The sequence below is a fragment of the Oncorhynchus mykiss genome, chromosome 31, assembly GCF_013265735.2.
Source record: "Oncorhynchus mykiss isolate Arlee chromosome 31, USDA_OmykA_1.1, whole genome shotgun sequence".
Classification (NCBI taxonomy): Eukaryota; Metazoa; Chordata; class Actinopteri; order Salmoniformes; family Salmonidae; genus Oncorhynchus; species Oncorhynchus mykiss.
Window position 1 is genome coordinate 31,068,817 of NC_050571.1, and position 287,500 is coordinate 31,356,316.

At 43.5% G+C, this 287,500-nt stretch overlaps 13 protein-coding genes, 1 long non-coding RNA gene and 2 other non-coding genes across 29 annotated transcripts; 9 read left to right on the forward strand and 7 right to left on the reverse strand.

Moving 5' to 3' along the window:
* Positions 1–5,125: 5,125 nt before the first annotated feature.
* LOC110504996 (GDNF family receptor alpha-4-like) lies at positions 5,126–23,598 on the reverse strand. Its single transcript, XM_021583922.2, has 8 exons — positions 22,763–23,598; positions 11,414–11,695; positions 10,413–10,490; positions 9,846–10,197; positions 9,628–9,737; positions 9,228–9,362; positions 8,877–9,013; positions 5,126–5,882 (listed from the first exon to the last, which is right to left on the reverse strand). The coding sequence occupies exons 1-8, from the start codon at positions 22,800–22,802 to the stop codon at positions 5,688–5,690; spliced, it is 1,329 nt and encodes a 442-aa protein (XP_021439597.2). The 5' UTR covers positions 22,803–23,598; the 3' UTR covers positions 5,126–5,687.
* A 25,686-nt stretch (positions 23,599–49,284) lies between these two features.
* Positions 49,285–54,015, reverse strand: hars (histidyl-tRNA synthetase). 2 transcript variants are annotated; one of them, XM_021583923.2, is made up of 14 exons: positions 53,859–54,009; positions 52,837–53,276; positions 52,656–52,745; positions 52,378–52,497; positions 52,168–52,263; positions 51,868–51,993; positions 51,620–51,727; positions 51,386–51,484; positions 51,110–51,203; positions 50,886–51,013; positions 50,326–50,601; positions 50,086–50,202; positions 49,814–49,960; positions 49,285–49,734 (listed from the first exon to the last, which is right to left on the reverse strand). In XM_021583923.2, the coding sequence occupies exons 2-14, from the start codon at positions 52,945–52,947 to the stop codon at positions 49,675–49,677; spliced, it is 1,572 nt and encodes a 523-aa protein (XP_021439598.1). In that variant the 5' UTR covers positions 52,948–53,276; positions 53,859–54,009; the 3' UTR covers positions 49,285–49,674. The 2 variants fall into 2 exon arrangements, with proteins under 2 accessions (XP_021439598.1, XP_021439599.1); XM_021583924.2 differs by lacking the exon at positions 52,837–53,276 and having other exon boundaries at positions 53,859–54,015.
* Positions 54,016–54,261: 246 nt separating this feature from the next.
* trnaa-ugc lies at positions 54,262–54,333 on the forward strand. The gene has a single exon. It is a non-coding gene; the product is annotated as a tRNA-Ala (tRNA).
* A 7,059-nt stretch (positions 54,334–61,392) lies between these two features.
* mmp17b (matrix metallopeptidase 17b) lies at positions 61,393–71,374 on the forward strand. Of its 3 annotated transcripts, none has more exons than XR_002470671.2 (12): positions 61,393–61,476; positions 66,363–66,737; positions 67,237–67,369; positions 67,451–67,604; positions 67,779–67,887; positions 68,007–68,184; positions 68,519–68,695; positions 68,794–68,884; positions 69,026–69,099; positions 69,332–69,481; positions 70,046–70,274; positions 70,486–71,374. XR_002470671.2 is itself a non-coding variant. In XM_021583925.2 (12 exons), exons 2-12 carry the CDS (start codon positions 66,573–66,575, stop codon positions 70,848–70,850), a joined length of 1,863 nt encoding a protein of 620 aa, XP_021439600.2. In that variant the 5' UTR covers positions 61,393–61,476; positions 66,363–66,572; the 3' UTR covers positions 70,851–71,374. The 3 variants fall into 3 exon arrangements, 2 of the variants coding, with proteins under 2 accessions (XP_021439600.2, XP_021439601.2); XM_021583925.2 differs by having other exon boundaries at positions 70,008–70,274; XM_021583926.2 differs by having other exon boundaries at positions 61,402–61,471; positions 70,008–70,274.
* A 1,552-nt stretch (positions 71,375–72,926) lies between these two features.
* Positions 72,927–75,126, forward strand: LOC110505001. Its single transcript, XR_002470672.2, has 3 exons — positions 72,927–72,986; positions 73,549–73,691; positions 73,958–75,126. It is a non-coding gene; the product is annotated as an uncharacterized LOC110505001 (long non-coding RNA).
* Positions 75,127–77,446: 2,320 nt separating this feature from the next.
* Positions 77,447–79,276, forward strand: LOC110505002 (saxitoxin and tetrodotoxin-binding protein 1). Its single transcript, XM_021583927.2, has 6 exons — positions 77,447–77,791; positions 78,177–78,319; positions 78,438–78,505; positions 78,695–78,820; positions 78,955–79,059; positions 79,150–79,276. The coding sequence occupies exons 1-6, from the start codon at positions 77,648–77,650 to the stop codon at positions 79,185–79,187; spliced, it is 624 nt and encodes a 207-aa protein (XP_021439602.1). The 5' UTR covers positions 77,447–77,647; the 3' UTR covers positions 79,188–79,276.
* A 3,635-nt stretch (positions 79,277–82,911) lies between these two features.
* On the forward strand, positions 82,912–107,902 carry LOC110505003 (alpha-1,3-mannosyl-glycoprotein 4-beta-N-acetylglucosaminyltransferase B). 3 transcript variants are annotated; one of them, XM_036969828.1, is made up of 16 exons: positions 82,912–83,275; positions 86,343–86,504; positions 87,038–87,169; positions 87,586–87,719; positions 88,698–88,744; positions 88,868–88,981; positions 89,136–89,211; positions 89,393–89,507; positions 89,914–90,044; positions 90,204–90,311; positions 90,408–90,601; positions 91,428–91,506; positions 92,388–92,463; positions 97,240–97,352; positions 107,228–107,305; positions 107,483–107,902. In XM_036969828.1, the coding sequence occupies exons 1-15, from the start codon at positions 83,191–83,193 to the stop codon at positions 107,279–107,281; spliced, it is 1,620 nt and encodes a 539-aa protein (XP_036825723.1). In that variant the 5' UTR covers positions 82,912–83,190; the 3' UTR covers positions 107,282–107,305; positions 107,483–107,902. The 3 variants fall into 3 exon arrangements, with proteins under 3 accessions (XP_036825723.1, XP_021439606.1, XP_021439607.1); XM_021583931.2 differs by lacking the exons at positions 107,228–107,305; positions 107,483–107,902 and adding an exon at positions 106,561–106,701; XM_021583932.2 differs by lacking the exons at positions 107,228–107,305; positions 107,483–107,902 and adding an exon at positions 98,011–98,755 and having other exon boundaries at positions 82,913–83,275.
* On the reverse strand, positions 103,332–106,293 carry LOC110505004 (short coiled-coil protein B). Of its 3 annotated transcripts, none has more exons than XM_021583934.2 (4): positions 106,188–106,293; positions 104,010–104,081; positions 103,823–103,903; positions 103,332–103,735 (listed from the first exon to the last, which is right to left on the reverse strand). In XM_021583934.2, exons 2-4 carry the CDS (start codon positions 104,026–104,028, stop codon positions 103,593–103,595), a joined length of 243 nt encoding a protein of 80 aa, XP_021439609.1. In that variant the 5' UTR covers positions 104,029–104,081; positions 106,188–106,293; the 3' UTR covers positions 103,332–103,592. The 3 variants fall into 3 exon arrangements, with proteins under 3 accessions (XP_021439609.1, XP_021439608.1, XP_036825724.1); XM_021583933.2 differs by having other exon boundaries at positions 106,111–106,282; XM_036969829.1 differs by lacking the exon at positions 106,188–106,293 and adding an exon at positions 105,875–106,022.
* A 6,506-nt stretch (positions 107,903–114,408) lies between the features above and the next one.
* LOC110505008 (ras-related protein Rab-33B) lies at positions 114,409–117,370 on the reverse strand. Its single transcript, XM_021583939.2, has 2 exons — positions 116,858–117,370; positions 114,409–116,496 (listed from the first exon to the last, which is right to left on the reverse strand). The coding sequence occupies exons 1-2, from the start codon at positions 117,086–117,088 to the stop codon at positions 116,008–116,010; spliced, it is 720 nt and encodes a 239-aa protein (XP_021439614.2). The 5' UTR covers positions 117,089–117,370; the 3' UTR covers positions 114,409–116,007.
* mlsl (malate synthase-like) lies at positions 116,545–124,328 on the forward strand. 3 transcript variants are annotated; one of them, XM_021583937.2, is made up of 15 exons: positions 116,545–116,761; positions 118,093–118,221; positions 118,371–118,589; positions 118,883–118,973; positions 119,252–119,328; positions 119,776–119,886; positions 120,020–120,079; positions 120,259–120,415; positions 120,708–120,906; positions 122,691–122,769; positions 122,929–123,021; positions 123,131–123,203; positions 123,310–123,377; positions 123,481–123,611; positions 123,787–124,328. In XM_021583937.2, the coding sequence occupies exons 2-15, from the start codon at positions 118,105–118,107 to the stop codon at positions 123,956–123,958; spliced, it is 1,647 nt and encodes a 548-aa protein (XP_021439612.1). In that variant the 5' UTR covers positions 116,545–116,761; positions 118,093–118,104; the 3' UTR covers positions 123,959–124,328. The 3 variants fall into 3 exon arrangements, with proteins under 3 accessions (XP_021439612.1, XP_021439613.1, XP_021439611.1); XM_021583938.2 differs by lacking the exon at positions 116,545–116,761 and adding an exon at positions 117,502–117,771 and having other exon boundaries at positions 123,741–124,019; XM_021583936.2 differs by lacking the exon at positions 116,545–116,761 and adding an exon at positions 117,504–117,771.
* Positions 124,329–124,885: 557 nt separating this feature from the next.
* LOC110505005 (N-alpha-acetyltransferase 15, NatA auxiliary subunit) lies at positions 124,886–137,435 on the reverse strand. Its single transcript, XM_021583935.2, has 20 exons — positions 137,011–137,435; positions 135,173–135,257; positions 134,928–135,032; positions 134,282–134,439; positions 134,043–134,177; positions 133,709–133,862; positions 133,439–133,558; positions 133,178–133,273; positions 132,907–133,013; positions 132,726–132,798; positions 132,476–132,645; positions 132,184–132,336; positions 131,937–132,065; positions 131,602–131,815; positions 126,594–126,787; positions 126,245–126,353; positions 126,049–126,147; positions 125,711–125,854; positions 125,508–125,605; positions 124,886–125,331 (listed from the first exon to the last, which is right to left on the reverse strand). The coding sequence occupies exons 1-20, from the start codon at positions 137,062–137,064 to the stop codon at positions 125,119–125,121; spliced, it is 2,610 nt and encodes an 869-aa protein (XP_021439610.1). The 5' UTR covers positions 137,065–137,435; the 3' UTR covers positions 124,886–125,118.
* LOC118946086 lies at positions 126,428–126,562 on the reverse strand. The gene has a single exon (XR_005041272.1). It is a non-coding gene; the product is annotated as a small nucleolar RNA SNORA18 (small nucleolar RNA).
* Positions 137,436–137,749: 314 nt separating the features above from the next.
* ndufc1 (NADH:ubiquinone oxidoreductase subunit C1) lies at positions 137,750–139,331 on the forward strand. The gene is made up of 4 exons (XM_021583940.2): positions 137,750–137,906; positions 138,584–138,687; positions 138,872–138,947; positions 139,157–139,331. Exons 1-3 carry the CDS (start codon positions 137,861–137,863, stop codon positions 138,929–138,931), a joined length of 210 nt encoding a protein of 69 aa, XP_021439615.1. The 5' UTR covers positions 137,750–137,860; the 3' UTR covers positions 138,932–138,947; positions 139,157–139,331.
* A 9,081-nt stretch (positions 139,332–148,412) lies between these two features.
* On the forward strand, positions 148,413–165,824 carry LOC110505010 (fibrous sheath CABYR-binding protein). 4 transcript variants are annotated; one of them, XM_036970502.1, is made up of 9 exons: positions 148,417–148,707; positions 151,989–152,089; positions 152,728–152,833; positions 158,165–158,185; positions 160,528–160,932; positions 163,672–164,072; positions 164,238–164,591; positions 164,885–164,933; positions 165,172–165,824. In XM_036970502.1, exons 1-8 carry the CDS (start codon positions 148,632–148,634, stop codon positions 164,918–164,920), a joined length of 1,500 nt encoding a protein of 499 aa, XP_036826397.1. In that variant the 5' UTR covers positions 148,417–148,631; the 3' UTR covers positions 164,921–164,933; positions 165,172–165,824. The 4 variants fall into 4 exon arrangements, with proteins under 4 accessions (XP_036826395.1, XP_036826396.1, XP_036826397.1 ...); XM_036970500.1 differs by having other exon boundaries at positions 148,413–148,707; positions 163,672–164,591; XM_036970501.1 differs by having other exon boundaries at positions 148,414–148,707; positions 163,672–164,598.
* Positions 165,825–170,095: 4,271 nt separating this feature from the next.
* On the forward strand, positions 170,096–177,369 carry LOC110505011 (ETS-related transcription factor Elf-2). 2 transcript variants are annotated; one of them, XM_021583943.2, is made up of 9 exons: positions 170,096–170,423; positions 171,033–171,116; positions 172,517–172,724; positions 173,443–173,556; positions 173,745–173,861; positions 174,804–174,893; positions 175,076–175,268; positions 175,567–175,806; positions 175,933–177,369. In XM_021583943.2, the coding sequence occupies exons 2-9, from the start codon at positions 171,042–171,044 to the stop codon at positions 176,663–176,665; spliced, it is 1,770 nt and encodes a 589-aa protein (XP_021439618.2). In that variant the 5' UTR covers positions 170,096–170,423; positions 171,033–171,041; the 3' UTR covers positions 176,666–177,369. The 2 variants fall into 2 exon arrangements, with proteins under 2 accessions (XP_021439618.2, XP_021439619.2); XM_021583944.2 differs by having other exon boundaries at positions 170,097–170,423; positions 173,446–173,556.
* A 3,243-nt stretch (positions 177,370–180,612) lies between these two features.
* LOC110505012 (nocturnin-like) lies at positions 180,613–182,531 on the reverse strand. The gene has a single exon (XM_021583945.2). It carries the CDS (start codon positions 181,847–181,849, stop codon positions 181,394–181,396), a length of 456 nt encoding a protein of 151 aa, XP_021439620.1. The 5' UTR covers positions 181,850–182,531; the 3' UTR covers positions 180,613–181,393.
* Between the last annotated feature and the right edge of the window lie 104,969 nt (positions 182,532–287,500).

Genomic DNA, 287,500 nt, shown 5'->3' on the forward strand with positions numbered 1-287,500 from the left:
AACACTCATCTGTCTGTACGGACTCAGGAGGAAAAGTTTGTTGGGTTCCCCAGGGAGGACAGAGGATAAGATAGAGAGAAAGGAATAGAGAGAGAGAGTAAACAAGGCCTTTAGTCTGCGCCAACGTGCACCCCCCCCCCCCCCCCACACACACACACACACACACACACTCTCTCTCTCTCAGCCCATGGGCAGAGTGGTCACGGAGGCGGATAGAGCAGGAGACCTATTCGTTTTGATTGGACACAGTGGGAGAGAAACCTAGTCTGATTATTTAATAGGTCTGTGATTGGGGCTCCTCTGACTGTGTGTGTTTGTGTATCTGTATGTGTCAGTGTTAGTGTGTGTGCACGTCAGTGTGTGCGGTTTAGCTGACAACGTCACCAATGTGGCCGGAAGGCTTGCGTTGTTATGATTCTGAGCCGTCGGATAGCTAGCAACAATGACAAGAAGCTGGCATGTGGGGAATCATGTGGGACTCGTTTCAGCTAGTTGCATCTTGTTATTGATACCGTGTCTTGTTTTGAGGGGTTTTGACTGATGTCATGTCTATGCTAAAATGGCATAAAATCACTAGCTAGCTACCTTACAACTGTAATAATGTATTTGAGAGACAACAAGTGCTCATTGTGCAAATGTATTTATGTTTTCAATAAACATTTGGAGAGGGGAAATATAGTTTATACGTTGTCAACAAATCTAAGCCAACCCCGTCTGTTCTGCCCCACAGTTGCACAAGCCTCAGTTTTGTTGCTAAACAACCAACCCCTCTATGTGACCACAGTGTTTGGTAGTTTTGCAGTCGCTCTTCAATGCTTTAATAATGCACTGGAGAATGTACTATTGAGGAGAACTGAGACAAAGCAGAAATACATCACAGTGATTTCATTAACCCCACACTGACAACGGCCATTAAACCTGATGTAGTGTTTCAATCATCGTCATCATCATCATCAACATCATCACTGCCACTGCTTCAACACAGTATCACCACGTCAGAACTAGGACAGAGAATTGGTGCATGTGAAGTTCATCTATAGGCCTTTTTATATGTGCCCATTAAATGCAGTCAACTGTTGATGGAGGCACATTGGATAAGTGCCATCTCTGTGTTATTCAAATACCTTTTCTTGACTTGCTCATGTACATGGTCTAGTACATGAGCATTCAACTCTGACCCCACGAGATGATAATTCATTGCTCCCAGCTGGCATCCTAGGTCTGAATCGGTCCCTGGTTGGAGGGGAAGCATGAAAAAAGCAGTGGGAACTGGCTTTCAGGTTCCACATTTGAATTTGATACTCTAGTCAGTGCATTCACAACAGTTCCAGGAAGAGAACGGAAGAAAACGAAAGATCATATATATATAGTTTTTATTATATTCATGTACACAGTGGAGGTGTGTGTCTGAACTGCAGAGAGAGGAAAAGCACATAACACAACCTGATCCAGACACTGTGCAGGGTGTGTAGCGGAGGAGTCAGAACAGAACCTGTTCTGACGGGTAGGGGGGGAGAAAGCTGGCCCTCTCCTGTGGTACACAGACATGCTTAAAGGGAGCGGGGTGAAGAGAATCAGTGTATTAGCATCACGATTTGTTTTTGTATTCTTGAACACCAGCAGAACAGTTCAGTGATCCTGAATGGTCGTTCCTGTCACTTTCCATTGTCCAAACGGCACATAAAAGATAGTGGCGGGAAAGTCTCGCAGCCTGACTAGGGAGAGGAGATCGGTCCACTCAGCGTTGCAGCGTTCAGGAGAGCGAGAGAGTGAGAAAAAAAAAAAAAAGCCTTTCATCATCATATTGTTGCTGCGCAGAGTAGTCAGGCAGTTCAGTTCTGCCTGCTCATGAATGCGTGTCTCATTTGCAGTCCCAGCGTGCGTCCTCTCCCCTCCTGAATACCCATCAGCCCACTGGGCCAGCTACCTGCAGGAGGCAAGGCCCACCGGGCGGAAAAATGCTAAAAAGGGCTGCTTCACCTCTGGAGGTGCTGGGATAGAAAACATCTGATCATTATTCAGCACCATTTAGCATTATTTGGCGCTACAGCAAACAGAGGCAGAGACAAAGCATCACCGGGGATACACAGACAGACAGATGAGTACAGATGCAGCATGAAAACACTGTAACCATTGAGCATCCTCTGGCCTGACAAGAGTCATCCCTATGTCCAAGACACGAACACACCCACACTAAGTCATCCTGATGGCCGCTACACACTCAATACAACATGACATTGTTGGTGGTAATTACTTAATGAGTATGCAGTACAGTACGGTCAATTAAAGATGGGTGATTATTGAAGATGAAAGGTGATTATGAATGTGAAAGCAGGGCAGGGCAGGTATAGAGCATAGAAAACTGGTTGTTCACACACAGAAACACTTTACACAGAAATGCTTCACACAAGGAACACTGAGCCTATGCATGAATACAATCAACGAATGCGTGTGTCACAGGTGTGGCGTTAAAAGGAGGAGTTTAGGAAGGGTCGAGCTCAAACAAGCCTTTCTGCTTTTTGTTTCTGCTGTTATTTGTTTTAAACTAACAGAAACTCTTGGAATGCTGCTCTGTCCTCCTCCACTGTGTGTCTTCCTGTAGCAGCAGAGCTTTGTCGAGGAGTTTTGCGAGGCTGTGCTACAGTAGAGAGCTGATGCTTTAGGGCCCAGGGAGTGCAAAATAGATCAAGAAGGGTAAGCCAAGCTACAGCACTAACACTGATACAAGCCCGCAGGCCATGTCAGCTCTCACTCTCTCTTCCTCTCCGTCTCTCATTCTCCCCCTCCGCTTTCCTCCCTTCATCTCTCCCTGTACACGTTTCTTACGGAGTGTGTGTCGTGTGTGTCATTCTAGTTCTAGTTTTTCTTGCTTTGTTTTTATTTCACTGTCTGTCTCTCCACAGTGAACAGTATAACCAAGCCATGGTGCTGCTAACATTCCTGTGTCAGGCCAATGATGGATTACAATGCTCAAGTCCACGGCAATCAGACACCAATGAACTGATATTTAACTGAGTGTGTGTATGTGTGTGTGTGTGTGTGTGTGTGTGTGTGTGTGTGTGTGTGTGTGTGTGTGTGTGTGTGTGTGTGTGTGTGTGTGTGTGTGTGTGTGTGTGTGTGTGTGCGTGCGTGCTTGTGTGTGTATGTGTGTGTGTGTGTGTGAGTGTTTATGATAGAGCTGTATTACAAGCGAACAAGAACGGTAAAATAATCCCTTCAGCTACCCTCCTACTCTATGTCAGTTGATTTAACGCATGGCTTCTCAACTTATTTATTTCAGCGATATTGATGTAAATGATTGGTATCCTTTTCTCCATCTCTCAGTCTGTCTGTTGGCAGTGGCGAGGTGTCAGCAGACGACAAACGGCCGCAACAACAATTAAAAAATAACAACAGGCCTCGTAAAGACCCCACACAGGCCTGACAGGCACATCAATCTACCACCTATTCTCCTCCCTGCTCTCAATTAACCCCAGAAGGAGATCTGTGAGCGGCTAGCTGACCTTGGTATTAATGATGCTCATGTTCTACGGAATGGAAGCATAGATCTTCATGTAAGCATGTTCCCCTTTCCTTTAGAAAAGAATGACTGATTGACAGACAATATGTGTAAGGGTCTGTTGTTCAGGTTGACAGTTGGTGTGTGTGTTGGGGTTATAATTTGATATTAGGGCCTGGGGAGAGATGCAAGATGCATACTGCAGACCTTCCGTCACTTCAGCCCCTCCCTAACCCCACACCCCCCCCCCCCCCCCCCCCCCCCACCACCACCACCCCCACCCCTCCTTTCTTTGTCCACCACCATCTCCAACCCCTCCGGATGGAAGTTAATTTTACACGTTCCACAGAAATAGAGGAGACAAAAAAAAACATTAGTGTCAGCAAAAGATTTATAAGACAGAGGAAATATAGGGCCAGCGATTCTCCACGGTATGTTTGCGCTCGAGGGTCTCTCTCTCTGTCTGGTTCACTCTTTTTCTCTCTCCCTCTATCGCTCCTCGCCAACGATTTCCCCCCCAGAGCTCACCAGAATATGAAGGGCTCAATTCAATCTAACTCGCATTGCAGTATTTACGCAGTAGCTTTTTCCAATGATCAAGTTAACTGACAGATTGATCTTTGGTACTGAATAAAAACCCACAACTACTACCATGGCAACCCCTCTCACAGGTATGCTTTCACTTTTCAGAATTAGAAATGTGTGGGAACGGGATGAATATTGTGAACATAAGACACTGGTGGGTTTGAATGAATTCCAGCCAAAGAGTTCACACCAGATCACATTATCTCAATTGAAACAAGTAAAAAAGTGCAGAGGAAATGGACGATACACCAGAAATTCACTCCCTCTTTATCCCTTGTCTTCTATGGCTCTCTCTGTTTCTTTCTCTCTCTCTCTCTCTCTCTCTCTCTCTCTCTGTTTCTTTCTCTCTCTCTCTATGTGTTTCTTTCTGTCTCTCTCTCTGTTTCCTTCTCTCTCCCTCTTTGTCTCATACTCTCTCTCTCTCTCTCTCTGTTTCATTCTCCCTCTCTCTCCTTCTCTCTCCTTCTCTGCCTGCGAGTGTCAACCCCAGACGGGCGTCCACACCTACTGAGAAGATATTAGATTTTTTATTACTCACATTGTTTCAGTTTTTTTGATGATGCTGTTTTATTTGTATTTCTGCAGCTGTTTTTTTCTCCCAGGCCTGTGCTGAGTCATTTAGACACAGATAGAGCAATAAACCAAAAGCGCTTGCATTATGAACACCTGCTCTTTGCGTGACAGACTTGCCAGGTGAATCCATGTGAAAGCTACGATCCCTTATTGATGTCACTTGTTAAATCCACTTCAATCAGTGTAGATGAAGGGGAGGAGATGGGTGAAGAAGGATTTCTACGCCTTGAAACAATTGAGACATGGATTGTGTATGTGTGCCATTCAGAGGGTGACTGGGCAAGACGAAAGATGCAAGTGCCTTTGAACAGGGTATGTTAGTAGGTGCGAGGCGCACCGGTTTGTGTCAAGAACTGCAACGCTGCTGGGTTTTTCATGCTCAACGGTTTCCCGTGTGTATCAAGAATGGTTCACCACCCAAAGGACATCAAGCCAACTTGATATAACTGTGGGAAGCACAGGAGTCAACATGGGCCAGCATCCCGGTGGAACGCTTTCGACACCTTCTAGAGTCCATGCCCCAACGAATTGAGGCTGTTCTGAGGGCAACTCAATATTAGGAAGGTGTTCCTAATGTTTGGTATACTCAGTGTACATTCCTTCCTAACACTGACTGTAAGCACTTCTCCATCACTGGAGAGTACAGAGGTATGAATGGACAGAGTGAAGCTTGGATATACTAAAGCGCCATCGGACTCATGGTAACCTGTCACGTCTTCACCAAAGGAGGAAATTACTCACATATCATATATCAAGTCACTCAGTTCAACCCCCCTCTGTCACTGTGGAGTTGGTTCACCTCTATGTCTGTCATACACAAAAAGTCTCCATCGGGCAAAACCATCACCTGACAGTGGGAGGTGAAGCAAAAAAAAGAAAACAGACTGTACAAGACTGTCTCAAAAGGAAGAGAGAAGGAAGGAAGCAATAAACACTAGAGGTCCTTTATCTTCTCTTATTTTCTCCCTCCTCTCTCTCTCTGTGCCTTTCTCAGAGTCTCTGTGTCTGTGTGCAAGGGCCCCGCCCCTCCTTACCCCCAGCTCAGAGAGGCAGACAGTAGCAGAAGGAGCAGCAGCAGGGAGGGAGGGGGGGCTGAGGACAGACGGGGGGACACCCCCCCACCCCCAGAACCCAGATTGGACACAGTGGCCTTCTCAGCATAGAGAGGGATCACGTCAAACTGACCCCCCTCCTCCTCTTCCTCATCTTCCTCACTTTGCTCCACCTGAGATAGAGAGAGATATATATATATATTGTTAGAGGAGAGGAAGAGAGAATGAGATGAGGGATGAGTGAGGAGAAGAGAGGGGAGAGAGAGAGAGAGTGTGTGAGAGAGAGAGAGAGAGAGAGAGAGAGAGAGAGAGAGAATGGAGCGAGGGATTACAATGTGGAACACGGAGACGAGGGAGAGAGAGAGCGAGAGCAAAGAGGGGAGAGAGAGAGAGAAGGAGGACGGAGTAGAAGGAAGGATTAGGGGAGAGAGAGTAAAGGAGAGAGAGAGAGCTAGAGAGAGACAGATGGGCATGCATAAATTAATACTGATGAAGTCTGATTGATGCACGGCCTCTTGCGAACACCTTCATCTAATCCTCTCAGAGGGAGAGATGAGGGAGAGGGAGGGAGACAGAGAGAAAGAGAGAGATTAAGAGATGTAGAAAACGTGAGGGAGAGAGAGAGAGAATTGAAGAGAGGGAAAGAGAGAAAGGGAGACAGACAGCCAATGAGAGAGAGAGGGACAAAAGAGAGAGAAAGGAAAAGAGAGAGTGAGAGCGAGAGAGAGAGAGAGAGCGAGAGAGAGATAGAGAGAGAGAGAGAGAGAGCAAGAGAGGGAGAGAGAGAGAGAGAGAGAGAGAGCGAGAGAGAGAGAGAGAGAGAGAGAGAGAGAGAGAGAGAGAGAGCGAGAGTATTGGAATCCCCTTGGTCTAGCTCGCAGCTCAGATAATCTCTAGCTGTGTTGAGCATGCGGGGAGCAGAGGAGACATAAAGCGCTTCACTGTCACTCTGCTCAATGGACCAGACAGGGTTTAGCAGTCAGCCACCAGCGGTCACTCCTGTGGTCAATGGTCATTCCAGCAGCCTGTTGTCACTACAGTGGTCAATGGCCAGAGTGCTAGAGGTGTGTACTAGGTTGAACATTCTGTACTTGATGGTTAGTGTTCAGTCAGGTGGTCAGTGTCTAATCGAACGGTCAGTCAGTGGTCAGTCCATCTGTTTGTGGTCAAGCTGGCATTGTTCAGTGCGGGGTCAAGCTGGCCTGGAAGTGGTCAGTGCTGGGTGGAGTGGTATTTTACTTTGCTTTATTTGATTGCCAGTTGTGTGATTAGTGTTTGGAGGAGCAATGCATGTTTCTGAGTGATGGTAATTCAGCTAAAGTGGTGAGTTGTTCAAAGTGTTGAGTAATGTTGAATAGTGTTCAGTAATGTAAGGTAGTATTGGGTAGTGTTGAGTAATGTTATGTAGTATTGGGTAATGTTAGGTGGCATTGGGTAATGTCAGGTTATGTTAGGTAATGTTGGGTCGAGTTGAGTATTATTAGGTAGTATTGGGCAATGTCGAGTAATGCTAGGTAGTATTGGTAATGTTGAGCAATGTTAGGTAGTATTGGGTAATGTTAGGTGGTATTGGTTAATGTCAGGTTATGTTAGGTAATATTGGGTAATGTTAGGTCATGTTGGGTAGAGTTGAGTAATGTTAGGTAGTATTGAGTAATGTTAAATGGTATTGGGTAATGTTGACTAATATTAGGTAGTCTTGGGTAATGTTAAGTAATGCTAGGTAAATTGGGTAATGTTGAGTAAAGTTAGGTAGTATTGCGGGTGGGTGGGGTTATATCCTGCCTGTTTGGCCCTGTCCGGGGGTATCGTCGGACGGGGCCACAGAGTTTCCTGACCCCTCCTGTCTCAGTCTCCAATATTTGTGCTGCAGTAGTTATGTGTCGTGGGGCTAGGGTCAGTCTGTTATATCTGGAGTATTTATTCTGTCTTATCCGGTGTCCTGTGTGAATTTACGTATGTTCTCTCTAATTCTCTTTCTCTCTTTCTCTCTTTCTTTCTCTCTCTCTCTTTCTCTCTCTCAGAGAATCTGAGCCCTAGGACCATGCCTCAGGACTACCTGGCCTGATGACTCCTTGATGTCCCCAGTCCATCTGGCCGTGCTGCTGCTCCAGTTTCAACTGTTCTGCCTACGGCTATGGAACCATGACCTGTTCCCCCGGACGGACGTGCTACCTATCCCAGACCTGCTGTTTTCAACTCTCTAGAGACAGCAGGAGCGATAGAGATACTCTGAATGATCGGCTATGAAAAGCCAACTGACATTTACTCCTGAGGTGCTGACCTGTTGAACCCTCGACAACAACTGTGATTATTTGAACATCTTGGCCATGTTCTGTTATAATCTCCACCCGGCACAGCCGGAAGAGGGCTGGCCACCCCTCATAGCCTGGTTCCTCTCTAGGTTTTTTCCTAGGTTCTGGCCTTTCTTGGGAATATTTCCTAGCCACCGTGCTTCTACACCTGCATTGCTTGCTATTTGGGGTTTTAGGCTGTGTTTCTGTGCAGCTCTTTGTGACATCAGCTGATGTAAGAAGGGCTTTATAAATACATTTGATTGAAATTGGATATTGCACAATGTTAAGCAATGTTAGGCAGCATTGAGTAATGTTAGGTAGTATTGGGTAATGTTGAGTAATGTTAAGTAGTATTGGGTAATGTTAAGTAATGTTAGGTAGTATTGGGTAATGTGGAGTAATGCTAAGCAGTATTGGGTAATGTTGAGTAACATTAGGTGATGTTCAGTAATGTTGGGTAGTATTTGGTAATGTTGTGTAATGTTAGGTAGTATTGGGTAATGTTGATATTATTATCGACCAGTGGGCAATGTTGAGTAATGTTAGATAGTAGTGGACAATGGTGAGTAATGCTAAGTAGTATTGGGTAATGTTGAGTAATGTTAGGTAGTATTGGGTAATGTTGAGTATTGTTAGGTAGTATTGGGTCATCTTGAGTAATGTTAGGTAGTATTGGGTAATGTTGAGTAATATTAGGTAATGTTGAGAGATGTTAGGTAGTATTGGGTAATGTTGAGAAATGTTAAGTAGTGTTGGTAATGTTGAGTATTATTACGTAGTATTGGGTAATATTGAGTAATGTTAGGTAGTATTGGGTAATGTTGAGTAATGTTAGGTTAGTATTGGGTAATGTTGAGTAGTAGTACTCACAGCGTTGTTACTGAGCTCATCCTGGGCGTTGCTGCTGAGTTTGTTCTGCTGGTCCAGGGGGGAGGGGCGAGGGGAAGGGGGAAGAATGCTCTCCACTGGCCGAGGTGGGGAGCTACCCATGGTACTTATGGATTTCGCTGTGAGACGGACAGATAGACACAGTACATTACATATTGTGTGCGTGTGTGTGTGTGTGTGTATGTTCACATGAGTGCATGAGAGCGAGTGTAGCTGACAATGTGACAGATTGATGGATTGAAGTGTCAAGTAGTAAATGAATTGCTTGCCGTATGAAAATTGCATTGATTGGTTAGATGGTTAATTGACAGGTAGGTGGATGTATAGACTCACCCAGACAGACGTTATTGGTGAACATGTTCTGGATCTTCAGGCAGTTCTTCCATTGGTTACCACTGCCCTCACAATTGCACCACAGGGCCACGTCCATAGTGCTGTTGCTAAGGTAGTTGGGGGTCATGATGGTGCCTGGAGGAGGGGGTCAAAGGTTACAGAGGTCAACTCCTACTACAAAAGGTCAAGTCCTACCGCTGGCCATCTGACGCCCCACTCACCCAGCCCTGACATGACCCGATAACACCCTCTTGTCATCTTTATCACTCTCTAGTGATCCACCCAAATCTATATCCTAGAATACTCTTTATTCTCTCCGTCTCTCTCCTCCCTCATCTCACCCCTCTCCGTCCTTCATATATCTGCATCGCTCGTCCTCCTATAGCCTCATCTCTCTTACCGATGAGTCCGGCGTAGGATTTGAGGCACACTGTTCCACTATCTCTGAAACAGCCCGAGGGGGAGTGGTCGGAGGACTGGCAGTTATGCTGGAAATCAGCCAGTCTGGACCTGAGACAGACACAGACAGACACACAAACACACACGTACACATATGAAAATGTGAGCGCTTATAAGAGACAAATGTGTTTATGTGTGCGTACATGTTGTGTGTCTGACCTGCAGAGTTGGTCCCTCGTGCAGGAGCTCTGCAGATGCAGACAGTTGGGCTGTTCCCCGTCTCTCTCCTGGTAGGAACAGGAAGGGACGATGGTCTTCCTGCGTCTCTCCCCACACAGTTTGTCAGTACAGGGGCAGAACAACAACCCCAGGCTGTACTCCCCTGGGACACGCTCCAGGAAGCGTCGCAGCGCCCGGTGGCACTTCTGCCTGTTGCAGTGGTCCGAGCCTGGGACGGGCTTAGTGCAGGCCAGGACGTACTCAGACCTCAGGGACCCGCATTTCTCATACAGACCACAGTCCTGGGCTGCCTTCAGACATGCGTTCTGTCCATCTAGAGGAAGAGAGGAGGCTGAGAGAGAGAGGGGAATGGGGAAAGATAGAGAGGAGGAGAGATATAGAGAGGAAGAGGGGAGCGAGGGAGATAGATAGAGGAGAGAAAGTAGACATCTGGTCACTTGAGGGCTGTGTAGATGAGTTGATTGATTGGGTTTTGTAGTGTATTGATATATTGAACAGGAGTGCCTGAGGGTTTTAATGTAATGGGGGGATTGTGTCGTTGGCTACCTGCGGCCACTATGGAGGCCATGTGAGACATTTCCACTGGCGAGTCATCATAGGGAGACGCCTCCAAGTCCTCATAACCTACATGATCACAGAGGAGAACATCACATTACAACCTCATCATGACAACATCGGAGACAACATTATATCACAACCCAACACCATGATATCGCATTGTAACCTAACCATGACACGCAGGAGAGATCACCACATAATCTATGCATCCCTAATCGCATCATAATCTCCCAACACCACAGGAGACTGAATCACAAGATAACGGAACACGCAGGGAAACATCACATTATAACAGGGACTCGAATCAGACAACCACCATTTCATTATATTCACACAGCTTCTGCCAACATCATAATAACACCTACTCTTAAAATCTATCATGGATATATTTACCTAATAATAGGCATGTTGTTCCAGATTTGAAATAATTACATGGGTATGGGTACAACCTAAATATACATATTTTATTCTGTTCATATGTAAATCCCGGTCATTATTTTTCATAATGACACAGTAGGGGAGAGCACTCTCTCTGTTGTGTTAGAGTAGTGTGTAATTACCATATGCATGGTGACTAACAGGGCATGGGGAATAACTCCATTAGCTGTCATTCACCCTCATCGATGTGCGGACGGTATGGCACCCTATTCCCTACGTAGTGCACTACTTATGACCAGGGCCCATAGGGAATAGGGTGCCCACTATGTAGGGAATAGAGTGCCATTTAGGACGCAGCCAGACGAGTGGCCGTGCTTTGATAGTAGCATCACACGGTGGCTGTAGGGTCGGGTCACAGAGGACGGCTAAGGGTCCAATCTAGTCGTGGCCAAATGGTGAGTAAAAGAACCAGTGGTGCTAGAAGTCTATACTGAATCCTTACTTCTACAAGCTAGTAACAAACATACACATTTATGTCACACCCCCCCACACACACACACAAACACACACTTTTCCCTTTTTCACACACGCTCACATGTACACACACTCACTCTGCAGGATCCTGACACTCCAGTAGACTCGGAGGCAGTGCTCCTCTCTGCGTGCGCCGCGCTGACACTTGCAGGCCAACAGGGGGGGGTAGTGCAGGGCTCTCAGGGCCTCCAGGCACCCTATCCTGGCCTTGCTCCCCTGCAGAGCCACCTCCTCCTCAGACACACAGGACCGCAAGGTGCTGTACAACTCCTTGCACTGGGGATCTGCTTTACACCCACTCTCTGCCTCCACACAGTCCATAATGTCTGGGGGGAGGGGCGGCAAGGAGGTGACCACATCTAGAGGGGGGAGACAGAGAGGGGAAGGGGAGGGGGAGAATGGTCAGCCATCTCTACATTCAAAGACTCAATCATGAACACTCTTACTAACACTTGTAAGGCTGCTTCACGTGATGCGTTGTCTCTACCTTCTTGCCCTTTGTCATGTTGTGTTGCTACCGTGTTGTTGTCATGTGTTGCTACCATGTTGTGTTGTTGTCTTAGGTCTGTCTTTATGTAGTGTTGTGGTGCCTCTCTTGTCGTGCTGTGTGTTTTGTCCGTTCTTTTTGGGTTTAATCCCAGCCCCCGTCCCGGCAGGAGGGCTTTTGCCTCTTGGTAGGCCGTCATTGTAAAAAATAATTTGTTCTTAACTGACTTGCCTAGTTAAATAAAGGTTAAATAAAATGTTTTAAAAAGCCATATTATACGGATGACATTGTAAATGGTCCTCACAATATGGCAGCCAGGGAACCCACTACAGAATGTTGCTTTGGAAAAGGAATGTCCATTCTACAAATATATTTCTCAAATAACATATCCAGGCTGTATCACATCCGGCCGCGATTGGGAGTCCCATAGGGCGGCGCACAATTGGCCCAGCGTCGTCCGGGTTTGGCCGGGGTAGGCCGTCATTGTAAATAAGAATTTGTTCTTAACTGACTTGCCTCGTTAAATAAAGGTTAAATACATTTTTTAAAATCACTCTGTGCTACAATGTACAGTGCCTTGCGAAAGTATTCGGCCCCCTTGAACTTTGCGACCTTTTGCCACATTTCAGGCTTCAAACATAAAGATATAAAACTGTATTTTTTTGTGAAGAATCAACAACAAGTGGGACACAATCATGAAGTGGAACGACATTTATTGGATATTTCAAACTTTTTTAACAAATCAAAAACAGAAAAATTGGGCGTGCAAAATTATTCAGCCCCCTTAAGTTAATACTTTGTAGCGCCACCTTTTGCTGCGATTACAGCTGTAAGTCGCTTGGGGTATGTCTCTATCAGTTTTGCACATCGAGAGACTGACATTTTTTCCCATTCCTCCTTGCAAAACAGCTCGAGCTCAGTGAGGTTGGATGGAGAGCATTTGTGAACAGCAGTTTTCAGTTCTTTCCACAGATTCTCGATTGGATTCAGGTCTGGACTTTGACTTGGCCATTCTAACACCTGGATATGTTTATTTTTGAACCATTCCATTGTAGATTTTGCTTTATGTTTTGGATCATTGTCTTGTTGGAAGACAAATCTCCGTCCCAGTCTCAGGTCTTTTGCAGACTCCATCAGGTTTTCTTCCAGAATGGTCCTGTATTTGGCTCCATCCATCTTCCCATCAATTTTAACCATCTTCCCTGTCCCTGCTGAAGAAAAGCAGGCCCAAACCATGATGCTGCCACCACCATGTTTGACAGTGGGGATGGTGTGTTCAGCTGTGTTGCTTTTACGCCAAACATAACGTTTTGCATTGTTGCCAAAAAGTTCAATTTTGGTTTCATCTGACCAGAGCACCTTCTTCCACATGTTTGGTGTGTCTCCCAGGTGGCTTGTGGCAAACTTTAAACGACACTTTTTATGGATATCTTTAAGAAATGGCTTTCTTCTTGCCACTCTTCCATAAAGGCCAGATTTGTGCAATATACGACTGATTGTTGTCCTATGGACAGAGTCTCCCACCTCAGCTGTAGATCTCTGCAGTTCATCCAGAGTGATCATGGGCCTCTTGGCTGCATCTCTGATCAGTCTTCTCCTTGTATGAGCTGAAAGTTTAGAGGGACGGCCAGGTCTTGGTAGATTTTCAGTGGTCTGATACTCCTTCCATTTCAATATTATCGCTTGCACAGTGCTCCTTGGGATGTTTAAAGCTTGGGAAATCTTTTTGTATCCAAATCCGGCTTTAAACTTCTTCACAACAGTATCTCGGACCTGCCTGGTGTGTTCCTTGTTCTTCATGATGCTCTCTGCGCTTTTCACGGACCTCTGAGACTATCACAGTGCAGGTGCATTTATACGGAGACTTGATTACACATAGGTGGATTGTATTTATCATCATTAGTCATTTAGGTCAACATTGGATCATTCAGAGATCCTCACTGAACTTCTGGAGAGAGTTTGCTGCACTGAAAGTAAAAGGGCTGAATAATTTTGCACGCCCAATTTTTCAGTTTTTGTTGATTCTTCACAAAAAAAATACAGTTTTATATCTTTATGTTTGAAGCCTGAAATGTGGCAAAAGGTCGCAAAGTTCAAGGGGGCCGAATACTTTCGCAAGGCACTGTATTTGTCTTCGGGATGAATGCTCTGACACGGAATATGAAAAGTCAGTACTGTCCTCTTATATATTTAATTTGCTTGGATGTGAAGGAATTTTCATTGAGTGAATCTAAATGAATTGTGACGAGGGTTCCATATTGTGTGGAGAAAAGCCAGAGCTTACACAGCACGAGGCTTCATATTTGGAAAATACTTCATATTTTACCCCCAAAAAGGTTCTGCATTATATTTTTCGCTGCTCTCCACTTTTATTTGTAAGCCAAAAGCAAAATGCTCCCTTGGTAAAATTCAATGGCTCACGCACAGACCTACACACACACACACACATGCCCTGAGAGAGACCTTTTTGCGTCTGGTTTATGCTGTGGGGGAGACTGAGGGGCGGAGCCTATCATAACTACAAAACACAACACCATACATCCACAGGAGGGGGAAGAGCAATCTGTCTGTGACACACGCACACAGACACCCTGCCACACACGCACACAGGCACCCTGCCACACACGCACACTAGAATGAATGAAGTGGTTGAGAGAGCAAAAAGAGATTAATATTCAACAGAGCAGCAAATGTAAATCGAATATAATGAGTTTCATGAAATAGACTACCCGAGACACTAGGCACAGCATAGATCAACGGGAGAATGCAAATCGACTAAATGAAGTACAGTGGGGCGCATGTACGCTTAAACACCAGAGCACCAACTACAAAAACGAATGACCCAGGTCACTTAAAAACCTGGAAGCTCATCAGACTTCCCCCTAAACCAGTCACGTGTTGCCATAGACATCCCACGCGAATCACTCACTGTCACATGACGTCACATTGACCTCATCACCTTTCAAAAGGAGAAGCTGAGGGCCAGTATGTATGTGGTTTTAAAGACATTATAAATGCTCATGCACATGTTTACAGCCAAGTTATAAAGCATTACACCTATAAGGTTTAAGTAAAGTGTTCCCGTTTTACTTGTAACTGATCCTGGGCCAGTTCTGAGGTGTTGTTCATTAATTAAGGTACACATCTGTCGTTCTGCCCCTGAACAGGCAGTTAACCCACTGTTCCTAGGCCGTCATTGAAAATAAGAATTTGTTCTTAACTGACTTGCCTGGTTAAATAAAGGTTTTAAAATAAAATATATATGGTTAGGGATAGGTCATGGATTGGGAGAGCTGGCTCTAGATCAGTGGTTATGGGTGCAGTGCAGTGCTATCCCAGAGTTCAGTTCAAGGAGCAGTGATGTCATGCAGTCCCCATGGGTACAGCAGAATGGGCATATGACAGGCTTCCAGTGAAGACACACCAAATCTCCCAGCCAAGGAGACAAAATCCGTACACACCATCTGTTGCTCCTGTGTTTGAGATTCCAAATCCTTGTTCTCAACAAACACACAAACGTGCCCTAGTCTCTCTCTCTCAATTCAATTTCAATTTAAGGGCTTTATTGGCATGGCAAACATTTACATTGCCAAAGCAAGTGAAATAGATAATAAACAAAAGTGAAATAAACAATAAAAAGTGTACAGTAAACATTACACTTACAAAAGTTCCAAAATAATAAAGATATATTATTATTAATGTCATATTATATATATTTATATTTATTATATATTTATTATTATATATATTTATATATATTTATATATATATATATATATATATATATATATATTTATATAAATATATATATATATTTAGTGTTGTAGTTAAAGTACGAATGGGAAAATAAATAAACATAAATATAGGTTATATTTACAATGGTGTTTGTCACAAATCTTGCTGTTTCACCCAATTGATATGGGAGTTTATCAAAATTTGATTCATTTTTGAATTCTTTATGGGTGTGTGTAATCTGAGGGAAATATGTGTCTCTATCATGGTCGTACATTTGGCGGGAGGTTAGGAAGTGGAGCTCAGTTTCCACCTCATTTTGTGGGCAGTGAGCACATAGCCTGTCTTCTCTTGAGAGCCAGGTCTGCCTACGGCGGCCTTTTTCAATATCAAGGCTATGCTCACTGAGTCTGTACATAGTCAAAGATTTCCTTAATTTTGGGTCAGTCACAGCGGTCCCTCTCTCTCTCTCTCTCTCTCTCTCTCCCTCTCTCTCTCTCTCTCTCTCCCTCCCTCTTGCTCTCTCTCTCCCCCTCTCTCTCTCTCCCTCTCTAACTCCCCACTCCCTCTCTCTCTCTCTCTCTCTCTCTCTCTCTCTCTCTCTCTCTCTCCCCTCTCTCTCTCTCTCTAACTCCCCTCTCCCTTTCTCTCTCTCTCTCTCTCTCTCTCTCCTCTCTCAAACCCCCTGAAACATACGACTAATAAAACTTCAAACGTGAAACACACACCAACCTTGGCTGTCCCTGTCCCTATCTGAACACACAATCCATATTCCAAACAAAATGTTTTATCAACCCTATCATCACATCTGTACACTAGGTATACAGCGCATTTGGAATGTATTCAGGTGTGCTTTGTCAAAAATACATTTGTGGAATTTCTTTCCTTCTTAATGCGTTTGAGCCAATCAGTTGTGTTGTGACAAGGTAGGAGGGGTATACAGAAGATAGCCCTATTTGGTAAAAGACCAAGTCCATATTATGGCAAGAACAGCTCAAATAGGCAAAGAGAAACAACAGTCCATCATTACTTTAAGACATGAAGGTCAGTCAATTCGGAAAATGTCAAGAACAAGAACTGTTCTTATAGGCACTTTAGTATTGCCAGCCTAATCTCAGGAGTTGATAGGCTTGAAGACATAAACAGCACTGTGCATCAAACAATGCTAAGAGCTGCTGGCAAACGCAGTAAAGTGCTGTTTGAATGGATGCTTACGAGCCTAATGCTGCCTACCACCGCTCAGTCAGACTGCTCTATCAAATATCAAATCATAGACTTAATTATAATATAATAAACACAGAAATACGAGCCGTTGGTCATTAATATGGTCAAATCCGGAAACTATCATTTCGAAAAACAAAACCTTTATTATTTCAGTGAAATACGGAACCGCTCCGTATTTTATCTAACGGATGGCATCCCTCAGTCTAAATTTGCTGATACATTGCACAACCTTCAATGTTATGTCATAATTATGTACAATTCTGGCAAATTAGTTCGCAACGAGCCACTGATGCATATACCCTGACTCTGCTTGCACTGAACGCAAGAAGTGACACAATTTCCCTAGTTAATATTGCCTGCTGACATTAATTTATTTTAACTACATATGCAGGTTTAAAAAAAATAATACTTCTGTGTATTGATTTTAAGAAAGGCATTGATGTTTATGGTTGGGTACATTTGTGCAACGATTGTGCTTTTTCGCGAATGCGCTTTTGTTAAACCATCACCCGTTTGGTGAAGTTGAGGTAGGCTGTGATTCGATGATAAATTAACAGGCAACGCATTGATAATATGCAACGCAGGACAAGCTAGTTAACCTAGTAATATCATCAACCATGTGTAGTGAAGTAGTGATTATGTGAAGATTGATAGTTTTTATGAGATAAGTTTAATGCTAGCTTGCAACTTACCTTGGCTCCTTGCAGCCACCAAGTCCTTTTGATGCTGCACTCGTGTAACAGGTGGTCAGCCTGCCAAGCAGGCCATGCCGATTAATCGGTTGACTTCTAAAAGAAACCACTACTAAAGCACACCAATAATAAGAAGAGACTTGCTATGGCCAAGAAACACAAGCAATGGACATCAGACCGGTGAAAATTTGTTCTCTGGTCTGGAGTCCAAATTGGAGATTTCTGGTTCCAACCGCCGTGTCTTTGTGAGACACGGTGTAGGTGAACGGATGATCTCCGCATGTGTATTTCCCACCTTAAAGCATGGAGGAGGAGGTGTTATGCTGTGGGGGTGCTTTGATGGTGACACTGTCTGTGATTTATTTAGAATTCAAGGCATACTTAACCTCTCTGAACCACCCGTCCCGGATCCGGTATAATATTCATCAGCAACGCTGAATAGCATAGCGCCACAGTCAAATAATATTACTAGAAAATATTCATGTTCATGAAATCACAAGTGCAATATTGCAAAACACAGCTTGGCCTTTTGTTAATCCACCTGTTGTCTCAGATTTTGAAATTATGTTTTACAGAGAAAGCAAAAATCAGAAAAGCAATCAATAATTGTTTACCTTTGATGATCTTCGGATGTTTTCACTCACGAGACTCCCAGTTAGACAAAAAAAAATCATTTTGTTCCATAAAGATATTTTTTTTATCCAAATACCTCCGTTAGTTTGGTGCGTTATGCCCAGGAATCCACCGGAAAGAGCGGTCACGACAACGCAGACAAAAATTCCAAATTATATCCATAATATCCACAGAAAAATGTCAAATGTTTTTTATGATCAATCCTCAGGGTGTTTTTCAAATATCTATTCGATAATATATCAACCGGGACAGTTGGCTTTTCACTAGGACCGGGAGTAACAATGGTCACCTTTCTCTTTTGCGCACAACTCACTCTGAGAGCCCCCACCTATCCACTTACGCAATGTGGTCGTTCACGCTCATTCTTCAAAATAAAAGCCTGAAACTATGTCTAAAGGCTGTTGACACCTTAGGGAAGCCATAAGGTGGTTGATATCCCTTTAAATGGGCAATAGGGATGCATAACAACAGAGAGGTTTCAAAAACATGGGCACTTCCTGATTGGATTTTCCTCAGGTTTTAGCCTGCAATATCAGTTCTGTTTAACTCACAGACAAAATGTTGACCGTTTTGGAAACTTTAGAGTGTTTTCTATCCCAATCTGTCAATTATATGCATATTCAAGATGGTGTTTTGCTGGTGAAACCGTCTGTGATTTATTTAGAATTCAAGGCACATTTACCCAGCATGGCTACCACAGAATTCTGCAACGATACGCAATTCCATCTGGTTTGGGCTTAGTGGGACTATCATTTTTTTTTCAACAGGACAATGACCCAACACACCTCCAGGCTGTGTAAGGGCTATTTTACCAAGAAGGAGAGTGACGGAGTGCTGCATCAGATGACCTGGCCTCCACAATCCCCGGACCTCAACCAAATTGAGATGGTTTGGGATGAGTCGGACTGCAGAGTGAAGGAAAAGCAGCCAAAACGTGCTCAGCATATGTGGGAACTCCTTCAAGACTTTTGGAAAAGCATTCCAGGTGAAGATGATTGAAAGAATTCCAAGAATGTTCAAACCTGTCATCAAGGCAAAGGGTGGCTATTTGAAGAATCTCAAATATAAAATATATTTTGATTTGTTTAACTCTTCCTTGGTTACTACACGATTCCATATGTGTTATTTCATAGTTGTGATGTCTTCACTATTATTCTATAATGTACAAAATAGTAAAAATAAAGAAAAACCCTTGGATGAGTAGGTGTTCTAAAAGGTCTGAATACTTTCCGAATGCACTGTACCTTTTTCATGCATGTTTTTTTCTTTCCCTTGTCGTCATCCCTCTTCATGAGGAAATCATAATGGAGTTTACAGTTCCGTCTAGATTGTTCCAAATGATTTCAATCATTTTCTGATTTGAACGAAACCATTCATACATGTTTTCCCATGGTGGAAGTAGTCAGCAAGTGACTTTTTGGACCTGATTGTGTCTTCCCCACTGAAAAAGATAAACTGTTCAGTTTGATATCATTTGAAAGCTTAAAAACAGGTTTGTCAAACTATTCTAGGATTTCTTTAAAAAATGTTTGAATGAAAAAAAATGTTATTTTTTAATCTTGAATGTAAATTATCTAAAAATGTGTAAACTCCCCCCAAAAATATAATTTTCAGAAATCTTGTACTTTAGACCCTATTTTACATAATCCGAGGTGTTTGTGTTGTGCCCAACATTGGTTGAGACACTGCATAGTCTTGAATACAGGGTGGGTGTCATTTCAACCATAGAAATGGAACTCATAGAATGGACCTATCCCTTCAGACCCCTGCAATTTAGCTGTTACACCATTGACATTTAAATAGAATTGAAACTTTAACTTCCAATTACTACCAGAAACATGTCCACCGGTCCACCCACTGTTGAAAGTTAACTTGGGAATGTCTATTGTATTATCTATAGTTCTGTGATTTCAGTAGGTTTCCTACGGAAGATAGATAGTTTAATTTATAACAATGAATATTCCCACTCAAGTCAACATTCTACGATGTGTGGAACTCCAACCATCCATGTGGTACCATATGAAAGTTGAAATTTCAACATTATAGTACATTTATAAACCAAAACATGACACCCATGCAGTATTCGGGGTGGGGCGGCAGGTAGCCTAGCGGTTAGATCATTGGACTAGTACACAAAAGGTTGCAAGATCAAATCCCTGAGCTGATAAGGTAAAAATATGTTGTTCTGCCCATGAACAAGGCAGTTAACTACTATTCCTGTCAATGAAAATAAGAATTTGTTCTTAACTGACTTGCCTAGTTAAATGAAGGTCAAATGTAAAAAAAATTCTATATGATAAACTGGGTGGTTCCAGTTTTAAATTCTGATTGGCTGACAGCTGTTGTATGACAATAATTTATTGTTACTGCTCTAATTACATAGGTAACCCGTTTATAATAGCAATAAGGCACCTCGGGAGCTTGTGATATATGGCCAATATTCCACGGGTAGTAGTGTCAGGGGAGTGTCAAGGCACTCTGCGTTGCATCGTGGGTAAGAACAGCTCTTTGCCGTGGACTATTTGCATTGTGCCACCCCCCAACCCCTCTTTTACGCTGCTGCTACTCTCTGTTTATCATATATGCATAGTCACTTTAACTATACATTCATGTACATACTACCTCAATTATCCCAACTAGCCGGTGCCCCCGCACATTGGCTACCCGGACTATCTGCATTGTGTCCCGCCACCCACCACCCGCCAACCCCTCTTTTACGCTACTGCTACCCTCTATTTATCATATACGCATAGTCACTTTAACCATTCCTACAAGTACATACTACCTCAATTAGACAGACTAACCGGTGCCTGTATATAGCCTCAATACTGTTATAGCCTCGCTACTGTTTTTTTCACTGTCTTTTTACTGTTGTACTTATCTATTGTTCAACTAATACCTATTTTTAAATAAAAAATTGCACTGTTGGTTAGGGCCTGTAAGTAAGCATTTCACTGCAAGGCCTGTTGTATTCGGTGCATGTGACAAATAAACTTTGATTAGATTTGATATTGACCATACATCTTACCCCCTCAGGCCTTATTGCTTAAGTAAGCTGTATTTCAACCAATGACGGGCTCAACACAAAAACAACCCAGATGACGTAAAATACAGTCTGAGCTACAATATATCTGAACATTATTTTTTAAATGATTTACACGTTTGTAGATAACTGACTTTAAAGCTTAAAAAAATATTGTTTTTAATGAAGATTTTTATTTATTTATATAAATCATAAAGCAATTTGACAACCCTGTTTGTAAGCTTTCACATTTTATCAAACTGAACCGTTAATCTTTTTCAGTGATGAAAACATGTCTCTTGGTATGGTGGGGTATGCAAAATGGGTCAACTTTGAGCACCTCTATCTCCTGAATGTGTTGGTATTCAGGTCCAAAAAGTGACTTTCTGACCACTTCCACCATGGACAAACATGTATGGAAGGTTCAAATCAAACGGGGTGCAGTGAGAAAGTGATTCAAATCATATGGAACCTCTTTATGACCTTTTCCAAAGCCCTGCTGTTCAAACCCCAGCCTCCCGCTATGCGGTAAAATCCCCTCCGACGGAGATATCAGGTGGGCTGGAGTCTAGGCCTAATACACTTTGGAACACCTGTCACCGGAGTGTGTGACACGAGATGGGCGCGCGCCCCGGGAGGCAGTCAACACATAGTGCGCGACCCCGCCGTGTGGCGCCCAGTCCCGGTGTCTGTCTCCGCGGCTATTCAAACACACCTGGACGCGCATCTGGCCACAAGCACCTGCGTGCCGATAAGACGTCAACCTCGATTCCGCTGTTTGCACACCGGTGTCGGTTGAATGCGCTTCCTCATTGAACAACAACTTTACAATTTATTCTGATGTGCGGTTGGAGGTGAGGTGAATTTGTATTAAGATTTTTTTTTAAATCAAGAGACCTGTAAGCCAAAAAGGTGTTCGCGTTAATCAAAACACGCTCACTCGGGACGAGGGAGAAAAAGACACCGCGCTGATATACGATGCGACCCTTGTCGACTAGGCCTACACCAGCACATCAAACACACAATAATTAACTCGGCTAATAAATAAAACTGTCGATCCGTGGGGAAATTATGCGTGCAGCCTATGCCTTAGTCGGCAGCAACTCACAGAGGGAGCGGAGGCTTGGGGATGCCAACTTCCGAATATCCAAAAATAGTGGTTGTACAAGAGATCATCAACCTTTGCCCAAAGTCTGGAATGGAAATGTCATAAGTATTTTCCGTAATCAGATCACAAAGTTGAAATTCAAGTCGATTCCATTTGTTTCCTAAAGTCTCTAATTTCATCAAATATTCCTGCTGTCATACAGTTTTTATTAAGAGCAGCCTAGATTCAAGGAATTACAATCCTTGCAAAGAGGACATTTTTTTGGAAAATTAGAAGCCATGCCTGTATCCAAAACTCACTGAAAACGCGCATTTGAGCCATGAATGTAAAACGTTAAATCAAAGAATTGGCGTTGTGGGCAATTAGCCTTATTACGTCTAAAGACTTTAAATACGATATTAGTAAGGTGTCATGATTGCCGATACAATCATATTGCTAAAAAAAAGTGATTTTAAGGCTAGATAATAGGCTAGAATGACTGACGACAAAAATGGATGTAACACCATTGGATACCTTCCTGCATCTTACCTTGTATGAAGATGCTGAGCAGTATTCCGAGGAACAACATCTCCGTTATGGGGCGGGAAGAGGCACGGGGACACGGAAAGGGAGATGGAATTTGGACTTCGTGCGTTTGCTCCGCCACGGCTCTATTCGCCCGCACACGACCCGCGTCACTCCGCTCAACGTTACATCCAGCGGGAGTCACGCTCCACGGTTCTGGGTACGTGTTGCTGGTGTATAGTCCTGTATAACGATTAATTCCTTAGATTACACTGGTTGAGACAACAGCTAACATAGTTTGACTGTCACCACCTCCAAAGTGCGCAGCGTGTAGCGCGTGCACCGATAGACTGAACACAATTAACCAAGACTCCCAAATACAGCTGTGGAACATCAGGTTACTCTGCATCCATAGATAGTGTCAAAATTAGAGAATATTTTTCTAATGCCATTTCTCTCTCCGCAGTGGCACTAGAGGAGCCAGTCTACATGCTGCCGGAGACGTCGGGAGACCATGAGGATGACAGATGCAGTGCAGTTGGGTTATTAACCGGCGGTCCCTCCTCCTCGCGCTCGTCCGTTCACTGTGCGACAGTGGGTTAAATGCCATACACAGCTGCGTCCTGATGATTGGCTCAGAAGAAGAAGTTCTCAGATGCGACGACGGGGGACATATAGTAAGGGGTGTACCAGGCTATATTAAGTCTGGACATATTCGAGTGTCCTCATAGTTTCAAACTAAATAGGATTTCATGGACGTTTGTAATTTCATGTAGCCTACCATATTACAACAGCCATGTCTGAATGCAGGTCCCCTTATCCTCAGACTAATGACATGATGCTCTGGTGTGTTTGTAAATATTGACCTTCGGACTTTCCTGTCAACACCTCTCTCACTGTTGTGAAAGATATTGGCTAGTGCACAGGCTATGCTATCATGGCCCCAGATCTGTCTGTGGCTTGCCAACTCAATTGCTTATTGTCAAGCCAAACGCTCCCTTTATATTGACTGACAAACTTTTCCATTCGGTATATTCTGTTGCTGGCATGCAATGCCAGTCTATCTATTTTACAGTCTATTCTGTTCTGTTCTATTCTATTGAGGGGGTGAGTGTTGAAGTGGATGTGTAGCCTAATGTGCAAGTGGAGAAGAGGCTCAGGGAGGTTTATGGCCGGGCAGCCATAAATAATCATGACAGAAGCGATGAGAGGAGGATCATGAGTCTTTAAATTATTCACGCAATTTCATAATTGGCAAACTCACTGGCTTGAGAACGGTGTAGTTTACGAGCTGGAATCTGCATACTAATGAAGCCAACCTGTCAGGATGTCACGGATTATAAGACAATGGAACAAGAAAACAATTGGGATGCTTATGAAAAACATTAGCCTACTGTGTTAGGCCTACTGGTTTCTTGTACAACGATGTTCAGAATATTCAACTTCGACATGTTAAACCGATGAGAGAGAGAGAAACACACCCTATATGACTTCTGCTGTTGCTGGTATTCGGAATCCAGTATTCACTGCTCGTTTGATATTTTCAACATCAAATTGCCAACAGCAATCATCGGCAGGGTCATTTTAATGATGACACACACAGACATCCACATGTTATGGTCTTGTCCAGTCAAATAAATGACAGGCCTTCTCGTGTTGTCACCCCAGAGGTCGTATAACCCTACAGCCTGCTGGGTAATCACCAGGACCTATCCATTCAGCTAATCAGGGAAGAGATCCTGGACAATACTATGACAACACTGTGACAACACAATGTAACAGCTTCACCACCATCTGGCTGGAGCTACTGTTCCACCTTCCTTCTCAACTACCTCTCTCCCTCTCTCTATTCTCTCTTTGACCACCCTTACCAAGGTTTCCAAACAGCTTCTCCCAAACACAACCTTCTCTGTCTTCCCCGGTTCTCTCTCACACTAGTCCTGCTAAAACTGCTGTCTACTACAATAATATCATACTGTACACTAATACCATTATCCTAAATCAGACCAGATTGATAGACTTATCTTTTCATTAATGTGTACTATGCCTGTGCATCAACATCCATTTGAAAAGTGGGAGAGACATGACCCACTGGCACAAACGTCAATGCAACGTCTATTCCATGTTGGTTCAATGTCATTTCATTGAAATGACGTGGAAACAACATTGATTCAACCAGTTTGTGCCCAGTGGGGAGGAGAGTAGGGTGAATATCCACACAGGCATATAATGCCCAGATATTGTTACAAAATCTCACAAACAATTTCACACGCAATTTCTCTCACTCTCTCGCCCGTTTTATATTATTTTTAGTTCCACTTGATATGGCAAATGACAAAACAATCAAAGCCAGTGAGACGGTAGTTTAACAGCTCACAGCACCAGGAAGACAAAACAAACAAGACATTCAGTGAAATCTACACGATACAGGGGGAAGTGGATACTGAAGGCATTCATCTGAAATGTGTCTTCCTCTCTGTGATTGATTGATACATTTTATTTGACCGTTTAAAACGTGACAGGGATCCTATATCCTATAGACTTATTTCCATTGTGGTCCCCAAATTCCACGGTGCAAAAAAAGACGAAAATTACATAGATGCAGACACATTACAGAGATGCAGACACATTACAGAGATGCAGACACATTACAGAGATGCAGACACATTACAGAGATGCAGACACATTACAGAGATGCAGACACAGACACATTACAGAGATGCAGACACATTACAGAGATGCAGACACATTACAGAGATGCAGACACATTACATAGATACAGACACATTACAGAGATGCAGACACATTACATAGATACAGACACATTACAGAGATGCAGACACATTACAGAGATGCAGACACATTACATAGATACAGACACATTACAGAGATGCAGACACATTACATAGATACAGACACATTACAGAGATGCAGACACATTACAGAGATGCAGACACATTACATAGATACAGACACATTACAGAGATGCAGACACATTCCATAGATACAGACACATTACAGAGATACAGACACATTACATAGATACAGACACATTACATAGAGACAGACACATTACATAGATACAGACACATTACAGAGATGCAGACACATTACAGAGATACAGACACATTACATAGATACAGACACATTACAGAGATGCAGACACATTACAGAGATGCAGACACATTACAGAGATGCAGACACATTACAGATATGCAGACACATTACATAGATGCAGACACATTACAGAGATGCAGACACATTACATAGATGCAGACACATTACAGAGATGCAGACACATTACAGAGATGCAGACACATTACAGAGATGCAGACACATTACAGAGATGCAGACACATTACAGAGATGCAGACACATTACAGAGATACAGACACATTACAGAGATGCAGACACATTACAGAGATGCAGACACATTACAGAGATGCAGACACATTACAGAGATGCAGACACATTACAGAGATGCAGACACATTACAGAGATACAGACACATTACAGAGATGCAGACACATTACAGAGATGCAGACACATTACAGAGATGCAGACACATTACAGAGATGCAGACACATTACAGAGATGCAGACACATTACAGAGATGCAGACACATTACAGAGATGCAGACACATGACAGAGATACAGACACATTACAGAGATGCAGACACATTACAGAGATGCAGACACATTACAGAGATGCAGACACATTACAGAGATGCAGACACATTACAGAGATGCAGACACATTACAGAGATGCAGACACATTACAGAGATGCAGACACATTACAGAGATACAGACACATTACAGAGATGCAGACACATTACAGAGATACAGACACATTACAGAGATACAGACGTAGATTACATAGATTTCTATTGCTCGATCATTAGCCAGCTATTTACATTCATGAGGTTATTGTCGGCATGGCTTTGAGTTGCTGTGGTAGTTTGTTCCATTCAACTTCGCCGGTGTACACTGAGTATACCAAACATTTGGAACACCTTTCTGATATTGAGTTGCACCCCCTTTTGCCCCCAGAACAGCCTCAATTCGTTGGAGCATGGACTCCACAAAGTGTCGAAAGCGTTCCATTGGGATGCTGGCCCATGTTGACTCCAATGCTTCCCATAGTTGTGTCAAGTTGGCTGGATGGTCCTTTGGGTGGTGGGCCATTCTTGATACACACGGGAAACTGTTCAGCGTGAAAAACCCAGCAGTGTTGCAGTTCTTGACACAAACTGGTCTGCCTGACACTACCATACCCAGTTTAAAGGCACTTCAATCCTTTACCTTGCCCATTCACCATCTGAATGGCACACATACACTGAGTATACAAAACATTAAGGACACCTGCTCTTTCCATGACATAGACTGACCAGGTGAATCCAGGTGAAAGCTACGATCCCTTATTGATGTCACTTGTTAAATCCACTTCAATCAGTGTAGATGGAGGGGGTAGACTAAAGAAGGATTTTTAAGCCTTGAGACAACTGAGACATGGATTGTGTATTTGTGCCAGTCAAAGGGTGAATGGGCAAGACAAAAGATTTAAGTGCCTTTGAATGGGGTATGGTAGTAGGTGCCAGGAGCATTGAAACGCTGCTGGTGTAACAGTATAACTTTAGACCGTCCCCACGCCCATACCCAGGCGCGAACCAGGGACCCTCGGCACACATCAACAACAGTCACCCACGAAGCATCGTTACCCATTGCTCCACAAAATCCACGGCCCTTGCAGAACAAGGGGAACCAGTACTTCAAGGTCTCAGAGCAAGTGCCGTCACCGATTGAAACGCTATATATAACGCGCACCACCGCTAACTAGCTAGCCGTTTTACATCCGTTACACTGGGGTTTTCAAGCGCAACAGTTTCCTATGCGTATCAAGAATGGTCCACCACCCACTGGACATCCAGCCAACTTGACATAACTGTGGGAAGCATTGGAGTCAACATATGCCAGCATCTCTGTGGAATGCTTTCAACACCTTGTAGAGTCCATGCCCCAACGAATTGAGGCTGTTCTGAAGGCAAAAAAAATGTATTAACCTGTCTCCTCACCCTTCACCCTTCATTGAAGTGGATTTAACAGGTGACATTAATATGGGATCATAGCTTTCACCTGGATTCACCTGGTCAGTCTATGTAATGGAAAAAGCAGCTGTTCCTAATGTTTTGTACACTCAGTGTATAAAAAGGTGTTCTTACCAGATAGACTCTTAATTTTAAGTCTCTGGTTCGGGTGTTGTATCAGTGGACATCTCTAAATAAAATAAATAAATAAAAGTAAATAATTCAATAGGTTCCTTGGGGCTGAGTCAATAATAATGGACCAAACCAAGTTGAATTAAATCTGCAGAATTTGCAACCTCCAGATGAGTACGAGGGGGGAGTTTCTCACCAGCTTGTTTTGGCTGGTTTGCAGCTTATTCTTTCAATGTTTGGGGCTGCTGGTAAACCATGATGTGCACACAGAATCAAAGTTACACTGAACTAGCGCACCTGTCATTCTTTAGGGTCCGCATAGAGCAGGCCGATTTCATATTGTCAATGTACATTTTAGTCATTTAGCTGACACTTATCCAGAGTGACTTACAGTTAGTGCATTCATCTTAAGATAGCTAAGTGGGACATCCACATGTCGCAGTCGTAGTAAGTAAGTATTTTTCCTAAATAAAGTATATATATATATATAGGGGAGGTGTTGTGGGATTATTTAAGATACTCGTTGAAGAGGTTGGGTTTCAGGTGTTTTCGGAAGATGGGCAGGGACTCTGCTGTCCTAGCTTCAGGGGGAAGCTGGTTCCACCATTAGGGTGCCAGGACAGAGAAGAGCTTGGACTGGGCTGAGCAGGTGCTGCCCTCCCTTAGGGATGGGAGGACCAAGAGACCAGAGGTGGTAGAATGGAGTGATGGGGTTGGGTTGTAGGGTTTGAGCATAGCCTGAAGGTAGGGAAGGGCAGTTCCTCTTGCTGCTCCATAGGCAAGTACCATGATCTTGTATTGGATGCGAGCTTCGACTGGGAACCAGTGGAGTGTGCGGAGGAGTGGGGTGACATGGGAGAACTTGGGAAGATTGAACACAAGGCAAGCTGCAGCGTTATGGATAAGTTGCAGGGGTTTGATGGCACAAGCGGGGAGCCCAGGCAACAGTGAGCTGCAGTAGTCCAGACTGGAGATGACAAGTGCCTGGATTAGGACCTGTGCCACAGATCCTGTGCACAGATCCTCTCCACGTCACCTGGTAGAAGCAACCTGTCAGGTAGGATGCAACACAACAGTGTGCAGAGCCTGAGATGCCCAGTCCTGAGAGGGTGGAAAGGAGGATCTGATGGTCGAAGGCAGGGGATAGATCTAGGAGGATGAGAACAGAGGATAGAGATTTAGCTTTGGCAGTGTGGAGAGCTTCCGTGCCACAGAGCAGACCAGTCTCGATTAAGAGACCCTGACTGGTTAGGGTCAAGAAGATCGTTCTGAGAGAGACAGTGAGAGAGTTGTTCAGAGGCAGCATGATCAAGTGTTTTGGAAAGAAAAAAATGGATACCGGTGTCGTGTCTTTGGCTATGCCGGATTAAGTGATATGACATGCTATTCTATAAAATCCTTTCTCTGTAATTAATATTACCTGATTGAGCTAATCATGTAAATGTAATTAACTAGAAAGTCGGGGGACCACAAAAAAATATTTATAGAGCAGTTATCTTCCGAATAAACTCTAAAAGACCCAGTAATATTTTACATCAATAGCAGTCAATATTAATCGTCACCTTACTTCAGTCTCATCTGAAAGTTGTAAATTCTTGGTTATCTTCACGATCCCTGGCTAACAAGTTGAATCAGCAATACAAAATTGGGTTTAATTATTTATTTACTAAATAACTAACTAATCACACAGGATTACAAACACAGAATGAATCATACCTTGATTACAAATTACGTCATAAAGGAAAATGTCCCTAGCGGACAAAACAGATATGACAGCTGGTTACCCAAAGAAAAGGGGGCTGGGTTTGAGTGAAAGAGCGGGAAGACTGAAGAACAAAGGGAGAAGCGATGTCTCTATCGGGCCGTAGGCAACTACTCCATCGTAAATACAGAATCTTATACATTCTAAATTACCGCCCATTTGGAAAAGGAAAATGCAATAAATATTTACTCTGAGCTGCGCTTCGGTAGGTTGGTGGTAGATGGAAGTCCGTGTTGCCCAACAGAGTCCTTTGTCCTTTGAAGAATGTCTCTGGTGGTAAATTGGTTACGTTGTAGTAACGTCGTTGTGTGGTAGATGGGATACTCTGTCTGTTCTTTCCTAGCCCATGTTTGCAGCTGCTGTTGCTAACTCAACGGCTAGGAGGTATTACTTCTGTAGTGAAAAAGAGTTCAAAGTTCATACCATTCGCAACCAAAGCTCACGCTGAGGTTGGCTTCGTTCTGTAGTTATTATCTGAACCCTTCTGACATCAGATCGTCATCCTAATGTACCCGGAACAGATAGTTATATTGTCGTCAAGGCTTTATATAGGAAGGGAGAGGAGGGCGTGTTTCATAGTTTATAACCAATGTCTCTTCACGTGGGCGGGCCACTGAGTCGGGCCTAATTCACCCATGAAAACCCAATTCTCACATTTTAGAAGCTAAAATCACAATTCATCCTCTCCCAAATAATTTCATATTCAAACATTTAAATTGCACAACAATTCCATGTGAATCTGATAACTATAATGTGTAGACTTTCCACTGTTCCGTTTATGTCATCCTATCATTGATGAGCATGTCTCAGATGACTACCGAACTGACATCATATTCATTAAGTACCAATGCATATGTTCAACTGGTTGGATTACCAAAATATGGTTCATTTCCTCCCACCTTCTGATGTTCCCAGAATCTCTGTTTAACAAAGGCTATTCTAGAGTCCCTCTGTAGAGTCAAGAGAGAGTGAAGGGAGAAAGGTATTTATGGGGGGGGGGGGGGGGGGGGGTCATAAACCTTACCCACAGGCCGACATCATGACAGTCCCCCCATGTTAGGTTCAATCTTGCGATTAACCTGCATGTTGCAAACCAACATAAAAATGACCGTGGGTTGTCCTGGTTGTGGACCATCGTTGTGGTCCCCATCTGGTGGTCGACCCAAGGTAGGGTTTATGCAAATGAGGTCCGCTCCAAGGCTGGGCAGCATATGTCCAGTTGGTGATCGCTGTTGCAGTCCCCCCTCTGGTGGTCGACCCGGGTAGGGTGTCTGCAAATGAAGAAGTCCGCTCCAAGGCTGAGCAGCGGATGTCCGGATGGCGTTGCCGTTCCAGACCTGTCGTCTGGTCGTCCAGACTGGAAGATCTGGGCAGTAACTTAGGCAGATGTTAACGCACACACACTCATAAAATATATCATTACATTTCCTCCCAAATGAGCAGCATTGTGGCACTAACTGATGGTTGTATGGGGAAGTTGTTTATGGCTCTATCACTTTCTACGTGCCGAAGAAAATGAAACAAAATGAATGAAAGCATAAACAAAATAAAATAAAGTAATGCCACCTTATTCATCTAATTGGACTGTATTCTATCTACGTCCATGGTCTTGGCAAAATGACCCTATCATGGTCTAATGTCATTTCTAGGGCTTTCCTAATTTGCGGGGTGTTGCTTAGGGCACTATTCTAAGTTGATAACTACATGATAAGTCTACAGCTGTAAGGCACTAGTTTTGGGCAGTCTACAGGGATGACCTATGGACTTCTGAGAAGAAAACTAGTGAGTGCTGTAGCTGTAGAGTTAAAGGCCTCAAAATAAATGTTAAACTTTACTAAGGCTGGTATTTTGCTCGGACCCTTAAGTGATACTAGCAAAAATCCTAATTGGATGTTCCGTTGTGCATGTGCGTTTATGCTTACGCAAGCGCACATGTCAAGGGAAGGAAACCAAGTGTCCTGGCAGATTACCACTTGGTCAAAATGAGTCTGACGTAGTCAGGTAATTTTCAGGTCAATGCCTGGAGGTCAGTCAGAATTGGTGTCGAGGGAGTCTGTAGTGGTTTTACTACTAGTCACTGTCTTCCACTATTGTAGTGGCAGTATGTATGAAGAAGTCTACTTCATAGCCATGTTATCCACGGAGGAGCTAACCTCATGACGGAAGTACTCTAAGTATTAGACCAGTCATACGTGGTGTGATCATGGTTCATGACTTCTAATAACTTTTCTCCTGAACAGAGGGTTCTATTTATTAGTGGCGTGTGTTAACCATTGGAAGAGTGCAATGGAGATTCCCTTCCCTGTGTTGCACTCTGAGTGACTCCTATGTCACTATTATCAATAGCAATTTAACTTGTGAGGTTACTAATCCTCTTACTGAGTGTTGCTGGACTGACTGTCGTATTGGTACTGGTACTCAAGGGGTCCATTTGTCCTACCGATTTATTCTGAAATTTTATCCTACAGGAATACATGATTAGAGCATTTTACTAGTTGTCTTGTAGTGGCTACTACACATGGAAAGGAATGATTATGGTTGCCATTTGTTTTGGAGGTGGACAAGTCCACTGGACTTCCTTTACGACCAGTGTGGTCCACCTCAGTACTATCTTAGATGTGTTCTAAGATAATCCCCGTCTAGGGGCCTGTTTGCTCCTCACTGTTCTCCAACGGGATTTTACAACTAGATTTGATTTATGCTCTGGTGGCCTCGTACGGTGTCTGGGCTACTAAGGCTCATCATGGGTCTGGGCTACTATTCCCCCCCTTTGTGTCTCGGGACCCCCCCACCAGCGGGTGGTGTTGGTATCCGAGGCGCAAACGAAAAGTTCGGACCCTATGTACGAGTTGTCAGTGGCCACATTATTATGAGAATGGCTGTAACCTTTCAACCAAATCTCCTGGTGTTTGTGCTTCAACACCCTTAGTGGCTGTCGAGGTCTGTCAGTCACCACCTCGTCCGCGTGTGGCAACCTCTTCAGTACCTGCAAACTGAGACGAGGATATCGGTCTGTGATATCGCAGTGTTTCACCAGTGGGAGTCATCGGGTCAGTTGCTGGACTGACGCCATTAGTGTCATTGTAAGGGTTGACAGTCCCCCACAAAGCAGAAGGTGTATCATCGGAAGCAGAGTATACTCTGCGCATCAATGTTTTTCTTGCTGAGACGGCCGCAGTGCTTGCGGAAGTGTATGAAGGGCAAGAGAAGTTAATCTCAACTACCGTATTGCACGACTGCAAGGAGGAGGGAAGTTGCTCATTCACAGAGACAGCTGGCTCAAAATCATGACAAGAATGGTCAATCAGATTGGCTGATGGAATGTGTCGAGATATCGTAATATCTCTTTAGATCGGATTCTGCACCAAGAGGTTTCTAAACATCTTTTTCCCAAGAGTTGCTTTCGACAGATACCCCTTGTGAATGACTGCGTTGCAGCTAGCATTAGAGGAAGACAGTGTGGTCAGTGGAGAAGGCACTGTGGCCTGTGACCATACCTGGTTGGTTTTCCAATGTCTGAAACCTATTGTCTTCACTCCTTTGAGTACAGGGCTGCGGTTGCTTGGATGGGTAGTCACGCTGAAGAGCGTGACCATTCTGGATTTCCTCCAGATGGTACCTAAGGGTGGTATTCTGCTGCATTGCAGAGTCCACTTGAGCGCTTAGAGTACCGATTTTGGACATGTGAGTGTCGCACTTGCTCCTTTCGGTCTCAAACTTATCTGTCATGGTTTGCAGATAGAGGTCTTGAGTACGGAGCGAGAGATTCTGTGATGAGATTTCTTCCGCTTGCTTAGAAATCAAGATTTCTATCTTCATCACCCGAGTTCTCTCATCATTCATTTGGTCAGCGACTTCAATGAGTTCTGCTGATTTGTCATCCAACTTAGTCATTGTGTTCCCTGATTGATCGTCTTTGGTCTGCAGGATTTGGAGTCGAACATTGTTACCTTGTGTAACGTTCGACAAAACTGCCTGCATGTTATCAAATTGTGCGCTCCTGTTTGTAGATAACTCGACAGATTTATCTGGTTTGGACTGGACTACATCGTATTTAGTTTTGGCTAAATCGAGTTGTTCCTGGAGACAACGATTTTGTTGGAGAGTTTGTGCTTGTTCATCATCATATGCAATTACTTTTAATTGTTCAGATTTCAAACGCAGTTCCTCGACTAGCAGAATGTTTTCCTTTCATGCTTTTGTCAATAGTTGCTCAGTTCTCTCTACCTGTCCCCTCATGGTAGCCATGTCTGGCACATGCTTCAGCTGTGCACTGTGGTATTGGACTGATGCCACATTTGTATGGCGATACATAAGTGCAAAAGTGGGGAGAACCGTCACAAAGCCTGTGTTTGATGGTTGATTTTGGAGAGCGTTCGCAATTTCGGCTGTTTTTTCGCTAATGGCATAATTAGGGTTGGTATCGCTGCTGAGGTCAGAGATCAATCCTTTTATGGGTGGAGGTTCACTAATTAGCGGAGGAGTGGTGACCACCTTTGATAGCTTGCACATTATTAGAAATATTTAGAGGAAAAATGTTCCTATTTTTTTTCAAAGTTTGGGTTTGGAATTCATTGGAAGCTGCAAAGACAAGTTTAATCTATTAATAGATGTTGAAGAACTATCAGAACCGTACCAGTAATGTGGAAGTTGGACGTGAATTAATTTGCAAAAGCAAATTGAATTAATTAATCAATGCCAATGATTAATCCTACCTGGGTAGGCTATCTGGGTATTGAACTTTAATTAACCTGAGAAGTTGCTTCATCTAGGTTAATATGAGAAGTTTAAAAGTGTCTCATTTGATTGGAAGAACATTAAGTTATGTTCAACAATTGAATTTAATCAATTGAATGAGACGATAATCCATGCAATCTCCATTGATTGGATATCATAAGTGTAAACAGTAGATCAAATGTTGGGAACATTCACCACTATGGTACACTTCTCCCTAAGGCCGAAGCCACATGGGTTTCCCGCTGGAACGGAACTTCTGTCCGTACTGGATTACTGAATGGTTTGCAAAAAAATTGATTTTATTGATTGATCAATTTAATGATAAATCAGACCTGTATAGACTATTTGGGAATTAAACTTTATTTAACCTGAGAAGTTGCTTCATCTAGGTTAGTTTGGAAAAAGTTTACAATGTCTTATTTAGAAAACTCATCAATTTGGATATTATTTAAAAGATCCATTTAAGAATGTAAATCTGGCAATTTCACTTATTAGTTCAATTGGATAAGACATTGATATCCGTCTGTATATCATAAGTAATGACTTGAATGTGAACTGAATAATTCTTCATGAAAGAATATACTAGGGCCCACTTCAGCGGTCACAGATTGTACCCGCTGAAATCAAACGGAAGTACAAAAGGGCGGGACTTCCGTTCCGCGAGACGGAGTAATTTAACGGAGTTTTAACCGAAACTCGCGGGAAACAATGAAAAGCACCGTGTTTTCCTCGCGTGGAAACGCGACAGAGATAATTATCGCTGGTCAAGCTAATATCGCCTGAATGTCAATCGGCTGGCTCTTTGTCCTTTCTCGAGAAATTAATAATGACCGAGCCTACACGCGTCTGAAACGCGCGAGGCAGAAATAGCCCTGCGTTTGGCCAAACGCTCTATTTCTCAGATTTCTATAATTAGCTTTATCAGCCCTCATACAGAAATGTATTCGCTTACGTTACCCACTGACTACGTCAGAACACAACACGGAGGCATTTCTCCAGAGCACACACGCACCAATAATTCCTGTCTTTAACTCCCATAATGTGTATAATAAACTTGGTATATTATGTAAACCTTACCCACAGGCCAACGTCATGACACTGGTCTGTAGGTTTGGACGTCAGAGGAGTCAACTGTTGGTTTCTTGATAAGGGGAGCACCTCGGGCCATTTTGAAGTCAGTGGGATGCCTTGATGAGGGAATTGACGAATGGGAGGTCTCCAGAGATGGTCTGGAGAAGTGAGGAGGGGATGGGGTCGAGCGGGCAAGTTGTCTGTGGCCGGACCTCACTAGTCACAGCATTTCAACTGGAGAGAGGGGGAAAAGAGGTCAAGGCATACGGTAGTTCTGTGTGAAAGGGAGGAGAGTAGGGTTGAAGAGGCAGAATCAGGAGAAAGGAGGGCAAAGGATATAGCAGAAAGGAGAGATGATAGGATGGAAGAGGATAGAGTAGTAGAAGAGAGAGAGCGAAGATTGCAACGGCGCGTGACCAACTGTGTAGGGGCTGAGTGCTTAAGGTTGGAGGAAAGGGGGACAGAAAAAGAAACAACATAGTGATCAGAGACCTGGAGGGGGGTTGAAGTGAGATTATTAGGCGAACATCCTCTAGTAAAGATGAGGTCAAGTGCTTTGTAACAGTATTTTTATTGGAATTTCACAATTTTCACCCATATTAAGAGATACAACAACAGAGACAAAGCACACAAAAAAAACCACAAAAAAAACAGCACTCACTTACACATCTCTACGCATATATATATATATATATATATATATATACATATATATATATATATATATATATATACATTAACACACATACATATACATACACTCACAATGCATATACACATATAGACGCGTGCGCACACACATACACACACACACCACACACACCCATACATACGTACACCATTTTCCTCTTCCCGCTCGGTGCTTCTCTCACCCCATCCCCATCATTGCGTCTCTCAATACATACATTTTAAACAAACTTAAGAACAGAAATTAAACAAAAAATCTCAGTTTAAACCAAGAGGTTAGGTTCCACACATGGAACGTACAGTGTAGTTCTGAAATACATAGATCCCCGCCATTCTAAGAGAATCCTTGCAGCATAATAGCTGATACCTCAGGTTCTAGGTCATTTAGATAAGGTTCCCATACTTTGTAGAACTGGTCTGTTTTAGAATGCAATGTACATGTCAGATATTCCAGAGGCACCCATTCAAATAGTATCTTATGCCAATCTTTAATAGAAGGAACCTTATCACTAATCCACTGTAAAATTATGTTTTTCCTCGCTGCGAAGGTAAGGATGTTGTAAAGCCTCCTTTTACCCACAGAAGTAACATGCCTACTAGGGAGACCTAACAGTAAAGAAACTGGGTTCAATTCTAGATCAACCCCTAGGATCTTTTCAATTTCTTGCACCAGACCAGTATCTTTGTATTTTGGTACATGACCATAAACAATGTGTTAGGGTGCCTGTATCAGTTTTGCATTTAAGACACTGAGGGGAAGAGGAAGTGGGGCTAAAAGCATGTCTGCGATTTGGGGATATATGCAATCTGTGTATTATTCTTAATTTTAAGTGCTTTGTGAGTGGGAGGGGAGGCCAAAAGAGGCAAGGAGGGGAACGAGAGTTGCAAAGGAATCGAAGGCAGACGTCGGGAGGTTGAAGTTGCAAAGTACGAAGAGCGGTGAGCCACCGTCAGGAAATGAGCTTATCAATGTGTCAAGTAATTGAGGAACTCTCGAAGGGAACCTGGTGGGAAATAGATGACAATAATGTTAAAGCTTGAGTGGAGAAGTAAAAGTGAAAGCATGGAATTCAAATGAGGAGATGGACAGGTGCGAGAGGGAGAAAAGAGAACATTTCCACTTAGGAGAAATTAGTAGCCCTGTGCCACCACTGTGACGACCAGATGCTCTCAGACTATGAGAGAAAACATAGTTCGATGAAGAGAGAGCATCTGGAGTTGTAGTACCATGTCTCCATAGAAAGAGAAGTGGGCTAAGAATGCTCCCCTGTGGGACCCCACAGCTAATCCCCTTTCCACAAGAAAGTTTTCCATTAAATCCACCATTTGGTCTCTACCTGTTAAATGGGACTCAACCCAGTTAATTGTCCTGCTGTTAAAACCAAGGGCTTTTTACTTGTAGAGAATCTGCATTCTGCAGATCCAGCATTACCATTCCACAGAAATGTCCCCTTTCTCCTGATGAAGTCCGTTAAAACAATAGACGTGTCAGTGGAAAGTCATGCTATTAGCACATTCATAAAGACCTATAGACGTGTTGGTTGTTTCGCAACAAAACTTAGGTTGTTGACAACATGTAAACTATATTTCGTCTCCAATGTTGATTAAAAACATAAATAAATGTGTACAATGAGGACTTGTTGTCTCTCAAATAGATCGTTACAGTTGTTGGCTGTTCCACACTCTCCGCAGCCGATGTGAGTAAGACCTTTAAACACGTCAACATTCACAAGGCCGCAGGGCCAGATGGATTACCAGGACTTGTACTCCGAGCATGCGCTGACCAACTGGCAAGTGTCTTCACTGACATTTTCAACCTCTCACTGTCTGATTCTGTAATACCAACATGTTTCAAGCAAGACCACCATAGTCCCTGTGCCCAAGAACACTAAGGTAACCTGCCTAAATGACTACCGAGCCGTAGCACTAACGTCTGTAGCCATGAAGTGCTTTGAAAGGTTGGTCATGGCTCACATCAACACCATTTTCCCAGAAACCCTAAACCCACTCCAATTTGCATACCGCCTCAACAGATCCACAGATGATGCAATCTCTATTGCAGCCACACTGTCCTTTCACACCTGGACAAAAGGAACACCTTTGTGAGAATGCTATTCATTGACTACAGCTCAGCATTCAACACCATAGTGCCCTCAAAGCTCATCACTAAGCTAAGGACCCTGGGACTAAACACCTCCCTCTGCAACTGGATCCTGGACTTCCTGACGAGCCGCCCCCAGGTGGTAAGGGTAGGTAACACACATCCGCCACGCTGATCCTCAACAAGGGGGCCCCTCAGGGGTGCGTGCTCAGTACCCTCCTGTACTCCCTGTTCACTCATGACTGCACGGCCAGGCATGACTTCAACACCATCATTAAGTTTGCCGATGACACAAAAGTGGTAGGCCTGACCACCAACAATGACAAGACAGCCTATAGGGAGGACAGAAACCTGACCATGTGGTGCAAGGACAACAACCTCTCCCTCAACGCGATCAAGACAAAGGAGATGATTGTGGACTACAGGAAAAGGAGGACCGAGCATGCCCCCCATTCTCATCGATGAGGCTATAGTGGAGCAGGTTGAGAGCTTCAAGTTCCTTGGCGTCCACATCACCAACAAATTAACTTGGTCCAAGCACACCAAGACAGTAGTGAAGAGAGCATGACAAAACCTATTCCCCCTCAGGAGACTGAAAATATTTGGCATTGGTCCTCAGAAGGTTCTATAGCAGCACCATCGAGAGCATCCTGACGGGTTGCATCACTGCCTGGTATGGCAACTGCTTGGCCTCCGACCGCAAGGCACTACAGAGGGTAGTGCGTACGACCCAGTACATCACCGGGGCCAAGCTTCCTGCCATCTAGGACCTCTATACCAGGCGGTGTCAGAGGAAGGCCCTAACAATTGTGAAAGACTCCAGCCACCCTGGTCATAGACTGTTCTCTCTGCTACCACATGGCAAGCGGTACCGGAGTGCCAAGTCTAGGTCCAAGAGGCTTCTAAACAGCTTCTACCCCTGCGATAACAGCCTTGAGTCTTTTTGGGTATGACGATACAAGCTTGGCACACCTTTATTTGGTGATTTTCTCCTACCTAGCTTTCCGATTTGGTCCTGCCGTACGTACCTACACATACACTACGGTCACAAGACGCAGGCCTCCTTGCTGTCCCTAGAATTTCTAAGTAAACAACTGGAGTCAGGGCTTTCTCCCATAGAGCTCCATTTTTAGGGAATGGTCTGCCTATCCATGTGAGAGACGCAGACTCGGTCTCGACCTTCAAGTCTTGATTGAAGACTCATCTCTTCAGTAGGTCCTATGATTGAGTGTAGTCTGGCCCAAGAGTGTGAATGTAAACGGAAAGGCTCTGGAGCAACAAACCGCCCTTGCTGTCTCTGCCTGGCCGGTTCCCCTCTCTCCACTGGGATTCTCTGCCTCAAACCCTATTACAGGGTCTGAGTCACTGGCTTGCTGGTGCTCTTCCATGCCATCACTGGCTTTCTGGTGCTCTTCCATGCCATCACTGGCTTTCTGGTGCTCTTCCATGCCGGGGTGCGAGGGGTGCGTCACTTGAGTCACTGATGTGATCTTCCTGTCCGGGTTGGCGACCCCTGCTGGGTTCGTGCCATGGGGGAGATCTTCGTGGGCTATACTCGGCCTGGTCTCAAGATAGTAAGTTGGTGGTTGAAGATATCCCTCTAATGGTGTGGGGGCTGTGCTTTGGCAAAGTGGCTGGTGTTATATCCTGCCTGTTTGGCCCTGTCTGGGGGTATCGTTGGACGGGTCCACAGTGTCTCCCGACCCCTCCTGTCTCGGTCTCCAGTATTTATGCTGCAATAGTTTGTGTCCGTGGGCTAGGGTCAGTCTGTTATATCTGGAGTATTTCTCCTGTTCTATCCGGTGTCCTGTGTGAATTTAAGTATTCTCTCTCCTCTCTCTCTTGGAGGACCTGAACCCTAGGATCATGCCTCAGGACTACCTGGCCTGATGACCCCTCGCTGTTCCCAGTCCACCTGGCCATGCTGCTGCTCCAGTTTCAACTGTTCTGCCTGCGGCTATGGAACCCTGACCTGTTCACCGGACGTGCTACCTTGCCCCAGACCTGCTGTTTTCAACTCTCTAGAGACAGCAGGAGCGGTAGAGATACTCTGAATGAAAAGCTAACTCGGCTATGAAAAGCTAACTGACATTTTCTCCTGAGGTGCTGACCTGTTGCACCCTCTACAACAACTGTGATTATTATTATTTGACCATGCTGGTCATCTATGAACATTTGAATATCTTGGCCATGTTCTGTTATAATCTCCACCCGGCACAGCCAGAAGAGGACTGGCCACCCCTCATAGCCTGGTTCCTCGCTAGGTTTCGTCCTAGGTTCCGGCCATTCTAGGGAGTTTTTCCTAGCCACCGTGCTTCTACACCTGCATTGCTTGCTGTTGGAGGTTTTAGGCTGGGTTTCTGTACAGACTTTGTGACATCAGCTGATGTAAGAAGGGCTTTATAAATAGATTTGATTGATTTCTCCCATTATTCTCTGCAGATCCTCTCAAGCTCTATCAGGTTGGATGGGAAGCATCGCTGCACAGCTTTTTTCAGGTATCTCCAGAGATGTTCGATCGGGTTCAAGTCTGGGATCTGGCTAGGCCACTCAAGGACATTCAGAGACTTGTCCCAAAGCCACTCCTGCATTGTCTTAGCTGTGTGCTTACGGTCATTGAACTGTTGTCCCAGTCTGAGGTCCTGAGTGCTCTTGAGCAGGTTTACATAAAGGATCGCTCTGTACTTTGCTCCGTTCATCTTTCCCTCGATCCCGACTAGTCTTCCAGTCCCTGCTGCTGAAAAACATCCCCACAGCATGATGCTACCACCACCATGCTTCACCGTAGGGATGGTGCTAGGTTTCCTCCAGATGTGACGCTTGGCATTCAGGCCAAATCTTGGTATTTATCAGACCAGAGAATCTTGTTTCTCATGGTCTGAGAGTCCTTTAGGTGCCTTTTGGCATACTCCAAGCGGGCTGTCATGTGCCTTTTACTGAGGAGTGGCTTCCATCTGGCCACTCTACCATAAAGGCCTGATTGGTGGAGTGCTGCAGAGACAGTTGTCCTTGTGGATGGTTCTCCCATCTCCACAGAGGAACTCCATCGGGTTCTTGGTCACCTCCCTGACTAAGGCCTTTCTCTCCCAATTGCTCAGTTTGGCCGGGCGGACAGTTCTAGAAAGAGTCTTGGTGGTTCCAAACCTCTTTCATTTTTAGAATAATGGAAGCCACTGTGTTCTTGGGGACCTTCAATGCTGCAGACATTTGTTAGTAACCTTCCCCAGATCTGTGCCTCAATACAATCCTGTTTCGGAGCTCCACGGACAATTCCTTCGACCTCATGGCTTGGTTTTTGCTCTGACATGCAGTCAACTGCAGGACCTTGTATAGACCTTGTGTGTGCTTTTCTAAATCATGTCCAATCAATTAAATTTACCACAGGTGAACTCCAATCAAGTTGTAGAAACATCTCAAGGATGATCAATGGAAACAGGATGCACATGAACTCAATTTCGAGTCTCGTACCAAAGGGCCTGAATACTAAGGTATTTCTGTTTTTTATTTGTAATAAATGTACAAAAATTGCTAAAAACATATTTTTGCTTTGTCATTATGGGGTATTGTGTCTAGATTGATGAGGGAAAAAATTATATAATCCATTTTAGAATAAGGCTGAAACGTAACAAAATGTGGAAAAAGTTGGCACTGAAGGCACTGTTCACAACGACACATTCATGTGCACCCACAAACACGCACAAACACAGACACACATCCAATGATGCCAGCAGCATACCACCCTGCATCCCCACTGCTGGCTTTTCCTGGCTAAATTCCCCAATCTGGCCCTCATACCATCATGGTCACCTAATCATCCCCAGCTTCCAATTGGCTCATTCATCCCCTCTCCTCTCCCCGTATCCATTTCTCTGGCCGTTGCTGTAAATGAGAATGTGTTCTCAGTCAACTTCCCTGGTGAAATAAATAAACATACAAATGTATGCAAAAAGTTTCCATGTAGGTTTAATTGAACATCTCCTTTATATTACAGTCACACTGGGATGGTCAGGTCAAATTTAAGCTCAGTTCTACTGCCTCAACACACGCTGCTCCACACACTTCCTTATTAAACATCTGCTGGTGGCTGTGTTTTAATGTTGTCACAGTACATAGACACGTCTCTCCTGGTGAGTGACTGCTCGGCTCCACGCGTATCACTATCAGGAGCATCAGGGGGCGGGGGTTGGGAGGTATGAGGGAGGGAGAAAAGGAGAGCAAACACATCCCTTTGAGAAAGAGCCTCCAGAGCTAATATTGACCAACACGCTCAACTACACACAGCAATACAAATTAGCTACAGTACTGACCCCCGCACAAAGGACACATGTTATCACCTGGTTGAATTAGGCCCGTCTGCCACTGATCAGCCGTGCCCAGACACACATCTACTGGGAGGGAGAGAGAGAGAGAGAGAGGGAGGGAGAGAGACCGATAGATTTTTCACAACTGGGAAAGATGGAAACCTAGTCAGTTACACAACTGAATGCATTCAACTGAAATGTGTCTTCCGCATTTCACCCAGCCCCTCTTAATAAGAGAGGTGCGGGGGATGCCTTAAATCGACATCCACGCCATCAGAGCCCGGGGAGCAGTTGTTGTCGGGGGTTAATTGCCTTGCACAAGGGCAGAATGGCAGATTTTTCCACCAGGGATTCGAACCAGCAGCGCTTTGCTTACTGGCCCAACTGAGCGACACACACACACACACACACACACACACACACACACACACACACACACCCCCCCCCCCCCCCCCATAATAAACATGACAGAACACAGTAAATCCTACTTTTAAATATAATTGAATCTAGTAATCTGGCTCTATACACAGGTACCATAAAAACAACACATTTTATTGACCAACAAGTGGCTTCTTTTTCACAGTATCTATAGTTATTTTCAAGAAAGACCAACTCCAAAACATACTGCATAAATAAAATGCTGATACATATTCTGAATGCTGCCGAGGTCACCGTTTGAAAAATACATGAACAAAGTCCTGAGTAAGAAAAAGCCCTGCTAGCCCTCAGCAATTCAGAAGCCAACATCAAGGTCCTTCTCATAACCAAGCAAATACACTGAGTGCACAAAATATTAGGAACACCGTTCGCTCTCGGAACAGCCTCACTTCGTCAGGGCAAGGACTCTACAATGTGTTGAAAGCATTCCACAGGGATGCTGACCCATGTTGATTCCAATGCTTCCCACAGTTGTGTCAAGTTGGCTGGATGTCCTTTGGGATGGTAGACCATTCTTGATGGTCGGGAAACTGTTGAGCGTGAAAATACTCAGCCGCGTTGCAGCTCTTGACAAACTGGTGTGCCGGGCTCCTAAGACCATACCCCATTTAATGCACTTCAATATTTTCTCTTGCTCGTGCACCCTCTGAATGGCACACACATCCATGTCTCAACAGTCTCAAGGTTTAAAAACCCTTCTTTAAAACGGTCTCCTCCCCTTCATCTACACTGATTGAAGTGGATTTAACAAGTGACCTCAATAAGGGATCATAGCTTTCCGCTGGATTCACCTGGTCAGTTTATGTCATGGAAAGAGCAGGTGTTCCTAAAGTTTTCTACACAGTGTACGATGCTGATGTCGAAACTCACACACTCAGATTATTAAAGTCTGTTTCAAAGTCTTGAAGACTTATTGGGAGTTGTGTAACGGCAGATGCAGGGTGACAGGAAACAGATTGACGCTGCCCAGGGCACGCCCTCAGGTTAGACTGGGGAAAAGAGATCACTCCCTGTCCCTGATGTTTAGGTGAGAGAGGCGGGGACACAGCTGTGTGTGTGTGTGTGTGTGTGTGTGTGTGAGAGAGCATCCCAAGGCCCTACGGCTCAGAATCTGCTGTCGCTATGCAGCTGACACTTCTCAGCAACAGAGTGACACAGTCTCAGAGACTAATTTGACTCTGACAGGAGTAGATATTCTGGAACCGTCACCTCTACTTAAAATGTACCTCCTAGTTTTTAAAATGATGAGATACAAAAGATGAAAATTACCCAAAGGCAGCAGCATAAAATAGCAGAAGCCAACTCAGTTTGAAATATTTGTTCAATTACGAAGACATTATATTTCTTCACCAACACAGTTGCTCACAACTTCACAGTAATAAAATGGATTTTCAATGGGAAGACTGTCCCCTGTGGCTCCCTGCTACTGTCATGTACCGTATTTGTCTTCTAACCAGGGCCAATATGACAGGCAGCAGTTATGCTACCAATGATGTAACAACTTGCAGCACTAAATAATCTAGTTGGTTTTGTGTAGACTAATAAACACATTTACGCGTGACACAGTGCCGTGTAACCACTCAGTGGCCCTGTGCTGTTGTGTGTAACGGGGGTGTGTGTTCCTTTGCCGCACACGTCAACACTTTATATTGCACAGTCACTCACCCAATCATGGAAAGGCACACAGACACGCACAGGATGGTGTAGAGAGAAGGGAGGAAACCTTCAAACAAGCACACAGGGGGAAACCCATTCATCTATATCCACCTCAGCATCAAGTCCAGAAGCCATGGTCAATAAAAATGTTCAGGACCTTGATGTAAATCTCATTAGCTTGAAGCAGGGCTCTTATCTGACCAGTCTAGATACAGCAATTCACTTTGTTTCATAGAGACACTTCAGATAAAGCACTCTACTGGGAACAGTCTAAGAGGAAACAGTGTGTCCCTCTCTTTCTCTCCAACTTTCCATCTCTCCTTTTTTTTTGGCAGAGGGAAATTAACAAGCTGCTCCGAAAGCCATTATCAGAAATCCATAAAAGTCATCCGAAGGTGCAGTGCACCCCTGCAAAGACATGGCCAAACTACTCCACAGTAGTCAATTCTCCAAACACGGTTTACCCACCACCCCCACTGTGTTGTTTTGGACCCAGACAGACAGCCCCTGCTATCACACAGTGGATCACAGAGCAAGCAAGTTCAAAGCCAATTCTTATTCCCCTCAGACTCAAATGAACACATCTAATTACCAACGGTAACACACACCAGCACCACAACACAGACCACCCACCCGACCCAACCACCCTCACACGGTTGGTCTTTAAAACATGTTTTACAGGATGTATGTGTTACACAGAGAGAGAGATAGAGATAGCAGACCTTGGTATGCAGATGTGAGGGAGAATGGCTAGCAGCGGGAATGACACACTCCTTTAATGCCAGACTCAGACACAGAGACATCTGTAGTGATGCCTGGCTACGTCACACTACAAAAGCAAAACCACACCAAACAGTCAAGCAATTCTAACCCTGTGTCCCCATCAAACCACATCCAGCCGCATATACACTACAAAATCCCATACACCCTCACTTCAGGTAACCCCATTACATGCCATACAGGTGAGTACCAACACAACTGTGGGGGGGAAACACCATTGCGCACATGCAACTGGTGTGAAATAGCTAGCTAGTTAGCGTCACTCGCTCTGAGACCTTGGAGTAGTTGTTTCCCTTGCTCTGCAGGGGCGGTGTGTGCAGAGGGACCCTGGGTCGAGGGAAGGAAGCAATACTGTTATATTGGTGCCGTGACCTGGTTCACTCAGTTGGGCTCTGCCCAGCAGCTGGGGTTGCTATAGAGGTGGTCAAAGGGGGGTGGTGAGTGTAACCGGTGTGAAATGGCTAGCTAGTTAGTGTCCCTTGCTCTGAGACCTTGGAGTAATTGTTTCCCTTGCTTTGCAAAGACCATGACTTATGTGGAGCGATAGGTACAGATGCTTCATGGGTGACTGTTGTCGATTTGTGTAGAGGGTCTCTGGTTTGAGCCCTGGTTGGGGGATGGATACAATACTGTTATACACAACCCAACCCAAAAACACTGGCAGCGCGCAGACTATGTGTTTGAGGATGTGCTGAGAACCTCAAGATCCTATTGAGAATTTGATGATGATGACTATAAGCCTACTTACAACAGACCTGGTGAGATGCTGACATCTTGTGAGAGAAAAGTGTAGTTGCATCTCTCCAAATAGGGGACCACCGTCATCCTTGTAGAATCCTGTTCCCCTTTATTAATTTTTTCATTCAAAGATTAAAATAATCTGAAACAGCTCTGAAATAACGCGGGCTGGAGGATGCACCTGTTAGAAATTCACCAAGGACTACCTCTCTGGGACCCGGTGCAGTTAAAATACTTGAGCTATTATACATCTGAAATATCCCACATGGATTCCATAAATGTACATTTGAGGTCTTTTCACAAGGACTGGATGTAACCCTTGTATAGTATTAGGGAATGCTGGTGGTGGTTGGGAGCATCCTGGAGGAAGCAACAGACTAGGGTTAAATCCGTCAACAATGAACACTCAACAGACTAGGGTTAAATCCGTCAACAATGAACACTCAACAGACTAGGGTTAAATCCGTCAACAATGAACACTCAACAGACTAGGGTTAAATCCGTCAACAATGAACACTCAACAGACTAGGGTTAAATCCGTCAACAATGAACACTCAACAGACTAGGGTTAAATCCGTCAACAATGAACACTCAACAGACTAGGGTTAAATCCGTCAACAATGAACACTCAACAGACTAGGGTTAAATCCGTCAACAATGAACACTCAACAGACTAGGGTTAAATCCGTCAACAATGAACACTCAACAGACTAGGGTTAAATCCGTCAACAATGAACACTCAACAGACTAGGGTTAAATCCGTCAACAATGAACACTCAACAGACTAGGGTTAAATCCGTCAACAATGAACACTCAACAGACTAGGGTTAAATCCGTCAACAATGAACACTCAACAGACTAGGGTTAAATCCGTCAACAATGAACACTCAACAGACTAGGGTTAAATCCGTCAACAATGAACACTCAACAGACTAGGGTTAAATCCGTCAACAATGAACACTCAACAGACTAGGGTTAAATCCGTCAACAATGAACACTCAACAGACTAGGGTTAAATCCGTCAACAATGAACACTCAACAGACTAGGGTTAAATCCGTCAACAATGAACACTCAACAGACTAGGGTTAAATCCGTCAACAATGAACACTCAACAGACTAGGGTTAAATCCGTCAACAATGAACACTCAACAGACTAGGGTTAAATCCGTCAACAATGAACACTCAACAGACTAGGGTTAAATCCGTCAACAATGAACACTCAACAGACTAGGGTTAAATCCGTCAACAATGAACACTCAACAGACTAGGGTTAAATCCGTCAACAATGAACACTCAACAGACTAGGGTTAAATCCGTCAACAATGAACACTCAACAGACTAGGGTTAAATCCGTCAACAATGAACACTCAACAGACTAGGGTTAAATCCGTCAACAATGAACACTCAACAGACTAGGGTTAAATCCGTCAACAATGAACACTCAACAGACTAGGGTTAAATCCGTCAACAATGAACACTCAACAGACTAGGGTTAAATCCGTCAACAATGAACACTCAACAGACTAGGGTTAAATCCGTCAACAATGAACACTCAACAGACTAGGGTTAAATCCGTCAACAATGAACACTCAACAGACTAGGGTTAAATCCGTCAACAATGAACACTCAACAGACTAGGGTTAAATCCGTCAACAATGAACACTCAACAGACTAGGGTTAAATCCGTCAACAATGAACACTCAACAGACTAGGGTTAAATCCGTCAACAATGAACACTCAACAGACTAGGGTTAAATCCGTCAACAATGAACACTCAACAGACTAGGGTTAAATCCGTCAACAATGAACACTCAACAGACTAGGGTTAAATCCGTCAACAATGAACACTCAACAGACTAGGGTTAAATCCGTCAACAATGAACACTCAACAGACTAGGGTTAAATCCGTCAACAATGAACACTCAACAGACTAGGGTTAAATCCGTCAACAATGAACACTCAACAGACTAGGGTTAAATCCGTCAACAATGAACACTCAACAGACTAGGGTTAAATCCGTCAACAATGAACACTCAACAGACTAGGGTTAAATCCGTCAACAATGAACACTCAACAGACTAGGGTTAAATCCGTCAACAATGAACACTCAACAGACTAGGGTTAAATCCGTCAACAATGAACACTCAACAGACTAGGGTTAAATCCGTCAACAATGAACACTCAACAGACTAGGGTTAAATCCGTCAACAATGAACACTCAACAGACTAGGGTTAAATCCGTCAACAATGAACACTCAACAGACTAGGGTTAAATCCGTCAACAATGAACACTCAACAGACTAGGGTTAAATCCGTCAACAATGAACACTCAACAGACTAGGGTTAAATCCGTCAACAATGAACACTCAACAGACTAGGGTTAAATCCGTCAACAATGAACACTCAACAGACTAGGGTTAAATCCGTCAACAATGAACACTCAACAGACTAGGGTTAAATCCGTCAACAATGAACACTCAACAGACTAGGGTTAAATCCGTCAACAATGAACACTCAACAGACTAGGGTTAAATCCGTCAACAATGAACACTCAACAGACTAGGGTTAAATCCGTCAACAATGAACACTCAACAGACTAGGGTTAAATCCGTCAACAATGAACACTCAACAGACTAGGGTTAAATCCGTCAACAATGAACACTCAACAGACTAGGGTTAAATCCGTCAACAATGAACACTCAACAGACTAGGGTTAAATCCGTCAACAATGAACACTCAACAGCTTGATAGTTCAGCTGAACAAATGTACATTTAGTAAGCATTTACATACGGCATCTTTTCAGGATGCTGCAAACCACTCAACAGCATTCCCTTTTAGTAAAACACAGGAAGAATTCACAGGGGGTAAATGTCCTATATTGTTTTGGGAATATCCAACACTCTCGGACTGTGTAGCATTTATTGCAGGCCAATGTTTTTACTATTGTAATTTGACAGTTTCTCGTTTTAGTTATTCAAGTAGGTTTTCTAAAACACAACAGACCACATTAAATTGTAACCTGCTGTTGAATACACCGGTTGTAAATCAATCTCTTAAGGTTGAGGTAAATATCAGTTTATTGGTATGCTTATAAGACAGGCATTTTAATTTTTCCTATATAGGCAGATTAACCTTTAGGGCTAAGACTAATACAGTGACTATTGAAATGTTACCCATGTCATACTATTGTCTTATGTACATTATCAAAGCTCCTCGTCCTTGAGGGTACGCAGGTGTCTGGGTAGTCGGCATGAAACCACTGCCTTTTGAGACCACTAATATGCAAAGCCTGGACAAATGAAACTATTGGGAAATCTTCTGCAGTTGAGACGTGATGTCTTGGTGGGCATGTTGAGGGCTTTGTGTGGTCAGCGGTGAGACCTGTGGTAAACAACTTCTTGAGCCAATCGGATGGTGAGGCGGGGTGTTGTCAGGCAAAACCACGACTTAGACGTCCAAGGTCCTTCTCTTGATCTCCTCCACTAGTTTGGCTCTGGAAACATCAATCTGAGAAAACATGGTGTTTTATTCAAGAGAATGTGTGTGTTTAACTGACAGAGATGCTGTGTGTATATGAGAATCTCACCTCCTCGCGGCTGTGGACCGTTCGGAGCTTCACCACCCCGTCCTTGAGCTCCTGCTCCCCCAGGATCGCCACCAGGGGGATCCCAGAGTCCTCACAGTGCTGCAGCTGGCTCAGCAGCTTGGGGTTCTTCTTATACATCACCTCTGCCTGACAACACACACAGTTATATAAAGGTTCCTCTTATGAATAGCCACAGCTCACACTCAGCCGTTTCACCAGTGGAAATCAACTCTACTCACAGTGTCAATCTCAAATCGAACACACACACACACCTTGATCCCAGCGTTCCACAGTTCAGCGGTCAGTCGGAGTCTCTCCTCCAGAAGGTTTTTCTGTGCCGAGGCCACCATGACTTGAGTCTCTGTGGTTCGCACCTTCTCTGCCGATGCCTGGGGGAGCCAGACCCCAACACACCAGTCAGCCACACACAGAGTTTCTCTCTGACACATTCATGAACAGACTAGCCTGTGGGGAGAGCTGGCTGTTGACAATGCCCCGTCCCCCTTCCTTACCTCAGCCTTCTGCTCCATGATGGAGAAGACCCTCTCGATGCCGATGCTGACCCCCACACACGGCACCTTCCTGCCCTTGGGGTCGAACATGCCCACCAGGCCGTCGTAGCGCCCACCGCCCGCCACGCTGCCCACGCTCACACCTTCCTCAGCCTTCTCGCCCGCCCCGTTCTGGGCTGCCGCCACTGGGACCGGGCCGGTCTGGGTCAGAATGGCCTCATAAATCACACCTGTGTAGTAGTCCAACCCACGGGCCAGACTCAGGTCAAACACCACCTGGGAGAGGGGGAAGAGAGAAGGGAGGGAAAGGACAGATTAAAAGGTGACAGTAGGAAGGAACACGAGGTGAGGGATTTGGAAAAAAGGACTGCATCCTCAGACTTATTTCAGCTGATCATATCATGACATCTATCTAACCCCTGACCCCCAAAAAAACAATTACTGTTCAATGAGAACTAAATGCCTCTACGGAGTAGGCTGTTGATGGACAGATTTCTATACACGGATTACCTGTCATATCACCTTGGTCACCAGATAACCTGTCACCTCTGACCCCTCACCTTGTCTGTAACCTGGAAGAGCTGCAGGTAGCTGAAGAGCTGCTTCATGTCTGTGAGGCCGGCACACGCCTGCTTGCTCTGTGACATCTTAGCATCCTGCAGCAGGCGCTCAGCTAGGTCCATCCCCCCTGAAACACACACCAATCACAAACAGGGTCAGACCAGGGGAAAGGTCAAAGGTCAGTCTCTCTGTGTGTGTGTGTGTGTGTGTGACCTGTCCTCACCCTGCAAGCTGACATACTGTCCGATCTGATCGGCTGCTTCCTCAGACAGACCCTTCTCCTTCACCATTTCACTCCTCACATCCTCCCAAGACATCTGGGGGGTGGGGTGAAGAGAGAACACAAAGGTGGGAGAGAAAAGCAGGGAGCAGCATAGAAAAGGCGGAGAAAATAATCCTTTATTTAGTTGGTTTGCATATTAAAACATTGTTCATGTTTACCATTTAGCATTCCATTTCCTTAACCACATAAGGTTTGGGTTGGGTGCAGTGGGTTTACCTTGTCCAGTTTGTCCACTGTGGAGCAGATGGTGCGGAACTTGTCATCCGGAACTCCACACACTGCAAACATCCCATCTAGAATACGTCTGTCGTTCACCTGCACAGAGAGGATATTACGGCGGGGAGGGGAGTTAGGCCGAGTCTGGCCATACATACAGATCTTCCGTGTATTCCTTGCCTCATATCGCGTCACAGGATGTTTTACCACGGGTGCTGTGTGTCTCTGACCTACCTTGATGCGGAAGTCTCCCAGCTCCAGCTCACTCAGGATCTCGTGGACGATCTTCAGGCACTCAGCGTCTGGGATCATGGGGTCGTACTGGCCTGCAATGTCAAAATCCTGGGAGGCGGAGAAACACACACTTAGCAAGAAAATGGGTCAAGCGTATCCACAAAGATATGGATGTAGCAGAAAGCAAAAATGATTCCAGTGTTATGGCTGATATGAACGGTCGAACCAGGGTTCGCTCTGACGCTTACACACTGATAGAACTCTCTGTAGCGACCACGGGTCATGGCGGGGTTGTCACGGCGATAGACCTTGGCAATGTGGTAGCGCTTGATGTTGGTGACCTTGTTCATGGCCAGGTAACGGGCGAAAGGCACCTGGGAGGGGGTGGGGTCAAGGACTAGTAGACACCCGATTGGCTCCTAACCTTGTTAAAATCCACCAGTTGGTTTGCTTTCGAGGCATGACCATGAAAAACATAGGGAATTACCTGACCAGCTTGCAGGCTAGCCCACTTAGCAATGTACGCATCAGGACTAATACAAGGATACAGTGAGATCGTATCTAAGGGACAGCAGCTCTCCTCCTTGGTCCTTCAGGTCGTAGATGAGCTTAGAATCCTCACCATACTTTCCTGTCAACGTTTCCTACAAATTGTCAACATAAGCACAAAATCCCGATTTATTACAAATCCACCGGCTAGTTTACAACGTTCTATTCATTGTCAACAGTGTGTGTCTCTCTGTGTGCCTCCCACACACCTTCAGCTCAAAGACGGGTGTGTCGATGTTCTCGGCTCCGTGGCGTTTAAAACAGCTGATGATGGTGTTGAAGACTTTCTCTCTGATGGCCATCTGCTTAGGGTTATAGTCCCTGGTTCCCTGAGAGAGATGGAGGGAGAGAAAGAGTGCATAAGCAAGACATCACCTGCTGATTTGGATTTTCAATAAAAGACTAGTAGTAAACATGTTATGCAGCAAGTTCTCGTCATGATCACCCGCTGCCTGTGAGGAGCACTCTCCATGGTGGCAGTATTTACCTTTGCGGTCTTGAGCGTGAATTGGTGTCTGCTTTCATCTCCTCCAAGCTGAACCTTCAGCTCTAGCAGTTTGGCCACTTCCTCATCAATCTAGGAAAGAAAGACACAAACACAGTTCAATGTTCCTCCGAACCTTGGAACAGATCCTCCCCCATCCCACCCTCCAGAGTCAGGGTCCTACCTGAGACACCGTCATCCCAGAGAGGGTGCGTAGAGAGCGGGCACAAAATCCAGACCGACAGCCCACCAACCCCGCATAAAGACGCAGGGACGCCATACCCAGGTTAATCATCCCAGCAGGGGAAAGCAAAACAAAATCAAACGAAAAACAACCAAAATGGCCGTTCAGGAGTGCCGCATCAGAGCAGCAATACAGTCCAATGGCAAAGTCCACCAAGCCATGTTGTCCAATAACCACAGTCCGTGAATGCCAGGTGACGGCAGGGTTATCCAATCCAAACGCAGTGTTATCCAGGAATATCCAGTCGGAGTGTTTGGATTCCAAATGGTGGCGTGTGAGGTAGAGGAAGTAGATGACGGACGGAGATGAAGGTATGACCACAGCAGGGTTGTTGGCATCGAGCAGGAAGAACAGGAGAAAAGTGGTGAGCAACCCTATCACTAGGGAGACGGGCGGGCATGACGCATCATCACAACATGGAGGACAAAACATGAGGCAGGGGTCAATCAAACCAACCTATCACAGCCAAGAATCAAACCAACCAAGTAAATGAAAACGCATACAGATCATCTCTATCCTCACCTGTGTAGTTAGTTAAAGGTGGGGAGAGACGGTCGGAGAAGCTCAACATTCAGCCATTAAAAGGAACCATGAATTTACACAATGAATGACCAGCCCATGCACAGTGACAACTATCCTAAGGGGATTGCATCAGTTTGGATTGATAACTAGCTGTATAATTTGAAGCACTATTATTAACTAACGTGCATAAGAAAAATAGAATTCATGATTTACTTTGTAATAGGCATGAAATTCCACTTCTAATTGAACTGACTAGATAATTCATCTAGTCAGTTAGTTAACAGACTGTGAACCGGCAAGGCCCGTATTTTGGCATGAGTAGCCAGCTAACGCTAGCTTCGTTCATGACATATGTAGCACGCGTGTCTGTTCATCCCATCACAGTCCCGCTGTACGTACAACCTTTTGGAACATCGTCGTGCTAGGCGTTGAATACTGACCTGTTCTTTGCTTGCTTTTTCTGCCTTTAGTTTCCGCACGACTTCTCCTTGAGTTTTAATCGCCTCTTGTATCTGTGCTTTGTCGGCCATGGTGTCGCATCTAATGCCAGAGACTAGAAGACTATGCTAACGCTTCCTCAAAGACCGGAAGCCGAGAACCCGAGGATATACCTCCACGTACCGCACGGTGGCAGTAGATTTACATTGGTGTTTAACAGAGCGCCGTGAGATGTACATGCCAGATACAGTGCAATAATCGTGTTTAGCAGTAAGACATGGAATGAACAAAGGTTCCGCACAACAGAAAGTTGCAAGTAGTTTCACACTTCTACACTATCAACTTTTTTTGAACAAATTTGATATCTCAGTATGTATAGGGTGAATTTATACGTTGATATCAGTAGGGGATGTAGCTCAGTGGTAGAGCGCATGCTTTGCATGTATGAGGCCCCGGGTTCAATCCCCGGCATCTCCACTCCTTTTTTTATCTGTTTTCTGGCAACTATTTTACTTTATTTAAACAAAAATAAGAATATGTAGAGAATAAGAAGAGCTTTAGTTTTTTTTATGATTTGAGGACCACCATTCCCCCAATTTGTTGATGCATTCATTTTTGGGATTTTGTGAAATCATTTGGCAGTATTATTTGTAATCTATGTTCTCAGTGACCCAAGTCAAGACAAGAAAAAATATAAATGGCATCGACTTAATAAATGAATTATGTTATTAAGCTAAGTGAAAGAGGATTTGTGAATAAATGTCAACAGACATTCTGACGCTGAATAGTCAGCTTTCTGCAGTGCTCACTGAGAATGCTTTGATGGGAAACGTGATATATTTTATTGATTATAATGTCTCTCTGAAGGCATGAACATGCCTGCTAGTGGTTAGGTTACGCTTGTAGTTTGTCGGTAATAGTATACCCCCTTTTAGCCTAACACACACACACAAACACACACACACACACACACACACACACACACACACACACACACACGTTTTAAGTTTTAATGTCACATGCACAAGTACAGTGAAATGTCTTTCTTGCAAGATCTAACCAAACAATACAGTAATCAATAACTATCTAGAAGTAAAAATAACAAGGTATATATCACAGGATATATCAAATTAAGAAATGAGAAGAACATGATTAAGTAAGTAAGCATACTATATACAGTTTATAGGGAGGAGGTCAGAGACCTAGCCGTGTGGTGCCAGGACAACAACCTCTCCCTCAACGTGATCAAGACAAAGGAGATGATTGTGGACTACAGGAAAAAGAGGCACGTCCCCATTCTCATCAATGGGGCTGCAGTGGAGCAGGTTGAGAGCTTCAAGTTGCCTGGTGTCCACATCACCAACAAACTAACATAGTCCAAGCACACCATGACAGTCGTGAAGCGGAAACGACAAAACCTATTCCCCCTCAGGAGACTGAAAAGATTGGGCATTGGTCCTCAGATCCACAAAAGGTTCTACAGCTGCACCATCGAGAGCTGGTTGCATCACTGCCTGGTATGGCAACTGCTCGGCCTCCAACCGCAAGGCACTACAGAGGGTAGTGCGAACAGCCCAGTACATCACTGGGGCCAAGCTTCGTGCCATCCAGGACCTCTATACCAGGCGGTGTCAGAGGAAGGCCCTAAAAATTGTCAAAGACTCCAGCCACACTAGTCATAGACTGTTCTCTCAGCTACCGCTTGTACCGGAGTGCCAAGTCTAGGTCCAAGAGGCTTCTACCCAGCCTATTTGCATTGCCCCCCCCCCCCCCCCCCCCCCCCCCCCCTCTCCACACCACTGCCACTCTCTGTTGTCATCTATTCATAGTCACTTTAATTAACTCTACCTACATGTACATACTACCTCAACTAACCGGTGACTAACCATTGACTCTGTACCGGCACCCCCTGTATATATTGTTATTTTATTTTTTATATATTGTTAAATTGTCACACTACTGGAAGTCGGGTAAGTTGTCACATTGGATTATCAAGAAATAAGAACACAACTAATTCATTGTGAATATTGATTTTAATTTCAAATTCAAAACCAAATTCAACTTCATCAAAGAACTAAAAATAAAAACAATCATGCCTAGAGAATCTGGCAAGTCATGCCTTTCAATCAAAACAATAATATCTGGCAGAGCACACGATAATTAAGTGGCACGGCCACTTTACTATGAACTTTGAAATCGAACATTCTCTGGCGTGCACATAGATCCACGGTAATTGTTGGAATCGGAATGGAATGTAATGCTGCAGATAACTTGCTTAAATGTTTAAAGTCTTAACAAAACAGACGTGGTGTTTAAACACACTAATGCACAGTTTTTTAACAGCCTATACGACTTACATCCGTATCTGACTAATCAGACTCATCTTCAAAGTCACAGTTCTGGCACACATAAATTGCCTGGCCTGAGGTGGAAGCATCATGGGCCCATTTGTTGTATCTCACACACTTCACCCAAGTCTCCTTTGGAATGATTTGAAAATGGCTTCACACAGACGAGGCAGAAGCACTCCTCTTCATCTGATGATGACTCTTCTACGATTTCTCTTTTTTTAGCTGCCTTCTTGTTCTTTGCAGATTCAGACTTTGACTCCCCCCTTGCTTCCCTTTCTTTGGAAACAGCTTTTTGCTAGATTGTGCCTTATTCTTTCCCCTTTCTAGTGCCTGCTTCACTGGTGTGTCAGAATTGTTTGGCGCCGTTTTCTTCCTTTGCAAGCTGGTTTTCGGGGGCCAGCTTTTGGATTTGGCCGGATGTCCTCTGGAGTTGGTAGTGTGCTGTCAGCAATGGCATTGTTGGGCATGGGTGAGCTGGTGCTAGCATAAGAACTGGGCAGGTCTGTGTCTGAGCTCATGCTAGGCAGGGCTGAAATGGTGCTGAGGCCTGGCAGGTTTGTGCTGGGGCCTGGCAGGGCTGAAATGGTGCTGGGGCCTGGTGGTTGGTGCTGGGGCCTGGTAGGGCTGGAATAGTGCTGGGGCCTGGCAGGACTGGAATGTTGCTGGGGCCTGGCAGGGCAGGGTTGGTGCTGGGGCCTGGCAGGGCAGGGTTGGTGCTGGTGCCTGGCAGGGCAGGGTTGGTGCTGGGGCCTGGTAGGGTTGGGTTCTAAATGGGGCGATCTGTAGGATGGCGCAAACTCGGTTTCCAGAAATACATCCCTGTTGTAAGGTTGTACCCCAGCCACCCTAAAGCCAGCCTGAATGTTCAAGGGGGTTGCAGCCAGAGGATAGGCGATTGTCACAATCCCAGGAATGTCATAAATTGACATTGTCCTCCCGGGATTGTTCCTCATCCAGGCATCACACGCGGTGTTGATGTGCCTCTTTAGCGGCCCGTAGACAGACCTGTCTAAGGGATGAAGCCGATCAGAGCAATGGGATGGCAGCATAATGACAGCATAATTATGCCATTTTCTTTGGCATAATTGAGTCCATCAAAGGACAGATGAGACTTGGTTGTCCAAAAGGAGTAAACACTTCGTATGCTCGACAGAATGTTTCAGGAAGTCAACAAAGTGCTCATATTTCATCCACCCAGAGGGATTGGCCCTTCCTTTGCTGCCAGGTGGCCCATTGATCAGGAAATGATTGCGAAAGTTGACACGGGGGAATATAAAATATGGAGGTATACTATTCCCTGTGGCTGAGAAAGCACAGGCCAGTGTGACAAGGGTTCCCCTTTCAGCGGATGTCAGTGACCCTACTTGTTTGAATCCACATCTGCCCACCACTTTGTCAGGTTTATGGTCACCCAGTTTCATCGACATTCCATATGTCTCCTGGTCCAAATTGATATCTCTGTAGCACTTCTGCTACATTGTCGAAGAAAGAGTTAACATTTTTCTGTGTTGAAGCTACTTGCCCTGGCAAGGCTAGTTGCCTCTGGCTTTCTCAGCAACCACGTTGGTTGCCGCTTTAAGAAGCCTGTAAACCACTCCGAGCTGGCCCTTTTCTTTTTCTGCCCACATTGCCGCGAACTTAAGCTGGTGTGCCAAAGCAAACAGGTAGGCAAGAGTTCTGACCTCACTTGGCGACAGACCAAAATAAATGTCAGCTGACCTAGTAACATACTGAACAAGCTGCATCTCCAAATCAGGTGAAAAAACCTGCCGTGGCTTTGTATAGCCAACCACTGTTGTTGGCATGGCTGTCTGACTTTCAACTTCTTCTCTGGCAACCTTTTGACAATACCGAGTCAGAGTACGGTAATTTATGTCAAAATCCTTCACTGTACTCCTGATTGATTTGTTCTGCAACTTCACCTGCCTCACTGCCTTTAACATTATGCCAGGTGGTGTGCCGCCATTCTCTGTCTTTCTTTTATAATTTCTACCCATCTTTCCTTCCTTCCTTCCTTCCCTTCCAACTCTATCATCTAGCAGTCAACTCTAGCATCTAGCAGTCAACTCTAGCATTTCAACTCTAGCATATGCAGTCAACTCTAGCATTTCAACTCTAGCATCTAGCAGTCAACTCTAGCATTTCAACTCTAGCATATGCAGTCAACTCTAGCATTTCAAGTCTAGCATCTAGCAGTCAACTCTAGCATCTAGCAGTCAACTCTAGCATTTCAACTCTAGCATATGCAGTCAACTCTAGCATTTCAAGTCTAGCATCTAGCAGTCAACTCTATCTAGCATTTCAACTCTAGCATTTCAACTCTAGCAGTCGTCTGTGCAACATCAGAGGTTTATGCTTCCCTAACTAGACATCTAGTTAACAGGGGAAAGATAGAGGCACAATAGGGACACTGTGGACTACAAAAAATGTACAAAGACTCCAGTCACCCTAGTCATAGACTGTTCTCTCTGCTACCGCACGGCAAGCGGTACGGCAGTGCCAAGTCTTTGGTCCAAAAGGCTCCTTAACAGCTTTTACCCCCAAGCCATAAGAGTCTATTTACATTCACGGTAAGGTGAATGTATTGTACCTGTTGTATTCGGAGCATGTGACAAATACAATTTGATTCGATTTGATTTGAATACCCAGCTAACAGCAGGCCTACAGTCACAGTATGGCTCTGCATTCTCCTCCAAGTGATGTTCCTTATGGAGTTGGCCTCACTTGATGTCAGTTACTGTAAGTCTAATGCCAGTTGTCCTAGAGAGGATGCCAGTCTGTTTCAGCACTGAAATGCCTGTCATATTAGTTTTAGTTTAACTAAAGATTATATACAGTGAAAAATGTAAAAGAATCATATAGTGTCATTTGATGATCTGGTCATTTCAACAACCTTCCCAACCCGGTTCTTGTCATTCGAGCAGACTGGCATCAGGCAATGAACACCCTTCCCACTGGGCACACTGGTTGAATCAGCATGGTTTCCATGTCATTTCAGAGAAATGACGTTGAACCAACGTGGAATAGACGTTGAATCGATGTCTGTGCCCAATGGGTTCCTTCTAGGAGTATGCGACAGGACAATTAACCCAGTAAGAACTCTTATAGCCTTAATGTCGCAGAGTGTAAAAAAAAACAGGACATCTGAAAGATGTCAGTTGTGAGGTATGCCACATGCGGAGTGAACAACAAAGACCCCATGCAATGTAGAGTTCCTAAAAAAGTGCCTCAGTTGCCTGGGGAACCACAAGTTCAGCCCCACAATTGGGGCATTTGCAGATTCCCAGACACACAAGCCCATTCACATATTCAAGCCTATTCCCCATTCCCTGTTTCAGGAGTACAAAATACAGCCTCCATGCGTTAACCATCTCCCCCTCCAGCACATCACCTTTGACCCTGCCCAACCACCACATACATTCATGTGGGTTGGCCCCGTCGTCAAGACAACAGGGGGAACTATTTTCTATTTTCTCCACCTAGTTGGCAGCCAACTACAGATTCAAGGAATTCTAATATAGCCAATGGTGTTAAACCACAGTTGCAAACAGGGTTTTGATGTCCCAATACCTTGGCATTAGGTCTATGAACTGACATGAAAAACAACAATTGACAAATCAATCCGTTTGTTTCAATGTAAGCTATTATAGAAAGTGTTTGCTACAAGGATGTATTGCAAAATAAAATGGCACTATACTGGGAAAGATGGGTTAATCTGTGGACATTGGAGGTTTGGAGTTAAGATCAGAATGAATGGTGGATTGGCTGCTGTGGGTGAAAATACAGCACTTGAAGAAAGAGGAAATGAGGAATATAGGTATAAGTATTTAACTACAGGTACCGTAGATGTGAACAGAGTGAAATGGCTGTAAGTAGCAGTAGAAGTTTACTCCAAATTAGGGTAGACACTCTAGGGTGGGGGGAAAAAGCCTAGCGAAAAGAAAAATATCACAGAAAAATGGGGTCAGTTGGCGAAGTTGTGATGAGTTGAGGTTCAGAGTGAGGGCTTTAAATGAGCGAAGTGGTGGTGCTAATGTTGCCATTAGGTATATTATCCCTTTTTGTCTCTGCTTTGACAGGTCCTGGTTAAATATTAGGGGCAGATCAGGGGATCAAGTTTTCTTGTAAAAACAGGGAGTCCTAACGTCCTTTTTCAATCAAACCTTTCACCCCCGAAGGAGAGAGAGAATGGAGGAGGAGAAAGAGGGGTGCATCTATACTGGTGCATCTGGAAAAGCATCTGTTCTCTCTCTCTCTCTCTCCTTTCTCTCTCTCTCTCTCTGTCGATATAAAGTTTCAACAGGTGGTGTTATAGTTATCCTGCATTGTCGCTCAAATCTGCTTATTTTTGTCTCTGTATCTCTCTCTGTCTCCTCTGTTTGGGGTGGCAGGTAGCCTAGAGGTTAGAGCATTGGGCCAGTAACTGAAGGGTTGCTGAATCAAATTCCCGAGCCGACAATGTAAAAATCTGTCGTTCTACCCCTGAACAAGGCAGTTAACCCACTGTTCCCCAGTAGGCTGTCATTGTAAATAATAATTTGTTCATAACTGACTTGCCTAGTTGAAAGAAAAATGGTAATTGGCTTTATTAATCAGTATTATTTCCAGAAGGAGGTCAGTAGGATAGAATAATACCCCTGCAGATAGAGAGTGGGAGCAAGAGAGAAATAGAGAGACAGTTAGCGAGCGAGATCTGTTCAAATCTTTATCTTACATTTTTTTAATCCTTTCGTTAAGAGGATTTAATCAAAATCTTACTAACCCCACTTCCTTACTACACACAGTCAACCGTGGACACTCACACACACAGAGACACAAACAAACACACTATATGTGCTGTCTCACTCTCACTAATTCCACAGAGAGAATCTTTAATTACACATCAAATGTATTTTTATACGCCGTGCCAAACACGATTCTGAGCCTAATTGTTTTATTTAAAAATGTGTTATAGTTTACATACAGTATACAGATATATACTGTGTATAAATATACATATATACTGTGTATAAATATTACAATTAATTCGGAGTTGGAAAGGATGGATAGCCATATGTGTGGTTTGAGTGACACGCACACAGATTTGTTTTAGTGGTAGTATTGAGGAGACTATTGTGAGAGCTCAGCAACATGGGTGGGGGGGTATAGAGTTTGAGGGAGTGAAGGCGGAGTGAGTGGGTTAGCAGTTGGGAAAGGGACACATCTGTTCAGAGTGAGTGAGAGGAGAGAGCGAGAGAGAGAGAGTTCGAAGTCAGGGACGAAGGGTAAGGTAAGCATTGGATAAACTGCACCTTTTTATCAATTTTTGTCTAACTGTCGATCATGAGAATCAACTTGTGTGAGTATGCACTGTTTTTGAGTTTGTGTGTATGCAGTAAAAAGGAATGTTGCACTTTGTTTCCAGTATTGGTGTACAGATGCATTGTAGTAGCTATTAAACATAATATATTTTTCATTTGCAGTATGCTTTTTAGCTAATGTGTTTCTTTGCCATATTGTCTGACAGAGGGTGTTAGAACAATTTGTGCGTGATGAGTGCTTTAGAACGCCAACATGCACTGAACCAGATGGAGGGCCCAAGTCAAGAGTCTGTGTTTGGAACCCAGCATAATTAAAGAATTCCTTCATTAACACCCGCTGGCACTTTCATTACTCAACCACCACATGCCACCCTTCACCCATCGTACTGTATACCTCCCTCCCTCCCTTTCTTTCTGTAGCCTACCTCCTCTCTCTCCTAGTCTCCCCTTTACTCTCTCCTTTTATCCTTGAAAGGGAGACGGGGGCACCACTTGTCTTTTATTTCCCCCCTTTCTCCTTCTATCTGTCCCTTGAGAAAAGGACTGAACCCCCATTCCACTTTAATCCCATTACTTTACAACTGTCCTCCATGATCCCTCTATCCTTTCATCCATCCTTCCATCCCTCCCTTTTTGTCCCCCCCCCTCTTCTTTAACTAAATGACACCCGCTAATTTAATTAAACCACCACATCCTTCTCAGCCCCCCTTACTCCCACCTCCATCCCACACACACTTTCCCTCTTTGAAATGAAATCTTATTGTACACACCCTTCCATATCCTCCCTTATTTACTTTATGCAAATGTTCTTCAATCTCCTGATTAGATATTTCTTGGTTCGTCTCTTATTGAACATGCCTACATGTCCTGTCCATCTTCATCGACATTTTCATTCATCATTATTGTCAGTATGAATATAATATTGTATCTCTGCATTATATACATATTATTTAAAATGTCTCAATGAGAAAGAAGTAGATTTACTCACTTTTATGCCGAGTAAAAACGAGGGTATACAGTAGAGGCTTCAGTTGGGTCGCCATACTCTAGCTAGCTCAAGACCAAAAATGTAAAGTGTAAAGTAATCATTCCAATCCCGGTTAAAACGCAACAGCTGTTTAAGGTATTCCAAGGCTGGATTTAGGACCATGTGGAGCGTCGCTCGGGGGGCAGCTGCCAGTTTGCGCCCCTTTCTCTCACTTTTAGAAAGCAGAGACCGTGCCAGCTTGCTTTGCCAGTCCGCGGTTTAGGCAGTAGGCCGACTGCTTTGAATTTAATGTCGGCATTTGAACTCGGCCGTGTAAACCTTGTTGTAATCTGATAGCCAGGGGTTAATTGTATTGGGAATTGGGAGGTGAGGGAGCCCTCCTTTTTGGTGACCTTTCGCAACCAAAAGCTATTTTATTGCTATTAAAATACTGTGATATCTTTGGGCCTAATTGATATTTAGATTAATTTGCCCAGTAGGCTAGTGCAATTTTTGGTATGAAAAACCTCCACAACTGAACAAATTGCCATTTAGAGCATTTCCCCAAAACACATGTCCTGTTTTTAGCTTCAAAGACAATAACAATTGTAGGATATAAAACATGTACATTGTCATACAGTGACAGAATGATAATTGAGATCATGCAAATCAATAATGATTTAGTTGTAGGCCTACCTCTTCATCATCCTCTGCCTGCATCCTTAATCCCTACCTGTAGCCCACCTGCCTCTGGTATAATGCATTTCCACCTCTCACTCTATCAGTCTTGCTTGTCCATTTTGCTCAATTACAATCACATATTCTTACAGATCAATCTTGCTAGCTTAACGTCATTAAATAGTGCTAAGTTATTCAGTGTGGATGTAGTTAAAAAAATATATTTTTATAATAACCACCCAGATAGTGCAATTACTGCGTAGGCAACATAATAATATCAGACAAGCTGGCCCATGGAAAGATGCTGCCCCTTCGTTGGCTACTATGTTGCAATCAATGTTCTCGGAGCTGCCTTGTTGATAGAGAATGTTTCAATATTCTCCGAGACGCCTTGTTAATACAATGTCAAAATATTCGCAGAATGTTTCCCTCCTCTGGTGAATAATGCAAATAAAAAAATGAGCTGGGCGCACACATGAGGAACATTTCTGAATGCAGCGCAACGAGACAATGACACTGTCATGGTACACTGTATCCCTCCCTATGCGCTGTTCCGCAAGGGTGGCTTCATATAGTTTATGACATGTGGATTGCCAATTTACAATTGATCCTACCATTTCTAAAGATATGCGTGCCAGTTGTGAATTTCAAATTTGTATTAACTTTTATTTAATCGGGGAAGCTCAATTGAGACCAGGGTCTCCTTTTCAATATAGACGCACTGTAGGCCACCTAACTGTATGTAACCAAAACATTTCTAACGGCCCCACAAACTAAATAATTATATACACTATACATACAAAAGTATATGGACACCCCTTAAAATTAGTGGATTTGGCTATTTCAGCCACACCAGTTGCTGACAGGTGTTTAAAATCAAGCACACCGCCATGCAATCTCCACAGACAAACATTGACAGTAGAATGGTCTTACTGAAGAGCTCAGTGACTTTCAACGTGGCACTGTCATAGGATGCTACCTTTCCAACAAGTCAGTTTGTCAAATTTTGACCCTGCTAGAGCTGCCCTTGTCAACTGTAAGTGCTGTTATCGTGAAGTGGAAACGTCTAGGAGCAACAATTGCTCAGCCGCGAAGTGGTAGGCCACACATGCTCACAGAACCGCAGAGTGCTGAAGCCTGTAAAAATCGTCTGTCCTCAGTTGCAAAACACTCACTACCAAGTTCCAAACTGCCCCTGGAAGCAACGTCAGCACATAACGGAGCTTCATAAAATGTGTTTCCATGGCCGAGCAGCCGCACACAAACCTAAGAAAACTATGCGCAATGCCAAGTGTTGGCTGGAGTGGTGTAAAGCTCACCGCCATTGGACTCTGGAGCAGTGAAAACGTGTTCTCTGGAGTGATGAGTGATGACACTTCACCATTTAGCAGTCCGACGGACAAATCTGGGTTTGGCGGATGCCAGGAAAACACTTTCTGCCCAAATGCAGACTGCCAACTGTAAAGTTTGGTGGAGGAGGAATAATGGTCTGGAGCTGTTTTTCATGGTTCGGGCTAGGCCCCTTAGTTCCAGTGAAGGGAAATCTTAACACTACAGCATACAATGACATTCTAGACAATTCTGTGCTTCCAACTTTGTGGTAACAGTTTGGGAAGGCCCTTTCTGTTTCAGCACTGTTCCAACATCTACTGGAAAGCCTTCCCAGAAGAGTAGAGGCTGTTTTAGCCGCAAAGGGGGGACCAACTCCATATTAATGCCCACGAGCAGGAGCGGGGTCCACATACTTTTTATCATGTAGTGTATATTGATATATATATATATATATACTGTATATATATATTGAACCAACACATGTATCATTTTTGGGGGGAGTGGGGGTCAAGGAGGGCAATTATTTCAGATTTAAAAATATATATATATATATATATATATATATATATATATATATGTTTCACCTTTATTTAACTAGGTAGGCTAGTTGTGAACAAGTTCTCATTTACAACTGCGACCTGGCCAAGATAAAGCAAAGCAGTGCGACACAAACAACAACACAGAGTTACACATGGAATTAACAAACATACAGTCAATAACACAATAGAGAAATAAAGTCTATATACAGTGTGTGCAAATGAGGTAAGATAAGAGATGTAAGGCAATAAATAGGCCATAGTGGCGAAATAATTACAATTTAGCAATGAATCACTGGAGTGATAGATGTGCAGAAGATGAATGTACAACAGTGATACCGGGGTGCAAAGGAGCAACAAAAAAAAAAATAACAGTATGGAGAGGAGGTAGTTGGATGGGCTATTTACAGATGGGCTTTGTACAGGTGCAGTGATCGGTGAGCTGCTCTGATAGCTGGTGCTTAAAGTTAGTGAGAGAGATTTGGGTCTCCGGCTTCAGTGATTTTTGCAATTGGTTCCAGTCATTGGCAGCAGAGAACTGTAAGGAAAGGCGGCCAAATGAGGAATTGGCTTTCGGGGTGACCAGTGAAATATACCTGCTGGGGCGCGTGCTATGGGTGGGTGCTGCCATGGTGACCAGTGAGCTGAGATAAGGCGGGGCTTTACCTAGCAAAGACTTATAGATGACCTGGAGTCAGTGGGTTTGGCGACGAATATGAAGCGAGGGCCAGCCAACGAGAGCGTACAGGTCGCAGTGGTGGGTAGTATATGGGGCTTTGGTGACAAAACGGATGGCACTGTGATAGACTGCATCCAATTTGCTGAGTAGAGTGCTGGAAGCTATTTTGTAAATGACATCGCCGAAGTCGAGGATTGGCAGGATAGTCAGTTTTACGAGGGTATGTTCTGCAGCATGAGTGAAGGATGCTTTGTTGCAAAAAAATATACTCTTTGAAGAGGTATGGTTTCTGGTGTTTTCAGAAGATTGGCAGGGACTCTGCTGTCCTAGCTTCAGGGGGAAGCTGGTTCCACCATTGGGGTGCCAGGATCGAGGAAAGCTTGGACTGGCCTGAGCGGGAGCTGCTCTCCCGTTGGGGTGAGAGGACCAAGAGAACAGAGGTGGTAGAACGGACTGCTTGGGTTGGGGTGTAGGGTTTGAGCATAGCTTGAAGGTAGGCAGGGGCAGTTCTTCTTGCATGTTTGAAATATTTGTGCCATATGGTGCAAAGCCAAGCTTCGTAGTCATTTAAAGCCTTTAACATAAACTGTGTCAATGTTTTCTTTGGCAACAATAGCATAAAACCAACAATGTAAACCGGTGGTTTCTCCCTCCCATTCCCAGAGCGTTTGACTGGTTTCACGAGCAGTGGCAAAAAGTTCTGAGAGGTCCTGTCACGGCTTACCTTCACTCTTCACCGTCAACCCGACCATGAAGGGCGGATGACACCTCATAGACCTTGACCAGTTGCATGGCTGTACTGACCGGAGGCGGTAAATGTTCACTCCAACTTTGTTTCCTCGAGTTTGATTGGAATATGTGAACGCCAGCAGGATGAAGGCAGCGGCGTGGAGTTTTCTCCTCCTGTACGTGTGCGAGCGCATGCAAACCGTGTCCGTGGCCGGGGTCCAAGGCTCAGCAGTTGCCCCAACGGACACAACAGCTTCCACATGCTCTGCTCCTGTTACCCCCACGGACGACGAGACTACTGGAATGGTGGTGAGGGACAATGCAGAGGCGTATAGGTCTTTAACAAGGACGTTTTTATTATTCATGCAGAATGAATTATTTATTTCAGCAAGTTGTTATTTATGATGGCCTAGTGAAAATAGTCAAAGTGAATAGAGAAAATAGGGAATACCAATCCACTAGCAAAGGTAATACATCACATGCCTTGATCTGGTTTTGACTCATTTAGAGCTGCCTTGATGAGCAAGCTTAACTGGGCTCACGTGCATATGGTCATGGACCTTCACAGGATTGGTCTATTGAGTTAGACGCTTTATGTAGACACTTTGAAGAGCTGTCGAGTCAACCCCTGCTTTTTACCTATCTGATTTCCACTTAACCTGTGATTTATCTTTACCCACTCAAAACCACCACCTCTGCTGCTCATGACGTTGTCACATTGTCACAATGAACCCACAACTCGGTAGTTTACAACTGAGTCCTAACTACATGATGCTTCTCAATGCAATATTTCGGTGTCTTGTCCCAGGATTGGCTGACGAGGTATGGCTACCTCCCGCCCTCGGACTCCTCCACTGGACAGCTACAAGCCTGGACAGCTGTCACTCATGCTGTTAGCGCCATGCAAAGGTTTGCAGGCCTAGAGGAGACAGGAGTTGCAGGTGAGAAAATAAGAGGGTTGGGGTTGGAGAAATGATGGTGATTGTATCCATCCTTTCTCTCTCTCTCTTTCTCTCTCTCAGATAAGCAGACGCTAGCTCTGATGCGAGCCCCGCGATGTTCACTGCCAGACAAAGGGGAGGAGCCCAAACCACTGGCCAATCAGCTCCAGGAGGGGCAGGGCCTGAGGAGAAAGAGGGCTGTGACAACATGGACAAGAAGGAACATCAACTGGAGGTTCCTTAGACTTCTGCTCATCATCCCTCCAACATACCCTCTTATTCATCAACTTATCCCTCAATTGTCATCCCTACAGCTCTCTCATCCTCCCTAGTAATGCTTCTCTCATTTTCTCTCTCTCTCTCTCTCCCTACCTCGCTCTCTTTCTTTCTCTCAAATAAATGTCCCTAGGTTGCGTTCATACCCCACCTCTTCCTCCCTCTCCCGCGAGACGATTCGCTCTCTGGTGTTCTACGCCCTGAGGGTGTGGGCAGAGCCAACCCCGCTGGAGTTCCACGAGGTCAGTCTCTTTCCCAAGACGTTCCTTTTTGTGATAGTTGAATACAAAGATTACCCCTCTTGCACTCTCTTTCTCTCCCCTCCCCCTCTGACCTCACTGCCTGTTTCTCCTGTTGCCAGGTGGGAGGCCCAGAAGGGGCGGATCTGCAGGTGGACTTCCTCCACGGTTTCCATGGTGACGGCTACCCCTTCGATGGTGCAGGAGGAGCTGTTGGCCACGCCTTCTTCCCTTCTGACCTCGCCAGAGCGGGCGGTGTACACCTAGATGCCGAGGAGGAGTGGGTGTTCCGCCAGCCAGGTGAGTGACAGCCAGAAGACCCAGAGACAGAAAAAAGAGCTACTGGGGGTTCAAGAGCCCAATACCAAACCAAACACTAGCCCTTATCCCTAGGAACTTCCTGTAGATCTGAACGTTTAAAGCAAGTATTTGCATTACTGTGATAGTTCTGTGCAGCCCTCTGGTAAGTTAGGTAGAATTTATGGTCAACTCTCCACTGTTTAATCATCCCGAGGTTTACAATAGTAAGGGGTTCAATTTGGAAAATATTATTGACACACATTTTTGGAATATTATGTACACAGACAAGACACTACTAACGTTCCCCCTAAACTGAAACTTTACACCTCCCCAGCCTCTGAGGGAACGGACTTGTTCACCGTGCTGGTGCATGAATTTGGCCACGCCCTGGGTTTGTCCCACTCGTCTGCCAGGCGCTCTGTGATGAGACCTTACTACCAGGGTCCCGTAGGAGACCCTCTAAACTACCGCCTGGGCCCCAACGACCTGGAGCTCATCACCAGGCTCTATGGTCAGTCTGTGTGTTTGTGTTTATTATCACTTGTCCACTTCATGTGGTTGTGTCCTCCTGTTGTTGTACTGAGTTCTGAAAGGAAGGTGTTTTGACAGGTAATAGAAATCAACTCATGGTCACAGACGTTCCTCGGTTGGTTCCTGAACCTCAGCTACAGCATCGCGATGGACATGGACACCGACACAGGTACTGACACACTACAGACACAGGTACTGACAGGTTAACAAAAGTGGATAAGGGGCAGCCATTCATCCAATAACTATCTTTTCCATCTCTGCATCTCTCCCTCCCTCTCATCCTCTCTGTTGCTCTCTCCTTCTCTTTCAGCCATTCTGTAGACCGCTGTAACACTAGCTTTGATGCAGTGGCCAAGATTAGGGGAGAGACGTTCTTCTTTAAAGGTGAGTGTGGTGTAGGTAGTCTCCCTATTGGTTGGACTATTTCCCCTAGCCTCCTGTTTTAAACTACGGGCATGATCGCCCCCTGGTGGATGTACCCACAACTGCAGGACTTTGTATTGAATTCCTCTCTGCCTCACTTCACATCTCTTTAACTGTATCTGTCCTTCACCCAATACTCCCCTGACTATCCTGCCTTATTCCTCTCTATTCCCCCCGCCCCCCTCTCTGGCAGGGCTGAGTATTTGGAGGGTCAGTACTGGGGGGCTGGTGTCGGGCCGGGGGGCCTCGGTGAGGAGGCTGTGGGGGGGTCTGCCCCCTAACCTGCCCCCCCTGCAGGCTGTGTTGGAGAGACACTCAGACCATGCCATCATATTCATCACTGGTAGGTAACCTCTGACTCCAGTCACCCCACACACTACGATGTTGGAAAATGCTGTGAAATTGTGAAAACTATAATAAGACCATTTTCATAGTAAGAGCTGTTTGAAAGAAAAACACCTGACATTTCTGCCTGTTTTGATGGGATGGAGTTTTGGCCTGCCTGGTGACATCTTCATGTGGTAAATTAGTTAATAGACCAATAAGAAAGACAGTTCCAAACTTCTCTACCAATAAAGACCTCATTTTCAGTTTTACCCTCCCCTCTACCAGACAGTCGAAGCAAAATTCTTGCTTGAATCCCATTTTAATTTAAAACAATCACAGTAATTGTTACCCAGAAATGATTTGATATTGAGAAAAAAAACACTGCATTGGACCTTTAACAACAGAGGAGAATTAGTGCTGTTCAACGGACTAAACTATGCTCTTGATTCTAGTTTCTCATCATATACTCTATGTGAATCAATTATAAACCAGACACAACCTTGAGGACACTCTTCATTGCCTCTTTCCATTTTGTTTTGTAGAGTCCCAGTTTTGGCTGTTCAATGACCTCTCTCTCCAGGAGGGCTACCCCCGCCCCCTCTCAGCTCTGAGGAAACGGGGAGAGACAGAAGGAAAGGGAGGAGGAGAGGAAGAAGAGGTGGAGCAGGGCCTGATGTGGGATCCAAAGGAAGGACCCGTGTGGGGGGAGATTGGAGAGGGAGAAGCAGGAGGAGGAGAGGAAGAGGAGAGTAACACCTGGGCTGACCTTATCAGAGGAGGAGTGAATGGGATTACCACTGAGAGAGACGGTGAGTGTGCGAGGAAGAAATAGAGGGAGAAAGAGAGAGTGCATGAGAGAGAAAGTGAGTGAGAGATGAACGAGGAGAACAGACTGAGATTCTATGAGAGTGACACTATGAAAGATTATATGCGTGAGAGACACCACACGTAATGTACAATACATGTGTGAGTCTGTTTATATCAACAGACATTAAGCCCCCTCCTATACCACTTCCTCAGGCTCCGTCTACCTCTTCAAAGGAGATTCCTATTGGAAGTTCCCCTACCCAGGCTCTGCCCCGGAGGCAGGATATCCCCGATCCCTGGCCACCGATTGGTTGGACTGCCCTCACCCCTCCGCACCTGTCCTAGACGACCTATCGCTCTCTCTGCATCCCCCTACTGGACGGCAGGAGCTCCGCGAGAGGGGGAGAGAAGAGAGGGGAGGCCAGAGGAAGGGCCTGGACAGACACAGAGACATAGAAAGAGAGGGACTGGAGAACTGGCCATGCTCTTGCTTGAATGGAGCAACAGGAGGCAGCACGAGTGTGACATCGTTCATAAGTGCCCTGCTATTGACTCTCTTCCCACTGATAACCGTGTGATGTTGGGCTACGTCCCAATATTCTACGATGGCCTCCCCCCTCTCAACCCCGTCTGTCCCATGGCTACGTCCCAATACTCTACGATGGCCTCCCACCTCTCACCCCCTTCTATCGCATGGCTACGTCCCATAACTACAATGGCATCCTCCTCTCACCCCATTCTTGGCAAGCCAGAGGTTGTGGCTGCCGTTGTCAATGGTGCTAGGCCCTTTCTCACCTTCCTCTATGACAAAGTTTTCCATTCACCCTTACAATCCATTCCACATACCTACACTTAGGGCTGTGGTATAGGGGTTACGGGTTAGGGGAAGTACTGAATTTTGGACACAACGACGAAGTCCCTCCACACTAAAGGAGGAATGTTTGTCCTGGACATTTGGATATTTGAATCCGTCTCTGTCTATCTGTGAAATGTATCCCTTTGCACCTTGTTGTATAGCCAAAGCTCAATGATTGTGTAATTATGGCCAATTTCAGAAAATGTTTTCTAACGAAATAAAATAAAACATTGTCTTCAGTGTGCAGATGTCTAATTTATATTTGATACTAAAAGCAATAAGAGTAAGTCAATGTTTGGTTTATAGTTCACCGTCAAAACATGTCTCTTGGGGTGTTGCCCTATAGAGCCCCTGACCAAACCAAACAAACAATAAATAATTGATAGTTGTAGAGGTCCAATGGTTTAATCATGATGTCACTGCACCCTAGAGTTCAACCACATGTAAATTGACCTTGGGGATCAGTAGGAGCCTTGGCCCCACAGGCTGATTTGGGTAACTGCGGTATTGCGTAACATGGGGAGAAACATTCTCTTGAAACACACCAGTCTTCCCTCAGTATTCATTGAAGGTGATTCAGCTCATTGACAACCAACACTTCCTTCTTGCTAAGACTTACTTCTCTGCAGGCTCAGTTTATCTTGATTTACACAATGTGTGTCCTCTACGTGGCCCTGCTCCTTGCTCTGTTGTCTGTGGGAACAGCAGCACCGGCCCCAGAGGATGGTGGACATCTGGTCAAACCGCTCGCACCGGAAGACCAGCATACTGTGAGTACATCACCTACAGTTGAAGTCGGAAGTTTACATACATCTCAGCCAAATACATTTAAACTCAGTTTTTCACAATTCCTGACATGTAATCTTAGTAAAAAAATCCCTGTCTTAGGTCAGTTAGGATCACCACCTTATTTTAAGAATGTGAAATGTTTCCAGATAGATTTTCTTTGGGTTTTTGCCTGCCATATCAGTTCTGTTATACTCACAGACATTATTTTAACAGTTTTAGAAACGTCAGAGTGTTTTCCATCCAATGCTACCAATGCTTATATGCATATCCTAGCTTCTGGGCCTGAGTAACAGGCAGTTTACTTTGGGCACGTCATTCATCCGAACTTCCGAACACTGCCCCCTAGCCCTAAGATGTGTCCTTAAGCCATTTTGCCACAACTTGGGAAGTATGCTTGGGGTCATTGATCATTTGGAAGACTAATTTGCGACCAGGCTTTAACTACCTGACTGATGTCTTGAGATATTGCTTCAATATATCCACATAATTTTCCTTTCTTCGTGATACTATCAATTTTGTGAAGTGCATCAGTCCCTCCTGCAGCAAAGCACACCCACAACAGGATGCTGCCACCCCTATGCTTCGCGGTTGGAATGGTGTTCTTCGGCTTGCAAGCTTTTTCCTCCAAACATAACAATGGTCGTTATGGGCAAACAGTTCTATTTGTGTTTCATCAGACCAGAGGACATTTCTCCAAAAAGTACGATCTTTGTCCCCATGTGCAGTTGCAAACCGTAGTCTGGCTTTTTGATGGCGGTTTTTGAGCAGTGGCTTCTTCCTTGCTGAGCAGCCTTTCAGGTTATGTCGATATAGGACTCGTTTTACTGTGGATATAGATACTTTTGCACCTGTTTCCAGCATCTTCACAAGGTCATTTGCTGTTGTTCTGGGATTGATTTGCACTTTTCGCACCAAAGTACATTCATCTCTAGGAGACAGAACGAGTCTCCTTCCTGAGCGGTATGACGGCTGCGTGGTCCCATAGTACACGGTCCTATTTTTTCTGAGGTCTTGGCTGATTTATTTTGATTTTCCCATGATGTCAAGCAAAGAGGCACCGAGTTTGAAGGTAGGTCTTAAAATACATCCACAGCTACACCTCCAATTGACTCAAATGATGTAAATTAGCCTATCGGAAACTTCTGAAGCCATGAAATCCTTTTCGGAATTTTCCAAGCTGTTTAAAGGCACAGTCAACTTAGTGTATGTAAACTTCTGACCCAATGGAATTGTGATACAGTGAATTATAAGTGAAATAATCTGTCTGTAAACAATTGTTGGAAAAATGACTTGTGTCATGTACAAAGTAGATGTCCTAACTGACTTGCCAAAACTATAGTTTAACAAGAAATTTGTGGAGTGATTGAAAAACGAGTTTTAGTGTATGTTAACTTCCGACTTCAACTGTATATCTATAAAGTGGGCCTAAGCCATAGTGGTGTTGTGGTATGTTAGAAATAGTGATGATTTCCAATTTGTAAACTGAATCTAAAGGAGTTTAAAAGGCATTTGACTCCAACTTATAGACCCGTGTTTATAGGCAGAATACAACCTCTGCCCTCAGGCACTATGCTCACCACACAAATAGAAATGTATGAAATTAAATGACAGACCAATACATTTCACCACAGATCTTCGGGAAGTGGGTCTTCATCAAGGGTTTCCTGGACCATGAGATGTTCAATGCCATACTGAGAAAGACCAACAGCTGCTGGATTGAATTCTTTCCCAGTTCCCACAACAAGATAGTCCTCCTCCTCCAGGGAGACTTGATGTAAGTTTATAGTAACTCTCTACAGCTTTGTTTCCAATCCCTTGTGTAATGTATTGTTAGACACAGTGGCTATGTGAAGAGACATACAGCTCTCATATAAGCCTATTAAAGTGTAGCTATCTAATGATCATCTCATTTCCTTTGACAATGATGGAAAACTCCTCTGTCAACACCCTATACCAGATTTCAGATAGAAAAGAGGCTGTTAAATTACTCCGAGAGTTGCTGTGCGTTTTCTTACATAGAGAATAATGTGACTTCCGCAGGACATTTACTGCAAACCTGCCCTGACTGTCTCGCCATGCACAGCAGTAGCACCATGGCCGGAGTGCATATCTGATCTCTCTATATCTTTGGTAGGTGTGTGTGCGCACATGTGCTATTGAGACGTCTCGAATGGCCAAATATTACCCAAACATTTACCCAAAAGCTTTTGAAAACCAGGAACCCAAGTCAATCAAGTCATGGAATCAACTAGTTTATTTTCCTCTTTCCAGGGAAGGCGGCGGGCGGGCGGGCAGGCAGGCAGTAGTTTGTACACAGTGAGGTTGTTCATTAGAAAATGGGATTCACATTAAGGCCAAACACAAAGCTACATTTCCATGCATAACCTTGTACTATGGTCCATTACCAAAACCAAACACACAGAAGACAGCAGCTCTAGGATTAAATAAACACAAAATGCATTAATCATTATCAAAGTTACCAAAGCATTTCTGAGTTCCTGAACGCTGTCACGGTACCCATGGTGGAATCCATAGCCCCAGGATCAACTCTATTCAACTCAAAGGGGAATAACGGAACATTTCAAAAATGTGTCTATGTTCCTAAACCTGTCTGACTCATTGTTGGACTTTCTGTCAAAGTGCTTACCTCTCTCATTCAGGGAGAGCGAGGTAGAGCTAGAGCGCGAGCTACAGTATGTCAGAGTTATCCAGCCCCTCACTCACTGCAGCGCTAGATAGAACTTTGTGGAATAAGCAAATCTATGAAGAATATCAACATTCTGTCACAGTAGGGGCAGACTGGGACAAGAATTCGGCCTTGGCATTTTATCCACACCAGCCCAGATTACTGCGTGTGCCACCAACAGTGGAGGCTGCTGAGGGGAGAACGGCTGAAAATAATGGCCGGCGCGGCGCAAATGGAATGGCATCAAACACATGGTTTCCAAATACATTATAAATACATGTGGGGCCAACCATTGCCCACTGATCAGCTAAAGGCTCATTATAGATTAGAACAACACAGAAATTGTGCAAAAATATGAACAGCCACTATTTCATTATTTTTCAACCAGCCCATTCAAGTAAAAATGGTCCACCCCATCTGGCATTTGCCAGAATTGCCAGATGGCCAATCCACCTGTGTCACAGCGAAAATACTACATTTGTGAAGTCCAAGCGATTGTGAGATATGGCATATATATATATATATATATATATATATATATATATATATATATATATATATATTTGTGATAAATTTGAGTTGTGGGTTCACCATTTACCTGAGATCTCTGCCAAGCAAGGAGGAAAGAGGCTGACCTAAATCCTGCCATCCACTTTTATCTTGCAACACAATTGGACATAATTTCACCTGCCCATCAACATTGTCCATCTTCCCTCCCTGACTGTAGGCTACATCCCTCATTGAAAACAAAATCATAAAACAAAAAATTGAAATGTATACATCCCTCGTTGCATGGTGTGATCAGACATTACGGCTAAATATATCCACTAAAATGTGAGGGAAAGACTAGTAAATGCAACATAACGGCCACTTCATTGGATGACACATATGGGCTAAAATATTAATTTATGTAACAAATGTTTCATTAGATTGTAACTTGGCTACAGTAGCCAGCTGACAGCGATGTCACGCCCTGATCAGTTTCACCTGTCCTTGTGCTTGTCTCCACCCCCTCCAGGTGCCGCTTATTATCCCTGGTGTATTTATCCCTGTGTTTCCTGTCTCTCTGTGCCAGTTCGTCTTGTTTGTCAAGTCAACCAGCGGTTTTGTGTCTCAGCACCTGCTTTTTCCAGTCTCTATTTTCTCACCCCCCTGGGTTTTACCCTTGCCTGTCCTGACTCTGAGCCCGCCTGCCTGACCACTCCACCTGCCCCTGACCTCGAGCCTGCCTATCGTCTTGCACCGTTTGGACTCTGACCTGGTTTATAAACTCTCGCCTGTACCCGACCTTCCTTTTGCCTACTCCTTTTGCTATAATAAATATCGGAGCTCAACCATCTGTCTGCATTTGGGTCTCGCCTTGGGCCCTTATAAGCAAACATATTCTTGTAAATTAATTTAAGTTGCGGGTACTGATGCACGCATCTATCGAAATGCGATTTATGCTCACTGTCCAAGTTTTCATTGGGGTAGATCAAATATGCTATTATTACATTTATTATTAGCCTATATTTATATTTTCAAATTGGTAGAATAATGACAATCATTTACCAAATTTGGTTTGCAAGCCAGGGCCAAACTCTCTTTCTCGAGTGAGCAAGATAATGTGATAATGTAGGATATATATATATATATTTTTTTTTAAGTATTCTTATAGTCAGTTTGCATCAAATACCCTTGTCCTTGAAAGTCATGTATTGATTAATGATAACGGCAATCAACAGCCATATCATGGGAATAGGCTACGTGAAAGTTTAGAAAGACAGAAGGCTGACACCTGGAATTATTTGATTTGGATGGATGGTTGACATGACAAAGGTAGGTGGATATTTAAGCGATATGGCACGAGGGGATGTGGTATATGGCCAATATACCATGGCTAAGGGGTGAACTTATGCATGACGCATCGCGGAGTGCCTGGACACAACCCTTAGCAGTAGTATATTGGCCATATACTACAAACCCCAAAGGTGACTTATTGCTATTATAAACTGGTTACCAACGTATTTAGAGCAGTAAAAATACATGTATTGTCATACCGTGGTATACGATCTGATATACCACGGATGTCAGCCAATCAGCATTCAGGGCTCGAACCACCGAGTTTATAATTTCTTATAAAATATTGGTGAAACTTTGCTTCGCTATACAATTCTCGAGCTCGTTATGTGTGTTGCTTCGTGCATTGGACTCGAGCCAGGGTGGACTCGCGCCAGGTAAAAACCTTATCCTAATGCGCAATATATTCGAAAATTCAAACAAAATACACCAGCAACATCATTTAGGAGATTAAGGTTGTGAACACAGTTTTGAACATCAGATCGACAATTATATTCTAGTGTATTAGTGTGGCTACGATGCCATCATTAGAGCACAGTGTGATCTGCTTAGTTTCCAGAGCATGGAAAGAGAGAAATTAAATATGCTACTGCCGAGGTCTGATGATGCGTCTGTGACAATAGTAAAAGTTGTGTGTTGTGTTGGGTGATGCGTTCAAGTCTGAGGTAGACAAGTTTGAAACCTTCCGGTGTGTTGTGTTTATGAGAAGCCTCCTCATGTGTGTTGTTGCATGAGCTGGCTGCTGTCTCCTCTATTAGCAGAGATCTCAGAAAAGGTAAAACTGTGAAACCGCGACCAAATATATCACAAAATGTATTAGCTATATCTCACAATGGGGTGTTTTTGCTGTGTCAGAATGTTTCTATATTTCGTACATTTGCATTTTTTCAACAAAGTTCTATGTGGGGGACCTCGTAACCCTGTGACATACTGTAGCTCGCTCTCCCTGCGCGAGAGGTGCGCACTTTGACAGACAGTCCAACAAGTCAGAGGGATTTAGGAACATAGACACAGTTTAGAAATGTGCCGTTATTCCCCTTTAACGGCACTACCCTGGTCAAAGGTAGTGCTCTATATAGGGAATAGAGTGCCATTTCGTACGCAACCCGGATCACCCTGTAACACACTCAGGACAAAGTCAAACCACAGGCTGTAGCTATATTAGAGGGTGGTTCTGTGGCTCCGATAAGGTTCCAGTTTCCACCATGTGTGTTGTGTACTACTACGGTGTGGCTCTCCTGGCTCTGCTGGCAGTGAGCAGGGTGACCGCGGCACCACCGACTGAGCCACTGACTGAGGAGGACTGTGGTAAAATGGTCAAACCACTCCCTGCCGACAAGCTCAACACGGTGGGTGTCAGACCTATACTTTTTTTAAGGAGTGGGAATTGATATTTTCTGATTTGATTGAATGCATACTGAGAAAGGATGGAAGGGGTTGTGTCAAAGGGCAGTAGGAGAGATTCATATCCATGCTGACACTGAAGACATGGATGCCAGAGGCTGTAGCATCACCACTAGACTACCCATGACTCTTGCCTTCACCTTGATCTTGCATATTGTATATAGTCTTTGGTAACACTTTACTTAAAGCTGGCAGTTATGATGCTGTATTAGTTATTATAAAAATCTATGAGCCGTTATGTGTTTATATCATGCTTATAATATGTAATGTCTATGCAGCAAGTTCTCAACTGAAAAAGTGAATGCCAGTGTGATGTATGTTTCCCTACAGGTCTTTGGTGAATGGATTCTCATCGAGGCGTTTTCAGATGATGAAGGTTATGCCGAAAAACTGAAAATGGGAAAAAGCTCCAAGGTGGAACTACGAGCAACATCAAGCGACAAGAGTGTGCTTTTCAAACAGGGAAACATGATGTGAGTGGCTCCTTACTCTACTGCTTTGTCATAGGTTTGATGAACACATCTGGACCACTGACAGTTGAGACATGAGGCAATCTCTGAATCTAATAGGACATATCCTCTTATCTTTCAGTGATGACACCTGTGTTAATTACTCCATAATGAATATGTCCATTGTAGAGAACACCATACAGCAGTTAAGTAAGTCAGATCCGTACCTTTCCCTTTCAAGTGTTAGTGAAATACTGTACTGTAGCTAAATATGTAGCTATCCCAGACCAGAAGTGGTTAGTTAACAGGCTGCTTCAATTCATCCTATGCTAATGGCAGATTATCAAATAGAAATGATGGTGAGAGTTACTGTGTGTGTATTATTATTTTTTTACATAGAGGATAATGGAATTTCCAAGGCACACTTCCTGCAAGCCTGCCCTGACTGTCTCGTCATGCACTTCAGTAACACCATTACCGTAGCAGGAGTGCCCATCCGAATGGTCCGATCTTTCTATATCTTTGGTAGGTGTGTGTGTGTGCTTTTGAGTAGGTGGTTGTGTAGGTAAAGTGGGAGTGGGGTGTTTGTGGGTGTTTATCTTTGTCAGAATTTACCCGATTGCTGTGTTTAAAAAGCCATTTTATTTTCCCTTTTCCAGGAAAGACTGGCAAACTGCATGAATCAGAGCTGGAGCCAATCAGAAAACAAGCCGAGTGCCTCAAGTTCCCTCAGCCTGCACAGTTCATCTATGATGGCGTTGCAGGTACAATGTCTACAGATGAAATAACGTTGCAACATTGACATTGTGATCCAAATCTAAATCTTTCTTTCCTTCATTGTCTTCTCTCTGCAGAGTTTTGCCCCGAGACAAAGAAGAATGAGACCAAATAAAACTAAGAACTGGAATATGGAAAACTGGAGCTATAATCATGTTCACAGGAGATATTGTTAGGAGAGAAATAAAACTGACTGAAATATTTTGCTAGTTTTTATTTTATTTTTTTACTATGAATGGTGAAATCTGCGCTGTTATGGGTTGTGTCTCACTCACTCAGACTCAAACATTAGTATAACTGCCTGCCACTCATTTGACACAAGATCTAGCAGAAAATCAGCCTGTTTGTATGAAGCCTGTGTTTCTCACCATCTTTCATTCATAACCTATTGACATTTCTGTTTTTGTCTGTAGTACCTCGTTATATCAAATATCAAATCAATTGTGTAGAAAATGTAACCACACTGGAATAAAAAACACGCCGTTCCAAAAATACCCATCAGGTGAGTTTCAAAACACTGAGTAGGTGAGCAGAGCGGAGCTGGAGCCGAGGAGCGTGTCCAATTTGACTGGAGCGTGGAGTGAGCTGGCCTTCTCGCCAGCTCCAATTTCACTCCAGTAGCGCTCACTTCATGAGCTCAGGGCATGCCCGCCCCAGCATGCATTTGTAGTCTACTGCGTTAGCTACTGTCATCTAGTATGCTAAATATTTTCATAAAGAAATGATAAAACACACAGGTGAAAAATCAAGGTGACTTACGAAGATGAGGAGGACCAAGAGCAAGAGAGGGACTGCGATCAAGTAGTGTCCACAACTACATATTCATTGTGGAATCTGAAAAGACAGGTATCTCGAAAGCATGATGGTGTACTTACTAAGTGCACATGCTAACAGAAAGGAACAATATGGGTAGCTAAGTCTGTCATTGTAGCAAAGTATTTATAAACTAAAAATCAGATCTCTTAAAACTTTCGTTCTATTATCTATACAATAGGCCACCATTGACTTTCGTCCAATAGGCCTGGTGTAACAGTACTCTTCTTGCGTTGTGTACAATCAATCATCGACACGAGCTCCAAGTTGTGGCACCAGTCATGGAGCTTTATTCTGTTAGAAACAGCACAAGATTGCATATCATGCAATGCACAGCTCACCATTCAACTCTGCACTCACGCATGCTGGTCTGGTGCTTGTGTAACGGATGTGAAATGGCTAGCTAGTTAGCGGTGTTCGCGCTAAATAGCGTTTCAATCGATGACGTCACTTGCTCTGCGACCTTGAAGTAGTAGTTCCCCTTGTTCTGCAAGGGCCGCGGCTTTTGTGAAGCGATGGGTAACGATGCTTCGTGGGGTACTGTTGTTGATGTGTGCAGAGGGTCCCTGGTTCGCGCCCGGGTATGGGCGAGGGGACGGTCTGTTACACTTCGTTCTAAAAACAAACAAATTGATATAAATTGTACATTTAAATCATCACTTGGAAGTATACAAATCTTTGACGAACAGTGCTTTGCAACCAACAATTTACCGCTGGTTTGGTGCTTGTTCACTGGGACGATTCTAATGAAACATCCTCCCTCGTAAGCAAGCTACGCTAATCAGCCATTAAGATGCCATGTTGAGTAGGTGAAGGCAAGACGAAACTAAAACAAAAAACCCACTGGTTTAACAATCATCAAATCAAATCAAATCTGGGTCCTGGTAATCACAATAAAGTGTCAAGGGGAATCACCAATATAAATAACCCTGTTACACTGGCATATTATCTCTTTCAAGGATCTTTCCGTTTTGATTGGGTTAATTTTCCTACCTACAGAAATCTATTTAAAAAACAACTACACATCCCTGCCCATCCTGGCAAGAGTGGCACGGAACACAAACCGGCTGCGATCGTGTGCTATCGTGCATACATTTATTTTGCCCCCCCCTTTCATTGTATTATCACGACTACCCGCAAAACAGTTCGTCTTTCAGTCACCCATGTGGGTATAACCAATGAGGAGATGGCACGTGGGTATCTGCTTCTTATAAACCAATGAGGAGATGGGAGAGGCAGGACTTTCAGCGCGATCTGCGTCAGAAATAGGAATGAGTTCAATTTTAGCCCTTGGCGTGTCAGACGCTCGCTGGCGCGCGCGAGCAGTGTGGGTGCAATAATTGAATAACATACATTTCTACATTTATTTTGCGATGCTCGCGCACGCGTCGTGTGGCTCTGCAAGCGCTGAGAGGGTATTCTCCGTTGCTGCACTGCTCTCCAGGCACTGTAGAGGGAGCCTAATAAGGCCTTTTTAGTTTAATTTGTATTTAATTATAATTAAGTCACAGTCTATATGTGCAATTTATAGACTATAATGATTTAATACAACTAAATATTGTTTAAATGCTGAGCGCATAATGTCCCTGCCAGCCTAGTGTCCCTGCCAGCCTTGTACTTGCAAATGCTTCACAATGTATTTCTTTGTAGGCTGTAGCCAGTAGGGGAAAAAAGTACCCAATTGTTAAACTTAATGACCCAAGTAAAAGTGTTTGTTTTTAAATTTACTTAAGTATCAAAAGTAAATGTAATTGCCAAAATATATTTAATCAAGTATAACTAGTTTAAAAATTCCTTATATTAAGCAAAGCAGACAGCATCATTTACTTTTTATTTATTTACGGATAGCCAGGTGCACGCTCCAACAGAACACACATAATTTACAAACGATGCATGTGTTTAGTGAGTCCGCCAGATCAGAGGCAGTAAGGGTGACCAGGGATGTTCTCTTGATAACTGTGTGAATTAGAGAATTTTCATGTCATGCTAAACATTCACAAGGTAACGAGTACTTTTGGGTGTCAGGAAAAATGTATGGAGTAAAAAGTACATCATTTTCTTTATGAATTTAGTGAAGTAAAAGTAAAAATTGTCAAAAATATTAATAGTGAAGTACAGATACCCTAAAAACGACGTAAGTAGTACTTTCAAGTATTTTTACTTAAGCACTTTACACCACTGGATATAGCCTTGAAATAATATAAATAATATAGCCTAAATATTTAATTTTCGTTCCTTCTTAGGGTACCTGTCTGGCTCCTGGCCAATTTAGAGTGTTTACATGCTGTAAACATGTAGCCTATTTGAAATTATGAACGCTTCTTACAGTCATCTTTTCCTGTTGTTTATTAAAATAATTGTAATTAAAATCATATGGTTTGGTTTCAATACTTCAAAACCAAATGGTAGGTCCAGGTAGTCACAAAAATAGATGAGCGTTGGTTAAATTGTGATTTTAATTAATAAAGCTAATTTGGAGCAGAATTTTTTTTTCCTTTGAGCGAACAGCGGTTTTTAGCGAGCTGTTGTTCAGGAAGGGGAGCTCTGGAAAGGAAGTGGAGCGCCAGACGATGAGCTGGTTTCCAACTGCTCAACTCCACTCACATACTCTGACACACATAAGGTCCCACAGTTGACAGTGCATGTCAGAACAAAAACCAAGCTATGAGGTCAAAGGAATTGTCCGTAGAGACAGGGTTGTGTCGAGGCACAGATCTGGGGAAGGGTACCAAAAAATATCTGCAGCATTGAAGATCCCCAAGAACACAGTGGCCTCCCATCATTCTTAAATGGAAGAAGTTTGGAACCATCCTGACAATTCCTAGAGTTGGCTGGCAGGCCAAACTGAGCAATAGGGAGAGAAGGGAGAATCTATCTATTGACATTTCAAGGTGTTGTTTTTTCTCGGTAGGACTTGGTAGAAAAACGAACCACTCTGGAATAAAAATCCCGCAGTTCCAAATATGCCCAGCAGATGGGGTTGAGAACACAATTGAAAGACTGCAGCTCAAGTGTCATCACTTTTCCAGGAAAATGTCACACGTCCTGAGTTAGTTGGCTAGCCAGGGGTTGTCGTTGTATGTCAAACTATATGTAGAGATAAGGGAGTGACTTTCAGGCTTTCATCAGTGCACACTGTCTAGGCACGGACTTTCTGACGACTAACCTGGGGCTGCATAGTTTGCAGTGTCATGACAGGAGCGAGAGTAACCTGCGTGGATTATCATTTGAACGCAACGGCAGCGCTGTATTCGTCATAGACCAAAATCAGACGGAATATTTCTATTGACAGTTTGAGAGATGAGATGAGGCTCACTCATGTCAAACTTGGATGTCTTCTGGCTTCTGTTTTTCTCTCTCTAACCTGGTTCACCGCTTATAATGGAAATGGTAAAATGTCGCACGTGTAACACTAGTTATTAGGCTACAAACTTTCAATTAGGTTACAAACTTTCAAAAGGTGAAACGCTTGTGCAGAACTGTTGTATCAGTTTTCTATTGTTTTCGAATGGTAATATTTAAAGATAAATACACTGAACAAAAATATAAACGAAACATGCAACAGTTTCAACGATTTTACTGAGTTACAGTTCATATAAGGAAATCAGTCAATTTAAATAAATTCATTAGGCTCTAATCTATGGATTTAACTTGACTGGGTAGGGGCACAGCCATGGGTGGGCCTGGGAGTGCATGGGCCCACCCACTGAGGAGCCAGGCCCAGCCAATAAGAATATGTTTTCCCCCCCCCAAAAAGGGCTTTATTACAGACAGAAATACTACTGCTTCATCAGCTGTCAGGGTGGCTGTGCTCAGACAATCCCACAGGTGAAGAAGCCAGATGTAGAGGTCCTGGGCTGGCGTGGTTACACATGGTCTTCGGTTGTGAGGCCGATTGGATGTACTGCCAAATTCTCTAAAACAACATGGTCGAGAAATTAACATAGAATTCTCTGGCAACATCTCAGGTGGACATTCCTGCAGTCAGCATGCCAATTGCATGCTCCCTCAAAATTGGTTTCATATGCGGCATTGTGTTGTGTGACAACACTGCATATTTTAGAGTGGTCTTTTATTGTCCCCAGCACAGGGTGCACCTGTGTAATGATCATGCTGTTTAATCAGCTTCTTGATATGCCATACCTGTCAGGTGGATGGATTATCTTGGCAAAGGAGAAATGCTCACTAATATATCTCACTTATATCAGCTCATGAAACATGGGACCAATACTTTACATGTTGCATTTATATTTTTGTTCAGTATATTTGATATATTGATTTAGCCAAATACATTTAAACTCAGTGTTTTCCAATTCCTGACATTTAATCCTGGTAAAAATTCTCTGTCTTAGGTCAGTTTGGATCACCACTTACTTTTAAGAATGTGAAATGTCAGAATAATAGTAGAGAGAATGTTTTACTTCAGCTTTTATTTCTTTCATCACATTCCCAGTGGGTCAGAAGTTTACATACACTCAGTTAGTATTTGGTAGCATTGCCTTTAAATTGTTTAACTTGGGTCAAATGTTTTGGGTAGCCTTCCACAAGCTTCCCACAATAAGTTGAGTAAATTTTGGCCCATTCCTCCTGACAGAGCTGGTGTAACTGAGTCGGGTGTGTAGGCCTCCTTGCTCGCACACGCTTTTTCAGTTCTGCCCACAAATGTTCTATAGGATTGAGGTCAGGGCTTTGTGATGGCCACTCCAATACCTTGACTTTGTTGTCCTTAAGCCATTTTGCCACAACTTTGGAAGCATGCTTGGGGTCATTGTCCATTTGGAAGACCCATTTGCGACCAAGTTTTAACTTCCTTACTGATGTCTTGAGATGTTGCTTCAATATTTCCACATAATTTTGTTTCCTCATGATGCCATCTATTTTGTGAAGTGCACCAGTCCCTCCTGCAGCAAAGCACCCCTACAACATGATGCTGCCACCCCGTGCTTCACGGTTGGGGTGGTGTTCTTTGGCTTGCAAGCCTCCCCCTTTATCCTCCAAACGTAACGATGGTCATTATGGCCAAACTGATCTATTTTTGTTTCATCAGACCAGAGGAGATTTCTCCAAAAAGTACGATCTTTGTCCCCACCTTCACAAGGTCCTTTGCTGTTGTTCTGGGATTGATTTGCACTTTTCGCACCAAAGTACATTCATCTCTAGGAGACAGAACGCATCTCCTTCCTGAGCGGTATGACGGCTGCGTGGTCACATGGTGTTTATACTTGCGTACTATTGTTTGTACAGATTAATGTGATACCTTCAGGCGTTTGGAAATTGCTCCCAAGGATGAACCAGACTTGTGGAAGTCTACAATTTTTTTTCAGTGGTCTTCGCTGATTTCTTTTGATTTTCCCATGATGTCAATCAAAGAGGCACTGAGTTTGAAGGTAGGCCTTGAAATACATCCATAGGTACATCTCCAATTGACTCAAATAATGTCAATTAGCCTATCAGAAGCTTCTAAAGCCATGACATAATTTTCTGGAGTTTTCCAAGCTGTTTAAAGGCACAGTCAACTTAGTGTATGTAAACCTCTGACCCACTGGAATTGTGATACAGTGAATTATAAGTTAAATAATCTGTCTGTAAACAATTGTTGGAAAAATTACTTGTGTCATGCACAAAGTAGATGTCCTAACCAACTTGCCAAAACTATAGTTTGTTAACAAGAAATTTGTGGAGTGGTTGAAAAACGAGTTTTAATGACTCCAACCTAAATGTATGTAAACTTCTGACTTCAACTATATATACCTTCCAATGGTTCCAATCTGGAGTTAGGCCTATTTCCATGATTCTGCAACACCAGATCACTCAATCTGTTCTTACAATCAGAAATGTACACCAGGTGCGACAAACATCAATTTGATTCTAGCTCCTCTCTCTCTTCTCGCGCTCTCTCTCTCTCTCCCCTCTCTCTCTCTCACACACACACATGCACACACAGAGTAAAAGTAATGGTGACGTTATACCATGGTACCACTTTTACATGATGTGATACTTCAATGACTTAAAGAAAGACTGTTAAAGTGTGAATTCCTTGTTTTCTGGAAAATGTACACACCATTCCACTTGCCCCTTTCCTGCTTTAACCCGGCAACTAAAACACCAGGAACTATGAGGAACTATGTTGTATGAATGGGGTTGTCATGGAAATTCCGGCAGTGGAATGGGGCTACGGGAGGATTATCTTAATTCATTTTGGGGGGAGGAGTAAAGCGTGTGTGTGTTTGTGTGTGTGGTTATTCTACTGTACATGCAGTTTGCTGAGCTATACCTTTTGTTATCCTGCACCCAACTACTCAATACTTCAGAAAAATGTGATGTCACTGAAGTTTTTTGAAATCCATGCATTAAACATAGACTTGTAACTGTTATCCACTCTCTTAACGTTTCTATCTCTCCTCCCGACTCTTTCTGTCATGCATGTGTGGGTGCGTGTTTGTGTGTGTGTGGGTAGACAAGGGTGAACCCCCCTACGACCCTAAGATGATCCAGCTGTATGAACGTCTGCTGGCTGCAGAGTCCAGGGGGGAGCTGGTGTACAGGGAGCTCAGCAGTCTGCTGACCAGCCTGAGGAACCTCACCATACCGAACAACAACTCCTCCACTAATGTCACAGGTGAGGTGACAGAGCCAAGTTATCATCAGTATACATTTAGATCATAGGTGACAGGACAGTCATGTTGTCATCTATGTAAAGGCTCGTTGTACTTTGTGGATCCAGTTTGAGAACGATCCTTTACTTTCAATTAATGTTCAGTGCTGGTCACAGACGGGCAGAAATCAAACTACCCCTCCTGAATCAACATGTATTTGGTCCATGGCAGTGTTTTCCCTATCTCTTTCTTTCTCTCCTTTCTCTCCTTTCTTTCTTTCTCTTTCTTTCTTTCTTTCTTTCTCTTTCTTTCTTTCTTTCTTTCTTTCTTTCTTTCGTACTTTCTTTCTTTCTTTCTCTTTCCTTATTTGCATCTCTCTCTCCTCCCAAGTTTGTTTACTTTTATGAATCCAAGATAAGCCTTTTAAACATTGCCAACAATGCTAATCCAATGACCTCTCACAGGTCATTTGCTGCTGTAATAAAAAAGGATTGTGTTTTTTATGTCTAACCGTTCGTTGTGTGTTTGGTTTGGTTTCTGGTGGTGTGGAGTGTAGAAGGACTGATAAAGAGAAGACTCGGTCTGCTTTCCTCCAGACTGCCCAATGCCTACCTCTACCTGCCCCACCTACGAGACCACGCAGACAGCCTGAATCCTAACGTCGTCCTGGGACAGGGCCGGACTGGAGGTGAAAGACTCTTCCTTCTGTCTTAATCCCTGGTGTGTGTGTGTGTGTGTGTGTGTGTGTGTGTGTGTGTGTGTGTGTGTGTGTGTGTGTGTGTGTGTGTGTGTGTGTGTGTGTGTGTGTGTGTGTGTGTGTGTAGAAATGTATTACATGTAAAAATGTGTCTGCGTAAACATGTTCTCTTTGACAAACAGGAGGGCTTGTGTTAAAGTGAGAGGCTACACAACCTGGTGTGGATTTCACCCTGTAACCCCTATCCACCCACCTCACCCTCCCTGCTCTGTGTGGACTTTATTCCTTCTTCACCAGAACGTCACCTGTGTTATCAATAGCTCTGGAAATTTGAAATCTGCAGCAGATAAGGCTATTTACTGTGTTCTTTCCTTCCTTCCCTCCCTGTGTGTGTGCGTATGCGTCAGTGTCCCTGGTATTGGGGATCCCTACGGTGAAGCGTCAGAAGCAGAGCTACTTGGTTAGCACCCTGAACTCCCTCCTCTACGACCTTTCACCTTCTGAACGAGAAGACACCGTCATCATCGTCTTTGTTGCCGAGGTAACTTGCTCACGTACCCTGATAGAGGCACATGGACACACGTGACAGTCTTTGCCAATCAAACCTCACTTAAAGTCAATAACAATTGGGGCCCCGTCAGGTCATTTAGAAGTGTCTTTCTAGATGTTAAGCATAAGAGGAAGGGACTTTGTAGATGGGGTAACGTGTGCTCCCGAGTAGCGCTGCAGTCTAAGGCACTGCATCTCCTTGCTAGAGGTGTCACTACAGACCCTGGTTCGATTCCAGGCTGTATCACAACTGGCTGTGATTGGGAGTCCCATAAACCCGGGTTTGGCTGATGTAGGCCGTCATTGTAAATAATATTTTTTTCTTAACTGACTTGCCTAGCTGAATAAAAATTAAATAAATGTGGGTTGGGGACCCAGACTTTGGCCAGGTCTCTCCCTAGGGTCAAACCGACCGACTTATTATTATTAAAGCAGAAAATTGAGGGATTAGAATGAGAAAAAGAAAGTGATTTGTTTCTAACAAAAGACCTTCTAAACCTATTGAATGTGTGACCCTGCCTTTCAGGACCTGAGGTGTGTATGCTTTAACACTAGACTTGAACTACAGAAACTGACGGGCACGTAACGGGAATTTCCTGTTCTTGATTTCAAGACCTAAGGCCGTTTCAGCTCCTAATGTTCAACTGTGATCACTCACGTCACAACTACCCTGCAACTGCTTTGCATGTTTGCATTCCAACTCAAAGGTTTGCCCAATTGATGGTAACTTTGCGTAGTGGTTGTGTAGTGGTTGCGTAGTGGTTGTGTAGTGGTTGTGTGTCTGAGGATATGATCACACACAGGAGTCAAGACACAAGACATCTTCAGTATATTGTACCTCTCATGTTTCATCTACACTGATTCTATTGCACACGAACACACCACTCTTAGTAATATGACCTCATGTTTAAACTTTCACTGGATTCCCCCTTCTCATTCATTTCCCCCTCTCTCTGTCTCTTTATTTCAGACGGATGCAGGATACGTCAACACCGTAGCAGAACTCATAAAGCATAAGTGAGACATTTTGGTTGTTTGGGATTTTAGTTGGACTGTTTTGGCTGTTTGTTTTTTTTGTTAGTCTTTCTTCAATGTGTTTTGTAGTTTACCTGTGTGTTTGCCTGTTGTGTGTGGCTGTAGTTTTCCTAAGGATGTGCACTCAGGCCTGTTGGAGGTAGTGTCCCCTTCTCAGTACTTCTACCCCAACTTCCGCAGACTCAGGGAAACCTTTGGAGACTCCAAGGATAGAGTCAAGTGAGAAACGGACGCATGCACAACCAAACACAACACAACCCAACCTAACACAACCCAACACATACAGATGTGTGGTCTTAAAATCATGAAAATAAAAAAGTCTAACACATCATGTATACCCGCAGTAAGTGGTTTGTATTGTGGTTGTTTTCAGATGGCGCACCAAGCAGAACTTGGACTACAGCTTCCTGATGCTCTACGCACATGAGAAGGGAACCTACTATGTACAGGTAGGGGGGGGGGGGGGGGGGGGGGGGGGGGGGGGGGGTCAGAGTTAAACTTCTCTGATTGGTCAGTCAGTCTGTCTGTGTAACTGCATGTGAGTTGTTCCATTTAAATGTGAATTTAGAAAGTGGATTGAAATCATATTTTTATGAACACATCCTCATTGGAAAAAATATGTGTTCTCAGTTGGAAGATGACATTGTGGCTAAGCCTGGCTACTCTCAGGCCATGAAAACATACGTCAGATCACTGGCCTCGGATGACTGGATGTTGCTGGAGTTCTCTCAGCTCGGCTTCATCGGTGAGTCTGTGCTCGTGTGTGTGTGTCTGGAAAAGGAGGTCGTAGTTGATCGTTTTTAGATTAACACTTGTTTCTACTGTACGACAACTGTGGAAACGAAAGCAGGTGAACACATGCAGTTTATTTATTACCTTTAGTTAATGAGGTTATTTACACTCACAGATGTGGATATGTACCAGTGGAGGCTGGTGAGGGGAGGACGGCTCATAATAATGGCTGGAATGGAGTGAATGGAAACCATGTGTTTGATACCATTCCATTTACTCCATTCCAGCCATTATTATGAGCCGTCCTCCCCTCACCAGCCTCCACTGGTAGGTACAATACACTCATGACTCTTCTTCCTTGTCATAAAGTCATTTTATTTTCATTTATGGGTTTGTGTGTGTGTTTGTGTCTGCATCAGGCAAGATGTTCCGAGCCCGTGATCTACCAATGATAGCAGAGTTCTTTCTGATGTTCCACAAAGACAAGCCCATTGATTGGCTGTTGGACCACATTCTGTGGGTGAAGGCTTGCAACCCAGAAAAAGATGCGGTGAGTTGTGCTCAGCAAAATAAAGTATTCTGTTCAAGAGGATGAGATGCAAACGATGATCTAATGTAGAGTCCACGCATCTCACAAACCTTGTGAGTGAACAATTCCTTTATTGGATGGAGAGTTGATGGGCTTTTCATCTTGTTCTGTCCCGTCCAGAAAGACTGCAACCTGCAGAAGGGCCTGCTCAAGCTGAGATATAAACCCTCTCTGTTTCAACATGTAGGCCTTCACTCCTCTCTGCCTGGGAAAGTACAGAAACTGAAAGTAAGATTATCTCTCTCTGGTGTGTTTGTGCAAGATAAACTCAGTTAGTGGCAGTTATAATTCAAATGTCTCTCTCTCTCCATTATGTTTGAGCAGGATAAGGACTTTGGGAAGGCACCACTGTTTGCTGCCCACAGTAACCCCCGTGCAGAGCTGAGCAGTAGTCTGAAGCACTACCAGCAGCACACCCTGGAGAGGGCCTACGAGGGCCAGGACTTCTTCTGGGGCCTGACCCCTACCGCTGAAGACTTCATCCTGCTCAGCTTCCCGCAGCCACTCACTGTCACCGGGTCAGTGGACACACACACACACTCCCACAGTAGCCTACACCAGGCACGTGAACGTGAACACCAGGCACGTGAACAGATATCGGTAGCCCTTTGTCCTCTTGTGAAAAAAGAACCCTTAAAGATTTTCTTTCATTAATAACTTTTTATTTTCAGACTTGTTTCTCTATTGTAGCTTTAAATGTAACAAACTGATAAATGACTTTGGAGTTGCCAGCATGTGTCTTCTCACACTCAGCGACAGGATAGGGGCACGTGTAGTCCGGTTGTTTGTCTGCAGCAGAACAAATTCAAATCAAGTAAAGACTAGTGAGCTAGCTGTTTCATCTCACACACACACACACTTTTATTTGAACTTCAACCACAGGTCACATTTAAAAAATGGCCTTCCCGATACTGACTCCCATTCCCTTTGTCTGCTTGCCTGTATAAAGGTTGTGGAACAGGACTTTGCCTTCCACTTGTCACACCCTCTCTCACAATGGACTCCAATAGGTCATGTTGGCCATGCCCTGATGCAAGCATTTTGCTACATCCGCAACATCTGCTAAATATGTGTATGCGATCAAGAACATGTTGTTTGATTTAATACCACACTGTGATTAGACACACAGGGAATGTCCCAAAGCAACTAGAATGGAGTTAAAGGAAATGACGAGTTATGAGCAAATACATTGTAGGTATTGAGTTAGTTGACACTTGTTGATCGTGGTCATTTATGGTATGAGAGGGATATATGACAGAGGTATATTCTATTTTGACCAGTCAGCCCAGCTGTTGCAATTCTACAGTAGGTAATGACTCCGATGATCCAATCTTGTCTCTCCAGGTACCTGTTTCGCAGCGGAAACATTGAGATCAACGGAGACAAGTTTTATAACACCACCGTGGAGGTGCTCCCTAGTGATGTGAGTGAGGGACTGAGTGACTGAGTGACTGAGAGAGAGAGAGAGAGAGATCTCTGGTGACTGCAGTGTCATGGAGCTGGTCTAAGAGACTGATGTGACTCTCAGGTGTCAGATCCTGGGGACTATGTAACAAGATGACAGGAAACACCAACCACCACATGCTATCTGCTAACACGCTGATGGCCTATCTCTGTGTGTGTGTGTGTGTGTGTGTGTGTGTGTGTGTGTGTGTGTGTTTGAGATAAATCAACACAAAATATGAAACTTTCACTCCTGTCCATACTCCACTACAGTCTTATACAAAGTAAAAAATGAAAGAATCACACATTGTTCATAATGTCATCAATATAATCATCAGTGTGTCCTGGTACCTTCAGTAGCTCTGACGTCAATCACTATCAAACGATATGAGCACAATCCCTGACATTCAGTAACTAGTCTAGTGACTTGTGAGTCTCACACAATAGAACACTGGAAATCGAGTGTATTACAGATGGGGAAACATATAAATATGCTAAGCTATGTGTTAATTACTCTTAAATGACTATGAACGTTATGTATCTTAAACATTCCCATTCTAGTTCTAGTGTTATAGTGGAAGTGTTCCATAGACTTCTGCTCATATCGTGTTTGTGTGGCTATTTAAAATGATACTCATTTGAATGACTGTACTCCATAGACCTTCCGTTACCTTATGGCTGTGTTTCGTAGAACTATTCAAATATAACTCTATTTGTATAGTTCTGTGGAGCAGAACCATTGTCATAGTGCAATGACTGTGGACATAGATGTTGCGATATACAGCTCTGCTGAATGCGACCTGAGATAGTGAAAACATAGGTCCATTTTAAACCAGTTTAACATGTGTTTTTCCTCTCCAGAGCTCGGTGAGTGACAGACTGGTGGGTGGCCAGTCTCCTCAATACGAAGGATCTTACGGAGGCTTCATAGTGATTGGTACATGAGTTTTAATATTCTTATTCCTGGTCAGGTGATGTGGTCGGGAAAAGCTCTGATCTCCTTTTATTGCTAGTAGTTTCTCTGTCATCTCTGGCCTTATAGACACAAACACTTGCCAGGGTAAGACGGGCAGACACACCTCCATCAAGGTGTTGTTCTGTGTCTGGATTATTCGGAATCATAGAAATACATTAACTAGAATAGCTATCGGACTCTACCCTGGTAGTGTCTGTGTGGTGGCGGTTGGTTGTCTGTATAAGTGTACCTTTGACCCTCAATGCCTTCTGTGATTGAGATAGCGCAAATAGAGAGAGAAGGAATGACTAAGCTTTGCTGAATCATAAATCACCTCAAAGGGGAATGGAAACACTAGGCTTTAGAAATCCAGCTAATTGTAACTGTAAATCGCTATATTGTCATTATTGCATCGTCGATAGTTGAGTTTAGGAATTCCTGAATTTTCTGAGACCATGACCTTCATGTGCATTAATGAGCATCATTTGCTGGTGTCAAAAACATGATACATATTTTGAAAGCTGAGAAACAGACGTTTCAAAAGGTATGATATACAATAGCACCACATCAATCAAGAAACAGCTGACATTTACACAACTTCCTAATGAAGAAAAAAATATATATATATATATATATACATAAACACTACCGTTCAAAAGTTTGGGATCACTTAGAAATGTTCTTGTTTTTTGAAAGAAAAGCATTTTTTTGGTCCATTTAAAATAACATCAAACTGATCAGAAATACAGTGTAGACATTGTTAATATTGTAAATTATTGTAGCTGGAAACGGCAGATTTTTACATGTTCAGTGTTTTACATTTACATTTCCCCATATGCTTCACGGGCCTCGTCTGAAGTCGGTATCGCTAATGTGTCAACTTCTGTCTGTAGTGTCCTAACAGTTTGGCCTACAAACTAATATGACCGCAAAACACCAGTCTCAACGTCAACAAGGAAGAGGTGTCTCCGGGATTCTGGCCTACTAGGCAGAGTTTCAAAGAAAAAAACATATCTCAGACTGGCTAATAAAAAGAAAAGATTAAGATTGGCAAAAGAACAGACACTGGCCAGAGATATGGTTTTAACTTTGCTGCCAGTTGAGGACTTAGCCTGTTTCTCAAACTAGACACTCTAATGTACTTGTCCTCTTGCTCAGTTGTGCACCGGGGCCTCCCACTCCACTTTCTATTCTGGTTAGTGCCAGTTTGCGCTGTTCTGTGAAGGGAGTAGTACACAGCGTTGTACGAGATCTTCAGTTTCTTGGCAATTTCTCGCATGGAATAGCCTTCATTTCTCAGAACAAGAATAGAGTGACGAGTTTCAGAAGAAAGTACTTTGTTTCTGGCCATTTTAGGCCTGTAATGGAACCCAGAAATGCTGATTCTCCAGATATTCAACTAGTCTAAAGAAGGCCAGTTTTATTGCTTCTTTTATCAGAACAACAATTTTCAGCTGTGCTAACATAAAGGGGTTTCTAATGATCAATTAGCCTTTTAAAAGTATAAACTTGGATTAGCTAACACAATGTGCCATTGGAACACAGGAGTGATGGTTCAGCTGTTTCCAGCTACAATAGTAATTTGACGAAACATTGAATTTAGCCTTACTGCTACAGTATTAGCCCATAGAAACACATTGAATAACATATTCATAAGTTTTTTTTTTTTTTAAAGGAATTATGTTTTGAAGTGTCTGTCCTATGTCTAAGAGATCTGACAAAGCCCAGGAAATTACACCCCCCCCCCCCCCCCCCCCCCCCCAAATTGACCCATATTTAACCCCTTTTTTTGGGCACTAGAGTACTTCCATTACATTCACTTTTTAAAAACTGCTACCGGGTTACCTTCCGTCTTGTGAGGCTTGTGGGCGTCGTAGAGCAAAACAACTGACATGTACACGTTTGTGAGAGTCTCAGATTTCGATGGCGAGGTCATATTAGTTTGTAGGCCAAACTGTTAGGACGCTACAGACAGAAGTTAATACATTGGTGATACTGACACCAGACGAAGCCTGTGAAGCTTGTGGGGGTCATAGAGTATAACACTGACCATATACAGTGCATTGGGTAAGTATTCAGACCCCTTGACTTGTTACGTCACAGCCTTATTCTAAAATGTCTTTTTTTTTAATTCCCCCCTCATCAAGCTACACACAATACCCTATAATGACAAAGCAAAAACAGTTTTTTAGAAATGGTTGCACATTTAATTAAAAATATAAATCTGAAATATTACATTTACTTAAGTATTCAGATTCTTTACTCAGTACTTTGTTGAAGCACCTTTGGCAGCGATTACAGTCTTGAGTCTTCTTCGGTATGACGGTACAAGCTTGGCACACCTGTATTTGGAGAGTTTCTCACATTATTCTCTGCAGATCCTCTCAATGTCTGTCAGGTTGAATGGGGAGCATTGCTGTACAGCTATTTTCAGGTCTCTCCAGAGATGTTTGATCGGTTTCGAGTCCGGGCTCTGGTTGGCCCACGCAAGGACATTCAGAGACTTGTCCCAAAGCCACTCCTGCGTTGTCTTGGCTGTGTGCTTAAGGTTGTTGTCCTGTTGGACGGTGAACCTTCGCCCAAGTATGAGGTCCTGAGCGCTCTGGAGCAGGTTTTCATCAAGGATCTCTCTGTACCTTCCTCCGTTCATCTTTGCCAAATCCTGACTAGTCTCCCAATCCCTGCCATTGAAAAACATCCCCACAGCATGATGCTGCCACCACCATACTTCATCAAACCAGAGAATCTTGTTTCTCAGTCCTTTAGATGCCTTTTGGCAAACTCCAAGCGGGCTGTCATGTGGCTTTTACTGAGGAGTGGCTTCCGTCTGGCCACTCTACCATAAAGGCCTGATTGGTGGAGTGCTGCAGAGATGGTGGTTCTCCCATCTCCACAGAGGAACTCTAGAGCTCTGTCAGAGTGTCCATCGGGTTCTTGGTCACCTCCCTGACCAAGGCCCTTCTCCCCCGATTGCTCAGTTTGGCTGGGGGGCCAGCTCTAGGAAGAGTTTTGGTGGTTCCAAACTTCTTCCATTTAAGAATGATGGAGGCCACTGTGTTCTTGATGATCTTCAATGCTGCAGAAATGTTTTGGTACCGTTCCCCAGATTTGTTCCCCTACACAATCCTGACACTCACAATTCCTTCAACCTCATGGCTTGGTTTTTGCTCTGACATGCACTGTCAACTGTGGGACCTTACATAGACATGTGTGTGCCTTTCCAAATTAGGTCCAAACAATTGAATTTACCACAGGTGGACTCCAATCAAGTTGAAGAAACATCTCAAGGATGATCAATGGAAACAGGATGCACCTGAGCTCAATTTCGAGTCTCGTAGCAAAGGGTCTGAATACCTATGTATTTTTAATACATTTGCAAACATTTCTAAAAACCTGTTTTTGCTTAGTCATGGGGTATTGTGTGTAGAAGGATTTTTATTTTTATTATTTAATACATTTTAGAATAGGGCTGTAATGTAACAACATGTGGAAAAAGTCAAGGGGTCTGAATACATTCCAAAGGTACTGTATGTGTTCATGAGTCTCACCTTTTGATGTTGGGGTCATATAGGTTTGTGAGAAGACCAATTGTCCGTTTAAACAGATGGATTATGGCAGGGATTTTTGTTATCATACTAATGACATTTACACGGGGGGTGGACATCGACTCTATATTAATTAGCTGGTACACACCTGATATAAGACCCAATTGTTGAAGAGCCAGAAGAAGGGAAAGCTAAGGGAGACGGATATAGAGTTACAAGGAGACCGAGAGCGAGAAGTAGTCTTGAAATACTAGACCTAGGGCGGCAACAGCAGTAGGACTGGGATTAATTACGGATTCTCTTGGTGATTTAAAAAAGGGAGAAAAAAAGAATAATAACATTGAGCTTTTAAAGCGGGATTGAAATGTAAAGTCAATGTTCCCCTTAATGGCAGAAATCCATCCAGCACTTTGGGGGGGAGATGAAATACCGGAGTCCCATTCGTTGGATGACATAAACATGGGCGAGGGAGCGTGAACAAGGCGGGACCAAAGTTGGGGAAAGTGGAACTTTTGTTGCGTACTCTGCGATGTTGCATTGCTGTTGACCAATCAAAGCTCACTATATAGTTTCCAGCCCCTACTGGATTGGCTGTTGATACCAAGCACGACCCAAACTGCTTGCTAACACCGACATGAGGGCGAAGCTAGCGTGCTAGTCGTATCACTGCTGTAAGTGAGAAGGATCGTCAATAGTTGTCATAAACCCAACATATTTCTTCAATTTATCTTCTTAAAATGTGATTTAAACTTAACCACACTGCTAACCATATGCCTAACCTTAACCTTAAATTAAGACCAAAAATACATTTTTGTTTATATGACTTTTTATGATATAGACAATTCTGTGGCTGTGGTAACTAGTGGAAACCAGTGAGAAGGGGAGAGAGAAAGGAGGAGAGAGAGAGAGAGAGAGAGAACCTACAGTAACAAAACAGCAGAGGAGAACAAAGAAAGGAACACACCTTAGAAGCCTTCCATTGATGTCTGAGTCCAATCCATTCATACATAACCAACAGAATTCCTCATAGACAATAGTCTCATATGAAACTCCAATTGTTAAAAGGTTATAGCCCACTGTGGGATGTTTTGTACATGACTGGTTATAGAGTCGATTGCTGTTATAATAGACTGTATATTCTGCCCGGGGTTTTCAGAATAATGCTACATTCAGGTTACTAATATATTATTGAATGTTTGTCTTATGTTTGTAGGTTCCTTTGTGGATGGGATGGCTGAGGGACAGATAGACGCACAGATGCAGCCCATCTCTGCTTTACGTCTGCTGGTACACAGCGACTCTGACGTGTGGGTTCTGCTCAGTGAGGTGAGCTGTGTGCGCAAATGAGGAAGTGAAAGGAATTTAGTGTTTTATTAGTCAGTCAATGGTTCTCTAGATTTAAAGGTGCGTCCAAACAGCTTGTAGGTGCTGTGTCCTGAAAGAGGAAGTGGATTTGTTTCATGAGAATGACAAGGGCTCTCTGCAGTCCGTATCGCAGAAGTTCAGCATTAACGGTGTGATTGAAATTTAAAGGCAACATTCCTGCGTTAGGGAAGACTGCATTCATGGTAAATGGCGTATATGTCCGCTCAATAGGAAATGACCTTTCAATTTCTATTGAACAGAGCCCTAAGTCACATTCCTACATAGTTCCCTCTCTTAACTTAGAGGGAACTCTGTGAACTTATTTACAATAACCATCAGTGTGTCTTGGTACCTTCAGTAGCTCTGGTGTCAATCACAATCAAACGATATGAGAACAATCCCTAACATTCAGTTACAAGTGTGGTGACCATCAACCCGTGGACAAACGAGTGTCACAAATAGAGCCCTGGAAATCATGTGTGTTACAGAAAGAGAAAGCAGCAATATGCTAAGCATTGTGTTAATTACTCTTGATTAATTATGGGGGGCATTAGAGAGAGTGTGTTTCTGTGTCGGATTACAGCTTTGGTTAATGCTCATGCTTGTCCCTGTCTGTCAGATATTTATTAAACTTTGATGACGGGAAGAAACAGGAGAAACCTGAGGGCCCGCGCTGCCTCCCTAACTGTTACACTCCACACCTGGACCAACAGCGACCTCTATTGGACATGGATAGTCAATGCAGTTTCTCTAACCGTCTCACCTGCTACTGAATGGAAGTACACACACACTGTGGATGTTCTCTTCGCCCTTCGGATAGTTTTTCAACCCATGACTATAATGTGAATCTGGAAGAGACAGTTTCAGTTTGTGTGTTCCTAAATTAGTTTGTCAATCAATTTGAGCATTTCCACGGTTGTGGAAGACTTTATACTGGACACCAGCTTTCAGCTGCGGTTTTAGTCTCCGTTCTCTAGAGGGAAAACATGATTTAACGTGTACAGGGCTATGTTAGAGTATAACAACGACAATTCAGCGAGAGATGATTTGATTGATACACTCCGCCAGTAATGAATGCAATGTGTGTGTGTGTGTGTGTGTGTGTGTGTGTGTGTGTGTGTGTGTGTGTAAGATGTAGACTGATGCAATGATTGTATGGTTGTATTATTGAGTGTTAGTTACATTGTTTGCGCAAGTTCATGTCTCTGGCCAAAATCCTGTCAATCAGGTTCATTCCACAAGTTAGTATTTTGCCATACGTGCATTTCCCTGGTACTGAACTGCAAGTCTACTAGTTTCAATGGGGATCAGTCACTCCACATGTAGGTACTATGTGCTGTATATAAAGAAAGAACATGAAGGCATTCTTGATTGTGGATAGCAATTTAACTGCTTGACAAATTCTCTTGATTTTTTTCCCAACCTTTAACGTATAAGTAGCAGTGGAGGCGAGGACGGCTCATAATAATGGCTGGAACAGAGTAAATGGAATGGCATCAAACACATGTAAAACATGTTTGATGAATTTGATACCATTCCACCAATTCCGCTCCAGTCATTACCTCGAGCCCATCCTCCCCAATTATGTTGCCACCAACCTCCTGTAATAAGTATCTGTATGTGTTCCATATTTCATAGGTAGAAAATACAGGTTCTCTCTACTCTACAAACTAGACTATAATTGTCTGACTTGACAATATCTACAGATATTATAGTTGATGAGTAAGTAGTATTGTTAGCTCAATTTCTCCCCAAGTTTGGTCTCGAGTTTACTTCGACTTGCAGACAGTCACAGCTAATGTTCCCCAGCAGGGGGCACTAATACTGCACAAGTCTTGCAGCTGGGTCAACTCAACAATCACTCCGGATATTAAAACAAAATATTTGTTGCCGGGAGAATACATTTGTGTATCCTAGGCCGGCAGAGGAAATCGGGGAGAGAAGTAAACTCCTCCGTCCACCTTAACAAATTGACACTGCTACGTAATTATTGGTTTCCAGGTCAGAGGACTCGAGGACAGACTTTGGTCTAATTGAGAATCTCCCTGAGAAATTCCGTTTCTAATTCAATGGATTTGACGTGCTACCTTGTTCCGTGCCTGCTGTTTCGACCCTCTCGCTCTACCGCACCTGATCTCTCTAACTGAATGATCGGCTATGAAAAGCCAACTAGCATTTACTCCTGAGGTGCTGACCTGTTGCACCCTCTACAACCACTGATTATTATTTGACCCTGCTGGTCATCTATGAGCGTTTGAACATCTTGGCCATGTACTGTTATACTCTCCACCCGGCACAGCCAGAATAGGACTGGCCACCCCTCATAGCCTGGTTCCTCTCTAGGACATACAGTATAATGCCTCGACATGTCAACAGATCAATTTACAGCATGACCTCAGTGAGATGCAGGACGCCAAAACTCAATGCTGGCTGTTCCTCATTTGTCTTTCCGGGCACCCTTATAGCCCATGTATAGCCCAAGGAAGCTGGAGATGTGGTTTAGAGAGGACAATGTGGAGACAGGAGAGGAATACCACCACATACACTCAAAAGGCAAATCAAACACTTTTATTCAAACAAATGCATTTAAAAAGAACATAAATGGTCAAATGTACACAACGGCTACACACCAAGGTTTAGGGCACATATGTCAGAGTCAAGGCCCGCGGGCCACATCCGGCCCGCAAGAAGGTTTTTTACGGCCCCTGGGATGATCTTGATTTATTATTAGAACCGGCCCGCAGCAAGCCGGCAGCCCGCAGATCTTTTACACGCACCAATACTACATTTCCCACAATGCAAAGGTGACGCACCGAGCAGTAGGCTGCTTCATTTCAATATTTATTGGCACAGCAGTCGTCAGCATCACAGTAAAATTAACTTTCAGATACCCATCAAAAATGGCAAAACGGAAGGTGGATACTGAGAACCGGGGGTTTCAAACAAGGTGGGAGTCGGAGTATATGTTCACGAAGGTAGCTGGAAAACCTGTGTGTCTTCTGTGTGGAGAAAGTGTGGCGGTACTGAAAGAGTATAATCTGAGACGACATTATGAAACGAAACACGCGGACAAAAACAAGAATATGGACATGGAACAAAGGCTACAAAAGGCCAGTTTTATTTTGGCAGAAGAGATCGCTAAATCAGCCCGGCCATTTACGGAGGGGGATTTCATCAAAAACTGCATGATTAAAGTTTGTGACGAAGTTTGCCCAGAAAAAAGGCAACTCTTTTTAAATGTGAGTCTGAGCAGAAACACCATTGCCGAGAGAGTAGACCAGTTGTCCATCAATCTAAAAGAGCAGCTTGTGAAAAAGGGAAAAGATTTTATTGCATATTCCTTGGCTGTGGATGAGAGCACCGACATTTCTGACATTGCCCAGTTGTCAATTTTCATCCGCGGAGTGGACTCCAACCTAAGCGTGACAGAGGAGTTTTTGGCTTTACGTCCTATGCATGGCACAACTACGGGGCATGATTTGTATGAAGAGGTGTCAAGATGTGTAAATGAGATGGAGCTGCCTTGGGAAAAACTCGTGGGTTTGACAACCGACGGAGCACCTGCGATGTGTGGACACAGGAGCGGACTGGTGGCGAAGATACGGGAAAAGATGCAAGAGGAAAACGCGACAGGTGAGCTGACAGCTTATCATTGTATCATACACCAGGAAGCGTTGTGCGGTAAAGCCTTGAAAATGGAGCATGTAATGAGCATCATCACGCGCACAGTTAACTTTATCAGAGCCAAAGGTTTGAATCACCGCCAGTTCAAGGCATTTCTGACGGAGTTAGAAACGGAGCATGGTGATTTGCCTTATCACACAGAGATGCGATGGCTAAGCCAGGGAAAGGTGCTTCAAAGATGTTTCGAGCTTCGTGAGGAGATTTGTCTGTTCTTGGACAGCAAAGGGAAAGACACAACACAACTCCGAGACGAAATGTTTCTGTGTGAAATGGCTTTTCTGTGTGACATTACGAGTCATCTGAATGCAATAAACTTGCAGCTGCAGGGTCGGGATCGTGTCATCTCTGATATGTACAGTACAGTGAAGGCATTTAAAACCAAACTGACTCTGTGGGAGACGCAGATGCGGAAAGAAAATTTGAGCCACTTTCCCAGCTGCCAGACCATGAAAGAGAAGCTCTCTACCAGTGCGTTCCCGAGCACACAGTTGGCTGATAAAATAGGTATGCTTGCCGCTGACTTTCGACGCCGATTTGCTGACTTTGAAGCACAAAAAAGCAGGTTGGAACTGCTCGGTAACCCATTTGCTGTTGACGTGGAAAGCTCACCACCAAACCTCCAAATGGAGTTGATTGACCTCCAATGCAATGATGCACTGAGGGCAAAATATGCGGCAGTGGGTGCTGCGGAGTTCGCCCGTTTCCTCCCCGGCACAATGCCCCAGCTGCGCATCCAGGCTGCTCAAACGTTGTCTATGTTTGGCAGCACATACCTGTGTGAACAACTGTTTTCTTTGATGAACCTGAACAAAACATCACACAGAAGTCGACTTACTGCTGAACACCTCCACTCAATTCTGAGGATTTCTTCAGCTCAGAGCCTTACCCCGAACATTGATGAACTTGTGGAAAAGATGGGACACCACCAAGTATCACCCTCAACCTCAAACAAGTGAACATTACTGTGCAATCACATATTTAGAGTTTTTACTCAGTTCAAGTTTAAAAGTTAAAATTTAATATTTGTTTTCACTGCATGTTACTTCTCCTTAAACAAAGTGTTGTTTTTGATTAATAGATTTTTGCACTTTATTTTTTTGTATTTCAATCCAATTATATTTTAAAAATATTTCAGTTGAGTGGATGATAGAAAATTGCTATTATTGTTTTTTCTTTGAAGTAAATTTAGCCCACTTTTGCTAAAATAGAAAATATAGTCTACTGATGGTGCCTTGAATACCGGTTTCTTTCATTTAATGTTCATGTTATGGGGATATTTATATAAAGGAAATTTGTCTTTTGTGTCTGTTGAAAATTAAAGATTACTGACAGAGCCATAAGAAAATATTGCTTTATTTATCTGATCATATTGTAATATATTTGTTAGGTTTTCAGTAGGTTCAATTAGGTTCACTAGACTATATGCGTCATTTAAAAATTTTTCAATGAACATTCGAACAGTCCGGCCCTCGTCTTGTAGCTGATTTTTTTATTTGGCCCTCCGTCCATTTGACTTTGACACCCCTGGTTTAGGGTGACTTCCACTGGCTGACAAAAGCAACGAAGCAACTTTCTCTACCATTGATGCACATGCGCAAGCCCCAAATTGTTCATACAATAACAATGAATTTTAGAAACAAAAAGGTCTGAACTCTGATTTAACATCTTGTGTGTTTGTGTGTCAGTGGAGAGAGTCAGCATTCCAATTAAGCCTAGACCTAAAAGCACAGTCTAATAATATGACAAACAATATTAAAACATACAATATTAAACCATGAAGACCTTAGGGCTCTATTCAAGCTGTAAAGCGGAAGTGTTACAGATTCTGCGATAGAAATGTAAAGATAATTTCCCTTTGAGCCGACATGCAGCGTTTACTGTGAATGAGGTCTCTGCTAAAGCGGGAACATTGCCTTTAAATTTGAATCACGCTGTTAAGCTGAACTTCGCGATGCGGATTGAATAGAGAGAGCCCTTAGGGTTGCATAATTACAGTAACTTTCTCCAAATTCCCTGGGTTTTCCAGAAATCCTGGTTGGAAGATTCCTGCAATTAGAAGTGGATAAGCAGGAAATCTGGGAATAGTCTTGAGATTTCTAGAAAAACAGACTTTTGGGAAAGTTACCGTAATTTTGCACGCCTATTTAGACTACTAGGCAATCTGAAATGACACGGTTCCCTCGTCTCTTCCTTCAGGCGAGGTTATGTGTAGTAAAAGAAACATATACACCCAGAAATAACAAAGTCGGATACAACAACTGTGTAACAATGGCAATAATACTGTAACATAAATAGAAAAGTTAAAAAGTAACCCAATGTAAACAATTGAGCATCACTGTAGAAATCTTAAAGGTGGCGAAGTGAGGGGAGGGTCTAGGGCTATGGATGTCATGACGACAAAGGCATAAACTCTACCAGCTGTAGTTCAGGGGGGTTATTGGCTGGTAATTGGGTTAGGAGGGCTGAAGGTAGAGGGGGGTTGGTTTTGGAGGGCAGTGGCGGTTCTTGTCTGGTCCCTTATTTTCGTTTGCTCTTGGTGTCAGTGGTCTGGAACACGCTGGAGGCAGACATAAGGTTCTCAATGTACTGACCCAGAACCTGGTTCTCAGACTTCAACTTCAGGTTCTCCTCCTTCACCGCATCCACACGCGACGACAGGTCTGACAACAACAATGATTTAAGGAATTGCAAAAACTAACATTATTTACCGCTGCTTTCATCAGTCTGCAAACATCCAGCTGTCTCACCTTCTAGAGTGTGCTGAAGCTCCAACACCTGGTTTATAAGCCTAGTCTTTTCCTCCAGCTCAGCCTGATTCTCCATGTCACCTACAACACACACAACGCATTCTATTACAAACATGTCCACGGGAAACAAATGCTGTTGACATTGCACATTTCCCAGAAGTATGTGAAGCAAGCCTTGGGCTCTTACCATCCCCGTCGGAGCTCATGGCGAAGTACTCGTCTTCCTTTTTGGAATGCAGGGCTGCAACTTACAGGGACACTGGAAGGGGACAAACATTTAGAAGGAATAGGATCTTAGGCAAGGGTCAATGGCCCCTGACTGACCTGTTCAACTCTTATGTATACTGAATAAAAATATAAAAACGCAACAATTTCAAAGATTTTACAGTTCATAAGGAAATCAGTCAATTGAAATAAGTCAATTGAAATAAATAAATTAGGTCCTAATCTATGGATTTCACATGACTGGGAATACAGATATGCAGATATCCACAGATATGCAGATATCCACAGATATGCATCTGTGGATCAGAAAACCAGTGAGTATCTGGTGTGACCACCATTTGCCTCGTGCAGTGCAACACATCTCCTTCAAATAGAGTTGATCAGGCTGTTGATTGTGGCCTGTGGAAAGTTATCCCACTCCTCTTCATTGGTTGTGCGAAGTTGCTGGATATTGGCGGGAACTGGAACACTCTGTCGTACACGTCGATCCAGAGCATCCCGAACATGCTCAGTGGGTGACATGTCTGAGTATGCAGGCCATGAAATAACTGACATTTTCAGCTTTCAGGAATTGTGTACAGATCCTTGCAACATGGGGCCGTGCATTATCATGCTGAAACATGAGGTGATGGCGGCGGATGAATGGCATAACAATGGACCTCAGGATCTCGTCACGCATCTCTGTGCATTCAAATTGACATAAAATGCAATTGTGTTTGTTGTCCGTGGCTTATGCCTGCCCATACCATAACACCACCCCCACCATGGGGCACTCTGTTCACAACGTTCAGCAATGCGAATTGCACACTCCCTCAAAACCTCTGTGGCATTGTGTTGTGACAAGACTGGACATTTTAGAGTGGCCTTTTATTGTCCCCAGCACAAGGTGCACCTGTGTAGTGCTCATGCTGTTTGATCAGCTTCTTGATTTGCCACACCTGTCAGGTGGATGGATTATCTTGGCAAAGGAGAAATGCTCACTAACAGGGATGTAAACAAATTTGTGCACAACATATTTGTGGTTGTTTTGGAACATTTGAGATCTTTTATTTCAGCTCATGAAACCAACACTATACATGTTGCATTTATCTTTCTGTTCAGAAAAGTAGAGGTTTGTGACATGGCGCCTGCATGTGTGGATTGATCAACAGTTTTAGGATTCAAATCAAATGTATTTATATAGCCCTTCTTACATCAGCTGATATCTCAAAGTGCTTTACAGAAACACAGCCTAAAACCCCAAACAGCAAGCAATGCAGGTGTAGAAGCAGGATTGACTGATTTGCTGTAAATTATGCAATACAATCAATGCAACGGTCTCTAATGGTAGACTTACATTTGTTACCGCTGCTCCATTCAATTCGCAGCCAAGTGGTACACTTCCATTGTGAATAAATTTGTTTAAATTTCATTTCAGCTACTTTAAAAAAGGAGCAATCTAGAATTGCTACATCCATTTTGACTTGTATTAATGATATAGCTATACCCATTCATTATTGGATGGTCAGTCCTTAATCTGATGGTCATCCCTTGCATAGCTCGGTCTGAATATGAGAGTGGTTACATTTCTCTAGACCCAGTGCAGCTTTTTAATAAAACAGTGGCGGGGTTCTGCTTTGTTGTTTAAATCGCAATTTTAAACAGATACACTGGCTGACAAGATTACTCCTCTAACCCTAGTTGAGCATAGATTTAGCATCCTATGTCATTTAACCAGCTAGCTAACGTTAGCTAAAAAAAAAAAATCTAAATTGTCTGCCCGCAATCACAACCTAGAAACACTCGTCCACCCAAAATCTAACATTATTATTACACACTTTGACTTACGAATCGGGTAGCCACCGGCAATGTTATAAATTGTTATTCTACCAGTGTCCTGGCCAAAAAAATATCACCAAAGTTAGCAGACTGTGTAGCTAATCTTGCTAGCTATGCCGACAGAGGCCAGCTGGCGAAACAAACCCTGACTGGCCTGTCTTATTTGCTACCCATAACAACACTTTCTACAAAACCATTAAAACAACACACGTCGAAATTGACAGAAAATATTCAAATTTACTTACCCTCAAAGCCCTAAAAAATAAATATGCAATGTGGTGCTGAAATGGGAAAACGTCCGAAAAAAATTATACAATCCTACCAGCAGCTGTTCAAGGTAATTTAGGTGTCAAGCGCCTCCTTCGTGAGGTGCTCCTCGTGTGTCCGCTAGAGGGTGGTGTAAGACTGATTATTGTAACCAGAGCCATACTTTATCTACAGGAGATACTAATGTATTTATGGCATTGATTGTGGCCATTATTGCGAGCCCCTTTGAAACAATGCTGCAGCTGGTCAACGACATTGCATTTTGTTGTAGACAGTTAAGACACGTAAAAGCGTGGTCAAAAGCTTTTTTGAAAGATTCCTATTTTATTTTGGAGTTGCAGAGGTATACCACAAAACAGAAATGCTACCACCATAGCATTTTCTCCATACATTTGTTAATATATTTTCCTAATGCTTTTTCATCATAGAAACCATTTTGGAGAATGGAGAATATGGATGGTTCTCAGCACAGACAAGCAGAGTAAGATAATGTAGCTATTCATTACAGATTCTCTGGTACTTTTGTATACTTTTTAGCCAATAGTTCTGAAAATTGCCTACTACATCACATATGAGCAGATATGCGCACCATGTCATTGCTCTCTCTCTCTCTCTGCTGTGTCCACTGAGCCGTTGGGCCCGCCCTGCAACCTCATTGGAGAACGCTGGACAGGTCTCTTCTAGCTGTCACTTGTGAGAGCAAAATTATGTTATAATACTGTTATTGCATAAAATGGTTGTTTTATGGAATAGAATAGGGTTCTTAGAACACTCATCTGTGCGTTGTCTTCTGAGTTGGGCCTCTGGGGTTTAATGCTGACAGTGGATTTACAATGCCTTTGGTGATAAAACCTAAAGACCGCATTCCATAGCATGAGTTGGTGTTTGTGTACTGGAAGGTACCAGGGTTCAGATTGCTCGGATAATTATGAGAGGACAAAAGCTGAAGAACATACGCACATCCAGGTACTTTCCACAGGTGCTGGAGTTGTAGACAAACTCATGGAAAACAGAAAGAAAACGTTGCACACTGTTTCTCATTCTCCTAGGTTATATTTATTTATAATAACGTTTCGACCCTTAGGTCTTCATCAGGCATCCATATCCCAGGTCGGGTTGGAAGGTCCTATATATAGGGGCAGTACTTAGTGATATCACTTCCTGAAAAAACAGGTAAACAATGTATAACAGTTTCACAATATTACAATTCAGTGTATAAAAATATATGATCATACACAAGGAATGTGATCAATATTTACAGTAATATACATACACATAAAAAAAATCCTAATTGAATATTGTAACTACATTTTGACATAAAAACAGTTTCAAGTCAAACCTCTCGTTAAGGCCAAGAGGAGACAGTGTTCAGCCTGTGGATCCAGGATGATTCCCTTAGAATAAGTTTCCTCTCAATGTCCCCTCCCCTGCGTGACATCTTGACCATTTCTATTCCAATGTATCCCAGAGAACTAATAGGATGTCCAGCTTGTGCAAAATGAGCAGCAACCGGATTCGTTGTCTTACCTGTATACCGTATATTGCTGCGTTGTTCATTGATCCGTGTCTTAAGGCTTCTATGGGTTTTCCCTATGTAAGACAGACCACAAGGCTATTTCAACATGTAAATAACATTGGTGGACATGCAGGTAATTAGGCCCTTGATCTTAAATCTTTGTCCTGTGTGTAAATAAGTTGCATTTGTACGTAAAGCTGCATTGACCACATTGGCCACATTTGTAATTACCCTCCAGAACCTTGTCCAAAAAAGTTTCCCCCTTTCTCTAGTGGGTAATCAGATTTAACCACAAAATCTAATATCAATATTATTAAAATGGCGCCAAAGAAGGCAGACGTTTTATGTGTCCTCAACCGATTGTGTTTTTTGTTTGTTTATTTGCGTTGTTTGTAACTTATTTTTTAAACTTATTTTGTACATAATGTTGCTGCTGCCGTCTCTTATGACCGAAAATAATTTCTGGATATCAGGACTGCGATTACTCACAACTGACTGGCAGAATCCTTTTTTCCCCCTTTAATGAGTCTGACGAGCCCGACGCGAGCGATAAACTGCATTCTCGGGAACAGGCCCAAATCCCTGTGATTTGCGTGAAGAGGAGAAGCAGAAAAAGGGGCCAGAGGGCAGGCTGCCTTCTGAGAATTCATAGGCGATCGAATAAACCCCTACTTCCTTCCACTCTGCTAGAAAACGTGCAATCTTTGGAGAATAAAATCGATGACCTACGCGGAAGACTAAACTACCAACGGGACATTCAAAACTGTAATATCTTATGCTTCATGGAGTCGTGGCTGAACGACGACACGATCACCAGCTGACTGGTTGTACTCTGTACCGGCAGGATAGAACAGTGGCGTCTGGTAAGACGAGGGCAGACTATGTATTTTTGTAAATGACAGCTGGTGCACGATATAAGGAAGAGTACCTAGAGAGTTTTCATGTGTATTTTTCGTAGCTGTTTACATACCACCACAGTCAGAGGCTGGCACTAAGACAGCATTGAAGGAGATGTATTCTGCCACAAGTAAACAAGAAAACGGCGCTCGTAGTAGCCAGGGACTTCAATGCAGGGAAACTTAAATCTGTTTTACCAAATTTCTATCAGCATGTTAAATGTGCAACCAAAGGGGTGGGGGGACTCTGGACCACCTTTACTCCACACACAGGGATGCGCACAGAGATCTCCCTCCCCTCCATTTGGCAAATCTGACCATAATTCTATTCTCCTGATTCCTGATTACAAGCAAAAATTTAAGCAGGAAGCACCAGTGACTAGATCAATAAAAAAGTGGTCAGATGAAGCAGATGCTAAGCTACAGGAATGTTTTGCTAACACATACTGGACTATGTTCCGGGATTCCTCCGATGGCATTAAGGAGTACACCACATTAGTCACTGGCTTCATTAATAAGTTCATCGATGACGTCATCCCCACAGTGACTGAACGTACATACCCCAACCAGATGCCATGGATTACATGCAACATCCGCACTGAGCTAAAAGCTAGAAGCTGCCACTTTCAAGGAGCAGGACTCTAACCAGGAAGCTTATAAGAAATCCCGCTATGCCCTCCAACAAACTATCAAACAGGCAAAACGTCAATACAGACTAAGATCGAATTGTACTACACCGGCTCTGACACTCGTCGGATGTGGCAGGGCTTGCAAACCATTACAGACTACAAAGGGAAGCACAGCTGAGAGCTGCCCAGTGACACGAGCCTACCAGACGAGCTAAACTACTTCTATGCTCACTTCGAGGCAAATAAAATAGAAACATGCATGAGAGCACCAGCTGTTCCGGAAGACTGTGTGATCACGCTCTCCTCAGCTGATGTGAGTAAGACCTTTAAACAGGTCAACATTCAAGGCTGCAGGGCCAGACCGATTACCAGGACGTGTACTGCGAGCTTGCGCTGACCAACTGGCAAGTGTCTTCACTGACATTTTCAATCTCTCCCTGTCCGAGTCTGTAATACCAACATGTTTTAAGCAGACCACCATGGTGCCTGTCCCCAAGAACACAAAGGTAAACTCCCTAAATGACTACCGACCCATACCACTCACATCTGTAGACATGACGTGCTTTGAAAGGCTGGTCATGGCTCACATCAACACCATCATCCAGAAACCCTAGACCCACTCCAATTTGCATACCGCCCCAACAGATCCACAGATGATGCAGTCTCTATTGCACTCCACACTGCCCTTTCCCACCTGGACAAAAGGAACACCTATGTGAGAATGCTATTCATTGACTACAGCTCAGTGTTCAACACCATAGTGCCCTCAATGCTCATCAATAAGCTAAGGACCCTGGGACTAAACACCTCCCTCTGCAACTAGATCCTGGACTTTCTGATGGGCCGCCCCCAGGTGGTAGGTAACACACATCCGCCACGCTGGTCCTCAACACAGGGGCCCCTCAGGGGTGTGTGCTCAGTCCCCTCCTGTACTCCCTGTTCAAATATGACTGCACTGCCAGGAATGATTCCAACACCATCATTAAGTTTGCCGATGACACAACAGTGGTAGGCCTGATCACCAACAACGAGACAGCCTATAGAGAGGTCAGAGACCTGGCCGTGTGGTGACAGGACAACAACCTTTCCCTCCCTCAACGTGATCAAGACAAAGGAGATGATTGTGGACTACAGAAAAATGAGGACCAAGCACGCCCCCATTCTCATCGACTGTGCTGCAGTGGAGCAGGTTGAGAGCTTCAAGTTCCTTGGTGTCCACATCACCAACAAACTAAATGGTCCAAGCACACCAAGACAGTTGTGAAGAGGGAACGACAAAACCTATTCCCCCTCAGGAGACTTGGCATGGGTCCTCAGATCCTCAAAAGGTTCTACAGCTGCACCATCGAGAGCATCCTGACTGGTTGCATCACTGCCTGGTATGGCAACTGCTCGGCCTCCGACCGCAAGGCACTGCAGAGGGTATTGCGAACAGCTCAGTACATCACTGGGGCCAAGCTTCCTGCCATTCAGGACCTCTATACCAGGCGGTGTCAGAGGATGACCCTAAAAATTGTCAAAGACTCCAGCCACCCTAGTCATAGACTTCTCTCCACTACCGCACGGCAAGTGGTACCAGAGTGCCAAGTCTAGGTCCAAGAGGCTTCTAAACAGCTACTACCCCCCAAGCCATAAGACTCCTGAACACCCAATCAAATGGCTACCCAGACTATTTGCATTGCCCCCCTCTTTTACACCACTGCTACTCTCTGTTGTTATCATCTATGCATAGTCACTTTAATAACTCTACCTACTTGTACATATTATCTCAACTAACCGGTGCCCCCGCACATTGACTCTGTACCGGTACCCCCCTGTATAGTCTCGCTATTGTAATTTTACTGCTGCTCTTTAATTACTTGTTACTTTTATTTCTTATCCGTATTTTTTTTAAACTGCATTGTTGGTTAGGGGCTCTTAAGTAAGCATTTCATTTTAAGGTCTACCTACACCTGTTGTATTCAGCGCATGTGACGAATAAAATTTGATTTGATCTCTCACGTTTGGGGGTCTTTTAAAAACCATATGTGGGGGATTTTTAAAATGGGTTTCAATTGTGGGTCTGTATCAATAATTTACCAGTGCTTCTTGATAATGTCCTTAAAGGCCTTCCCCAATGGTGAGTATTGCGTAAAGCATTATTGGACATGTTCTGCTTTTTCTTTTACTTTTGGTTGAAGGCTATCCAACTGTTAGTCCTTCAAAATTATCATTGACATGTTTTACCCAATTGTCTTTGTACCCTCTTTCTTTAAATCTTTGTGTGAGGCCTGTGGAATGTTCCTGATAAGAAGCATCAGATCTGCATATTCTTCTGATATGACTGAATTGACTTATAAGGAGACTTTTAATAAGTGGACATGGATGAAAGCTGTCACCTCTAAGGAGGGTGTTCCTGTCCCTCGTTTTCCTATAGAGATCTGTAGAAAGGGAGGTTTTGTCCTTAATGACCATCACATCTTGAAACCGTTTTAATAGTTTCAATGTCTAAATTCTGTTTTTGTTTTTAAAATTTTAAATCCTAATTTAATATTGTATGTGTATGTATATTACTGTAAATACTGATCACATTGCCTGTGTATGATCATATATATTGATTGATACATTTAATGGTCATATTGTGAAACTATGTTATACATTTTCTTTTACATCCTGTTTCAGGAAGTGATGTCACTGAGTACTGCCTCTATATATAGGACCTTCCAGCCCCACCTGGGATATGGATGCCTAATGCCTAACCTAAGGGTTGAAACGTTGTAAATAAATATCACCTGGGACCATGAGCAGCAGTGTGCTGCGTTTTCCTTTCTGTTTTCTATAATTATGAGAGGAACCTTGTTTTGGGGCCCAGACCCTGGTTTCCACACAATGAGAACAGTCTTTACAGCAGATCTTGTTTCCTGTGAATTATTCATTTCTTTCATACAAATCCCAACCTTATGACCCATTCCACACATCTGTTGTTTGTCATGTAGACTATAAAAGATTGTTGTATCCTTTGTGTCGGTGCTCTCCATGAATCATCTAAGGGTGGTTCGTCGACCAGCCATCGTTGTTGCAGAGCACTCACATCATTCACTTGTGTGTGTGTGTGTGACCTGCTCTCCTTTAATAAGTGAATAAATATTTAGTTTAAGTATAACTCTGACTTGTGTGATAAGTTTGTCTCTCATCATTTTGGATAATACAGAAATTAACCACCACACACTCAAATGCGAGGGGCTGACTCTCATTTGCTAGAACTAAAATTGCTAGTGGGTTGGCCCACATGGGCGGAAATGTAGGAAAAATGCCGTGGCACACCTCCAAGACAACAGTCACTTTCAAACTAGAGATGTCATGGCTAATTGGGGTAAGAGAGTAATTCTGCTCATGGATTATGTATGTATGAACTACACATTAACACATCCAGCCCAGAGCGTGATGTTTAAAAAATACTTTCTTTGTTGCCAGGTCTTTAAGAAGGGCAGAATACAGTACAGACTAAACCATGTTCACCTTTTCAGACAAACCTGCCTTGTTTTAGTGGAAAAGACGTATCCATTGAAATACATTTGTCGAGCCACCATATACATATACACACACACACCTCCAGGAACTACAAGCCTTAGGAAGACACAAATGATCCATGCTGTCCTACTTTAGTTGCTCCATGTTGTTCTACTTTAGCTAGTTATGTTTGGTAAAGCAAAACAGTGCATTATTTATGAGTTTTATCATCTTAACTTCGAAACAGAAAAATAGCTGTCACTGACCATGTGCTTGCGGGTGAGCTTCCTGTTTAAAGCTTGCTTTAACCCACTAAATGATGTGACACCAATGAAGTGATGTGATTTTGATCATGTGGTTTCTCTGCAACGGTCTAGTAAGAAATTAACTCGTCAGGATTAAGCTGTCCTAGTTTATGACATCACACTTTTTAAGAATTCACCCTGTGTGTTCAAATACATGAAATTATGAATGTAATTAATTGACCTTTGTTGACAATAGTTGAGTGGTCACAGGGTATTTAAAAACGCTTCTTAGCATTTGCACACGAAGGACAACGTCACAGGAGAAGGAAGTACAACGATGGCTATTTGTGTCCGGCAGAGAAGGGGTTAAAAACCTCTACGGGATCGGTGTCCCTCCACCAGGACAGTTGAGCTAACGTGTGCTAATGTGATTAGCATGACGGTGTAAGTAACAAGAACATTTCCCAGGACATAGACATGTCTTATATGGACAGGAAGCTTCAATTGTTAATCTAACTGCACTGTCCAATTTACAATAGCTTTTACAGTGAAAAAATACCATGCTATTGTTTGAGGAAAGGGCACAACAACAAAAAACTTTTCACGACAACGGGTTTGATTACATTCACGTCTGAAGGTAAATAATGTACTTACATACAGTAATCTTGCTCTGATTTGTCATCATGAGGGTTCCATAGATAAAATGTAGCATAGTTTTGTTTGATAAAATAATTGTTATATTCAAATGTAGGAAATTGGTTCTAAAGTTTGAACTGCTGCTGTTTCTGTTACAGGCAGTTAGATTTGGTTGTCATTTTAGGCGAAAATTGAAAAAAAAATGTTCCGATCCTTATTAAACCAGCGCAGGGTCGTTGTTCTGGGCATGCTGCAGTTGGCCTGTGCGGCGTTGTGTGTGGGTTCATTGACGTGTTTTTTACACAAAAACACCAACCTCAGTGAAACTCGAGCACCTGTGTGGACTGGTTTGGTGAACAATATGAGTGTTCTTTCATCTAAACAATTTAAATGATTTGTCAAATATAGAGTACAACACTTGATTTGTTTAATTTTGTGGTGACTCTTTGCTTCCCAAAGGAAAAACACAGTATTGGTAAGTGATCAAGGTGGGTGGCTTGAGGCTACAATTGTCTGACAATGCCAAAGGTGACAGAATGTTCAATAATCTAATAGCATGGTTTGACCCTCGCCAGGTTAATCCTGTCTTTAGTGCACTCCTGTGTTTCCATGGTGATGGTGTCAGGCTAGGCATGCCTAACGTTGACCAATGGCGAGAATGACAACGAGGTGTTCCACCATCACAACAACCCTGAAGTGGTAATACCCTGACAGCTCCCACAAACGATCAACACAACAATAGTTGAACTCTTTTAACTCCCCCATCCCACAGATAAAAGAACATGTCGACCTGAAATGACATACATAGGTTACACATAACATTTCTAATGTAATCCATAAACCATTGCAGGAATTATTTCCTGAAGTGGTCAGTCTCGTTAAAATAAACAGTGTCTTTCTCAAACAGACATACCTTTGTATCAAACAGCCGAAATAAAATGAACAGAAAAAAAATGATTGATTAACCTGAAATGACAAATTAATGACACAGAGCACTAACAGAACACATCAGAAACACAAATATTTAAAGCAGATGTAAGCAAAACAAGAGTGCAAGGCAATTGATAAAGCCTACCATTTCCCCCCCTTGCCTAGTTCTATAGACCAATCTAAGGGCAACAGGTCGGAGAGTGATTATCTTTTAATTGAACTGTATCCTGAGAAAAGGCTATCTAAGCCCACAGTACTTTAGCGCAGCTAATTGTTGTGTTGGACATACTGTGGGGTGGCATCTGTTCTCTGCTGGCTAAAAACGGTAATTATACGACAAGACTTCCAGGTTATCTGACATACAGTACATAAACACCAACCGTCTTCATTAGAGGGTCATTTCACTGGTGGGGGGTTTCTTTGCAACTGTCCCATGTTCAAAGAAGCAGGTCTCTTAGCTAAGGTTCAACGGCAACAATACAGGTAATCAATCTCCTCACCACTACTACTTTTGACACATTTTACAGGCTTGTTGTAAAGATAAAGATACCCATGCATTGATAGCAGTTGTCATCATGACTTTGCCAAAGCAGATTATGAAGAGGGAATGATGACGAGTCTTGCCCCACATCAACAGTGATCTCATCAGGCGGAGTGGTTTGTGCAGCATCACACTGTGCTGCACTCACAGTACCGAACTGATCTGATCTAATGTTGTGCCACACATCCTTCTCACAAACACACGTAAAACGATGCACCACAGGACCAGCTGTGATCCAAACGCACAAAGCAATGGTGACGATAGTGAAGGCCTTTGGGATGACATCATAGGGTAGAAAACATGTTACAGTTAGAACAGATTTAAGATACATTGGTATTTTTTTGTATATTGTAATAGTTGTTTTATAGAAGTTACTTATGCAAGACATGCTACAGAAGATCATAACTTAGCTTAAGAAAACTTTTGTATATTGTGGGACTTGCGTAGGGGCACAATTATAAACCCGATGGATGGGTATTCTGGTACAGAAACGCCTGAGTGAGGTGTATTGATATTGCCCGCTGTATACTCTGAGGTGTGTGTGTGTGTGTGTGTAAATTGAATATGTTGTACATCAATCTGGCCAACAGTTTTCTAGCTCAAACACAGTTCAGTGGAACCCGTCAACAAGATTCACTTCAAACAAGTTCCTTTTTATCCTTAGCTTTCCCAGGTCACTGAGATGTTTACCATATGATGACAGTGCTAACACCGTCAGGACTACCTCCTAACACAGAACATGTGTGTGGTAACACACAGTCAAGGTGGAGCACAGGAGGTGAGTGAAATTATGTGTTGACTGAGGGCACCTAAACTCTTGTAATATGATGACATCACCCCATCTCTCAGGTGGCCACACATCCACTTAAATAATAAAAAGGTGCTTAACTGTTAGAGGGGGGGGATCTACCCTGATATTGGAAGTAGAGGAATCTACCCTGATTCCTATATCTCCCCACAACCTTCTTCTCTTGCTCCCCCCAATGCTCTCTCTCAGCACATGCAGGCCCAGCTCGCCTTCTCCTCGCCCTCGTCCCTTCCCCTCGTCAGGGTCACCGTGTCCCCCCCTGGCGGCTGGCTCAGTATCAGTGGCTTCTGGGACTTCAGCTTGTGGGCTACCGTCATGAAAATGGCCTCCACGTGATCACTGTTACCAGGGCTACCGTCACCATGGCCATTGCTGCAGGGGTTCTTGGCAGATGTCTCGAACAAGGGCATGGAGTGGGCGTCAGCAAACTGCTGGGCCAAGTCTGTGCCCACCTGGACAGAGTTCTGCAGGTCACACTTGTTTCCAACCAGGATCCTCGGGACTTCCTGGCCCAGAGCGTGCTGCTTACACTCCTCGATCCAGGCCGGGAGGCTGCGGAAGCTGGCGGCACTGGTCACGTCGTACACGAACACCACAGCGTGCACGTTGCGGTAGTAGTGCTGCACCATGCTCTTACGGAAACGCTCCTGGCCTGCCGTGTCCCATAGCTGAACCTGGAGGGGAAAGTCAAATGAACACACTCTGAACAGCTTCTTTATGGAATGTTGTCAGTCTCCAAGGAAATGAAATACAGTACCTAGATAGACCTTATATTCACTGTGAGTTTGCCAGAGGATGAACTGAACTGTAATATGTATGATTCTGCAGAGGGCAGTCAGCGCACCAGACAGATAGTTTTCTCTTCTGCCACTGCCCTTGAGATGATCAAAGACAAGAGACGTTTGAAATTGATGCCACAACAACTCCAACGTGGATGAGGTAGACTGCATTTATATGTCAATTGTTTCCACGTTGTGTTGTTTTGGAACAACCCAAACAATCATTTCACTTGTTTTATGTAATCTATCTATTCACCTTGATTTTCTCGCCGTCAATCTCGATAAGTTTCTCCCGAAAGTCCACCCCGATCGTGGCCTCGGTTTTCTCTGGAAACTTGCCCGCACAGAATTGGTAGGTTAGGCATGTCTTGCCCACACCGGAGTCCCCAATCACGATGATCTTGAAAATCCGCGTCCGTGGTGGCGGAAGATGAGACGAGACAGTCAGCGAACTAGTGAATTCCGTCGACGACTCCACACTTTCCATATTGTTTGGTTATTGATTATCGAGGATATGCTAGCAAACTACAGTAGCTGCCTAGCTAACGTTAACCCAGAGCTGTTACGGCTTGCAAAACCGCGTCTCCGCCAATGCTAGCTGGATGAGCTGTCAAAATGAGACAAGCAATCTCGCCAAATGGAATTGGACATTCGTGACAAATCTGTAACCTCCAAATATAAACATATGACCATGCATTAGTTTTGGAATAACATTCTCAGGTTGCTACTTTAAGCATCCTTCTAACTCCTTCCCCGCCCTGCATTACATTTGAAGCCACGTACAACATCGACAGAAAACACAACTCTCGCGAGAGGTAACCAAGAAAATGAAAGACGCTGTGGATTGGATCAGATTCGACACGAGGGTCGTTGCTTACAACTGCAGCCCGCGTCCCAGCTCCCTACCGAGCCCAGTCAAAACACTAAAATAAGCATTACATGGGAATATCACAGAAGTGAACTGCAGTACTAAATCTCTTCCAAATACAATTTGAATCAAATAGGAATAGGTATTCAGACTTTTGATAATATCTCGAACGTGTGTCAGCACTTTAAAATCCTGTTAATGTTTTAGAAAGTGGATTTTAACCTTTACCTAAAACAAACAATGGTTAGTGGTGCACCTTACCAAAGTCCACTTCAGTAGTGTAAAAAGGCATCAACATGTCCGTGAGTACTCATTCCCACCTATTACAATTTGTTCAAATGTTGTTTGTTAAAATGTTGTAACATTATCTTTATTGTCATGACGGGTGAAAGTTCACACATTTCCGCTCTGTCCTGCTAGTTTTATTGAAGTAAGCTGCAGTGCTTTTTTGATCCATGTAAACTTGTGTTTGTAACATTATCTATAGACAGTCAGTAACCAACTAGACATATTCATGTACAGCGTACAGTACTTCATTAAAATGGTCATGTCCCAGTTGATTGATGATTTCTTTGCATAGAGTTGAGGCATGTTATTGCAATTGTAATAACTATGGCCCACAGGATCCTATAACCATGGAGCTAGAGCCCTCTCCCCCAGGGTTGGAGGCTGAGTATCGAACCATCTTTACCGCAGGCTCCCTGGTCTTCCTACAGGAACTGGTCTCAGCATTTGATGAAGAGGTCGACAAGGTAGGTCAAAAAAAGCACTAATACATTGTTCCAAATATATTTGTTTTCTCTAGGCCTACTTGTTGACAAACTAAGTGATCAGTGATCACGAAAAAATATACAGTATATCAACCTAGTCTAATACAGTATGTGTCTTTCTGTCGTATAAGATCCTGAGGCTTAGAATCTCCAGGAAGACCCACCTGGACCTGTCAGGTGACCTACCTGGGTTCTGTGAGGTCACAGCCCCCGTAAGAAGCGACCCTAGCTGGAGGGTCCGTCCAGTCCCCCAGAGGCTGCAGAGGAGACATGTGGATGTGGGGGACCTGGCCCCCTGTGACACCCAGCGCTTCATTCAGGCCCTCAGTTCCCCTGCACAGGGCCTACAGGTACACAATGGGGCTTACAGGTAAAGGATATTCAGGGGTCAGATTTAGCCAATTAGCCTTGTTTGACACGTTGTTGAATGTAACATACAAGTAACATTGTTGAATGCAGAAACAGTCACGTATGTACCCAGTCTAGAATGTTGCAACAAGGCAAGGGATGTTGGATATCAGGAGGATTTGATATACAAGTTAAAATACGTATAAATCAGGTGATTCTGGATCTGTTGGTGGGCAGAGCATTCCAAAAAAGCCCTCTTCACTATGTAGACGACTGTGTTGTTTTTCTCTTGCAGGTTGATTTTGATGATGGAAACTGCCCAACGTACCACAACCAGATAAAAGGCATTTATAATGTTTACCGGGCGGTGCACAATCAATTTCCCAGTGAGTTTATATCCACTCTATTACCCATTACTCACGGTGGGCTCGGTCCAGGGCAGGAAGCGTTTTGTTGGCACATATCATCTGAATCTAAACGTATACAGTCTATCTTGATTGTTTAACTGGACTTTATAATATCTTATATTTGAATGACAAACCCTGCATTAGTCGACTTTATAACTTTCCACCATGTTTAAGTAGACCTACAGGTCAGAATATTGTATGAAGACCTGCATTGTTATTATTCACGAATACGCCCAACTGTTACTGTCCTCCAACAGATGCCCCCAAGATATCCCAGGCTCCTGTTCTGATGCTCCGCCCTAGAGCCTGGAACATGGTGGAACACAACATGATGGTATTGAATTCCAACTTCAACACTCTGATGTCCAAATTCATCTCAATACCTCAGTTTACATGCATACAACATCTGGATTGGCTGAAAGTGTAGAGCCATCCAAATGATCATGTTATGTCTACAACCATCATCTGGGGTGCAACTTTGGTTTTAGAAGTGGTGGGGACATACACACAAAAAATATATATATATATATATATATATATATATATATATATATATATATATTTATATAGTAAAAAAAATACTCAGAAAAGCTTACCCGATAGCTCAGAGGCATCCGCATGGTCCTAAAGCACACCCTTGCACCCTTTGTATCACATTCCAATGATAAAACTGGGGGGGGGGACATGCCCCCCCATTCCCAGTGAAAGTTAGCCCCTGACCATCACCTTATTTTTGTGTGGATGATATTTCAGCAGCGCTGATTCATTTGTGTGTATGCAGGTTAAAGGCAAAGAGGTGCCAGGGCCGCTGTGTGATTTCGGCTTCCTCATGTTCCACTGTGGCAAGCTGTTGTTCGACAGCGAGAGTGGGCCATTTTTCTACCTTTCCAAAGTAAGGCTATGGTAGATAGCTGTGCTGTTATTGGCTGTTAGAATAGCAAATAGGATTGACACGATCTGGTATAAAAAAACAAACTCTCCACTACTCTCTCTCTCTTTTCCTCACCACCATCGATGCATGGTAGGTCGAGAGCTACATGGAGGCGAGACTTTGGAACAACATATTCCTCTGGACAGAGCAGAAGGTTTGTAGCATGCCAACATGGTAAAGGTGTGAAACACTTTAGAACAGCATACTTGCTATTTGATTGCTTCTCAGATATACAGTAAATGACTGATCATAAGTAACATTGAATACAAGTGTGTGTGTGTGTGTGTGTGTGTGTGTGTGTGTGTGTGTGTGTGTGTGTGTTGTATCCTCTAGCTGGGCCTGCCTGTGGGCAGCATAAAGGCAACCGTGCTGATAGAGAATGTGCTGTCAGCATTTGAGATGGAGGAGATTCTGTATGAGCTTAAGGATCACTCCGCTGGACTCAACTGTGGGATCTGGGATTATTCCGCCTCCTTTGTCAACAAGTTTGGTGAGTGACTTCAATCACTCAGTCATATCCTGTCTTTTCCATAGAAACTAAGGGTTTTCATGGGTCTACAAAATGTCTCTATTCTGGCAATGTTGGAGAAGACAGCTTTCAACTTTCAACCATGTTGTTTTTTAGATTGGGGCCATTCTGTCCCAAACAGCTCAGTTTAACCTTATTATAAAACTGAAAGCAGCAGCTGTCTAAACATGGGTTATCCCTGGGTATATCTTGATACATCACTGGACTACTAGTTTACAAAAGGTCATCTTAAGTTCATATGATTGCCTGACAGGTCACCGAGGGGCCTTCCTGCTCCCTGACCGCAGTAAGTATGTCAACATGGAGAAGCTGTTCCTGCGGAGCTACATGGACCTGCTGGTCCAGACATGTCACCGTAGAGGAGCCCTGGCTACTGGAGGTATGGCAGCCCTGCTGCTGCCTCAGGACAGGGACAGTGCCCCCTATAGAGCAGCCTTGGCCAACGTCACCAGGTGAAGAACCTATTCTACACAGTCATCTATACGTAATCTGATATATACACTTAATGTACAGTACCAGTCAAAAGTTTGGGCACACCTACTCCTTCCATGGGTTTTCTTTATTTTTACTCTTTTTTTAAACTATTTTCTGCATTGTAGAATAATAGTGAAATCATCAAAACAATTAAATAACACAAATGGAATAATGTAGTAACTAAAAAGTGTTAAACATCAAAATATAATTTATATTTGAGATTCTTCAAAGTAGCCACCCTTTGCCTTGATGACAGCTTTGCAGTCTTGGCATTCTCTCAACCAGCTTCATGAGGTAGCCACCTGGAATGCATTTCAATTAATAGTTGTGCCTTGTTAAAAGTTCATTTGTGGAATTTCTTTCCTTCTTAATGTGTTTGAGCAAAACAGTTGTGTTGTGACAAGCTAGGGGTGGTATACAGAAGATAGCCCTATTTGGTAAAAGACCAAGTCCATATTATGGTGAGAACAGCTCAAATAAGCAAAGAGAAACGACAGTTCATCATTACTTTAAAACATGAAGGTCTGTCAATCTGGAAAATTTCAAGGACTCCAAGTCTCTTCAAGTGCAGTCGCAAAAACCATCAAGCGCTATGATGAAACTGGCTCTCATGAGGACTGCCACAGGAAAGGAAGACCCAGAGTTACCTCTGCTGCAGAGGATAAGTGCAGAAATTAACCGCACCTCAGAAATGTCAGCCCAAATAAATGCTTCACAGAGTTCAAGTAACAGACACATCTCAACATCAACTGTTCAGAGGAGACTGCGTGAATCAGGCCTTCGTGGCCGAATTGCTGCAAAGAAACCACTACTAAAGGACACAAATAATAAGAGACTTGCTTGGGCCAAGAACCAAGAGCAATGGACATTAGACCGGTGGAAATCTGTCCTTTGGTCTGATGAGTCCAAATTGTAGATTTTTGGTTTCAACCACCGTGTCTTCATGAGACGCAGAGTAGGTGAACGGATGACCTCCGTGTGTGGTTCCCACCGTGAAGCATGGAGGAGGATGTGTGAGGGTGCTTTTCTGATGACACTTTCAGTGATTTATTTAGAATTCAAGGCACACTTAACCAGCATGGCTACCACATCATTCTGCAGCGATACACCATCCCATCTAGTATGCACTTAGTAGGATTATCAGTTGTTTTTCAACAGGACAATGACCCAAAACACACCTCCAGGCTGTGTAAGAAGGAGACCAAGAAGGAGAGTGATGGAGTGCTGCATCAGATGACCTAACCTCCACAATCACCTGACCTCAACCCAATTAAGATGGTATGGGATGAGTTGGACCTCAGAATGAAGGAAAAGCAGCCAACAAGTGCTCAGCATATGTGGGAACTCCTTCAAAACTGTTGGAAAAGCATTCCAGGGGAAGCTGGTTGAGAGAATGCCAAGAGTGTACAAAGCTGTCATCAATGCAAAGGGTGGCTACTTTGAAGAATATAAAATCTATTTTCATTTGTTTGACAATTTTTTGGTTACATGATTCCATGTGTTTTTTTTTAGTTTTGATGTCTTCACTATTATTCTGCAAGTTTGAAAATAGTAAAAATAAAGAAAAAGCCACGAATGAGTAGGTGTGTCCAAATTTTTGACTGGTACTGTATCAATTTCTTGCCTATTTGATCCTGATCTGTTCTGTGTTTTTGGTCATATTACACAACAGCAGTGACGACTGATTGCTCAATTATGATTTCACTGGGCTCCAATTGCACCATTTAGCAAAAATGTTGTTTCTCCCTTTCTCATATTTCAGACTGAAGTTACTGGAGATCAAAGCTGGTGTTGATGGCTTCATGGTGTATGACCTGGGCTTGATAGAGCCCATGCAGAAAGTAAGTGCTTAATGTAGGAATTGTTGAGCTATACCTTTCAAGGAACTGTTGTCTTCTCAATAAGCGTTTCACTGTTAGTCTACACCTGTTGTTTACAAAGGTGACAAATACAATTGGATTTGTCACTCTCCCCACTTTTCTGTATCACTCTCTTCTCAGCTCTTCCAGCTGCATTCTCAGGGTGACAACCAGATGCACCAGCTTAGAGATGACCTCACGGTTACCCCCGACGACCTGCTCTGTATGCCAGCGGTCAGTTACTCAATAACGTTGTGCTACTGTATATTTATACTACACTATGCATCTCTCTGGAATACCATTCCACGTCTCGTGTACTGAACTGCTCTAAACGTTCTTCTAGGGTGGAGTAACCCTGTACGGCTTGAAGTATAACATCGCTGTAGGAATCCTGTTCATAGATGCTTGGCTCAAAGGTGAGAATTCAAGAGTATGCATCATAATGAACCAGCATCCTTATAAGGTTTGGGATGGATATGTGATTGAGTAATGTTGATGTAATGCTCCATGGGTCTCCCCTAGGCAAAGGTCACTTCTTCTACAGGGGACAGGTGGAGGATTCTGCAACTGCAGAAATCTCCAGATCCCAGGTAGGTTCACTTTAGGTCATCCTGTGCCGCACTTCCCATTGCAAAAAAACATGAGTCCAGGATCCATTTCATGAGAGATGTCTGTGTGGGGTTTTGTGTCCAGGTGTGGCAGTGGATCCGCCATCAGACACAGCTGGAGGATGATAGCAGGGTGGTCACCCGGGGTCTGGTGACAGAGCTGACCCAGGAGGTCATGGGGGAGCTGAAGGTCGTCACACGCTGTCACACTGTCAGGTAGGAGTTGGATAAGAGCATAAGGTTTCCAAGATAACTCAGAACTCAAACATTCTGCATTTCTAGAAGTTTCCTTTGTCTCTGCACTCTTCCCTCTCCTTTGAGCCTCCAATTCTTCCACCCTTCTAGGACATTATTCTGCCGTTCTCTCCTGACTCTTCCCCCCCTCCTCTAGGGAGGAACAGAGGTTGTTGACAGCTGCAGCCATGTTCCTGGAGGTTGTCCAGAAGAGAGATTTCCCAGAGTTCCTCACCACCTACCTCAACCTGGACCACACCTTCCTCAGCTCTCAAGCCAAAAGGCATGAGGGTGGGGCAGCAGGGGACGTGCCCAGACCAAAACTCTGAAATCCCTGTCCAACATTGCATTGTATTTACACCCCTCATAGTACCTACGGTGAGCATGTGAGGCAACGTGAGCAAAAGTGTTCCTCTTCAAGACCCTTCAAATAATTTTGAGTTTTTCTTAACAATACTGATCCGGAATCCTTGAATAAAATACAAACTTCTGCAGGAAAAATGGCATCAGGAAATAGCTTTTTATTCAACTTTAGTTATTGATAAGTCCTCTGTGTGTTAGGAGTGGTCTGTGTGCAGAACTCAGTATGATTGACAAACGCCTTTCTCAAAAAAAATAAAAGATGGATTGGTAACATTGGATGAGCCTATAACATTTGACCAATAAACAGAAATAAAACCCCAAAACAAACCCCACTAACTGTAGAGTGTCAGTGTGTTTTTGCTTTATCAGGAAGTGGTTTCATGGGACTTTCACATGGGTAAAACTAGGAAGGAAAATACAGAGCGGAAAAGGAAAACAGAAATCTGCACATTTGTCAGTCATACAGCACTCCAGGTGAGCATTGAGCTCTGTGTCTCTGCATTCAGATCAGTCGTGTCCTGTTCCCTCCTGGAGGCCACGCCGGGACCTCTACCGCTGCACCACCTTGTGGCAGAGCAGAGGACTGCTTGAGCTCAGTAGCTGATTAACTGAGTGCATCGCTGCTACGCCTCCCCTGGGAAACAAGTGATGTCTCCTTTTAAAAAGTTCCACCTTTTCATTTTTGGCACTTGCCAGCTCACAGGTAAAACCACAATCCTCCATCACCACCACAATTTATAATCTTTCAATTTTTGCAAATGTTTTAAATTCTTTGTTTTTAATATATAAATTACCTTTAAAAACGTGAGAAGCAGATGCACATACAGGAGAAACACAGGCGTGAAAACACAGGAGTAAAAACCTGACTTAACGGCAGCCACCCTAACACTTTTCTTTTCTTATACAGTTTTATTTTGTTCAGTTAAAGAAGAGATGTCAACAGGGTTTAAAAAAAAAAAAATAGTAAAATGCGCATTTGTTTTTCCCTCCTCTTCGCGGCTCTCTCAGTCCAGGTCAGTGCACTGCAGGGGGCATTCACAAACAACCGTAGCTGGGGTGTTGTTGGCAGACTAGCGGCTGGCAGCTTCTATGCTCCTCCCCTCCCATCCCATCCCTCGCTCCCCTCTCACATGTCGTTGGCCATGTCGTCGTGCTCGCCTGCTGACAGGTCTCCGTTGGCGCTGATGGTGGAGGTGGCGTTGTCCTCATAGCCAGGGGGCATGAAGGCCAAGGTGTGGGGGTACAGCTTGTTACACGCGGCGCGGTACGCCTCCGCTGCCTTCTGCTGCCCATCGCCGAGATTGCCCTCACGCAGCGCCTCCAGCACATCTGTGCAGATCTGACAGGAAAGATAAGGTGTCTTAGACTTGGGTCACACAGACATTTGACATTATTCCTTGCCTTTTTCCCTAATGTTGTTTCTGGTTCAGGTGTGGGACTACTGTGCCAAAGGTACTTGATACATTTAAATATAACAATGCTGCGCAAGAATTAGTGCAGTGAGTAAGCGCTCACCGTGATGCTTCTCCCAGTGAGGGACTCATCTGGCGCTGTAGCCAGCTCAGAGGCCATCTTGTCAGAGGACGGGTCCAGATAAAACATCATCTTAGCAGCTGCAGGGGGACAACGTCGAACTTTTCAGTTACAAGTTGACAGTGTGTGTGTAGTTATGGTGAAGTCTCATGTGGACTGTTGAGTCAGGTAGTGCGGGTACGTACCAGCCACGCGGTGTGGTATAGAGTTGGAGTGTTGGCTCAGGTAGTTCTTGTTAAAGTTCTGGGGGTTGCTCTCCCCAAACAGCCGTGAGATTTCCTGCTTCAAAACAGTCCGCACAGCCTCCGGTAGGTCCTTACTGTCAGACACTGAGGAATACACACAGAATCAGAACATGGTAGAGTTGTTTGTACCAAAACACAGACAACTATTCCAGCAACAATCAACATAGGGTTCAGAGACAGATGGCGGTGAGGGTATTTTAAATCCATGGAGTTTGGATGATGACAAGGCCCAACAGCCTGGCCAAATGACAGGTGGCAGAAGCTCTACTAAACTGTACCTCCTTTGAAGAAGCGCACTAGACACTGGTGCAGCCAGGGGTGAGAGGGCTCCATGGAGAATGCTCTCTTCACCGACTGCAACATCAGCAGGTACTTCTCTACGAGAGGGAAAGCAACAGATCTGTTTACATTTTTTTTTGACTAAAGTACCAGATTCTTCGTGTCAGAACGTCAATCAGCTTCTCGTTCCTTTACCTTTCCTGAAGTAGATCTCGAAGGCCAGGAGGTGAGTCTCAATCTTGTTCTTCACCAGGTTTTTCAGGGGGGTTAAAAACTTCACTGCCTCCTCTAGTGGGTTCTCCACCTACAGGGGGAAGAAAACAATGTCATGGGTCTTATCCCCCCAAAAAACTGTTCAGTCTCCTTAGTGTAATTTCACCATGTTCTGCAGTGATATCCCACAGGGCTAATGGCAGTAGCCATGAGGGTAAAGCGAAACCACAGGTTTGTTCTTTGAGGCATTTCCAACGACTAGGGCTCACTGTGAGGAGTCTTGTCGGGATAGGCCTCAGTCATTCCTTCATCTTTTACAGGCCACACACACCTTGGCCAGTTTGTCTGGTATGAGCTCCTCCTTTGGTCCTCCGATCTCCTCGTCGTCATCTTCTTTCTTCTTCTTCTGGTTCTTCAGCTGCTTCTCTTTCTCTGCGTTCTTCTTCTCCTCCTCTAGTTGGGCTTTCTTCTGGGCTCGTCTCTGCTTGTTCCTAAGCTTCTTTAGCTCCTTGTCATTCAGGTTCTCTGTGGGACAAGCACCAGCACAGGGACAGACGGGCCCGTGTCATTTCTCTCAGACACTGGGATCATTTACAAATCAAGACACTACACCAATGTTCCCTCTAAGCTGCGCGTGGGCACACAGTAGCCCAAGACTGCTTCGCAGAAGAAATGTCAGCACTCAGAGAGTTGCAAGAGATTTGAGTGATGTTCACTTTCTAGAGCAGTGGTCATCAACCGGTTGATTGAGATCAACTAGTCGATCTCCAAGGCATTCCTAATCGATCATAAAAAAAAACGAATGAAAGCCTTGTTCCTATTATTTTTTTTCCATCTCCGGTTGTTGGCGTTAAGTGCACCAGATTCAGCTGCCCTGCGCGCCGGGCAGGCAAGCTTGCCATTTTGAACCATTTCATGTGTCTGAATGTACAAACTCTGCCTTCCCGGCAGGCCCGGAGAGCAAATCAGGTGCACTATAGGCCTACCGCTGGCCAATCGAATGGCTCAAGATTACCGTGTCTGCAGTAACATAGCAGGCATAAAAGAAAGCTACAGCAAAGTTGATACGGTGAGATTTCTTAACATTTAAAACCATGACTAGAGACTCAACGAATACAGCAAAGAGATGCTGTTTTTATGAGAGTTCTTACTCAGCACTGTCAACACTTTTATAAGCTATTAAATCCAAGTTCGTCCTATTCCCACACAGCACTACAACAAGCACTGCAGCAGTAAATAAAGAGTAGGAAAGTGCATCTCTAGGCTTGCTTTAGTATTAGCGACTTCATAGGAGTAACATGAATTTGTGCATGAGGCAGAAATACTGCGGTGCTACTCGAGATTCGCCATCAGCTGGAAGACGGTGTCCCTTTTTGGTCAGTGTCAGTGGAGGAAAGGGAGAGCGGAGGGATGTTGAGAGGCGGACCCTTAGTCGGCTGCTCTCTGACTGACCATCAGATGCAGACGTCATCAGCCCGGTAAAATGAAAATAAAAAGCGAACTATTTAAGATGCATGTTCAATCAGCAGTGTCTCACAAATAATACAACGTATCTATTACCGGTGTGATCATATAGCCTACCTCAAAATGTTGTACATAATTTTTCAAAAATGGCCCGACCAACAATGCATTGGCAGGCCAATTGCTGTGATAATGTATTGGGCCTATAACTTACTGCACAAACCTCATTGTTAATGTTGCATAGGCTTATGTTTTTCAAGTCGTGGTTAAGAAAATGTGAGGGGTAGAACTCTGCTTGCATTTTGACTCTGAAAGTGATCTCGACTCAGAAAAGATTGGTGACCACTGTTCTTCAGGTTTCCCTGTTAATAACCTCTTGAAGCTAGGAGACACTATTTTAATTTTTGGAAAAATAACGTTTCCAAAGTAAACGGCCTATTTCTCAGAACCAGATGCTAGAATATGCATATAATTGACAGCTTAGGATAGAAAACATTCTAAAGTTTCCAAAACTGTAAAAATATTGTCGTCTGTTAGTATAACAGAACTGATATTGCAGGCGAAAGTCTAAGAAAAATCAAATCAGGAAGTGACTCATGTTTTGAAACCGTTGTGTTCCTATGCACCCCTATTGGCCATTGAAAGGGATATCAACTAGATTCCCTTTTCTACGTATTCCCTAGGGTGTCTACAGCATTTTGACGTAGTTTCCCGCCTTTATGTTGAAGAATGAGCCTAAACAACTACATTGCGTAAGTGGCCAGCTGAGGGCTCTCAGTGATTCTTGCGTAAAAGACAGAGGTAGTCATTTTTCCTCTCTCCAACTGAAAAGCCAATTGTCCCGGTTGATTTACACTGCTCAAAAAAATAAAGATAACACTTAAACAACACAATGTAACTCCAAGTCAATCACACTTCTGTGAAATCAAACTGTCCACTTAGGAAGCAACACAGATTGACAATAAATTTCACATGCTGTTGTGCAAATGGAATAGACAACAGGTGGAAATTATAGGCAATTAGCAAGACACCCTCAAAGGAGTGGTTCTGCAGGTGGGGACCACAGACCACTTCTCAGTTCCTATGCTTCCTGGCTGATGTTTTGGTCACTTTTGAATGCTGGCGATGCTTTCACTCTAGTGGTAGCATGAGACGGAATCTACAACCCACGCAAGTGGCTCAGGTAGTGCAGCTCATCCAGGATGGCACATCAATGCGAGCTGTGGCGAGAAGGTTTGCTGTGTCTGTCAGCGTAGTGTCCAGAGCATGGAGGCGCTACCAGGAGACAGGCCAGTACATCAGGAGACGTGGAGGAGGCCGTAGGAGGGCAACAACCCAGCAGCAGGACCGCTACCTCTGCCTTTGTGCAAGGAGGAGCAGGAGGAGCACTGCCAGAGCCCTGCAAAATGACCTCCAGCAGGCCACAAATGTGCATGTGTCTGCTCAAACGGTAAGAAACAGACTCCATAAGGGTGGTATGAGGGCCCGACGTCCACAGGTGGGGGTTGTGCATACAGCCCAACACCGTGCAGGATGTTTTTCATTTGCCAGAGAACACCAAGATTGGCAAATTCGCCACTGGCGCCCTGTGCTCTTCACAGATTAAAGCAGGTTCACACTGAGCACGTGACAGACGTGACAGTCTGGAGACGCCGTGGAGAACGTTCTGCTGCCTGCAACATCCTCCAGCATGACCGGTTTGGCGGTGGGTCAGTCATGTGTGTGGGGTAGGTCAGTCGTGTGGGGTAGCATTTCTTTGGGGGGCCGCACAGCCCTCCATGTGCTCGCCAGAGGTAGCCTGACTGCCATTAGGTACCGAGATGAGATCCTCAGACCCCTTGTGAGACCATATGCTGGTGCGGTTGGCCCTGGGTTCCTCCTAATGCAAGACAATGCTAGACCTCATGTGGCTGGAGTGTGTCTGCAGTTCCTGAAAGAGGAAGGCATTGATGCTATGGACTGCCCCCCCCCCCCCCGTTCCCCAGACCTGAATCCAATTGAGCACATCTGGGACATAATTTCGCGCTACATCCACCAACGCCACGTTGCACCACAGACTGTCGAGGAGTTGGCAGATGCTTTAGTCCAGGTCTGGGAGATCCCTCAGGAGACCATCCGCCACCTTATCAGGAGCATGCCCAGGCGTTGTAGGGAGGTCATACAGGCACGTGGAGGCCACACACACTACTGAGCCTCATTTTGACTTGTTTTAAGGACATTACATCAAAGTTGGATCAGCCTGTAGCGTGGTTTTCCACTTTAATTTTGAGTGTGACTCCAAATCCAGACCATGGGTTGATAAATTTGATTTCCATTGATAATTTGTGTGTGATTTTGTTGTCAGCACATTCAACTATGTAAAGAAAAATGTATTTAATAATAATATTTCATTCATTCAGATCTAGGATGTGTTATTTTAGTGTCCCCTTAATTTTTTTGAGCAGTGTATTATCGAATAGATATTTGAAAAACACCTTGAGGATTGATTATAAAAAACGTTTGCCATGTTTCTGTCAATATTATGGATATAATTTGTCGTATTTCCGGTGGATTTCTCAACATAACGTGACCAACAAACTGAGGTATTTTGGGTATAAAAATAATCTTTATGGAACAAAAGGAACATTTGCTTTCTAACTGGGAGTCTTGTGAGTGAAAACATCTGAAGATCAAGGGTAAATGATTAATTTGATTGCTTTTCTGATTTGTGACCAAGCTTCCTGCTGCTAGCTGGACATAATGCTATGCTAGGCTATCGATAAACTTACACCAACGCTTGTCTTGCTTTGGCTGTAAAGCATCATTTCAAAATCTGAGATGACAGGGTGATTAACAAAAGGTTAAGCTGTGTTTCACTATATTTCACTTGTGATTTCATGAATGAATATTTTCTAGTAATATTTTTTGACCGTAGCGCTAAGCTAATTAGTGTAGTTGATGACAAATCTCCCAGATCCGGGATGGGTAGTTCCAAGAGGTTTTAACAGTTTTGCTTTACTGTGGCAATTGTGATTAAATCAACACAAGAGATTTTGTTGTAGGCAGAATGCATCCGAGTAGGATTCTATTGCATTGACGCACTACTCAGCCTGTACTCTATGCTACACTGGTCTATTTAAACAGCGGTACAGTAGGCCTATACGCAAATAGATCATTGCCATTTACCTTGAACTGGACTGTTTCCAGCATGAGCAGTCATGAATAGATGAGCTTGTTTTGAGATCAAAGCGAGAGCTGCATGTAGCCACGTGTGCACATTTTGTTCATATCCTTTGCTAGTTCGAGTCATTTGCTGACTACAAATTATCTACAACTGGGCTCTTGGTGAGGGATTGCTTCTTACAAGAGCACAAAAAAGTATACATTTCTAGACATCTGTGAAAAGCAAGTCAGGTAAAGAGCTTTTTTTCCTCTTAAAGGGGCAGTGTTTTATTTTGAGACAGGATTTGTAAAAAAATAAAATAATTTAAAGTGAAAAAAAAGTTTCTTTATTTAGCTTATTGACGCAAACCATCCCGTTAGTGGGAATTGCAGAGCGCCACATTCAAATAATATTACTACAAATATTTATATTCATGAAATCACAAGTGCAATATAGCAAAACACAGCTTAGCTTTTTGTTAATCCACCTGTCGTGTCAGATTTTCTAATTTAAAGCGGGTACAGTCTCTTCACAGCAAACGCACGCTGGAAGTTGCACCGAATTTTCACAAAGTTCAAGTTTGTGCTCAGCAGAACTGGAATTTGCTCAGTGCTAAAAAACATTAGAGGGAACTTTGCACTACACCAAACCAAAAACCAGTGTGTAAATCATCAAATTAGCAATACCAAACAAGCGTCAGTTTGGGGTCTTGCACTCTCACACACACAATACGTACCGGCGTCCGCCTGGTGTTCCTTGTTGTCGTCGGTGAGTGGGTTGTCGTGCAGACCGAGGTAGATCTGAATGGCGGTGCGGGCAGCTTTGTAATAGAAGGGATGCATGCGCAGCACGTCCTCCAGCTTGAGTAGGTCCACATAGGATCGCAGCGTCATTTTCCTCATGCAGTATGTGTGGAAGTCGAACTGGTCGTCTGTGATCTCCACAAAATGCTAATGGGACAAATGGATATGATGAGGCAATCCAACCACTGACCAGACCTGTACTACCACTGGGCCATCTATACAGGTTTAACCCCCGTTAGGGAATCTGCCCCCCAGTTAGAAAACTTACCCTCTCGATCTCGTGGCACTTCTTGAGTGCGTCTCCAAACTTGTTCATGGACTTGTAGGCCAGAGCACATTCTGTCTGGTACCACATACACTGCATCTCATTCAGATTCTCTACCGCTGATGCACCCTCCTGAAACACACCGATACCCACAGTTACCACCACACACACACACACAAAGGGTTTTAAGGCAACACACAATGTACAGTCACATTGACATTGACAGCTTAACACACAAACACTGACTGACCCTTGTGAACTTGGAGCACATCTCTTCTGCCTCTTTGACCAGGCCGGCCTTCAACATGTACTTGGCACACTTTGAGTTGATGAAGCGGTCAGCAGTGTCCAGAGCCTGGGCCTCATCCATCCACCTGGCTGCTTCCTTTATGTTACCTGCATGCTACAGAGACAAAGATAGGAAGAGAGAGAGAGAGTGTTACACTGTAAATCTTCACTATAATGACATGTCTAGAAAATGTGTGCCTTGAGGAACAATTCTACGATTGCGGGGGTGCTCTCAACGGCTGTGTGTGGGTTACCTTGTATATTTTGGCCTTGATGAGGAACAGTTCTATGAGCGTGGGTGTGCTCTCGATTGCTGTGTTGATGTAGTCCAGGGCTAGCGTCTGCTGGCCCACGTGGTCAAAGTGCTGAGCCAGGAAATACTGGACCCACAGCAGAGTGGTGGGGGGCTCCTCCTTACCGTCATCTAATACACACACCATAATTAGAGATTCTAATACGGTTCCTATTAGATTTCATAAAACATGAAAATCTGATCGCACTCACCACTTTGATTGAACTTTCGACAGCTTTTCAAACACGTCTCATATCCAACCACTAATTCTTCAATGATGGACAACTACACGGAGAGGAACAAGCAAACACAAGATCACCCTGACATCTCAGTCCAGGCATGTTACTTCAGTGACTTGCTGGAGCCTACGGAATGGCAGTGGTTCTCCCTCACCTTCTCCTTGTCGTGATACAGGGACTTCAGAGTTGTGAAGACGGGCGGACAGCCTTTACTGAAGTTCATCCTCAGATAGCAGTCCAGACATTCACGGAACTTCTCACCTGAAAAGAAAACAAGAAGTGAATGGAGCTCCTCAACACCCCATCCTCCGGTGTTCCACAGACCACGTTTCAACATGCTTGTGTCTATCAGCCATCGTCTTGAAAGGCCGTCACACCACGGATAATTACACAGTAATAGTAGTGATAATGGCTTATTTATGTACCTGTTAGGAAGGTGAGAGGCAGCCTCCGGGGAACAAGTCCTTTGGGATACTTCACCCACGCCTCCTCATAGAGCTTCTGCCTCTCCTCTATGCAAGCTGGGAACACAAGAAGCCAACAGTCAGAGCATGCCATTCATACGGAGATTCAAATCTGGTCAGAGAATCTACCAAACACATGTAGTGAGAGGACCCATGCTAAAGAGGGGACCAGAGAGGGTCCAGTGGGAATGGGGTGGGTAGCAGTGAGGGTTTAAAGGATACCTGGTTTCAGTGCTTTCTCCAGACCCTGGTAGTAGGCCCAGTTCTCAGGGTTCCTCTCCTGGAGTTGTCGGTAGACCTCAGTGGCCTCCTCCGAGCGGTCTAGCTGCAGTAGCAGCTCTCCTAAGCAATAAATAGGTTCACATGAATCACATGTTATACATAGATCTACAAACACAACCCTAAACTCTCACACACTTTAGGATTAAAACACCCAATACACACTTTCACATGCACTTTCACCCCTTCTCTCGCTCACACACACACACACACCTCGTGTCTCCTCCACAGCAAGCTTGTCACAGATCTGTTTCTCATAGGTGGTGAGGTGCTCCAGTGCTTCCTTGAACAGCCCCGCCTCCCTGAGCACCTGGTTCTGGTACAGCAGCAGCTCACTGTACTCATAGTCCACTTTGTCTGGTGACGTCTGAAACACAGCACCACCCACCACATTTACTGACACAGGCAGTGACCAATCGGGTGTACTGATCCAGGCAGGGTGACCAATCCGTAAAATGTATACAGATGGGTGATACAGGAACTCTACAGAGCACCCAATGAGAATTATTCGACTCAAAGACACAGAGGTCAAAGAGGTCAAGCTCACCTGTTGCGTTTTGCGAAACTCTTCAACGATCTTGGCGGCCATCTCAAAGTCCTCCAGCAGGTGGTAGGCCACGGCGTAGCCGATCCATGAGGCCCTCTGCGCGGGACGCAGCTGCAGGAGCTGATAGCGGGTCTCCTGCAGAGAGAGAGAGCGTAACAGAATAATTATTATACACAGCAGGAGCTCATACTTATGAGTGGAGACATGCGTGCACACACGGTCCGTCTCTGGGTCCTCACCCTGTAGCCCTCCAGGTCTCTCATCTGGATTTGGAGAAGAGAAAGGTCCCTGAGGATCTGCAGGTTGTCCTTGTCCCACTTCAGAGCATTGCGGTAGCATTTGATGGCCTCGTCGTACTTCTTATCCGACCGCTGCAGCAGACCATACACATGCCAGCCTGGGAGAGCAAAGGTTAAGGAGGCAAAACAACAGACTACACACACACTAAACCAGGGGTAGGCCATCATTGTAAATAAGATTTTGTTCTTATTAACTGACTTGCCTACTAAAAAAATATATATACAAACCTCAGAAATTAAATCCCTCGCTAAAACACCCCATTTGGAGGACTACTAAAAACACATGACTACATTTCAAGGCAAAAAAGAAAGCTAATACTCATGGTGACAAATGAAAACAGTGAACCCTGTATCAATGCAACCAAGCCTATATTATTAGATGTCACAGTAACAGTCAGAGCCAATCTAGCACGCTCCCATTCCCTGCCTGGATTATGTGCAGTAGACATGGCGCAGTAAGGGCTTGTGGGATGGAGTAAAAAGTTTGGGCTTATTATGATGTCGAGCTTTTGGTGAATGTCTTCCCGCCTCCGACTAGGAGGTTCATATGAACCCTCACCTCATTAGCCCTAGTATAAAAGGATACAGACATGGCTCTTGAGGTCGTTGCGCAGGCCTCGTCTCACCAGCTCGTACGCATCCTCCTTTTTCCCCAGACAGTTCAGGGTCAGTCCCTTCATCGCCAGCGTCTCTGAGGGACAGATGAGGGAGAAAAGGAACTAGTGTCAAGTCACAGCCAAAACACTTAATTAGGCCAAGAAATGAATTACCAACACTGATGTTCCAACCACCGAAAGATAAGTGAGTAGTGGCTGTTGAAGCAGGCCTTACCTCCATGCTCGGCGAACTTTGGGTTGGAGAGGATCTGTTTGCAGAACTTGAGTCCATTTCTGTACTGCTTGTGCTCATAGCATCTCTGCAACAGGGGAGAGGTGTGTTGTCATCAAGGTTTTTGCAAAGCCTGTTCTTAGAGTTCAGATCTGATGAATCACCCAAATACAGTTACAAATAACACTTTTGGGTAGGTTGTCTGGTGATACCACCCTGCCAGCAAGCAGGGACAGTAGCTCACCACAACCCAATACAGTAAGTATTATCTTGATTGATTGGGTCTGAAAAAACATCTAGCTTTGTGTGAATGTGTGGTCAGGTGGGTGATGAGATGCAGTGATTAGAGAACCAGTCAGACGTAGATTCCTATCTGCCTGGGTCAGCACAGTGTGGCCTAGCACCTCAGTGATCAGCCTGCCAATTCCCCGCATAACGCTAATACCCGGGAATCCACACTGGCATAGGGAGAAGGCAGGGGCTCCAAGGAAACTGAGGAGCATTCAACACAGCAACTAAAACAAACGTTTTCAGAATGTTGTACAGAACATTAGAGGCTCTGAGTGGAAACAGACAATTCACATCTACATAAAACACACTTGTGGTAAGCATTTACAACCTTGCGAGCTCTCCTCAAACAGCATTGGCCAATGAATTACTATTATATTTGCAGAGTAAAGTAATGCAAGGAACTAAGGTAAAGAAATGTTCGCCTTGCATCAGAGTGGATTTTTTTCTTCTGCAGAGAACCAACCCTGTAGAAATATATTCAGTAATGTACTTTCCTCAATATACATAATTGCTCAAAAATATATGAGTATACTTATGAATAAACATATGTTGGCAACTAATCTGAAAGTTTATATCCAACACTGTAGATGTGGCTTACTTGTATTTGCAGGCCTAGAGAAATGCCGAGCTATTGACACAACCTAACTTCGCCAATAACACCAACATTGTTAAACACCATGTCCAGAAATGGGAAATGGTTGTGTGAATGGTGCTCAATATTCAGCAAAGTAGACTAAACGTGTGCACATAGCTGGTATGATAGGAAGCTAATTGTTTATAATTAGTTCCCATATTATATGTGATTCAGTAAAGCGTGAGTGACAGCTAGCTGGCTGGGTAGCTAAGTTGTGTTAGCTAACTGCAATCTGTGGTAAAGGATTGCAATACTTAACATACCGCTGTTTGCAGTAATATATTTGGGGACAACACTGCACATACGTTGAGCATGTTAAATGTAACGCCTATCTAGCTTCATAGCTTGTTATAGTTTCTCTTGTTGCTAAAATGCTGAGTAATGATGAAGTACCTGTGCGGTTGGTGTAGAATGAGCTTGCAGCGAGCTAGCTTCCTACGTTAGGCAACTTATCTAGCCGTAGCTAGCAAACGTTCCTTGCCAATCATGTTTTGGAGCAAAGTCATGCGTTTATTTTGAACCAGTCCGCTACAACAAACTGATACAACATATAACAAGTTATTGAGTTTACTCGCTTGTTAGCCATGTTTCATGATAACTAGCTAGTTAGTAAACGGTGTAAAACTGAAACCGCTAACTAACAAGCTAATGATGACAATCAGGCCATTCCGAGTGCCTCGCCACATACTAGCCCACGAGTTAGCTATAACGTTACAATCGTTGAGAGTGTGATGGAAGGAACAACATATGTCAACTAACGATACAACATGAATACATGCTGTTTTATTTCAAATCGAATCGACGCTAGCTAGCTACTGGTCATGTAGAGTAGCTACTGTAACGTGCGCAAGTTAGCTAGCTTGCTATATTTAGCAAGTTAGCTAACGTAACTAGCTAGCGGCAGCTATGTACTTACCAATATTCTCTTGAATAGAGCATTCTCCTTCGGCGGTAGAGTAATTGAGGGCATTCTGTAATCTGGCTACTCTTCTGTAGCTTCGCGCATGAATCAGAATCGAAGTTTCCTCTCTCTCTCTCCCCTCTTGGTCTCTTCGAGTCAAAGCTCCCGGAATTGTCTCGCTCTCTTTCGGGCTCTTCTTCCTCACGTGGTGACAGCCAAGGCCCCCTTCAGACCAAAATGGCCGCCTTCTCCTCCGGGTCAAGCTGCTCTCTGGGTCTGTGTGCGTGCTGCTGCTGTACAGTGCAAAATTGTCAAACTGAAAAGTCACAAATGTAATCAATCAACCAAAGACAATTATGGAAGGGAACGTGTTATAGTGCATCACTTTGGTTCTGCAATAGACGTGATGTAAAATATATTTTTCTCTGTTCTCATAATTCCAATCTTGGGTTCTCCAGAGCTAGCTACATGGCACCGTGCCCAGCCCCAGACAGAAATAATTTTTTAAAAAATGAATTAGATAAGATTACAGTCCATTTCCGTAGCAATTAGCCATCATTGCAGCATTGTCATCACTGTTATGTGGTTTGCATTATAGACGTAAAAACATGACATTTGCATCATAGTCGTAAAAACATGACATATAGAAGTGAATATGTTATTGCAAAATTTTACTGTAAATGGTTCGAGTGTGTACTTTATTTTAGGAACACTGAGCCTTTCATCTCTAAATAAAATCATCCCTCTTTTTTAAAATCTATTATTCTGTGATAATTTCAAATTCTACTCCACTGGACAGGGCACATAGTCGATCACAGCTCGTCACGAACCGATTTCGGATGAGGGAACAAATTCTGTGGCTAAAATGACACTAAATCGTTTATTACTACGGGCAGCAAGCGCCAGCAAGAGTAAGTAAATAAAAAGGAAACAGGTGTATAATTTGTGTAATAATCCTTTATATATATATATATATATATACTTTTAAAAATAACGTTAACCTTGCGAGAAGACTGGCTATCGTGCTGTTTTGAGGCCTGACCTTAGCTTAGCTAGCTAACATTAGCCAATGTCAATAGCTAACGTTATTTTAGCAAGGTTAGCGTAACTGTCTTGACTAAGTGAAGTACTAAGTTATATGGCAACATTCATAGTCATTCACATTTTAATAACACTGCAATTGACATGAAAACACAAAGTAGCTGTATTCAGATGATTGAATGTGCTATCTAGGTATAGTAGCTAAGTGACGTTAGCTTACTAGTAGTCTACTAGTTAATTAGGTATTATTAGCTACCTGGTATGTAATCATTAGTCCAAACACAGAATTTCATTTTCGTGCACGATAATTACCTGATTGTATAATGGAGATAAAGAGAGACAAATCTGTCAACCTAGTATTGGTGTAGTCTACAATAATGTATGCACATGTTGTGACTAACTTGACACTTGTGGGGTCTCTATTGGGAGTCAGCAAGAACAGACTCATACAGTAACAACTGAAGCATTACAACCTCACAACTCTTTCTGTTGAATTGCCAGTCAGTCAAATGCTGATTATTAATCTCATTGTCCTTTTATCTTGCAGTTGGGAGTCGGTCTGCGTTCACCGCAGCAAAGCCAGATCACACCAACCCCAACTGGCTGCGTGTGGGCCTAGCGTTCGGGACGTCCGCTTTCCTCTGGGGCCTGGTAATGACTGCTCACCTCCTCTATTGGGGGTTACACACAAAACATAAGATTACTTAGTTAGCCTACTGATATTTGTAAATTTGTCCCCTGATTTCCTTTCACAATACTGCAGAACATTGTTTGGATTTTTGAATGCAGTCCAGGATGAATGCCAAACTATAGAGGTTATTTTTTTAATCTGCAGCTCTTCAAACAACACAGCACTGATGTGCATGAGTACAAAGTGAGGAATGGCCTGGAATGAATCGCTATGACAACATGTGAGTCTTACCCTCTTCAAGTCTCCCTCAGTTTAGTAATTTCAAAGGTAATGCATGTGGGACTTTCAAGAATTAGGATGTTGTGATGTTCTAACACTTGTAAAAATGTCTGCTGTTTGAATTCAGATTGTTGTTCTTTCGATTTATTATATTACAAAAGAAAAACATGACAGCCTAATGTTTTTGTGATTCATTATTATGCTTTGCAGGACTATTTCGTGGATCCATCAGGGTGATCTGAATATGTCTTCACACTTTTTTTTTTCCTTCTGTATTTTTATTTTGTTTTAATGATCCCATGTCCTGGGCATAATATCTAGTTCTATGTGTAATAAAGAGATTACTGTATTTACATGTCTCCTTTTATATAAACCCATATTTTAATAATTTGGTGGGTGCTTATTTCTCCTATTTCACACGTGTGTATTAATATGCATTTGTGACTTGGAAATGTGTTTTTTGCATATCCCACTCCCTGATACACAATTGAAGAGGGGGGTCGATATTTTCCCTTACACCATACTATTTTTAAGATATAGTACATACCAATACACAGGGAAAGTATTCAGACCCCTCAACTTTTTCCACATTTTTTTTTTATGTTACAGCCTTGTTCTAAAATTGAATTGTTTTTTCCCCCTCATCAATCTACACACTACCTCATGACAAAGAAAAAACAGGTTTTTAGAAAGGTTTTGCTAATTTATTAAAAATATACTGAAATCCCACATTTTCCTAAGTATTCAGACCCTTTACACAGTACTTTGTTGAAGCACCTTTGGCAGCCATCTCAGCCTCAAGTCTTCTTGAGTATGATGCTACATGCATGGCACACATGTATTTGGGGAGTTTTTCCCATTCTTCTCTGCAGATCCTCTCAAGCTCTGTCAGATTGGATAGGGAGCATTGCTACAGTTATTTTCTCTCAGTTAATGTCTCTAGAGATGTTCAACCACTGGCTGGATACCAATTGATTTTTATTTTACCTTTATTTAACTAGGCAAGTCAGTTAAGAACAAATTCTTATTTTCAATGACGGTCTAGGAATAGTGGGTTAACTGCCTTGTTCAGGGGCAGAATGACAGCTTTTACCTTGTCAGCTCGGATTCGATCTTGCAACCTTTCAGTTACTAGTCCAATGCTCTAACCACTAGGCTACCTGCCGCCTCTGGCTGGAGACCAATACACAGATACGTATACCATCAGGGTGATCATTGAAATACAGGAAATAGATGCCTTATTGATATGGTGCTCCAGAATACTGTAGATGGCAGCTCTGTAAAACCTGCTGTATTCATGGTGCGGATGCATGCATGCATGTGTCTCACATCAGTAGACGGTGTCTAGGCCAGTGGTGTAAAGTACTTAAGTAAAAATACTATAGAGTACTACTTAAGTAGTTTTTTGGAGTATCTGTACTTTACTATTTCAATTTTGGAAAACTTTTACTTCACTACATTCCTAAAGAAAATATTGTAATTTTTACTCCATACATTTTCCCTGACACACAAAGTGCTCATTACATTTTGAATGCTTAACAGGACAGGAAAATTGTCAAATTCACGCACTTATCAAGAGAACACGTGGTCATCCCTACTGCCTCTGGCCTGGCGGACTCGGTAAACACAAATGCATCTTTTGTAAATAATGTGTTGGAGTGTGCCCCTGACTCTACGTACATTTTAAAATCAAGAAAATGTTGCCGTCTGCTTTGCTTAATATAAGTAATTTTTCATTATTTCTACTTTTACTTTTGATACTTAAGTATATTTTAGCAATCACATTTACTTTTCATGCTACAGGGTTCAATTCTCAGGCCGACTCTTTTCTCTGTATATATCAATGATGTCGCTCTTGCTGCGGATGATTCCATGATCCACTTCTGGCCCTTATTTGGACACTGTGTTAACTAACCTCCAAACGAGCTTCGATGCCACACAACTCTCCTTCCATGGCCTCCAACTGCTCTTAAATGCTAGTAAAACCAAATGCATGCTTTTCAACCATTCGCTGCTCGCATCCGCCCGCCCAACTAGCATCACTACCCTGGACGGTTCTGACCTAGAATATGTGGACAACTACAAATACCTAGGTGTCTGGCTAGACTGTAAACTCTCCTTCCAGACTCATATTAAACACCTCCAATCCAAAATCAAATATAGTATCGGCTTTCTATTTTGCAACAAAGCCTCCTTCACTCATGCCGCCAAACTTAACCTAGTAAAACTGACTATCCTACCGATCCTCGACTTTGGCGATGTCATCTGCAAAATAGCTTCCAATACTCTACTCAGCAAACAGGATGCAGTCTATCACAGTGCCATCCGTTTTGTTACCAAAGCCCCTTATACCACCCACCACTGCGACCTGTATGCTCTAGTCGGCTGGCCCTTGCTACATATTCGTCGCCAGACCCACTGGCTCCAAGTCATCTATAAGTCTATGCTAGGTAAAGCTCCGCCTTATCTTAGCTCACTGGTCACGATAACAACACCCACCCGTAGCACTCGCTCCAGCAGGTATATCTCACTGGTCATCCCCAATGCTGGAAACTTACATTTCCCTCACTAACTTTAAACATCAGATATCTGAGCAGCTAACAGATCGCTGCAGCTGTACATAGTCCACCCAATCTACCTACCTCATCCCCATATTGTTTTTATTTACTTTTCTGCTCTTTTGCACACCAGTATCTTTACTTGCACATCATCATCTGCTCATTTTTCGCTCCAGTGTTAATTTGCTAAATTGTAATTACTCCGCTACTATGGCCTATTTATTGCCTACCCCCTCACGCCCCCTCACGCCCTCACACACTGTATATAGACTTTCTTTTTTTTTCTATTATGTTATTGACTGTACGCTTGTTTATTCCATGTGTAACTCTGTGTTGTTGTTTGTGTCGCACTGCTTTGCTTTATCTTGGCCAGGTCTTAGTTGTAAATGAGAACTTGTTCTCAACTAGCTTACCTGGTTAAATAAAGGTGAAAGTATATTTAAAACCAAATACTTTTACTCAAGTCGTATTTTACTGGCTGACTTTTACTTGAGTAACTTTCTATTAAGGTATCTGACAATTGGGTACTTTTTCCGCCACTGGTCTAGGCACCTCTAGTTCAGACACTTGCCAGATAACGATGTGGAGGGAGAGAAAAGCCAGTCCCCATACCTACCTGTTGTAAACAGTTCTTCAGCATTCCATCATTCGTTAATTTGATTACAGAGAATGCTAGCTAATGTTGTGCTCTCCAGTGGCACTGCAGATATTTGTCCCTTATATTATGGAACTCTACTGTGTGTCTGATAGCCAGGACATGATATACTTTCACCTTTATTTGCCAATAAAACTAATTTGTAAAATTGTGGTCAATTTTGACAGTCAACACCCCCCCTGAGTTTTCCGCCCTCATGTCAAGATATCATCTCATAGGCTATGACAATGACCTTTGGACAGGGCCAGACTGGCCATCAGGCATTTCGGGCAAATGCCAGATGGGCTGGTCAATTTTTACTTGAGTGGGCCTGCAGTGGTGTAAAGTTACTAAGTAAAAATACTTTGAAGTACTACTTAAGTAGATTTTTGGGGTATCTGTACTTTACTTGAGTATTTATGTTTTTGAATACTTTTACTTTGACTCCACTACATTCCTAAATAAAACATGTACTTTTTTACATTTTCCCTGACACCTAAAAGTACTCATTACATTTCGAATGCTCAGTCAGGGCAGTAATATGGTCCAATTTACACACTTATCAATATAATGTGTTGTCATCCCTACCGCATCTGATCTAGTGGACTCTAAACACAAATACTGCATTTGTAAATTATGTCAGCGTATTAGAGTGTGCCCCTGGCTGTCCGTTAAAACATTTATTTGACAAGAAAATCATGCGTCTGGTTTGCTTAATATAAGAAATTACATTTATAGAATTTACTTTGTACTTATACTGGTAATTGAATACTTTTTCCACCACTGTACATAAGTACATTTAAAACCATATACTTTTAGACTTTTACTCGGATAGTATTTTACTGTCACGTTTACTTCAGTCATATTCCATTACGGTATTTTTTATTTTTGCTCAAGTATGATTATGAGTACTTTTTCCACCACTGTGGGTCTGCAAAACTAGTTTTTTGTTGTTGTGCAAAACAAGTCCCAAGCTTTTATGTCGTAGGTGCAGGATACATACATACAGTATACACCGTCCAACTAAATGCTTACTTGCAGGTTCCTTCTCGACAATGAAACAACAATAAGAAATAAAAGGTAAGAATATGAACATATAGCAAATGGCTCAGTAGAATGGAATAAAAAAAATTGCATAAGTATAACATAGGAAGGCACAATTTATAGTCCAATATTTACACCTGTAAAATATAATTAAATGTAAAACGATAATTGTCTGGCTAATAATGGGGGCCTCAAGGGGAAAAAATGTGTCAGTGTGTTAGAAATACCAGAGACGATTTCTAGTCCCAGTACGCGCCTGTCTTCGGACATTTCTAGAACATTCCAGCAATGAAGGAACTGTAGCATAGCCCGTGGTTTATGAAAAGCCACCTGCCCATCCTCTATAAATCAAATTGACAGCTTTGAACATATATAAAAGACCACTGCTAGACCAATTCTAACGGTAAATGAGTTGATACTTCTCTGTGGATCATATTTAACCCACTGGGGTTTGGCACCCCATTTCCTACCTTAACCCTTTCTTGGGGTAATCTGCGCACGTGGAGGAATCGATCGATTGTGGAACGCGCATTGCGCACGTGGTGAACAAACTCCCCTTCAGATAAAGTTGAAAAATGTAATTAAAAAGACTACCGTAAATTGCCTAGGTTATACGTTATTGAGACATGTTTGCCAATGGTAGGCTATGTGCAGGGGCGCCGCCAGGAATTTTGGTCCCCATGAAAAGACATCACATTGGGCCCCACCAACACAGGCCACACCAACCCGCGCAATTGCTGTAACCACGCACCTCCAGAACCCAATCGACCCATTCAAAACTTTAAATATCTCTACCTTTGCAGGCTTTCAACTCTCTTGTAGTCCAATATTTACTGTACAATATTCACTGACAGTGAGCTGTGAAGATATAACACTGTGCAGACATGCATGCAGCATCTCTGCACAGGAATTCACTATTTGATGCAAGACTGACACCCTCTATAAGAAATGTGCTAAAGGCCATCTTTTACAGTCTAAATGTAATTGTAATGGTCAAATTCTTGAATGGAAAATTCTCTTAACATCAATGTATAACTTAAAATAAATATTACTTAAATATACATTAACCTCTTCAATTAAAATAAATTAACATTATCATCTATAGAATGATATAACAAACAAAATAATAAAATCAGTAGCAGATTTTTGAACTAAGTACAAATACCAACTAGAAAATAAGCAGCTGTAAAAGTGGAAATTAAAAACAAAATGGAAATGAAAAGGCCTGATGGTGGCGCTAGAGGAAAGGTCAAGAGGTCATCAAATTAATAGGTTTCTTCCACTTGGGGTCTTGATTGTGCACAACAAATGTTATGGCAATCCAGCCATTACTTTGAGATATATCTTGTTCTCAGCCTGTGGGCATCATGTGTGTAGTTATCTGATATCCATAGCCATGCCATTTAACAGTTATCACTGGCCCTTGCTCAGCCTTACTCACCAAGAGCCCAGCTCTGAGCCTTCCTGCTAACAAAGTCACTGATCAAGTCTTTGAAGTCCAGCTTTCTAGCTAACCGACTTTCAATGGACAGCATGGCAAGACTGCAAAGCCTGTCCTGGGACAAAGTGGACCTCAAATGTTTTTTTTCCATCAGTTTTAGCTTACTGAAAGCTCTCTTGCCACCAGCAACAGTCACACAACAGTCACAGGCAGTGTGCAAAATGTACGTAAAGCAATGCACACTTCTCCAAAAATGCTCTGCAGCTGCATCTTACTAATTGCCTTCAGTAGACCAAGATGGGACAAGTTAGGGGGGAAAGTGGCAGCATATACAGTGTTCAGGAGTCTTACTTCATTTTGAAACTCAGGTGTAAGATCTCTGGAATACTTAATGATCAGTGGATGGTACACAGAAGGGATTTTATCCTCACTAATCTGCCCAACTTTCAGAACAGCAGAAAATGATTCTACAATTTTTGCATTGGTGTGGAACCTAGTGTCCAGGTCACTTATGACGTTGTTCATAGCAGTAAAAAAACACTGTGTTCTGAAACACCGTTGCTGAGCTGTCTCCTCTTGAGAGGTCTCACCATGGAATCTCTTCCTTTTCCTCTGGTGGCTGTGTTCCTTGCTAAATTGAGGTGCAACATCCATTTGCGTAGCAATCAGTGTTGCCTCAGACAGGAGAGACTCCCATCCTTCTCTAAGAGCCTGCATCTCTTCATTTAAGGCTGATATTGACTGCCTCTGTGTCATGAGACATTTTTCCTGACTGGACAATCACATTCCTGTCCTCAATGCATTGCAGTACCTGCAATTATGCCAACCGACATGTCATTCAACACAATGCTGCTCACCTCCTTCTTCAGTTGGGAGTAGGGCTGGTTCAGGGTTATGGGGATGGGGAGACAGGGCTGGTTCAGGGGTATGGGGAGACAGGGCTGGTTCAGGGGTATGGGGATGGGGAGACAGGGCTGGTTCAGGGGTATGGGGATGGGGAGACAGGGCTGGTTCAGGGGTATGGGGATGAGGAGACAGGGCTGGTTCAGGGGGATGGGGATGGGGAGACAGGGCTGCTATGCCTGAAACTGCATCTGTTGGGCCTGGCACCAGGCAGGGGCAGGGACAACTGATTTAGTATCAATAGCTTGCTAAACGTTTGCCTTCATTGATTAAATGTCGGCAAAAAGAGGAGCGAAATGTAAACACTCAGAATTGTCTGTGAAGATATTAAGTAACTCATGTTAGGGGAGCAAAAGTAGCCTATTTCACTATGGACTAAGCTAACAGGTTCATTTCCACCTCTCACAGACTACACCCACCTTCCTTTGTGAAAAATTGGGTGACATACCTTCGCATTTTCTTTTATCTCTTCTCTCTATCTTTTCTTTCTTTTTGTTTTTTGAATACAGATTTCTCTTTAGGAAGCTGAGACATGATGCTCCACTGGCACTCCTCATTCGCAATTCACTGCTGAAAAGTATCGTTCGGGCCTGGTTTGGGGGTAGGACCGAACCATTTCATGTAAATAGAGAGGGGGGGGGGGGGGGGCTCTCTGGATGCTTACTTTTAGCCAAGAAAACAAGAAATACAACGTTAGTTGTATTAGTACGTTGTAAATAAAATATTATATTAATGATGATAGGTTAATAAGTTAATATTGAAAAAAATGTACCTAATGTTCTAATATTTTTTTAGGGCCCCTGTCAGTCACAGGCCCTTAGAATCGTCCTAGCTTCCCCCATACGGCGCCCCTGGCAATGTGTAATGCAATGCCCAAATACCTGAACAGAGTGTCTGCCTAAATTGGTTTAAAGTGGGGTTCTAAACTGACATGGAATTGTTTTAACCCTCCTGTTGTGTTCGTTTCTTGTTAATTAATTACGCGTTCCCGGTCCTAAATGACCGCCCCATTATAGCTGATTATAAATCCATAATAATACATATATTATCACCTAATTTTGTGTTAGATCTTTTTCTATCAATTTAAGTTCTTGTGAAAATTACAAGTTTTTAACTTCTATTTGCTATTTATGGCCTGTGAGCTTCATTAATCTGAGCTCATACAACTCGTTTTTAAGCAAAAAAGCATCATGTATGGATTATTTTGACTATAACACATACTCAGATTAAACATATTGTGCTATTTGTCACAGACTACTTCACTGTCCGTTTCCTGGCCTCTCTCCTCCTCACCGGTGTCATGATCAAAGATATGACCAAGAGCCTCACAAACAGTATATCGTTTGGTTATTGTGCTGCCACATAATGAATTATTAGCAAAGCTGTATATACCAGATTAGCGAGAAAAGCTCTATATATTATTGAAACAATGTTGCGATTGTTTGTGAGAATGCCAACAGGTGGGGTTCCCGTGGGGGAAAGATTATATTGGGGGAAAGGTTCCCGTGGGGGTTGACATGGAAGCCAAGAAGGGGAGTGGGGTGTGTGTGCTCAAACACACATGCATGTGGGTGTCTGGGAGAGGAAGTGTGTCCATCTGATGAATGGGCATGTGCCTGAACTCAATTTTATACACTAATTGTAGTCTCACCCATTAATTTCTAATGACTGGTCATTTTTGACCATGAACACCACAGGAACACAAAAGTTAAACAAAACACCCAAAATGTAATGAAAATCGTCAACATGTCATGGAGCCCTATGACAATCAGATTAAATGAACTACATTTTTCAGAAAGAAAACTTGTAAATCAGTCCAATTCGACCGGAACACAACAGGAAGGTTAAGATGTTCATACTATGGACCATTGAGATATTTGATTTTGAATTTTAGGACCGCTGTAGGCATAAACATTTAATTTGACCTTTACTACAATAGCCCAGAGGAAAGCATTGAATAATACATTCATAAATGGCAAAAAAATACATCAAAGTTTTTTAAGTTTTTGTCCTATAAGATATAAGACAGTTAAGGAAATCTTACTTCATACTTCGATTTTTTTTTTTAAGTCAGACGAGTCCTGTGACACTACTTGTGAGAGTCTCCCCTTTCCATAGAGTGGTCATAAGAGTTTGTTGGTCAAACCGTTCGAAAGCTACAGACGTTTTTGTGAGAAAACCCATTTTCGGGATGACTCATGGTTTGACAAACACCGCTCAAGTTCTGTCGCCTTTCACCGCCAATATGAAAGTACGACATCGAAAGATTAAGACGTATCCAATGCAAAAAACATATATTTTTTTATTTTGGAAAAGTTTTATTATCGCATTTCCTTTAAAACAGCTAAAACATATTATGTACCACATTTTTTACACATAAAAACAGCATAAAAGCATAAAAACAGCATTTGAATATTACAATTAAGTTTGTTAAAAATTACATGTTAAAACCAATAAAAACAACCATAAATAAAAAAATATGTTTTATGTAAAACATCCAATTCTGTAAAAGCCATTTAAAATGTGTATAAATTCTTTAACAAAAGTAAAACATTTTTAAGACATGAAAAACATGTTAAAAAAGTAACTTTGTTAAAAGGCTGTCCTTTGTACAGGAATGGGGTGAGACCTTATCAGGCTTGCCTCCTCCTGCTCCTCTGAATCAATTTCCGTCCAGTCAGATACGGTATCTCTATTTGAAATTGACGGATTTTGATCGGGGGTTTTAAAATTATGTTACTTAGGTTGATTTAGCGATGTGTCAATCGACTAAGGGGTTTGGGTGCGTACACTGAACTCGTAAAATGGATGCACTCATAACAAATGTACAAGAAAGACATCCCAAAAATGAAAGACACACCGATAAAACAAAATCTATGTTTATGTTTAGGTTCCACGTGCTTGACGTTTGACCGTTTCCCTTGTGCGTGAGAAAAGGGGGAGGTGAAGAACCTTTTGAGAAGACACACATCCAGCGCTGAGCGCAAGCTAGATAGGGCTCTCCTTCGCTCCTCTCACACACGACCAGCTTACGCCATTCATTCTGCCCTCCCTTGCTCCGGCACACGCTGCATTCCTACCGTAGTTTTTGGATAGCGAGCGGCGATGTTTCTCTGCAGAGCGGCTTGGCAAAGATATGGGCCTTTGGCAAGGAAGGTAGCCCAACAGTTATCTAGAGATGGTGAGTATTTACATGATGGGTTCAAAATATGGAGAGATCTAATTACATTACATTTGTACATGATACAAGATGGCAAATGTGTATGCCTGTTGGTTTTTCATTCCTCTGTAGGATAAGCTACGGGCAGAGGAATATGCGTGCATTTCAGAAGAGAACATTTTGTTCTCGTGTGTTTTGGCTTTTGAAACAGTCGCATCCCACATTTGAAAGATGGCACCGGTGTTACAGGACAAGGGAAGTGAAGGTCAATTGGAATGTTGACCAATGATGCTCTGAATCTTTTCATTGTATTTATGTATCATTTTATTGGAGCATTGCTACATTTTAAAGGGAAAGTCCTGTTTTCTCCATGTTCAAGTAATCTCATGCTCAAAGTATCCTAACAATTTTGTTCCGAAATGAATTCGGCGTTACTATACAGACTCAGCGATGGCCTACTGTGCCAATAAATCGTTGAAATCCTCTCCAATCATTAGATTATGGCAGCTTGTCACTTCGTATTAAGGGCGATTGCACGGCCTAGGTGTTCACATGATCCATTTTAACCAGTTACGAAACACGCAATTTGAAAGGGAATGTATCAATTAATTGAAGCTCGTTACATAACGTCTGTGGTTTTAAACACTAATAATATGTGACCTTCATTATGTCAAAGATGGCATAGAAATAGGGTTCATGCTTTTGCTCACATGGTGTGATCATGGTCTCAATGAATAGACTGCGGACAGAGGCACGCGTTTCTCGCCATACAGCTGCCTCCACGGGAGCGCGCACCAATGAATTTGCATTCTCTGAACAAAAAAATGGTTGACCTAATCAGTGTTTCAAAGCCGGAGTCAGCATTAATTTTAAATATTTACCATGGGCATAGTTCAGTAGTTCAGGCAACCATATGCTGTACTCACACATATATTTAGGCTGACATAACGTCAGTTTCTGAGAAGGTCCATTTTAATATTTGGACCTTTATTAAATTGTCAAAAGCTTTACCTTACACTATGTGCCTTCACATTTTAGTAGAATGTCCACACTTTTTGCTTACATGGTATTGCTCGTAATTTGCTGTAGCCCCTGTAGAACGTGGTTTTACTGCTCTTAGACAAATGCCCAAGGGCTAGGCAACGATAGTAACATGACGTGCCGTGAGCTTTTGGCACAGCGTTCTCTCCATTGACACACACACTCAAAGTCGAGCTTGTCCGGTGTCCTGCTGTCAGACACCATTGGTGGCCTCTTATGAGATTACGCAACAACACCGGCCCCTGATTTGCGTCTGTGCAGTATACAACCACAGATGGAACAATGAGCCAGATGTTTCATCGGATGTGTAACAATGAAGCATCCGGTTGCCATTTCTATTTACCACCAAATTAGTGATGAGATGAAGCCCAGTGGCCGGGAGTGGGAGAAGATGGAGCAAGATGTATTTTGGCCGACGTTCTGTTAATTTTCTTACCGATGAAACATTTGATCTCAATAGTTGTCTGTTCCCAAAACTAGAATCTGTTACAAACCAAGGTGGATTAAGTTATGGAGACTTTACCCTTTGCCAAAGTTTTTTTTTTTAAGTGCGATGTTTAAGATTGCAAGGGTGAATTTAGTTATTACACACACACACTTCAGTTCCCTAACAGAAATATACAGATACATACTAGAACATGCCAATAGGATCTCGCTAGCTCATGCTTGGCTCTGCCCCACCCCCTTGCTTGTTCTGCCCACTATTATCCATTTGCTCCCTTTGGAAACAACAGGCTGTGGTCTATTTTGGGTTAGTTATAAATTTTTTTTTTTATACATTTCTACATCTACATGCAATAAGGGGCCTCTTCTCATGGCAGTGGGGCCCTCCCTGCCCACTCTCCTCCCTTGACCAGTACTTAGGCACACAGAGTATCATAGTTTAATCTTATGACCCACAACCCCTCATACTCTCTCAATCCCACACCACTTTAACCCTGCAACTCCTGTGATGGTTTAACAGATTAGTTGGTATAAATAACAGGGTACAGTGACAATCCCTATGTTGATGTTTTGAATGGAGAAACTCACGTACTATGTAGTTAGAACCCATTTATAATCAGCGACACTGTTATTTCCTAATTATCAGGATCAAGAGGAAATTGACACCAACGGGGACTAGTTATGTCTAAAATAAAATCCTATTGCCTTTTCCCCCATTAAATTGTCAACTTTATTTGGGCCTAAAATAACTGGTCCCCCACTTTGCACACGGATTGTGAAAGGCATGCAGGCTCTCCTGTTAGTTTAGACTGCTTGTTTACTGTACAAGTGAAACTGGACAATTGTGATTCGTGGTAGTTTTCTCCACTGTAGCTACTTGACAGATTTATTTGTACTGTGGCAAAGCCGGAAGTCCGTTTCTGTGACAGTCTGTCTGTACGGTAGATTTCTGTCTTCGTGAATTTTCGTGTGTTTGAATCCTGTCTGTGTTCTAAACTTGCATGCTTGTTGTGTGGTAAGTGTGTGCGTACGATTGTGTCCGTCTTTGTGTGTTGTGAAGATGTCTAGTCTTTGTGTGCCTGTCTGCAGTGAGGGCATGGCACAAACCTACAACAGCATTAGCAGGAATCTGTGACTATGGCCGAAGTCTTGAAGTTGTAAACAAAGTGCCTGGCTGCAGTGTTCTCCTGCTGATGTAATGGCACTCAGGCAAAACACAATCAAAGTGAAAGAACTACGTCAAATGACACAACACCACCTTGTGCGGAGTATCATCAAAAAAATATGCGTCTGGAGAGAGTGTTTAAAAAAAAACACAAAAAAAACTTGAATATTAGTGGTGGGTCATTTCACCTGCTTTTGAATGTTGCTATTGCTAGGAAAATTACTTTAAGTAGAATTTGATTCAATTTGTATTTGACTTTCTTTTATTTTACAATAGACTATTTAAAAAAGCTGCCCAGTGTTACTCTGGTTGAAGGTCTACCAGAGGATCACTGAAGTCTATTTCAGTTGGAGGCAAATGAGCTCTGACAGGCACATTCCTGGACACCTAAACGCATTCCACCCAATCCAATAAACAGCCAGGGATTGTGCTTCAACAAAGCCTCTGTCCTCACGCTTCTGTCTCGCTCTTTCTGAGGATTGTTTTGATGCATTAGGTCTACGTCAATCTAATAGGGAGTCAGGGTTATAGGGTGGGATCAAGATCAAATGTCGAATTTCCTGTTTGCATCTACCATGTTTCCTTCTCACTGATGACCACTCTGAAGGCCGGGTGAGTTGTGCTATGACCTTTTTTTTTTTTTTTTTTGTAGTGTTGCCACGACGACAAATGTCATCAGTCCCCGGTGGTACTGGTGATAACATCGTCTACGCCCTGCTGTGTGGCGGGGCCTTCGCTGGAGCCATCGCATACGTGAGTCTACGCCTGGCCATTTTAATTTGATCTGTCTGAGTTCAGATGACGTAGTTTAGAGATAAACTATAATACCAGACTGGCTGATTTCATAAACCTTTACAACTCTAGAATGTGCTCTGTTTTATTATGTGACATGGCTAAAGTTATTATTATTATTTTAGGTCTTTTAAAAAAAATGTATTGTTTTTCTCCCCAATTTCATGGTATCCAATTGGTAGTTACTGTCTTGTCTCATCGCTGCAACTCCTGTACGGACTCAGGAGAGGCGAAGGTCAAGACCCGTGCGTCCTCCGAAACACAACCAAGCCGCAGTCACTTAACCCGGAAGCCAGCCGCACCAATGTGTCGGAGGAAACACTGTGCACCTGGTGACTGTGTCAGCGTGCGCTGCGCTGCGCCCGCCACAGGAGTCACTAGTGCGCGATGGGACAAGGACATCCCTGCTGGCAAAACCCTCGCCTAACCCGGGCGACGCTGCGCCAATTGTGCGCTGCCCGATGGGTCTCCCGGTCGCAGCCGGACTGGGTCAACATGGCTAAAGTTGCCCTCCAAAATAATTTTATAGATTTCTCTGGTAGAGGTGAAGATATTACTATTTTGAGCGTTTAAAATGTTCTTTGTGTTTCTTCCAACAGACATACAGCACTGTGACTACAGACCACGCCAGATTCAATGACCGTGTAGCGGATATCAACGCTCGTCCCAAAACTGTGTGGTCGCCCAAACCATGGCCTCCCAAGAGTCAGTCTCAGCTCACCCACCATCTTACTGCATAACCTCAACCACCATCTTACCGCACAACCTCACCCATCGTCTTACCGCACAACCTCACCCATCGTCTTACCGCATAACCTCACCCACCGTCTTACCGCATAACCTCACCCACCGTCTTACCGCATAACCTCACCCACCGTCTTACCGCACAACCTCACCCACCGTCTTACCGCACAACCTCACCCACCGTCTTACCGCACAACTTCACCCACCATCTTACCTCACAACTTCACCTACCATCTTACCGCACAACCTCACCCACCATCTTACCTCACAATCTCACCCACAATTTTACCTCCCAATCTCAACTAACCCATCATGTCATGACAGGTTGTTGAATAAGACACGGTTTGGGTTTGGTCCTGACACTAAGGACTGTGACACACTCACTGTAAATACAGTTGGAGTCGGAAGTTTACATACACCTTAGCCAAATACATTTAAACTCAGTTTTTCACAATTCCTGACATTTAATCCAAGTAAAAATTCCCAGTCTTAGGTCAGTTAGGATCACTACTTTATTTTAAGAATGTTAAATGTCAGAGTAATAGTAGAGAAAGATTTCTTTCAGATTTGATTTCTTTCATCACATTCTCAATGGGTCAGAAGTTTGCATACACTCATTTAGTATTTGTTAGCATTGCCTTTAAATTGTTTAACTTGGACCAAACGTTTCGGGGAGCCTTCCACAAGCTTCCCACAATAAGTTGGGTGAATTTTGGCCCATTCCTCCTGACAGAGCTGGTGTAACTGAGTCAGGTTTTTAGGCCTCCTTGCTTGCACACGCTTTTTTCAGTTCTGCCCATAAATGTTCTATAGGATGTGGTCAGGGCTTTGTGATGGCCACTCCAATACCTTGACTTTGTTGTCCTTAAGCCATTTTCCACAACTTTGGAAGTATGCTTGGGGTCATTGTCCATTTGGAAGATCCATTTGTGACCAAGCTTTAACTTCCTGACTGATGTCTTGAGATGTTGCTTCAATATATCCACATAATTTTCATTCCACATGACGCCATCTATTTTGTGAAGTGCACCAGTCCCTCCTGCAGCAAAGCACCCCCACAACATGATGCTGCCACCTCCGTGCTTCATGGTTGGGATGGTGTTCTTCGGCTTGCAAGCCTCCCCCTTTATCCTCCAAACATAACGATGGTCATTATGGGCAAACAGTTCTATTTTTATTTCTCCAAAAAGTATGATCTTTGTCCCCATGTGCAATTGCAAACCGTAGTCGGGCTTTTTTATGGCGGTTTTGGAGCAGTGACTTCTTCCTTGCTGAGAGGCCTTTCAGGTTACGTCGATATAGGACTCATTTTACTTTGTATATAGATACTTTTGTACCTGTTTCCTCCAGCATCTTCACAAGGTCCTTTGCTGTTGTTCTGGGATTGATTTGCACTTTTCGCACCAAAGTACGTTCATCTCTAGGAGACAGAACGCATCTCCTTCCTGAGCGGTATGACGGCTGCATTGTCCCATGGTGTTTATACTTGCGTACTATTGTTTGTACAGATGGAAATTGTTCCCAAGGATGAACCAGACTTGTGGAGGTCTACAATTTGTTTTCTGAGGTCTTGGCTGATTTCCTTTGATTTTCCCATGATGTCAACCAAAGAGTCACTGAGTTTGAAGGTAGGCCTTGAAATACATCCTCAGGTACACCTCCAATTGACTCAAATGATGTCAATTAGCCTATCAGAAGCTTCTAAAGCCATGACATCATTTTCTGGAATTTTCCAAGCTGTTTAAAGGCATAGTCAATTTAGTGTATGTAACCTTCTGACCCACTGGAATTGTGATACAGTAAATTATAAGTGAAATAATCTGTCTGTAAACAATTGTCGGAAAAATGACTTGTGTCATGCACAAAGCAGATGTCCTAACCGACTTACCGAAACTACAGTTTGTAAACAAGATATTTGTGGAGTGGTCGAAAAACAAGTTTTAATGACTCCAACCTAAGTGTATGTAAACTTCTGACTTCAATTGTAACTATTCATTGTCCACTGTTGCAATGCATTCTCAATTGGCGCATAAAAAATAGAAACCTGCTACACTCCCACCAGCTGCCAACCCACCCCATAACCCCCCTCTCAGTACAGTGGCCTAAGCCCTCCATTCGTGAGTCATGGTTGGCATAGTAGCTCTGTCCTGTCTGTGTGTGAGAGAAAGAGGGATGTGATCCACGCTAGAGATTGTGGGACAGGAGGCCTGGATAATCCTTGACTTATTTCACCATGTCCGAGGAATGTCACTGAAGGACCACACACACACGCTCATGTGCCTAAAGCCGTAGCATGGCTATTCAGTGTGTGTGTGTGTGTGTCCTATTTTCTCCTCTGGGAGAGCCTTCCTTCTGCAGTGGAAATCCTGCTGAGTTCATTAGAATAGACACACACACACACTGAGGGTGTCTCCTGTCATGATGTATTATTAACTCTGACACAGACAGGCCAGCCCGCGGGTCAGGACAGCCCAGCCCGATCTACAGGAGAACACAACAATGTGTGTGTGGAAATAACAAGTGGTCAGTAGTTTTGGCCAGACCACCATGGACTTCTAGCCAAGCAGGCCAGCCCCCCTCACATTCTCTGGCCGAACAAAGTCTTTGCTATTCAGTGTCCAGGCAGCTGTCGGAGACCTGCGTATCCCACTATCACTCCTTTTCGTCTCTGCCAAAATCACTTCCTGCTACAACAAAAACACTCTCCCGTCCAAGACTATTCTATTTATGCTTGCAGCTATTATGTCATCCAACAGTGGCTAGGGAGTTGGTTATTTATTGACACTGGGGGAGGACCATATCGTTCTACTGGTGCTGTATAAACACGAGATTAGATATACAACTAGCTTTTATTGTCCACTTGTAATGGATGTTTATTTTGGCAGACTTCACTGTGACGCTAAACTTCAACTACACAGATATCATCACACAAGCGCACGGCTATCTCACCCATAAACGCCTATGCACGCTCATACACGTGTGAAAAGATAAACAAGGCAACACGAATGATGCAGCGCCCCCCCCATGGGGCCAACTGAGATTGCATGTGACAAACACATTCCAGTTAATTGCTATAGCTCCCGACTTGGGCCAATCAGTGTAATTTTGTAAATGACGGATCTCTATGGCAAGACTCATCATTCCACAGTCCCCTCCCTGATTTCATTGTGGTGGACAATAAAACACCATGCCAATATCATAACTGAGTACAGATCAGACAGATATACTACGGCAACCTCATTCATATAAACTCAGCAAAAAAAGAAAAACTCCTCTCACTGTCAACTGCGTTTATTTTCAGCAAACTTAACATATGTAAATATTTGTATGAACATAACAAGATTCCACAACTGAGACATAAACTGAACAAGTTCCACAGACATGTGACTAACATAAATATAATAATGTGTCCCTGAACAAAGGGGGGGATCAAAAGTAACAGTCAGTATCTGGTGTGGCCACCAGCTGCATTAAGTACTGCAGTGCATCTCCTCCTCATGGACTGCACCAGATTTGCCAGGTCTTGCTGTGAGATTTTACCCCAGTCTTCCACCAAGGCACCTGCAAGTTCCCGGACATTTCTGGGGGGAATGGCCCTAGCCCTCACCCTCCGATCCAACAGGTCCCAGACGTGCTCAATGGGATTGAGATCCGGGCTCTTCGCTGGACATGGCAGAACACTGACATTCCTGTCTTGCAGGAAATCACGCACAGAACGAGCAGTATGGCTGGTGGCATTGTCATGCTGGATGGTCATGTCAGGATGAGCCTGCAGGAAGGGTACATGAGGGAGGAGGATGTCTTCCCTATAATGCACAGCGTTGAGATTGCCTGCAATGACAACAAGCTCAGTCCTATGATGCTGTGACACACCGCCCCAGACCAGACCCTCCACCTCCAAATCGATACCGCTCCAGAGTACAGGCCTCGGTGTAACGCTCATTCCTTCGACGATAAACACGAATCCGACCATCACCCCTGGTGAGACAAAACCGCGACTCGTCAGTGAAGAGCACGTTTTGTCAGTCCTTTCTGGTCCAGGGACGGTAGGTTTGTGCCCATAGGCAACGCTGTTGCCAGTGATGTCTGGTGAGGACGTGCCTTACAACAGGCCTACAAGCCATTAGTCCAGCCTCTCTCAGCACATTGCGGACAGTCTGAGCACTGATGGAGGGATTGTGCGTTCCTGGTGTAACTCGGGAGTTGTTGTTGCCATCCTGTACCTGTCCCGCAGGTGTGATGTTCGGATGTACAGATCCTGTGCAGGTGTTGTTACACGTGGTCTGCCACTGCGAGGACGATCAGCTGTCCGTCCTGTCTCCCTGTAGCGATGTCTTAGGCGTCTCACAGTACGGACATAGCAATTTATTGCCCTGGCCACATCTGCAGTCCTCATGCCTCCTTGCAGCATGTCTACGGCACGTTCAAGCAGATAAGCAGGGATCCTGGGCATCTTTCTTTTGGTGTTTTTCAGAGTCCGTACAAAGGCCTCTTTAGTATTGTAAGTTGTCATAACTGTGACCTTAATTGCCTATTGTCTGTAAGTTGTTAGTGTCTTAACGACCGTTCCACAGGTGCATGTTCATTAATTGTTTATGGTTCATTGAAGAAGCATGGGAAATAGTATTTAAACCCTTTACAATGAAGATCTCTGATGTTATTTGGATTTTTATTATCTATCTTTAATTTTCTTTGAAAGACAGGGTCCTGAAAAAGGGACATTTCTTTTTTTGCTGATTTTACATGCAGCAGTATCATTGTGTAGATCTCTCATCCATACACTCCATAGCCTATATTACACTGAACAAAAATATAAACGCAACATGCATCAATTTCAACGATTTCACTGAGTTACAGTTCATATAAGGAAATCAGTCAGTTGAAATACATTTATTAGGCCCAAATCTATGGATTTCACATGGCTGGGCAGGGGTGCAGCCATGGGTGGGCCTGGGAGGGCGTAGGCCCACCCACTGGGGAGCAAGGCCTTTTATTGTCCCCAGCACAAGGTGCACCTGTGTAATGATCATGCTGTTTAATCACCTTCTTGATATGCCACACCTGTCAAGTGGATGGATTATCTTGGCAAAAGAGAAATGCTCACTAACAGGGATATAAACAAATTTGAGAGAAATAAGCTTTTTGTGCATATATATTTCTGGATTATTTTATTTCAGCTCATGACACATGGGACCAACACTTTACATGTTGCGTTTATATTTTTGTTCAGTATATAATCCATATAAAACCCTGTAAATCTGTGACACTGTGCTTCTCTGTGTCTGTTTTCAGGCAGGGATGAGGAAGAGGAGGGTGAGTGCCTATGTGTGGCTCTACTGGCTGTCTTTCATTTTTATAATAACTCACAGCCTGTTAAATGACTCTCTTTCTGAATGACCAATGAAACTTTGTCTTAGACTAAGGGTACCTTGGCATGGATTTGATTATTCTCTCACTGATTGCCTTGAAATGTATGTTTCTCTATTGGTGCACTCACACCTAGATTTTTCTCTAGATACATCCACAAAACTGCATTTCACAGAATTCTGAGGACCAATGTTGGGGAAAAGGAGTGGATTCATGGGCTCTGAAATGAGTGGAGTCTTCATGTATTTTATTTCAATGATTGAGCCAAATGCTGTGAAATGCCATGATGATAATCTACAGTATAGTTAGTAGTGATGTCTCCAATCATTGTAGGGTTCCTAAATCCTCATTGGTTAGTCACTGCAGAGCACCAATCACATAGCTTCTTACGCCCACTCTGAGATCTTCCTGTTCTGGTTAATAACTGCCTGAGCCATTTGTCTCATCTGCAAAAAAATTCAGCCAATTTATCAGCAATGAGTGCTTCCAACCTTCTGGCCTTAAATGCTTTCTATTTACATATAGTAGAACTGGCATAACGGTCTGAGACAGAATACCATTTTATCTGATTTTCTGGACTTAGTTTTGGAAGTTTCACAACCCAATGCCTTAGCTTTCTGTCATTGGCAGAAAAAATATTGTTAGGGGACCCAAAGCATGTAGTTGATGGAAAACTTTCTGTTGACGGTAATATTTGGGAGGACCTGTTCCCTGTACACACTGTTTGTTCCCTGTACACAATGTCTTGGTTTCTCTAGATGGTAAACTCTAGATGGCCTACTCCTGTTGATGACTTTGATATAGACATTTTTATCGGAGTGATTCTGAAACTAGAAAACTCAGCCTCTCCTTTCTGGCCCCACCCTACCCAGCTTCTCCCGTCTGACCCTAACCTGATCCTATTGGCTGAAATACCTGTTAATCAGAACAGGGGGCTCCCCTCCTTGACACTACTCCTTTCCTACTGTACGATCCACCCCAAAACGTGCCCACCCTTCAAACCCTCTTCTCTCACCGTTAACCCCCCCAACCTCTCGTAAACCCGTACCTCTTTATTAAAGAGTCTTTATTCCCTATCAAACTCAATGTCCACACTGACGCCACTCGTCAAACTGAAACAGGTGATGTCATCTTAGTGCCCTTTTACACCCAGAATGCTAATTCACTGTTGGCATTATCAGTCAGTTTGATGAGATAAGCCTGTAGGGATTTGATGATCATAGTCTTTGATGTTAAATTTGCTTATTTGATAATGGTGAAATTGTAATCTGATTTTAAGTCCTTTTTTGGGTTAAAGGTTCTCTTCCTCCTTTTTGCGCTAACGCTCTCCTATTTTTACTCTTTTCAGTGTAAAACTAAATTGGCTATACGTCAGGGGACTTTATAGCCTGCTGGACTCTTTGGATGAATCTGAAAAGGGGGAAATCTCCTACTTTCCTCCTTCTCCTGTATGACCGAACAAGTCCTGCTTACGTCCCATACATTCAACTTCTGTCTGTTTCTGAACGTTTTTCCTCTGGACACTTCGTTCTATGTATTGCCCCAATTTTGTATTTATTTGATGAACTGTTTTTGTGGCGTCTTCCAGGATGGAATCGTGTTGATGGATAAATGTGTAAACAGACAGACTGGCTCAATTTAAAATTAAATGCACACAAATCATCTGGCTTTTCTGTTAATGTTGGAATTTCCAGGTATTGGTTGCTTTGATGGGATGGTAAGATTCACCATCTTTATCCCCTCACTCCTTAGTCCACCCTCTGACCTCTAACCCCTGATCCTGTATACCTCCCCTATGTTACTTTCATTTTGCTCCTCTCCTTTTGTTGTTTTTCTCCCTTTCTCCCCTCTTTTTCTCTCTTGTCTCGTTGGGCTTTGCATGTGGTTCTGCAGTGAATTCTCTTCTGTAGTGGAGTGAATTCTCTTCTGTGGAGTGTGGTATGAGCCGGAGGTGTGGTAAGATGAGTGGCATGGGCGTGTGTGATGCGTTGTGTGATTGTTTCAGTGTGTGGTTGTGTACACGGCAGCTAAATGATAAGTAAAGAATGTAAATATGATTTAAGATAAAAACATAAAGTACTACTTCTATCGGAATATTCTGTTATATTATAGGCTAGTGTTATGTAGGCGTGAGTAGTGTAATTCACATGCCCTGCGAATACTCTTATATACTCTTACTTATTTCGTGTTGTAAAGCTTACTCAGGCAGTGTTTCAAAGGCCCATGCCATCTTTACTGATTCATATATTTTTCTGTCTCTCTCTCTCTCTTTTTAAAATTTATTTCAGGTGAGGAAGCAGCAGCCTGGGGAGGAGAGGAGGAAGCAGAGGAGGCGGCTGAGGAGGGAGGAGAGGAGGAGGCAGCAGCAGAGGAGGCTGGAGAGGAGGCTGCAGTTGAGGAGGCTGTTGCGGCGGAAAACGGAGCAGAACCCGCGGAAGAGGCCTCAGTCGAGGCAGAAGCAGCGGCCGAGGCAGTCTCTGAAGAACCTGCTGTGGAGGCAGCGGCAGTAGAGGCAGAGGTGGCACCAGTGGAAGCGGAGACTGTGGTGGAGGAGATTGCAGAGGCTGTTGCTGAGGTCGCAGAAGAGGTCATCGAGGTGGCAAATGAAGTGGAGGCAGCAGCAGAGGAAGTGGCCGTGGAAGAGGCTGCTGAGGAGGCAGTTGCCGTGGAAGAGCCGGAGGAGGAGATCAACGGTACGGGCCCAGAGGAAAAGGCAGTCCCAAAGGCTGCTGTTGCTGCTGAGTAACGCACACACACCACAGGGAGGCACACGCTGTCCTTCACCACCAGCCCGACCACTCACTCTGTTAGGCCAGCAACAACAGGGAGGTTATGTGTACACTGTTCCTACACCATAGAGTACCACTACAGCGTCTAACACTGATCTCACCTGGTTCTAAAACCACTGTAGAGCTAGACTCCTCTGCCGTGAAGGTTATTCTCTCGAAGAGAACACTTTATTTACTAGTTTATTAGAGTTTACTTAGAGGGCAGAGAGTAAATAATGGTATGGCTGGTTTTGTAAGTGAAAGTGTTTAAAGCTAGAAGACAGAAGCTTCAAGGTTTTTGTGTGGGGTTTGATTTTCTGTATTTCAAAATCTCCTGACTATGTACAGTATATTTGTTGTGAGTCCAGCAGATGGTAAAAGTGCTGAAACAGCTTTTACAAGTGAATTCAGCCAGAACAGCAGATCACCGCTGTGAGACCTTTTTAGAAAGTGGAAGTGATGTCATCCATCTCAACCTCATATCACAGTAAGGATGGAAATACACAATAGTGCAAATCACTGTGCCCCCTCCCCCCAATAGTGAAATGTGACGAAAAACCTGCTTATTTCCCCTTTCCCCCTCCAAACTACCTTTATTCACCCCTTCCCTCTCTCCCTCTCAAACACTGTTTACAAAGCTCCACTGACCCCACGTATCAATGCCCTTTAACCTCTCCCCTGCCTTCCCTCAGAGGCCCGATGCCGCATGCAAACACAAACAGGGAAACACCTCAAATGCGCCATTTGATTATCTTATTTTGTTTTGTAATGTGTAAGACCAGTCCACGGCCAACCAACCACTAATACTCAGGCTTTTTTGCGGAGATATTACATGGATAACTGTACATTTCTAAGCCTCTTAATAAGCCAGATATCACAGAGTTGGTACATGCCGATGTAACTTTAACTTTGTTTAACTAAACCCGCTGTAGCCGCGTGATGGCTTCTGCTCGCACAGACAACGCTGAAACCTGTGCGAGCTCTGTAGCTGTAACAAAACAAACGGTTGCCGTGTGTTTTCATTCTTAACTGTAAAAGTGGAACTTGGAGGGAATGACCTCGCAAGGTTCAAATGTGAGGAAATCAACCATGTGTGGTCATTCAGATTTGCTCTTTTTTTTTAACCAGCTAACGTAGTGAGTCGTCGTGTAAGTGATTCAGGGAATTCATCGAGCCATACAATAAAATGACTGGAAAGATCCCCTCCCGTGTTGAGTTTGTCTGGGTTTGGTTTGCTTGTGCTAATACGCTATGCTTGAGGGTTTTCGGGTGTCCTGCAATGTCTTTCCAAAGCAGCAATGGTTTCCATCACGAGGACAAATGACAAGACAATACACTTCCGATCTAATATTATGCGGGTTGTACCATGAAGAACCTAGGGATAAATCCACCACACTGACACTAGAGTTCATTCACCTCTGCACTGTTACCCCACGAGTCAACAAACAATTTACTTTAGCCCAGGACACATATCAGAAAAGCTCCCTAGTTCAAGACAAATGTTTGAAATCAAACCATTATCCCATTTGGTGTGTGTTCCTTTGTGATATTTGTCAGGAAGGCATGTTATTTTATTTGAGGTGGCCTCTTTTTTAAAAAATTTTATGAAGGATGGTGGACAACATGCAAAAGTACTGTCTTTGCTGTATGTTCTGATGACTTATTTTGGAATGTCTTCTATTCACATTAGAAATGACTTCTTCACACTTAAAAGGCATGTTGTGTTGCATACGTGCACCATATGGGGAATGGTCATGTACAGTTAACTGCTATTCCACACACTGTTCCTTCATTACTTCTACTGCTTCCTGTGCCCTCTTCCATTCAATGCTTCTCCTGTCACCGCACCTTTATTTCGATGCCATCTACACCCATGCCACTGCTACCCTGTATGTTGAAGTTCTGCAACAGTAGGCTCCATCCTAACTCTCTCGAAACCACCCATTATTTTGCGGTCACTCAATGCTCTGGCGGGTACATTCTTGCCATAGCCTGACAGTCTGCATTGGTCCAATGCATTTCTGCTTTGCATCATTCACCAACATGTGCAACAAATAGAGGTTTTAATGACTGGTCCAGCTGAACTTTTAGATATGGGACTTTTGGGGAGCAAGTGATGAATGCAATGGAGGTCAATGCATGGTTAAAGTACACTTTGATCTGTACAATGTTGATGCAAACGCAACAAAAATGCACAGGTGACCTAAAAGTTGTCTCAACACATTCGGATTGCCTTTCAATCTGAAGAAGCACAAGCTAACACCTATGTCTGTACAAATCGTCGTTTTTTTCCTAACTAATGTCCCGTTTTTACATGGCAGGCTGCCTTGTCGGTCTTCTCCCCGTGACCTCTGTCTGGCTAATGGCTACGTGTTGGTCTGTGTATTCTCCCTAACCCACACAGTGGGCTGAGACCGTAAGGGTTTTGGTCAAACTGTACTATTTAAACAAGAATGCGTCTTTCACCATCTCTTGGGAATTGTGCACAGACTTCTACAATGTTCACGTTGGCATGTCTAACTCACTCTGTTTTCCTGGATCTCCTTTCTTCTGTCACACTGGGTGCATATGTGCTATGTTGATTTGAGTTGGAGATAAATTGTGAGTCAGTCTTTTTGTAACATGAGTGTGAGTGATGTTTGGGGGCTGGGTTCTGTCTTGCAGTGGAACCAGTCATTCTGGCAGCAGCCTCTGCTTTGGAGGTGACGACAGTCGCTGAAGTGGTCAAAGAAGTGGTTGTGCCTATTGTAGAAGAAGTCGAGGAGGCCGCCCCAGTGGAGTCCCCAGCTGCATTGGAGGAGGCCCCAGCTGCATTGGAGGAGGCCCCAGCTGCAGTGGAGGAGGCCCCAGCTGCAGTGGAAGAGGCCCCGGCTGCAGTGGAGGCGGCCCCGGCTGCAGTGGAGGCGGCCCCGGCTGCAGTGGAGGCGGCCCCGGCTGCAGTGGAGGCGGCCCCGGCTGCAGTGGAGGCGGCCCCGGCTGCAGTGGAAGAGGCCCCGGCTGCAGTGGAAGAGGCCCCGGCTGCCCCACTTGAGGCTGAACTCATTGAAGAGGCTGCAGTGAAGGAGGCCCCAGCTGCAGTGGAGGAGGCTACAGTGGAGGAGGCCCCAGCTGCCCCACTTGAGGCCACACTCGTAGAAGAGGCCCTAACCATAGAAGAGACCCCACCTGAGGTGGAGGAGGCTGCAGTGGAGGAGGCCCCAGCTGCAGTGGAGGAGGCTACAGTGGAGGAGGCCCCAGCTGCAGTGGAGGAGGCTACAGTGGAGGAGGCCCCAGCTGCCCCACTTGAGGCCACACCCGTAGAAGAGGCCCTAACCATAGAAGAGACCCCACCTGAGGTGGAGGAGGCTGCAGTGGAGGAGGCCTCAGCTGCCCCACCCGTAGAAGACGCTGCGATGGAAGAGACCCCAGCTGCAGTGGAGGCTGCCCCAGTTGTGGTGGTGGCACCTGTGGAGGCGCCCAAGAAGGAGTACATTGTAGTGGTGCTGGAGGGAGCAGCCAAGACTGATAAGAGGCCCAAAGTCCTGGGGGTCGGCCCCATGACCGGCAGGATCATCCCAGACGATGATGAGGCCCCTGCTGCTGAGGTAAAAGGTAATTTGACAACTAACAGCATGCAACTGATCAATAGAATGTTTGATTAGTTGGAATAGTAGATGAAAAATAGGACTAACACTGTCTATAAATGCACAGAGTGTTGTATATTTTGTTCAAATAGATCATTTTCAATGACAAAATCACGAATGATGATGATGCAACAGCCGTGGCGGCAGTACTGGGAGTTGTATCTCACATTTAGAAATCTAGGTTAATAGGATACTGTCACTTCAGTGCTAGTCATAGTATTGTGATCTAACATGATCTCACCGTCTGTCTTCAGGGCAAGCGACGGCTGCTTAGGATGCAGATGCAGTAGAACCACCTGACAGGTACAGAGCTTTACTACAGTCGCCTCCTGTAGTCACTTCTCTAAGATATTAGGAAGCAACATTTTCCTTTGTGGGTGTAGTGTAACGGAGTCTAACCTGAACCTGTAAGGTTTTTTTTTGCTGGTGAATAGATGCCTACTTACTTGTGTAACTTTTGTCTGTCTGGTCTGTCATGCACCAGTCTTGATACACTGTGTATTTATGTCAAATGTTTTCTTCTTCTTTCTATTTGTCACAGTAAGCACTTGGAGCCCCTGGATGATATACAGTTTCTCTACCCTGAGGGAGAAGAGGGGATGTGCCTTCCCCAACCCCCCTTTCATTGACCCCTCCACACACTTTGACCTTTGACCCTTTGATATTGAATATTGATCTGTAGTATAAAACTTGTCTTCCCGTCTTGGTCTAGGGAATTATCTGTGTATATATTCAGATAATGCCTGCTTTATGGAAAAATACATGATCTGGTATGTTTTTCTAGATGTACAACATCCCCCAAAAATTCCCCTCCCCCCAAAAAAGTCCCCACTCTGTCACACCGGGCAAGCTAAATTATAATAATCTGGGAATATTTGGCCATGGAAATATTCCTGGTTGACGTCAGGAGAATGTAACTGTTTGCCAAAGTTACACAAGTTTGCCAAAATACCTTAGACTAACTATTGGACTGAAATAGTTATATATTAACTTACTTTTGTAGCTCTCCATTAGAAGCTCGCTGGAACTGGGCCCGGCAGAATTTGACCCAATGTGATTGGTTGACGATATGACACATTGGCTCGCTAGCCTATACCCTACATTTTGTCGGGTTGGAATGCAATCAATGTCAATTCTGATCAAATGAATGGGAACTCTAAATTGAAATACGCAGTGGTGGAAAAAGTACTACATTTTCATACTTGAGTAAAAGTAAAGATGCCTTAATAGAAAATGACTCAAGTTAAAGTGAAAGTCACCCAGTAAAATACTACTTGAGTAAAAAAATGTATTAAAGGTTTTAAAAATATTTAAGTATCAAATATAATTGCTAAAACGTATCAAAAGTAAAAGTATAAATAATTTCAAATTCCTTATTAAGCAAATCAGACAACACCATTTTCGTGATATCCAATTGGTAGTTACAGTCTTTCCCATCGCTGCAACTCCCGTGCGGACTCGGGAGAGGCAAAGGTCGAGAGCCATGCGTCCTCTGAAACAAGAACCTGCCAAGCCGCACTGCTTCTTGATACACTGCTCGCTTAACCCAAAAGCCAGCCACACCAATGTGTCGGAGGAAACAACTGGTGGCGAAAGTCAGCTTGCAGGCGCCCGGCCCGCCACAAGGACTTGCTAGAGCACGATGGGACAAAGACATCCCAGCCGGGCCAAACCCTCCACAATTTAAATAAAATATAATAAATATTATGGATAGCCAAGAGCACACTCTAACACCGACATAATTTACAAACAAAGCATTTGTGTTTAGTGAGTCCACCAGATCTGAGGCAGTAGGGATGACCAGAGATGTTCTTTTGATAAGTGCTTGAATTGGACCATTTTCCTGCCCTAAGCATTCAAAATGAAACATGTACTTTTGGGAGTCAGGGAAAATGTATGGTGTATAAAGTACAAAAAATATACTTAAGTAGGTCTTTAAAGTATTTTTACTTTACACCACTAGAAAAACGGAAGAAATTTAAATGTTTTGTGACTAAGTCAGGACACCTGAAAGGTGGCTGAAAAACAGGACTGTCCTGTGAAAAAACGGGACATATGGTCACCCTAACACAAAGGGTCAACCTACTAGACTACAATGTTAATCACAATTAACTTTGAACACCGGTAGGCTTACACATGAACACATACAGGCTTCAGATAAATACATCTGATCGAATATCAACTTCAATAGGGTAAAATAACAATAGACTACATCACCAATACTCAAATTATCATTATTTTCTCCTTATAGGGGAGCTCCCCTGTAATTTGCACCGTGGTCATGCCCTTGACTATCCTCCCCATGCCCTAGTTTACTTCACCTAAGAAACTTCACACTAGATTCACTCCAATGGTGTTTCTTGATTCATCATCATCCAATGCAATACTACATCTGATGCTTAGCCACCAAAAGTCAACCACTAATTGCTTCAGGACTGGGCAGGACAAGGCGGGGTTTTGGTGTGACCAGCATTCTTTAACTATCCTCAGGTTTTTCCTCGTTGAGCCGATTCCAATGTGAACATAAGTATTTAACTCTCAAAGACATAGTGATCGGAGACTCTCTATTTCTGAGTCACTGGCTTGTTTTTGGGAGACGAGACACGGTAGACTACCTCGGCATTCCTCCTCTTTTCCCACAGCTGGTGATCCACAGACCTTTTATTAACGCAGTCGGAGTATTAAAGTTGAACCAACTTTCTCAGTTGCAAGACAGACATGGGATTATTTTTTGGGAAATGAGCATGATGAGAGTCGGTCAGGTTTTTACATTCAGTGATGTCGCTTAAGCTAGACTAGCATATTTCATGATATCGCTATTCAGCAATATTTCACAAGGCAGACATTTTTGTCTCTTTACTTTCTCCCACGCCCTCTGTTGTAGAGTTGTTCTCTCTGTTTCCACACCATGGCTATAGAATACGCAGCTGTTGGATAGACAATCCATTTGTGAAGCTGTATCTGAAATAGAAAAAAGCCATTTGTTTGAGTGTATAATATGGTTTCCGAGTCCGGTATAAACAGTCGTGTGTTGTTATCATATGAAAGTTGCATTTTTACTCAAGTCAGGCTTGTGTGGTTGCATAAGTTAATTCAATGGCTCAGTAAAGTGTGTTGATATGGTTTTGTCTGCTTTTCAAATGATATGACTTATTAGTTTGTGTTAGATTCATGAATACATGTTCAACTCTGTCAAAACCAGTTAAAATAATCGGTAGGCCAATACAAGGCTCTCACTGTACTCTACAGATTTGTTGTAGAACTAGTTCTTCTCACTTTCCTTCCCTCACTTTATATATTGGAGTTCTTGCTATGTTTAGGCATATTTGAAAAGAGACTGAGACCATTGATAAGTGAATGTAAGCTTATTCCTAATTAAGGAGTGGGATAATTCAATTTGTCTGTCCTAATGTTTGCAGGCACTTTTTGTATGGGATATATATGGTACCAGTCAAAAGTTTGGACACACCTACTCATTCCAGAGTTTTTCTTTATTTGTACTTTTTTTTTTTACATTGTAGGATAATAGTAATAGAAGACATCAACTGTGAAATAAAACAATGGAATCATGTAGTAACCAAAAAAGTGTTAAACAAATCAAAATATTTTATATTTGAGAATCTTCAAAGTAGCCACCCTTTGCCTTGACAGCTTTGCACACTCTTGGCATTCTCTCAACCAGCTTCATGAGGTAGTCACCTGGAATGCATTTCAATTAACAGGTGTGCCTTGTTAAAGTTAATTTGTGGATTTTCTTTCCTTAATGCATTTGAGCCAATCAGTTGTGTTGTGACAAGGTAGGATAGGTATACAGAAGATAGCACTATTTGGTAAAAGACCAAGTCCACATTATAGAAAGAACAGATAAAATAAGCAAAAATAAATGACAGTCCATCATTACTTTAAGACATGAAGGTCTGTCAATTCGTAAAATGTCAAGGACTTTGAAAGTTTCTTCAGGTGCAGTCACAAAAACCATCAAGTGCTATGGTGAAACTGGCTCTCATGAGGACCGCCACAGGAAAGGAAGACCCAGAGTTACCTCTGCTGCAGAGGATAAGTAATTTACCTTCCTCAGAAATCGGCACTTATCTGCACCCCAGAAATGGCAGTCCAAATAAAATGAAATGGCAGCTCTGCTTCACAGAGTTCAAGTAACAGACACATGTCAACATCAACTGTTCAGAGGATACTGCGTGAATCAGGCCTTCATTAGACCGGTGGAAATCTGTCCCTTGGTCTGATGAGTCCAAATGTTAGATTTTTGGTTCCTACTGCCGTGTCTTTGTGAGATGCAGAGTAGGTGAACGAATGATCTCCACATGTGTGGTTCCCACTGCGAAGCATGGATGAGGAAGTGTGGGGGTGCTTTGCTGGTGAAACTGATTTATTTAGAATTCAAGGCACACTTACCCAGCATGGCTACCACAGCATTCTGCAGTGATACGCCATCCCATCTGGTTTGCGCTGAGTGGGACTATCATTTGTTTTTCAACAGGACAATGACCCAACACACCTCCAGACTGTGTAAGGGATATTTGACCAAGAAGGAGAGTGATGGAGTGCTGCATCAGATGACCTGACCCCCACAATCACCCAACCTCAACCCAATTGAAATGGTTTGGGAGGAGTTGGACTGCAGAGTGAAGGATAACCAGCCAACAAGTGGTCAGCACATTTGGGAACTCCTTCAAGACTGTTGGAAAAGCATTTCCAGGTGACTACCTCATGAAGCTGATCGAGAGAATGCCAAGCGTGTGCGGAGCTGTCATCAAGGCAAAGGGTGGCTACTTTGAAGAATCTCAAATATAAAATATATTTTGATTTGTTTAACACTTTCTTGTTTACTACATGACTCCATATGTGTTATTTCATATTTGATGTCTTCACTATTATTCTATAATGTAGGAAATAGTAAAAATAAAGAAAAACCCTTGAATGAGTATGAATCCAAACTTCTGACTGGTACTGTATATAGTGGCTTGTTCTGTCATGTGAGTGGATGGCTTGCCACTGTGCAATGGCCTAGCATGGGCCAGAAACTGTGACTGTGAAACTACATTGCTGTTTTTCTGAAATAAAGAGGGAATCAAAAAGGAATATTTCGGTTGTCTGTTGCTTTATTTTTTGTGTCTCAACTTTGAAACCCCTCTACCATGTCTGCTATTGAAAACCCAACATGGCACTAATTATGTCCTGTATGCACTACCTTTGTCATAGTAAACCCACTAATTTTGTCCCCAGGCTCATTTGGGGGATGAGAATATAAACTCGCAACCATAGGAATACAACACAATATTCAGACTGACGCTCATGTAGTTAGTTATGACATACACCAGCAGTCGTCCAGTAATCACAATGGATGTATTCATGTAACCATTTCTATTTACAGAAGTGTTCTGAAAAGGGCTTTATCGACCAGTGAGTTTTTGTATCGACTGGGGCCACAAGCCAGGGGCTCGTAGCTCTGACGTCATCAGTGCCAATGTGTCATTCGCTTTCGGGCTCCAGGAGGTTGACCTGACTCCCTTCGCGAAGAGACGGCGCGCAGGAAAGCAGTGAGATCCTGTAAAACAGAACTAACGTAAACAAATGCAATATACAGCATTTTATTATTGTTTGTCAGTAAAAATCTAAATTTTGCTACAGCTAGCTTGCAAACAGTTGCGAGTATTTCAATTGAGGGGCAAGTCGACGTCGGTCTGGTCAACTTGGATAGCTAGCAGTTAGTTTACACAGCTAACGTTAGGCCTAGCGTGAAGCTATCCACCGCAGGAAAAGCAACATACGAAGGTAAGGGACGTTATTTTTGCGAGATTTGACACAATACCATTATTGGATATGTGGTATTTATCGGGCAAAGATGGCCATATAATAGCCAACTTTAGCGTTGCTAGCTAACAAACCATCTAGCTAACGTTCGGTATTTTAGTCTGTTGGCCGCTAACAAGCTAGCTAACGTTATTTAACTTGCTTCTATTTCATCTCTATAACACACACAACGTAGAACACACGCCTAACGGTATATACCAGTCAATGTACAGTTAACTAACGTTACTGGCTAGGTAACTAGAGCTAACGTTTGTAACAGTACAGGCCGGAAACGGCTCAAATTATGTAAACATTGGTGCACGCTTGTGAACGTGATGGCCGAACCAGCAAGTATTGGATTATACAGTGTGCACTGTTTGCTCCGTACTAGTCCTGGAAAAGGTTTTCAAATGATCAATTTCGCACTATTATTATGTTGGATACATTTACGTTACTGTTAGTTTAGTTTCTCAGTTAGCAGTGAAGAAGATACTAGTACTTACTTTAGGGCCCGATACAGAACTATTCCTAGTCTGTGATGGGGAAGAGGGTGGCTCAGGTTCCCTTCCTGAAACTGTTTTATTCCCGTAGGAATGAGTGATGACCTCTGTTGTGGTGGCAGATGGTGGAGGGAATATGGTGGAGTACGTCACTGTCATGGAAGAGACTGAGCAGGTAAGATAGTATCACCAGGAATACCCTAACAGCCTGTCCGGTGAAGGAAAGTTGGCCTATTTGGAAAAAGTATATGACAAACAGTGGCACTCTGAATAACCTAAAATGATAACTCCCAAATTGTTTTTTCACAGTCAGGCTAACCCAAACTTCTGTGCAAGTAGGCTAATAATAGGCCTACTATTGAAACAGATAAATAGGGCTGTCAACTGAATCAGAAATTCACAGGTCTAAGTTATTTTTTAAATTTTGATTCAGGTTCTCTCTCTCACGCTAATAGAAAAACAAAATTGGATGTTCCAAGCCCACAATAATGCTTAAACCACATCAGGAGACAAATTTGAGGTCTGGGAAAAATCAAAGAAATATAGATTTGAGTCTAGTTACCCTTAAATTAAACTGCACAGGCACCTAGCATTGTTTTTTTTCTGTAGTGCACATGCGATGGAGTTTGCAAAACAAATGGCCACTGGATTGATGCTAATAATCATGATATCATTCTGTGAGGTAGGCATAATCTACTTTGTAGGTAGTTAACATTTAATTAAGAAGGTTTTTGCGAAAGCCTTTCCATCTACCAGAAGGCTGTTAGCATTACTATGTTTTTCCTGTTCCTGAATTGTTTGAAACCTGGGTGTTTTATTTCATATTCTGAGGCATGTCTTACCTTGCTTAGGCATGTTTAATCTATAGCCAAAACTCACCATAGAAACGTGGAGGCAATTATTTTATAAAGACTTCATGTGCACTCGCCTGTTCTATTGGCTTTCAAATCAACTTTCTTTCATTGTTTAGCAGACAAAGGCATTATGCTAGTCATATTAGCAACCCATGATAGTTGTTGCATCTTTAGATCTACCCTCTTTCTACATTTCTAGCTGATATTTACATTTCTGTTCATGAAACCGCTTGCATTTGCAGTGAGCATTTTAGAACAGTGTTTTCCCACAAATTTCATTTTGGAACTTTTGTGTGTAGGCCTACCGCCATATGCACATTTAATAGTTGATCAACATTTTAAGCTAAACAGCGTATACCTCCACTACACTACTTTGGTACTCTTCGTGGGGATTAAGACATGAGTATACGCAATGACCACTGAAAAATAAGTCAGTATACGACCACTGCCTGGCCCTAACCTTCCCCGTACAAAAAGGTATTTCACTTGCTATACCAGCGCAACCCAGAAGCCCATTCTAAATGTAAAGCAGTAGGACCACGGCTGATCTCATCAACATGAACAATATTGTGAAGTGAACCAACAAATAACTTGTTTGTCTGGTGACCACGGCATCTCTGTCCTGCAGTTTTGTGGAGTAAATAATTAAATGTTCAAACATACACACAATGGACTTTTCAGCTTGCGCCTCCTTCAATGTGTCTCTCTGTCCTGTCTCCAGAGTGAGGAGGGGGAGGTGGTGCAGGAGATAGTGGAGACAGTAATAGGGGAGGATGGGGAGGAGTATCCTGCTGTGGTGGTGGAGGAGGTTCCCAGTGCCCAGGTTGAGCAGTGCTACGCTGCCCAGGTGCTGGTCTACGATGACGGGACCTACCTGATGCAGGACGTGGGAGACGAGCAGGAGGTGGTCACAGAGGTGGTGGAGACAGGTGAGAGGGCTGAGGTGGGGGTACAGGGTTGGCCAGTGACATGTTTCAGCAGTGAGATGGAGGGTTTGGATTATGTCGATAGATAGAGACGTGCAAGGGTTGGATGCGTAATCATCGCTTTAGAGAGGTAGGCAAGAGGAGTGTGTGTGTTAGACATAACTTAGCTCCTTAAGAGTTGACATTGCCACAGAGTAGTAGTGGGACAGTGTTGTTTCCATCCATGACCATCTCAAGAAAGGACATCTGGTGGTGTATAAGCTGAGCCATTAGAAGAATGACAGAAGCCATTGATGCTTGAGGGAGGGGACAGTTTTATTCGATGTTGACCAATGACCACCCTAAAGATGAAACTACTTCTGTAGGCAGTTGTTGCTATGCACGATCAAACATGGAATGGGAGGAGGGTCGTAAAGGGGAAAAAAGTGTGATAAAGGCTACACAGTTTACTACCCTTTTCTCAAAAGTACAGGTTTATTTCGCCTCACCCCTCATTTTTTACAGAAAGACAACAGCTGTCTTGCCCAGCAAACTGTTTCCAATGGGTATTGTTTGTGGTGTCTGTGGTTGTAGGGCCCCAGCCATAGGGCGGTATGGTTAAATAATCATTGAAATAAACTAGTTGAATGAACATTACATTGACTTGAAATGTAGAATGGATTTTCACTTCTCTAACCTCTCTCCTTCCTCCTCTTCCCTCATCGCTCCTGTGTTGTCGTAGTAGAGGTGTCATCACACGGGGGCACCATGTGCTTTGATAAGACCTTCGAAGCGGCCGAGGCCCTTCTTCACATGGACTCCCCTAGCAGTTTCCATGGAGACCGCAACAACACAGGTAACCACTCAACCCCTCCCATACTGGCCTTGCTGGGGACTAGGCATTACAAGTGGGTAGGACATGATGCCGACTGTTTATTTTTTATTTTTGCCGTGTAACCTGTCAGTTACCATTTGCCGGTCTTGAGTTGACTCACTGCTCTGTGGTTGTAATAATGAGAACTATTGTCTCTGTGCCTGTCTCAGTGGAGGATGTGATGATGGAGACGGTGGTGGAGGTGTCTACAGAGTGTGAGCCCATGGAGGAGGACAGCTTCCCTATACCCCCCGACTACGAGCCTCCCTCAGCCAAGAAGAAGAAAGGTCTGCCTCCGACACCAACCAAATGCTTTCGTACTATCTGTCTCTGTGTTGATCACCGTGTCCAACCCAGTATTAAAAGTTGTATATTATAAATCAAATCTTAGTAGTCAAATGCGGCGAGTACAACACTAAGTAGACCTTAGTGAAATGGAGCCCCTAACCAACAATGCAGTTTAAAAAAAAATATGGATAAGAGATAAAAGTAACAAGTAATTAAAGAGAAGCTGTAAAATAACAATAGCAAGACTATATACAAGGGACTACCGATACAGAGTCAATGTGCGTGGGCACCGGTTAGTTGAGGTAGTATGTACATGTAGGTAGAGTTATTAAAGTGACTATGCAGATATGACAACAGAGTAGCAGAGAGTGGAGGGTAGGGGCAGCAATGTAAATAGTCTGGGTTGCCATTTGACGAGATGTTCAGGAGTCTTATGGCTTGGGGGTAGACATGGCGCTCCGGTACCGCTTGCCGTGCGCTAACAGAGATAAGTCTATGACTAGGGTGGCTGGCTTTGACAATTTTTAGTGCCATCCTTTAACACCGCCTGGTGTAGAAGTCCTGGATGGCAGGAAGTTTGGCCCCAGTGATGTACTGGGGCCAAGTGATGTACTACCCTCTGTAGTACCTTGCGGTCGGAGGCGGAACAGTTGCCATACCAGGCAGTGATGCAACCAGTCAGGATGCTCTCGATGGTGCAGCTGTAGAACCTTTTGAGGATCTGAGGACCCATGCCAAGTCTCCTGAGGGGGGAATAGGTTTTTTTCGTGCCCTCTTTACAACTGTCTTGGTGTGCTTGGAGCATTTAGTTTGTTGGTGATGTGGACACCAAGGAACTTGAAGCTCTCAACCTGCTTCACTGCAGCCCCATCGATGAGAATGGGGGTGTGCTCGGTCCTCTATAGGAAGTGTACTAAGTTGTTTTGTTTGTTTCCTTGCAGGTGGAAGGAAGTCGAAGACACAACAGCCTCAGCCTGACACCAACTGCACCATTGACCTGGGGATCAGGAAGAGACCCAGAGAGGGAAAAGGTACCCCACACAGCAGGGGCTAGGGTTTGTCAAGCCCATGAAGGGATGCTTCTCTACATAGGGCAACTCAAGCTAGCAACTCACACTCAAGCTAGCAACTCACACAGGCTGATTCAGGAATCAGCCTGTGTGAGAGGTCCTCTATGAATGATGTTGGTCTTCTCTCTCCCTCCGTCCTCCAGGGAGCACCACCTACCTATGGGAGTTTCTGTTGGATCTCCTCCAGGACAAGAACACCTGTCCCAGGTACATCAAGTGGATGCAGCGGGACAAGGGCATCTTCAAACTGGTGGACTCCAAGGCGGTTTCCAAACTGTGGGGCAAACACAAGAACAAACCTGATATGAACTACGAGACCATGGGCAGAGCACTCAGGTAACCACGGGATACCATTCTGTTTGATAGGCAATTCCTCAATATGGTTAGTGAGTAAGGCTGGCTGTTGTTGACCCAACATATCTTTACTACTTTTATGCTAAGGAATGACTAATGACATTCTACATTTTGGCTAGAATGCCTGTTTAAAATGCATGCATTTGACCCTTTTAAAGTCCCCTTTTCAAAATACATGCTAGGCTGTGACACTTCTGTTAAATGACATCTTGGGTTGTATTTCCGCACGTATTCTGAGTGTAAGTGCAGTCGTCTGACTGGTAGGGTTGTCCCTGTCTAGGTATTACTACCAGCGGGGGATCTTAGCAAAGGTGGAGGGTCAGAGACTGGCTTACCAGTTTAAAGACATGCCCAAGAACATCAGGGTGATCGACGATGACGGGGATGAAGAGGGCGAGGAGGGTGAGGGGGAACCCTCTGAGCACCACCGGGCGGTCCAGACCCTGACCCTTGACCCTGCCACCTCCACCCAGACAAAGCAGAGCTACGTCACTGTCGTCCCCGCTGCGTCCGGCAACAGGTGAAGCATGATTAGTCATGAAATAATGATGCATGCTCTCTCTGTGTACATCTTCATACAAATGCACAGTGAACTCATTTGGAAGGTTCATGAATAAATCTGTTTTTGTTTCTGTCTGATGTACAGGACCATGCGTTTGGCCATGCCCATGGTCATGACGACGACGCTGGGTCAGATGACCCTCAACTCCTCCACCGTCTTCACCACCCAGGCTCCCATCACCCTGGGCAACGCCCACGCCAGCGGGCCCAAGCTGGTGATCCAGACCCTGCCCACCATGATGCCCTCCGGGGCCAAGAGCGGAGAGAAGATCACCATCATCACCATCCCGGCGGCCCAGCTAGCTCAGCTAACGCAGGGCAACCTCTCAGCCCAGCTCTCAGGCCAGCTAGCTCAGCTCATACAGGCCAAACCAGTCACCCAGCTCATACAGGCCAAACCAGTCACCCAGCTCGTGCAGGTCAAACCTGTCACCCAGCTCATACAGGCCAAACCAGTCACCCAGCTTGTGCAGGCCAAACCAGTCACCCAGCTCGTGCAGGCTAAACCCGCCACGCTCCAGATAATGCAGAAACCAGCCCCTCCGCTCATACTAGCAAAGCCTGTGAGACAGCCCCCCAACCAGCAGCCACCTGCGGCCTCCCCTGTAGGTATACCACAGCCCCCTCCCTCCACTGCCATCACCACCCCTGTACCAACCCCCACTACACCTCCTGTAAAAGAGGCCATCTCACCCCCCACAGCCCTCCCAGAGTCCACCCCATCCCCTCCTTCAGCGAGCACGGAGCCCTCCCAGTCCAGCCCGGAGGACCCCTCTGCCTCGGAGTCGGCACAGAACCCAGTGGCCCTTGAATCTTGAGAACTTGAGGCCTGAGGGCTACTGACTCCATATTGACACTGTTTGAAGTGGAGTCTTCACTTCCCATCCTTCTCTCACTGGGCAGTGGAGCTGTTGGACCACACAGAGTAGGAGAGCTCTGAACTGGACCTCAGTTGGAGTGCCTAGCTACCAGGAAGCTAGTCTTCAAACTGGTGCTGCAGTGACCTCTGTATCAGAAAACCAGGGAGACACGAGAGGAAAAGAGACTTTGTATACATACTCTTTAGAAGCTCGTTGGAACTCAAACGACGGGCAAGCCTTAGATTGTAAATTGAAAATCCTTTTTTAAAATCAAAAACATAATATAAGGAAGGTCTTTGTGTAAAACCTTTTTGATACTCTGCAGCAGGTTACGTATGATGTATTCGAAGTTCGATGCAACTGCAGTTCTTTTGTATCATAGTTGGAATCTTTGCTTTGGCTTTTCATCTGACTTTGTTGGTTCCCATTCTCAGTCTCTGTATGGCTATCGGGCAGTAGTACCCCACAGCACTGTCCCTCAACACTCAATGTTCTTTTGTGTTTCTTTTTTTTTACTGTTCAGGAATGGGAGCGAAAGGATGTTTGTGTCAAGAAAAGACAAATCTAGATAGTATATTCCACATTTATGCTATTTTCTTGTACTCGCTGTATTGATGTAGATTTAAACTGAAATGTATTATAAAAACTAACATGAATAGAAACATCTCGTCTCAGTCAATGCTTGTTGGCACTGAATCGCTTTCAAATAGTTACAAATATTCAGTTGGATCTAGTTGGTCTTGTATACTGTACATTTTTTGAAGCGGAGGTTCCTGTACGGCTGCAAGGCCTGGACCCCTGACAAGCGTCTAAATGGTTGCTACACAAGGGGGCTGAAAGGTGAAAACGGTCCACCGGTCAAAACACCTGTATCCTCCTTAAACCAACCAGGTCTCGCAATGCTCACATTTGGTTTTACATAAATAGGGAAAATTCTAACTTTTTCTGCGTTATATTCATCTCCAGTACCACCCCAACATCAACATGTGAAGATGGCACATTGTTTGTAGTAATAAAAAAAATCTAATGACAATTAGTTGGCCATGCCTACTCATAATTGGTTAAAAATCACACGATATGGTCATTGGAAACACTTATGTCCCCTTATGTCTCCCTGCAAGATCTCCCTCCCTCACTTTCACTCCGTGGCAAAAGTCCCTGTGAATATATGCTGACATAGCAGTACATGCCATCCTGCTGCTAATACTATTGTCTATACCAGGGGTTCTCAAACTTATACCAGCCTTGACTAGCCATTCCAAGACATTTAAATGTTTCACATTAAACCAGTAGTGTTGCTTTAGCAGTATGTTAAGGGTCATTGTCCTGCTGGAAGGTGAATTTCTGTCCCAGTCTCAAATCTCTGGACGATTGAAACAGGTTTCTCTCAATAATTTCCCTGTATTTAGAGCCATCCATCATTCCTTCAATTCTGACCAATTTCCCAGTCCCTGCTGATGAAAAACATCCCCACAGCATGATGCTGCCACCACCATGCTTCACTTTGGGGATGGTGTTCTTGGGGTGATGAGAGGTGTTGGGTTTGCACCAGACATAGCGTTTTCCTTGATGGCCAAAAATCTCAAATTAAGTCTCATCCGACCAGAGTACCTTCTTCCATATGTTTGGGGAGTCTCCTACATGCCTTTTGGTGAACATCAAACATGTTTGCTTATTTTTTTCTTTAAGCAATGGCTTTTTTCTGGCCACTCTTCTGTAAAGAACAGCTCTGTGGAGTGTACAGCTTAATGTGGTCCTATGGACAAATACTCCAATCTCCGCTGTGGAGCTTTGCAGCTCCTTCAGGGTTATCTTTGGTCTCTTTGTTGCCTCTCTGGTAATGCCCTCCTTGCCTGGTCCTTGAGTTTTGGTGGGCGGCCCTCTCTTGGCAGGTTTGTTGTGTTGCCATGTTCTTTCAATTTTTTAATAATGGATTTAATGGCGCTCCGTGGGATGTTCAAAGTTTGATATTTTTTTTATAACCCAACCCTGATCTGTACTTCTCCACAACTTTGTCTCTGACCTGTTTGGAGAGCCCCTTGGTCTTCATGGTGCCGCTTGCTTGGTGGTACCCTTTGCTTAATTGTGTTGCAGACTCTGGGGCCTTTCAGAACAGGTGTGTGTGTGTATATGTGTATATATATATATGGTGTGTGTGTGTGTGTGTATATATATATATATATATATATATGTGTGTGTATATTTATATATATGTATATGTGTGTGTATATATGTGTGTGTATATGTATGTATGTATGTATGTATATATATGTGTATATATGTGTATGTGTGTATATATATGTATGTGTGTGTGTGTGTGTGTGTGTATATATATATATGTATGTATGTATATATATGTGTATGTATATATGTGTATGTATATATGTGTGTACATGTATATATATTTACATACAGTCCACCTGTGTGCAATATGATTATGTGACTTCTGAAGGTAATTGGTTGCACAAGATATTATATAGGGGCTTCAAAGCAAAGGGGGTGAATACATATGCGCACACCACTTTTCCGCTCTTTATTTTTTCCATTTCACTTCACCAATTTGCGTATGTGTCCTCCGAAACACAACCAAGCCGCACTGCTTCTTTACACAATGCGACTTAACCCGGAAGCCAGCTGCACCAATGTGTTGGAGGAATCACCGTACACCTGGAGACCGTGTCAGCGTGCACTGCGCCCGGTCCGCCACAGGAGTCGCTAGTGTGCGATGGGACAAGGACATCCCTGCTGGCCAAACCCTCCCCTAACCCGGTCCAATTGACACTTGGCCAATTGTATCCACAGTACTTCACACGTCATGTATTCCCCCAAAATAAACTGTGGGTTTCCCGGTTGCTGCCGGCTGCGACAGAGCCTGGACTCGAACCCAGAATCTCTAGCGCCATAGACCACTGCGCCACTTGGGAGGCCCATGAGTCAGTTTTAAAGCTTAAACTACAGTTTATTTTGGGGGAATACATGATGTGTGCAGTACTGTGGTTACCAATATCCCTGTGAGTCTCCCAGGCCCATGTTGCCCAGGGTTATTGCCGTGTTCACGTGCTAGTCGGAACGAGTCAACTCTGACATTTCCAACATGCTAACTGGTTGTAGTTTCGACTAGCACATGAATGCGGCAAGAACATAAATTGTAGGTGACATTTTGTATTACACTGAATTTATTCCACGGAGACAATTTGTTTAAGCTGTTTAGTAATATTCATATATATTTTTTAACGTATCTGCCCTGCAGGTCCCCACTTTAGCTGCATTTCTGTGGTGGAAAAAGTACCCAATTGTCATACATGAGTAAAAGGTAAAGATATTTTCTATTAAGGTGACTTAAGTAAAAGTCCCCCCAGTAAAATACTACTTAAGTCCAAATGTATTTGGTTTTAAATGTACTTAAGTATAAAAATGTCTTATTAAGCAAACCAGACTGCAACCATTTGCTTTTTAAATTTATGGATAACCAGGGGCACACTCCAACAGCATTTACAAACGAAGCATGTGTGTTTTGTGAGTCTGCCAGATCATAGGCAGTAGGGATGACCAGGGATGTTCTCTTGATAAGTGTGAATTTCACATTTTTCCTGTCCTGCTAAGCATTCAAAATGTAACAAGTACTTTTGGGTGTCAGGAAAAATGTATGGAGTAAAAAGTACATCATTTTATTTAGGAATGTAGTGAAGTAAAGGTGAAATTTGTCAAAAATATGAATAGTAAAGTATAGATACACCCCCAAAAAACTACTTAAGTAGTACTTTGAAGTATTTTACACCACTGCTGAATTTAGACAAGCAGCCCAATTCTGATCTTGTCTTCACTAATTGGTCTTTTGACCAACCAGATCTGAAAAAGAGCTGATGCGATCGGTCAAAAGACCAATTAGTGCATAAAAGATCAGAATTGGGCTGTGTGTCTAAACACAGCACTTGAGAACCCCTGGTCAACACTACATGGCAGTGTTTCTGATCGTTGCTATTCATAGACTAAATGGCCAGCAAAAGGCTTTAGAAGTGAGGTGTGAGCATTTATTCCCAAAAGTCATTTGACTGAATGTTGATGCTCAAGCATTTATTCAGCCTGGGCGAAGGTGATACAGAATATTAACATAACTAGCTACACAAAGTATCAAACACTAAAATAAATACACAGGACATGTATTTATTCTGTACTCACTGGCCATCTAGCTGCCACAGCACTGAAAATAGCAGAGTTACATAATTATCCCCGGGATTGATGTTATCCTATTCTTCAGTTTCTCCCTTTACATAAAGAAATAATCAAGAGGGATAACATCACACCTGTGCCAGAAACTTTTTTCCCCTGGAGTTAGTCATGTTTCTGCAAGTGCTGGTTTTTAATATATACAAAAAACAACTACTCCCCGGTGTCAAGTCTAAAATCTAATCTCCCCACCAGGTCAAGTAAAATAAGAATTCAGTTCTCTTGTAACACAAACCCATCCAGTCACTTTTCCTTCATTGTTCTGAACTGTGACTCTACTGGCTGATACCTCTGTGATAGGCAGCCTACATCAGCCTATGGGGTTGCTCCCTGAAGCTGACATCACAGAGCAGTGAGAGGTGGTCGGAGGGGTAGTGGTTTGAGGGGCAGGCAGTCAGGTCCTAGCTCTTCCTCAGTGGGTATGTCCAGCAGGGTATCCACAGTGAAAGCACCGTGAGACTACCAGGTGTAGTCCAGGGTACTGCAGCTCTCCCCTGAGGGACGGATCTTCCAGGTAATGAAGACCGGCTCCGTCTGCCCATCTGCACACAGCAGCTTATAGGCTGAGTCCAGACCCAGGGTGGAGGAGATAAAAAGCCTGTACATGTCCTCCGAGGGCTTCAGCGTTAAAGACACTATCAGAGGCACCCCCACTGTCCCACTCCCTCCCCCAGCTCTCGTACCGACTGGCTCTAAGCCAGCCGGCTGCGAGGTGATAGCCTTCAGGCTCTGCAGCAGGTCTGCCCCTCCCGGGCACCCCTCAGCCTCTCCCAGCCGTTCCTCAGGTGGGTCACGGCCATGCACAGCCTCTGGCCTGTCGCCCGGCAACACAGCGTTTGCACGACGGCCACCTGATTGGTAGGCAGCATCATGGATGAGAGATGCAGGTGGGAGGTGTGGAGGAGGCTGAATCATGAGCGGCGGTAGAAGAGAGCACAGACGTTAGGGCCGTTGTTGCTGGCCACATCCAGGCAGGGGGACCAGGGCTTGGGCAGGAAGGTGCTGTGTTAGCCCAGGCTGGCCAGGATGGGCTGGAAGGTGTCGTAGTAGTGGTCCCCTTCCTGAAGACACAGGATGTCAGGGCGGTAACTGAGGATCTGCTCCATTTACTTCCTCGCAGCCCAGATCAGAGCTTCCAGAGGACAACGCGCAAAGCCATCTTCGCCTAGAGCTGAGAGGAGAGAGAGCCGTTTGCAGGGACCAGTTTGGCTTAGTTGTAGAGCACGGCGCTTGCAACGCCAGGGTTTGTGGGTTCGAATTCCACAGGGGACCGGTACGAAAAACGACAAAAATGTATGAACTCTACTGTAAGTCACTCTGGATAAGAATGTCTGCTAAAAGACTAAATTGTAATTTGTAAATGTAGTTAGTTGACATTACCATAGTAGACATTAGGAACACCTGCTCTTTCCATGACAAACGGACCAGGTGAATCCAGGTGAAAGCTACGATCACTTATTGATGTCACTTGTAAAATCCACTTCAATCAGTGCAGCTGAAAGGTAGGAGATTTTTGAGCCTTGAGACATGGCTTGTGTGTGCGTGTCATTCAGAGGGTGAATGGGCAAGACAAAATATTTAAGTGCCTTTGAATGGGGTATGGTAGTAGGTGCCAAGCGCACCGGTATGTGTGTCAAGAACTGCAACTCTTCGTTTTTTACGCTCAACAGTTTCCTGTGTGTGTCAAGAATGGTCCCCCAGCCAACTTGACACAACTGCGGAAAGCATTGGAGTCAACATGGACCAGCATCCCCGTGGAACACTTGACACCTTGTAGAGTCCATGACTTGATGAATTGAGGCTGTTCTGAGGGCAAAAGGGGGTGCAACTCAATATAAGTAAGGTGGTCCTAATGTTTTGTGCACTCAGACATACAGATGCTCTGGTGGTCTTCTGTAATCTGCAGTACTCCATCATCCATCAGAGGTCTATGTACCTTGAGCTAGGATGTTCCACATCATGACCCGTATGGATGATGTGTTCTGCTGCTCATAGTTCCTGTATTGGTGCTGGTGCGTTGGGTCTGCAAGGTAGACCAGGTCCCTGTGTGGCCTGGGCCGGCCGGTTCTGGAGGGCATCCTCACACTCTCTGAGCAGCTGGTCCGAGTTGGCCTGCTCCGGGCCCTCTGGGTTCTGGTCCGAGTCCTGTTGCTCTGGGTAGTAGTCCTACTGGGCCAGGGTACCAAAGAGCCTGCTGCTGCCCATCGGACACACTGGGGACACAGAGACAACATATTAGAGATACAAAACTGTACACAAACCGTGTGCGCACATAATCACACCTACATACAAAAACTCCCCTGACAGCTCATGAGACATTGTGAAACATAAATGCAGAGTCTGTGGTGCACATGTCTCTTAGGCTCTCAGTGAAAGATCATATCCAAAACCGACTCAAATCGATCATCTGTAATCACTCAGTGTAGCATGGAATGCTCTTAGGTAGACCAATCAACCGTGATGCATAATTTTGCTCTGTTTACCACAATAAATGTCCACAGATTAAAAAGGCTAGCAAATTCATAGGACATACCCTCTTGACAACAGTCAGGCTCGGACTCATCCTCTGCGTACCTTGGAAGCCATTTTGTGAGTGCGCAGCTAGAAAGAGGACAGAGAGAGAGAGAGTAGACAGGGACTGGATCTTAAAGAGAGACACAGATATGTGGTGTTACCCATCATCTCCATCCTGAGAATATGTCAGTGTGGTCTAGTGATCATCACCACTGTTTAGTCTTCTCTATCTGAGAAAAACAGAACTCTCTAGCTCTATTCTACTTTGATGAGCTCCTTCACAGTCTTTCTCCTCCTTCAGGGGTTTCTGATTTTCTCTCTCACTCAATTCGGACAATCTGACTCCTCCCAATTCAGTTCTCTGCTGCTTTCAGTTCTCTCAGATTTGGTCTTCCCCAATTTCTTTCACTCTCTCTCTGTCTCAGTCCCTCTAGGTTTCTGTGTTAGTGTGACATTCCAACTGGTGAAGGTGTGACAATTTAGACCCAGTAAGCCTGCCTTGAGACTGACTAGAGGAGTAGAGGGGGACTATGAGGTCATCATCATTGCTAGTCATAAGTGACTGTGAGGGTTTCACAGCTAGTCAGGTGGAGCTGACAGACAGATGTATCTGGAGACTTGAAAAACCCACAGGGGAGTGGGAGGTGGGCAGTAACACACACACACACACAAACACACACGAGTCACATGCACACACAGGTTTAGAGTGCTGGGGGCATAGGTAGGGGAGTTACTCAATACCCAGGACAGAGTGTTCCAATGCAGGATCATGTTTAAAACTATAAACCTCTCCAGAGAGAGAAGAGGAGAGAAGAGAGAGATGAGGAAGAGAGGAGTGCCGTATTTATTTGCTACCATCTACTGACCTCTAGTGGGGTTCCAGTTTCCATTCTGGAGTTATTATTCTCCTCATCTAATTTTATTGGTCACAAACAGATATTTAGCAGATGTTATTGCGGGTGTCGTGAAATGCTTGTGTTCCTAGCTCCAACAGTGCAGTAATCGCTAACAATTCACAACAATACACACGGATCTAAAGTAAAATAATGGAATTAAGAAATCTATAAATATGAGGACCAGCAATGTCACAGTCCAGGGTGGGTGGTTGGGATGTATAGACATTTGGACCGTATGTGGATACTAAATATTCTGTCTGTAGAATATGTAGGATAGAATAGTGTTACACACACACACACACACACACACCCTCACACACACACACACACACACACACACACACACACACACACACACACACACACACACACACACACACACACACACACACACACACACACACACACACACACAATAGTTGAATAGGATGGCATTGACTAGAATATATACATGTGAAATTAGTAAAGCAGTATGTGAACATTATTAAAGTGGCCAGTGATCCCATGTCTATGTACAGCAGCGTCTGAGGTGCAGGGTTGAGTAATCGGGTGGTAGCCGGCTAGTGACAATGACTAAGTTCAGGGCAGGGTACTGGGTGGAGGCCGGCAAGTGATGGCTATTTAACAGTCTGATGGCCTTGAGATAGAAGCTGTTTTTCAGTCTCTTGGTCTCAGCATCGATGCACCTGTACTGACCTCGCCATCTGGATGATAGCGGGGTGAACATGACATGGCTCAGGAGGATGATGATCTTTTTGGACTTTCTGTAGGGCTGTAGGTGTCCTGGAGTGCAGACAGTGTGCCCCCTGGCCTGCGGTTGCAGGTGGTGCAGACGCCATACCAGGTGGTGAGACAGCCTGACAGGAAGCTCTCAATGGTGCATCTGTAAAAGTTTGATGCACTGTTGCGCTTTCTTCACCACACCATCTGTGTGGGTGGACCATTTCAGATTGTCAGTGATGTGAACGAAGAGGAACTTGAAGCTTTCCACTTTCTCCACTGCGGTCCCATCGATGTGGATAGGGAAATGCTGTCTCCTGAAGTCCTTAATTTAGATGACGTTGAGGGAGAGATTATTTTCCTGGCACCACTCTGACAGGGCTGTCTCAGGCCTACGACTATTGTTTTCTGCAAACTTGACGATTGAGTTGGAGGCTTGCATGGCCACGCGGTCATGGGTGAACAGGGAGTACAGGAGGGGCTGGGCACGCACCCTTGAGATGGGATAGGGCAGTGTGGAATGCGATGGCATCATCTGTGGACCTATTGGGGTGGTATGCAAATTGAGGTGGGTCTAGAGTGCCAGGTAAGGTGGAGGTGGTATGATCCTTAAGTAGCCTCTCAAAGCACTTCATGATGACAGAAGTGAGTGCTATGGGGTGATGTCTTTCAAGCCATCTTTATTTACCTAGACACTTCAAGGATTTGATAAAATCTCAAACACATGACATCTTCTTACGACTATTCTAAGAGCTCTCTTAAATATTGTCACACACACACAGCCCTCCTATTCAAACCCTGGCCTCAGACTTACTCTACCCAGTGTTCAGGCGGTCTCCATGGCGCTAGACGGAGCACTCTCTCTCTCTCTCTCTCTCTCTCTCACTCTCTCTCTCTCTCTCTCTCTCTCTCTCTCTCTCTCTCTCTCTCACTCTCTCTCTCTCTCTCTCTCTCTCTCTCTCTCTCTCTCTCTCTCACTCTCTCTCTCTCTCTCTCTCTCTCTCTCTCTCTCTCTCTCTCTCTCTCTCACTCTCTCTCTCTCTCTCTCTCTCACTCTCTCTCTCTCTCTCTCTCTCTCTCTCTCTCACTCTCTCTCTCTCTCTCTCTCTCTCTCTCTCTCTCTCTCTCTCTCTCTCTCTCTCACTCTCTCTCTCTCTCTCTCTCTCTCTCTCTCTCTCTCACTCTCTCTCTCTCTCTCTCTCACTCTCTCTCTCTCTCTCTCTCTCACACTCTCTCTCTCTCTCTCTCTCTCTCTCTCTCTCACTCTCTCTCTCTCTCTCTCTCTCTCACTCTCTCTCTCTCTCTCTCTCTCTCTCTCTCTCTCTCTCTCTCTCTCTCTCTCTCTCACACTCTCTCTCTCTCTCTCTCTCTCTCTCACTCTCTCTCTCTCTCTCTCTCTCTCTCTCTCCCCCCCTCACTCCCTCAGTCTGTTTCTCTCTCCCTCTCCAGGAGTTCTGGTGGGAAGACCATTTCTTCTGAGCAAGATTGGACTCTTCTGAAATGGATGTAATAGAATTTTCCAGAGCAGGCGGATGTGACTGGACTGCTCAGTGTGAGAGTTTAGGGGATTCTGCCAGCTACTCAGCATTCCTGAATAGACCAGTGCCAGTCACACTCTCCCCCACTCTGCTGATCTGGCTGCCACAATAGCTTACTATAACTGTTCTGTGAGCACCACACACACACACACACACAGCATACAACCACACACACACAGATATGGCACACTACATAATGATCAAATTAAACGAGAGAAGTGCAGTTTGTCCTTAGTTAATCTGTGTGATAGGGGAGGGACTGAACCGAGTGGAGTGTGATTCAATAAACTGCTCATAGAGTACATACACACTGGAATGCTTCAGGGCCCCATTGAGCACATGAGTAATGAACTACTGCATGTACACTATGTGGAATATACATACAGTACATTCAGAAAGTACTCAGACGCCTTCACTCTTTCCATATTTTGTTATGTTACAGCCTTATTCTCAAATGGATGAAATAAAACATCCTCAATCTACACAAAATACTTCACAAAGACAAAGCGGAAACAGGTTTCGTTTTTTGGGGCGCAAATGTATTAAAAATACCTTATTTACATAATTATTCAGACCCTTTGCTATGCAACTCGAAATTGAGATCAGGTGCATCCTGTTTCCATTGATCATCCTTGAGATGTTTCTACAACTTGGGAGTCCAGCTGTGGTAAATTCAATTGATTGGACATGATTTGGAAAGGCACCCACCTGTCTATATAAAAAGGTCCCACAGCTGACAGTTCATGTCAGAGCAAAAACCAAGCTATGAGGTTGAAGGAATTCTCCATAGAGCGCCAAGACAGGATTGTGTCGAGGCACAGATCTGGGGAAGGGTACCAAAAAATGTCTGCAGCATTGACGGTCTTCAAGAACCCAGTGGCATCCATTCTTCATAAATGGAAGAAGTTTGGAACCACCAAGACTCTTCCTAGAGCTGGCTGCCCAGCCAAACTGAGCAATTGGGGGAGAAGGGCCCCCACTTCAGTAAAGTGACCAAGAACCCGATGGTCACCCTGACGGAGCTCCAGAGTTCCTCTGTGGAGATTAGAGATCCTTTCAGAAGGACAACCATCTGTGCAGCACTCCACCAATTAGGCCTTTATGGTAGAGTGGCCAGACGGAAGCCACTCCTCAGTAAAAGGCACATTACAGCTTGCTTGGAGTTTGCCAAAAGGCAGGTAAAGGACTGTCAGACCATGAGAAACAAGATTCTCTGGTCTGATGAAATAAAGATTGAACTATTTGGCCTGAATACAATGTGTCACATCTGGAGAAAACCAGGCACTGCTCATCACCTGGCCAATATCATTTCTACGGTGAAGCATGGTGGTGGCAGCATCATCCTGTGGGGATGTTTTTCAGCAGCAGGGACTGGGAGGCTAGTCAGGATTGAGGGAAATGATGAACGGCGCAAAGTACAGATAGATCCTTGATTAAAACCTGCCCCAGAGAGCTCAGGACCTCAGACTGGAGCGAAGGTTCACCTTCCAATTGGACAACGACCGTAAGCACACAGCAGAGACAATGCAGGAGTGGCTTCGGGACAAGTCTCGGAATGTCCTTGAGTGGCCCAGCCAGAACTTGGACATGAACCCGATCAAACATCTCTGGAGAGACCTGAAAATAGCTGTGCAGCAACGCTCCCCATCCAACCTGACAGTCTGAGAGGATCTGAAGAGAAGAATGTGAGAAACTCCCCAAATACAGGTGTGCCAAGCTTGTAGCATCATACCCAAGAAGACTTGAGGCTGTAATCTCTGCCAAAGGTGCTTCAACAAAGTACTGAGTAAAGGGTCTGAATACTTGTGTAAATGTGATATTTTAAAATTTTTAATACATTTGCTTTGTCATTGTGGGGCATTTTGTGTAGATTGATGAAAGAAAACATTTGAATCAATTTTAGAATAAGGCTGTAACGCATTTACTTTTAATAAATGAGAAAAAAAAATAACCTGTTTTTGCTTTGTCACTATGGGGTTGTGTGTGTAGATTGGAGAGAAACATTTATTCCATTTTTACAACATTTTGAAAAAGTGATGGGGTCTGAATACTTTCAGAATGCACTGTATGATATGTGGCATCCGAGTGTTTGTGTTTCCAAAACGCAAGATTAAAGATACTGTAGCTGGTAATGCCAGTGGAGTGGATATTTTGTTTGACTCAAGTTATTCAACTACGGAAGAACATGATTTTATCTCTGTAGTCAGTTGGCCATACATACGTTACATCTCCCTAGAGGAGAGCAAAAAAGACGAAGGAAATCGTTTCAACAATCGGTATGAAGGCCTACTCATTTATTCTGTAGAACTAAATCAATTGTTCTCCATTAAAAAAAAAACTGCATTGACAGCACAGCAGGCCCTGCCTATCTATCTACAGGCCTACATTTCAATTGGAGAACAGAATCTCTCCTTAGGAATGTCGGTGACATCAGCGTGGAATGAGACAATCACATGACTGCTCCAGGCAATTATCAAATGAAGGATGGGAGTATGGAAGAGATTAGTCAGTCGGGTAGTCAAATGAAAAGATCATTCTCCTAATTTTGAATACATTGAATGCTGATGGTTTATATATTTTGGCTGTCTCCCAACCCCAGAGGATTTACCCTAAATGCCCTTTGTACTCCTGCCCATGAATGGGAGGGAGATGTGAGGGGGAACAGCAGAAAATTGCCTGGCCTGGCCACCTCACTTTCAGAGTGTTTCTGAGTGTGTGTGTGTGTGCACATTCTTAATAAGGAAACCTCGAGTCGTAACACATTATGTAACCCTAATCTCATTAAAACAGGCAGTGCGCCAGCGGGGGGAAAAAACTATTTTAGTTTCTTCCTTCCCCTCGTCATTAGATAATAGTTTAATCCACTAGTGGAATTAAAACAAAACACATTCCTTCCTCTGAGGATTTACCATTAGTGGGTGAATGTAGCTAGTTATGAAACCCCCTCAGCCACACTATAGATCAGTGTACTGTTAGTTGTTTGGTTACAGAGAGGTACAGGGACTTCTATCACCGTGACCTGCTTTTACTGACATGATGGAACCTAAAATAACTCAACCCCTCTCTGATTCTGATCTGTGCCTTCATAGCTTCAATCAGCCTTCACCTTTTAACCTCTGACTGTAACGACTCAGAAACACTACTTCAACGAGGCAGGAAACGGAGGTAACAGGTAGGAAAACTTAAGGCGTGAAGTAAAGGTGACATAACCGTTATAGGCCATGAGGTAAGGTCACCTTTTTAACTCGAGTCTGACTCTACTCCTTCCGTGTTGGAGCCATTTTGCTGAGTGTTTGAAATGGTGGAAAAAGTACCCAATTGTCATACTTGCAAAAGTGAAAGTCACCCAGTAAAATACTATGAGTAAAAGTCTAAAAGTGTTTGGTTTTTAAATATACTTAAGTATCGAAAGTAAATGGAATTGTAAAAGTAAAAATTAGGGGTCGACTGATTAATCGGAATGGCCGATTAATTAGGCCCGATTTCACGTTGATTTCACGTTTTCATAACAATTGGAAATCTGTATTTTATTTTTTATTTTTATACCTTTATTTAACTAGGCAAGTAAGTTTAAGAACACATTCTTATTTTCAATGACAGTGGTAGGCAGAAGCAGGTGAGTAAACATTCATTCAAACAACGCTTTCTTTGCGTTTTGCCAGCAGCTCTTCTTTGTGCATTGCACTGTTTATGACTTCAAGCCTATCAACTCCCGAGATGAGGCTGGTGTAACGGAAGTGAAATGGCTAGCTAGTTAGCGTGCGGTAACTCGCTCTGAGCCTTCTAGTAGTTGTTCCCCAAGCATTTAAAAAAAAACCTGTAGCCCAATCTGATTGACCGTTACCTTCAATCTAATGCATTCTAACAACAGTTGATCGGCAATTGCATAGAACTGTGACCATGATCACAATTGATAACTTCCAATTTCATTTAACTAAACATGGCTATTAGTAATAGCATAATAACACACGACTACAACAATAAACTGAAGTTATAGGCTATTTATTCAACCCATTTGCAAGCTCCAGGTAGTCTGCACAAGAGGCACAAATTGATTTGCAATGACTCCAGTGATATTGTCATTTCAACATATTTATTGTATAAAATGGTAGACTACAGTAGCCTACATTGGCATATACATTAATAGGGTAATTGATGGCCAACCGATGCAAATGTGTCAATTTCATTGTGGATTTTTCCCCATAACTGAAGCACGAGAGGGAGTTCCATAACTTTAATTTCAAATGTCTAATCGGGCAGCGCTCGAGACCCAATAACTGGGCATGCATAAACCCTTCGCTTAATATGATTAGAATAATTTAAAACACTTCCAATCAAATTTTACTAGAGCGCCTAAAGTCTGATGCCCATCAGTTCTAGCTGTTAATTCATGTTTTATGGAAAAGGGGTTGGAAATAGGTGTCTCCATAATGACAATCTAAATAGGCTACGGACGTGTGAGCGTGCTGCTCTGTCTTTCACGAGACTCAGCCAACTGTCTTCTCGACACACACACACACACACACACACCCGGCCCTCCCCACCTTTCACTCACTCACTGCCTCACTGCCTGATAATCAGCAGGTCACAATGAAAAATATACTTGTAAGAAATTGCTTTGGCGGTAGCGGTGCAATTTAGAAGTAGCCCAAAAACCCGCAACACGCGACCAATACATTTTCACCAGCGACATTGTTTTCAAAGTAGCCCAATTTCAGGAAAATCATGGACATGGCAACCCTGACACTAACATATTTAATTAACGTCAACCGTGTAGTGAGGTCCCAAGGATCCTGATAGCACGGACCATTTTAATGCTCCCTACTCTAACGTGGAATTTTGGACATATAGCTTTCTACAAACAGCTTGACCCAGAACATGTCACGTGTTGCCCTTCCTTGTTTCCCCCTTTATGTGTATTTATTACTTTTATTTTGAGTGTGTTTAGATCTTTTATTTAACATATTTTGCTCATCTTATTAAAATGTGGCATTTATTTCTATGGTTTGTTGAATTTCTATGTTTTGCTGTGCCTCCTTTTGTGCTTTCCAATTGTAGACTCCTCCACCTTGGCTGGTGTCCTTGGAGACTGGAGTTGGCCGGCCTGTCAAACCTAGGCCTGATTAACTAATGTGCTACCTGAGCTCCATAAAAATGAAGCTTCCAGTTTGCTCTCGGTCTGCTGCTGGAGGGAGAACACCAACAGCGAACCGCTGCTGCTGTCACCAACACCACAGCATCTACCGTCACCTGGACCACATCTCATCCAGCCACCGATGACCGGCAGCCAGGGGGAGAACAAACATGTGTGAGTGTGGTTGAATACTTCTGTTCAGAATATCTCCCTGGCCATGCATGTTTTCCTCTCCCTACTCTGGCCATGCATGTTGGACATGACAGATAACCAATGGCAGGGTGGGCCACCCCAAAAAATCTGCTCATCATGAGGTGCTGCAGTTGCTGGTGGGTTTGCATACCCACATTTCGAGCAAAACGTTTTATCTGCCCTCCCTCTTGGCAGCGGAGAGATATTTTTTCAGTTTTAGAGTTCATTTTGTGCAATTGTACACATTTTGCCATGGGTGGGAGATAAGATTTTTCAATTTTATAACTAATTTCATGTAATTCTACATTTTCATTATAATTTTATGCAATTCTACACATTTTGCCATAGGGTGGAGAGAAATGTTGACAGTTTTTAATATGATATCTGAGTGAGACTGAGAAATCTGTGGGGGCTTCCAGACCGGTAATTCGACCATGATTACAACATTTAGATAGCTGGCCACTAGACTAATTTACCAATCTAAAAATGTTTAGCTGACATGGGCTTATTCAGTGGCTGACATAACAAGAGAAACTGCTGATGCGCAACCAAATTTTGAAATTGCACCTTGTGTATTTTACTATTCTAACTTGCAAGTTGAGACCCCGACTGAGTTTCAATTGTTTTTATTTTTTTCAATTGATCCGAGGGCCTGTCCATCCCTGATCTATTGGTTTGCAATACTGAGAAGCCCAAGTCTTATTGGATGATGATAAAGTGGAACTAACTTATCTAATGTTGTTTCATAACCTAACAGTAGAGTCTTCAGCAAAGTTTACTCCAGGTTAATTACAGACAGGGGATTCGCAGTGCAGCAATCCTGCCTTGAAATATCTGCATTTATGTCATATTTTTATGAACAGCAGAATACGCTCAAAATAGGAGATAACAGGTTCCTTGTTGCCTGCACACTTTTTGTCTGTTTCAGAAATGGAGAGAACAGGAGCTAAAGTAGAGAAAAAGTGCTGCACATGTTGGCACGTAGGAGATGGAATATTGTGTGTGTGTAATGCTGACAGGTGCGTGGCTGAATTAAGACAAATGTCCTTGTCTCTTTGCTCCCGACACAGGGCTTCTGGTGGCAAAACTGATTACATCTTAATCTCGCTTCTTGGAGGGAGACAATGGCTCTGTAAGTACAGCTGCTTGGCAGAAAGAGACAGACACATTAAAAACAAATTAAAATAAGAACATCTCCCCAGCGATAGTATCTCTCACACCTTTCAGCCTGAAAAACAGGCCTATGAAACAATGAATTGGAAAACGAACACACTGTCTTGGTTATGCAAGTTGGGGGCTGTCTGTAGTGTACAGTACAGTATGTTTACCTAAGGATCAGATCCTTTTTTTTCAATTTTCAACTAAAATGACATACCCAAATCTAATTGCCTGTAGCTCAGGCATTGAAGCAAGGATATGCATATTCTTGATACCACTTGAAAGGAAACACTTTGAAGTTTGTGGAAATGTGAAATGAATATAGGATAACACATTAAATTTGTTAACACAATAGATCTGGCAAAAGAAAATACAAAGAAAAAAAATACTTTTGTGTTTATTTGGTATCATCATCTTTGAAATGCAAGATGCCATAATGTATTATTCCAGCCCAGGCGCAATTTAGATTTTGGCCACTAGATGACAGCAGGGTGTGCAAAGTATTAGACGGTTCGTTGCATTTCTGTACAATTTTGTATCAAGACTGCCCAAATGTGCCTAATTGGTTAATTAATAACCTTTCAAGTTTATATCTGTGCACTCTCCTCAAACAATAGCATGGTATTATTTCACTGTAATAACTACTGTCAATTGGACAGTGCAGTTAGATTAACAAGAATTTAAGCTTTGCCAATATCAGATATGTCTATATCCTGGGAAATTCTCATTACGTACAACCTCATGCTAATCGAATTAGCCTACGTTAGCTCAACCGTTCCTAAAAGTTAGATGCATGCCAGAAAAGCCACTACACAACACTAAACAATACATTAATTGCACTATAACAGTGACAAACAGTGCCCACAAACAGTGCCCACAAATTGTTCGGGCCTACATAAAGCTGTCCCAACATCTTACCACTGCTACACCTGGCTATCAGTGGAGCCTTGTCTGTCAACAAAACAGTTAATTCAGCTTCATTTACTGCCTTTAAAAAAAGCTGATATGGCTGACTTAAATAAATGTGGTTTCTAATGTAAATTGAAATGTACAAACTATGGCATAAGGGGATGACGAGCGGATAAGAGGCAATCTGTAGTTTTGATTAAAACATTAATGAGCGAGCTAGGTTGGATGTAATGTTAGTCAATATAACTATTTGTTTAGCACTTTTGAAATGTACAGCGACAGAATTCAGAACATGGGCCCCGTTCTTACAGTGTTCTCCCTGTACACCAAGTCAGAACCGTAGGATAAATAAAGGGGGCATATAAGCAGATAATGAAAGGTCTTACAATATTAGATGATTACATTTCTCAAAAACAGGTTATAGGCTACATGTGCACCAAGTAAGAACAGTAGGCGAAATTAAGAGGTGTAAATAGACCAAATTATTAGGGTGAGGCACATGGGCTACTAACATCTTACTTAACAACATACACTTAGTATTACTTTCTTAGCTACAGTATACATATCTCCCTGGCATATTATATTCTTTATGCAGCAGCATACAATACATTTTTGGACTCGCATTTGTCACGTTCTGACCATAGTTCTGTTATTTTATCTTTGTTTTAGTATGGTCAGGGCGTGAGTTGGGTGGGCAGTCTGTTTGTTTTTCTATGTTGGTTTTTGAGTTCGGCCTTTTATGGTTCTCAATCAGAGGCAGCTGTCAATTGTTGTCCCTGATTGAGAATCATACTTAGGTAGCCTGGGTTTCAGTTTTGGGTTGTGGGTGTTTGTCTTCCGTGTCAGTGTTTGTCGCCACACGGGACTGTTTCGTTCATTTCACGCTTATTGTTTTGTATTTCGTAGTGTTCTGTTTATGTTTTAAAATAAACATTATGGACACTTACGACGCTGCATTTTGGTCCTCCGATCCTTCTCGCTTCTCCTCCTCAGAAGAGGAGGACGAGATCCTTTACAGCATTGTGCTGTTCTCACTTGAACAGGAAGATGGCGCAGCGGTCTTTCGTGGGCAAAATTTGTCATCAAAGTCTGGCATTCTCTGAATTTATGGTGCTTTCAAAACAACTGGAGGCCGGATTTACAATTCCTTATTTTCCTAGTTGGGAACCTGTTTATCCCTGACTTCCCAGTTATCTTGAACTCACGTTTTCGCAGTTACGAGTTTACAGTTGTTTTGAGCGCGGCATAAGTCGTGCTTCATTGACAGCATAGCCAATGTGTAACGAAGATGCTGTAAGTTGAGAAGCAGGTGCAGGTGAAACATTTAATAAAACAACAAACATGGAACAAGACAACATAACAGTAGCATCTTTGCATAAACACAGGATCAATACTGACTGGAGAAGGAACCAAAGGTAGGTAATAAGTGAGGTAATTGAGTCCACGTATGCCTCATGATGATGTGCACGTAATGATGGAGCCCAGGACCGGTAGTTAGTATACCGGCGACGTCGAACGCTAGAGGGGAGGAGCGGGAGTAGAAGTGACAGTACCCCCCCTCCAGCCGCAGGACGACGCCGACCAGAGGAACGACCCCGAGGATGAGGAAGGTCGAAGGTGGAAATCATGGATAATGTTGGGATCCAGAATGTCCTCCACCGGAACCCAACACCGCTCCTCTGGGCCATACTCCTCCCAGTCCACCAGGTAGTGGATCACTGTACCTGTTCACAGCCAATATGTAAATAGCACAACCAATCTACCTCATCCCCATATTATTACTTACCCTCTTGCTCTTTTGCACCCCAGTATCTCAACTTGCACATCATCATCTGCACATCTATCACTCCAATGTTAATGCTAAATTGTAATTATTTTTGCCTCTATGGTCTATTTATTGCCTTACGTACCTACTCTTCTACATTTGCACACACTGTACATAGATATTTATATTGTGTTATTGACTGTACATTTATTTATGTTTAACTCTGTTGTTGCTTTTGTCGCACTGCTTTGCTTTATCTTGGTCAGGTCGCAGTTGTAAATGAGAACTTGTTCTCAACTGGCCTACCTGGTTAAATAAAGGTGAAATAAAAAAATAAAAAAATAAAAAGGGGCCAAGGAACCACCGGCCTGAGAAGGGAGATATGAAAAGAAGGTGAGATACGGTAGTCACTGGGAAGCTATAATCTATATATGCCACCTCATTGATCCTCCAAAGAACCTTGAACGGTCCCACAAACCGGGGGCTCAGTTTCTTGCAGGCCAAGCGGAGTGGGAGGTTGCTGGTAGAAAGCCAGACACGATCCCCAGGCTGGAACACAGTAGTCGCACTGAGGTGGTGGTCTACCTGCTCCTTTTGACGATGGACAGCGCACTGGAGTTTCACGTGAGCATTGCTCCACACTTCTGCACGCCGGAACCACTCATCTACCGCAGGAGCCAGGGCCGGCTGAAAACCCAAAACACACTGGAAGGGGGTCAACCCAGTGGAGGAGTGACGTAGCGAGTTCTGGTACTCTGCCCAATGAAGTAATCATGCCCACGCTCCCTGCCGGTCCTGACAGTGACACCTCAGTAACCTCCCCAGCTCCTGGTTTGTATGTATGTGTGTATTTCAGGAAATGGAATCCTGGATTTCTCAAGCAGCTGATTGGTCGGCCCCATCGATGATTGGAGCTCTGAACCCTCCCTCTCGTCAGAAGAAACAGCTGTCTTCAATTACCAACTCCTTCTACAGCTGGATAAAAGCCAGTGTTCCTTTGTCAGGAGAGAGCTTCTTTGATGTCCTGTGTTGGTTGTTAGTCCGTGAAAGTTTTGTTGAAAGTATTTTGTAGCCGCTACTTCTGAGGTATGTGTATGCCAATAGGACTTAGTGGTTTTGATTATTGAAATTGTTCACTTGAAGTTAGTAATTTTCTGTTTAATTTGTTCCCGGGGGGAAGGGGAATGCACCTTGGGAGTGTTTAGGCAAGAGGCCTGCGGGCATACATAACCCATAGTATTTACTCTGTCTATGCACACCAGGTAAGACCTGGGCGGACCACCCCCTTTATTTAGGTTAGCACGCCAGGAGGTGCTAAAAGATTAGGTAAGTAGTGGGAAGGCAGGAAAGGTAGGAGAGGGGACTCTTTAATTTTGACTTTCTTTGCTTTGGTTCCGTCCAGCCCCTTTCCCCCACCTTACCGTGTTAAGGAAGAATAAATTCCCTGTAAACTGCATTTTTCTCTGCCTCTGTCGTCCTTCCCCGACCAACGATCACATACTTTTTCACTCCACGGGGAGTTGAGATGTAGCAGGGTGTTGCGTTCCCTCCTCCAAGAGGCGTATGTAGCACTTCTCCATAAAGGCTCTCCATACCCTTGATGTGAATTAGGGGCCACGGTTGGAGACGATGTCCTCCGGAAGGGCATAAAGCCGGAAGTTCTGCTGGAATAGTACCTCAGCGACCTGGAGAGCAGTAGGGAGACCAGAAAGAGGGATTCAATGACAGGATTTTGAAAATCTATCCACAACCACCAAAATGGTGGTAAAACCATCAGAGGGGAGATCATTCACAAAGTCAATGGATGGATGGGACCAGGGATGCTGAAGCACGGGAAGGGGAAAGAGTTTCCCTGCTGGAGCATTCTGGGGGGATTTGGTTTGGGCACATACGGAACAGGAGTGGACATAACGAGTGACATCCTGTGCCAAGGTGGGCCACCAGTATTTCTCAGAGATGGATTGAGTAGCATGAGAAATACCTGGATGTCCAGCAACGACAGTTGTGTGTGCCCAGGTCAGTAGCCGATCCATTATCCCTGTAGGAATGTAGATGCGCTCAGGAGGACAGTTAGTGGGTGTGGGCTCCCTCCCCAGAGCCTGACGGATGTCCACATCTGCGTCCCCGACCACAGGGGCATTGCCTCAGGAGAATGGGATTATAGGTGCATTCTGGACAGGACCCTCTCCTGAATTGTAGAGACAGGACAGGGAATCGGCTTTGGTGTTTGAACCTGGGCGATAGGTCAGCTTGAAGTCAAACCTTGTGAAGAAAAGGGCCCACATTGCTTGGCATGGATTCAGCCTTCTCGCTGTGCATATATACTCCAGGTTCCGTTGGTCGGTGAGGATGATGAATGGTTCCTTGGCGCCCTCCAGCCAGTGTCTGAACTCCTCTAATGCCAACTTCACCGCCAGGAGCTCACGATCACCGATGCCGTCATTCCTCTAAGTTTCTTAGAGTAATATGCACACGGGTACAATTTATGTGGACTACCCTGTCGTTGAGACAGAACTGCCCCCATACCCACCTCTGAAGCATTCACCTCCACCACAAAGAATATCATGGGATCTGGGTGTTTGAGCACTGAGGAGGAGGTGAAACATCCCTTGAGTAGACAGAAGGCCTTGTTGGCTGCTGGGCTCCACACCAACCTATGGGGACCACCCTTAAGGAGAGAGGTGAGAGGAGGGATGACGGAGCTGAAGTTCTTGATGAAACAGCGGTAGAAGTTGGCAAACCCCAAAAAACGTTGCAACCCCTTTATGGTGGTTGGGACCGGCCATGAACTGACCACATCTACCTTCTTGTCGTCCATCCTCACTCCCTGTGGGCTGGTTTTGTAGCCTCGGAAGGAGACAGCCCTCTGATGAAATTGGCACTTCTCAGCCTTGACAAACAGGTGGTTAGCCAGGAGGCGTTCCAGGACTGCTCGAAACGTGAGTAATGTAATCCTCCAGGGTAGCCGAGTAGACCAAGATGTCACCAACATACACGACCCCCTGGCGTCCGAGCATGTCCCTGAACACCTCGGTAACGAGTGCCTGGAACATTGATGGACCATTGGCTAAGCCAAATGGCATCAACAAGTACTCGTAGTGACCAGACATTGTGCAAAACACAGTCTTCCACTCATCCCCCTACTGGATGTGGATGAGATTGTATGCACTCCTCAGGTCCAGTTTGGTAAAGAACTGGGCCCTGCGGAGCTGTTCGATGACTGCCAGCACCAATGGGAGAGGGTATCGATACTTCGTGGTGATTTCATTGAGTCCCCTGTAATCAATGCATGGGCGTAACCCTCCATCCCTCTTGGCCACAAAGAAGAATTCAGCTGTTGCAGGAGAAGTGGACGTGTGGATGAAACCTTGTTGGAACACCTCTTGGAAGTAATCCTCCATGGTCTGGGTCTCAGCCATCAACAGAGGGTAGATGCGTCTGTGTGGAGGCGCTGAACCTGCAAGCAGGTTGATGGCACAGTCCCAGGGACAATGAGGAGGAAGATGGGTGGCGTGGGTATTGGAGAATATTTTCCGCAGGTCCTGGTATATCTCCTGGATGTTGGACTGAAGGGCAACCACAGAACTCTCAACCGACATGGAACCACAGGGGATGGGGAAGCAGATCATTCTCATCCTCGACCATGAGATGGTGGGGTTATGGCGTTGAAGCCAAGGGAGGTTGAGGATGATCTTGTGAACTGGTGCGCTGGTAATGAAGAAGGGGATGTTCTCCTGATGAATGAACTCCACGGTGAGGGTGAGTGGTTGTGTGATGTGTGTACTAATCGGGAAAGAAGCGGAGAGCGGGTATGAGATGATGTTAAGAGAGGCAAGGGTCTGGTCAATAAAGTTCCCCGTGGCATCGTAATCCACTAACGCTGTAGACACTGTACATGAGGGACAGTCAACTAGGGTGATGGACACCAAAAAGAGTTTAGCAGAGAGTGATGAAGATGGAACACTCACTTGTGCCCCAGGAGGTGGAAGATCAAGTGACTGTCCCTCTGCTCTTGTGGATCCCAGATTAGGAAGCACCGGACACCGCTGGAGCTGGTGCCCTCCTTGACAATAATACAGACATAGCCCCAGCTGTCTCTGTCTGCGTCGGTCTGCCGCGGGGAGGCGTGTGACCTCTTTCTCCATGGGTTCAGGCTCTGATTCAGAGTGTTCACTGACGGAGGGAGAGAAGCGATGACAGTTCAGACGCTCCCAGAGTAGGTTATCCAGATGGATGGCCATCACAATGAGTGCGTCCGAGGAGAGCTTGTCATCTCGACAGGCCAGTTCCGTCTGGACCTCCTCGCGCAGACCTCTTCTGAATAGGGTACGAAGCGCCGGCTCGTTCCATCTGCTGGATGCTGCTACTGTCTGCAAGGTGAATGCGTACTCTGCAGTAGTCTGGTTCCCCTGCCGTAATTGGCGTAGACACTCGCCTCCCTCCCTGCCCTCTGGGGAATGATTGGAGATACATTTAAACAGAGCCATGAACCCCTCTTATGAATCTAGCTCCTCCTCTCCTCTCTCCCAAACGGCTGTGGTCCACTCCAACGCCCGCCCAGTCAGCAGAGAAATAACTGTGGCAATCTTGGACCTCTTGGTGGTGGGCACTCCCCTCGTGTGAGTAAAGTAGAGGAGCCAGAAAGTAGAAGGCCACTGTATTTAGATGGGGTGCCATCATATTTATCCGGGAGGGACAAATGGGCATCGCTGACCTGAGCGGGTTGATGAATGGGCTGTTGTGCTGGGTCCACTGGTTGTAGAGTATCCTCTGCTAGTTGATGGCAAATCCTCCCGGGTATGTTCGAGACGTTGCACACTGCGAAGAACCTCTCCCATAGCCGTCCCCAGTTGTGCCAGCTGTTCCTGCTGTTGACATAGAAGGTATCCCTGCTCGTTGACCGTCTGGGAGATATTTTGTTCTCCTGCGGCTTGCATTGTTTGAGTCACTTTTCTGTAACGAAGACGCTGTGAGTCGAGAAGCAGGTGCAGGTGAAACATTTAATAAAACAACAAACATGGACCGCGACAACATAACAGTAGCGTCTTTGAATAAACACAGGATCAATACTGATTGGGGAAGGAACCTAAGGGAGTGCCAGATATAGGGGAGGTAATTAGTGAGGTAATGGAGTCCAGGTGTGCCTCATGATGACGTGCAGGTGCACGTAAGGATTAATGCCAGTTGTGCGTAATGATGGTTGCCAGGACCGGTGGTTAGTATACCGGGAACGTCGAACACCGGATGGGAGTAGATGTGACACAATGTTGAATGTTTACCATTTTAAATTTAAAAAAGAGCCCCTTAATCCCAGATTTGGGACCACACAGCCACTGTCACTGATTTCTTCCGAACCACTCATTGTTGAATTTGCGATTTCCAACTTGTTGTGTAACGTTGATGTCCAATGGCCGATGAGCACTGATACGCTTTAACTATAATTTCTCTTCATTACTTCTCTTCATATGACAAGGATTAAAAAGGATTTGCCAGTAGATTGTTGACTTGATTCATGATGCTGACTGCTAGCTAAGATTTTGAAAGTATGATATTGACATGATCAGTCCAATCAAAGCTACTGTACATATAACGTGATTTGACGTCATGTTATCTGTAGCCAATGATCTTGAGCCTTCTTGGATGGGCACTTCTAATGCAATTCTATGGCAGCAGCCAAAGGACTAGCATTTTCGATGTCTCCCCTTAGACTTTCCGGTGACGTAGTTTCCCCATGAGTGACAGAACACTGAGCCAATCACGGCGCTACGCTCCGTATTTTCTGCTGGCTTGCCCCACCACCATAGAAAGCACTGAGCTAGGCTGAAACACCTGCATTTTGGAGCTGCCTTACTCAAGAAAACAAAAAAGACACCATGTTTGTATGCGGCTTTATTAACTAAATTATCTATATATATATTTTTTACATTGTTTGCAAACGGATAGGTGACACTTATCAATGCCAAAAGATCATACAAAACAGGCAAGCCCCCTGCCCTGAATGACGAGTTGCCACCGAAACAATGGTCTGATCATGCCACTTACAGAATATGATTTAGGGAGAGAACCAGCTATAACAAGAACATGTTGTAAATGAGAATTTTTACCTCGGTCTCACCTTCCCGTCCCCTCATCACAGGATGAGCAGGCAGAGCTCCGCTCCCCTCAGCATGCTAACAGCTTACAGTACCATAGCAGAGATTTCTGTAATTAGTGTCTTTCTGAAGCCTGTCTGGGATGGATTCCTGCTGAGCCGAGCAGGAGAACAGGAGGACTCAGAGGGCATACAGCAGATCCTTACCCTAACGAGCACGTTCCACAGTGCTAGCTCCAACAGAGAAACCTGCTACCCGCGACGTGTGTGTTAAGCGTTTGAACATGAAGAATGTGTTTCTTTTGAAAGGAAAGCTTATGGTTCAGCCACTCGGCGCTAATTATTGCTCGTTGGTCTGACACGAGAAACATGTATTCATTCCTCTTCTCCCATCCTGAAAGAGCTGTTAGATCTTAGGAAACATTAGGAAAAATAAGACTGTCAAGGAGGGGAGGGAGAGAGAAACTCAGGGAGCTAATTTATCTTCATGAAGTTTGGTTCTGTACCTACACACAGACACACATGCCTGCCACACAATTATACAAGAGAAAGATTCAGTTTGATAACAACTAAAATCCGATGTTAAACATGTTAAACATACCTGACCTCTGGTTCTTGTGAGTGGTTTATTAATGACCAGTAGTAGCTTACTCAACATTGGAGCATTTCCTTATGATTTTTCAAGCCATTGCCTTGAACATGCTGATAAAGCATAAGTGGCACATATTTTCTGACTATAAGTGTGTGTGTATGTTTGTGCGTATGCAGGTTATGGCCAACGGCCATTGACTTGCCACATTGTCTAACACTAACCTTTGGCTTCATTAATCATTAATCATAAAAGAGCCCTCAGTCATTTTAATTGACTTTTAGTGGACTCTCCATTTACAGACTGAGACACAATGAATGTGATCTGACATTACTTAGACATTTGGTTGACTGATGTAGGCTACTAAAGTCAGCCAAAATGTATGAAAAAGAGAAACAGAGTTTTAAAAACACTGAATGAAGCGCTTACCATGTTTATATGAGTAGATTGACTGATGCTTAGTGGTGGTTATATTTGCAGGGATAACGGCTATCACAAATCACATCTAAAACTGTTAGACTGGGTAATTTAGGGCTCCATTTAGATATTTGATCTATTATAGATGATTGATTGTGATCTGAGTGTGTGCCGCAGCCGACGTGCAGTTTTTAGAGATTATACAGGTTATATCTATACTCAGCACTAGGGGGCACTCAAACCCCACATTTGACGACCCTTCCAAACAAGTGCTCAGAAAAACATGAAAAGGTCTCTTGTGCCACCAGAAATTGGAAATAAATATGGTATGCGCTGTGTCAAATCAAAAAGTAAGCCTAATGTTTTGATACGTGCAGTGTTGAACTGACAAGTACATTTGCCCTCTTGCAAGGTCGTGCTCGCAAAATAGGTTTTTAGCCTCAAATGGGTCTTACCTGGTTAAATAAAGGTTAAATAAAAAAACATGAACACTCACATCTGATATGTAGTTCCAGGATGGAAGTTTTGTCTGTGGCACAATGGTAATTGGTGAATGAGTTCTGTCTGTGTCTGTCTGTCTCGCTCTCTGTGTCTCTGGCTCTGTCTATCCCCACTATGCAAAAACTGGTTGAATCAACGTTGTTCCCATGTTTCAACAAAAAAAAATCTGTGATGATGTTGAATCGATGTGGGAAACTGATAGAATTTGCAAAAAGTCATAAAATAAGGGCACTTTGTCTAATTTACTGCCTTTAAAAAAAGAAAAACATAGCTGATATGGCTGACTTGTTTAAACAAATGTGGTTTCTACTGACAATTGAGATGTACAAACTATGGCATAAGGGGACGACGAGCGGGAGAGGCAATCCGTAATTTCGATTAAGACAATTAATAAGCGAGCTAGGTTGGACGTAGTCAATATAACTATTTGTACAGCACTTTTGAAATTAACAGCGGCAGAATTCAGAACATGGGCAGTTCTTACAGTATTCTCCCTTTACACCAAGTCTGAACCGTAGGATAAATAAAGGTGGCATATAAGCAGACAATGAACACTCATACAATATTTGATAGATATAACGTGATTTGATTTGATTTTATCTGTGACCAATAACCTTGAGCCTTCTTGGATGGGCACTTCTAATGTAACTCTATGGCAGCACCCAAGGGGCTTGAATTTTCGAGCTCTCTGTATAGATTTTACAGTGACGTAGGGTCCCGATGAGTGACATGACACTGAGCCAATCAAGCTCTAAATTATTTGGAAAGGCACACACCTGTCTACATAAGGTCCCACAGTTGGTAGTGCATGTCAGAGCAAAAATCAAGCCATGATGTTGAAGAAATTGTCCATAGAGCTCTGAGACAGGATTGTGTCAAGACACAGATCTGGGGAATGGTACCAAAAAATGTCTGCAGCATTGAAGGTCCCCAAGAACACAGTGGCCTCCATCATTCTTAAATGGAAGAAGTTTGGAACCACCAAGACTCTTCCTAGAGCTGGCCGCCCAGCCAAACTGAGCAAGGGCCTTGGTCAGGGAGATGACCAAGAACTAAATGGTCACTCTGACAGAGCTCTAGAGTTCCTCTGTGGGAGAAACTTCCAACATGACAGTGATCTCTGCAGCACTCCACCAATCAGGCCTTTATGGTAGAGTGGCCAGACGGAAGCCACTTCTCAGTAAAATGCACATGAAAACCCATTTGGAGTTTGCCAAAAGGGACCCAAAGACTGTCAGACCTTGATAAACAAGATTTTCTGGTCTGATGAAATCAGGATTGAACTCTTTGGTCTGAATGCCAAGCATCACGTCTGGAGGAAACCTGACACCATCCCTATGGAAAAGTATGGTGGTGGCAACATCATGCTGTGGGGATGTTTTTCAACGGTAGGGACTGGGAGACTAGTCAGGATCAAGGCAAAGATGAACGGAGAGATACTTGATGAAAACCCGCTCCAGAGCGCTCAGTACAATGCAGGAGTGTCTTCGGGACAAGTCCCTGAATGTCCTTGAGTGGCCCAGCGAGAGCCCGGACTTGAACCCTACACTATGAAATAAAGAAAAATCATATAAAGAATGATAATAAAAAGCTTTGGAGCACCTTAAATGAAATTCGGGGAAAAAGGCTCATTCATCACAAAACCAACTGATATTGCCAACTACATTGAATTATTTTTTCATTGGCAAGATTAGCTAATTTGTCATGCCATGTCAGCAACAAACACTGACACTACACATCCAAGTATATCTGACCAAATTATGAAATACCAGCATTGTAATTTTGCATTCCGTAAAGTGAGTGTGAAAGAGGTGAGAAAACGATTGATGTCTATCAATGACATGCCACTGGGGTCTGACAACTCGGATGAAAATTTACTGAGGATAATAGCGAGGGAAGGAAAAGTCATTCCGCTGCCCAAGAATAGTAAAGCCTCCTTTACTGGCTCAAATAGCCAACTAATCAGCCTTTTGGACAAAATGGTGTTTGACCATATACAATACTATTTTAAAGTAAACAAATAGACAAACTTTCATCATGCTATTAGGGAAGGACATTCAACAAGCACAGCACTTACACAAATGACTGATGATTAGCTTAGAGAAATTGATGATTGAGGGGGCTGCTCCAGTTTCAACTGTTCTGCCTTATTATTATTGGACCATGCTGGTCATTTATGAACATTTGAACATCTTGGCCATGTTCTGTTATAATCTCCACCCGGCACAGCCAGAAGAGGACTGGCCACCCCACATAGCCTGGTTCCTCTCTAGGTTTCTTCCTAGGTTTTGGCCTTTCTAGGGAGTTTTTCCTAGCCACCGTGCTTCTACACCTGCATTGCTTGCTGTTTGGGGTTTTAGGCTGGGTTTCTGTACAGCACTTTGAGATATCAGCTGATGTACGAAGGGCTATATAAATAAATTTGATTTGATATGTTTTGTTAGACTTCAGTGCGGTTTTTGACATTATTGATCATGGTCTGCTGCTCGAAAAATTATGGCTTATGGCTTTACACCTCCTGCTAAATTGTGGATAAGGAGTTACCTGTCTAACAGAACACAAAGGGTGTTCTTTAATGGAAGCCTTTCCAACATAATCCAGGTAGAATCAGGAATTCCCAGGGCAACTGTCTAGGCCCATTACTTTTTTCAATCTTTACTAATGACGTGCCACTGGCGGATGACTCAACTCTATACATGTCAGCTACTACAACAACTGAAAGGACTGCAACCCTTAACAAAGAGTTGCAGTTAGTTTCAGAGTGGGTGGCAAGGAATAAGTTATTCCTAAATATTTCTAAAACTAAAAACATTGTATTTGGGACAAATCATTCACTAAACCCTAAACCTCAACTAAATCTTGGAATAAATAATGTGGAAATTGAGCAAGTTGAGGTGACTAAACTGCTTAGAGTAACCCTGGATTGTAAACTGTCATGCTCAAAACATATTGATACAACAGTAGCTACACCTTATGGAACAGCGGTGACTGTGAAGCAACACAGATATAGGCACAAACACATGCATACATACACACACATGATAACATGCATACTATACACACACACATGGATTTTTTACTGTAGGTATGTGGTAGTCAAATCAAATAAAATCAAATGTTATTTGTCACATACACATGGTTAGCAGATGTTAATGCGAGTGTAGCGAAATGCTTGTGCTTCTAGTTCCGACAAAGCAGTAATAACCAACAAGTAATCTAGCTAACAATTCCAAAACTACTACCTTATAAACACAAGTGTAAGGGGATAAAGAATATGTACATAAAGATATATGAATGAGTGATGGTACAGAGCGGCATAGGCAAGATACAGTAGATGGTATTGAGTGCAGTATATACATATGAGATGAGTATGTAAACAAAGTGGCATAGTTAAAGTGGCTAGTGATACATGTATTACATAAAGATGCAGTAGATGATAGAGTACAGTGTATACATATACATATGAGATGAATAATGTAGGGTATGTAAACATTATATTAGGTAGCATTGTTAAAAGTGGCTAGTGATATATTTTACATAATTTCCCATCAATTCCCATTATTAAAATGGCTGGAGTTGAGTCAGTGTGTTGGCAGCAGCTACTCAATGTTAGTGGTGGCTGTTTAACAGTCTGATGGCCTTGAGATAGAAGCTGTTTTTTAGTCTCTCGGTCCCAGTTTTGATGCACCTGTACTGACCTCGCCTTCTGGATGATAGCGGGGTGAACAGGCAGTGGCTCGGGTGGTTGTTGTCCTTGATGATCTTTATGGCCTTCCTGTGACATCGGGTGGTGTAGGTGTCCTGGAGGGCAGGTAGTTTGCCCCCGGTGATGCGTTGTGCAGACCTCACTACCCTCTGGAGAGCCTTACGGTTGTGGGCGGAGCAGTTGCCATACCAGGCGGTGATACAGCCCGACAGGATGCTCTCGATTGTGCATCTGTAGAAGTTTGTGAGTGCTTTTGGTGACAAGTATAAATGTTTTCCTCATGTCGGCTGCAGTGAAGGAGAGTCCGCATGTTTTAGTTGCGGACCGTGTCAGTGGCACTGTATTGTCCTCAAAGCGGGCAAAAAAGTTATTTATTCTGCCTGGGAGCAAGACATCCTGGTCCGTGACGGGGCTGGTTTTCTTTTTGTAATCCGTGATTGACTGTAGACCCTGCCACATACCTCTTGTGTCTGAGCCGTTGAATTGAGATTCTACTTTGTCTCTATACTGACGCTTAGCTTGTTTGATTGCCTTGCGGAGGGAATAGTTACACTGTTTGTATTCGGTCAAGTTTCCGGTCACCTTGCCCTGATTAAAAGCAGTGGTTCGGGCTTTCAGTTTCACGCGAATGCTGCCATCAATCCACGGTTTCTGGTTTGGGAATGTTTTAATCGTTGCTATGGGAACGACATCTTCAACGCACGTTCTAATGAACTCGCTCACCGAATCAGCGTATTCGTCAATGTTGTTGTCTGACGCAATACGAAACATATCCCAGTCCACTTGATGGAAGCAGTCTTGGAGTGTGGAATCAGATTGGTCGGACCAGCGTTGAACAGACCTCAGCGCGGGAGCTTCTTGTTTTAGTTTCTGTCTGTAGGCAGGGATCAACAAAATGGAGTCGTGGTCAGCTTTTCCGAAAGGAGGGCGGGGCAGGGCCTTATATGCGTCGCGGAAATTAGAATAGCAGTGATCCAAGGTTTTTCCAGCCCTGGTTGCGCAATCGATATGCTGATAAAATTTAGGGAGTTGTTTTCAGATTAGCCTAGTGGTGGAATAGGGGCCTGAGGGCACACATTTTGTTGTGAAATCTGTGAATCTATTCTTATGTTTTTAAAATTGTATGAACTGCCTTAATTTTGCTGGACCCCAGGAAGAGAAGAAACTTTCAAAGTTCTTAATTTTTAGGATTGACCTTCATGTCTTAAAAGTAATGATGGACTGTCATTTCTCTTTGCTTATTTGAGCTGTTCTTGCCATAATATGGACTTGGTCTTTTACCAAATAGGGCTATCTTCTGTATTCCAACCTTACTTTGTCACAACACAACTGATTGGCTCAAACGCATTAAGAAGGAAAGATATTCAACAAATGAACTTTTAACAAAGCACACCTGTTAATTGCAATTCATTCCAGGTGGCTACCTCATGAAGCTGGCTGAGTGAATGCCAGGAGTGTGCAAAGCTGTCATAAATGCAAGGGTGTACAATACTTAAAATATATTTTGATTTGTTTAACACTTTTTTGGTTACTACATGATTCCATATGTGTTATTTCATAGTTTTGAAGACTTTACTATTATTCTACAATGTAAAATTTTTTTAAAAATATAGAAAAACCCTTGAATGAGTAGGTGGGTCCAAACCTTTGACTGGTTCTGTGTATATATGTGTGACTGTGGCGCCGGAGGAGTGTGAGAGTGCCTCCGGAGGAGATCCCTGCTGTTTTACAGGCTCTTAACTACTCTAGGGTAGGGGGCAGCATTGGGAATTTTGGATGAAAAGCGTGCCCAAATTAAACTTCCTGCTACTCAGCCATAAAAGCTAGAATATGCATATGATTAGTAGATTTGGATAGAAAACACTCTGGCGTTTCTAAAACTGTTTGAATGATGTCTGTGAGTATAACAGAACTCAAATGGCAGGCAAAAACCGGATAAAAAAATCAAACCAGGAAGTGGAAAATCTGAGGTTTGTAGTTTTTCAACTCTTTACCTCTCGAATACACTGTGTCTATGGGGTCATATTGCACTTCCTAAGGCTTCAACTAGATGTCAACAGTCTTTAGAACCTTGTTTGATGCTTCTACTGCGAAGTGGGGGCGAATGAGAGGGGAATGAGTCAGAGGTCTGCCAGAGAGGCATGAGCTGGCCACGCGCGTTCACGTGATAGTTAGCTTGCGTTCCATTGCAATTCTACAGACAAAGGAATTCTCCGGTTGGAACATTATTGAAGATTTATGATTTATAGATTGATTCTATACATCGTTTGACATGTTTCTGCGGACTGTAACGGAACTTTTTGACTTTTCGTCTGCACCTAGTGATCGCGCGTCATGAATTTGGATTACTGGGCTAAACGTGCGAACAAAAAGGAGTTATTTGGACATAAATGATGGACATTATCGAACAAAACAAACATTTATTGTGGAACTGGGATTCCTGGGAGTGCATTCTGATGAAGATCATCAAAGGTAAGTGAATATTTATAATGCTATTTCTGACTTCTGTTAACTACACAACATGGTGGATATCTGTTTGGGTTGTTTTGGTCTCTGAGCGCTGTACTCAGATTATTGCATGGTGTGCTTTTTCCGTAAAGTTTTTTTGAAATCTGACACAGCGGTTGCATTAAGGAGAAGTGGATCTAAAATTCCATGCATAACAGTTGTATATTTTAGCAAGGTTTATCATGAGTATTTCTGTAAATTGATGTGGCTCTCTGCAAAATCACCGGATGTTTTGGAACTACTGAACATAACACGCCAATATAAACTCAGATTTTTGGATATAAATATGAACTTTACCGAACAAAACATACATGTACTGTGTAACATGAAGTCCTATGAGTGTCATCTGATCATCAAAGGTTAGTGATTCATTTGATCTCTATTTCTTCTTTTTGTGACTCCTCTATTTGGCTGGAAAAATGGCTGTGTTTTTCTGTGACTTGGCTCTGACCTAACATAATCGTTTGCTGTGCTTTCGTCGTAAAGCCTTTTTGAAATCGGACACTGTGGCTGGATTTACAACAAGTGTATCTTTAAAAGGGTGTAAAATACTTGTATGTTTGAGGAATTTTAATTATGGGATTTCTGTTGTTTTGAATTTGGCGCCCTGCAGTTTCACTGGCTGTTGACGAGGTGGACGCTAGTCCACGTACCCTAGAGAGGTTAACCAACCAATGCTATTGTGCATGTTTTTTCACATTATTTGTAATTTATTTTTTGTGACCGGAAAGAGCTTCTGGATATCAGGACAGCGATTTCTCACCTCGTACTGGACAAATATTTTTTCTTTAACGATTCAGACGCAAAGGATTTACTTCAGGCCCACATCCCTGTCATTCGCATGAGAAAGAGACAGAGATATCGGGAACGTAGGTCGGCGAGCCTTGTAAGCATCCAACGGCGAGTGGGTAATCTGCCTCTACCATCAGTCCTACTAGCCAACGTACAATAATTGGATAACAAAATAGACGAGCTATGATCAGGAATTTCATAAAAATGGGACATTTAAAAATGGGATATCTTATGTTTCACCGAGTCGTGGCTAAATGACGACATGGATAAAATACAGCTGGCGGGGGTTACGCTGTATCGGCAAGATAGAACAGTTGGCTCCGGCTAAGACAAGGGGTGGCGGTGTATATTTGTAAACAACAGCTGGTGCACGAAATGTCATATTTTTAAGGAAGCCTCAAGGTTTTGCTCGCCTGAGGTAGAGTATCTCATGATAAGCTGTAGACCACACTTTTTGCCAAGACAGTTTTCATCTATATTTTTTTGTAGCTGTCTATTTACCACCACAAACTGATGCCGGCAGTAAGACCACACTCATTGAGCTGTATAAGGCCATAAGCAAACAGGCAAACGATCATCCAAAGGCGGTGCTCCTAGTGGCCGGGGACATTAATGAAGGGAAAATTAAATCCGTTTTACCTAATTTCTACCAGCATGTTAAATGTGCAACCAGAGGGGAAAAAAACTCTAGACCACCTTGACTCCACACACAGAGACGCGTACAAAGCTTTCCCTCAACCTCCATTTGCCAAATCTGACCATAATTCTATCCTCCTGATTCCTGCTTACAAGCAAAATCTAAAGCAGGAAGCACCAATGACTCAAGTGGTCAGATGACGCAGATGCTAAGCTACAGGACTGTTTGCTAACACAGACTGGAATAAGTTGAGGGATTCTTCCGATGTCATTGAGGAGTACACCACATCAGTCACTGGCTTCATCAATAAGTGCATTGATGACGTCGTCCCCACAGTGACCGTACGTACATACCCAAACCAGAAGCCATGGATTACAGGTAACATCCGCACTGAGCTAAAGGGTAGAGCTGCCACTTTCAAGGAGCGGGACTCTAACCCGGACGCTTATAAGAAATCCCGCTAGGCCCTCAGACGAACCATCAAACAGACAAAGCTTCAATACAGGACTAAGATTGAATCGTACTACACTGGCTCCGACGCTCGTTTGATGTGGCAGGGCTTGCAAACTATTACAGATGACAAAGGGAAGCACAGCTGCGAGCTACCCAGTGACACGAGCCTACCAAATGAGCTAAATTACTACTATGCTGGCTTCGAGGCAAGCAACACTGAATCATGCATGAGAGCATCAGCTGTTCCAGATGACTGTGTGATCACGCTCTCCGTAGCTGAACATTCACAAAGCCGATTACAAGGACCTGTACTCCGAGCATGAGCTGACCAACTGGCAAGTGTCTTCACTGACATTTTCAACCTATCTGACTGAGTCTGTAATACCAACATGTTTCAAGCAGACTACCATAGTCCCTGTGCCCATGAACACTAAGGTAAATTGCCTAAAGGACTACCGACCCGTAGCACTCACGTCTGTAGCCATGAAGTGCTTTGAAAGGCTGGCCACGGCTCACATCACCACCATTGTCCCAGAAACCCTAGACCCACTCCAATTTGCATAATGCCCCAACAGATCCACAGATGATGCAATCTCTATTGCACTCCACACTACCCTTTCCCACCTGGACAAAAGGAACACCTATGTGAGAATGCTATTCGTTGACTACAGCTCAGCGTTCAACACCATGGTGCCCTCAAAACTCACCACAAAGCTAAGGACCCTGGGACTAGACACCTCCCTTCGCAACTGGATCCTGGACTTCCTGACGGGCCGCCTCCAGGTGGTAAGGGTAGGTAACAACACATCCGCCATGCTGATCCTCAACACAGGGGCCCCTCAGGGGTGCGTGCTCAGTCCTATCCTGTACTCCCTGTTCACCCAAAACATGCATGGCCAGGCACGACTCCAACACCATCATCGACAACGATGAGACAGCCTATGGGGAGGAGGTCAGAGACCTTGCTGTGTGGTGCCAGGATAACAACCTCTGCCTCAATGTGATCAATAAAAAGGAGATGATTGTGGACTACAGAAAAAGGAGGACTGAGCATTATCTATGAAAGACAGGGTCCTGAAATATGTATTAAGCTAAAGAGGTGGGGCTCTGCCCTGAATGAAGGATTGCCACTGAACATATAAACAGTTATTACAATAAAAAGTGAATCCCTGAAGCAGCTATCCTAACAGACACAGCTAGCTAGTGTATACATAAACTCAGCAAAAAAAGAAACTTTTTCAGGACCCCGTCTTTCAAAGATAATTGGTAAAAATCCAAATAACTTCACAGATATTCATTGTAAAGGGTTTCAACACTGTTTGCCATGCTTGTTCAATGAACCATACATCTTCTTAGGGAAGATTAGCGGGACACCTGTCTACAACATCCGGTGAAATTGGAGGGCACGCATTTCAAATAAATAATCGTAATATTAAACATTTATGAACATACATCTGATATCATTTAAAAGCTTAAATTCTTGTTAATCCAACTGCATTGTCCGATTTACAATAGGCTTAACAGCAAAAGCATACCATGCGATTGTCTGAGGACAGCGCCTCACATCAACATATTTTAAAACCAGCACAGGCTTCATAAAATCACAAATAGCGATTTAAATAAATCACTTACTTTTGAAAATATTCCTCTGTTTGCAATCTCAAGGGTCCCAGCTACAACACGAATGGTTGTTTTGTAAAATCCTTCTTTATATCCCAAAAGGTCTGTTATATTTGCGCCATCGATTTCAGTTCTCCGCTCATTCAACTTCCAGACAAATGTGTCCAAAAAGCTACTGCTAAAATTTGTTCAAACAGGTCAAACTACGTTTCTATTTAATCCTCAGGTATCCTAAAATGTAAATAACCTATAATATTTCATACGGAAAGTAGTATGTTCAATAGAAACATAAAATTAGTAAGCACATCCTCTTCCTCGCACGCCAACAGACTGATATTGTACCCAGTCTTTGTACAAAAACTCAAAATTCTTGAAACAAGCCTGAAACCTTAAACAAAGACTGTTGACATCTAGTGGAAGCCATAGGAATTGCAATCTGGGAGATGGAATTGCATATGACCCATAGCTTACCATTATAAGAGCCTGGAACGTAAAAATTCTGATCGGTTTTTCTTTGGAATTTCACCTGCCATATCAATTGTGTTATAGCCTCAGACATTATTTTAACATTTCTAAAACTTCAAAGTGTTTTCTATCCAGGGATACCAATTATATGCATATAACAGTGACAGGCAGTTTACTTTGGGCACAACAGTCAGGCGGAAATTCAAGAAAATAGACCCTAGCTCTTAAATGAATGAACATGCACCTGTGGAACGGTCGTTAAGACACTAACAGCTTACAGACGGTTGGCAATTAAGATCACAGTTATGAAAACTTAGGACACTAAAGAGGCCTTTCTAAACACCAAAAGAAAGATGCACAGGGTTCCTGCTCATCTGCTTGAACGTGCCTTAGGCATGCTGCAAGGAGGCATGAGGACTGCAGATGTGGCCAGGACACGTCTGGGACCTGTTGGATCGAAGAGTGAGGGCTAGGGCCATTTCCCCTAGAAATGTCCGGGAAATTGCAGGTGCCTTGGTGAAAGAGTGGGGTAACATCTCACAACAAGAACTGGCAAATCTGGTGCAGGCCATGAGGAGGAGATGCACTGCAGTAATTAATGCAGCTGGTGGCCACACCAGATACCGACTGTTACTTTTGATTTTGACCCCCCTTTGTTTATGGACACATTATTTCATACCTGTTAGTCACATGTCTGTGGAACTTGTTCAGTTTATGTCTCAGTTGTTGAATCTTGTTTTGTTCATACAAATATTTACACATGTTAAGTTTGCTGAAAATAAACGCAGTTGACAGTGAGAGGACGTTTCTTTTTTTTGCTGACTTTACATGCATACATACATCCATACAGACAGACAGACAGACAGACAGACAGACATGATTGTATGTACAGTATACAAGCAACAGTGTGTGAAAACCTTGTGAAGACTGTTTGACCTCTGTCATTGCCAACAAAGGGTATATAACAAAGTATTGAGATAAACTTTTGTTATTGACCAAATACTTATTTTCCACCATAATTTGCAAATACGTAAATTCATTAAAAATCCTACAATGTGATTTTCTGGATTTGTTTTCCTCATTTTGTCTCTCATAGTGGAAGTGTACCTATGATGAAAATTACAGGCCTCTCTCATCTTTTTAAGTGGGAGAACTTGCACAATTGGTGGCTGACTAAATACTTTTTTGCCCCACTGTATGTGAGACTATCGATTATTTTTCTCTCGGCTATTACACTTTGCCTGCATTGACTATTTTTTCATATGTAGCGAGGTGTTAGATGAGTGAGGGTGATGCCTGAGGGAATTGATGAAGAAAAAGAGAGAGACTCAAAAATAGAAAGCAGCCATTGCCTTCTCTATCGCCTGTTGATCTGTGGTGTGGCATGACGAGACCGGAGTGGGCAGCCAAGGTCTCAGGGGATACTTTGTAACCTTTCCACACTGAGAGATGGATGGTTTCAGAATCCAAGAAAGCTCTCTGGAACACAACACAGTTGTCAGTGGTTGTCGTCTGTGATCTGAAAGACACTCTCGGGTCCTGCTATCACCTCTCTCCTCTACATTAGAAAAGCTTATCCTCTCCTGTCGTTCTTCTCTGGTTCAGGAGAAGTTCATGGCCCAGAGGCGTCTGAATGGAAGAGGAGTTGTTGTGTTGTAGCTCAAGGCTGGAGGTGACAGAGGTTCCCTTCAGGACAAGATTCAGCTCTTCGTAAATACACTCAACAACCAACAGGTTTTTGATGAGTTTGACATCTAAAGCAAAGGGGTCAAGCACTCTAAAAGCTCAGGCAGAATCCACAGGGGATAACCTTGGTCTTTGTGTCCTATCTTTCTCCCTCCCTTTTTTATTCCCTCCTCTGTGATTGATAGATTTTTAACTTTCGTGTGTGCAGGTGCTAACACGACTCAACCATCAACCCTTCTTCTTGTACCTCTCTCTCTCCCATTTCCACTTCCCCCCCTCTTTCCTTTCTCTCTCTCTCTCCCCTCTCTCCCTCTGAACATGGCCCCTGTTCTCCTCCTCCGAAACAGAGAGCTGAGAGGACAGGAGGAACAAAGTGGGAAAAATCAATGCTGGAGTAGATTAGCTTTGAAGAGTGTACATTTCAAAATGTGTGTGTGTGTGTGTTAGTAGTGGAAGTGACAAGGTGTGAGGGACAGCTCAGGGAGTGTTAAAAGGAGAGAATGTAAATACCGGAGTGTGTGTGAAAGGTGAATGAACTGAACAAAAGAGAGTGAGTGCTAGTTAACTCTTGACCACAGATGCTCTCTGTGCGTTGGTTTCAGATGCTGGTAGTAGAGAAGGTTGTCAAAGAGGAGAATGCATAGCAGCAAACCACTTCTAACATGGCTAAAAGTAGGTGATGCTCTGAGGCACGCACGCACGCACACACGCACACAGTGTCCTGTAGGCTCTGTCTCGCCTCTGTTTGGTACTCAGGGTTGTTGTAGTGGTAAGTCAACCAGTAGAGTATGCATTTTATACAACAGCCTCCATTTATATGGGTTAATGAGAGAGAACTGAGTACATGTGTACTCACACACAATGCATGCATTTATGCATATGCACACACAAACAATGCATACATGCATCCATTCACACACTATGGTTAAGTAACAACATTTTCTCTGTTTTACCTGCAGCCTGAGTAGGCTATTTATCAATCATCATTATTATTATTATTATTATTATTTTTTTTTTTGGTCCCCTTTTCCCCCCAATTTCGATCTTGTCTCATTGCTGCAACTCCCTAAAGGGCTCTGGAGGTCGGGTCATGCGTCCTCTGAAGTGCTGTTGTTGTGAAGTGGAAACGTCTAGGATCGTGTCCACATACTTTTGTATATATAGTGTACCTTAAAAAAAGGGTAGGGGTGTGGATCAGAAAACCAGGTATGGTATGACCACAATTTGCCTCATGCAGTGCGACACATCTCCTTCACATAGAGTTGATCAGGCTGCTGATTGTGACCTGTGGAATGTTCTACCACTCATATTCAATGGCTGTGTAAAAGTTGCTTGATATTGGCGGAAACTGGAACACGCTGTCGTACATGTCGACCCAGAGCATCCCAAACATGCTCAATTGGTGACATGTCTGGTGAGTATGAAGACTATGGAAGAACTGGGACATTTTCAGCTTCCAGGAATTGTGTACAGATCGTTGCAACGTGGGGGAGTGCATTATCATGCTGAAACACGAGGTGACGGCGGCGGATGAATGGCACAACATTGGGCCTCAGGATCTTGTCACAGTATCTCTGTTCATTCATATTGCCTTCAATTCAATTGTGTTCGTTGTCCGTAGCTTATGCCTGACCATACCATAACCCCACCAACACCATGGGGCACTCTATTCACAACGTTGACATCAGCAAACTGCACGATGCCATACACGTACGTGGCCTGTGGTTGTGAGGCTGGTTGGACGTACTGCCAAATTCTCTAAAACAGCATTGGAGGTGGCTTATGGTAGAGAAATTAACATTCAATTCTTTGGCGACAGTTTCCTACAGTCAGCTTGCCAATTGCACGCTTCCTCAACTTGAGACATCTGTGGCTTTGTTGTATGACAAGACTTCACATTTTAGAGTGGCCTTTTCTTGTCTACTGCACAAGGTGCGTCTGTGTAATGGTCATGCATCAGCTTCTTGATATGCCACACCTGTCAGGTGGATGGATTATCTTGGCGAAGGACAAATGGTCACTGACAGGGATGTAAAACCAATGTGTGCCCAATATTTTAGAGAAATAAGCTTTTTCGTATGGAACATTTCTCATAAAACACGGCACCAACACTTTACATGTTGTGTTTATATTTTTGTTCAGTGTAACTGAATTTTGTTCCCCAGAAAGAACAGGAATAGATCATCTTCTAGGTTTACAGGAAGAGTAGCCGATATGCCATTGCTCCAGGCTGATTATATATTACTGTAAACTAACCACAATCACCCCCAACTCACTTTTATTCTCTAACATTTCTTTCTAGAGTATCGTCCTTCTCCCCTCACTGCCTTTCTCTGTTTCTCTGTTTCCTGTGTTCCCTCTTATCCTCCTTTACCTCGCTGTGCCTTCCCTCTCTCTGTTAAAGGAAAAGAAATGGCAAGTAAACACATTCAGCGTTACGAATTAAATATGTAAAATAATGATGTAGTATTCTGTTATTGGGTTTACTTGTCATCCCTTTATGCAAACTGTGTTGAGGCAACTATTGGGTTGTGTTGCTGGCACGTTAAATTTGATTGTTATAACGGTTACGTGACGTTTATTAAAATTTCCCTGGCTGGCTCTGCTCTGGCGTGTGTTAAGTTGGTTATTTTTAGAGGGTGGTAATGGCTTACAAATTGTAGTGGGTCGTGGAACAGACGGCAGAACCTTGTAATAAGACTTAATGAAATATGTCTCTCTCTCTCTCTCTCTCTCTCTCGCTCTCTCTTGCTCTCTCTCTGTCTCTCTCTCTCGCTCTTGCTCTTGCTCTTTCTCTCGCTCTTTCTCTCGCTCTTGCTCTTTCTCACTCTCGCTCTGTTATATGTGTGTTTGTCTATGTGACTGTGACTATGTCATTCTCTTTGGTTCTGGTCTCTCTCTCGCCTCTAGATAAGTAGCTGTTTATCAAACCAACCGGATGGAAACGAAGAGGAGAATAAAAAAAGATTGGTTCTAACATAGAAATTGCTGTTAGCGATTCAGGAAATGGGATACAAGTTTTATTCCAGTTCATCATGTCTGCAGGAACATTTGAAAGCATCACTCAGATATGGGGAAGCTATATCTGGCACAGATATGCGACGACAATAAGTAGAGGTGGCTTTTTGAACGGGGACTCTGAAGGGATAGTGGCCTTTCCAGCCAGTCTATTGATAATTCCTGTTGGTCAAACATATTGGAGAAATCATTTTGAGAACAGAGGCCATTGAATGTTTCCCTTACATCTAGTAGTATCACACACGCATGCACGCCACACACACACACACACGCACGCACGCACACACACACACACACACACACACACACACACACACACACACACACACACACACACACACACACACACACACACACACACACACACACACACACACACACACACACACACACACACACACACATTCCCTCCCACATATAAGTAGCAGAGACAGTAACAGATTTCCATTTGTTTCCTCTTCTCTCTATGACCTTGACAAGCCAGCCAACTGCCCTTGACTGAAGTGTTTTACTCCAACACCTTCATGCTGTGACTGTTAGGGCTGCTTTCCTTTTATGTGAAACATTGAAATGTAGTTGTGCAACAGAAGATTGGTCTGTCATTTTCTATGCTTCTGAGTTATAAGTGTGAATCCAAAGGTTTGTGTGAGTGATTCTGCTTCTCTCCCTCCTTCTCTCTTTCTCCCCCGCCTCTCTTCTCCCGCTCTCCTCCTCTCTCTCCCCCTCTTTCTCTTTGTCTCTCTCCTTCTCGCCCTCCCCCTCCCCATCCTCCCTCCTCCTCTCCATCTCTCTCTCTCTCTCTGCAGGGTCGCCAAGGCTCGTAGAGTAATATCTGCTGTGGAGCTGGCTGGCGGATCCTGGTGTGAGCTAGAATGGATGCTGACACGGAGAGAGCACAGTGTGTTTGTCTCCGTAGCATTACAGCAGCAACACAACTCTCCTGCGTTCATCAATAACACTAAAGACAACGTGGCACAGATGTCATGTCATAATATTTATGACAAAACTATGTTGAGATAGACTGAGGGGCTCTGCAAATGGAAGTTCAGAATGTTAATTTACAAGAATACGTTGTATTGAAACGTGGGCCTTGATTTTTATAATCAGATGGCTGTGCCTTTTGATTTGGTCAGTGTCCTGGTCAGTGTCCCCCCCCCCCCCCCCCCCCCCCCCCCCCCACCCCCACCCCACCACCCCACCACCACACACACACACACACACACACACACACACACACACACACACAGACAGTCAATTCATCTCTGTTTCAGGTGTCTGCTGTTTTTCCCTCTGAACTCTGCGTTTCCAACTCATTTAACTTCATCAGTTCATTAAGAAAACCAAGCGTGGCCACCCTAATGAGTGCTTATTAACGAGGGAGAGCAGATTGCCTTGACTGGCGTGCAATCTAATTGGGAGGGGAGAGAGGGCAAAACAGAAGAGAGAGAGAGAATGAGAGAATGAGAGAAAGGGGAACTGAGTGATGTGAAAAACAACCTTCAGCGACTCTCAAGGACATGCTGATTGAAAACCAAACAGACAGTGTGTGGGTGTGTGTGTGTGTGTGCATGCGTGTGTGAGAAAGAGAGAGATATGAACTCATTCTGTGTGTGTGTGGTGTGGGAGGGTGTTTTTGGGAACATATTGGCTCTAGTTGTGAAACGAAAACATTCAATGTGACCATTTTGTGTATGGTTCCTATTTAGCAGTAATTGACCCTTGACCCAATACTTAGAGAACCCTGATATTTCACAGGTACAAAGGTCAACAGCAACACACACACACACACACACACACACACACACACACACACACACACACACACACACACACACACACACACACACACACACACACACACACACACACACACACACACACACACACACATCCTTTTAGAAATACAGAGTGAGATATGTCTTTGTTGAGTCTCTCTTCCTGGCTGTGCACACACTCCTTCTCTCCCAGACAGAAACACAGTACAGACTTAAGACTGGAAAGAGAGACCTCAGTGTGAGTCGTGCGATTCTTTATATGTGAAAGGGGCCATTGAATGAAGAAGAGGATGGTCAGTCAACTGTATATGTTAGGTGTTGTATACAATATATTGTATTTGATTCAGTGATTTAAATTCCAAGATATTGAAGTCCTTTATATGACAGAAATCTACTAATACTGCAAACACAACAGGTACAGTCAACAAAAAATGTCCAGGTCACCTAATTGAATAAATGTGGATTTTTAAGTTGGTTGGAAAGACATTCAATGGCAAGATCCATCACATAATTATCCTCAACTCTAGAATGATTTCAAGCAAGACATTTATATTTTGTTGGTCACTGTTGTGTAGTTCTATATCATGGTGAATCATTTGTTTGTAATTTAATTTGGTAATTGATTGTCTACCTAGCAACTACTTTTATCTATTCTGGTTGGTCAGATTTTATGTTAATTAATGTGGAAGAGAACAGGAAGTAGTCAAGTGGATGCATGGTTGTGAATGTGGTCCGATAGAGATGAATAGAGATCACTACTTGCATGGACATTGCCATTGAGGGCTTCCACCATTTTGAAGTAGCCAACTGGGGGTGACTTCCTATGGGTTAAGGAAGGAACTCATGATTCCATCCTGGCCATCAGGTCATCAGGCCAACCTTGGATTTTTACATGTTCAAACAACACACTACAGATGTGCAAGAAAATGTACTACTTCAATGGTACTGACCGTGCTCTCACCGACGCCATAATGAAGATGAGTCGTCTATCTAAGTCTATGATGTGGGCAGTTCCCACTAAATCGGCTAAAGAGTAATTATTGTCCATCTACATATTTAGTCATCTTTATTGTACGTTTTACCCCTTTTTTTCTCACTAATTGCTAGTTACATTCTTGTCCCATCGCTTCAACTCCCGTATGGACTCAGGAGAGGCAAAGAGCGAGATCCATGTGTCCTCTGAAACACAACCCTGCCAAGCCGCACTGCCCGCTCAACCAGCTGCATCAATGTGTCGGAGGAATCACTGTATATCTGCCGACCGAAATCAACATGCATGCGCCAAACCCTCCCCCTCCCCTAACCCAGCCAAAGTTGGGTTAATTGTGTGCTGCCTCACGGTCAGGGCCCGGCTGCGACACAGCCTGGGCTCGAACCCAGGACTGTAGTGACGCCTCAAGCACTGCATTGCAGTTCCTTAGACCGCTGCGCCATTCGTCAGGTCCCGTCCATCCACCTTCTAAAGAACCCTTAAACTACTTCAACAAAGAAGTGACGTTGCGGGCATCATCTGCCTCTAGTTCCCGCTGAGAAGCTCTGGTATGTGCCTGTCCACTGCTGATTACATTGTGACACTCAGTAATTACTCATCTTCTGAGGTTGTTTCATCCACACAGAAAATAGACACCACTGACCTTCCTTTACCCTATTACGTCTTCGAATTAATATCTTCAGAGAGAAAGAGGAAGGCGATTACAGGTAGGGAGGGTACAGGTGCCACAAAGCAAATGGAGGCCCCTTTGAATCTCAGAAATCGGCATCTGAATGTCTCTCCTAGGAAAATAAACACTGCTGCTAATTTGCTCTCCAAACAAGGTGCATGTATTAAAGAGCAAACTGAAGTGAAGAGGAAATCATTGGCCCAAAGCAGAGGAAGGCAAGTACTGTTATGGTACAATCATGTTAGATTGAAAGGAGGTAGCTATAAAAATATGAATAATCACAGAGAAACTTGCATTTCACGTTGTACCAGAAACTGCACCAAATGTCACTGAGTGTGGGTGGAGGAAAGAGACAAACTCACTCAAGCCTGAGATTGATTACCACAAACTAGCAAGAAAACAAAATGAACATGCTTATCAGTCATGGGCAAGAAGGCTGCAGCTCCACACCTGTAGGATTGGCTGTCGTCTAACCAACAGATAGGAGCCTGAAAAAAGGTTTTCAGTTCTAACAAATCTTTGTCCAATGTAAGTGTTAACATACAGAGAGCTTTAAGGTTTCACTCATACAGAATCAATAAGCTTGAAAAATCATCTCAAAACAAAAGCATTTATACTGCCAGTGAACCCATCTTTGAAACCATATCCCAATAGGAGATATAGATAGTTAGCCTAGATAAGCTTTTTCATCTTCTTGACTAGAGTATAATATGTTGGCCAAACATTTCCGTACGGATTTTGTAAGCAGCCAGCTGAACGTTTTCTAAGAGTTAGAACAAAAACCTCAACGTCGCCAACGGTAGATAAGAGTTTCTCAGAGATGCTGAAAAAACGAAGCAGTCTTTCTTTTCCAGTCAACTTTATCCATCAAGGTTTTTAATTTTCTCCACCTTACATTCTGGACCCTGATTCGTCCTCTAGTTTCTAGCTGTTTTTTTTAAGACCATCATAGATAGTCAGTCCCAATCCCCTTCAGAAAGCAGGAGTTAGTTCCCAGATGAGTTTATAATTCTCCCTCTGCGCTGCCATTTGATCCAGCGTGTTGGATGGCATTCTAGGGCAACGGGCTATAAGCTGCTAAAAATCAAAGACTCTTTCTTCTTAAATGAGAAGCTCAGGGGCTACAGCCTCATCTAGCTTTTCTTCCTCTCCTCCTCCTCTCCGCCCCCTCTCCTCCTCCTCTCCCTGGGTTTGGGGATGAGAGCGCTCTGGCACTCGATTAAAGGGCTCAGGTTGCTGTCCACGTGGAGCGCTCGCATCGCCCGCCTCTCGCCTGTTTAGACGCAGGCATTTTCAGGGAATGGAAATCTCAGATGTGACGGCCCACTCTCCTCTCCACTGGTGGGCGATGATTTAGGAGCGATTTGTGGAGAATGCACCTCTTTTATCTCTTACTGTCTTGTCTGTCCTCTTCTCTTTTTTCTCTCTCTATTTTTTCCCAATCTCTCCTTTATTTGTCTCTCCTCCCTCCATTTCTCTTTTTTCCTCCATCCCTCCTTGATATCTCGCCCCTCTACCTCAAACCGTGCCTCCGTTCTATCATTTCTCTTTCATCCCTCCTTCTCCCTTTTCATTTTTGGGGGGCAGCCATTCAAGTGCTTGTGTCCTTGAGCTGAAAGCTGCTTGGCAGCGATAGAGACAGGAGACAGCCAGCAGGCCGGAGTTGGACATGGCTATCACTATCATTACCTTCCGACAGCTGACTCTTTCAACAGGCCCCAAAAAAACAAAAAAAAAACAACACGGGAAAGCAGTATATTTGAGAGAGGATCTCCGTGAGTGGTTGCATGTCTTTTTCTGTCTCTGTCTCTATGAGTTTCTCTTTTCACTTCTTTCTCTTACTGTTTCTCTCCCTCTCGCTATGAAGTTTCGCTCCAAGTTAAGTGATGCAGATTTTCTCAGACAGGCATACATTATTATACAGGAATGCCTTCTAAGTTCTTGGAGTAACTACCAGTTTTTTACCACAGTACTCCCCCCCCCCCCCCCCCCCCAAAAAAATTGTCTTTCTCCCTTTGACAGCACACTGAGTTAGTTATCTGACAGCCAAATCACAGCAGTAGAGCTGACGGGAGGTCAACCTCTCAAACCTGAATAGGAATGAAGGGGAAAGTTGAAAATCACTTTCAGTGTCAAACCTGTCAGCTCAGGGATCAGCTGTGAACCCTTGTAGCGAGACCAGGACAGACTGTGCAAAATATGACACTTGAGCCAGCATGTTTGTAACATTATCTATTATGGTGTAATACATTGTTAAATGTTATAATGATCCGTGTACAAGGAACATATTTCTATAGATCTGAACTAACGTTCAGCACCACAGACAGTTCCGTCGACTGGATTTGTCCTCCGTTCTCAACTACAGTTCCACGGTTTTAATCAGAAGGTAGGTTTTTCTTTTGTCAATTTATGGATATTTCCATTGAGATGACTCAGTGAGGTGGCTAGGCCTACAGTATGGCACCCGGGAGCTTTTAGAGTAAACAACCTTGTGAACAGGCATCGTGTTAGGGAGTGTGAAACGCATTGTGTCAGGTCGCTAATTTAGACACGGCACAGTAAACAACAGATATTAATGCCCTAAGGGAGGCGTCATGTCTGTCTCAGCGTCACGTCAAACGCTAACAAAGACAACCCTAATTGGGACATTAGACTTCTCATGTAACAATATCATTTTGTGTATTTTTTGACGCAGAGTTGAACGTATACAAGCAACGCGAAAGGGTGGTAAATCCCAAAGAGGCTTGAGTGTGGATTTCGTGTGTATTGTGCTGTTCCAGGTGTCAAAATCAGAGCAGTCTCCAGGTTTTCCTTAGGAATGCTGAAGCTCTACAGTAAGCAAGTCCAAAGCTTCTCTCTTGTTGAAGACATAAGTGATCACTCTCTAACCATTCAGACCAGTTCAGTTCACGAGCGCAGTAACCTAGAGAACCAGGTGAAGGGGCTCTGGCAGACCTGTTGAGCACAAAGCAGAATCCATCAACCAGAATCTGGAGATAGCAGAACCACTGCAATCTGGGACTGCAGCTGCTCCTCCACTGACAGACTAAGGATGAGGGTGAACAAAACTCAGATGTGTGAAGTTGATGTGTGTGTGTGTGGTGGTGATGATGATGAATAATCAGCATATGACACTGAGAGATGTGTTCATATTCTGGGTGTGTCCACAGAGGATTGTAGAGATGGATGGAGGGATGAATAGGAGATCATGAAGGCTGTCTTAAGGGAAAGAGAGTGATGAGTGTGTCAGTGGAATGATCACGGAAAAGTCCAGATAGATGTTCTACTCTTGGCTGTTTTTGCGTGTTGAGACTGCAACACAAAGAACTCACAGACTTAAAGAACTGCATGAAGAGAGGTGCAGACACAAACACATTCTCAGGACACGCCGAGGGAAGCAGAAAAGGAATTGCACGGTTATAATTGTTGTTTGTACAAAAATAACAAATTACAAACATTTTTGTTAAATTTAACTACGCAAGTTCAGAACAAATTCTTATTTTCAATGACAGCCTAGCAACAGTGGGTTAACTGCCTCTTTCAGGGGCAGAACGACAGATTTGTACCTTGTCAGCTCGGGGATTTGAACTCGCAACCTCTCAATTACTTGTCTAACACTCACCACTAGGCTACACTGCCGCCACACAAAGACACCACAAAGTGTGTATAGAGCGAGGTGTGTGTGTGTCTGTGCGTGTGGGTGGGCAGCGTGCACCAGGAAGCTTTCTATATTTGGGATACTTCACTCATGGTGGCAGTTTGAAACATCACTAGGACTTCGGTTCCTCCCCCATATCCAGTTCCACCCTCAACACAAAGAAACGAATACAACACAAACACATGAATAGGGGACACCTGGACAGTGCTTCACAGGTACTCCATCCTCACCCCCCATTTATATACCCACTGCTCTGTGTGGTCCCTGTGTGTACCTCCGAAGGTCCCCCATCTACTCCGCTTCTCCTATAGGCTAGTTGTGCATTTTTCACACAGTTCTTTCATCTGCTTATCTTTCTGTATACCCAAGCTTCTGTGAAATGGGAGATCTGTCGATGCCGTTCAAATGCTGTCCTTTACTCTGTCTCTGTGTTCTCCGTCTCTCATCTACCCCCCCCCCCCACTACCTCCTTTCCTCCATCCCTCCATCCCTCTCCCTCTCTCTCTGTGCTGAAAAGGGCCACATGACATTTCGCTTGATGCCACATTTATGATTATTTCAGCAGGACTTCCTCTGAAGGGGAGGGGTAGTGGGAATCTGTCTGACTCCATAGAGAACTATTACACTGCTCTGTTCACTCCCAAATACAGTCATGCAGAGACATGCAGTCATTGATCTTAGCTAGACAGCTATCAACTGGGAAGGTAGAAAGGGATGGTGACAGAGTAAGACAGTCTGATAAAAAGACAGTAGATATAGAGAACATTTGAAAAAGAGGAGAGGAGCGTGTCACCTGTTAGTGTGCAAAAAAAGGCCCGTGTGCCATCAATACATCTAGTCGACGAATTCTCAGAAACGCACAGACACATGGACAGATGCCTTGAGTCTACAACAGAGGCTTCTAATGTCTCTCCTTAGATGACTGGCATCATGGCCTGCTTAACTCAGACTGCAGGGGGCAATGATGGTCCATCACACAATGAGAGAGGGAGGCCTATTGAGTTCATAGTGCTATGTGTTACACATACACTTGCACATCCCTAATGTACATACATTGCCTTCAGAGAGTTTTCACACCCCTTGACTTATTCCACAGTTTATTGTGTTACAGTCTGAATTCAACATGGATACAATAACATTCTCACACATCTGTTGTGACAAGGTAGAGGTGGTATACAGAAGATAGCTATTTGGTAAAAGACAAAGTCAATATTATGGCAAGAACAGCTCAATTAAGCAAAGAGAAACGACAGTCCATCATTACTTTAAGACATGAAGGTCAGTCAATCCGGAAAATTTAAATGACTTTGAAAGTTTCTTCAAGTGCAGTCAAAAAACAATCAAGCGCTATGATGAAACTAGCTCTCATGAGGACTGCCACAGGACAGGAAGACCCAGAGATACCTCTGCTGCAGAGTATAAATTCATTAGAGTTACCAGCCTCAGAAATTGTAGCCCAAATAAATCGTTCACAGAGGTCAAGTAACAGACATATCTCAACATCAACTGTTCTCAGGAGACTGCGTGAATCAGGTCTTCATGGTCGAATTGCTGCAATGAAATCAGTACTAAAGGAAACACGAGCAATGGACATTAAACTGGTGGAAATCTGTCCCTTGGTCTGATGAGTACAAATGTAAGATTTTTGGTTCCAACCGCTGTGTCTTTGTGAGAGACAGAGTAGGTGAGCATTTGAAGCATGGAGGAGGAGGTGTGATGGTGTGGGGGTTCTTTGCTGGTAACACTGCCTGTGATTTATTTAGAGCTCAAGGCTCATTTAACCAACTAGGCTACCACAGCATTCTGCAGCGATACACCATCCCATCTGGTTTGCGCTTAGTGGGACTATCATTTGTTTTTCAACAGGACAATGACCCAACACACTTCCAGGCTATGTAAGGGAAATTTGACCAAGAAGGAGAGTGAGGGAGTGCTGTATCAGATTACCTGGCCTCCACAATCACCCAACCTCAACCCAATTGAGATGGTTTGGGATGAGTTGAACCGCAGAGTGAAGTAAAAACAGCCAACAAGCGCTCAGCATATGTGGGAACTCGTTCAAGACTGTTGGAAAAGCATTCCATGTGGTTGAGGGAATGTCAAGAGTGTGCAACGCTGTCATCAAGGCAAAGGGTGGCTACTTTGAAGAATCTAAATTGTAGCATATGTTTTGATTTCTTTAACACATTTTTGGTTACTACATAGTTCCATATGTGTTATTTCATAGTTTTGATGTATTCACTATTATTCTACAAGGTAGAAAATAGTACAAATAAAGAAAACCCTTGAATGAGTAGGTGTGTCCAAACCTTTGACTGGTACTGTATATATAAATGTTTAAATATATTTTCCTTTATTATTGTCCCCTAACACTACCACCCTTCCCCTAATTGGAGTAAACTTATGGACAACAACACTTAGGCTTCTACTTCAAGCTTATACATACTATATACATTTTACGGACACAATATATTTTCCATTAGTTATCTTTTGTTCGTTTTTAGTTCCATCCTTCAGCTACCCTCAACCCCTGTCTATCTCTGAACACCATCCAGTTGTAATTTTTAGTTGCCATATATTTTTCAACTGTGCTGTGATGTTTCACAAAAGTGGATTGAACTGAAATTGCAATCCACTTTCTATGGCTTGCTTTAAAAATGGCGATATTTTGGAGATGATTTCATTTTCAAATAACCGAAAATGAGTGGTTGTAATCTGAATAATGGGAAAAGGGACATTCTTGAACACGGGGTGAGCATTTCTAAGTAATCTGCTAGAGAACCAGTTCAGATTTAAGTATAGCTTTGCATACAAAGTGAACTGAAGCATTTAGTGAGAAGTCTAATGCTTTAATATTTAATATATTCTGCCCTCTGAATTCATATTCATTATTGTCGTGACGTATTATCGTTAATGTGATGACATGCTATTTATCAAATAATTAACTATGTTTATAATAACGTGACTGAATTAATCAGGTAACCATTAACTCAGTAACCTGGGGCACCACGGGAAAAGTTTGTTTAATGAGTTACTGTTTTACGATTTAACTCAAAGAATATCAGAATATCGATTTCATAGCAGTCACTAATTAATTCATTTCCTCATCAGTCTCATTCTGAACATAATTCATAAATCTGCACAAACCTGGGTCTCACAAAATCCTTCCGTACCACACAAATTGAGTTGATTATTTATTTACAAACAAGCTAAATGATAACATAAGATACACACACACAAACGTCTAGGTCAGTGGTTCCCAAACTTTTTATAGTCCTGTACCCCTTCAAACATTCAACCTGTGTCTGTACCCACACTTTAAAGTGTCTGTACCCACTCTTCAAAGTGTTTGTACCCAAACTTCAAAGTGTCTGTACCCACTCTTCAAAGTGTCTGTACCCACTCTTCAAAGTGTTGGTACCCACTCTTCAAAGTGTCTGTACCCACTCTTCAAAGTGTCTGTACCCACTCTTCAAAGTGTCTGTACCCACTCTTCAAAGTGTCTGCACCCACTCTTCAAAGTGAATAGACTGAAAGGGAAACGTGTAGCTCTTATTGTCAAATAAACTGTATATTGATAACCAACTTTTCCAAGACACCAAGACTACTCCATGGCTATTCTAAATTATACAAAGGTCCCATAGAGGAGTCAAATAATGGAACACCCATTACTATCCATGGTAGGGATTTTAATAAAAAACAGGAAAACTATCAAATACGACAGTTGATAAAGAAATAAACTACAAATACACTACACCAGTGGTACCCAAACCTTTTATAGTCCCGTACCCCTTCAAACATTCAACCTCCAGCTAGCATCAGGGTCAGGCTCAAATGTTGTTTTTTTTGCCATCATTGTAAGCCTGCCACACACACACTATACAATACATTTATTAAACATAAGAATGAGTGTGAGTTTTTGTCACAACCCGGCTCGTGGGAAGTGAAAAGGGCTCGTATAGTACCAGGGCACAAATAATAAAATAATAATAATCAATAACTTTGCTCTTTATTTAACCATTTTACAAAGAAAACCTTATTTGTTCATCAAAAATTGGTTACAGTTTAATGTGAAGGGTGTGCTTGAAAGGATGCACATAACTCTGCAATGTTGGTTTGTATTGGAGAGAGTCTCAGTCTTAAATCCTTTTCCATGCACAGTCTGTGCCTTTATTTAGTTTTCATGCTAGTGAGGGCCGAGAATCCACTCTCACATAGGTACGTGGTTGCATAGAACCAACTTCGATGAAGCTCTCTTGTTCAGATATCGGTAAGTGGACTGGAGGCAGGGCATGAAAGGGATAACGCATCCAGTTTTTTGTGTCATCCTTTTCGTAAAAGTACCTGCGTAACTTCACACTCAACTCACTCAGGTGCTTCGCTATATCACATTTGACATTGTCCGTAAGCTTTAGTTCATTTGCATACAAACAAGTATACAATGATGGAAAGACCTGTGTGTTGTCCATGTTAACGCAGACAGAGAAGAGCTCCAACTTCTTAATAATAGCCTCAATTTTGTTCCGCACATTGAATATAATTGAGGAGAGTCCCTGTAATCCTAGATTCAGATCATTCAGGTGAGAAAAAACATCACCCAGATAAGCCAGTCGTGTGAGAAACTCGTCATCATGCAAGCGGTCTGACAAGTGCAAATTATGGTCAGTAAAGAAAACTTTCAGCTCGTCTCTCAATTAAAAAAACGTGTACATTCTTTGCCCCTTGATATCCAGTGCACTTCGGTATGTTGTAAAAGCGTTACATGTTCGCTGCCCATATCATTGCATAGTGCAGATAATACACGAGAGTTCAGGGACCTTGCTTTAACAAAGTTATACATTTTCACTAGTGTCCAAAATGTCTTTCAAGCTGTCAGGCATTCCCTTGGCAGCAACAGTTTCTAGGTGGATGCTGCAGTGTACCCAAGTGGCATCTGGCGTTTACATACACTTAGGTTGGAGTCATTAAAACTCATTTTTCAACCACTCCACAAATTTCTTGTTAACAAACTATATTTTTGGCAAGTAGATTAAGGACATCTACCTTGTGCATGACACAGGTAATTTTTCCAACAATTGTTTACAGACAGATTATTTCACTTATAATTCACTGTCTCATTCTAGTGGGTCAGAAGTTTACATACACTAAGTTGACTGTGTCTTTAAACAGCTTGGAAAATTCCAGAAAAGGCTAATTGACATCATTTGAGTCAATTGGAGGTGTACATGTGGATGTATTTCAAGGCCTACCTTCAAACTCAGTGCCTCTTTGCTTGACATGAGAAAATCAAAACAAATCAGCCAAGACCTCCACAAGTCTGGTTCATCCTTGGGAGCAATTTCCAAATGCCTGAAGGTACATGTTCATCTGTACAAACAATAGTACGCAAGTATAAACACCATGGGACCACGCAGCCATCATACCGCTCAGGAAGGAGATGCGTTCTGTCTCCTAGAGATTAACATACTTTGGTGCGAAAAGTGCAAATCAATCACAGAACAACAGCAAAGGACCTTGTGAAGATGCTGGAGGAAACAGGCACAAAAGTATCTATATCCACAGTCAAACAAGTCCTTTATCGACATAACCTGAAAGGCTGCTCAGCAAGGAAGAAGCCACTGCTCCAAAACTGCCATAAAAAAGCCAGACTACGGTTTGCAACTGCACATGGGGACAAAGATCGTACTTTTTGGAGAAATGTCCTCTGGTCTGATGAAACAGAAATAGAACTGTTTGGCCATAATGACCATCGTTATGTTTGTAGGAAATAGGGGGTGGCTTGCAAGCCGAAGAACACCATCCCAACCGTGAAGCACGGGGGTGCTTTGCTGCAGGAGGGACTGATACACTTCACAAAATAGATGGCATCATGAGAAAGGAAAATTACGTGGATATATTGAAGCAACATCTCAAAACATCAGTCAGGAAGTTAAAGCTTGGTCGCAAATGGGTCTTCCAAATGGACAATGACCCCAAGAATACTTCCAAAGTTGTGGCAAAATGGTTTAAGGACAACAAAGTCAAAGTATTGGAGTGGCCATCACAAAGCACTGACTTCAATCCTATATTTCTATTTTTTTTGGCAAGCAGTTATTATTTTGGCAAACAATTATTGTGATTCATCCTATACTGTCCCTAACGTCATTATCCCTTAGCAAGAGATGCAGGATACATACACACTCTCTCCCCACCCTTCCCCCACAAACAACCACAAGCTCACATGCTCAACATTTGTTCTATCCCCGAGCCCAACTCAAGAGAAGACATGATGTGCGAATGCATACAGTTGTAGCTGATTGAGAAGGCATGCAAAACTGAGCAAGAATGGGGAGATTTGCTTAACTAATTTCAAGTCCTAACTGATGGAGCTCAGATTCACCCCTTTCCCTGAAACACACACATGCTGGTCCCCTGTTGTGACCATTTCCCCAAGCATCTCTGAGCAGTCAAACAGTTAGTGCCGCCAGGTCCACAATGATTTTGCCCCTCTCTGATTGTCTGAGTGTGACCCCCTCTCCATGGGTTACTGCAGCTAGTGTTGCCAGCACTGCCACTACTTAGGTGGGGGTCTCCACCGGAATTCCCACCGGCTAGGTACAAAGTCGTCAAGGTACTCATTAGCAGCGTTTGAAAAATTCCTTGTATATTTTGCACACACACCCAGGGGCTTTGGCTTTGTAGGACCAACCCTGCCAGGCAGGCTCAGACTCTTGAGGGGATGGTGCAGCTTAGTGGGTCTCTGACCATGTTCATCTTTCTGTCTTGGCTGCATATAGGGTACTCTCACTAGGCCTATAAAAGAGATGAGGACTTCTCCTTAGTGTGTGGGTTGCTCAGGTGGGTGTCTAGGGTATAGCGTTGGGGACCATTCCATCATGATAGGACAATAAATAAATAGACTATTTTGTTATTTCTTTCTTAAATGTATGTCCCTTATCTGTACAAAAAACTCTATCTGTCACTACTCCTGCCTGCAGACACACATGAGCTCTGGCATTTGCAACCATTTTCCTTTTTCACTCACTTAACTCACCACACTTTCCAATCACAAAAACACACACCCCATCTTTCATCACAACCACACTCCCCCACACATATTCACTGGTACATACCCACATACTCTGCCTTCTATGTCCCCTGTTTGCTGTGTTTTTGTCCCTACCAAGTTGATTCCTACCTAATATCTGTCACGCCCTGACCTTAGAGCTTTTTATGTCTCTATTTTGGTTTGGTCAGGGTGTAACTTTGGTGGGCATTCTATGTTCTATTTTCTATGTTTTTGTATTTCTTTGTATTGGCTGGGTATGGTTCTCAATCAGGGACAGCTGTCTATCATTGTCTCTGATTGGGAACCATACTTAGGTAGCTTTTTCCCACACGGTTTTTGTGGGTAGTTGTTTTCTGTATGGTTTAGTTTCCTTACAGAACTATTCGTTTTCCTCTTTGTTCTTTTTGTTCAAGTGTTCTGATTTAATAAAATATTATGAACATGTACCACGCTGCGCTTTGGTCCAGTCATTTACAGGAAGAGGATTGTGACAGAACTACCCACCACCACAAGCGGAACAAGCAGCGTGGTATGGAGGAGCAGAGACTTCAGGACTCCTGGACTTGGGAGGAGATATTGGACGGACAGGGACCCTGCAGACAGGCTGGGGAATATCGCCGCCCGAAGGAAGAACTCGAGGCAGCTAAAGCTGAGAGGCAGCGATATGAGGCAAGGCAGCACAGCAGGCACGAGAGGCGGGGGGGGGGGGGGGGGGGGGGGGGTTACTGTCACGCCCTGACCTTAGAGCTTTTTATGTCTCTATTTTGGTTTGGTCAGGGTATGATTCTCAATCAGGGACAGCTGTCTGTCGTTGTCTCTGATTGGGAGCCATACTTAGGTAGCTTTTCCCACAGGGTTTTTGTGGGTAGTTATTTTCTGTTTTGTGTTTCTGCACCTGACAGGACTATTCCGGTTTTCAGTGTGTTCAGAGTGTTCAGTTAAAATAAGAGTATGAACACTTACCACGCTGCGCTTGAGGTCAACACCTTCTTCAACAGACGGTCGTTACAATATCGAGCTTTTGAGTACTATTGTTTTCCAGTTCCTTATATTTGAAGATGTATTATTTCAATAATTATCATTTCTTCTACTGCTGTCTTATCTATTTATAAATACTATAAATAGAAAGTCAAATACAAATGATTTTACAACATTCCCTATCTTTAATGGTGTAGTGCAGCTATTCCCAAACTTGGTAACACGCGTCATATTGTGTTGGTCTGCTAGGGACCTGTTGCCATTTTATTAAGTTCTAACCAATGACCTAGACCAGGTATTCCCAAATGGGGGTACGCACAATGCCGTTGGGGGTACGCCAAATAAAATGTGATTCACATAAGAAATTAAATAAACAATTCTTCACATTTTCACAGTCCATTTCTCCTATCACAGAAATTAAACTCTGTAACTGTTTTAAAGTTCCCATTGGCCTCATAGTGAAATCCCTGAGCGGTTTCCTTCCTCTCCGGCAACTGAGTTAGGAAGGACTCCTGTATCTTTGTAGTAACTGGGTGTTTTGATACACCATTTGAACTGTAATTAAAAACTTCACCATGCTCAAAGGGATATTCAATGCCTGCTTTATATTTGTTTTTTTTTACCCATATACCAATATGTGCCCTTCTTTGCGAGGCATTGGAAAACCTCCCTGGTCTTTGTGGCTGAATCTGCATTTGAAATTCACTGCTCGACTCGATTCACTGCTCGTGGGACCTAAAAGATAATTGTAGGTGTGGGGTTGCACATAGAGTTAGTCCATGCAACTTACTATGCAACTTATTTTACTCCTGAAGTAGGCTTGCCATAACAAAGAAGTTGAATACTTACAGTTTTTCTCAATAGCTTAAACACAAAAACTGGTTCCTGTAGCACAAAAACCCATACCCTTACATCATTCCCAAAAACACACACACCCATTTCCCATAGCCGTAAACACTATTCACCTGTTTCCACACGTTTCAATGTTCAAAACTCTTTCTGTAAAACCTTACACAAAAGTGGCCAAATAAATAATTAATTGTGCTATATATTCATTCAGCAAACACATGCTCTCAATATAATTAACTCAAGTCATCACAACCTAAACTCAAAGAGCACACCATTCTCCACGTGCAAACACTGAGCCTTAAAATTGTTAACACACCAATCAGAATTGCAGGATCAATAAATAGGGTCTAGAGGCATCTCCATGTGCTTTGGAACAATGGATCCTAACAATGCCGAAGTTGCAAGACAACAGAGAGGAAGAGGACGAGGACGAGGACAAGGACGAGGACAAGGACAATAACAACAAAGACAAATAATCTCAGATGAAATCCGTGACACCTCAGTTCATCATGTGCTAATACATGGGAGGACTATGAGAGAAGCTGAACAGCTAGTACAACCCAACCTAAGCCATTACACAGATGCATCCATTGTCCATACATTCAGAAGGGAAAACAGGCCATTTGCCTTGTTGTTAAAGTGATACATGCAATGTTGTAGAGCATATAGACTGAATCTCCACATTGTTCTCAGTGTAGTTTTTACCACAGTAATTTCATTTTTGCAGAACTGAGAGGCGGACATCTATTGGAGGTAGGCGGAGACTTCTCACAGCTGAGCAGGAGACTGTCCTGGTGAATATGGTGATTGTCAATAATGGGCCTTTTGAGGGAAATTCAAACCCAAATAGTTGAAGACCAGGTAGTCTTCCAAGGAATTGACAGCATCAGCATTTCCACAATTGACCGGATCGTTCAGAAGAACCACATAAGCAAAAAAAGCAGCTGTACTGTGTGCCTTTTGAAAGGAATTCAAACAGAGTTAAGGAGCATCGATTCCAACATGTGCAGGGAGTTGCTATACAGTACATAATTTTTACAGTATGTAGAGTATGGCCCGTCTCTCCAGCATATCAATACGGTACTGTATAGTAATGTGTTACAGTAACTGCAGCACACAATATTTCATTCCAGTACAGTAGTACACTACAGTACTGTATTTATAGAACAGTAAAATGTGTGTTTTTTGAGCTTGATGCCATGGCTGACCTACAGGAGTACACCTTCATCGGCGAGGCAGGGTTCAACCTAACAAAAAGGTGCAAAAGGGGGCGCAACATCATTGGCCACCGTGCCACCATACAAGATCCTTGCCAGAGGGGAGGCAATGTCACCCTATGTGCAGCCATCAGCAATCATGGCGTCCTCCACCGCCATGTCAAAGTGGGTCCATACAATATGGCACAACTCCTTCAATTTCTAGATCAGCTGCACAATAACATTATTCAACAGGAAGGGGAGCCAGGGCAACCAAAGCAAGCCCAATATGTTGTCATTTGGGATGACGTGAGTTTCCACTTGGCCTCTCTGGTTTGCGCCTGGTTCAATGACCACCCCAGGTTCACCATTCTTTTTTTGCCAGCATATTCCCCATTTCTGAATCGCATGGCGGTTGTGCAGTGATTTTACAAAGTTCCAAACTATTTCTCTGAAAACCTATTCTAAACATTTTGGTAGCAGTGTTTTGAATGAATCCCTCCAGTGTGTAACAGACAGTCATGTAGTCTTTGACAGCTTGTGTGTGTTGTCTGAGGGCAAAGTTTGAATTGGGACCCAGAAGTTAGATGTTTGTACCGTTGGGTGTGAGTTTTTAAAATTGTGTCTAAGCAATTGAGAATAGCTGTATTGTCTTTTAAACATTTCAGCTTTTCATTTGGTTTTTAACTCAAAAATGTTTCTAAAAAACAATTCCACTTTGACATCATGGGGTATTGTGTGTGAGCCAGTGACAAACAAATCTCTATTCAGTACATTTCAGGCTGTAACACAACAAAATGTTGAAAAGTCAAGGCCCCGTACACACCCACACAAACACACACATACCAGATGAACCCAGACACAGACAGAAACAGAAAAACACAGAAACAATTGCCAACAATATGTAATAAGGCACATTATGTTTTGGATGTTTTGGAAGTTTTTGTGCCCCTAAAACATCCGTATACAGAATCTCAAATGATATGCGATCAAAGCAAAGGGTTTCAACTTTAAAGTGGATCAAATCAACACTATATTTTGTTTCCTGGAAACAAACAAACAAACTCAGAATAATCTAAATGTCAGGATCTAGATAATAAACAGATGATAAACAGAGGCTGTGTTATAAAGAAGGATATGGATGTATTTAATTGGCTGCTCTATCCATTACATTCTTCCCTTCTGCCCTCAGAAAGTGATAAGGAAAGTCTATTAAAAGGAGGCGCGGCATGGTTGTGGCACGGAGGAAGGCAGCTGACAATTTGCAGTGCCACAAAAGGAGAAATTAAATGTGAAAAAGAAACTAATTGGGTTCCCATCAATTGTGCTGACAGCCTGTGCCTTGCAGCAGGAAATTGTTCTGATTTCCGACACACACAAACCCACACAGACAGAGACACACAAACCCACACACAGACACACAGATCACTTGCATACACACACACGTGTAAACACACACACACACACACACTACACACACACACACAGTGACCAAACTCTGCTAATCAAAGATGGCACCCGTGACCTTCAAGATGACAGACAATACACTTTTCTCAGCCACATCCTGTCACCCACTTTGTTCTCTCCTCTCTCCTATCCCCCCCTCCCCCCACAGCCCTGCTATACTCAGAACCTTTAACATGCTAGACACCCACTGCCTCTCTCTCCTAGACACTCTCTGTCACCCCTTGTCCTCTCGTAGGTTACCCCCTACACCCTACACCGACATCCTAATGCAACCTTTAATGTCACAACCTTTAGATGTTAGTGTAAGAACAAACCTCTCCTGGATCCATTTGAAATGAGAAAGCAGGGGAAGTTCATGCCTGTCTATTGACAGTAGCGCTCATTGAGTTCCTTCTGGACAGAGTCTCTCTGATTGAGAAGCTTCTCTGACAAAATAAACAGATAAATTGCTGCATTGACTCTCACAGGGGCTGTATTTCTCAGGGGCTGTATTTCTCAGGTGCTATATTTTCCAGGGGCTGTATTTCTGTACATCAGTAGTGTATGACAACATGTCAGTTCATGCTGCAAGAGCTATGATAGGTTGGAGGACATCCTCCAGAAGTTGTCATAATTACTGTATAAGTCTATGGAAGGGGGTGAGAACCACGAGTCTCCTAGGTTTTGTATTGAGATCAATGTACCCAGAGGAGGATGGAAGCTAGCTGTCCTCCGGCTATACCATGGTGCTACCCTACAGAGTGCTGTTAAGGCTACTGCAGACCTTCATTGCAAAACAGTGTGTTTAAATCACATTTTTTTTTATTTCACCTTTATTTAACCAGGTAGGCTAGTTGAGAACAAGTTCTCATTTACAACTGCGACCTGGCCAAGATAAAGCTTAGCAGTGTGAACAGACAACAACACAGAGTTACACATGGAGTAAACAATAAACAAGTCAATAACACAGTAGAAAAAAAAGAAAAAGAAAAAAATAGTCTATATACATTGTGTGCAAAAGGCATGAGGAGGTAGGCGAATAATTACAATTTAGCAGATTAACACTGGAGTGATAAATGATCAGATGGTCATGTGCAGGTAGAGATACTGGTGTGCAAAAGAGCAGAAAAGTAAATAATTAAAAACAGTATGGGGATGAGGTAAATAAATTGGGTGGGCTATTTACCAATGGACTATGTACAGCTGCAGCGATCGGTTAGCTGCTCAGATAGCAGATGTTTAAAGTTGGTGAGGGAGATAAAAGTCTCCAACTTCAACGATTTTAAAAATTAGTTCCAGTCACAGGCAGCAGAGAACTGGAAGGAAAGGCGGCCAAATGAGGTGTTGGCTTTAGGGATGATCAGTGAGACACCTGCTGGAGCGCGTGCTACGGGTGGGTGTTACCATCGTGTCCAGTGAACTGAGATAAGGCGGAGCTTTACCTAGCATTGACTTGTAGATGACCTGGAGCCAGTGGGTCTGGCGACGAATATGTAGCGAGGGCCAGCCGACTAGAGCATACAGGTCGCAGTGGTGGGTGGTATAAGGTGCTTTAGTAACAAAACGGATGGCACTGTGATAAACTGCATCCAGTTGGTGATGTGAATATATTTGGAATAGTTTTATCTAAGAAGGCCAACTTTTTTATTTTGTCACTTTTTTAATTTTTCTGAAATTCACTGAGGATGGCCCTCCCCTTTCTCCTCTGGGGAGCATCCACTGCTCAGCTTCCACATCACTGAGTACTTGATATGGACCAACAACACCACCAATCAGGGTTCAACAGCGCCTCTACTTCCTAAGGCACCTGAAGAAATTCAGCATGCCGCACCGGGTCCTTTCCAAATACTACCACTGCACCATCGAGAGCGCCCTGACCTGTTGCATCACGGCTTGGTATGGGATTTGCTCTCTCTACAACCGCAAGGCTCTCCAGCGGGTGGTAAAGACGCCCCAGTACATCACTGGGACCGTGCACCCACCCATCCAGGACATCTGCTTGAAACGGTGCCTGATGAAGTCCCTCAGCATCATCATGGACCCCACACATCCCAGCCATGAGCTGTTCACTCCCTTACCGTTGGGAGGGTCTGATACCGACAGGATCAGAGACAGTTTCTATCTTCAAGCTTTCAGACTGGTGAACACTTTCCTGACCAGCTGCACTGACTCTCTGCACCTTAGCACACACCCACAACAACACACACACACACACACACACACACACACACACACGCACGCACGCACACACACACACACACACACACACACACACACACACACACACACACACACACACACACACACACACACACACACACACACACACACACACACACACACACACACACACACACACACACACACACACACACACACACACACACACACACACACACTTGCATGCACACACTGACCAAACTCTGCTAATCATAGATGTCACCCGTGACCTTCAAGATGACACACAATCCACTTTTCTCAACCACATCCTGTCACCTCCTCCTCCTATCTCTGCTGTCCTCTCCTCTCTACCTCCTACAGCCCTGCTATACTCAGAACCTTTAACATGGTAGACACCCACTGCCTCTCTCTCCTAGACACTCTCTGTCACCCCCTTGTCCACTGATACCAACAGGTTCAGAAACAGTTTCTATCACAAGCATCAGACTGCTGAACTCTTGAACTGGACTGACTCTCCACACCGTAGTACACATGCACTCACCCACTCGCTCACTCACTCACTCGCTCACTCACTCGCCCACCCACCATCCCACCCACCCACCCACCCACCCACACACACACACACACACACACACACACACACACACACACACACACACACACACACATTGTAGCTACACGCACACAACAATTGCTGCTACCACACCCTTATTTAGTATTGCTAATACAGCATGATTTAAAAACTTTGCACTCCAATCCCCCTTTCTCTAATAAGGGTGTAAATATTGGACTATAAATTGTTCCTTCCTGTATTATACTTATGCTAGAATGTTTATTCTATTCTACTGAGCCATTTACTTTATGTTCATGTTCTTATCATTTATTATTTATTATTGTTGTTGCGTTGTCGAGAAGTAACCTGCAAGTAAGCATTTCGTTAGATGGTGTATACCATATACATACAACTAATACAACTAATTAAACATGCATTCCTGTGTTAGCCCTGCCTTGGACTGAATAATAGTGACAGAGAAGGAAAGGAGAGAGGTGGAGAGGAAAGGATAAATCAAGAGGCACTGAAGACTGATAATCCTCGCCTCACTCAAATGATAATGAACGAAGAGCTCTTTTTTCATTGCTTTCATTGTTAATGCCAACCATACGGTGGGACTGTGAGTGACATACTGGGGAATGGCTTTTTAATGAGACCCAAAAGGACGTGGAGGTAATTTGAGGGAAAGTGGGGAGAATATGAACTCCCATCATCATTTCAACTACCCAAGTAGTAATCATCAACATGAACTACCATACACAGTCAGCGACACACCAAAACACACAGACTGATAGAGTAGTCCAATGCACCATCAAATCAAATCAAATCCAATTATATTGGTCACATACACATGGTTATATATTTTTTATTTTTTATATATATTTTTTCTTCACATTTTCTTCACATATATTTCGTATTCCTACCGCAAGCTCTGAACCTTTTCACCTGGATCATCGCAGCTAGCTAGCTCCCATCCGAGTGGCTACTCCTGACTAACGTCTCTGTCCCGAAGGAAGCACCAATTAGCCTGGAGCTAGCCTATGCTAGGCCCATCTCCCGGGTAGCTGAAGAGGTCCATCAGCCACTCCTTGGGCTTTGGCAATTGGCCTGGATCCCTTTTACTGCCGATACGGAGCCCCGCCGATCCTTTGCAACTGGTCAACTGACGTAATCCGCCCGAGGTGATTTTCAACAGGGTCCCCTGTCACGATGTCCCCTGAATCCCCATCTGCTAGCCTGCCAGCCACGGCCCGCTAGCTGTCGAGAGCATATCGGACTGTTAGCTGCTAATTGGCCTGGACCCTTTTACCACATGGAGTCCTGCCGATCCATCTCGACTGGTCTGCCGACGTAACCTCCAGCCCTGCTCAATATGCCTTAGCTAACCCTTTTGTTCAACCTCCCACACATGCGGTGACATCACCTGGTTTAAATGGTGTCTCTTGAGACAATACCTCTCTCATCGTCGCTCAATGCCTAGGTTTACCTCCACTGTATTCACATCCGACAATACCCTTGTCTGTACATTATGCCTTCAATCTATTCTTCTGTGCCCAGAAACTTGCTCCTTTTACTCTCTGTTCCGAACGCACTAGACGACCAGTTCTTATAGCCTTTAGCCGTACCCTTATCCTACTCCTCTGTTCCTCTGCTGATGTAGAGGTCAATCGAGGCCGTGCAGAGCCTAGCTCCTCTTCCATTCCCCAGGCTCTCTCATTTGTTGACTTCTGTAACCGTAAAAGCCTTGGTTTCAAGCATGTTAACATTAGAAGCCTCCTCCCTAAGTTTGTTTTATTCACTGCTTTAGTACACTCTGCCACCCGGATGTCCTAGCCGTGTCTGAATCCTGGCTTAGGAAGGCCACCAAAACCCTGATATTTCCATCCCCAACTATAACATTTTACGACAAGATAGAACTGCTAAAGGGGGTGGAGTTGCATTCTACTGTAGAGATAGCCTGTAGAGTCCTGTCATACTATCCAGGTATGTGCACAAACAATTTGAGCTTCTACTTTTTTCACCTTTCCAGAACAAGTCTCTCAGCGTTGCCCTTGCTGTAGATGACATTCTGCCCCCAGCTGTACCCTGGACACCATATGTGAATTGATTGCCCCCCAACTATCGTCAGAGCTCGTACTGTTAGGTGACCTAAACTGGGACATGCTTAACACCCCGGCCGTCCTACAATCTAAGCTAGATGCCCTCAATCTCACACCAATTATCAATGTACCTACCAGGTACAACCCCAAATCCGTAAACATGAGCACCCTCATAGATATCATCCTAACCAACCTGCCCTCCAAATACACCTCTACTGTCTTCAACCAGGATCTCAGCGATCACTGCCTCATTGCCTGCATCCGTAATGAGTCAGCGGTCAAACGACCACCCCTCATCACTGTCAAGCGCTCCCTAAAACACTTCAGCGAGCAGGCCTTTCTAATCGACCTGGCCTTGGTATCCTGGGAGGATATTGACCTCATTCCGTCAGTAGAGGATGGCTGGTTATTCTTTAAAAGAGCTTTCCTCACCATCTTAAATAAGCATGCCCCATTCAAAAAATTTAGAACCAGGAACAGATATAGCCCTTGGTTCAGTCCAGACCTGACTGCCCTTGCCCAGCACAAAAACATCCTGTGGCGTACTGCATTAGCATCGAATAGCCACCGTGATATGCAACTTTTCAGGGAAGTTAGGAAACAATATACACAGGCAGTTAGGAAAGCAAAGGCTAGCTTATTCAAACATAAATGTGCATCCTGTAGCACAAACTCCAAAAAGTTCTGGCACACTATAAAGTCCATGGAGAATAAGAGCACCTCCTCCCAGCTGCCCACTGCACTAAGGCTAGGAAACTGTCACCACCGATAAATCCTCGATAATTGAGAATTTAAATAAGCATTTCTCTATGGCTGGCCATGCTTTCCACCTGGCCCCGGTCAACAGCCCTGCAACCCCCACAGCAACTTTCCCAAGCCTCCCCATTTCTCATTCACCAAAAATTCAGATACTGATGTTCTAAAAGAGCTGCAAAATCTGGACCCCTACAAATCAGCTGGGCTAGACAATCTGGACCCTCTCTTTCTAAAATTATCCGCTGCAAATGTTGCAACCCCTATTACTAGCCTGTTCAACCTCTCTTTCGTATCATCTGAGATCCCCAAAGATTGGAAAGCTGTAGCGGTCATCCCCCTCTTCAAAGGGGAGACACTCTAGACCCAAACTGTTACAGACCTATATCTATCCTACCCTGCCTTTCTAAGGTCTTTGAAACCAATTTAACAAACACCTCAGCCACGCTCAAGGTCCTAAATTATATCATAACCACCATCGATAAGAGACAATACTGTGCAGCTGTATACATCGACCTGGCCAAGGCTTTCGACTCTGTCAATCACCACATTCTTATCGGCAGAGTCAACAGCCTTGGTTTCTCAAATGACTGCCTTGCCTGGTTCACCAACTACTTCTCAGATAGAGTTCAGTGTGTCAAATCGGAGGGCCTGTTGTCCGGACTTCTGGCAGTCTCTAGGGGGTGCCACAGGGTTCAATTCTCAGGCCGACTCTTTTCTCTGTATATATCAATGATGCCGCTCTTGCTGCTGGTGATTCTCTGATCCACCTCTACGCAGATGACACCATTCTGTATACTTCTGTCCCTTCATTGGACACTGTGTTAACTAACCTCCAGACGAGCTACAATGCCACACAACACTCCTTCCATGGCCTCCAACTGCTCTTAAATGCAAGTAAAAGTAAATTAATGCTATTCAACCGAATTTCTGCCCGCAACTGCCCGCCCGTCCAGCATCACTACTCTGGACGGTTCTGTAAAAAGCCCATCCAACTACTGTACCTCATCCCCATACTGTTATTTATTTATTTTGCTCCTTTTCACTCCAGTATCTCTACTTGCACATTCATCTTCTGCACATCTATCACTCTATAGCCCATTTATTCCCTTACCTCCCTTATCTTACCTCATTTGACACAATATATATATAATTTTCTGTTGTGTTATTGACTGTATGTTTGTTTATTCCATGTGTAACTCTGTGTTTGTGTCTCACTGCTTTGCTTTATCTTGGCAAGGTCGCAGTTGTAAATGAGAACTTGTTCTCATCTGGCCTACCTGGTTAAATAAAGATGAAATATAAAAAATAAATGAATGCCTGTAGCGAAATGCTTGTGCTTCTAGTTCTGACCATGCAGTAATATCTAACAAGTGATCTAACAAATTCACAACAACCTTATACACACAAATGTAAGGGATGAATAAGAATATGAACATGTAAATACATGGATGAGCGATGGCCATTCGGCATAGGCAAGATACAGTAGATGGTATAGAGCAGTGTCACGAGTCCGACCGAGGGTGGCTCCCCTTCCCGGTCGGGTGGCGCTCAGCGGTCGTCGTCGCCGGCCTATTAGCTGCCACTGATTGTCTTTCCTCCCCCTCCTTGTATGTTTATTGTTAGAACCTGTTAGTGAGTTATTAGTTGGGCTTCATTAGACAGCCGGCCACACCCACGACACCCGGAGCGTTACAAGCAGTATATACAGTGGGGCAAAAAAGTATTTAGTCAGCCACCAATTGTGCAAGTTCTCCCACTTAAAAAGGTGAGAGAGGCCTGTAATTTTCATCATAGGTACACTTCAACAATGACAGACAAAATGATAAAGAAAAATATCCAGAAAATCACATTGTAGGATTTTTAATGAATTTATTTGCAAATTATGGTGGAAAATAAGTATTTGGTCACCTACAAACAAGCAAGATTTCTGGCTCTCACAGACCTGTAACTTCTTCTTTAAGAGGCTCATCTGTCCTCCACTCATTACCTGTATTAATGGCACCTGTTTGAACTTGTTATCAGTATAAAAGACACCTGTCCACAACCTCAAACAGTCACACTCCAAACTCCACTATGGCCAAGACCAAAGAGCTGTCAAAGGACACCAGAAACAAAATTGTAGACCTGCACCAGGCTGGGAAGACTGAATCTGCAATAGGTAAGCAGCTTGGTTTGAAGAAATCAACTGTGGGAGAAATTATTAGGAAATGGAAGACATACAAGACCACTGATAATCTCCCTCGATCTGGGGCTCCACGCAAGATCTCATCCCGTGGGTCAAAATGATCACAAGAACGGTGATCAAAAATCCCAGAACCACACATGTCCAGGCCCGTCTAAAGTTTGCTAGAGAGCATTTGGATGATCCAGAAGAAGATTGGGAGAATGTCAAATGGTCAGATGAAACCAAAATATAACTTTTTGGTAAAAACTCAACTCGTCGTGTTTGGAGGACAAAGAATGCTGAGTTGCATCCAAAGAACACCATACCTACTGTGAAGCATGGGGTGGAAACATCATGCTTTGGGACTGTTTTTCTGCAAAGGGACCAGGACGACTGATCCGTGTAAAGGAAAGAATGAATGGGGCCATGTATCATGAGATTTTGAGTGAAAACCTCCTTCCATCAGCAAGGGCATTGAACATGAAACGTGGCTGGGTCTTTCAGCATGACAATGATCCCAAACACACCGCCCGGGCAACAAAGGAGTGGCTTCGTATGAAGCATTTCAAGGTCCTGGAGTGGCCTAGCCAGACTCCAGATCTCAACCCCATAGAAAATCTTTGGAGGGAGTTGACAGTCCGTGTTGCCCAGCAACAGCCCCAAAACATCACTGCTCTAGAGGAGATCTACATGGAGGAATGGGCCAAAATACCATCAACAGTGTGTGAAAACATTGTGAAGACTTACAGAAAACGTTTGACCTCTGTCATTGCCAACAAAGGGTATATAACAAAGTATTGAGATAAACTTTTGTTATTGACCAAATTCTTATTTTCCACCATAATTTGCAAATAAATTCATTAAAAATCCTACAATGTGATTTTCTGGATTTTTTCCCCCTCATTTTGTCTGTCATATTGAAGTGTACCTATGGTGAAAATTACAGACCTCTCTCATCTTTTTAAGTGGGAGAACTTGCACAATTGGTGGCTGACTAAATACTTTTGTGCCCCACTGTACATATGAGATGAGTGATGTAGGATATGTTAACATTATTAAAGTGTCGTTATTTAAAGTGACTAACGATACCTTTATTAATTCTATTTATTAAAGTGGGTGGAGATTTGAGTCTGTATGTTGACAGCAGCCTCTCTATGTTAGTGATGGCATTTAACAGTCTGATGGCCTTGAGATAGAAGCTGTTTTTCAGTCTCTCGGTCCCAGATTTGATGCACCTGTACTGACCTCGCCTTCTGGATGATAGCGTGGTGTTCAGGCAGTGGCTCGGGTGGTTGTTGTCCTTGATTATCTTTTTGGCCTTCCTGTGACATCGGGCGCTGTAGATGTCCTGGAGGCAGGTAGTTTGCCCCCGTTGATGTGTTGTGCAGACCGCACTACCCTCTGTAGAGCCTTGCCTTTGAGGGTGGTGAAGTTGCCATACCAGGCGGTGATACAGCCTGACAGGATGTTCTCGATTGTGCATCTGTAAGAGTTTGTGAGTGTTTTAGGTGACAAGTGGCCTGTACAACGGTCTTTGATAACAGACCTGGGTTCAAACAGTATTTGATATCAAAAAAATATTTGAAAGGATTTTGTTGGGATTTGTTGAGCTGGCCTTGCACAATGGAACCAATGGAATAGTGACAAACGGGCAAATCCCGCTCATCTAGCACTCCAGGCAGATTCAATCAAACCATCTAAGTATGTGATACATTTGTCTATTTCCAAACTATTTGAACGCAGCAGGTCTGTTAATGGTCTATGTGATTTACCTTCATTGAGAATGTTAGCAGAGTTTTACTCTCACTGAAATATTAAGTGAAGCCTTGGAGTATTAATAACCTCACCTTTGATGCCTCCCCACCTACGCTCATTAGTAGAGTTCTAAGGTGTGTGTGCATGTACAGTATGTGTGATATGTGTGAGTGTGTGGCCCTTGGGTGACGGTTGAGCCAGAGTCAGTGAAATGCATAATTCAAGTACTAACTATCTTTGAACTCTGACCTCTGCCTGTGGCACATCTGGTTAGTGACTGGGCTTTTAATTGGTGACCTTCTCCCTCCCGTTCCTCAGGTGTGGGCCAGTCCTACCTCCTCTAATCTTTCATCCCACACAGACAGACTGACAGACGGGTTACCAATCACCCTCAAACCTGTGTGTGTGTTGAATATCAGTTCGTCTACCACTGTGCGTGCCTCAGTGGTAAACACATAATCATGTATTTGTGCACATGAACTGATTTTGTTCTCATCGCAACCACGTCATCAAAGGTCGTTCCATCTCGTGATTTAGCAAACAAACGATTTGACCGTGAAAACAACCTTAATAATGAGTATATGGCAGATTATGTTTAATCACATCCCTCCTGATGTTTGTATTAGACTTTTCTAGGTGGGTAATTCTCCATCATCCCTCACACAGTCTTTGTTCTATTTTTTTTTGTCTGGGTGTTTATCGGGTTGCATTGTGGGAGAGTGACAGAGGGACAGAGATAAACATTGTGTTGTTTTGATCCCTGTTTGTGGTGCTAATGTGCTGGTCTCCATGGAGACGGAATTAATGAGCACTCTTGTGAATACTCAGGGATTAAAGTTATTATATTTATTATATTCGGTGAAACAAAAAAAACAACACATTGTTTGGGTTTAAACACACTTAAAACATTCTCCTCTCTCTCCCCCTGGGTATTTAGCGTGTCAGCTTCTCCCTAGTTAGTTTCTTTGTGTTGTTTTGTTGTTCATGGCAGAAATCCACCACGAAAACAAATGTAAAAAACAGGAACATAGTTGCCAGCAGCAGATATGGGTTTCACCGTCTGGATGACGGTGAAAATTCAAAATGTCGGTACGTTTACATTGGTTTGCAGCACGCATTGATCTACGTTGCAAGTGTTGAACTGCACTTGAACTTCACTGCACCAAGGTCCGCGTTGCCATTGTCTAGCTTATCATTCATTTGATCACAAAGAAAAGTTATCTTACATTCTAGAAAACATTTTTGATTTTCTGTGCTAATGCATTCATTTATCCTCACATTGTTTAATTTTTTCAACCTGCAGTATGACTTTCAGTTTTTAATGAGGTCTGAAACGTGGGCCAATCAGGGCTCATCATAATATGTAGTCTCTGGGTTTGACTATTCATACCTGGGCCTGTGCTCAATGACTCTGTGACAGCCAGGCGTTATACAAATGAAAAATGATTACCGACTGACTGATTGTGGGATCATCTGATTGGGTGATCATCTGACAGACTTATAACGTGGCTGATCAGTTCTCCCAGTCAGAGCTCAGCCTGGGTCTAAATGTAAAACATCAGAATGAGGATCCGCTCTGCAGTAACAAGTGACACACAAGGCTATAAATTAATGAGCTGGTTTGATTTCCTGTGATCCACTTAAATATATTCAGAGGCCCCCCTAGTGCCCACCCCTTGCTTGTGCCCCCCCCGTCCTCTTCACCTGTGGCCTGCTAATCAGTCCACACCATCTCTCCACTCTAATTGGCTGCCTGCCTCATCATATCAGTAGGCGAACAACACCTCAGGAGTTCACCCAAAGTTACTCTAAATGTACATGTAGGTTTGATCAGTTTGTCTTTTGGATATTCAACTCTCATACTCACTGCAGTTCTGTCTCCACCACTCTCAATGCTCCGATTGCTCTTTTCACGCTAGTCAGTGTTTAAAGCAAGCTCTTCTACCGACCTGAGCTCCTCAAACTGGTGCCCTGAAAGTGTGTTTCTGTGGTACTTGCCGGTGGCCAGGATGTTAATCATTGTCCTATTCTAACAGCAGGAGGAGATGAAGTTAGGTTGATTCTGGGGACACCCAGAGAGAGGGTACAGCGAGTCATCCATCAGCCCCACCATGGGACCTCTCTTGGGGGAATACCACCTACCACCTGGACCCCCCTTCCCCTGCCAAGTCCCTAATGCACTGAAGCGAGAGTTAAAGAAAGAGAGAGGTATAATCATGTATTTTTTGAATCATGCAGTATTTTCTTCTTTATGTGTCCTATATCAACACAATGGCAGCTGAAATTGAAGAACAAAGTATGTTGGCGGCTCACTGAAAATGTAATGTACCTCTTTGAATAAGAACTGCATATTTTGGTTCTCTTCCCATTTCTCAAGACGGTGCTATAATGACTCACCTGTACCTAAAAGTATTTACTATTCTGTAGCCCATTGGCGTGGAGAAAGGCAGAGAAAGGTGTGCTTTCTGGGGTAAAATATCACTGTAAATCTTCCAAATTGACTGTATTTGCAATTCAAAATATGTATTTATGTCGATAAGTGCTGGTTTATTCCTGTGATGGGGAAACCACAGCACTCAATCACGACGCTGGCGGCAGGCGGCCATCTTAGACTGAGGAAATATCAATACTCCCTGCGACACGGCACAGTGAGAGAAATAATGTTCACCTGATGACTCAGCTCTTATAAAGACCTGTTTCATTCTTATGCCCCATCCCCGCCTTCTACCTCCGCCTTCGCTCTACACAATCATAGGTAGGCCTTTATAAAAGCTATATGATTGAAAACACAGGGGGAAGGAGAGAGAGAAGGAGAGAGAGAGAGGGGGAGTGATACACATGGGAAGTGTGTTTGGTTCTGAAAAAGTGTGTGTGTATGTGTCTAAGACAAAGAAAGAGAGAAACATTTACGAAAATGAAATCACCATCTTCGGGCCCGGCTCCAGAAAGAGAGAGGAGGTCTCTTGGGCCTGTCATTTGATTTGGTAGAGATGGTGTAGCTCTTAAAACTGATCATACTGAAGCGTCACCCTGTCTTCACATTTCTCTGTAAGCACTATGTTCCCCCCTCCTTTTCTCCTTTCATTCAATGGAAAAGCAGAGCGTGCGAGAGAGACAAGGATGTATGAGATTGTATGAGATGCTCTCATGAAGTTAAAAAAGGAGAAAGCATGAAGCAAGAGCAATTTGTTTGTACATATAAATGTACACATGGTTACATTTCTGGCCGAGGGTATTTGTGTGTGTGTGTGTGTGTGTGTGTGTGTCAGTGTGTGTATGCTCCTTTCATTGCTGTGCTCGATCAGGGTATTGGTTTTCAGTGTGCAGCAGCAGCTTGGCTGATTTAAACTGGCCCATTCATTCTTCTCTGTCTGGGACTGGGCCTGCCTGTGTGTGCGTGTTTCAAACTATGTTCTTTCATGTGAGGACCTAGCCGTGTCTTCCTGCATGTGTGTGTGTTTGGGTGTGTGTGTTTCAACGTATGTTCTTTCATGTTCATGTCTTCCTTTGTGTCTGTCGAGACTGAATATATTGTACAACATGTCACCAAAGAGCATCTCTTTACCTTTGCACCGACCTCACCCCACCACAAATGAACAGAAAATAGCTTCCATAACTTCTGAGAACCCAGCAAGGGAGAATACAGGAGCGAGTGAGAGGGGTTGAAAAAGAAAGAGAAAATTAGAGAAAAAGGGCAGAGAGAGAGAGAGCAAAGAGAGAGAGAGAGAGAGAGAGAGAGAGAGAGAGAGAGAGAGAGAGAGAGAGAGATAGTTACTGCTTTTCTGCATTTCTGACTGCTATTCTTTCTTTCTGCAACATGAAATCACTATCAGTTAGCATGTGGAACCATCAGGGCCTAAACTCATCAACCTTTGGACTGAAGAGTTTAGCACTGGTTGATGTTGACGTCATCATTCTGCAGGAGACATGGTGTAAGGCTGACATTGTCACTCACTGTCCCACAGGCTACAGAGAGGTAATTGTGTCATCACAGGAACACAGCTCTGTCAATAGAGGCAGAGACTCTGGAGGACTGATCATTTGGTACAAATCCGAACTAAAACATCTAACGGATCCCCTCAAAAATGGTAAATATCACATTTGGTTAAAACTGAAAAAATAACTTGTACTGACAGAAAAATATGTGTTCCTTTGCGACGTATATATCCCCCTCAGAATCCCCATATTACTCAGAGAAGATCTTCCCCACCCTTGAGGAAGAGACGTTCCATTTCCAGGCCCAGGGAAATGTGCTCATCTGTGGGGACACAAATGCGCACACAGAAACACTACCTGATCCAACGACCACACAAGGGAACAGCTTTATTACAGGCCACACTGTTTCTAACTGTATTCATCTCCCCCATAGAAACAACAGTGATAGCACCGTCAACAAACATGGAAGGGATCTGTTGCAGCTCTGTAGAAGCCTGGGTCTGTACTTTGTCAATGGTAGGTTATGGGTGGGGAGATTCACCTACTGCTCACCTCTTGGCCACAGTACAGTAGACTATGTGATTACAAACATTGACCCTTTCTCTCTCAGCTAATTCACTGTCAAGCCACTAACACCTCTGTCTGATCACAGCCAAATTACATTGTTCCTCAAAAGAACAGACATGGAAACAACCAAACATTCACAGCCCAGTAAGCTGTACAACATCAGAAATTCATACAGATGGGCCCAAAACAGCACAGACGAATACCAGAAAGCAACCTGTAACCAAAATATCCAGACACTCTTAGATAACTTTCTGGATACCACATTCACTCACAGTAAAGAAGGTATCACTCTAGCAGGAAAACACATCAACCATATATTCAGGCAAACGGCAAAAGAAGCACAATTGAAATTGATTAAAAAACAAAACAAAAAAGACCACAGATGACAACTGGTTTGATGCAGATTGTAAAATTATAAGGAAAAAACTTCTATTCTAGAACACTATCCAACCAAAACCACAGAGACCCAAATAACACCTTCATTAATGTGAGACTTTAAAACTCTATAAACGTACACCCAAAAAATCACAGTACAACAGCAAGCAGCTGACACTAATTGAGGAGTCCATAAACACAAAAAATCTTCTGGAAAAATTGGAAAAAACTAAAAAAAATCGAAACAAGAGGAATTTACGATACAAAATGGTGACATATGGACAACCCACTTTAAAACACTCTACAACACCGTTCAAATTGACACAAACGCAGAACAACGCCAAATTCATGAGAAGTTGAATGGATTAGAAAAAGCTATAAAGGACAGTCAAAATCCACTGGACTCCCCAATTACTGGCCAGGAGCTCTATAAGAAACTTCAGGCCCTCAAATTTAAAAAAGCATGCAGACCTGATGGCATCCTAAATGAGATGCTCAAAACTCACTAGTGCAAAATTTCTATTGGCTATATTAAAACTGTTTAATTTGATCCTGAGTGTAGGTTATTTCCCTGACATCTGGAATCAAGGACTCATAACCCCAATCTTTAATAACGGAGACAAATTTGACCCTAAAAATTACAGAGGCATGTGTGTGAACAGTAACCTGGGGAAGGTTTTCTGTAGTATTATACATTTAAGAGTTCTAAACTTCCTTAATAAGCACACTGTCTTGAGTAAAAGCCAAATTGGATTTATACCAAAACATCGCACGACTGATCAGATAAACATGTCCCCCCAAAATAATACCAAAATATACACTTGCTTTATCAACTTCCAAGAAGCATTTGATTATATTTGGCATACTGTACAGGACTGTTCTGCAAAGTTATTGAAAGTGGTGTAGGGGGTAAAACATATGACATAATTAAATCAATGTATACTGGCAATATGTGCAGCATTAAAATTGGCAAGAAAATAACATAATTCTTTAACCAGGGGCGGGGCCTTCGCCAGAGTTGCAATCTGAGCCCTGCACTCTTCAATATTTACATCAATGAATTGACCACTATTCTAGAAAAATCCTCAGCCCCCGGTGTTAGTCTCCACAATTCAGAGGTTAAATGCCTACTCTTCGCAGATGACCTATGCCTGCTGTCACCCACAGCACATGGCCTACAGCAGAGCCTGGACCTGCTAGAGCAGTACTGTCAGACTTGGGCCCTGGCAGTAAACCCCAAAAATACTAAAATAATGATTTTTATTTTTTATTTTAATAAGATCCAAATCTCAGGGAATTAGACCAATTGGGAATTAGACCAAAAAGTTCTCAATTGGTACAACATATATAGAGTAATGCACACACTACAATTACTTAGGTTTAAAAATAAGCCCAACTGGACACCTTAATGAGGCAGTGAATGACCTGAGAGAGAAAGCACGCAGGGCATTGTACGCCATTAAAAAACAAATTCAAATTGAAATACCTATTCAAATTTGGCTAAAACTAGTTGAATGTGTCATTGAACCAATTGCACTTTATGGCAGCGAGTTGTGGGGTCCACTTGCAAAACAAGATTTCATCATGTGGGACAAACACCCCATTGAAACCCTGCATGCATATTTCTGTAAGATTGTCCTACATGTCCAGAGGAAAAGTACAAACAGTGCATGCAGGGCAGAATTAGGCCAATATTCACTAATAATAAAAACTCAAAAAAGAGCAATTAAGTTGTGGAAACATCTAAAATACAGTGATCCCCTCTCATATCATTACCAAGCCCTGCAATGCCAAGAGCTGAGCAAAGAAAAGAGTCCCCTCATCCAGCTGGTCCTGGGGCTCAATTCACACACTTGTTCTACTAACACACTGAAGCCTCAGGACCAGAACATCCAATCAATCAGAATAAACCAAATTACAACACAGTCAAAACAAAACTACATTGCTTATTGGGAAACACAAGCACAAAGCAAAATGCAGTGCTATCTGGCCCTAAATTGACAGTACACGTGGCTAACTATTTGACCATGGTTACCGATCAAAACCTTAGAAAAACCTTGACAAAGTACAGGCTCAGTGAGCACAGCATTGTCATTGGAAGGGTAGACACAGGAAAACCTGGCTCCCTGTAGAGGAAAGATTGTGCAACCACTGTACAGCAGAACCTGAGACGGAGCTGCATTTCCTGACAAAATGTCAAAAATATTACAATTAGAGAGTGTCATTTCCCTAAATTTGAAACCCTTATTCAAGGTTTCAAAGACCTCTCTGATGAGAGTAGGCTACCCGTCCTGTTGGGGGAGGACGCAGAGAGCTGTAGGTTGGCAGCGCACTACATTGCTGCCTGCCATAAGTTGAGGGACAGTGTCTGACAGACCAATCAACCTGCACATGTCCTCTATTGTATGCTTATTGTTATTGTTCAATGTATGGTTATTTTAACTCTTAGTTATTGTTGTTACTGTTGTCCCGTTGACAGCTTTGATTCTTAGTATTTTCATATTGTAAATATCCAAAGTGAGCTTTGGCAATATGTACATTGTTACGTCATGCCAATAAAGCAAATTGAATTGAAAATTGAATTGAGAGAAAGAGCAAAGAGAGAGAGAAAGAGAGAGAGAGAGAGAGAGAGAGAGAGAGAGAGAGAGAGAGAGAGAGAGAGAGAAAGAGAGCAAAGAGAGCGAGAGAGAAAGCAAAAAGAGAGAGATCAGAGAGAAAGAGAGCAAAGAGAGAGAGAGAGAGCAAAGAGAGAGAGAGAGAGCAAAGAGAGAGAGCAGAGAGAAAGAGAGCAAAGAGAGAGAGAGCAAAGAGAGAGCGAGCAAAGAGAGAGAGAGGAAATAGAGAGACATAGAAAGAGGGAAAGAGAGAGAGAGAGCAAAGAGAGAGACAGAGAGAAGGAAAGAGAGAGAGAGAGAGAGAAAGAGAGAGAGAGAGAGAGAGCAAAGAGAGAGACAGAGAGAGGGAAAGATTTGAGTCCAAATGCAATTTGATGCAATTTGAGTCCAAATCTTTTCAACATTTATATCAATGAATTAGCAGACATGTTGGACCAATCTCCAGCCCCAGGACTCACACTATTTGACACAGAGGTGAAATACCTGCTATATGCTGATGACTTGGTACTTCTATCACCAACCAAAGAAGGTCTTCAACAAAACATTAATATTCTGGAGCAATATTGCCATAATTGGGCCCTGGCAGTAAATTTCCAAAAAACTAAAATCATGATTTTCCAAAAAAAACCCAGATGTCAGAAACACAAATGTAAATTCACCCTGAACAACACCTTAATTGAACACACAAAAAATTACACCTACCTTGGTCTGACCATATCTGCATCGGGAAACTTTAATATGGCAGTGAAGGCACTCAAAGAAAAAGCCCGCAGAGCAATGTATGCAATAAAAATGAAATTATTCAAAATCAACATCCCAATTAGAATTTGGACTAAAATATTTGACAGTGTAATCCTACCAATAGCACTTTATGGAAGTGAGGTTTGGGGGCCACTCAATAAACTGGATTTTAAAATGTGGGACAAACATCCAATTGAAGCCCTACATGCAGAATTCTGTCGGAAAATTCTACAAGTCCAGAGAAATACACCAACTAATGCATGTAGGGCAGAATTGGGCCGTTTTCCAGTAATAATGAAAATACAGAAAAGATCATTAAAATTTTGGCTACATCTAAATTCAAGTCCAAATTCGAGTCTGCAATTTAAAGCACTTCAAGCCCAAGAGCTGAGCCCAGAAACGAGCCCTCTCAGTCAGCTGGTGTTGGACCTCACCAACCAAGCTGACACCAGCACTGCTTCAAAAGAAAGAATTCCAATAAGCAAAATTATGAACCAATCAAAGGAATCATATTTACAATACTGGAAAAACGAAACAAAATCCCAAAGCCGACTAAATTGCTATCTGACCCTAAACAGAGAATATGAATTGGCTGATTATCTCTACTCTGTCAGAGATACGAAGCAGAGACAGATCCTTACCAAGTACAGGCTGAGTGACCACCGATTGGCAATAGAAACCGGCAGACATAAAAAGACATGGCTACCCAAAGAGGAGCGTGTATGTGGTCACTGCATGACAGGGGAGGTAGAGACAGAGATGCACTTTCTCCTTTACTGTGATAAATATTCCTCACAAAGAGATTCATTATTCACAGAAATGACTACATATATTCCAAATTTTTACAAATTGAACCCAGAGGAAAAACTAAGAATACTCATGGGCGAAGGAGCAATGGCTCCTCTTGCAGCCAAATATGTATTTTCCTGCCATAGCCTGAGGGACACTGAATAATAACATCTGCATAGTAAACAGTAACTTACTTATTATTACTATTATTGTTATTACTATAATTATTAATGTTTACTGTAGACTGTTACCATTTTATTGTTATTATTTTTGTATTTAATTTTGTATTATTATTTACTACCATTTTATATTATTATTTGCTATCATTTATAATTTTGTTACAATGTATATTGTATACATTGTTGCTTTGGCAATATTGACACAATGTTTTTCATGCCAATAAAGCAGCTTGAATTTGAATTTGAATTTGAATTTGAAAGAGAGAGAGAGAGACAAAGAGAGAGACATAGAGAGAGGGAAAGAGAGAGAGAGAGCAAAGAGAGAGACAGAGAGAGGGAAAGAGAGAGAGAGAGACAAAGAGAGAGACTTAGAGAGAGGGAAGGAGAGAGAGAGAGAGAGAGAGCAAAGAGAGAGACATAGAGAGAGGGAAAGAGAGAGAGAGAGAGAGCAAAGAGAGAGACATAGAGAGAGGGAAAGAGAGTGAGAGAGACAAAGAAAGGTTCCAATAAGGGATAGTGTTGGCGTTGGCCCCTGAGTTTGTAGGAAGGCAGGTATTTCAGAGGAAATGAGCTGTCACCCAGATGAAACTGGCAGCACATAACAAGGCTGAGCTGAACTGGTCGCCTCACAGTGAAGTAGCTGATCATTCTCTCTCACTGAGCAGAGTCTGTACTAAATGCAGGTATTATCCCGTTAGGGTGTTCTTGCTGCCTCTTACCAATGATTCGATGTCTCTGTCTCTCTACATCTCTCTTTATATATGCCTGTCTCTATGTAGGTCTCTCTTATCTCTCGCTCTTTCTCTCTCTTTCTCCCTGTAAAGCATTGAGAGATAGTACTCCTGTGAGGTCCTGCTGGGGTGTGCAGGTGGTGGTGGAGGACACAGGGGCACATTTTTTGAGGAGGATTCTAAAGGTACACCGTGTTCATATCCCATGTAATCAAAATGGAGTCTACCGGTCATAATGGAGTATAATAATCCATATCATTATGGGGGTCTCCCAAAGGGCCTGATGTCCTTATGTCCTCATGCCCTCTCTCATTTTCTCCCTCTTTCTGTCTGTCACTTCCTTTACTTTCTCTTACCACTCTGCTCTGGTTCTCAGTATTGCTGAAATCTCCATCTCTGCTAAAGGAGTATCATTATGTCCTGTTCAGTACAGAGGCTGGGAGAGGGAGTAGGGGGAGGTAGGGGGAGTAGGGGGCGGATCACAGCCTTTGAAATGAGCTTAAAGCCGGGAAGAGATGAGAAAAGAGGACAGGTGCTGCCGCTTTCCAGATTTGACTTCTAACATGCCCTGCCTTGTGCAGAGGCTGATTTACTCTGGGCGGGGGGAGTGAAAAAGAGATGGGGAGAAAGAGGAGTGAAAGAGAGGGAGCGAGTGCGAGAAAGAGAGGGAGCGCGAGAGTGAAAGACTGGGAGGCAGATGAAGGAGAGATGAAGAAATGAGGAGTAGGAGTGGGTGGGAGACACAGAACGTGAGATATTGACAGCTAAGCGCTGATGGGTGAACATATGTTCTTTGGGGTTTGTTTATTTGTTGTCCAATCCCAGAGACAGAAGTAGAAGTAATGGTGGTGATTGAGTTTGATAGTGTGTGCTATTATGTGAGGTATTGGGATTGTATTGTATTATTCCCAATGATTAACTCTCTTTATGTCTCGCTGTCCTTTAAAAGCTTTTGGTCTACTTCTTTGTAGAAAGTGTTGACAGCGCTCCCACTCCAATAAGCCTTCCAGACCACTTCAATGTCAGCCAATTGCACCCTATACTCGTACTGTCAGGTGTTAAAAAATAAATTGAAAGTTGTGACAAATCGTCCATCCCTCTCCAGTTTTTCATAGATTTTTATGAGGTGACTCCGTTGGATAACATTACGTGTAGTCTCTCTCTCTCTCTCTCTCTCTCTCTCTCTCTCTCTCTCTCTCTCTCTCTCTCTCTGTGTGTGCTAGAAGAGATGGCTCCCTTCATGAATAGTAATGACAGACATCTCTCTCACAGGGCAGAAAGAAATAAAAAATAGTCCGTTGTGGATGGAGGGAGAGAGAGAAAACGGATAATATGTGGCCTCAAATAACCTGCAGTACAGAATGCAGTGATTAATTTTATCCAAATGACAGAGACAGAGAGAGAGAGACAGAGAAGAAGAAGATGAGAGAGAGAGAGAGAGAGAGAGAGAGAGAGAGAGACAGAGAAGAAGAAGAGAGAGAGAGAGAGAGAGAGAGAGAGAGAGAGAGAGAGAGAGAGAGAGACAGAGAAGAAGAAGAAGAGAGAGAGAGAGAGAGAGAGAGAGAGAGAGAGAGAGAGAGAGAGAGAGAGAGAGAGAGAGAGAGAGAGAGAGAGAGAGAGAGAGAGGGGGGGGGGGAATGAGAGAGAAGAAGGTGGACAAGTTTGTATCAAGCATGGGCATGATGTCCTCAGGAGGACCTGAGTCTATTGTTTAATCGGTAAGATTAGTCAACTCCTGGGCAGCAAGCATCAAATCCAAGGGAAAAAAGACTGACTGTAGGACGAGTCATGCTACGAATCTGGCCTGTAATGCCTGGAGGTTCTAACTGATCATTAACAGGACATAATGTAATCTATTCAAAGGTCACCCTAATGATGTATAAGGTTGGATTATATCACAGCCAAACTCTTTATATCACTGCCAAACTCTTTTAGCTACAAACTGCCAAACTCTTTTAGCTACCATCGCCATGACAACTCAATGACCTTATCAGTCGATAACACCTCTAACTTTATCCACTACTCCCCAATAGAGATCTTCACAGGTCCAAAAAGTTGAGACCTGTTCCGAACAGACCTGAGGACAACTAGACCCGTTCCGTATAGACCTGGTCGGATTCAGACCTGGTCCGATCCGAGTGAGGGAAGCAGCAGAAAAATCATTTTGACTCTACTTTATTAACCGGTGCTGATAAAGCGTGAGATGAGGGAGAGAGAGGTGCCGCTCTAGCATGCGGGGGAGGGGGGCAAACTGTGAGCGAGTGACACAGGGAGGGAGCAGGGGGAGACAGCATCCAACCAAGCCAACTCACGCTATAGTAGACTAATAGCTGCCATAGCTAGGTTATTTATCATCAAATATTATGACGTAGTACCTGTCTTGACTGCATCAAACCGGGAGAAGCTAGTTAAGCTACGTAGCTAACGTTATATAGCTAGGCTAATTGAAGCTGCAGTGGATGCACTTTCTCATCCTACAGTTACAAAACTTCATTCAGAATATTAAGTACCTGTTTGCTCTTGGTCGTTGTAGCCTATCCTTCTCCTTTAACTTTTCATTCAGTCAGTTTAATTCCATTGTTTAGATATCTCCTAACTTTTGCCCCACATGGAGGCTCTATGACTGTAGCCTCTTGCTGATTTGATGACTTATGATTGGCCAACAACAACAACAATCTACACTGTTCTGAAAAGATAGAGTGGTAGCATAAATTATTTCTCTCTCTCTCTACTCCAGCAGTTATAGTCGGATCTGTACGAGCCCTTCAGTTCAAATTACACATACTCGAAGACCCTTGAAAATCATATCAGGTCCGCCTAGCCCTGTGACATTTTTTTTAATACCCAGACAGGGTATCCGGGTACAGGTGGATCTGTGAAGACCTCTACTCCTCAATGTTTATCTCAGTTAGTATGGCTACTGCTTGCCTGAAACCTGAAGTACTGTCACCCTGGGACCACATATGCCTTGGCTGTTCTGGGTCAGTGATTTTGACTGTTCTGTTTGTCCTTCATTGTGGCATGGGTTCAAATCCCAGGTCGGCTGTTGCAGGTATATGGAACAGTTATACTTCCTGGTTATCCAGGTATTCCAATTGAAAGGGAGTATTATTTGAATGAATATATAAAAAGCGTGTCGCTTCCCTTTCCACTCCATTCAGTCAGTGAACACAGCGGAGTACTGCTGTGGAATGTTCTGTCGCTCTCTGCTGATGACATCAGCTAATGTGGTGTGTGGACGTCCTCCACAGCTCTCTCCGCAGGAGAACAGCAGGGCACTGATGTGCCATCAGTGTGTGTATGTGTTTGTGTGTATACAGTATGTGTGTGGGTCTATTTGCACTGTGTATGTCTGTCTCTGGGTATATGTGTTAATAAGCCCACAGTGTGGTTATCCTGGGCTATAGTATTAGCTGGCCCTGTAGGGAGCCCCATAAGGAAACTGCTATTGAAGTCTCCTTTGTAACACTGTTCTCCGGGCCTACATTCTCAACACACATACCCACTACTGCGTTCTGACTAATCCATATGTTTAATAGAAGCAAACAGGTGAAAATAGTTTGAAATAGAAGTGAAAATCAGCAGTCCAACTGGACAATTTCAGCCTGCTATAAAAGTTGTTCTCCCATTTTCTTGCAAGCTGAAGGTGAGGTTTATAGAATGGTGCTCAGGTGTCTAAGGAAACAATGTAAGTTCTATTATCAAGGCCCCATACAGATTGTTTTCTCTCCAATATACACATTTAACGTCAGGTAAAATGTACTTCAAATACATGTAGAATATTTGTATCTTTGCTAAAATTGCATGTAATGCCTTAAACGAAATCCAGAGATGCTCGTGGGCCTACTTTAGGTATGTAACAATTCACCGATCGGCATCGGTCGCCGATTCAAATGTTTAAGATTTAACTGCATTGGTTGGCGGGCCCCAAACCGATCCAAATGATAATCAAAAAATGTTTTGCTTATATTACATTCTTTCTACCTTCCCGAAAATACCTCATCTTTTGTGACAACTGATGCATCCTCTCCTTCAGTGTCAAACTGCATGTAACCGTGTTGACAGTCATTGATCTACAAGTCATTTTGCATGCCGAACAACCTAGGCAATATCCGTTTTCCCTCACTGTGGCCAGCTTGCGCGCTGACCAATGCAAGGTAGGCGGTCTGTTCCTGATCTTGCACATCTGTGCGGCATCTTCAGCATTCAAATGCTGAAATGGCTTGCACCATATTAGGCTTTATTAATTGGGTGACAACCTATGTAATTTGCTAGGCTATTGTTATCTATGCGCTGTTGAAAATGGTGTATTACCGGAGTAAAAGTAAGCTACCGAGTGAACGGGTTTACAACCAATTTAATTTGGATTGTTCAGGTTCACCATCAGCAATAGTTTTGCTATCCGAAGTTCTGCTAGATATTCATTGGTTCAGTTCAAATACTTAATCTGCAAAAATGACAAGTTAATTAGCTGGGTGATGGTGATTTCAGAACCAAAGTGGGGGGACAAAAATCATAGACTACCTCCCCACCTAATTTGATAGTGGTAGTTGGGTGGTAGATGCTTAGACTGCGGTCCAAACACTTAAAAGACACACCCTCGTCCATTTACCCTTGCCTTGTGACCCTGGGGGAATCCCCGTCGCCATCTTGGAGGGTGGTCCAAACGATTAGCCAAGCAAGGGAAGTTTGCAACTTAAGCCCCTCAGTCCTTGTTTTTAGTTGGCTTTGCGAATGTACAGTTATGTTCACTCCGGGTCCTGAAACTCCCCATAATTCAATTTGCGACGATTCTACATCCGTTAAGAAAATTCAGCTAAAACTTAAAAACAATATCAATGGAGAAGTCAACATACGAATGCAAATAAGTTAGAAATTGTGCTGCTAATGCACATGACGGCACAAACACATCTCAAAAATGGAAATCTGTTTTTGTTTTGTCTTTTGGAAATTGTATGAACAAAACATTCCCCTTCTTCAGAAGTTTCAGCTTGGCAGGCTAACGCTAGTTAGATAATTCATTTGCTAGCTATCATACAGTAGGCATATATTAATAATGATATATTTAATATAAGTAGATATGCACTCATAATTGACTGTAGGGCATATAAAGCACCCACAAGCTGAAAACACAATCATTGCGGGATGAACGGGTGACGAATTTCTGACCAAGGGTGGTCAATTTAAAAATCATCCCTTCTTCCTTCGCCCCCTTCCCTGCAAGTGTATACTCGTCAGACGTCATCAGAAATGTCCACTTAATTTGAGGGCTGAAGGGATAGGGTGGGTCTTTTAAGTGTTTGGACCGCAGCCCTTGTCTCCCTTATGGCTCTGATCAGGTGACTACAGGGCATACAGCATAGACATATGCACATCATTTACAAACGCACGCGCGCGCACGCACACGCACGCACACAGATCCAGCTTCTCAGAGAGGCACAGCTCATGAACTCCATCAGCAGCAGGTTTTAATTTCAAAGGGAAAATTAATGTGTTTATGCAACAAATGCTAGTGCATCGAATCGTACCGTATCACATCGAACCGAATCGCATTCGATTCGTTCTCGAATCAGACCGAATCACACCAAATTGTTTCAAACTAACACTTACTGTTCCTGTATCCTATCGAAGACCATGCATTGAATTGTCTTGAAAGGGAAAGATGCACATCCCTAATGTACATATAGTGCATTCGGATAATATTCAGTCTCCGTGACTTTTTCCACATTTTGTTATGTTACAGCCTTATTCTAAATTTGATTAAATACATTTTTTCCTCATCAATCTACACACAGTACACCATAATGACAAAGCAAAAACAGGTTTTTAGCAATGTTTGCAAATGTATTAAAAATCTAAAACTGAAATACCTTATTTACGTAAGTATTTACAAAGTAAGACACTTTGCTATGAGACTCGAAATTGAGCTCAGGTGCATCCTGTTTCCATTGATCATCCTTGAGATGTTTCTATAACTTGATTTGAGTCCACCTGTGGTCCTTGATGAAAGCCTGCTCCAGAGTGCTCAGGACCTCAGACTGGGGTAAATGTTTGCTAAAATGGCGCCAGAGCAGAAGGCAGACGTTTTACGTGCCCCCAACCGATTGTGTTTTTTTGTTTGTTTATCTGCGTTGTTTGTAACTTATTTTTTTTTACTATTTTTGTACATAATGTTGCTGCTACCGTCACTTATGACCGAAAATAACTTTTAGACATCAGGACTGCGATAACTCACTACGGACTAGCAGAATCCTTTTTCTTCTTCCACGACTCTGACGAGCCCGAGGCGGAGGATATATGGCTCCCTCGGGAACAGGCCCCGATCCCAGGGATCTGCGTGAAGAGGAGGCGGCGAAAGATCGGGCGGGCTGCCTTCTGAGGAGTAGGAGGCGATTGAAAAACCCCCACTCCCCTCATTTCTGCTTGCAAACATGCAATCTTTGGACAATAAAATGGACAAATTATTGGGAAGATTAAACTACCAACAGGACATATATCATATATTCAGGGAGTCAAGACGGAACAATGACAATATCAACATACAGCTGGTTATACGATGTACCGGCAGGATAGAACAGCGGCGTCTGGTAAGACAAGGGACGGCGGTCTATGTATTTATGTAAACAACAGCTGGTGCACGATATCTAAGGAAGTCTTGAGCCATTGCTCATCTGAGGTAGTTTCTACTTTTAAACTCGGACAAAACAGAGATGCTTGTTCTAGGTCCCAAGAAACAAAGAGATCTTCTGTTGAATCTGACAATTAATCTTAATGGTTGGTTGTACAGTCGTCTCAAATAAAACTGTGAAGGACCTCGGCGTTACTCTAGACCCTGATCTCTCTTTTGACGAACATATCAAGACTGTTTCAAGGACAGCTTTTTTCCATCTATGTAACATTGCAAAAATCGGAAACTTTCTGTCCAAAAATGATGCAGAAAAATTAATCCATGCTTTTGTTACTTCTAGGTTAGACTACTGCAATGGTCTACTTTCCGGCTACCCGAATAAAGCACTAAATAAACTTCAGTTAGTGCTAAATACGACTAGAACATATATGACTAGAACCCCAAAATTTGATCATATTACTCCAGTGCTAGCCTCCCTACACTGGCTTCCTGTTAAGGCAAGGGCTGATTTCAAGGTTTTACTGTTAACCTACAAAGCATTACATGGGCTTGCTCCTACCTATCTCTCTGATTTGGTCCTGCCGTACATACCTACACGTACGCTAGACGCAGGCCTCCTAATTGTCCCTAGAATTTCTAAGCAAACAGCTGGAGGCAGGGCTTTCTCCTATAGAGCTCAATTTTTATGGAATGGTCTGCCTACCCATGTGAGAGACGCAGACTCGGTCTCAACCTTTAAGACTTTACTGAAGACTCATCTCTTCAGTGGGTCATATGATTGAGTGTAGTCTGGCCCAGGAGTGTGAAGGTGAACGGAAAGGCTCTTGAGCAACGAACCACCCTTGCTGTCTCTCCCTGACCGGTTCCCCTCTTTCCACTGGGGTTCTCTTTGGCAGACAGAGTGGGAGGGTCGTCAGACACCACCCACAAAGGTAGGGGTCAGCATGACGAAAATGTCCACCCCATTTAGAACAGACCCTTCCTACACCAGTGACAGACACCCCTCTCTGGGCACTTTGTACACTCAGTAGGAACATGAGCTCCACATCTGGGTCCTTATGCTTAGAATTGGTGTCTTCATCAGAGATGTAGTCAGGAATAGGGAATAGGTCAGGGAAATCCTTCAGTTTCCAAATCAGAATTAATACCCAATTAATTATCCAACCAATATCCGGAATGACATTGCTCAGTGATTCGCATTGGTTAGATCACTCAACCCTCAACTTAACACACATCAACACTGGCAGAATATACATTTATATTAACATACAATATAATTATCCTATAATTCTAGTATTAACTTTCTCATTACAATTATAATTACAGATCAGTATCTCAATGCATTCTTAGCCTAAATTACTATAAATTTAGCAGTGTATACCTCCACAATCAACCTGATACCCCAAACTAAATCAATTACGGGCACAGTTGACCAACCCCCTCCCTTCCCGGCACTCAATCTTCAGGCTCAACTCATTATGTCTTGTCCATTTACCAACCAGCAATATGAGAGAAGTTTTGGAATGGATCTCTCTCCATGCTCACTCCACGTGGTCTTCTGTTGCACTCCTGAGAGAAAAGGCATTTGATAACTTAAACTGGATGCTGTACACCGGTTGCTGGCTAAAACTCAGGTCTCTCGATGGAGGTGGTGCAGGACAGGGCCGCAGTGAACGCCATTTCTTCAGCCGGTTAGAGGGGGTTTTGAGGTCCACACCGTTTGGTCAAAATATCCCTTTCATGCATCTAGATACCATCCAACATGGCTTGTAATTGAAAAGTTTTATTCGTATTTACAGATGGCATACAAGTTTGATATTAAGACACATAAAAGTTCACATAAGGTAAGGGAAGGTATTTCTGCCAAAAAATGCATTTTGCAAAAAGAAAATGTTTGAGGCTCAAACGGCTCTCCTGTGAAGTCGTAACTTACACTTAGTTTCCGGATTCAAATGGCCAGGACTTATTTCATTTGTTAACTCCTCTTTACAACCGAATCCCTTTATAGTACCTTTTAAACTGCCAAATTTCACTAACCCCTCTCCCAAGACCATAGCCTCAGGAAACATTTCAAAGAAAGAGAAAATGACTACCCCCATTCTCCTGGAAGAGAAACAAAACATTTCTTTAGCATAAGGAACCAGTGATATTTGATCCCAGGCATCTATTTAAAAGTTGTTTGAGATGTGGTCTCCTATGTCTCCCTTAACAAAAAGACTCTAATCTCTATGAACCCCTATTGCTCTAACTGAGGCCATACATCGCTACTGTATGTACCATTTTCCAGTCCTGCTGCTTTCTAGAGGGTTTGTTGCTGCTATTTTGAAAAAGATGATACGGCTTGCATCGCAGCATCCCCACCCCCACCCCAAATGCAGTGGGTGCAGTAGGCTATCACATCATTAGAGTGCTATCAAAAAACACACTAATAACATATTACCATTCACATACTGTCAATACTCATTAAATGTACGTGAACCCTCCTTATCAATGTCTTCGTCATTGTAAGGTTTAGAAAATAAAAGAACCCATGGTTATTATCTCTTTACTAGAAGGCAATGTTTACATTGTTAGGGTAGACATGTTTACATGTAGTCTACCCTAACAACATTACTCTATATTTTTTTATACCAACCTCTGCTTCACACTCATTAAATTTCCATTATTTTAAGATTAACCTCTAATGCGCGAAATGTAGAAAATACATCAGCCAATTGTTAATCAATCCAAACAATTCAAATTCGAAATCTTACTTTCCAATTGACTTACTCTCCTTGGTTACCTTTCCTTAAACTCAGAAATCTTTCCACAATCTCAACCATACTCTACCTCTGTCTTTCCGCTAACGTTACTTTACCAGGTGAACAATTTTTCTTTAATTATAGTAAAAACAACATAGCTGCTGTTCACAGGAAGGCCACTTTAATATGGTATCTCTTGTTTTGCTGGTTGTACTTTCCCAAATGGTGCCTCTGCTTTACCACAGAGTATACTAATGTGGTGATGTTTGGTATATGAGTTTCTTCATCAATTCTTGGCAATAACAAATCCATTACATATTGTATTAACACAGAACCCCCAAATCTACACCCTTTGGCAATTGTTTGAATGCGGCGTGATACAAAGGTTGACTATTTTTAAACAAAATGTGTTCTCTTGCCCATATATACTGCCAATTTTAATATGTTACCCATTATCCACTGTCCTTGATTCTCACAAGGATTATTCAACCCCAAAATCCACTAAGGAACAGGGTTGATCTAAGCTCTCTGATTCATAATGCATAATACTTTTCTTTCCACAAGGCAGTCAAGAAGCCCCCAAGCTAACTGGCTAAAGTTGGCTAGCTAATTAGCTAAGGCTACTTCCAGACACAAACAAGATAATACATCTTCACTCACCTTCACTCTTGGTGTTTAACTGTGGTGTTGGCAATAATTCAAATGACTTTTTCCCCCTAACGTTTACTGACACCGGCCATATTTAACCAGGCGTGGAACATTCGTAAATTCATCAGTTATTCTGCGCTCTGGTACATCCAGACCAGTACTCTGAAATCCGAGCAATAGTCAGAACAAATCCACAGAGTACCCCACTTAACAATGTCCATTGAGAATGCACAATGACAACATCATGTAGCTAAGCTAAGAATGACGTGAATAATCAAGTCAATAAACGTTGGGTAGTTGGATAGCATGTAGTTAATATATTATCAAGTTCGGTGCAATGATATGCAGTTCACAATGTGAACGCAACCAACAAATGTGTTATCTGTTAGTTAAAACAAATATTTTGTCAGACCAATAAGAATACTACGTACTCAAATTACATCACAAATAGTACGATTACGCTGATAGAACGCTAACATTAATACGCTGGTGTATTGAGCTAAGGATGATTATTTTATGTCATTGTGCCAAGTCACAATTACATCCCTGAATTCTCTAAGATTGGAATTTTCCTGTCAGCAGGGCTGAATTTGATCCATGATTAGATTTTATTCTGATATTTGAGCCGAACTGGTAGAATGTTCACACGCTTCTATTAGTGTCTATATGGCTTTGCTATAGTCTACCTCTTCTATGAATTTATTCCCACTCCTCTCTCCTCAGGGTTTTAATATATGCCAATCTTTTTCTGAGACTATCTCCCAGATCCTGTAGACAGTCATGTAATGCTTTCACCTTCGATCTAACAAATGATCCATAAAGACACCACTCTTGAACCTACGTACATCTACGTATGGGTTGTTTAAGTTGCATCTCATTATATTCCCTGTATTACTTTATCAAATCTCTAGTATACACACATTGTCACGTCCTGACCTTAGTTCCTTGTTTAACTCTCTGTTTTAGTTTGGTCAGGGCGTGAGTTGGGGTGGGCATTCTATGTTTTGTATTTCTATGTTTTGTATTTCTGTGTTTGGCCTGGTATGGTTCCCAATCAGAGGCAGCTGTCGATCGTTGTCCCTGCTTGAGAACCATACGTAGGCAGCCTGTTTTCCCACTATGGGTCGTGGGTCGTTGTTTTCTGTGTCTGTGTTTTCCATACAGAACTGTTTCGGTTTTTCCTTTATTTCTCTTGTTCTTTTGTATTCTGTGTTCAGTTGATTAAATATATTATGGACACTTACCACGCTGCGCATTGGTCCGATATTTCATACTCCTCGTCAGAGGAAGAAGAAAACCGTTACACACATGGTTATTTATCATACATTCTTTTACTTCATATCTTTACAGAATTAATATATATATAACGTAGGACATTTTAGGTACTCACATCAATTAACCACTCCATGTGCGTTTCCAACAACTCTTGATGCATACACTCCCAGCGGAAGCCAAAAACGTTAGTTTCCCAGACGCTGCCCTATGGGAATAATACTCCACACGCATCCTCAACAATTCCTTAGACTTCCAGAAATGATAGACTTGCCGCAATTGTTGTAAAATAACATTATGCTCTCAATACCGCCCCGTGATATTCTATGATGGATTTTCTATCCAAATTTAAAATCATATTATTTCACACATTTCTATATCTATCTAAGCTTCAGATGAACCCTTATTTCCACACTCACACAACTCTCATTCACATTCACACAGTACTGTTCCCAAAACATACTTAATCAATTAGTTGTTATCTACAATATTTTTTTATCTTGGGATTAGGTCCTGAGATAACACAACTCATACATTTACATTTTACAATACTAACCCATGGTACAGGATCTCATAACCTTAAAACAGCAACAACTTCACAGGTACTCCTTACCATTTTATGCTATTCAGTATAATGCATTCTCAAATTTTTCTATAGCGTTTTTGAGTTCACACAGGCCTCTATCCCACACAGGGTTTTTAACCCACACAGGGTTTTTGCTTTAAAGTCTTAGACTAGTTCACAGAGATTCTGGATTCATCCAGTTCAAACAGATTCTGGATGCTAACGCTAATTGATTTGAACTAGTTCACACAGATTCTGGATGCTAACGCTAATTGATTTTAATCCAGTTCACACAGATTCTGGATGTTAAATTCCCTCGGACCCAGATTTTCTCTAAAAAAAATAAAAAAATAAAAATTGTTTCAAGGAAATGTCAGTCTCACCCTATTTATCTGTCTCTGTTCGTAACTACCTGCCTGACACCCTCCTTCAGATCTTAGGCAGGCCCCGTGCACGGTTAAACCCAGCTCCTCAGGAGCAGTCACCAGATGGAGATCGTTGTCCCATCTGAGTCACCAAATACTGTGGTGGAATATTTTAACTAAGTCAGAGAGACAATGAGAAATTGTTCTAAACTCCTCCTGGCTATCTCTATCTCGGTTACACCCACCACATCTTGTCTATGTAATGCAGTCTTTAACTCATTTGTCAGCTCAAGCCATCTCTAGTGACCATATGCCCAGATTAGCTGCGGGGAACTAGAGTGGAGACCATAAAACAGAGACTCTAACAGGACATAAATATCTTCCTATTTGTTAAGTATTAATTGCTAACTATTAATATCAAGCAAATCAGGTAACTACGTACTTTTTCTCTCACAGAGCTCACTTGTATCCCAACTGCAACTTGTCAATATTCCAAAATCCATTCACGAGCATCTTGTGTCCCCCATGACCTGTTTTGTAATATGATTCCCTTCAAGTGAATTGATAAGCTGATTGAGGCCTGGCTGCTCAATGTGCCTCTAGCTACTACTTGCTAGCTTCATTGTCAAACACATAGTTGGAACTTAGTTAGCTAGCAAGTGATTTTGGGCACTGATAAACAGTGTGTAGCTTGTGCTTTATGTACATAGTGTGACAGCTTGTAGATGATGTATTTGTAGATGTGTTATTGTTCTCAGAAATCTGTCCTAGGCGCACAGCCAGACTTTTCCCGACCCGACAGAATGTATGGAGTGCCCTGACTAGTTTTTCATACCCATTTTTTTTAACTTGAGAAATACTGCACTAAACACCTTAGCTAGATGTAAAATTGCGTGACTGAAGAGCCATCCATACCAAGGGCAATAACTATAACGATGCATTATACTTAAGTATAAATGTTGGCGAGCATCCACATCCACACGAGCTTCCACATCGTTCTGCAGTAGGCCTACACCTGCTGTCAATCAACTGATCAACGCATCCTACTGCACGCTGTAGGCCTGTTAATAAGGTGGTAACACAGACCGTTCAGTGCTTCAGGGTGTGTTCATGGTGATAGTGACAGCTGCAAATAATAGCCCACTTCAGTGTTTTCAATAAGAATATAGAAACTCTTATTTATTAAATGTAGCCAATTCAACAACAAATGCTGTTTAGACTGCATATCTTTTACATCATGCCATTGATTGCCTTGTTGCTCAAGGGGTTTGCAAGTGATTTCCATTATCTAATGACGGTCAATTCATTTGGATCGTCTTTTTCGCTGTGCTCGTCTTTCTGTCTGTCCTGTGCAACCATTAGCAATGCATCATTGCAGCAATGTTACCATCGCTGGCCAAAGTGATCACACCAACACACTATCTCTCCTTAACTTTCCCCCAGCAGTTCATTAGGCCTGTAGGCTATTGCGCACGCCAACAGCTGAAAAACAGAGGCTAGAGATGTGTAACCGAAGCAAGAAGCTAAATAAATATTAGCTAGATATTAGGTCATTCATTAGCTAAATAGTAGGGCTATAAATATTTATCTGCCAAAGAGCATGAAAAAAAAAGGTCAGCAGATTATGAAATGGTAGATCTGTGTGTTCCTCCAGGCTAAGCTCTGCAGTCCCGGTCCAGTATTGATTTGGCTATGCATTTAGACAAGAAATTGATTCTAGCTAGGCTACAACAACACAATTCAACGAGGAATTTATTATTAGTCATCAAGTGAGTACACAATTATTGGGGCTGTAAATTGCAGTGACATAGGCTAATTTGAATAACAAATGTCCTGTTTTGAATGCTTCATGCTGAAATAACTGCATACAGCCACGGCCTGATTTTGCAACCATTTGGATAAGTTATGGGTCTATTTTCTAAAGTTTACAAGGTCCAGAAAGGTACATTAGCAGGTTACTCATATGGTGTATTTTGATCACACCACCGTGCTCTCGCTCTCCTTTCAAACTGCCCCATTTTACATTCAGCAAGCTGGAATCTCTACTCGATAGGTTAATAGTAGTATTATAAAATTCTCAAATTAAAGTGTAATAAGTCTAGCTTTTCCTGGGACTCCAAGAGCTAAGAGGAATAGCTGTAGCTGAGAGGCAGCGGATCTAGACGGTAGTTCTCGTTATCGTTGTAGTTATCATTGTATTGTGTACGCATGTTCACTTGAATTCGATCCCCCCTTTTTTATCGTTATAGTTATCGTCCTTGGTGGGGAAGGCCCTTAAAACTTCGTATAGCTGCAGGGACAGTATTGAGTAGCTTGGATGAAAATGTGCCCAGAGGTGCACAGAGTAAACTACCTGCTCCTCAGTCCCAGTTGCTAATATATGAATATTATTATTAGTATTGGATAGAAAACACTCTGACGTTTCTAAAACTGTTTGAATGATGTCTGTGAGTATAACAGGACTCTGGCAGGCAAAAACCTGAGACAAAAATCCAACCAGGAAGTGAGAAATCTGAGGTTTGTAGGTTTTCAACTCATCGCCTATCGAATACACAGTGGGATATGGGTCAGTTTGCGCTTCCTATGGCTTCCACTAGATGTCAACAGTCGCTAGAACCTTGTCTGATGCTTCTACTGTGAAGTGGGGCTAGAGGAGAGAGGAATGAGTAAGGTCTGCCATGAGCTGACCATGCTCTGACCATGCGTGTTCACATGAGAGGGAGCTCTTTTCCATCGCACTTCTGAAGATGGAATTCTCCGGTTGGAACATTATTGAAGATTTATGTTAAAAACATCCTAAAGATTTATTCAATACATCGTTTGACATGTTTCTACTGACTGTTACGGAACTTTTTGACATTTCGTCTGCTTTTAGTGAACGCGCTTCGTGACTTTGGACTTGTTTACCAAACACGCTAACAAAAGTAGCTATTTGGACATAAATTATGGACATTACCGAACAAAACAAACATTTCTTGTGGAAGTGGGAGTCCTGAGAGTGCATTCCGAAGAAGATCAGAAAAGGTAATTGAAGATTTATAATGCTATTTATGACTTTTGTTGACGCCACAATTTGGCGGGTAACTGTATGGCTTCCTTTTGGGGCTGAACGCTGTTCTCAGATTATTGAATATTGTGCTTTTGCCGTAAAGCTTTTTTGAAATCTGACACAGCGGTTGCATTAAGAACAAGTTTAACTTCTATGTATAATATGTGTCTTTCATCAAAGTTTATGATGAGTATTTCTGTTATTTGATGTGGCTCTCTGCAATTTCTCCAGATATTTTGGAGACATTTCTGAACATGGCGCCAATGTAAACTGAGGTTTCTGGATATAAATATGAACTTTATCGAACAAAACATATATGTATTGTGTAACATGAAGTCCTATGAGTGTCATCTGATGAAGATCATCAAAGGTTAGTGATTCATGTTATCTCCATTTCTGCTTTTTGTGACTCCTGTCTTTGGCTGGAAAAATGGCTGTGTTTTTCTGTGATTTTGTGGTGACCTAACATAATATGAATTTGAATTTGGCACCCTGCACTTTCACTGGCTGTTGTCATATCGATCCCATTAACGGGATTGCAGCCATAAGAAGGTTTAAGACCTCCTCTGCAAAAATGTCTAAATTAATTGTAGATTTCTGGATTTATCTTAGATTAATTCAGACTATTTTAAAAACATGGCTATTTTGAGAAATTGGCTATGTTGTTGCTATGGTGACTCAGGAGGGACAAACTACAGTACCTGCCAGGGTATGATATGCAAACATAACACACCCACATCAAACCACACCCCCAAAACAACTCTTGTTTGGCTTCAGCAAAGATTATGAATACACTGACAAGATACATGTCTCTCCGCCCTAACAATGGGAGTTGTTGTCCACAAGGCGGCACGGTGGGCTCTCTAGCTCCCGCCTAAACTTTCTTTGGATTTGTGGATACATCTCATTATTGTAATCCCTTTTTGAATATTCGATGAGCGTTGTTGATGTCAACCGCCTGTATTCAATGGAGAGAGGTGCTAGGCTATTAGCCTCATGCCTTGAATATGCATAGCCTCCTCGAGACAACTGCGATATAAAGTGTTTTTTTTCCCCCAAAGTTGCCGGGATGTCACGTGTCATACTTATATCAATACAAGACCAAGCTGACCAAGACCAATCAAGACCAAGCTGACTCCACACTCCAAGACTGCTTCCACCACGTGGACTGGGACATGTTTCGTATTGCGTCAGACAACAACATTGACGAATACGCTGATTCGGTGTGTGAGTTCATTAGAACGTGCGTTGAAGATGTCGTTCCCATAGCAACGATTAAAACATTCCCTAACCAGAAACCGTGGATTGATGGCAGCATTCGCGTGAAACTGAAAGCGCGAACCACTGCTTTTAATCAGGGGAAGGTGTCTGGTAACATGACCGAATACAAACAGTGCAGCTATTCCCTCCGCAAGGCTATCAAACAAGCTAAGCGTCAGTACAGAGACAAAGTAGAATCTCAATTCAACGGCTCAGACACAAGAGGCATGTGGCAGGGTCTACAGTCAATCACGGACTACAGGAAGAAATCCAGCCCAGTCACGGACCAGGATGTCCTGCTCCCAGGCAGACTAAACAACTTTTTTGCCCGCTTTGAGGACAATACAGTGCCACTGACACGGCCGGCAACGAAAACATGCGGTCTCTCCTTCACTGGAGCCGAGGTGAGTAAGACATTTAAACGTGTTAACCCTCGCAAGGCTGCAGGCCCAGACGGCATCCCCAGCCGCGCCCTCAGAGCATGCGCAGACCAGCTGGCCGGTGTGTTTACGGACATATTCAATCAATCCCTATACCAGTCTGCTGTTCCCACATGCTTCAAGAGGGCCACCATTGTTCCTGTTCCCAAGAAAGCTAAGGTAACTGAGCTAAACGACTACCGCCCCGTAGCACTCACTTCCGTCATCATGAAGTGCTTTGAGAGACTAGTCAAGGACCATATCACCTCCACCCTACCTGACACCCTAGACCCACTCCAATTTGCTTACCGCCCAAATAGGTCCACAGACGATGCAATCTCAACCACACTGCACACCGCCCTAACCCATCTGGACAAGAGGAATACCTATGTGAGAATGCTGTTCATTGACTACAGCTCGGCATTCAACACCATAGTACCCTCCAAGCTCGTCATCAAGCTCGAGACCCTGGGTCTCGACCCCGCCCTGTGCAACTGGGTACTGGACTTCCTGACGGGCCGCCCCCAGGTGGTGAGGGTAGGCAACAACATCTCCTCCCCGCTGATCCTCAACACTGGGGCCCCACAAGGGTGCGTTCTGAGCCCTCTCCTGTACTCCCTGTTCACCCACGACTGCGTGGCCACGCACGCCTCCAACTCAATCATCAAGTTTGCGGACGACACAACAGTAGTAGGCTTGATTACCAACAACGACGAGACGGCCTACAGGGAGGAGGTGAGGGCCCTCGGAGTGTGGTGTCAGGAAAATAACCTCACACTCAACGTCAACAAAACTAAGGAGATGATTGTGGACTTCAGGAAACAGCAGAGGGAACACCCCCCTATCCACATCGATGGAACAGTAGTGGAGAAGGTAGCAAGTTTTAAGTTCCTCGGCATACACATCACAGACAAACTGAATTGGTCCACTCACACAGACAGCATTGTGAAGAAGGCGCAGCAGCGCCTCTTCAACCTCAGGAGGCTGAAGAAATTTGGCTTGTCACCAAAAGCACTCACAAACTTCTACAGATGCACAATCGAGAGCATCCTGGCGGGCTGTATCACCGCCTGGTACGGCAACTGCTCCGCCCTCAACCGTAAGGCTCTCCAGAGGGTGGTGAGGTCTGCACAACGCATCACCAGGGGCAAACTACCTGCCCTCCAGGACACCTACACCACCCGATGTCACAGGAAGGCCATAAAGATCATCAAGGACATCAACCACCCGAGCCACTGCCTGTTCACCCCGCTATCATCCAGAAGGCGAGGTCAGTACAGGTGCATCAAAGCTGGGACCGAGAGACTGAAAAACAGCTTCTATCTCAAGGCCATCAGACTGTTAAACAGCCACCACTAACATTGAGTGACTGCTGCCAACACACTGACACTGACTCAACTCCAGCCACTTTAATAATGGGAATTGATGGGAAATGATGTAAATATATCACTAGCCACTTTAAACAATGCTACCTTATATAATGTTACTTACCCTACATTATTCATCTCATATGCATACGTATATACTGTACTCTATATCATCGACTGTATCCTTATGTAATACATGTATCACTAGCCACTTTAAACTATGCCACTTTGTTTACATACTCATCTAATTTGTACATACTGTACTCGATACCATCTACTGTATCTTGCCTATGCTGCTCTGTACCATCACTCATTCATATATCCTTATGTACATATTCTTTATCCCCTTACACTGTGTACAAGACAGTAGTTTTGGAATTGTTAGTTAGATTACTTGTTGGTTATTACTGCATTGTCGGAACTAGAAGCACAAGCATTTCGCTACACTCGCATTAACATCTGCTAACCATGTGTATGTGACAAATAAAATTTGATTTGATTTGATTTGATTTGATTTGATTTGTAACAACATAAGCATTACAAAATGTATATTCGATCAAATAAACCTCAAGTAGCAAATAAGCCATAAATGTTTTTGTTGACCACACAAAAACTTGCTTGGTGGGTGAAACAATGAAAAAATTCCACCTGCTGGAGGGAGACACATTTTCTGCTGAGTTGGGCCTCCCTCTTCTCCTTCCTCTCTGGCTTCAGTCATGGTGGCTAACATTTCTTAATGAGCAATCTTCAAAAAGAGGAAGTGCAGCCACCCTTTACAATCTATTAAATATATATATTTTTTTAAATACATTATTTGACAGATTTTTTACATTTCACATGTAAACTAAAACATGAATCTAAAAAATATATTTTTTCCCTGAATGGGACAGGTCTAATGGGTCTACTAGAGTGAAGATGATCACTTAGCTGGCTCCTGCTCATTACACTGAACCAACGACTCTCACTCCTCTGTCAATCAATGCCACAGGGTGTTACCTATGCAGGCACTGAAGTGCTCACTGTGTTGCTGCTTGTTGTGTTATAGGCTTAGCAATCAGAGGTGTTGTGAATAGGGTGAGAAATTGGGGAGGTGTTTTCTTTCTCGCTCCGATGATCTTTGTTTGTATGAATGGGACAAGCCGTGTCTGAGCCAATAAATCAATCATGAAGAGTTAGCTTCTGCAGGAGTTATTTAGCTAAATTGTCTCCTTATTCATTTGTTTATTGATTTTGTTCATGACTCAATGAGAAGAGTAGAGTTTGGACCTCATGGAGGGATTAGAGGATGAGTCCTATCGCACAGAGATAAACATGGCTGTAAGCACTGACTCGGGTACAGTAGTGTTTGGTAGCATATTATAATTAAGGACAGGATTGAGTTAGGTACATCTGATCTCAGACCAGGGCTTAGGGCACTTCATACTCTGAGCATCAACACAGAGTCTGTTCTTTAATCTGTGAGCAAGCGTGTATTACGTTTGTGTAACTATGTGTATGTCTGTGTGTGACTAAACATTTAAGGACAGTAAAGGGAACGTGAGACTTTACCTGGCAACACACACACACAGCTTTCCACCCTGCTTGACACACACACACTCGCAGTGGAGCTGGAAGCAGCGCTCGCTACGACATCATCAATCAGGGACAGGCGATTGCATCGGTGCACAGAGTAATGATGGGGTTTGTAATTACATAGCCAGGCAAAAAACACAAACAGAAACAGAAACAAAACACACACCTCAGACAGAGGGAGACAGACACACATGCACGCACACACACACACGCACACGCACGCACGCAAGCACACACACACACACACCTGCATTATGTACAATTGTATAACATCCATTAAGAGTACGTCGGTCCTGTTTCTCTGAGCCCTCATCCCTCCCTCTGCTCCCTTCTCCAGTGAGAGCTGCTCTCTTCCCTGCACTCATCCTATTCCATTACTCACACCATTCACACCCACCGCCACTTAGGATGGAGACAGAGAGAGAGACAGGGGAGGGGGTCAATGAGAGAAGCAGGGTGAGAGAGATTGGACTGAACTGTGACAGCACTTTCCCAGAGTCCCTTCCTCCTCCCTCATGTGTTTGTGTATGTATACGTGTATGTGTGTGTATGTGAGTGTGTGTTTGTGTGTAGGACCGTGTGTGTGTTCTCACAGAATCCTTACAACAGAGAAAGAACCCAGCCCTGATGTAGAGGCTTTCTCTTCACAATCAGATGTCCTTGAATGAAAATCAACTGTATTTCCCCTGTAGGTGGCAATGTTGTCACATGAATAACATCTCACCTTGCTGGGGGTTGAAAGTGAGAAGGCCTCCACTATGAATGACACACACAAGCACACCTAATGAGACACATACACACACTCACGCACACACACACGGAGGCAGTCACACACACGCACACACACACACACACACACACACACACACACACACACACACACACACACACACACACACACACACACACAAATCAGCCTCATTTGCATATGGAGAAAGAGCTTTGACCAAACATTTACCAGCCGAATATAATAAACAAACAAACAGACGAATAGATAGCCTCCTTACGCACGCTCCATTGGCTGTCTGGAAGTGGTAATCTAATAACATCAACAGTGTAACTCTGTGATGTTTCTGCTTGGCCGAGCAGCAGCAGCAGCAGAGCAGTTATGACTCCGGGAGGAGGTGGGTGGGCCTCGTACCACAGTGCTCTGGACTAATGGCTTTCACATCTCACTGACTGACATCACGGGCGCCTGAAGATGACACGCTCTGACAAAACTCTGTCTCCGCTGTGAACTTCATGGCATCCGTGAGTCACTTCGACAATGGTGATTCATTAACCCCTCCAAACAGGGCAATGCCATCTGATTGGTATGTAAGGCAGATGAGGAGTGGGGGTGGGGGGTGTGGATAGTGGAGAGGGTGAGGTTAGAGAGGGCTGAGCATATCATTTAGAGGACTCAGGCGCTGCAGCTTGGATCAAGTGAATGCTTTTGTTCTGTTCTTCACCCAGATCCACCTCTCCTCTCCAGCCCCATTGAATTGAACTATGTCAATTCCTTTTTTAACCACCTGCCACACACACACACACACACACACACACACACACACACACACACACACACACACACACACACACACACACACACAGCAGATAAATATTTTCTCAGAATGTGTATCAGAACCCTGGGCTGACTGGGCAACACAGTGACTAGGCAAAACAGTGACTAGGCAACACAGTGACTAGGCAACACAGTGACTAGGCAACACAGTGACTAGGCAAGACAGTGACTAGGCAACACAGTGACTAGGCAACACAGTGACTAGGCAACACAGTGACTAGGCAACACAGTGACTAGGCAACACAGTGACTAGGCAAAACAGTGACTAGGCAACACAGTGACTAGGCAACACAGTGACTAGGCAACACAGTGACTAGGCAACACAGTGACTAGGGTCTGGTTTCAATTATGGACTCTTTTGGCATAGAGGAACAACATCACTGCCTATGTCACTACTAGTTACTAGCAAGTTGGAGATCACAGATTTGTTCTTCTATGAGTACATTTCTCAAGTGGCTATTTTGCATCAACTTCCTTCACTAAAACCACTGTAAATGTTTTGCCTGCAAACTTTGGTTTTGAATCGCAACGTTTTGGCATGTCTGCCTCGTGATTTGTTGGGAGAGTCAACTTAGGCAGTTACTTAGTTACTCTATTTCAAAAGAGTCTGTCATGGAAAACAGACCCTAGTCACTGTATTGCCTAGTCTCTGTGTTGCCTAGTCTCTGTGTTGCCTAGTCACTGTGTTGCCTAGTCACTGTGTTGCGTAGTCACTGTGTTGCCTAGGTACTGTGTTGCCTAGGTACTGTGTTGCCTAGTCACTGTGTTGCCTAGTCACTGTGTTGCCTAGGCTCGTTTTTCGAGAATGTGTTGCCTGTAGTCTGTGACAGAGTAGATGCCACTGTGTCTGTTGCCTGCCTGTTGCCTGTGCCTGTCGTCTGTGGTTTGTGTATTAAAAGAAAGCATGTCTAACATGGTACCCTCAACCTCTGCCTGTTCAGAGTCTAAACGCTAGCTGAGCACACTGTCACATCCCGGCTTTGTAAAGAGATTTCTTTTAAACGGCAGAAAGGTGTAAAGAAAAGCTAGAAGAGAGAGGGATGGAGAGAGTGAGGGAGGGAGGGATGGATGGGGAGAGAGAGGGAAGGTAAAAATAAAATATGATATTTATTCTCGGGGAGCTGCAGTGAGAGAAGAAAAGAGACCCAGCCCATGCATTATGCATCTGTGAGAATCCTGTTCCGTGCCTCTCGCTCAACGACTCCACGTCTATTACAAGTGAGAGCCCCCTCGCCCACCACCCCCCTTTTCACTCTTTATGTCAATAGAAATCAGAGAGAGGAAGAGATTCCCCCCTCCCCCCTCCCCGTCTTCAGGTTAATAGAGATCAGAGATCAGAGAGAGATGCCCCCCATCCACCCTCCCCATCTTCATGTTAATAGAGATCAGATAGAGATGCCCCCCCCATCCCCCCTCCCCATCTTCATGTTAATAGAGATCAGATAGAGATGCCCCTCATCCCCCCTCCCCATCTTCATGTTAATAGAGATCAGATAGAGATGCCCCTCATCCCCCCTCCCCATCTTCATGTTAATAGAGATCAGAGATCAGAGAGAGATGCCCTCCATCCCCCTTCCCCGTCTTCATGTTAATAGACATCAGAGAAAGATGCCCCTCATCCACCCTCCCCATCTTCATGTTAATAGTGATCAGAGATCAGAGAGAGATGCCCCCCCATCCCCCCTCCCCGTCTTCATGTTAATAGAGATCAGAGATCAGAGAGCGACACCCCCCATCCCACCTCCCCATCTTCATGTTAATAGAGATCAGAGATCAGAGAGCGACACCCCCCATCCCACCTCCCCATCTTCATGTTAATAGAGATTAGAGAGAGATGCCCCTCATCCCCCCTCCCCATCTTCATGTTAATAGAGATCAGAGATCAGAGAGAGATGCCCCCCATCCCCCCTCCCCGTCTTCATGTTAATAGAGATCAGAGATTAGAGAGAGATCCCCCTCATCCCCCCTCCCCATCTTCATGTTAATAGAGATCAGAGATCAGAGAGAGATGCCCCCATCCCCCATCTTCATGTTAATAGAGATCAGAGAGAGATGCCCCCCATCCACCCTCCCCATCTTCATGTTAATAGAGATCAGAGATCAGATAGAGACGCCCCCATCCCCCCTCCCCATCTTCATGTTAATAGACATCAGAGAGAGATGCCCCCCATCCACCCTCCCCATCTTCATGTTAATAGAGATTAGAGAGAGATGCCCCCCATCCACCCTCCCCATCTTCATGTTAATAGAGATTAGAGAGAGACTCCCCCAATCCACCCTCCCCATCTTCATGTTAATAGAGATCAGAGAGAGACGCCACCCATCCACCCTCCCCATCTTCATGTTCATAGAGATCAGAGAGAGACGCCCCCCACCCCCCCTCCCCATCTTCATATTAATAGAGATCCGAGAGAGGGAGAGATGCCCCAACACACGCTCCCCATCTTCACGTAACACTCACCAGGAAGGAGAAATTAACATCGACTCATCCCCTTATCACATCTCTTTCAGTCTCCCCCCTATACCCAACTCAAACTAACCACCTCCACATCCAAACATCCTAACCCCTCCGCCCTCCACCCTCCACCCCCCATGTTTATCAGGCTGTAGAATATGCCTGGCATAGAGCAGGGACTTCAAACAGGTCTCTCCTTGGAGCCCTCTCTTCCTCCCTTCTCTCTCTTCCGCTGAGTGAGGGATGGGTGACAGCCTTTGTACTTTAATTAATGTGGGGCTGCTGCATGCATGCACGTAAGTGCACTCGCACACACACACACACACACACACACACACACACACACACACACACACACACACACACACACACAAGAGAGAGCAACTCTCACACACACACCATCTCGTTTCACGCTGTTTTTTGATGTCTTCACCGTTGTTGGTTTTAAACATGTGCAGTGTCAGCGTTCATAGACACATATCCTTTTGGCAGTCTTAAGATAATCTCCTTAACAACCGTCAGGTCCAATATAAGCCCCTTTTATCAAATGGAACACTGGCATTGATGCGACCTGATGGTTAACTTATAGTAGACTGGTTTGTTGCATGCCAAGAGATGCAAATTAGCCTTAACACATGACACTGATTGTCTGTTAATAGGCGGTTAGGTAACTAATATACCTGCAGCAGACTCTCAAAACAAAGTCCCCTGTCAGAAGGCTCTAACCAGAGAAGTGTTGTGATGCTTGGCTCGTTGTAACGGATCTCGTCCTCCTCTTCTGAGGAGGAGTAGCGAGAAGGATCGGAGGACCAATGCGCAGCGTGGTAAGTGTCCATAATGTTTTTTAATCAACACAATAGAACACTCGAACAAAACAACAAACGATGACGTGAATATACAAAACCGAAAACAGTACTGTGTGGACCAAACACTCACACGGAAAACAAACACCCACAACCCAAAAGTGAAACCCAGGCTACCTAAGTATGATTCTCAATCAGGGACAACAATTGACAGCTGCTTCTGATTGAGAACCATACTAGGCCGAACTCAAAAACCAACATAGAAAAACAAACATAGACTGCCCACCCAACTCACGCCCTGACCATACCAAAACAAAAATATAATAAAAGAACTAAGGTCTGAACATGACACTTGTAGCTCTACCTGGCTAGTCTCAAAAGAATCGTAGAAGCTTTTTTGGTAGAAATGTTCTGGAATGCTTGTAAAGTCGAACTGTATAGTGAAAGCTGATGTCTGATGTCTATCAAAAACTCAGCATAGTATGAGCAGGGAGACTTCTTCTTTCTTCGTGGTTTAATATTCTCTACATACACAGTGGGAGTGTATTGGAGTAGAGGAATAGAGGAGGAGAGGGTGAGAGATGAAGAGAGGGAGCAGAGGAGAGAAGGAGAGGGGGATGGAGGGAAATGTCAGAGGGAGAGATTTATGCATTCCACCAGTTTAACTTGTAAGCCAATCCATCCATCCCTCTTCTCTCCTCTGGGTGCTAGCCTGCTGCATGGCTGAAAGCCCCTAACACAAACACATACACTCCCACAGGAGTTCACACTCATCTACTCAAATGTCAATGCTGTGTATGTGTGACTGTGTGTGTCTATATCCATAGCTTCCAATAATCTGCAAGCCTGATTGTCTCTCTGGAGATTTTTTAAAACAATCTATTTGTTAAATATTTACCCAATCCAAAATCACATAGTGTAAAACAATGGCCCCTCTAAGTGGTGTAATGAGAGAGAGAGAGAGAGAGAGAGAGAGAGAGAGAAAGAGAGAGAGAGAGAGAGAGAGAGAGAGAGAGAGAGAGAGAGAGAGGGACGGACGGACACAGACAGACAGACAGACAGACAGACAGACAGACAGACAGACAGACAGACAGACAGACAGACAGACAGACAGACAGACAGACAGACAGAGGCAGAGACAGTGACAGAGAAAGACAGAGATAGAAACAAAGACAGAGAGACAGACAGAAAGAGAGACAGAGAGAGAGAGAGAGAGAGAGAGAGAGAGAGAGAGAGAGAGAATCGTCACCTGCTTCCATTTAATTACAAATAGAACCCCAAACGGCGTTTAAGACTCCCAAACACAGACACACTGCTGCAGGAAGAAGAAGACCCCCCCCATTCGTTTACAACTCACACACACACACACACACACACACACACACACACACACACACACACACACACACACACACACTCACACACACACACACACACCTGTTTCATGATTCCATTTGAAAATTGATTGCTCACACCTTTCTTTGCAAGTGTGTATTTTTGTGTTTTATGCATGACTTTACTTATCCTCGTTTATAGTGTTACTGTCTACTAACAGGACAGACTGGTCTCATAGACTAGACTAGACGTAAGGTGAGGGTAGAGATGGTTAGTGTGTTGGGATTCAGGTGAGGTTAGAGATGGTTAGTGTGTTGGGATTCAGGTGAGGGTAGAGATGGTTAGTGTGTTGGGATTCAGGTGAGGGTAGAGATGGTTGGTGTGTTGGGATTCAGGTGAGGGTAGATATGGTTAGTGTGTTGGGATTCAGGTGAGGGTAGAGCTGGTTAGTGTGTTGGGATTCAAGTGAGGGTGGAGATGGTTAGTGTGTTGGGATTCAGGTGAGGGTAGATATGGTTAACGTGTTGGGGTTCAGATGATGGTTGAGATGGTTAGTGTCATGGGATCCAGGTGAGGGTAATGAGAGCATTGAGTTAAGGGTTAGAGGCAGACTTTGGGTGATGTGTAGTGTTGATGTAAACCATAAAGGTGTGATTTGGTGTAGTGTTGTGGTAAACCATAGAGGTCTGAGTTGGTGTAGTGTTGTGGTAAACCATAGAGGTCTGAGTTGGTGTATTATTGAGGTAAGCCATAGAGGTCTGGGTTGGTGTAGTGTTGTGGTAAACCATAGAGGTCTGGTTGGTGTAGTGTTGTGGTAAACCATAGAGGTCTGAGTTGGTGTAGTGTTGAGGTAAACCATAGAGGTCTGAGTTAGTGTAGTGTTGAGGTAAACCATAGAGGTCTGGGTTGGTGTATTATTGAGGTAAACCATGGAGGTCTGGGTTGGTGTAGTGTTGTGGTAAACCATAGAGGTCTGGGTTGGTGTTTTATTGAGGTAAACCATAGAGGTCTGGGTTGGTGTTTTATTGAGGTAAACCATAGATGTCTTAGTTGGTGTAGTGTTGTGGTAAACCATAGAGGTCTGGATTGGTGTAGTGTTGAGGTAAACCATAGAGGTCTGGGTTGGTGTAGTGTTGTGGTAAACCATGGAGGTCTGGGTTGGTGTAGTGTTGTGGTAAACCATAGAGGTCTGGGTTGGTGTATTATTGATGCAAACCATGGAGGTCTGGGTTGGTGTAGTGTTGTGGTAAACCATAGAGGTCTGGGTTGGTGTTTTATTGAGGTAAACCATAGAGGTCTGGGTTGGTGTTTTATTGAGGTAAACCATAGAGGTCTTAGTTGGTGTAGTGTTGTGGTAAACCATAGAGGTCTGGATTGGTGTAGTGTTGAGGTAAACCATAGAGGTCTGGGTTGGTGTAGTGTTGTGGTAAACCATGGAGGTCTGGGTTGGTGTAGTGTTGTGTTGTGGTAAACCATGGAGGTCTGGGTTGGTGTAGTGTTGTGGTAAACCATAGAGGTCTGGGTTGGTGTTTTATTGAGGTAAACCATAGAGGTCTGGGTTGGTGTAGTGTTGTGGTAAACCATAGAGGTCTGAGTTGGTGTATTATTGAGGTAAACCATAGAGGTCTGGGTTGGAGTAGTGTTGTGGTAAACCATAGAGGTCTGAGTTGGTGTATTATTGAGGTAAACCATAGAGGTCTGGGTTGGTGTAGTGTTGAGGTAAACCATAGAGGTCTGGGTTGGTGTATTGTTGAGGTAAACCATAGAGGTCTGGGTTGGTGTATTGTTGAGGTAAGCCATAGAGGTCTGGGTTGGTGTAGTGTTGTGGTAAACCATAGAGGTCTGGTTTGGTGTAGTGTTGTGGTAATCCATAGAGGTCTGGTTTGGTGTAGTGTTGAGGTAAACCATAGAGGTCTGAGTTGGTGTAGTGTTGTGGTAAACCATAGAGGTCTGGTTTGGTGTAGTGTTGAGGTAAACCATAGAGGTCTGAGTTGGTGTAGTGTTGAGGTAAACCATAGAGGTCTGGGTTGGTGTATTGTTGAGGTAAGCCATAGAGGTCTGGGTTGGTGTATTGTTGAGGTAAGCCATAGAGGTCTGGGTTGGTGTAGTGTTGTGGTAAACCATAGAGGTCTGGTTTGGTGTAGTGTTGTGGTAATCCATAGAGGTCTGAGTTGGTTTTTTATTGAGGTTAAACATAGAGGTCTGGGTTGGTGTAGTGTTGAGGTAAACCATAGAGGTCTGGGTTGGTGTAGTGTTGTGGTAAACCATAGAGGTCTGAGTTGGTGTAGTGTTGTGGTAAACCATAGAGGTCTGAGTTGGTGTAGTGTTGTGGTAAACCATAGAGGTCTGGGTTAGTGTATTATTGAGGTAAAACATAGAGGTCTGAGTTGGTGTAGTGTTGAGGTAAGGCCACAAGCAGGCCTATACTGTACTGAGAGAGTAAAATAAATATTGTAGTTTGTAGGTTAGAGGTGGTTGCAAGAAAGAGAGAGAGAGAGGAGGAGAGGCGGCGGTCGAACGATAGAGAGACAGACAGAATGGGATGGAGGTAGAGTGTAGGGGGGGGGGGGGGTAACAGAGAGAGAGAGCCATCCTAGATCTTTGTGCTTAACACCTGTCACTCTGGGGGAGAGACCAGATTGAGATGTCTGTCTTCAAAGCTCTTAGTGGAAATCCAATCTGACTCGATGCTCCCTTTTCATTCTCTCTTTCTCTCTGTCTCTCTATTGCTCTCTCTCTATCTTCTGTCTTTACCTTCATCCTTTCTCTCACCTGCTCCATCCTAGGCCCAGTGATGATGCAGCCCGTCATTTCAGCCTTTTTTCTCTTCTTTTCAAAAGAAATGGAAATAACACACACACACGGGCACTCGCACGCACACACACACACACGGGCACTCGCACGCACACACACACACACACACACACACACACACACACACACACACACACACACACACACACACACACACCCACACACACACACACACACACACACACACACACACACACACACACACACACACACACACACACACACACACACACACACACACACACAGAGCAGAAGAATCAAAACTCCCCTGGGGTGGCCGCATTTGGTCTCCATAAATTGGGTTTGCTGACTGTGTAGGTGTGACACACTCGGCGGAGGCTATTGTTTTTCTATTACCTGCATGGCTAGTGGCGGCTCTGTGACCGGAAGCACAGATCGTGCCAGGACTAGAGTGTCTTCCCGCTGCGCCGCCGTTGTGTTTCTGTCTCGTCTGGAGATATCAAGGTTTTTTATTTCTGCAATATCCGTAACAGATACAAATAGTCTTTTGTCAGCCTGATGGAAGACAAGAGAATCCACTGCTCTGTGTATCAGAAAAACAGCACGAACAGATGTCAGCATGCAAACAAACACACTATACCCATGTGTTCTGGTCTCCCTCAACTCATCCCACAGGACACAGTGGTGGCTGCAGGGCTACTCAGGTCTGCGTCCCAAATGGCACCCTATTACCTATACAGTGCACTACATTTGACCGGAGCACAAAAGTAGCGCACTATATAGGGATTAGGGCGCCATTTGGGATGCAGCAGAGGCTCAGTGGGGTGGTGATGTATTATACTGCTCAGTGTCCTGTCCACCCCAGGGAGAGTTTTGGCCACCTACCCTGCACTCATCCTCTCACCCCCCTGTTCTTTCCCTCACTCTTATCTTTCATAACAGGATGAGTTTTAAATGTTAACAGCCCAGGCTCGCTCTACAGATCAATACTAACCACATCACATCTCCCTCCCTGCGCCTGGCAACTGCTGCCTGTCGGCATGGCGATGAAGACAGTGTTCTGAGAGAGAGAGAGAATTATATTCTGCACCTCCCCTCCCTCGCCCCCCGCCCCTCCTCAAAATGATTGGTAGGTGATCAGGTTCGCAATTACAAGTGCAGAGGGGGTCATTAGATGAGAAGTGAGGGATGGATGGAAGGGGGAAGAGGGGGAGGAGAGACAAAAGGAGGGGACACAGTGTACGCAGAAAACCAATAACACACTGCGAAAAGAACATTGCCTGTCTCTTGCTATGCTATTCTGACTCGCTGTGGTGAACATGTCTGTGGCTGTGTGTATGTGTGTGTGTGTGTGTGTGTGTGTGTGTGTGTGTTCTAAATGTGTGTGTGTACGTGTGTGCGTGTGCTCCATCACCTTCCCCTCAGTTGCTTCAGGACAAAATCAATACAGATCTTGGTAACGCTTAAGGTGTCCATACGACCAGTGTCATATTGGATAATACAGAACACAAGAAAGATACCATCTAGAAATTATGGTGCTCAACTTTATCAGGTTTATCAAGCCATTATCTGTAGAATCATTACAACCGGTCCAGACCCTTCTCTATTGCTCTCTGTGAGCCCCCAGAATGAGCAATAACTTCCGGAGCCAACAGAGATGGCCGCCTCGCTTCGCGTTCCTAGGAAACTATGCAGTATTTTGTTTTTATACGTGTTATTTCTTACATTGGTACCCCAGGTAATCTTAGGTTTCATTACATACAGCCGGGAGGAACTACTGAATATAAGAGCAATGTCAACTCACCATCATCACGACCAGGAATATGACTTTCCCGAAGCGGATCCTGTGTTCTGCCTTCCAACCAGGACAATGGATCAGATCCCAGCCGGCGGCCCAAAACAACGACACCGTAAAAGGGACAAGCGAAGCGGTCTTCTGGTCAGGCTCCGTAGACGGCACATCGCGCACCACTCCCTAGCATACTACTCGCCAATGTCCAGTCTCTTGACAACAAGGTTGATGAAATCCGAGCAAGGGTAGCATTCCAGAGAGACATCAGAGACTGTAACGTTCTTTGCTTCACGGAAACATGGCTCACTCGAGAGACGCTATCGGAGTCGGTGCAACCACATATCCTGAGGCTGCATTCATTGTAGCTGGAGATTTTAACAAGGCTAATCTGAAAACAAGACTCCCTAAATTCTATCAGCATATCGATTGCGCAACCAGGAATGGTAAAACCCTGGATCATTGTTATTCTAACTTTCGCAACCCATTTAAGGCCCTCCCGCCCTCCTTTCGGAAAAGCTGACCACGACTCCATTTTGTTGCTCCCAGCCTACAGACAGAAACTAAAACAAGAAGCTCCTTCGCTCAGGTCTGTTCA

Bases quoted from the DNA above. Each gene is read 5' to 3' on its own strand.
- mmp17b (XM_021583925.2), top strand. From the start codon at position 66,573: ATGAAGGCAGCGGCGTGGAGTTTTCTCCTCCTGTACGTGTGCGAGCGC. The intron at 67,888-68,006 runs GTCAGTCTCTTT...TCCTGTTGCCAG, and splicing joins CCCCGCTGGAGTTCCACGAG to GTGGGAGGCCCAGAAGGGGC. The intron at 69,100-69,331 runs GTGAGTGTGGTG...CCTCTCTGGCAG, and splicing joins AGAGACGTTCTTCTTTAAAG to GGCTGAGTATTTGGAGGGTC.
- LOC110505005 (XM_021583935.2), bottom strand. From the start codon at position 137,064: ATGCCCTCAATTACTCTACCGCCGAAGGAGAATGCTCTATTCAAGAGA. The intron at 133,274-133,438 runs GTATCCTTTAAA...TTGTGTTCCCAG, and splicing joins GGAGAAAGCACTGAAACCAG to CTTGCATAGAGGAGAGGCAG. The intron at 132,646-132,725 runs GTGAGTGCGATC...TGTGTGTATTAG, and splicing joins TCGAAAGTTCAATCAAAGTG to ATGACGGTAAGGAGGAGCCC.
- LOC110504996 (XM_021583922.2), bottom strand. From the start codon at position 22,802: ATGTTGTTCCTCGGAATACTGCTCAGCATCTTCATACAAG. The intron at 10,491-11,413 runs GTGAGTGTGTGT...GTGATCATGTAG, and splicing joins GAGTGTCAGGATCCTGCAGA to GTTATGAGGACTTGGAGGCG. The intron at 9,738-9,845 runs GTCAGACACACA...TGTCTGTCTCAG, and splicing joins ACGAGGGACCAACTCTGCAG to GTCCAGACTGGCTGATTTCC.
- LOC110505008 (XM_021583939.2), bottom strand. From the start codon at position 117,088: ATGGAAAGTGTGGAGTCGTCGACGGAATTCACTAGTTCGCTGACTGTC. The intron at 116,497-116,857 runs GTGAATAGATAG...TTTCCCCTCCAG, and splicing joins TTGACGGCGAGAAAATCAAG to GTTCAGCTATGGGACACGGC.
- LOC110505011 (XM_021583943.2), top strand. From the start codon at position 171,042: ATGACCTCTGTTGTGGTGGCAGATGGTGGAGGGAATATGGTGGAGTAC. The intron at 171,117-172,516 runs GTAAGATAGTAT...TCCTGTCTCCAG, and splicing joins TCATGGAAGAGACTGAGCAG to AGTGAGGAGGGGGAGGTGGT. The intron at 172,725-173,442 runs GTGAGAGGGCTG...GTGTTGTCGTAG, and splicing joins CACAGAGGTGGTGGAGACAG to TAGAGGTGTCATCACACGGG.
- LOC110505012 (XM_021583945.2), bottom strand. From the start codon at position 181,849: ATGATTCAGCCTCCTCCACACCTCCCACCTGCATCTCTCATCCATGAT.
- LOC110505002 (XM_021583927.2), top strand. From the start codon at position 77,648: ATGTGTGTTGTGTACTACTACGGTGTGGCTCTCCTGGCTCTGCTGGCA. The intron at 78,821-78,954 runs GTAGGTGTGTGT...TCCCTTTTCCAG, and splicing joins CCGATCTTTCTATATCTTTG to GAAAGACTGGCAAACTGCAT. The intron at 79,060-79,149 runs GTACAATGTCTA...TTCTCTCTGCAG, and splicing joins CATCTATGATGGCGTTGCAG to AGTTTTGCCCCGAGACAAAG.
- LOC110505010 (XM_036970500.1), top strand. From the start codon at position 148,632: ATGTTTCTCTGCAGAGCGGCTTGGCAAAGATATGGGCCTTTGGCAAGG. The intron at 152,090-152,727 runs GTGAGTCTACGC...TTCTTCCAACAG, and splicing joins TCGCTGGAGCCATCGCATAC to ACATACAGCACTGTGACTAC. The intron at 160,933-163,671 runs GTACGGGCCCAG...TCTGTCTTGCAG, and splicing joins GCCGGAGGAGGAGATCAACG to TGGAACCAGTCATTCTGGCA.
- ndufc1 (XM_021583940.2), top strand. From the start codon at position 137,861: ATGACACTAAATCGTTTATTACTACGGGCAGCAAGCGCCAGCAAGA. The intron at 137,907-138,583 runs GTAAGTAAATAA...TTTATCTTGCAG, and splicing joins GGCAGCAAGCGCCAGCAAGA to TTGGGAGTCGGTCTGCGTTC. The intron at 138,688-138,871 runs GTAATGACTGCT...TTTAATCTGCAG, and splicing joins CCGCTTTCCTCTGGGGCCTG to CTCTTCAAACAACACAGCAC.
- hars (XM_021583923.2), bottom strand. From the start codon at position 52,947: ATGATTAACCTGGGTATGGCGTCCCTGCGTCTTTATGCGGGGTTGGTG. The intron at 51,994-52,167 runs GTATCCTTGTAT...ACCCCCTCCCAG, and splicing joins CCCTTAGATACGATCTCACT to GTGCCTTTCGCCCGTTACCT. The intron at 51,204-51,385 runs GTAAACCCACTG...CCCACCCCCCAG, and splicing joins CAGTGGACAAACTGGACAAG to ATGTCTTGGGAGGATGTGAG.
- mlsl (XM_021583936.2), top strand. The intron at 123,204-123,309 runs GTGAGAATTCAA...GGTCTCCCCTAG, and splicing joins CATAGATGCTTGGCTCAAAG to GCAAAGGTCACTTCTTCTAC. The intron at 123,612-123,786 runs GTAGGAGTTGGA...CCCCTCCTCTAG, and splicing joins ACACGCTGTCACACTGTCAG to GGAGGAACAGAGGTTGTTGA.
- LOC110505003 (XM_021583931.2), top strand. From the start codon at position 83,191: ATGAGGCTCACTCATGTCAAACTTGGATGTCTTCTGGCTTCTGTTTTT. The intron at 89,212-89,392 runs GTAGGGGGGGGG...ATGTGTTCTCAG, and splicing joins AGGGAACCTACTATGTACAG to TTGGAAGATGACATTGTGGC. The intron at 92,464-97,239 runs GTACATGAGTTT...TTATGTTTGTAG, and splicing joins CGGAGGCTTCATAGTGATTG to GTTCCTTTGTGGATGGGATG.
- LOC110505004 (XM_021583934.2), bottom strand. The intron at 103,736-103,822 runs GTGAGACAGCTG...TGTTGTTGTCAG, and splicing joins GCTTCAGCACACTCTAGAAG to ACCTGTCGTCGCGTGTGGAT.